The sequence below is a fragment of the Lepisosteus oculatus genome, chromosome 6 (genome assembly GCF_040954835.1).
Source record: "Lepisosteus oculatus isolate fLepOcu1 chromosome 6, fLepOcu1.hap2, whole genome shotgun sequence".
Lineage (NCBI taxonomy): Eukaryota > Metazoa > Chordata > Actinopteri > Semionotiformes > Lepisosteidae > Lepisosteus > Lepisosteus oculatus.
Genome location: NC_090701.1, coordinates 20,076,416 through 20,348,153, shown reverse-complemented (window position 1 = coordinate 20,348,153; position 271,738 = coordinate 20,076,416). Strand labels below are relative to the sequence as shown.

Genomic DNA, 271,738 nt, shown 5'->3' with positions numbered 1-271,738 from the left:
TAGGTCCCAAAACATTTCAAAAGCACAGGGGTATTAACTCTGCTCTCCTAGCAAATTTCCAGAAAAGGTTAGCAGAATCTGTCCTAAAGTCCCCCTTTTAATTCAATTCATGAAACATTTCTTCCCACACAACATGGTAGTCTGATGTGTGTATTTGAAAACATTTGCTAAATCCTCTAATGAACCACCACATTGATTGAATAGAAACTTGATGAACAACTGCTGAGCCAATTAATTTCAGACTTTATAGATATAATACTAGTACGAAAAGAATGACTACATAAAAAGGCCACTTTGGGCTGTTTCTTTTTCTTTGCCTTTGACACACATCCTGTAATTCTGTTGTTTGAAAAGGATTTCACTTCCAAATGTGGTATCGTTCTAGTTATTCCTTGGTTTACTTGAAGTAAGCGGATGGTCTGGAACTCAGGTGTGGGTAAAACTGGAAGAGGGGAAAGATTTGTCAGGAACAGAAATAGGAACCCTTATGTTCTCCTGCGAAAAAATTACCTTGCCTGTAACCTCTGACCTGTGGTAAATGTCACAGGCAACTTTTTATAGCTTTGATCTTCTGTAACTAAGATCTTCTTATACAGTAAGTACGTTACAGGGTGCATATACAGTAATGGTTACAGTGGAATACATACTGTACACATAAGAAACCAAAATTGTGACTATAACCTTTTTAAAAGATGAAATGCAAAACTTTTAACAATTAAGGGACACATTGTATGGCCACCAATCATAGCTGTCTGATTTTATTATTATATTTACAGAAGCTAGATAGTATACCTTTAAGCTCTGTCACCTTTCATTATAAGCTTTCTCCAGTTATTTTGATCACTTTAATTTAGGGGTTGCACAATTACACTTCATAGTGTATATTGATACTAGATTTATGGGTATTATATGTTATAAAAGGTATTTAAGGTATTATATGTTATATAATTCTTCTGCAAACAAGCACAGGGTTAGAGGTAAAATTCAGTAAGTTAATATCATAAAGCCTTGTATTCTCAGAGCAGAATAGAAATAGAAATATCACATTTGGACCTTTTAAGTTGATAGCTACATGTATGACTGTTTCTTCCATATTAGGTTTTAAATCTCTTTTGTAATGATTGACTTGTTTGAATGCTTTAGTGATCTCAGTGAACCATTGGATGAAATTCTTATGAAGAATAAAAATGGTTTAGATAATTAAAGACAATTTGTATAACTCGTGCGTGGAAAAATATTTAATGCGGAAAAAATATCTTACTGGAAATCTTTGTCATACCGAGGATTCTTCTGCAGAATGTAATTCTGCTATCTCAGAGTAGACAGATCTACAGTACATTCCTTCATGCCTGTCAGTACATCTTTAGAAGACAACACAGGAGACATTACAGTAAATGCATCTTGTGTTTAACCAAATCTCCTCCTTTATCTCAGGATTCAGTCCTTGGAGACAGCTTCCCTAAGCTAGATTTCAATAGTAGCTAAGACCTAAACATCAAATGCGGCTAATGGTAATGTACAGTATGTATAGTATACAGTATTATGTGAATGTATCAAATGATATACTTGGAAGTTAAAGCACCATTAACCCATTATGATTTTGAATTTGCAGGAGCAAATATAAACTTATATAAAGTCTGTGGAGATAATGACCCCAAAAACCTCTCAACCTGCTACACTAAACAAACATCCTGTGCCTTTTGAAGTGGGTGATACTGCAGTACCTTCCACAACAATGAGGGTGAAACTGGAGTTTCACATTCAGAGGAAAAGCTCCAACGACAGTAGGGTCTGTCATCTACCATTCAAAGGATCATGCCTGAATCCTTCAAGTCACTTAGTCTGCCTCTAGATATCCCCAAAGGCCTGATTTCAAATAACATCAAAATGCATCTAGCAGCTCCTGCCTGTCCTCTTGTTAGTAAGGTTGAGGGAAAGCCCAGAAAACTTGCCACTGGTAAACCTGGAAAGTCACTCTGACGAAAAAGTCAAAATGTCAAAAAAGAGACAAGGACTGAATGTATGTCTCAGGGAAAAAATGCTTTGAACTATATGGAATATATGGAATGCAATTCTGTAAATAACAATCAGTACGAATCAGTTAGGATATCTGTACTACAACCACAAAGTATAGTTATTATAAAGACAGCAACAAATGCAAACTTTCAGTCAACAGAGTGTCCAGAGATAGTACAGGACCTTGAAATAAATGTAAATACTAAGCTGAATTTACTGAAAATAGCTGTGCTGTCCCTGATACAGAGTATGACTATGAGAAAGAACAAGATGAGATATGACTGTGGGCCAAATCATTAGTGAAACTTGAGGTTAAAAAGGGAGGTGAAAGCAATGTTATTGACATGGCTGAAGGTGGAAGCTTGGGTGATAACTTGTCTGAATCAGACAGTAAAGTAACTTATAAGACTGACAAAGCTGTGCAGCTGCCAAATAACTGCTTTAAACAGATGTCAACAACAGCACAAAAGGATAATCCGAAGACCACAGAAGATTCCTTTGTGAAGGATACAGACACATTTTTTAGTTATTATTAGTATTTCATTAACAGCTGATGAAAAAGACAAAAAGGAAAGGACTGCATTAGAAAATCCACAACCCTACTAATTCCACTGAAAAGGAGCAGTACTACTGCCAAATTGAGGTGTCTGAAGTTCTGTGCTCCTTAACACCTCATTTCAGTGACTATAGCCCAATTAAATTAAGTTCAGAACTGTAAATCCTGTTCATAGGCTCTTTAGAAGGGGTGCAACAGGAGAAAAGAGGAATTTCTTAGACGTCAAGTGAAAAAAGAAGCAGTTTCAAGAGAAATGTAGTTAAGGCCAGCCTGAGTAGGAAGTGGGAACCAGTGGTCTGCAACAACAAAAGGATAATGTTTAAAAAAGTGTATACTGTACGGTAAGTACAGCTTTCCCGATGTTTCCACATCTGAAATAGACAACATACATCTTTTGAATCACATCTGAGACTTTTCGGGAAAATGTGCATTCTGTCTGTGTTTCTTAAATCTGCAGTTGAGTGGAGTGGCTCATTTCGACAGAGTTTATTCTGGTTTTTGTAATATTAATGTAGATATTAAATGCATGACTCATGAAGGTCGTTGCAGAGATACACCCGACAATAGTTGCATCTATTTATACTGTAGTATCTCTCTCATCCTAGCGTTAATCCCGCATCAGCAGGGTCCGCTTGTCGGCACGCCCGTCTCCATTTGGTGGTGTGAACCAAATCTTTGAGCTGAAGTTGCCATTAAATACGACTGAGAATATTCCAACTGGCGCGTCGCTCCGCCTGCCGTCGGAGTGGGGGGGGGGAGAACAAAGTAATGTAGCCAATTCAAAGAGGGGGATTATTACACCCCTACTCTTTTTTCGAGAAACACCCTGGGATTTTTAATGACCACAGAGAGTCAGGACCTCGGTTTTATGTCTCACCCAAAAGACGGAGCTTGTTTACAGTATAGTGTCCCCCTCACTATACTGGGGCATTAGGACCCACATGGACCACGGGGTGAGCACCCCCTGCTGGCCTCACTAACACCTCTTCCAGCAGCAACCTTAGTTTTTCCCAGGAGGTCTCCCATCAAGGGACTGACCAGGTTCACACCCACTTAGCTTCAGTGGGCTGCCAATTGTAAGTTGCAGGGTGACATGGCTGCTGGCTCTTATTTATACAGTAGTATAGCTTAGAGCAATTGGGATTCACATTGTACACACACCACAGATAACTTACCCAGAAGTCAATTCACCTACTGTACCAGTATGTCTTTCTACAGTGGGAGGAAACTAGAGCACCCAGGGGAAACTCACACGAACATGGGGAGAACATACAAACTCGCATGACACGGAAACAAATGCAGAGCCTGGATTAGCGTCAGCGTCTGGCTTTTAAGGGGGAACTGAAAAGGGGCTGGAACAGGGAGCAGGTGCGGGGGATGAATAACAAACAAGGAAGGGCTGGAGCGCCCTTGAGAGGAGGGGTTTACTTAATCAAAAAACTACAAAACTATCACAAAAAACATTGTTCACATATTAATGGTACATAATAGGCATGAGACAGGAACACTTTTGTATTAGAAAGGTATGGTGCAGCCCTGAAAACTGAGGCACAGAGGAATTTGCTGATAGAGCAATACATAATTCATCACATTGCACTTATGTTAAGTTTAATGCTTGCACACAAACTATGCTTTTAACTTGTGTTTTTTGTTTAAATCCATTAATTGACATGAAGAAAATCTGGAAGGGGACTGGGGGCAGTTGCAAAATAAAAGGGGAATGTAGAACACTTAATTCTGGTCAAAGCCTTCCTCATAATGCTAAATGTGTTCCAGACATAACGGCCACAACAAACTCTCCGCTCACAGAACTGTAACTAATCCTAAGGTACATACACCAGTGTCTGATTACCCAACCAGCCGTGGAAATGACAAATCCACCACATTGGTCACTCAAGTCCCCAGGGCAGGGACACCTGGAGTGACAGGAACTCATTATACTGATAAACAAAAGTGTTTTTAAGCAATGATGGGCTTTGCATTTACAGTATATGTAAGTGAATGTATATGTTACATTATACATTTATAGAAAAAATATGCCCTTGAAAGACTTAAAGTGCTACCCAAGGGTCCTCTACTAAATCTTTCCATATTATGTGGTTACCATTTTTCTGTGCTTACCAGAGATATAGTTCCATTTGTGAACTGGCCCAGCTGAAGTCTCCCTTATACCCCGTAGTTATCTTATATAATGTAAGCAGGTCCCGCTTGGTCATTTTATTGTAACAAAGCAACTCTTTGTTGAACATTTCTACTTTCAGCCATAGAGGTAAGATATATTTATCTTGGCCACTATTTGTAAGAAAAAATAAAATATTCAAAGCCTCTCTGAAGACAAAAGAACACAAAGTCCCTCATTTACCACATGTGCAGTGAATAATACTTAGATTTCAAAATCTGCACTGCAAGTAATATTTTAGGGGCACAAAGGCTACATATTCCTTTTTGTGGAACAAATTAAGTTGTGCACAAGAATCATGTAACAAAATTTCACATACAACATGGCACCTTTGTCTCAGTGTCTCCAGTGGTCAAACAGCAAAAGAGGTAGTTGATTAAAACTGGTTTTAAAAAAAAGCAGCAAAGGTTGAGACAAAACAGTACATTTAGTTTCATTTTTTACAGAGGATGGGGCTGGCTTACATTCAAACCATGGGAAGTAAAGCCATTTACTAGAAACTTTTGTATTATCTCACACCTTTTATTTTTGCCTTTTGGTCATTTTTGCATTTTGACAATACTGGAAAACGTGGCTACACCATTGTCTCCATTTCTGTAACTCTCACTACACATGTAAAATAGCTCATGGTTCATCATCTTCTTACTTTTAAAAATGCTGTGTAAATTTCAATGGAAAGAAATAGCCTTCCATTTTAAAATTGAATTTCATATTTGTTGTCTGTAAATTTTAAACATCTGAATGTTCTTTGAAGAAAAGTTCCTTATGATTTTGTTTCTGGATTCAAAGTACAGTAACAACCAGTATCCATGTCAGTGTAGGAGTGGTAGTGTGTCTGTGAGATTTTCAAGGCTTATACCAAGAACATATCCCCATAGTAATTTGCAGCTTTCACTTTGATGCAATATCTTTTCAATATACACCAAAATAGTGCTGAACTTATCCTTAAATATTGGAAGTTCACACACTATTTTATATTTGACACATAGTCCTCTTAGTTCAGTTACAGTATGTTCTTTTTTACAACCATGTTCTGTAAATAAATTCTTACAGGGTGCAACCAAAGTGCAATCAAATTAACTTTGTGCTCAGTTACTACCTTAACAACAGCAGGAACACTCAATACCTTAGGTATCCCCAAAGTTACAGATCACACAGGATAGAAACGCCAGTCCTCCATCATTGATACAATCAGAAAACTACTCCGGAAAGTGCTCTGGATACCCGGGATTCAATATGTAATGATACAGTAGTATCTCAGTTTCTTCTCTCTGTCACAGCAAAAGTATTTTCTTTTTCTTTCCTCCATGAATACCTCTATGAATAACTTAAAGAGAACTTTTTCTGTCCCTATACTGGTTTGTGAAAAAGCTGGTGAAAGCTCTAAATCGCTCTGTTTATCCATCATACTCAAAACAGCTAATTGTTCCACAGATCAGCATGAAAACACAATTGTTATTGTAACAATTCAGCTACAAGGCTATTGAGTAACAAGGTAAAAAGTGCTTAAAAAGTAAAATGCTTCAAAACACAGATTTGCTCAGAAACATAGGAAAATGATTTAGGAATTGTTTGCTTTTGCTTCCTGTGTGCTCCCACAGCAATAGGTTAAAATGAATCATGATGTAATTAGTTATACAACAAAAGGAAAAAAAAACTATCAATTAAAATGAAAAGGTTGTGATAAACTCATAAAAGGATTTCTGATTCTGGTCTCATAACTGGTTGTGGGTCCAATTCCCAGGGGAAATGCTGCAGTGGTTAGTATTGTTAACTTGTAGCTGTGAGGACCTGGGTTCGATTCCTGGGGTGCTATCTGTGTGGAGTTTAAATGTTCTCTCTCTGTTCATGTGGGTTTCCACTGGGTTCTCTAGTTTCCTCCCACAGGACATGCTGGTAAGTTAATTGGCTTCTGGGAAAATTGGCCCTAGTATGAGGGTCTGTTTGTGCCCTGAGATGGAGTGGTGTCCTGTCCAGGGTGTACTCTGCCTTCTGCTCATTGCTTGTCTAGATAGACTCTGGCTCCCTGAAATGCTGTTTTACATAAAGAAGTTAGAAAATAGATTGATAAATCAGGATCTTATTCAAATTCGTATTTAAACATACTGTATGTTTCCATAGAGTTTAATAACATTTTTCTGTTTCTGTGGCACCTTACATACTGAAACGAGACAAATCTCTTAAACTAAACACTTCAGAGAGAAACTATTTTTTTCCTGTAGATTATTTGTGCTATTCTTGGTTTGGTGTTTCAGTGTTTCATGTTAACAAATTGAAACAGCTTTCTCGTTTATCAAAGATATTATGGCTCTGTCAGTGTGAATTAAGACACCTCTGGAGATGAGCTTTGCAGCTGTTCTGAAAAGGGCAGATAAGGACATTGTCTAAGTCACCATTAGTTTGATGTCTTACAGGTGCTGTGTGTCTGAAAATATTCACAAATCTATGCTATGTAGTATGTATATATACACAAAGTGGAATCTTTTTGAAAACTATAAAACTTTTTGAAAACTATAAAAATAGCACAAGATTCGTTTCCAAAAAACATATACTAGTCTACACAGCATTCTGACTAGTGCTAGGGTAATTCCAAGAAGTGTAAAAGAGCTGTTGAAAGATCTTGGTTAACAATATGTATTTATTAAAATATTGAGTTACGTGTTTGCATTTATATAATTGTACAATAGTGAATCACACAACTCCCTGGAACAGAACCTTTAACTGACTTTGATTTTTAATAAAATTATTTTTTCTGATTCCTTTAATCAAATGTCTTCCAATTGCATCCATTAAAATATTTCCCAAATTAAGTGAGAGTTCATTAAACTAGACTGAGATATCATTGACTAATTTATTTTAACAAAACTTGATTACACTCAATAACTTAATATGTAACTTTCAGATTAAGGGTATTGATTAGAGTCCAGTGAAGACAGTCATTTTACTTCATTGCATCTGTGACACTGCAATTTCCTGCCAGTCACTAACTTTTTTAAATGAGGATATCTGAAAGGGAGAAAAAGAGACATGTGAAATAAACACAATATGAGGGTCTGGAGGAAGGAACAAAATCATTGTTTTATGTATTAAAAATGTGTTCATTCATTTTCTAATCACACCCAATTCAGGATTGTGGGGGAGTTGGTGCCTATCCTGGCAAGCAATGGGCACAAGGCAAGGTACACCTGGGTGAGACACCAGTCCATTGCAGAGCAGGCAGATGAAGGTTTTTCCAGAAGCCAAATAACCAGTATGTTTTTGGACCACCCAGAGGAAACCCAAGTGAGCACCCAGCATCCCAAGTCCAGAATTGACCCCAGGGCCCAACACTATGGGCCAGTAATGCTTACCACATGCCGCCCATATTTATAATTACTCTTCACAAAGTTGAGGATTCTGGGCAAGAGACCAAAAGAAAGCCAATGCATTTCATGGACATGCGTACCCTTTCTAACAAAAGTGCCTGAAGGGCAAGACGGGGTTTGAAAAAAAGACCAAGCAGCAGCTCAAAAGTTCGAGCTTGACAGTTTTCTAACCATTGCTTAGCTTGTTGATACTTGCACATCGTTTCTCTTAATAACTAACGCATACATTAAAACTATCTCCATTGGTTTGGGGTAATCAGAACCAGGGGAAACAATATACCATTTTATTTATATTTCTCACACAATAAGCACCAACTGGAACTATAAATTGCTCTCACAATAATTCTAACATCCACAGATTATTTTTTTTTGTTAAAGAGCATCGAGCCAAAACCATATTTTGGCTGCCTGAACAAACCATCTTATTATGATTCACAAAACAAAAATAACGGAGAGAACTTCTACATCTGTTATTGTAGCTTATTACTGAGGAAAACATGTGCTTTGTCTGGGGGACTAGGAGTCACGCTGACAATTTCATTTGTTCGAGAGGCAGATCATGCAATGACAAGTCCAGTGAAGCTTCAGCCGCCCTCATCTGTGTGTATGGTTTCCTTTTGCACGTAACCCCTTTCCCCACTGACAGCGAGCATTTGCCTTTCATTTTCCTCTCCCAACATGACCTTTGTTTTATTTGTGTTCACGTGTATTAAATTAGAACCATGGAAGGACTGAGTGTGATGAGCTATGTATCGTGCACTGAAAATGGAAAAAATCGTTTTGCTTTGCTATCCTGATTGGGAATTGCAACTCGGGTCTACGATCTTGTTTAGAAAGCAGAGACAAAGGCAGGCTGAACTTTGTCTCTGTTAATTTGATCTTTATTGACCAGCTTTAATAATGAATTTTCTACACTGATTTTTGACGAGGTTCAACAGTTCATTGACAACTTAATGAGATTAATTCTATTATTGACACAGCCTCAAAATTGTGGTGGTGTGTGGAACCGTGTGCTACAGTATGTGTGTGCCTCTCATTAGCAACAACACAACCCAACTGGAGAAAATGACGATAATCTTCTTTTATTATATGACATATCATCTCAAGAAGCTTTACAGTAAGTTGTGTGTTATCAATTTTATAGTGAAAAAAATATAAGTTCATTGGTAGGGGTGGTTAACATTGTTGCCTTGTACCCTGGGGCCCTGGGTTCAATTTCCTGGGGTGCATTCTGTATGGAGTTTGTATGTTTTCCCATGTTCACATGGGTTTCCTCCGGATGCTCTGATTTCTTCTCACAGTGCAAAGACATACTGGTACATACTGTAGATTTATTGGGTTTTGAGGAAATTGGCCCTGGTGTGAGTGTAAATGTGCTTGTGTCTGAGTGTGCTGAGTGTGCCCAGCAATAGACTGATGTCCATTGATTGTATCCTGCGTTGTACCTGTTGCTGTCTGGGACAGAATCAAGCTCTCTTATGACCCTGTATTAGATATTGTTATGACCATGCACCACACCTGTCCACACTAATTGCACTTGTTACCTCATTATCCTATCACGTCCCTTTTTCTTCACTATTTAAGGCTGCTTGTCCCCACACTTCCTCACTTGGTATTTTGATTGTCAGGCTAGTCAGTTTGCTGCTTGCTTTCTCTTAAGGTGTGCTTTACCTGAATGATTGCTTGGATTTTTACCCCTGGATTTTGTTCTTTTGGACTATGCCTCACAGACTTGTTTGTGTTCTTGGACTCTGGCTTCGCATAGGGTTCAGCTCGTTTATTGATGCCCCTGTGTAACAGATACAGTATCTTGTATTAAATAAAGGTGATCCAAAAACGAGTAGTGAGTAGAGTTATCAAATCTGGAGTTCTTAATTGTGCTCTTGGATTACTTTTCTGTTCTTTTTCTGGGCTTCTGGAAAAATACAGTCCTATAGAAATATTGGTGGTGTTTGAAGGCATATGACATGAACATCGAGGTCTGCATCCTTCCTTGTGCCCATAAGATATCATATAGTGAAGGTTTCTGTTATACCGAGGAGCAATGACACATAAATGAGACTACTCTAGTAGAGAGGATTTCTAAAGGATTATGGAGTTCTCAGGACAAATTGGATAGCACTGACAGGAGAATGTAAAATGGATTGAGGAAATGAATTTGTATTCATAGACCTGATTTTGCAAGACCTAACAATGTGGTAAATACTGGAAGCTCCAAATGAAAACAAATAGCTAGATGATGACATGATTGTTCAATTTAATCCAATTCTCCAGATGTTATGTAAAAGTTTTTGTTGTTGGAATTGTGCTGGCAGTTTTACACTCATGCAAATAATATGCAGTAAATAAGTGCTCTTTCGATGACCTGCAATGATGGATTGTCAATGTCTGTTCACAACTGCTTTGGCTCACTCCAGTTGGATTTAAACTGCATTTTTGTAGTTGGATCTTCTATCTTCTATCTTCTATCTTCTAGCCAGCAGCCATATCACCCTGCAACTCACAACTGGCAACCCACTGAAGCTAAGTGGGTGTGAGCCTGGTCAGTACCTGGATGGGTGACCTCCTGGGAAAAACTAAGGTTACTGCTGGAAGAGGTGTTAGTGGGACCAACAGGGGGAGCTCACCCTCCAGTCCATGTGGGTCCTAATGCCCCAGTATAGTGACGGGGACTATACTGTAAACAGGTGCCGTCCTTCAGATGAGATGTAAAACCGAGGTCCTGACTCTCTGTGGTCATTAAAAATCCCAATACCCTTACCAATCATGGCCTCCTAATAATCCCCCTCTATGAATTGGATTCATTACTCTGCTCTCCTCCCCACTGATAGCTGGTGTGTGGTGAGTGTTCTGGCGCACTACGGCTGCTGTCGCATCATCCAGGTGGATGCTGCACATTGGTGGTGGTGGTGGAGGGGATCCCCATTACCTGTAAAGCGCTTTGATTGGAGTGTATAGAAAAGCGCTTTATAAGTGTAAGCAATTATTATTAATTATTATATAATTTCCAAGACCGATTCTAATCTGATTCTTTCAAATATAACATTATGCTTTGCCTCACCTTCACATGAATATTATATCAGAAACATCAGCCCCGTGGCTTTCTTCAGAATGGACAGTGAAATGGACAGTGAAACATGAAACAGAGTACACAACATGGTATAGAAAATGTGCATGTACATTTAAAGTTGAAAATAGGGGGCACTTTTTAATCCAAAGGGTTGTGGAGGTATGCAACAAGCTACCCAGCCATGTTGTTGAAGCCGATACCCTGGTTTCTTTCAAGAACTGGCTGGATGAGGTCCTTGGACCAATGAAATGTTAACTATTAAATGGGATAGATGGGCTGAATGGAATCCTTCCCTTTCTATCTATTCTTATGATGTTACTTTTTTTTTAGTCTGCCTTATAAGCAGTTATAATTATTGTAGCTGCAAGGTGAGACTTGAAAAAAAACGGCTAATCCAAGATCTCACACCTGAAGAAGGCTTCATAGCCGAAATGTTGTCCGTTTCCTTCAGCATGGAATAAACCTTTACCTGTTCCTTAGTCCAAAATTTTGTGGATATCAAGTATTGGATATAATAGTATTTGTTGCATTTTGAATACCTCTAGAATTTATAAGGATTTTACCCAGAATATTTTTTTTATTTTTGGATTTTTCCTCACTGAACAACATCCAAAAAAATCAGTCTTTCCTAATGGCGAGGATACTTAACTGCGTTTTGTTCCGCATCTGTTTCTTTCTTCCAGCTACAAACCTCTTATATGGTGCAGATACCAGTATTTTACAAGCTTGTTTGGCTAATTTGCACTCACATAAAAAAAACATGCACACAATTTCATCCCACTCATAGGTTAACAAATGATTACACTTTGTTAATGTGATATGTGCTTAAGGATAACCCTTGCATGGTGTTTTTCAGAAATTAAATGCCTCTTTGGTAGATTACAATGAGACTACACTTTTCTGTGTGCCCAGTCTGCTGAAACCCCCTCAACACTTGACCACATGCCAAAACATTATGTTAGAATAATGATAATAGAAAATAGAAAATGAAAAAAAATGAAATCCTAATTCTACAGGACCCATCCATATCGATTTGAGTGCTTCCATTGAGGGACTACACAGATTATTTCCATGAGGTAACAGCACTTTGCATGAACATTTATGTCCAGCTGGACCAAGCTGCTATTCTTCTGTGTTTACTGTACTGTACTAGGCTTCTGTGCCTAGTGTTGTCACATAAAACAATTTCTGTGCATTAAAACTGCTTATTTTAAAATGTTTCTGTACTGTAAATATTTAGCTATACTCTTCTTATGCCCAAATAGAAAAAAAAGTAAATTGTGCTGAGTATATAGTGGTTGGGTTTCTGAGTTTCCACGAAATGACCATTCATCCCACAGCCAACATTTGCAGACTGTGTGGGTGTCTTACAGAATTTCAAGATCTGTCAACGGTCGAGAACTTACTTAAGGGGTTTATTTGAAGTAGAAAAAAATAGCAAAAACATTAAGAGGAATTAGTATTTGCCTATTTTTCTCAAGTTGCTGTTTGTTGTTGGAAAGTGCAGTAAAACAAAGCATTTGATTATTAGAGGTAGCCAGAGGAATACTGTGCAGTACATAAGAGAACTCATGGAAATATTGGAATATTCACAATTAGTATCTGGCATTGACATTGGTTCTCACACCAGGATTATCAGCTTTGTTCTCATTGTGCTGCCTGGAATTTGGCTCTGACATGTCATATAAACAATACCAGGTTCCCTCTATCTTTTTGGTTTGAATCTTTGCTCTAAGGAAGATTGTGCCAACAACAATAAATTAGGTAACACCTAATGTCTACAATCTGCAAAACAGACATACCAAACTACAGTGCTGATGTGATTATAAACAAGTTCAGAGATAAGAAGAAATATGTTTAGAAATTAGCTAAATTGTAGTCTCTTTCAAACCACATTTTGCCTCACATGATGCAGTTAACTGTAATAATGTAACTCTTGACCTCTTTATTACTGTTACGCTCATATGCACCCTTCTGTAAGAGAAAGAGCAATTTCTTTACAATAATTCTGCCACTGTCTTTTTGACTCCTGTACACTCAAAGGTTAACTTTCTCCTTATTTTTTATACTGGGCATAGATAAGTCTAAATTTATTCTATGGTGATGTTAATGTGGTTCTGTAAAAAAACAATTGGGGTAGAAAAGCAAAGTGTGCTCTTGAGCAGTATTTTAAAAATATAAGCATGCTGAATCTTTACAAAAAAGCTGTATTTTATTGATTAAAGTAAGGATTTCTCTCCCCTGCAAAAAAGTGTTTTTTCTTAAACAGGTAATAAATAATTGTCTTTGCACTGTACTCCACATCTTTCACTTTAGGATCAGCAGTTATTAACCAGTTCAGCTTAACTGTTACGAAACTTGTGCTTCAAGGCTCCTTGATAAAGTCAGATAATGGTATAGTATGGACTCCACAAAGATGTGTCTGGATTTGGGCTCAACCAACTAATCCTGGATAGTTGTGCCTCTGCTAGCTGAGTCACTCTGGGATCCCCAGTGTCTCTTTTTGAGTGAAGCCACCCAATTACAGTCATCAGAGTTCTTGGGCTGATTTATCCCTGTGCTGAAAAAAAAATGAATGAAAGAAACTAAAACTCTTTGTATTTTAGCAAGTCTTACATGTTACACTGCTTTCTTAAATTCAGCCCATCTTCAGAGCCTGTGGAAACAGCGCTGGGATGTAAGATTAAAATGCGAATGAGCTCACACTCAGCTGCTGAGACTTCGCCCAGGGATGCATTAAGTGTTTAACTTGGCCAAACCCCTGCCAGTGCTGAGCAGGTTCAAAGACAAATCTCTGTTAGCGAGTGTCTTGAAAAGGGATGTTTATAATAATACTGAAATTTCAAGTGACTGATTCTGGATCCAGGACATATTACAAAGGAGCATCAAAATAGAACCAGCGCTCACAAGCAGATGGGACATTCTGTTAGAGCCAACTAAGCAAACTACCTCATGCAATGCATAGTTTTAGATGTCACTCATTGACCTATTAACACCAGTTATGGAAACCCCAAGGGAAAACATTCCAAATTTGCCACAAGGTATTTTTCAATTGTCATATGTTTTTCATGCTTTCGTGAGATTGCATCTTTTTAATACTTCATTAAGTAAGACTAAACAATGTGCTTTAAAGTATTTCAGAAAAGCTTAGTTTAGTCATGTGGGATGTTAGAACATGCAAACCACATCCATAATTAATCAAATTTAAAGATACACTTTGAAACATGGAAAGAGCTCAAAACATATCTTGGACTACAGTAATATGACAAGCAAAACACAATGTGAATTCTAACACAATTACCTTATCTTAAAAAAACTGTCCATTTTGGAATGGTCAACTGTGTCTTTGTGTTGTCATGACAATGACCTTTGAGCCTAGATGGTGAAAATGAGGAAGTGCAGTTTTCCCTAGCCTACCTATCGGTCAACATGCTCAGATCTTCATGTCACAGGATCCTCAGCAAGAGGACAGGAGGTTCATCACCATCACTGTCAACCTGCAAGAACCAGATCACAGCAGTCTCTGTTTTGCTAGCCGACTACCTCCAACACTTCTGAGCCAATTCTACTTGGGGAACTACTGTAGATGACCCTGATGAAAAAAGACCACATTTTTTTCTTAATTAAAACAACAAATTTATAGTCAGCTCCTTCTTTAACTCTCTAATCTTAGAAAAAACACAGCAAAGCTCAAAAACCATAATGTGTCTTTTTCAACTGATACAAGAACTAAATCTTTGTCCAAAACTTTATCATAGTGCCAGCATTGCACCACCCCAGGGAACTGTGGTGCAGCGTTTCACTGACAATTCACACGTTTTCATGTTGTTTGGATAAGGGCATGCTGGGAACTGCCAGGAGTAAAATTGCCCGCTCAATACTGCATTCACGGTATGAATTATCCATGTTCTAGTATTACAAAAATATCCTCCACTGGAATCAGTTAAGTGTGGCATGGAGGTGCAATAGTTAGCATTGCTGCCTTGCAGCACTGATGTCCTGGGTTTAGTTCTGAACCTGGGGTGCTAACTGTTTGGAGTTTGTATGTTCTCCCTGTGTTCACATGGTTTGCCTCCAGGTGCTCCAATCTCCTTGCACAGCCCCAAAACATACTGGTAGGGTAATTGGATTCTGGGAAAACTGTCCCTGGTGTTTGTGTCCATCTGCCCTGTGATGGACTGGCGTCCCATCTGGGCTGTTACCCTGCCCTGCCTCTGTTGCTTGCTGGGATAGGTTTTGGCTCCCCTGCGACCCTGATATGGAAGAGACAGTTAGAAAATGGGTGGATGGACTCGAATAAAGCCACCAAAGCTAACTCAATTCCTCTTAATATTGAACAATTTTTAAAAATACTGTAGATAAACACAATTATAATTCAAACCCACTTTTCAGAATGGAAGTAAGGGAAGCAGGTGGACCTATGTGGCACCTGATTAAATGGATATTGTCCTTGCAGACATCATTTGCTCTCCTCCCTGTGCCTCCTGCAAGTCATTTAACAGCTAGTCTTTGAGCAGATGCTGTGGAAACACAACCCACCCTTAGGCAGGAGACCACAAAGACAAATATTTTATTTGGCAAACCCAGGACAGCTCTTGGCTGACTAAGTAACAGTATGTTATGGAGGTAAAGATCCAACATTTCCTTCTGCTCTTAAAAAAGCAATCCCTAGAGCTCTTCATTCAACTTAAGGGCTCATTGGGTAAGACGAACATGACTCTGGCATGAACACAGAGCCTTCATGTTCCCAGAGATGTCAGATTATTGTCAGTACATGCAGCAACCTCATTCTAAAACCTTTGAAGAGCAAGACAGGTGTCTTGGGAAAAAAAAATCTAACTTACCTTGCAACTCGATGGCATTCTCACTGGGCTTAACATTTAAAGTGTTTCCTGCAAGCACCATCTGTCTTTTTATCCACATCTGTAAGAGTGAAATAGGCCAGCTTCATTCCTCTGGGGGGGATTAAAAATGCATAAGGACTGGGTGGAAAAAGACAGAAGTAAGATAGCACTAAGTATAAGATATCTACTTCAACCTTTTTTTTAAAGAAAATAATAGATATTAAGCAATATCTACTATTAACAGTAATGCTAATGGGTAAGGTGTACGTTAACTGCTTATAATCAATTATAAAATCTATATATGTTTTGTATGTTTTAATTTAAAAATATTATAAATAAAATATGTCAAAACATCAATTAACCTTTGTTAAAAAAAGGCAGGGGAAGAAAATATTCACATCCTCAAACTAATGTTTTCTAATTGCGTAAGATTTTATTATTAATCAGGTAAAGGATATTATCGTCTGTGAATGAAGAATTAATAACTACAGTATCTCACACTGGGATACAGAGGATTTAACTACATTGTGGACATGATGGGAGCCCTGGCAGTGAATGCGATCAAGGTAACAAAGACTTTCTGCAAAAATGTGGCAGTAATGAGACAGACTAAGAATAACACAGAATGCAGTAATGAAGGTGACAGTATGTTGTGTTATTAGAGTTGAGTCCCATTCCTCATTTGCTGGATGAGCTTGAAAGACATGTGGCATCCAGGGCTCAGAGAATAAGAACAGGTTCATTACTGTCAAGGCTCTAAAAGATAAATGGGACAGACTCTTGTATGACAGCATCTGCCTCATGGTGCAATGCATGCATCAGAGGTGCACAGCTTTTACTGTATCCAGTGGAGGTCTCACCATACATAGTAGCCTTCTCTAGTAATAACTCACGCAGACTGCAGGGTGAGCACACCCTATTGAACCCATTAACACCTCTACCATCTGCAACCCTAGTTTTTCCTGGGAGGTCTCCCATCCAGGTACTGACCAGGCTCACACCTGCTGAGCTTCACTGTGTTGTGAGTTGCAGGGTGATATACTGTAGCTTGATAAAGTGGTAGGGTTAATTGGCTTCTTGGAAAATTGACCCTGGTGTTAGTTTGTACATGTTTGTGTCTGAGTGTGCACAGCAATGGACTCGCTTCACATCTGGGTTGTACCTCGCCTTGTGCCCATTGGTTGCTGGAATCGGCACCAATTTCCTTGTGACCCTGAACTGGATAAAATGGTTAGAAAATGGATGGATGATCACATCATCTGCATTTTCCGGAGAGTACCTAAATGTGATTTTCTCCTCTCAGTTTCAATAAGATGTGATAGATATTAATGCAATGATTTTTGATGTGTTGTTTTTAATTTCAAAATACAAAACACAAACAAAACAGCAACACAAATTAAATATTTTCAGTGGATACAAAAGATAGGTTGCAGGGAGGACAGAAAATACTACGTATTGACAATTTCTGTGTGAAGGGCTGATGTTTTTTTCTTAGAAAGCCAGTGAATCTACAGTAATACACACAAATAAAGCAGAAATCAAACCAAAACCATGATTTAGAGTACAATTTGAATGATCTGTAACAAAAGAAGTAAGACAAAGCGAACTCATGAACGTTTGCAGAGTAAATTTTAAAAAAATGGATAGATGGATCTTCAAACACTGTTCCTATCTGATAGCACAGTGGGTCTTTGGATTCATGGTTATGGTTTCAAGTACCTACAGCAGAGACCGCTGGCATGCCCCTCAGCAGGGTACTTTACTCCATTTGCACCAATCACCAGTATCAATGGGGACCAGCATTATTAGGGGGAATTCCTGAGGTCTCCCATCTATTCGCTCAAGGTGTGGGATGGGTATTTTGGAAATCCAAGACAGGTGATGAAGCTAAAACTATAAACAACTACCTTGGCTGAGATAAAATTCCAACATTAGAACTTAAAACCCAAGCAAAGTGATTAAGCTAGCAAACAAAAATTGCATAAACCTGCTATTTGTTAGCCTGCTTGTTCATCCTCCTGTTTATATGCTTCCACATCCCTTTGATCACAACACCTAAAACAAGCAAATACCTGTAGAGTTTGTAAACAGAAATCTGGGAGGAGGTCAAAGTCTAATCATTCTCACTTCAGCTCTCTTACATAGAAATGTCTCACATCTTGAGCACCCCTTGTCTGCATCTTTTCTGGCATTTGCTCTAGCCAGAGACAGACCTTACATCCCCCAGTATATTCATCTCCATCCTGTGTTGTTTCTGCATATTCTCCATGCTCAATCATTCCATCCTGTAGTTCCTGCAGCAGTTGGCACCATCGCCCAGCTCCCTCCCCATCATCTCCGTGCTCCTGTTGTGTTTTCTAGTACAGCCAGACCTGGTGGACTTTCCAGCAGTTACCTTCTCCCGGCCAAAGGCAGGAATTTGCCTTCTCACCCTACCTCAGCCAAGCAATACATTGACATCTAATCCTGCACACTTTGCAGAAAACATCCATCTTCCTGTTTTTTTTCCACAATGTCGACTCTTCTCTTCTAACTCTTTCCAATGTTGTCACCCCACCCGAAGTTCTGGCTTCTTCCTATCCTCCCTTTTTCTCTCCTCCTCTCTCCCTCTGCAATCCCCACCCGATCTCTCTTTTTTTCTCCTACTGTCTGTAGAGGAGCCTTCCCAGTCAGTGATTTTCATTCCACCCAGCAGGAACAAGCAAACAGTGTCAGTCTGGGCCCTGTCCAGGTTCCTAGGTCTCTGCCCTCACCATGGCCAGGTCACTGCGGTGACAAGTTTCCTCTCTATCTCTCAATCTCTCTATCCCACCTGTATCCAAACTTGTGAGCCATGGAGTTTGTCCTGAAAAACCTCAGTATGACCTGTTTTGGGGTTCTGTCAACCTTGTGGTTATGTTACCCTTTCCTCAGTCAGGTGACATTTTATGATACGTTAAGTTCATTTCAGCATCACATTTGCTAGGATTTGACCCAGCTACCGAAATAAAACTCTGAAATGTTTTGAAAAGTAGAAATAAAAAATCTATTTTCTATTCCTTTTACTTTTCATTGTGGAATTAACCTTTACTTGTTCATTTGTTGCCAACTTACACTGACACAGGTCTACACTCAAACCAAATAAAATTACACTGTGTTGAACTCTTCATCATTAATTTATTTTCTGAAAGGTCATAGTACACAATTATGTTTTTATATAATTGCATAATAAGAGGGTGACATACTGTATTTTTATTGGCAGTCTGATTCTTTGAACATTACTTCTTAGATTCTAAGATCACTGACAGTTTGTTATGATTTATTAGGTCTATGATGATTCAGATGCAATTTTTAGTTCCTCGGGGAAAGATATTATCACCCTCTTTACTTTAAGAAAATCTCCCCGTGTGATTTTTCTTTAGAAGGACCATGGTTACTGTGATGTTTTGGACGAGAATTGAGCATGGCTGCTGGCAACCTTCACACAATTTAAATAACAGCCTGTTGTCAACACACTTGTCAATCACCACACAGTGAGGTGTGGAGATACCACACAAGGGGAATCGGGCCCTGAATTAGAGAGACAAAAAGAAAAAAGGAAGAAGGATACAGAAAACAGCATGCCATGATATTTGTCAATTAGTTCACAGTCACACTAATGAAATTGTCGTTTGCAGTCATAGTCCTATGTTTATCCACATTATACCAATAACCTGTCTTTCTTCAAGTAACAGCTGGATGAGATGCTTGAATCAATTTGTTACTAACTACCAAGCCGATTAGATGGGCTAAATGCCCCCGTCTGGTTTGTAGTCATTCTTATGCCCGAATGTTCATCCAGTTATAATGCTACACTTTTAAACGGAATGAACAACTGACATTCTGATTAATGTGAATTCCTTGGCACCTCAGATATACTTTGATTTGTGTTTTATGCCATTTGATATGTGTTTTAGACAGATCTAGACAATGTGGATGGATGTCTAAAATTGTTTTTTGTTATGAATAGATCTTTTTGGAACCCAGGCCAACTCGATTGATCCTCAGCATGTTGTGTCTGCAGCACATTAACCACCACTCAATGCAGTCCTGTGTACAGTACAATATGTCTTAATTAAAACTGAAATCCTTCAATTGAACAAATTAAATAATACATTGGTGTTAGGTGTTTGCTCAGATTAAAGTTGAGATGTTTGATTTACACTCACTTTTTAAAACAATTGCAAATAGCCCACTTTTCCTTTTTGTAACTGGTGACTCATTGTCGTGCAGACACTTACAAAAACACACACTTCAGTGTGTTTTTATCTTTTTTATTCCTGGAATTTTCCTCTTTTTTTACCAACGTGCAACCTACTTGACCACAAGTGGCCTTTGACGTGCCTGTTTGTGGGACCCAAATTAGTCACAGCTGGCCTTGTGGAAAACCTACAGTGTGATTACTCAGTTGTCACACTGACAGGGAGTTGTTTGTTCCGATACTATGATGATAGCAGAAGGGCACACTTCTTTTGCACTCCGCATACATAGCACACTTTGAGTGCTCCTCCCAAAGGGGAAGTGGTATCAGACTCAGCTCCAACTGGGTGGAGCGGTGGTACTGTGGCTAAGGATCTGTGCCTGGGCTGGACAGTTTCTGGTTCAAATCCCACTCCCAGCAGTGGGATCCTACTCCCTTGGGCCTCTGAGCAAGGCCCTTAACCCCAACTTCAGGGATGCCATATAAATGGCCGACCCTGCGTTCTGAACCCAAGCTTCTCTCCCTGTCTGTGTCTCTCATGGAGAGCAAGCTGGGATATGCAAAAAGACAAATTCCTAATACAAGAAATTGTTTATGGCCAATAGAGTGATCTTATCTTATAGATATAACTACTGTATGTTTCATAAGAATTATATATTTTGTAATCCATATTTTTTCTCTTTATAAATCTCCATATGGACATCTACACCTCGCCTAATGGTGATCTCCCTGCAGGATATAATGGAAAGTCCTACTGCTGCTATTCCTGTCCATTAAACTGGATGCATAACGTACTGTAGTTACAATTTTTAGATCGATGTGATCTCATCCTTAAAGGAGCCATGTGTGTTACTTTGGCAACCAATGTACATTACCAGGTAATACAGTAAGTGACAAGTGAGGGCCCCGTTAAATTAAAACCCAGTATTTATTATTTTAGTTCACCCTGCAGGTGATGGGAAAGAGAATTGGTTAGTTAGGGACACTGGCCTGGAGTTGACTAAAAAGATTTAGAAATCATCAAATTCGAAACAGAGTAAAGGTGGGGTACACTGACCCCTGATGGTCTTAGCCTGGGCCAGTGTGCAACACAGGGTGATAACAACAAACCTACTGTAGATGTACCCATCATTTCTTCTTTTAGACTGTTCTTCCAGTAATGCCTATAGCTTTAAAGATTTAAAGCTTTAAAAATTGCACACTGCTTGCTAGAATTATTGTTAGAATATCCTTTTAGTGGCTCATGGGTTTTCTCACTGTTGCACAGTGCTGTAATGTTGATTTGTCATAAACCATGTGATATGAATTGAAATTTTTCCAATTGTGTGGAAGAGAATGAAAGGTTATTACGATATTGAGCCTTTGGGTATTTTCATACTGGATTCTTCATCTGTAATTATGTAAGGCACCAGAAAATAGAGCACTTTCCATATAATACAGAAATTGCAAGGCACAAATATAAGTAGATACTGTTTACAGACTGTAGATAGTAGCTGGCAAAACAGTGAGACGCAATACAGGATTTCTAAAAATGATTATATATCTTCTTTAAGAAAGAAAGAGTTCATGACTTATTCATTTAACTATTTCATTTCACTTTTGAAAGTAATAATTTAATACTTATTATTACAGTTAATAAAATAATTTAAAAATTATCCTATAATATCAGAGAATAATTTCATACTTAATCATTTAAAAAAATACAAGTTACATTTTTTGGTCACTAAATATTTGATTAACAGGAGTATTCGCCCTCCTGTACAAAAATATTCAAAATAAAAAAAGATAAACCAAAAAAAAAACATTGTATTTTATGACACGCAAAGAAACAGAATTCTAAACAATATGTTCAAACAAAATAACACTATGAAAACGCATCATGCAAGATACCAAACCTTTTACACAATCACTGCGCAACAGCACAAAGAATGGTTGTGAACTGTAACACACAATCTTTAAATCTGAGTTTAAATAGTGGTTGAGGCTGCAAGAAGAAAGGCAGAAAGGAGGAGATGGCACAAACAGGTTGGAAAAAATATAACAGACAAGAGATTTTGCATTAACGTTTCTTGTTCTGTTCTTTCTTTTTAGGAGTTTTGTTGAAAGAATCATATTAGAAGTTGGAGTGAGGTACAATACACCACAGCACAAGAAGGATGGGAATACTTATATATATATATACAGTATATGTGGAAAGGTTATTTTTTGTCCGTAAATTACAATCTGCACATGATGGGAGTGAGAGGGGGTGAAAGTCGAGACAGGAGATGGTCTTCCTTCAGCAAAGTTCTAGTGGCAGGAATTAAAAAGTCATGTCATGTTTTGAGGGGTCTGTATGTAGAATATATGCCTGCCCAGCACACCATAAAAATGTAACTGTTCTTAATCACTAATTATGCAATTAACCAGTACGTAAACAGTCACAAGCAATTAAAGAGTTTAGCAAAAATTGTTCTGAAAACATCCAGCTGTTTCCTCTCACATTGGCAAGATGCGAGTAAGACCAATCTGTATGGTCCCATAACTAGGATTGGTTGTAAGGGAAAGAAAAAAACACCAAAGTCTCTCATGCTGTCTGCTTGCCCATGAGCAGTCCCAGTATGCTCATGGGAAAGTAATCAGTTGGGAGGTCTAGATGTATTCCTCATGGATGTTAACTCTGAGAGAACAATTTAGTGTAGCCAATTAGGATTAATCAACATGTCTTTGTAATTAGTATGGTATCACCGTGTAATTGGCAATATATTGTGACAGAATACAGCATACTGCAGGCAATATATTTTTATTTCCTATTTGAAGAAACCTTGAAAGGGTAATTATAATTACTATAACTGTAAGAATGTACATCAGCAAGGAAGACCTCTGGAGCCACAGAAGATTTACCATTGATTGAAATTAGCTAAAAGGGGTAAAAGAAACTTGTTAAAGAAATGGGGTAAAATGACAATTAATCACACTGCATGCTAGTCAGGCTAGAGATATTAGTCTGCAATTAATTTACAATCTTCTTAAGGCAAACTAAATTCCCTCAGAGTCTAAAATGAGGACAAGAATAAGAATTCTGGCTCACTGAACCTCTGAGCAAGCCAGTGCCACAAAGGAACATATTAAGTAGCAGTTATTCTTTGAACTAAACTGTCTCTTCCTCTCTGGGTGCATAGTCTCATAATCTCTTCAACCACTGTCTCCACTCACTTTGGAAGACCAATCCCCATTGTAACTTTATTCTAAGTCATACCCATCCCACACAATACAGACACCACACACCATAGCCCAGCCGTGCTCTGAGAAATGGTAAACCACCCATAAAAACATTATAGCTCCCAGTGTCTTTGATCATTGCTCAGTAAAAAAACTTTAAACAAAAAGACCAAAGTATGTCTCACTCCACACAGCATTCCCAGGCAGTAATCCCATATGAGAAACACTAAGTGAGAACGTTGGCCCCTGAAAAAGTTTTTTAGGTGAAGTTTCCCACCTCCTTCTGGTTTACAACACTACAGCATCACTGCTTGGTGTTGTACTCCCGCAATGAATGTAACCACAACTACTAGTTGGCGCTAAGGCAAGAACAGTTTCAAGTAGGGGATCCTGAGAAACAGTGTATCTATGGTTTACATGATTGCTTCTCAACCGCAGCTATTCTCAATGGGCAGATAGAGAAAATATACAGATATTGAGTAAGGACTTACTTCATCACAGTAAGTGTGTGAGTGAGTGGATGCTGTGTCAAACTGATGTGACTTATTCCTTTGTTTTTAAATTGCAGCTTCATGACACATTTATTATGGGGCTGTGCAGATTTCATACTGATCTCTGAATTTGTCATTTATTAAAGGTTTAGATATTGTAAACTAGCATGGTTTTTAAGGAAAACTTACTGTCACGTATCAATGAAATACAGTGTTAGGGCACCATAGGGAATTAAGGCAAGAAACATGGTAAAATTTATCACTGTGAGCTTTTGTTAAGCAGATTCCAACATATTAATAGCACAAAATCAGAAAAAAAACTGTTTTCTTTAGATACAATTTCATTTACAAATTGCACCTGTGTGATGCTTATGAATTCAAATCCAGATCTAAAGTTAGCGGTGTCACCATTAACACGCTTCAAGTCCTTCTCATGTACTCTTAGTATAAGCTTCTGGACACCCAAAGAAGGCTCCACAGCCAAAACGTTGCGTTTCCTTTCTTCTCCTTTCAGCATGGAATAAACCTTTACTTGTTCTTTTGCAGCCTACACATGCTGATGCAGCCACCTACTTGAACTACTTCTGAACACTATTTCCATCTAGAGGATGTTTCCAGAATTACTATAGAGAGACCATGGCTAGAAATATGATCACAGGAATATATTAAGCATTAGATGAGCCGTGGTCTTTATTAGCTGCTCCTCAAATGCCAAATATAACATTTTTTTAAACTAAAGTGATCTCAACACTGGAATATTACAGATCTACACGCAAGAACTGAAAGAACTGAAAAAGAATTGGCCTGGTTTTGATTTAAATAGAATATTTTCAGTTCTATGTTGTTTTAAACTTTGTGGTTTATGTTTTAAACAAGTTGCCCTAGAACTGTGATTTATGCATGTCATGTTCAATCAGCTAGAGCTGCAAAAACTCAGTTCATAGCCATACTATAACAACCCTGCACAATTTGGTCACCACAGATGGAAAGACTAAAGACAGATTTCAAAGGATAAAAGTTGCAGTGAAAACAGGGTGGTATCTGTAAAATGGTAAACATCCTGCACCTGCTTTGAGAAAAACTAGAAAAGCATTGACTGTGCAGCACTGTAATTCATATATGAAGTTAATGTAGAGGTGGAAATAATGGGAGAACTAACAATATTTTCTTTTAAAAATTACCAAGTCAAACAATTGGAAATGGCAGTGTGGTGTTCGACAAAGTTAAAACCTGGTGATTCAGCATGGCTACCTACTGTAAGTGACTCAACCTGTACTGGTACAGTACATATTTACGGGTGGTGGACCCCAATATCCAGACATCCCTGGTTTCAATCTGGGCCTAGTAAGAAGCCAGCTGTGGCCAAGGTAGGTTTCCCATGCAGTATTGTTGTTGCTGCTGCTGTTGCTGCTGGCCTCCAATGAGGCTGTCCTAGACATCCCACAGGGAGCTCCATGGTTACCTGGGGAACGTGGTAGTTTTCACTGCTGAAACCGAGAGCAGCACCACTCTCACAAATATCACTTCCTTTCCTGTAGCTGTTGTGGGGCTCACAATGTAGAAAACAGTGGGCAACACTGCTAGGGCTCTAGGGTAAAACATGACCATCCTTTCCATATCATCACAAGGCTTTCAGAGTTGAATCAATTAATCCAAATCAGAAAAAAAAACTGAACGAAAATTTACGGGAATTTACTGATTTTTAAAAAATGTTCAGCTTCAACTTGGTGTCAAAGGGAAACAAGGGCATACAGTATCTCATATCTGTTCCCAGGCTAAAGGAATGTGTGATAAAGTCCTCTTTCAATCCAGAAACATTTAGACAGCCAGTTCTGAGTCAAAACAGGAACACCCAAGTGGCTTGAGAGAATTGATATAATTTAAACCACATTATCAGGCTTGAAGATTGCTGGAAATTTGTTGTGCTGCATCCAGTCCACCAGAAAATGATAAGATACATTATGAGGCCAAGACATAAATTACTGAGCCAGGTTAATAATATTTTTCCATCATGCATCACGAAACTGATATTAAAAGCAAAGTCCCACAATAATACAAAACAGTCTATAGTTTAAGATGATTTTTTACGAATAAATACCCATAACCTCAGAAAAGCAGGGCAGGACCAAGCATCACTCACAGTCAAACATTCTGATGGACAAGCAACCAAATGCTGACATTCGTAGTTGGTGCCTCTGTTCTGCGGGATTATGATACAGTGTCTTGCAAAAGCATCCCTTCCCTTCCTGTGATGGTGTATTTTGCTAATGTTTGTCCCAGTTTTAGGTCTGAAGAAGGATTTCCTTTCAGATTTGTAGTTTGTTCCATCTACAGTATGTTCCCATTAGTCTTGGCGATCTTTCCAGTCCCTGCTGATGCTCAACTATTACAATAGCATAATGCTGGCACCACAGTTTCTGACAGCAGGGATGGCATTAACTAAGTGATACACTCTGTTGGGTTTGCATCAGATGAGATGTTTTGCATTAGGACCAAAAAGTCCCAATTGTGTCTTGTCCGACCCCAGATTCTTTTGCCACGTTGGCAAGTATTAGGTGCTTTGTTGCAAACACCATGCAGAACTTGAGATGTTTTTTTTTATTCCATAACACGCATGAGATGGTGTTAACTCATGGAGATTTTCTCCCATCTCAGCCACTGAACTCCTGTTGGCTTCACAGTGACATCCTAACCAGTTTCCTCCTTAACCGGCTGCTCAATTCGGAGGCACAGCCTGATCTAAGCTGTGTCTGTGTGCCTTCTTTTTCTTAATGATTGATTTAACACTGCCCAAAGAGAATTAGAGTCACTGGAGTGTGTATATAACCTTTTCCTAGTCTGTGCCTTTCTACAACTTTATCCCGGAATTGTTTTGAAAGCTCCTTGGTCTTCATCATTGAACCTTATCATTGAGATTCACTACTTAACTGAGGGACCTTACAGAGACAGCTGTGTTTAATCTGAAATCATGTAAACATCAATCACTGTACACAGACAGAGGCCACTCAACTAATAGTGTGGCTCATCAGCGTACTTTTGTGCACCTAAATGTATTTAGAATTAGCAGCAAAGGGTTTAAATTTGAAGCAATCATGAATTTTTCTTTTATATTAATTACCTGTTTACTTATGAAGTCTGTAGAGGTATTTAACTCACATGGCTAATCTGTATATTAATTTAAAGTTTTCTTTTTCACTTTTTAATCTGAATTGTGTATTATTAAGTTAGCCACATCAAAGAAAATACCCCTAAGCCAGGTCTTAATACACTAAAAAACACAAACATTCACAAAGCATCTGATTCCCTAGTGAAATACAGATATAGAGCCAGTCAAATCCTCCATCTTCTCTTCCAGCCTTGAAGAGATGTCAGCAATGTCCAACACTGGAAAAGGTCATCCAATGGTGAATCCCACTCAATTCAGATTTCACTTTTTTTGCCAGTTTGTTCAGCTGTAAGTGTTTAGCTAAGGGTGGGTAAACAGACACTTACATTCATCAAAAACATTGTTTTGGGTCCCAGTATTTCCCTAAGCATTCCTGCAGATTCATCTCCTCTTTTTTTAACCACAAATAAGATCAGATTGACTTTCCTGGATTTTATATTTTCACACTGAGAAAATCTTTTCTCGGCCTCATGCTGCTTTTCTTGTCAATTTCCCACTCTAATGACTGAAATTATGTTTCCGAAGGATCATTAGTTTGCTGTGAGTTTCACCCCTCACCTGTACCCTCTGTTTTTTAATACCCAATTCTCAGGTATGCCTACCACCCATAATGTGACAATTGATTTCTTATGGGGCTCATTAGCACAAAATTCTAAAAATATAAATGTACAATATCTTATAACCTACAGTATTTGTATTCATGTTACTGATGATGTTTGCTCAAAGAACTCTACAAGTAGATGAGACAAGACCAACCGTTGCTAAAGTCATCCTATTTCCTAGAATTTCCATATTTCCATATAGGCGATCCTCTATAAACTCTTCTGTAAACCATCTCGATTCATTCTGATTCACTGATATTTTAAAGCTGCATTCAGTATTTTATGTTCATCGTTTTTCATCTTGTTTTTTGAATCATTATTTTTTTCTTTAGCTTTATGTGAAATGCCTGAAACCATGTGGTATGAACAAAAGCACCACTTAAAATGTTTTATACAAAACCATCTTTTTTTCTGATTTTAAAATCTGCTTAATAAGTTGATGAAGTATTAACGTGTTCAGAAATGGTAGTACTGCAAGACCACAAACTGTTTTTGGGAGAAAAAGCCAAATACCTCACTCAATAGGAGGCATTACTGTTATTGCATGTTGCCATGTGGAAATTTTGAAAATTCAACGTTTGCAATGCTTTTTTGGCATTAAACCAATAGCATCAATTCCTGTAAATTAAAGAACAGAGGCATTTCAGTGTACATTGTGGGATCCAGGAAATCAGTGCTCCAAATTCATACTCCCTGCTTCAAGCATTCTCAACAAGTATTCTTATTTGCATACTTTGAAAGTGCCATGTTTTAAAATACTTTTTTTAACACAAAAATCTGAATGATCTTTCATTTACTGATCTACTATAAGTTTACATTTGTTCCATTATGTACTGAGAGAAATTACAAACGCATTAAATGGGTAATAGAACCAGGTTTCCAAAATTTTCATTATATTGTATACGATTAAATGTTTACTGAGAAAACAAAGATTCTGGCTATATTCATTAATTACAATAGCCTTCTAGTGGCTAAAGCTTATTTTTCCTTTCTGAACAAAATGGTTAAAGCTGCTTATGCTACACATTTACAAATTACAAAACTATAATAGGAGGAATAGAGGAATAGAGGAATAAAAAAACAAAATGCAGTGCTAAACATAGTGTCAGTGTACTGTATGGTTATGTATGAGAAAAATAATTACAAGGTCCAGTGCAAATAATGCAAACATACAGTGCACTTAATTTTATTTTCACTGGAGTGAGGCAGACTACAGAAAAGTTAAAAAAACTTTAATTTTTAACACTTTAAAGCAAGTTGTAGCATCTGCATCTACTGTAGTTCCGTAACATCAGATCTGCATTTTATGTCTCTGAAGCATTAGATTTAAACATTATGTGTCATATTACAATGCTTCACTTTTAATCAATGTTACAAAACTAGGTAACTTTACTTCCCAGGTGTTTACTACAATTCTTCATCACTGCATCACCTACAGCAGTTTCTCTTAAGTGACACTAATGTGGCCATATAAGAGAAGTGCAACACAATATTAATTTCTACTTTTGAGACAGGTTTGTCTCAGTCACTGTTTCTAAGTGCCCAACAATGTCTACCACCACAGGTCTCTAAGCAAACAGAAAATGACCTGCAACCACATGACTTAATGCCCTTTAATGAACACTTTTATTTGCTTTTTATTTCCTGAATGTTTTTTTTTTAAATGACCTACTGTACAACTCTATGTATATAAAGCACCACATACCTTCCAAAGAAGTTGTGGTCTTATGTTTCCAATATATTTTTTAATCCTGTCTAGTTTCTTCTATTTAATATGTAAACAAAATAGCTTTGTAACTAGTGGTCTGCAAAAACTCCACAGGACATAATTCTAGCTTAGTTCATGTTTTTTCTCAAAGAGTAAAACAAATCCCAAACTTAATAAATTCTTATGCTTTGTCAGTTCCCAAAATATTCCCCTGATGCATTCATTGATTAATAATAAATAACATTTTTTTTTCTGAGCAGCATATTTAAAGGTTTCTAACACTACTGTAGCAGCACACATATTATGAAAGTCTGCCTGCAGTTAAATTGAAAGGTTTTGCCTTTCATTTTTCCCGAAATACAATTAGTATGGAGTCTGTTGCTTTCTCTCAACAGCCCTAACCTCAGATGAAAATCTTTAAGCGGGTTAAGCGGTTTCCAAAGTCAGTTCACGTGTCAGCGGTGGATGACTGCAGGTCCTGTTTGCTCAGATTGTTATTTTTCTTTCTGCAGTGCGTGTCGGTGATGACGTGGATAGCCCAGAAGTCCACCGGGCTCAGCAGTCCTGGCTCATCCTCTCGGCGCGGGCAGTCTGGCAGGTGCTGGGTGGAGTGAACACAGCTGGGTCACTGATCCCAAGCTGCAGATCAAAGAAGCGGGTGGAGGTTGTCACGCTGTAGTTTCTCGTGTACGTTTCCTGCACCGGGTAACAGTCCTGGACTGTGTAAACTCCAACCCAAGCTTCATCTGTAACGGACCAAAGCATTTCTGTTAGAGCTGTGACACGTCAGAGAGCTAAAAATACTGTTTTTTCAAAATGGGCTGAATTGCCTTTTAGAACATATTCAGCCCAACGTCATGCCTGTGCTTTCTCTTGTTGACTGAACACACATACTGTATCTGGAAAGAGACATATTCTGGGAATGTCACCATCAATACCCAATACCCATCCCTTCTTTCCGTAACAGTGGAGTTTCAATGGCAGCTTAAGAACAAGCACCCCTCCAGGTGCAGCGATCATCAGAACACGTTATTGCATTACAAGCTCTTTACAGTATGTAGTTACAGACCCTGTGTTTGTAAATTTTCCCTACAGCACGGTAGGAAAGAATGTCACTTCTAAGGAAAAAAGTAATGTTTGTAATATTTATTTGGAAAACAATACAATATTTCTTTCACTCATCCACTTTGTAACTGCTTCATCCAATACCTTGTCGTGGAGCCAGGATTGCTGAGCCTATCCCCGCAAGCAGTGGGGGAACACGAGGAACATACTGTAACATACTGTACAATCCACACAGAGAGCACTGGGACCTGAACCTGGGGCCACAGCTCTGTAAGGCAGCAATGTTAACCACTGCGCCTCAATATTTCCAATTGTACAGAATATTAATATTGTTAATAGTCTGTTGTTGTTTGGATCTTTTTGCAAAATACCAGCATTTATACTGTACCTAGCTCCATTTAAAAACATTTTTCTTGGTATTAGAACATTCTAGTTATGTTCTAATTCAAAAGTTATGTATGAACATTTAAATGTACACTGGATTATTCATCTCTTGATCCTAGTTAATGTCACTCTAATTCCTAATCAATGTGTTCAAAGGGTGCTGGTGAATTGAAGCTAAGTAAAGCATTCCTGTTTAAGGTGAATCAATACCTGCTATAATGGCCAACAGAGAATAGTAAAGGGTTGCAACTACTCTCCTGTTACATGTTTTGTTCCTTGGCACAAAAACTGATTTTTAAAAAAACAAACAGCTGTTTTTAGTCTTCTCCTCAATGAAGAGAACAAACATCCAGTCCCCTGTGTATACTTTACAGAAATCTGTTCAAATTGTTTTGATTTTATCTCATGGATAATAAAGCCAACCTCTGCCTACTACATTTGACTTGGATTCCTGCATACTCGCTCCGATGAACAGGTTTTGGGATAGGCACACTTGCTATCCCTTCTCCTCTGGTACCCCAGGGTGTCCATTTTGACCAGCTTTTGAGCCATTTTTTTCCAATTCGATCCACAGAAGTAGGCGTTGAGACTCCCTAAGGATGCCCTTCCCAATCTGCAAGTACATGAGCAGGCCTTGTTTGTGTTAGCAACGGGTGCATCACACTGTGGTAACCAAGGGCAGCTTCCTCCCCCAGGACCTGGCTCTGTTGTCACAGGAGATTATTTCTGGCCTCCTTCCATCATTTAATCTTTTGTAAATCGATTAACTTCCATAAGCGAAAGCGTGGCATAGATACATATGTAAACACCTTGGCAAATACGTTTACCTCCTGGCTTTTACGTTTACCTCCTGGCTTTTTTCTTTCACAAAAGAATCTGAAAACTTGGATGATTGTTAACACTAATCGTCTGGTACAGTATGTGTGTGAGAAGCTTTGCAGTTAAAGCTCGTTTTTCTGTTTTACAGAAAGAAAGGAAAGTGAAATACAGTAAATACACACCATCTTAAAAGTCTTTGGGATGGAATTACCCATTTTGTGGGAAACAAAACAAAAATAAAACAAATAGAATAACACTTATGCAATGCTTTGTGAAATGTTAGCGATCAGGGCAGAATATGATCCTGATGCTACCTGGCAAAAGGGACAGCTGCTTAATTTGTTGACAGCAGGGCCTCTACTATTATAAAACAAACAGGATCACTGTTTAAAATCATATCTAAAACAACTGGACCCTCTACATTACATTGACACTTGCTTAGGTGCCAACACTTCAAACGGTCAGTCTCTGATGATTTTAGGTCTAAGTAAAAACAGAATAGAGCGCATGTGTCAACAGACACAGACTTCAGTGCAGAACCAGAACTTTATTGTATTTCATAAAGGCACTGCTTTTGACATAAGGGACAGAAATATAGAGTTGGACATTAATTAAAACATTAAAGGCAAATGCATTTGACTAACGCAATGCAGCTCCTGATCATGAGATTTTAGAAAATGAAATTTACAAAAACAATTACTCTTCCCTGTAAGAAATAATCTTCACCTAGAGATAACGAGCAATTATGCCAAAAGAAAGACTACATGTAAAAACAGCGGAACATTATTTGTAGAATTTTTGTGAGTGAAATTGTGGGTTGTTGAGTAAAAGTCAACAGGTAATACTTACTTTTGCGGGCAGGTTTTCTGTCAGACCATTCCTGCACCTCTATCTTGTCACCAGGCCCCCCAATGAAATACTGGTCTTCATAAGTGGAGTTGTCGGGAATATCGTAGGCGTCCCACGGCTCTGTCAGAGTAATCTTGGAACACAGCTTGGTGACCTGCTCAATCTGGAACAGCACTGAGCTCTGGTACAGGTAGATGTATTCAAAGAACCTGAAAAAAACACGAGAGTGACACACATGGGACATCAAAAAGCCAGACGTTTTTACGTCTTATAAGTTCCAAAGGCATACATTTAATATAAAATAACGACTTCCATCTTGACGCTAAGAAATGGTAGTGTCCCCTAAGTACATGTTCAAAATAGGACACACATATATGATCAAAAGTATTCAAAACCAGGATCTTGCAACTGACTGCACCACTAAAGGGTCCTATAGTCCAGAGATTGTTGTGCTATACTGTAAATATGGCTCTGTGTTGGCAGAAAGCTGTGACTGGGTTTGCCCTAGTGGCAGTGAGTAAATGGTCAATCACTACTGGCATTGGGTAGATTTGTAGTATCCTTGATTTGTCACGCTTAGGGCTGTATGGTCACAGGTGAAAAAGAAGATGGCCTGTGAGTGTATGGAGAATTGGTATGAGATATCATGCTGTCTTCTGAAACCTTTGTGATTTTGACTAGTCAGGTGCAGTTTTATGCTGGTATTGTCACGCCCGACATCCCTCCCTAGAGGGCGCTCCACTATTCCCGTTATTGTTTCTGTGATTAAGCTCCCCAGGTCTACCTTTTTATGTTTATTATTTAAAGACTAACTCCTCCAGTCCTCGGGTTCATCATTAGGGTAAGGATGTCGCGAGGCCCGCCTAGCACCAGGAAACCCTACGTCTGTCTTCTGAGGGCATAGGCCTCATCCCCGACACCTCCAGCTTCCCGAGCCTTGGGTCTGGAGGATCTCGCCCCGTCACCCTTGTACCTCCATGTTTTGTCTGTCTGTGTGTTCCCCCCTCCTGGGGATTTTAACCTTGTCGCATCCCAGGATGGACTCTCGGACTGTGCCCTGACCTGCCTTTGGACCCGTTTGGATTTGGATGCTGTTCTTTGTCTCCCCCGTTCACTGTCTCACGGACTGCCACTATTATTTTATGCACTATTAAACCCCTGTGTGTTCCCTTTTACCACGCCTCCTGTTTTTTCCAGCTCTTACTGCATCGCATAGGGTCTACTACAAGATCTGACACGGATCTCAGTCCGTGTTCGTGACAGGTATTTTGCTACTGGAATGAATACATATAATTTAAAAAGTGTTCAAACTTACTTTGGTTTTATACACTGAATTCTTCAATAATACTGACATAATTCTTAAATAAATACTAACAGGTTTAAGTCCCCTCAATGTAGCTGAAGCTCAGAGCAAACATGCAAAGTTGAGCTGAGATCTTGCTTTTTAATAATTTGAAATCAAAATGAAAAAAAAAATCAGATATAAAACATTACAGGTCTTTAATTTTACTTAGTTAAGGTGGGTAGCTGCGTCAGAATGCGTAGGCTGCAAAGGAACAAGTACTGTAATAGGTTTATTCCATGCTGAAAAGAGAAGAAAGAAAACACATTTCAGCCGTGGAGCCTTCTTCAAGTGTGAGCCTCACACCTGAAGAAGGCTCCATGGCTGAAACTGTGTTTTCTTTCTTCTCTTTTCAGCATGGAATAAACCTATTACTTGTTCCTTTTTATTTTACTTAGCTGCAAAATCATCTTAGATGGATCTTAGTTTTATATTGAGTCTGCCATACTGCTCAGATTGCAGAGATCATGGTGGTAAAAATAAAAGCTTTGGATTTCAAATTCATATTTAACAATGCATCCCGTTCATGAAATATTTAGTTACATAGTTTAAATTCTACTAACATCTGAAAACAATGTGCATACCACTGAATGGCAAAGACTTAAAAAATAAATTTCCTAAACAATTACAGGAAAATAAAACATTTTGACTCCCCTGGAAAAACATAAAAGTTTATTTTCTCTCCAAACTTTATTAAAATATTTATTAAACAAAAACACATGTCTAAGCTTTATGTAAAACAATTTGTTTTACAAAGAAATCAAATCACATCATTTTTAAGTGAGATGCTGTGAGAAGAAATGCCACTTTGGAGATAATGCTGGCTGTACTTTTCACACAAACTTCAATGGGAGGTCTGGCACGAAACACTTGCCTGAGATATCAGAGCCCAGAAATCATTTAAAGCAGATGGATCGATTACTGCCTCGTCAGAACTCAAACATTTTCAAAATGTTCTCATATCATACTGTGGCTCATCATGTTAAATATATATGCCACAGTAATACTGGAAACACATGGTTTTTGGTTACAAAAAAAAAAGATTTTTAATAACTCTTTAATAAACACAGATTTTAAGAGTTCGTATCAGAATTATAGCAACTTTAAGGCCCAAGTATTATCTGCCATTTGAAACAATTCAGATGTTTTCAGTACAAACAGCATTTATTCCTTAAGCAGGAACGTCACAATTTTTAAGTTTTAGCAGTTAAACTTGAACATTTTTAGTATTAAGGAGGGTAAAGGAAATGTAAGGCAAGACCACACTATGAATATACTGGGAGAGGGAAAGGACAGGAAAATAAACAGGTAGAATGCACAAACTGGAGTTCTCCTATAAAACTAATTATAAACTGAAAAGATTTTATTCAGAACAATTTAGTAATTTTCAAAATCAGGTGAATCCCCTGATTAAATGCAAAGATACTGAAAATAATTAGGAAAGTTCAACTTGCGTTGGTGAGGAAACCACAAGACTGCTTTATGACTTCAGGGAGCAAGCTAAAGGCATTGATGCGAGACGCAGAGGGAAACCCCAAAGAAAACACATATCTTTAAATCTTTAAAAAAAACTACATTGAATTTCCTGTCAAACAGGGAATCCCCATAAGATCTGAAGAACGTCGCTGTCAGACAGATTTGTCAGGACTACAGTTACATTATTTGTCAAGGACGGACCTCTGTAAGAATAATTACCAAGAAGGACAAGACCTGTAAATAATATCAGGTATAAAAATACAGCTCTGTCACTGTTTGAGAGTTTTCCATTGCACAGGAGAAGGTCAGTACATGTTTAGATGGCCCCATGCTGATAAGGCTTGACAGGAATAAGTTTGTGGTTTCTCCTCTGACAAAGAGTGCATGCCAAGGACTCTCGGGCCAACAGGTAGAAAAATACAAATAGCTTATTTATAGACCGAGCTGCATTGAAGATGTCCTGTCAGTCAAAATATTGCATTGTAAGCATCACACGTGAAACACTGACATGCTGCTGTAGCATAATATACCGAGCTGAATATTTCAAACTAGAACATGTATTGCCCAACATATGTCAAGCAATTTATTAGGGAAATCGGCAGCAGTTGCAGTTTTTATAGGGTACTTATCGATGCTTGCTACTACATGACCTCCAAGTTTGGTTTCAAAAGCAAACATGTTAATATAATTCCCCATTATTGAATAAGTATTATTAATATTAATGTAATATTCTTGATAATATTGATACAGTATTAATATTAATGCAGCAAATTCACCAAGAACAGACTGTTTGGGAACTGTAAGGCTACATAAGAGGAAAAAACACAAATGATAAGCAAAAAGCTGAGACCTTTTTTGTAAATATGCAAATAAATATGCTTTATTTATGGATATAAAAGGCACAATTGTTGCTAGGGAGAAGTATCCCAATGGAGATTCCAAGGTTTGAATCAACTTGACCTGCCACTGTGCACTGTGTGCCCTGGGCACTGGGGGTTTCAGTCCTGGCTGTGTTTAGATATGACTCCAGAATTAGGGCCAATAGAGTTCATCCACACTGGATGTCATTCGACTGTCATTTAAGAAGGCACACTGGCTGGGTGTGATTCACTTGTGGGCTAGCATTGTCCAGTGATGCCACACACACACAAAAATCAGTCTGAGCAACATTTGTTTAAGCAAAGAGCTGGTTTTATACAGATCAAGTTTAAAACTAGTCATGGATTTTTTCAATTTTACTTAAGCAAACTTGTCTAGGATTAGGAATAAGACAGCACAAATTATTAGAAACAAAATGGAGCATCTTATCTCAATTGGCTGGAAAGAAAATTAAAAGGTTTTAAAACAGTTTTTAACAAAAAGTTACCCCCCTCTACCCTAGTACTGACTTTGAGTTGAGACTTAAAAATATACTCAGTATGGCCTTCAAGTCCTTAGCCAGTCTTTTTGAAGCAGACCTATTAATACTGCACTCAAGATCATCTCAGGACAGATCTCCTCCTGCTGAAAGCCAGCAGGGAAGTGATTAAGGGAAATAATCCTGTGGATATTTCCATGCTCGCACACCTGTTGAGCGCCAGTTCTCAGACTTGTTCACGTGATCTTGACAGACGGATACAAACGTTCACACTCAAACTGTTTGGCCATGGTGCAGCTGATATGTCAACACGAGGTGATTTAAGATGCTTTTGGAAATGGCTCCAAGGAATAATAATTTGACAGCAGGTTTTATTTTTTACACCAACACACAGGATTAAAATGCCTTTCTTATACGTCCAAACCTGGATTCCCCTTGTGACCAAACCAGAAGAATGAAGAGAAGACAACTCAACTCCATCTCGAAATAAAACACAAGCAAGCTCGAGGTGTAGGTTCAAACAAAGTTATGCAATATCAGAAAACAGTACTAATGCAAATCATTTCCATGAAGGTAAAGGAAACAGGAAATAATACTTGGTAACAATAGGTCCATTGATATGAAGAGACTAAATAGAAATATATATAAACTGAACATTTCTGTATGGCTATGTAGGATTTACTGTTCAAGGGTTGGAGGATCAGGTGCAATCTCTTTATGAACGGTGAAACATCAAAGACAATGAGTTATCTTCAACTCTTACACCTAATCAAAGGAAAGAACAGTGCTGCAAAGCTATTCTAAACTTGAAAGCGCATTTGGAAGGAGGGCTGGTGAAATAACAGACAGATAAGATTAGTGGGTGGAATCCGAGAGGACTGTCTCACAAACAGCAGACAGTTGGCAAATATATCAAAGAATGCTGGATCAAGGAGGGTTCATTATGTCTTAAGCCCACAAGGAAACTGCACTGAAAGACATACCAAACAATGAAGATTTTTTTTCATGTAAGTGAAAGCCATACTGTAAATCTTCAATACTGTCTCATAATTATTTTAGAAAAATAAATAAATAAATGTCACTGTCTAAAGCAATATAGAGGTAACACCAGAAAACCGCAGTTAATTTACCACATTTTACAGTGCATACTGACTGTATCCATACAGAGCTGTCACTGTAATCCGTAGTGCAGTTTGCGTGGGCACATTACATTACATTATAACAGTATAAAAAATGCTGAAAATCCAAGCACTGTCATGTCACTGGATTTTTTTAAATCTCCTTAACAAGCACTTAAAGAATATTTCTTGTAATTCTCTTTGTTTTGATCTCTCCAACACCCAACATTTGATTAAATTACTATAAAAGATATCTGGGAAGCAGCACAGTGGCGCAGTGGTTAGCAGTGCTGCCTTGAGACACTGTAGCCCTGGGGTCAACTCCTAGGATGCTATCAGAATGTACTTTGTACTTTGTTCTCATGTTCATGTGGGCAGGACCTCCGAGAGCTCAGATGAGGCCCGATCCATTTCACATTGTGAGGCCCCCTCATTGTGTGGGAAGAGGGGTAAAAAATCTTTTGAGGTAAAGCACGGCATGATGGGAAGATTAAGGCGGGCATTCTGAAACTCCTAAAGATTCAGCACTGAAAGGGGGACGTGTTTTTCACAGCCGTGGACGTGAGTTGAGAATCACAGTATGCTGTATGGTAAAAGTTTCAGATTCGACTCAAGTCGAGAAACACAGCCAAAGGGTTAAAGTGGACGACCCTGCACCCTTGGCTGCGGTGAGGCCCCCCTTGTGAGCTGAGGCCCGGGCCAAGTGGCCCTGCTGGCCGCCCCTCTTGTAGGGCCTGCACGTGGGTTTCCACCAAGTGCTCCTGTTTCCTCCAAAAGTACTGGTAAGTTAATTGGCTTCTGGAAAAATTACCCCAGGTGCGAGTCTGTTCGTCTCCTGTGATGTGCTAGCATCCCATGCAGGGTGTATCCAGCCTTTCATCTGCACCTTGCTGGGATAGGCTCTGGCTTCCCTGAGACCCTTGAATGGATAAAGCTGTCAGAAAATGAAGGCAGTTTGCCAGAAAAGCAGTTAGAAATGGACAGTTCTGGAAGCCCTGAATTGTCTTGGGTTGCACTGGGATGGCTGTTGCATGTTTTATCCAGGAATGGACCCAACTCCCATTACACTGTTTACTGTGACTAACCACTGAGATATTAAGGCACTGCCAATACATGCCAACACGCATGCATTTTAAAACTTCAGTAGTGGCTTTGAATTCACAGTTTTGCTATTATAAGGGGGTGCTCACCCCCTAGATTTATAAACATTCACAATTTCCACTGGATAAAATAGGCATCCAATTACAAAAACAAAATGATAAACAATCATTAAAAATCTTGATTCCTAGCAAATGTTCCACTTAGACTTGTAGCATATGAGGCAGAGGGCAAGCTCGTGACATTTAACTTTTCCCACACTAGCTTATTTTTACAACATGGTGCTGGCCTGCATCGGTTTTTCTGAGGGCAACTAAAGACACACTGGTGGACATGAATAAATTGCAAAGGAAATGATTCACAAAACCTACCGACCTGAAATGTTTGTACATGGTTTTCAGACATGAGTAATTATGACTAAACAGTGAAGATTACATCTTTGCATGTTACATTAACGTAGATTCTTAGAAACTATCCTATACAGTATTTTCTTTAAAAAAGCAAAAAACAGATCAAGCCTAATTTTTCATTACTGTACAGTGTTTCAGAGCACAATTTTTACCCAATTAAAAATGATTGATGAATCTTAGCTTAAAAATGCATTTAACCAAGTTGTCCAAAAAGCAGACAGAGGAGTGGTAACAATTTGTTGATTCTGGCACTACAAGGTTGTCCACCACTAAAGCAAAGGATGTTATATTTGCCTTTGACCATATGGTGCTATTCATCAGTCCAGTGTAAGCCTTGACACACAGGTATGCAGACAGTAGGACACCTACCCCTTGATTGTGGTTTTACGACTTCTGCTTAACCCCACGCATACTTTATCATCAAAAATAGCTAAGAATGGAGCATGCGTTTTTTAAACAGTACAATAGGAACAAAAGACTGGCCACATTATTTTTAGAGATAATACTTACAAAACCTCTCAATTCAGGCGCTTTCATATACCAAAGGCTGGCTCTTGGTCATCTCAGAAAGTAAAACCTAAAAGCTTTATAATTGATTTGTTAAGCATCTTAATGATTGACCAACCATGGCTGATAAATATATATACATAAACCCAGCAACAATGAAAAAAATCTACTGTTAAATATCTGACTGGGATTCTCATCTGCAAGCTAAATAGTATATAAAATAGAATTTACAACATTTTCATGTGATTATGAGCGGTTGAAAAACATGCTATGGCATTTAGGGCTTGCCAAATATTCACAAATCCTTTTACTCTGATACTCAAAATAAGTTAAGTCATGGGATGCACCAAAATATATTTTGGTACAACAGAAATAAAATGTATTGTTTTAGTAAATGTCTTAAAAACAATATTTACAAATACCAAAATATTATATTTTAACAATAAAACATTGTTCAGCTTTTATCTTGTTTTTCACTAAAATATTTGCCGGTATGCTTTAAAGTTTAGTCTCCAAGCACAGCCCGTCCAGAACCTTATAACTTTGTATTTTGTACATTCCGAGTTCCATAAAAAACTAAGTGAGGAGCTGTGTAACAAAGCTTCAGTTTTTTGGTTGCACTGGACTTCATTATGTTAGCCTTGAGGTACTTATGTGAATCAGGATTGTGGCCTGTCACCAAACCAATCAAGCAAACTGATCTGTAGCGAATCCTGGCTTGACTACCAGCACTTTCTGAGAGGAAAATGCTTCAGTTTACAGTATTTGAATATCTTGTGGTTTGCTGCAACAATGAAAAAGAATGAGATGTAAATGTTGGCAGATCATTTTCATGTTGGGAAGCAATAAATAGGTAAAACAATAAAATGGCAAACAATGTTAGTATTGCATATATAGTCCAAAATTTAAATAAAGGGATCTTGAATGAAAATTTCTCAGTGCATTCAACTCAATATCAGACTAAAAATGTTGGACACAATTTTGGTCACATTGCAAATGTGTTACTGTTACTGTGCTATCCCAAAGCAGAGAAGAGTGACAAGATACACTCATGGGCTTATAGGAACGTTCTACTCTGACAGGATAAAAGAACTGAACCTTTTAAGTCTTAAAACAGAGGAAACCATGACACGAAGTGATTTACATATTTGAACTCCTGAAAGACATTGACAAAGTTTACTGGAAGGACATCTTCAGAAACAACTGAAGAACAAGGTTCTGTTTCACATTTTGTTGAAGCCAAAACATGGGCTTCTTTCAAGAAATGGTTGGACGAGATCCTTCAATCACTTTGCTACTATAACTACTAAATGGGTTAAACTGCCAAAAGCCCCTTGCTTGTTGGTTCTTATGTTCTTAATCATGAACCGGAGAACACAAGTTGTAACTACAGAGACGTGCATTGAAACTAGGAAAAGTACACAGTTTGTTTGTACACAGTTAAAAAAGGTTTGGGGAGACTGGATAAATCGACCCAGCTACAGGTATGTTATTGAAGAAGGTAGAATGGTTTCTTTTAAGTGATTATACTTTATGAATTTTCTGGAAAGATCTTCAGATCTCCATCTGCAAATTTTACGTTCTTATCATACCTTGAGAACAGTTCTGAATTCACAGCTGGCTGTGACTTTTTTTCCTTCAAAAGTCTCTAAAAAAAATGTAACTTTACAGAAGATTGCCATCCCCTCATCTCACAATTCCTACTATTTTGCAATTCTGTGTATGTGCAACAGAAGCAGTAGTGAATGATGCTTTCGATACTGTATGTGATACCTGAAACATCTGACAGAGGAGACTGGAACAAGCCAGACCCAACCATGTGGTTGAAAAAATTGACATCTTTCAAGAAATGGCTAGATGAGCTCTTTAAAATCAATTGCCAACTGGCAACCAAATAAACCACTGAAAGTATGCTGCATTTCACCTTCTCCTTCATAACTTTTTATTTTCTTAACTATTTCTGGTTGACTACTGGTGGTTGTATTTGCCACTTACCTACACAAATCGATTTGCCAGTATAAATAAACTAATAGATTTATTCCATACTGAAAAGAGAAGAAAGAAAACACAATGTTTCGGCCGTGACCGCCTGAAGAAGGTTCCACAGCAGAAACGTTTTTTTCTTCTCTTCTCAGCATGGAATAAACCTATTACTTGTTCCTTTGCAGCCTACGCATGCTGACGCAGCTACCCACCTAAATTAATTGCAAGTTGCTCATTTGTCATCCTACAGTACAGGTGTGATCAAATATTTTTTGGGGGGGCCATATCAAGTTCCTCTAAAAATCATACCACATTCAGCTTTGATCGTTTGCCAATACTATATCTGAGATGGTGGACATAGTGTAATATTTCAGAAAATGTATTCAAAAAGGTCTGAAAAGGGTAAATATACTCCATTGAACTAGCTATCAAATGCTGGCTTTTTTTGTACATTAACTCTTATAAACCGATAGAAAATAACATGATAAACAGATTTTACGGTGTTCAGCAAGCGGCTCATGTTACGCTACCTTCAGGGAGGCAGGGAGAAGTGAATTTATAATTTAAATTCACTACATTGAGCTGAGATTCAGAAAAAAGGCCTTTCAGTCTTGATTTAAATTATTTTTGTAAAAACGAATGCGATTTTCAAAACACGTCCAAGCCACAGTTCAAGTAAATTAAAATTTGTAATAGTACCGTCCACGGTCATTTATTCCATAACATCAATTCAATTACCATGAGCAGTAGTTAGTGTATGATCACACTCAAAAGCGATGGGTACAAAAGACAGCCCACATAACCCCACCACACCTCAGTCGAGGATTTCCCATGACAGCAACTGCGGTCATCCAAGATGACAAAACAACAATTCCCATAATGCAAGTGTATCAACATGATCATTTTTGTAACATGGCAGCTCTTATACAGTAGAAACCAATGAACGCATAGTCTACATATAACCCTCAACATAGGCTTATTTTAAATGCGTTTTGTTTAGTCAACAGATCCATTACTGTATAGCGAAATTCCTAATCCAGTAAAACGCCCAATAACGAGCTCCAGTTCACTTTCTCTGAATTGCATTACAAGAGAAAAGTAAACACGTATTGTAACTGTGCCACCACGGTGTAACAGTACTATAGATACGTACTTCTTACAAGGTATATGTCCTTTCTTCTCATCCAAGACCCTAATGCGCTGGTTCTGTCCATCATACGACACCAAGGCCCGGCTGTTCCTCCCTGTGCTGTGGTCATACACCACCGTCCTGCCTTCCCATTGCACCGGTGACTGGCACGGCTGAGCCGGGGGCCCGCCAGCCGCAGTTCGGCCCAGCGAACGCACCGCTGCGGACAGACATAGCACAGCAAAAAACAGATAAAAGCACATCGTTACAATACACCTGATCCTGTTAAATACAGGCTTGCGTGTACTAAAATGTACGTTTGTACTGTTTTTTAAGCAGTATCCTGTAACTGAACTGCAGACTGTAGGCAATTCATCTCAGCCGAGCTCTCTGATGCAGTCGGTGTGGTGCGTAGAAACTTAAGATGAGAGGAATCGATTCGCCCTGTGGACGATAAAATGCTGAATCATTGGCTCGGCTTTCAGTTGCATTTAGGTTTATTTTTACGTCTTCTCGTAATAGCAATATTTGTCAAACTGCACTGGTCAAAGGTTTTCAAGTGTGATTTTTGATGGCGCAGTGGACTGAACCTAATGCTGTGAATGATTTAGAATTGGGATTTTTATTTCTCTTCGGTTAGTGGGGATGTGTGTATTGCGAAGGGTCGTTTGTGAGTTCCAATAAATTATGACGAATGAAAATTTCAGTGCGTCAAATTATTCATTATGGCAAAATGTGGAAAAAATGTACCTTATTTTTCCTCTGTATCGTGGTATATCCGTCTTTTTCTTAAAGGTCTTAAATTTATCAGTTTAAAAATAACCGAATCAAGCGAATATGGTACATACTGTATATTGATGCAATTCTGGGCAAGGGTTGAAGTAAATTTAACAAGGCTAATTCACTAATTTCCACATCATAAATCACTGATCTTGAGCCTCTTGTGGTGCAAAAAACAAACACATAACCAAAAGACTTATACAACATATAGGGTATCAGTGTGTTATCCTTGTTATAAGCTAGAAACCTTTGCTAGGGATAGCATATCATACGAGTCCATCAGTATTTACATGACAAGTCTGACAGTTAAACTTAAGGAAGAATTGCTCAGCACATACTGTTCTTCAAAAGAAAAAAAACGCCAGCAAGACTACTTTTTTGAAATTCTCTGCAAATACATCTGAAACCTTCAGCACTGATTTGCTGTCGAATGTACTGTAGATTGATTCAATCTCTTCCGACGTGTCATCGGTTCTTTCTTTTCTGAAACAGAATATCAACTTTTCTATTCATTACATAGTAAATTAAACAACAAATCAGACAGAACATTTTTCGAAGCCTTATTGAAAACTATATTTTATTATTGTTTGATGAGACCGTATTTCTTCTTTAATTTAGAATCTGGACAATTTACGGCAACGAATTGATCAATATATTTAAATGACAAATGCAAAGGGTAATTTAAGTTCCATATGACTTTATACTATGAAAATAAAAACGACAGCAATTATTTAAGCGTCGTGTTTTCCAGGCGCTATAATACATTTTCGTCGCTTATTATGTGGCTCCAAAATGAATAAAACGCATAAATAAAAATTAACTAATATTATTAATGTAGACAATGTAGTGTTTATCAGGTTCTTTGCTTACGCAATTTTGTCGCATTCTATAAAACGAGTTTTTTGAGAACTTTAAAATACAAATGCGGATTTGAAAGAAGTAGATAGGTAGAAGAAGTAGATACAACTTCCTTAGAGACTTTAGCTTTGAGTATTAAGCGCAATACACACTGCAGATCTTAACTATATTTTTAGCACGTGTCTGTTGAAAAATGTAATTGCTGGAAACTTCTCAGGTCTACAGATACCCTACAGTACCGATGGCTGGAAAACGAAATCGACTACCAAGAACTACAATACCTGCGAGCAACAAGCTCTTGCTCCTGGTGTCTTAAACTAGCAATGCAGACCTTGGTTAGCAAATCAGTCCTCGGATGTTACAATCAGTGCATACAGGCTAAGGGCTGGGGAAGGCTGCATTAAGAACTAAACTTGAAAAGAAATCATGAATTATTGGATAAGGAGCGTGTGGGTGTAGGGGGAGGGAGGGGGCGTTCAGACCGTTCATATTTCCTCCTCTTAAATTTCGCCCGTAGCCCTGAGGCTGACACATTGATTGGGACAGGTAGATTGGCCCTTCGATACGAGGAGCGAAGTGCGGTGCTAAGCGTTTACAGGGACAGAGGATTTAGTGAAGCTGTCGAGGGAATTGAAAGGAGATGAGGATGATGTCACTGAGTCTGGAAAATAATAAATGATGCAGCCAAAAAAGAAATGGAAAGAACCGGCGTCACTTGTGGAGTTGGTATTCATCCCACGTTAAATTAAGTCCTATAATTTCAAGGAACGGGTTCCTGTGGCTCATTCTACAAACGGACAGCCCATATTGATAAATACATATTTTGACAAAAATCTATATGCGTCCTTTTACTGTGACTTCATCAGTCTTGTTGGACAAGAACTTTGGGGATTTATTGTCAAAGTCCAGCCGAGGAATTATTCCTGCATACAGTACGTGGTCTTGAACTTCAAACTTGCGTATAAAAGGAATTCTTTTACAGGTGATCCCTGAAGACTAGGGTTTGAACATGCCCGCAGTAGTTGCTGCAGTACTGGTTTTGTGGATAGGTGCCGCAGTGGTGGTCTGCGGTGCCCCCTGCGAGCCGGTGAATATCCCCATGTGTAGGACCATGCCGTGGAACATAACCAGAATGCCCAACCACCTCCACCACAGCACGCAGGAGAACGCGATCCTTGCTATCGAGCAGTACCAAGAGCTGGTGGACATCAACTGCAGTGAAGTGCTGCGCTTTTTCCTCTGCGCGATGTACGCTCCCATCTGCACCCTGGAGTTCCTCCACGACCCCATCAAACCGTGCAAGTCGGTGTGCCAGCGAGCGAGGGACGGGTGTGAGCCCATCATGAGGCGGTACAACCACAGCTGGCCCGAAAGCCTGGCATGTGACGAGTTACCAGTGTACGACCGGGGAGTCTGCATCTCTCCCGAAGCCATAGTTACGGACCTACCTGAAGGTAAGTTTCTACTTTTAATATGCCGGTTGTACAGTGCCCCACCGCGTTACTGGAAGTATTGAACGCCAAATTCTCCAGTTACTGTAGGTATGTTACCATCTCATGTGTAATGTCAGTTCTGGTAGGTAGCTTGCTTAATTGGATTTCACTTCCGGTTTGTTACTTTTTGCTAACATATCTTTATGATTTTAACATAGATAAAATACCTTATGATATTTGATTTTCGGAATCACACCAGAGTGGATGGAGCCCACTGGTATTTAGATTGCTAAGCAAGGCCTCTCCCACCCTAATCCTTGATAGCTCCAAAACAGTTAATCGTAAACTCATGAAGTGAGCCAGTCTAATTCAAAGAGTTGAATCGTACTTAATGTTTATTTGGTCCCAAATTATCTTAATTTATTTAATTTAACAAATCACTTGTTAAATTGTTTACAATAAAACTGTCAGAAAGTAAATATTTAAAGGCGATGTCAAATATCCTTCAGAATGGGGCTCTTTAGAAGAAAGTTTTGGAGACCTTTGGTTTAGTAGAAACAACCAGAAACAACCATCACCCCAAGTTATGTGTTGTATTTTAAAATATGCTTATATTGTCCCAGATGTGAAGTGGGTCGATTTTTCCCGAGATGTCATGCTAGAAAAACCACATGCGTCAGACTGTAAAAGCTGGAATTCCGGTGAGTGTTAATGCTAATTTTCTGGAACAAATATCTTTTATAAAGGATGGAGTGTTCTGCGTAGCATGGAGTGAATATATGTAAATAAATTGCATCACTACTAGATTTTCAATTTATTTTTGTGCAGATCGCTGCAGGTGCAAAAAAATTAAACCAACGCTGTCAACATACATGGAAAAAAAATACAATTATGGTAAGTCATTAAATTGTGGTTTTGCTTTTGGTTTTTTCATTGTATTCGCAAGTGCTGTACAGTTCCAAAATGCAACTGTTTCTTAAATCATAACGATAATAACGTTTAGACTGGTGAAATACACTAAATTCCTCATTACAGTAGGAACGACACGCCTGTGTGTTGGTGTATGTTTCCACAACATAGAATTGGCAATGAAGAACTCCCTCGTCTGAGGGTTTTCTCATAAGTGCCACCGTACAGAAAGTCAGCATTATAATCGCGCCTTGCAGTTATTCACGCTAAAGTCAAGGCCGTGAGCCGAAGCGGTTGCCATGAGATAACGACGGTGGTGGAGGTGAAAGAAGCGCTGAAGTCCTCGCAGCCCATCCCGCGCGCTCACGTCCCCTTGATCACCAACTCGTCCTGCCCGTGCCCGCAGCCGCTGCTGAATCAAGAGGTGCTCATTATGTGCTACGAGTGGCGCTCAAGGTAAGCTCGAAGCTCCGAGTTTCTAAACTAGAAACGTCATGCTGCACCTGCGGTAGGACAAGCAGCTGTCGAGGGCATACTTGCTTCATTACCAAATGTGAATTTAATTAACAAGCTGCTGGATCGAAGTACAGTACATACAGAGTATCATGTTAGGGTTTTTTTTTTCCAACTGAGACGTTTGGGATTTTATTGTGGAATGCAAAAATAAAAAGGCAACCTCTAAAATACTGAAAACAGCTGAGACAGCCAAGCAGTTGCAATTACTGTAAACGCTCGGTTTAACGGACTTCGCCTTTAACTCCAAAATCCACGAAAGAGGAATGTTATCTGGAAAATCTGAAATAGAGGACCTTCCCGCAGTAACGCGGAAAAGCAAATAACAAAACGAAGTTTTGTTTTAAAATTCAGGAATATCAATGGTGCTCCGTAAGCGTAGGTCAGTTTTTTATAATGAGTGTTTCATATACATTATATTTACATTATATCTACGACATACGAAAAAGAGCTTGTATATTTGTGATAAAACTGCACAGAAATAAATTTCATTGACTGTCTTGATTGCAGTTGCTAAAAATAAGTCAAACGATCCAGAATCATACATATGGTATACAGAATGTATACAATAAGCACATACAGTATAATAGTGTGTTGCTGGGCTGCAAAAACTGATTTACCAGTCATTTGGAAATAACGGACTCTGCTTTGCCCCTATTATTCCATTTAACCACGGGTTTACAGTAATCCTGTTACCAAACCAGTTAAGGTTACAGCTGTGTAAGAGAGAGCTGGATGGTAACAAAAACCACCCGACAATGTGGACCTTCAAGTTTAGTGAGGAAGGTCTGGCTGAGGCCTACATGGGTTTTAGTTTATTTCATCCAGACCGTGGCTGAGGACAGCATTTAACTTTTTCTCCTTGTTTGTCAGGGACCAGACATTTTCACAAATATCTAAGTGACAGATCACATTTTAAAGTCAGATGAATATGATTAAACCCTTTATTTGCACAGCATACAGCTTCAACAGCTGATTATAAACTACACATTTTTATTCTTTGAGACCATGGCCATATGACGAGTTTTCCAGGTCAGGACTCTGTTAGCCACATCTAGACCTAAGCCAAGATTTCATCAAAACTGTGACTCACCTGTCAATAGCATGAGAGGCATTCAGCTTGCTAGAGATTTCCTATTTCAAGACATTGGAAAACGCCTGCCAAGTAGCAGGTCAGGAATTTGTATTTTACAGATGAATAAGCATTTAGATTTAATATCTGCCCTAGATCTTTTTTTTTCTTTTGAGGTTATTTATTTTCTTAAAATGTTATGAAAGTATCAGCAGTTGCCTTAATCAAATGAGATATTAGCAGATAAAAAATAGCTCAAGCACAAAGAGAGAAATTGCAGACAACTCAAAAATGGCTGATGAACACATTTATTTTATTCTTCCACAGTTTCAGCTGTCACTTGAGGAATTCAAAAACCAGAGATAGTCTACATTGTTTAATATATACGTAATATTTACTTATAGAGAACATTTAACTTCATTAAAACTTTGAAAATGAAATAACAAATTCTTAGAATTGGTCAACTTTGCCTCTGCTCATGACTAAAATACAAAATATTTTTTTTTTGCTGGATCATATTTTTATGGAGTCCTGAAAGTAAAATTCATCTTGCTTCCAAAATAATTTCTAGTTTTATTACGATATACTGTATATGGACAAAATTCTGATTTTTATAGAAGAAAAGGGAGGAAAAACATAAAATATGTGAAATACCCAAAAATCTGAAATGAAATAAATACAAAAAAACATTTTAAAGAATGGAAAAATAATCTCTGATCCAATTTATTACTTTAAAAACAACCTTAAGCTATGTATGTAAGAAATAAATGAATATTTGAAGCATATGTTTGAAAACAAATATATCCTTAACAGTTTAGAGTAAGATAAAAAAAATCCCTGACAAATAGCAAAATAGCCCAGATGACAGTTCATTGTTTTCATCATGTATTTATGTTCATAAGCAAATGCTGTTGAAGCTGCCAAAGAAAGTCAAAAAGATTTAGACAGAATAGAAGATTGGGCATACATCTGACAGGTGATGTTTAATGTAGAGAAGTGCAGAAATATTGCACGCAGGTGGCAAAAATATAACTATGATAGTATTGAACCTATTTCATAGGTGGATTTGTCAACCTAAGCATCATTTACATTGCTAAAAACATTCAATTTAATTCAAAGGATATTATGTTAAGATTAAAAAGTGCACCAGTAAGAACACCTTTGTAATATTGTTTGCAATTGTTGTTCCTACATTATTAAAAATATTGCTGCTCAAGACACATTTAGGGACAGGTTTAAAGAAGTAAGCCTTTTTAACAGAACAGAACAGAAAAATCTGTGGGGACCTGATTCATGTATTCAAAACCCCCAAAGGCCTTAATAAAGCCAACTCAGTGGACGTCTTCAGAATCTGCACTGAAATACAAAACTGGAAACTTCATGGAACAACACTTACAAGTGAAACAGGAGACATTTTTCCACACAAAGAAAACAGATCAGAAAAGAGTGACAGGATACCTTCATGGGCTCAAAGGAACATTCTACTCTGACGGGCTAAAAGAACTGAATCTTTTAAAGACTTTGATGTAATATGACTGAAGTATTCAAAATCTTGAAAGGCAGTGACAACATCAGCTGGAAGGACCTCTTTAGAAACAACAGTGGATGTGATTAGATCCTCAGATCTAATGGCCTCCTCTCTTCTGTAACAGTTGCTATCTTTTCATATGTCAATGTAAGAGCTGAGAGCTCACTTACCTTACCACTAAAGTTATCAACATGATGAAAGCTACTTTATCCAAAATACCTAGAGTCACATTTGAAAAACACAACTCTTTACACAAAAAAGGACCAGTGGTGTCATGTGTCGTTTACTTTAATTCAACCCAACTCCCAGCCTTGCTTCTGTCCCCACACGAATGCTGAAAATAGTTCATGTGAACCATCTAATAGAGAGATAAAGAACTAATGGGAACACAAGTGTGGCTTGTACATAGAGTGTTGTCAAAGCCATCGCGAAAAAATAATTCCTGAATGACAATCACTCAGTTTTCTAAGATTTTCTAACAAAGCACTGGCTAGATTCAGACCTTCTCTTCCTGTCACAGAGGTTCATAATAACCATGAATTTGAGTCCAGTTGGAGGGCATTCTGTACCACATTTCAGTCATCATTAAATGTTTCTGTGAAAACACTGACTGTTGCACATTTGCGAAACTGTTCTTTTGAACAGCAGTGCGCTTAGCTCTCCACTGTCCTTTCAGACTGATGCTGCTTGAGGGGTGCCTTGTGGAAAGGTGGAAAGACCAGTTGGTAAAGAGATATAAGGTAAGCAGTGCCTGCAGACACAGTCTTCATACTCCTCCTGTCCCATTTTTCCAAGACCTCAAGTGTAAAACATCTGTTAAAGAATTTGAAGTCTAGTACAAGCCATAAGAAAACACATACTGTAGCTCATCTTTTTTTCTAGCTTGGAAAATTGATGTGTGTTATTTATCAATATGTTTTCAGAGTCTCTTTCTCTTTTAAGAGTTTCACAGTTTTGAATGTGTTGGCCGATACTGTATGTCAAGCTTCTTTGGCTAACACAAATCACCAAAAATGGGATGTTCGCTTTCATCATATTATTGCCTTATCAACTGTGATGCTATAACAGTTTTGTGCTCTCAAAGTTATTACCAAACAGGAATTTGAAGTCATGATAAATGCATGTTTGTTTCAATAAACAAATATTCAAATTTGAGAAAAAAAACAGAAATGTGACGGAAATATGCTAGATTAACGGCCTCGTCTTATGAATTTGTACCCATTCATAAAATCAATTCTTGAACTTTTGTTACACTAAGGATCAGTTATTACTTGAAATGAAGGGCATCGTAACCTTTTCTGATATGTTTTCTGAAATAAAAAAACAGTTTTTTTTTGGAATTTCCTGGGATATTGATGCAGACTAGGTTAGGCACATTATGTGATATGAAGGTATGGGAGTAACCCTGCCAAAAGAAACAGACCGAAGAAGATGTAGGTGTCTCATTGAATTAGTGAAAGTTTAAATCATCTCAGTATATTAACAAGCACTGCTTAAATATTTTTTCATATGCATTTTCATTGTCATGACAGTCTTCATTCCTTAATACAGTAGATGATATACTGTACAGTGATATCATGGTCTCTTATAAAGTGAGATGCCTATTGGACCTGTATTTTCTTTCAGTGAATATTTGAACACACAATCTGTGTGAGTTCACTGGCTTCACAAATACTGTACGTCCATTTTCTTTTTAACTATATACGTGTTCTCATTTCTCATTTCGTATAGTACTCCTATTTTACTAAAAACATTAAAATTCAAGAATCATTACTGGCATTTAAGGGGTAATACACCCCTGCGAACATATTTTATAGTATTTAAAGTATTATTTACTTTTTTGAAAATATTTGATTTCAGACACCAGGAATGACAAAGCAGAAAATGTTCAAGAAAAGTACAGGAAAAAGTTGGCAAAAACACATTCTAAAGTATGGTTTAGATATACAATGCCTTCCAAAATTATTCACTCCCGTCCAATGATGCTTCACTTTGATGTATACAGATGTTTTTGTCCCAGTTTTCCTCTAACAAATATTGATTGTACTTACCTGCATACATTTTACCCTCAAATATGACAAGATTCCAGGTCCCTACTGAGGAAAAACAGCCTTCTAATGCAATTCTGCTACTAAACTCCTTGACAGTAGGAATGGTGTTGACTGGGTAATATTCTGTGTTGACATTTTGTAATTTAAACCAAAAAAATCCAGTCTAAATTAAATATATCCAGTTTTAAATTGAAACCAGTTTCCTCCATTAATTGACTGCTCAGTTTGGAGGAATAACCTGATCTAACCAGTGTAACTTTCAATTTCCTAATTCCCCATGCTCATAGATTTTTTCAAGTATTTTTGTTCCTTTCTCCTGATCTGTACCGTTTTACCACTTTAGCCCTGATTTGTTCTGAATGATCCTTTGTCTCAATGGGTCAAGCTTTGCTTGAAATTGTCAACCTGAATTCGTCACCACAAAACAGGACAACATTGGTAGGGAGTAAATGCTTTCAAAAAGCATTATATTGTAATATTGATCATATTTGGAAAATATTTTGAAATTGCATCTACAGTATGTTTATAATAAGTTATACTCTGGTATAATTTTAAAATCTATTTCTTTACATATTGAAATATATTTAAATTGTTTTTTTCAAACATACTGTATTACTCCAGTAAATTAAAATGTACTTGTGCAGGATGTTTTGTTTCTATTTCTTTTCCCTGTGGGAATGAATGTGGCAGGGCTGTGAAACACAATGTTACATATGAAGAGATATATTGAAGAACATGAAGAGATTAAAGTCATGTTAACGCCAAGATAACGGTTAACTTTAGATTCTGCCACAATTAAAGGTTGACGAGACCAAGGATTAGGTCACCACAGATAATTTATAGGACTGATTTGCACTAGCCAGGCATAAATTATCTATGGGTGTTAGCTTGTGCATTAATGGGAACTATAAATCACATCACAACAAAGTATGTCTTAAAATTGAACTAACAAGGTTGAGAATGTCTTATATAACAGACACACTGGTGGATATACAGGCAATTGGCCAGTATCATAAACTGCTAAAGAGAATTTAACTTAATTCCTGATTTCGTTTTTGACTATTTTTTTTCCCAGGAAAGTACAGAAGACACTTAAACTGTACACAGGTGGTTTCATAAGATTATCATGTCATTGACAACTCATGTCATTGACAGTGTGATTGAAACATGTTTTTCTTTAATGTGTACTTTGTAGATTCAACTTAAAAATACTTTTCAAAAAGTCACACTCAACATGGGCGACTATGCTATTAAAATCTCTATTTGTTAAATGTTCAGTACCTTTATATTTTAGATGGGTACTATGAGGAAATGTAATGCAGGACAACTCTTCATTTAAAAACATATAGCACACGAACAAGAAGAGCACATGACAATGGGCAAAAATAAAAAAACAAATATATCTTTTAATTAGTGTGTTAACACTTATAATCTACTCTCCTTAGCGATGGGAGCAAAGACTACAGGAGCAACAAAGGAACCCCAACACCGGCAGCCCCAAAGTGAACCCTAAAAGCACAGGTTCAGCCTCCGGTACCCCCAAAAAGACCGCCACAAGCAAGAACACCCAAAGGGATGGGAAACCCAAAAAATCATAAGCTGCCAAATTTCTATTACATCATGTTACAGTGGAGGGTTCTGCATGATGACTAGTGGCGTCTGGCTTCACAAGCCAGGCAAATGGTTGACAATATTTCCATGGTTTTCTTTTTTTGGGGGGAGGGGGGGTGTGGCTATTATGCTACCTGTCAAGTTCTCTCACCGTACAGTGCCAACATTTTTGCACTACATTTGTGTTTTGTTTCTCAAGCTCCTTTGTGTTTAACCAGGGTGACACCACCTAGTGTTGCCCTTCATGATTGCATCTGGTTATGCGTTAGTGACACTCCTGTGTGCTGCAAAAAAAACTTTGCAACTAAGTAGATTTGACGTTTTTGTATTGTTTCTACATATATTGATTTTTTTTCTTTTTTTAAATGTATTATATACTTCAGACTGGCTTCTGTTGTTTTCAACTTATTTAAAAATTATTGAGAGATGAATAGTGGTGTTCCTTAGGGAATTGTGCACAGAGTTCATGCAATGCAAATAGGGGAAGGGTTAGGACTTAGGTGACAGGCGTGAATGTGATAGAAATGTCACCCCTGTCGCAGTGTGTTATTAAAAATTGTTGCACAAATCCAGCCTCTGCTTTCAGCTGGAAAACAGCATCTGCTTAAGAGCTTGTATTTTTAAGAACCCATAAACTTACTTTTCTTATGGCACTTTTAGTGAGTTAGTGGAGTAAAAAGAGGAGTTCCCCACCTGCACTTTCCTCTCAGATTTTATATTTTGTATGCCATATTACCATGTGTAATAGTTGTATTCATTTTTCTTTCTGCAGTTGTCAAAATAAGAACTATTCCATTGTTAAATGGCTTTCATGTTTTCTTATTGTTGCATATCCTACCATGTGATCACTACTTGAGTGTGCATGAGGATGTACTGTAGTTTTTGTGTCTTTGAAAAAAACACGCATTTTGGTGTTGTCAGTTCAGAAGATGGTCAAAGTTCGGCAAGACTGACATACAGAACCAGGGCAGGGCTAGTGCTATGAGCTGGACTATCTCATACTCATTGAAAGGCCATATGAGCATTGCTAGTAGGCTTCTGGATAGCTGGAAAATAGAAGTTATTTTTTTATATTTCACCATTATGCAATACCTCTTTATATGTGAATGGTGGCAGTCTGAAAACTCCTATCTTTTCCATTTGTGGTGCCATCCTGGGAATCATTTAAACTGAAATCAACGAAAATGTAATGTTTCAACAGCTTCCTGCTTTTCAAACATGGTTCCCCCATGCACATATATTCATATAATCACTTGCAATTATAAAGCAATTAGGACACAATGGAATATACAGCTTATTGCTTGATAGATGTAAGAGCAACATTGTACTATTACAGCAGTGTCTCTTTTTTAACAGAGAATTTTAATATGCATGGCCAGAATCCTCTTGTGAATGAAATGTAATAATAATCTCTTTCAGGGGGCTGCAGTCCTAGTCCTGCACTTTTTAGTGGGAGATTTGAAATAGTCAGTAAGAAAAGGTCTGGGAAATATGGTAACACACTGGCGGAAAAAAAACATACAGGACCAGGTCTGCAGGCCCCTGTTCTTGAACATTCAGTGTATGTAACCTGATTCTGTCTTATGTTTTATGGTATGTTAACTCAACTCAACATCTCAACCTACTACAGGATCAGGAAAACACAAAAAGTGACTTGTGTTGCACACAGGATTATAATGCTTGACAACTAACACTCTCAGTATTAGTCTCTGCTTGAGTGCAGGGAAATTAAACATAAATAAAGCCCTGAAAGGGCCTGTGATTAGCGTTTCATTTAATGTAAGAAATGCGATAGATTTGTGCATCACTTCAGACAACTGCTCATTGTCTTTTGACTGTGAACACTGCGCTTTCTTGTTAATTCATAAAGTTGACCAAGTTCACTGCCAAAGACTTATCTGTGGAGGTGTCAGTAAATGTGAAGTTTGTTATATTTTTTCCTCTCTAAGCCTAAAAGCAAATTATTGTTGTTGATATACAGTATTTCCTAAGGTTCTGATACAAAAGTGACTACACACACTGAAATATTTCTTCCACTTCGCTACATTACTGCATAGCAAAAGAAGACTCAGTTGTGAGACTTACACATGTATTGGTCTCAAAGCATTGAGAGTCTTTCATTTTTGCTGTGTAATAGATGGATTTAGGAAAGCACTTTAGTGAGTTTTGTGACTTATCGTGATCACAAAAATTTCCACAATCTACATCTCCACAAGATGACTTGTGTGCAACCTCTTTTCCTTTTGCCTATTTTCCCTAAGGTGCAATACTTTTATTATTGTTATAACTATTGTTTTTTTGTTGTTCTTTTAAAAGCTGGCTTTATTGCATGCTTCGGTGTTTTATAACAAGTGAACAAGACTGCTGGAACAGCTTTTTAAATGTCTGCCACATCATTTTTTAAACCGATTTTTTAAAGCAATTTTTTTTGTAAATCCATAGAAAACAATTGTAAAAAATTATGCCATCCCACAATGTACAGCATTCCTTCACACTTTAAAATGTAAGAGGTCAACATTCCTCCTCTGAAATAAAATATATCACATCTGATGTCCACTGTGTCTTCTTTCTCAGCAGCTATCAAACTTATAAGGACCCATGTTGACCCATGTCTGTCTCTATGAGCATGATGGTGTCATATACTGTATCACTATAACTCTTTTCCATGGCAATACGTCTGATAAGCATTAGTCACCATTGCATTGATTTGCTAAATATAAATTTGTAACAGAGTACAGGAATTCATATGAACTACACAATATGTAGATTAATATCTAACACTTCCATCTCACACAGTGTTCAGTCGTTCATCTGTCCATCCATCTTCTAACTGTTTTACCTAATAGAGGGTCAAAGGGGAGCTGGAGCTTATCCTGGCAAGCAATGAGTGCAAAGCAGGGGAGATCCTGGAGAGCTATCGCAGGGTCCACATAGACACAAACACGCACACACTCACACCAGGGATGATTTTCCCAGAAGCCAATTAACCTACCAATATGTCTTCCCTTCTCTTGTCTGTATTCCATCCTCCCTTCTTATCATTGAGCATCCTACCCACCGATGTAGAGCCTCTGCAATGTCTGTGTCTTGTGTCCTTCTCCTGTGCTGCTGTCCTGCCAGGACCTGCCTGGTTCTTGATCTTATTCAGCCCTCCACGCACATCCAAACATGCTGCCCAGTCCATGCCGAGTCCTTGTTTACAATCCTCGCTACCCATGGTAGCTTAACTGCACTGCTGGTTCTTTGAGTGTCTTGGTCCTTGCCCAGTCAGTGCTGATGACAGGTCCCAATCCTTCTCTTTCTTTCCCACTGGTGTCACGCTTTCCTCCTCACTCAGCATTGAGGTTTCGGATGTCTTGAGACCCGCCTAGCACCAGGTCACCCTACGTCTGTGGCCTGAGGGCATAGGTTTCTACCCAACATTGTCTGACCTCCTGAGCCCGGGCTAAAACCCATCTCGCCTTGGTCTTTTTTCGCTCTCCTGCCATTCCACGGCTTGTCCCTTCTGATATCCGTGACACCATGAGAACATGGGGAAAACTCCACACAGATTGGACCCCAAGTCTAGAATTGAATCCAGGCTCCAGAGCTGCAAGGCAGCAATGCTAACCACTGCTCCACTGTGCCGCCCTAGTTATCCTATGCCTTTGTAAAATAATGTTTTTGTCATTTTTGTTTGCTGATGAATATGTGTTTGAAGTTATTTAAGCTAATTCTGAAAGATAATTGTAGGCTTTAAAGTAATGAAAATGTTCCCTGCCTCTTTAGTTAAAGAAGAATTGCTTCGGAATGTTTCTAGATTTTGAAGATTCAAAGTTGTGGAACAACACAACTAAATAGATGTCAGCTACAGCTCACTGCAAAATGTATTACTCTGGCTCCAAAATGAATTTTTATGTTCAAACTCGTGGACTTTGAATCATTGTTATGACCCAATAAATGTCAGTGAAATCATCTGGTCAAAATTCTGTATAAGCTAAATCAGGTTTACGTGTTTTTTTTAACAAACACCACATTGACAAAAGTGTGTTTTCGGCAAAACTAGTGAAACAAGGCAACTTTTTTAGACTCTTGATTTAGGCAGAATACTAGCCAAAGATTCTGTCAGCACACAAATATGAATCTCACATGTGTCTAAAAGAAAATTAAGCTCCTAGCTGACATACTGTACCTATTTCTGTCTGCTCATGACGTAGTAGTTGAGATATATTGAAAAAATCATGAACAAGGTATTTCTATTTACAATGCAATCAATAAAATCATGATATGAGTACAACATTTACATGTGCATTTCAATTATTGTTACTGTAAAACTGGAATTACTATTTTGCCACAATAACTTCTGTATGTGCTCAATGGGAATATTCACAAAATATGGAAATGTGTAAAAATATCAGCATTCACAGCTCCACTGGCAACAAAAAGTTTGAAACCAATTAAAACAAATTAACAGCCTATTACTTCAGCAGAGCTCAAATGCTAGTGTAAATCAAGTGACAGAAATCATTGCATAAACCACTCCAGGAGGCAGACTTTTCAAGACTGCAGTGATGTAATAGACTGGAGGCATCAAGGCTAAGCAAATAATTATGTAGTAAATAACATTACATCATGTACAACTAGGCAGATCTATGATATGGGTTTAGCTACTGAAATTTTTCAAAGATAGGATTAATAAATACACTGGGACATTATTGAACTGTCTAAAATATATCAAATGTTTATTTGTTTGCTGTATGTTCTGTATGGCCATGACACAACACAACATTCCTTTCCTCTCAAGACATTTCCTTATATAAAGGCTCAAGAACTCCTAATGAAAGCCCATTAGGAACAGAAGAGTTTAAAAGGCCACACAGTAAATGCATAATACTGAATCAATGGTAACTAGTCAGAACATATTACTGTGTTTGTTGAACAGCTTTTGACCTGGTTGTAGGATATTATCTGGACTGTGCCACTTACCAACATTGTGAATACATATTGATCAATGTGTGTAAGTGAATAGAATGGAAACATTGTCTACAAATAATGTAAAATGTTTTGGAATCAGTATTTGGTTTTACTTTAACATGAACTGGGGACCATAATGGCATGGAGATTAGTGCTGTTGTCTTACAACTCGGTTTGATTCCAGTCTGGTGACATTCTGTGGGGAGTCTATATGTTCTCATTTTCACCACGTTTGACCACTCTAGGTGCTTGGTTTGCTCTCACAGTTCGAAGACATAATATGTTGATTATTTTGTGTCTCTAAGCCCTCAGCTCTGTGAGTTTGCAATGGACAGGTGAGCCATCATAGAGTGTATTCTGTTTTGCAAACATTGGCTTCCAGGTTAGGTTCCAGGTCACAATCACCTTCAAATGGACTCAATGTAATTGAAAATGGGTAGATGAATGCACAGAAAATGCACCTATAGACATTGAGTTTTATCATATTTAAAGCTTTGTATAAGCCATATTTCTCACAAAGCATTCAGTAGCGTGAAAATGTTTTTTAAGTATTGAAATTATTACATATAACTTGGGAAATTGTAAAAATGTAACAAACTGAAAGGGAGATTTAAGGAAATTCAGATTTGTTCAAATACATTGAAGCTGGCTGTCCTTAACAACCATGCACTGCCTTAGCAGACTCTGACCATTTTAATTCCCAATAACTACTGCCCTTGTATTTCTAGGAATACTGTATAGATGCTGTTTTCTTAGTGGAACTCTTTAACATATTTAAATATGTATTTCTTTGTCTTTAGCCTTGTTATTGTGAAAGGTATTAGGTGTTTGCTCATGTAATCATTTTTGCTTGGAAATCAGCTCAATGATAGTTTTCTATTAAAATGATACTTGAACAATTCAATGTGTTGTCTGTGTGACTAATCACCCAATGTATACTCATTAGCTGTCTGTTATTGAAAACAACAGTTAAAACAACAAAAAAACAACTACAGTATAAATATAGAGTACCTGGTGTATTCGATTGTTTTATTTATGAATTTATGTTTGAGCTTAGCAATAACGTGTTAGCTAACTTTTATTACTGTGCATTGTATATTCTTTATGTTGCAGTTTATGCAAGCGGAATGATAATGTTGTCTTCAAAGTCAAAGAATGTATAATTTTTTACAATTCATTTTCATTCCCTTGATTACTAATGGCATCTATTGTTTTCTGTCACTTCAAGTCAATATCGCCAAATATGAATCGAATGTTTTTCTTAGCATGGTCCACACTGGAAGATCCATGAAGTGCATTCTCCAGCACACTTCTGGCGAACTGAGCTCGAAGGGAGTTAGGATCGATTTGCCTGGCTACATCTGGATCCACAGGGCCTATCGTGTTCCTCCATTCCTCAATAGCATTCTCTTTACTAAGAATCATCATCACGGATGGACCCCTGCAAGAAAAAGTAACATGATCTCTATTAGAAGCCTATTTCAAAGTCCAATTCAAATCTCTTCCCCACCGGAATAGCCAATAGGACTCTCATTTGAAAAGATTACCGAACAATAAAATAGGAGATAATAATAATTTAAGGAGAAAAGGCAGTTTTAGTGAAACGCTGTATATTTAATGTGATATAGGCAGCACGGTGGTGTGATGGCTACCATTGCTGTCTTGTAATGCTGAGACCCTGGGTTCAATTCTGGACATAGGGTGCTATCTGTGTGGAGTTTGTATGTTCTCCCTGTGTTCATGTGGGTTTTGTCCCGATGCTCCAGTGGTCTCTTACGGTCCAAAGACATATTGGTAGGTTAATTGGCTCTGGTGTGAGTTTGTGTGTCTGTGTGTGTCTTGCAATGGACAGGCATCTTGTCCAGGATGTATCCTGCATTGTACCCATTCCTTGCTCTGGCTCCTGAACAACCCTAAATTTGATGAAGCCTTTAAAAAAATGCATGGATGGATGGATTAAGGTCGTTAAAATGCATAGCATTATACTTCCCTATGTGATGTTACATGGTTGTGCGCACACTTGTTGGGTGAGAACACGTTTGAGGCTCTTACAAGTTAACAGGCATTTGTTTATCAGGAAATGACTAAATAATCACACTTCACCTTCACACCACTTAGAAATTCTTCTGAATCAGCTAACACATACAGTAAGTGTGCAACATACTCACTGGGACATGTAATCGACGAGCTGATCGTAAAACACTTTTCCTTGGTGATCCTTATAAAACTCTGCAGCCATTTCTTTGGTTAACTTGGTCTCTTTTACTTGTGAAATGCAAAACCCTGCTTCTTTGATACTGTTTATAATATCATCTGAAAAAAAAACTGTTCTGTGATATTTGCCCAATATGATCCAAACATTTGAATGAAGTCTTATCTATTTATTTAAATAAAATTAAAGAGTAAGCCTAAATTAATGCAGGACACATCTATTTTTAAGATAAGTACATCTAAGGGAAGAACTAACCAAACATAAAAAATGTGGACTTGATTGATTTACAAAACTACAACTCTTAAAATTCTTCCAAATAAACTATGAATTTTTAATAATTAAAGTTGTAAGTTCAACATTGAGAATTTGGCAACAAACTTTTCCACGGCCGAAATGTTGTGTTTCCTTTCTTCTCTTTTCAGCATTTCACCTATTACTTGTTCCTTTGCAGCCTATGCATGCGGACGCAGCTACCCACCTGAACTTTTTTATTGTATACTATCATAAATATCCTTTCAGATTGATATATGGAAGCTGAACCATATTCATGCTACCTTTTAAACAGACTGAAAATCTGAAATCCTAGACGTCAGTCTGAAGTAGATTACTGTTTAAACATGACCGATGCACCAGTTGATTAAGTTGTCTTAAAGAAAAAACATGCTCAACATCTATATGTCTGGGCACAATTTGGAAAAATGTTTGATTCTTTATTTTGTGCTTTTTACTCTTTTTCGTATTTTCTCCCAATTTCTCACCTTTGTTATTAAGGCATACATAACCAAATCAACCACCACTGCACTTGAATACTACTATTCAGACATTCTAGACATCCACAGAGGGACTTAAACATCCCTCTATTTTCTAATTGCTTCTTTTAATTCAAAGTCACAGGGAAGCTGGAGCCAGTCCAAGCAACCAACAGGCACAAGGCAGGGTACACTCTGGACAGGATGCCAGTCCAACACAGGACACACACAGACATAGATGTGCTGACATCACTCAAATCACTGCTGATTTTCTCCAAAAACCAATGAGCCTTGTATGTTTTTGGATGGTGGGAGAAAACTGGAGCATCCAGGGGAAACCCACATGAACATGGGGAGAATATATACACCTCAAGCACATAACACCCCAGATCTGGAATTGAACCAGGGGGCCCAGTGCCCCAATTCAGCAATGCTAACCACTGCACCAACGTGCTGCCTGCATTCAGACAAGTCTGACTGATTTACCTTTAGACTAATGTAAATATATAGGCCAACAGTAATGTGTAGTCTCTAATTTTCAAAATTAAAATGTACATTTGTCATATTTTAAACAAAATGTACCACTTTCCATTTTCCATTTCTGCTGATATCTGAAATCCAGTAGTTTTTTGGTTGTAATACACAAGTACCATATGAAACGGCTACAAGAACAGTACCTTCACAAATAATCACAGCATGCTGCTGGCAATATTGTATATGTATGTATTTCGCCTTTCTAAAACCCTAATGTTCTCAGTTTAACCTGAACTCATGTTCATCAGGGGAAACATTTTTACCTCTGTGTTCTTTGGCAGCATCAGGTTTAATAACAGCCAGGGTGTGCTCAACAGGGAAGAAAAAGTTGAGATTTTTCTGTGCTTCCTCAGGAGATGAGCTGCCATGCAACTGGTTGATTGGCACATTGTCAACAGCAAACTGAGCACGCAGGCTGCAAGCAAATTACTCCAGTGAGCAAAACCACAAAAGACTGACCCAGTCACACAGCATGCACTCACATAAATAAAAATGCTAAGCGTCAGTTCAGAAATGTTCTAAACTAATGACAGTGCACAAGGCATCGGTTTAGCATTATACAAAGCTTTTAAAGCTCTAAATGCTGCTCATAGAATGATTTTAAAACAACTTCAACACTTTATAGTCAATATTTTGTGAATACTTCAATAATTTGTTGAGCCTGGAAAAAAGAACAGCTTGAACTCTAATCTCATTTGACAACTTCCCACCCTGGATTCCACACAATGTGTTTACCTGTCAGGTGCTTTTCCTTTCGCTTCATTGATCGTTTTTGGACCCAACAACTTTCTCCAGTGTTGCACTGCATCCTCTCGGGTCAAAGCCAATGCCAGAACAGGACCACTGCAAGAGAATGAATGTTAGGCCCTACAAAGAGTGCAATAGCAAGGTACCACATTATAACTCTAGATGTGTTTCTCTGTCACCTCATCATATGCTTTATCAGACTCGGAAAGTACTCTTGGCCGGCATGATCCTTGTAGAACTCTGTCACTTGCTCCTCTGTTAGGGTCAATTCCTTTTGCATTGCAATTTGGAAGCCAGATTCATGAATTGTCTTCAGGATCTCACCTGGTGGTAGACAGAAAAGGATCACTGTATGTTCAATTTTAGTGTTACAGCACAAAGGTTGTAAGTGAATAATGTTGCTTACAGTATGTCCACAGCTGCTCATAATACACATAACTGCTTTAAAATGTGAGACAATTACTCACTGTACAGTGAATTTTAATGAATCATAAAACATGTTGTTGGTTTCACTCTGAGAGACAGAGCTACTGAGGCGGAACATTGGCAAAAGTACAATATAGAAACCTGCAGAGTTATGCAACCTGCAAAATAAAACACACAATATACAGTATATTGTAGAGAATAACAATGCATTAGAACAAATTAAGACTAAGTGTATTAATTGCATTTGACCTAAAATTCAAGGTTTTTAGAAATGGCTTCATGTGCTGCAGGCATTGCTCAGCATCAGGGAGGCTGTGGGTTTGTGCTTCTATTGCAGTATTGAAGTGTTTAGTTATTGGGACTTGCACAATATTAAATTTGTATATTTGTATTTGTGTATATTAGTATTTTTAACACTAAGCACATTTCATTGTATCATTTTTTGTAAATTTGTATTAAACTAATATTTTATGAATCATGGGTTTACTGTCCTTAACGTGTTAGTCTTCCCTCAAAATCACCTAATAATTGTGATTTCCTTACCTATTCCCCTCAATCTCTGATACAGTATGTAGCCTCACAATCTGGATGTTTTCTTTTGAAATGACTTAATACTGTGTTTTGCAATTCAGGCCATTCTGACAATGTATCTAAACTCTTTATTATTTAATTGAACCCCAAATTAAATTGATACATTCCTAAATAGACATTCTTTTTAATTGCTTCCAATTCCACAACTGTCAGATATTTTATTGTTCAAGTAGTCATATTTTAAGGAGTGAAGCAGTTCCAAAAAGATTTATTTATTATTAAAAAAAAATACTGGTTTCATTAAGGGTTCAATTAAGAAAATTAAAGTCTAGTTTGATTACTGACAGACAAAGTCAATTCAAAAGCCTTGACTTAATAACTGTAAACAGAGTCTCCCCACGAACCATGGGATAAAACATTGGTCTTTACATCACTTCTCAGCATCTTATGAGAATGAGCAGGAAGATCTAAAATTCTGTCCCAACAGAGCTATCTTTTCATATACTTAGCTATACCTATCATTTACGATTACCTTTCTTTTCTCTGAGGAGACTAGGGCGAATAAGAGCCAGAGTTTTTTGGATTTTGGGTTTGTACCCTCCTTCTGTGGTTTGCTTCCCTTCATCTTCACCAAAGGATGGAAAGAAGAATGCTAACTCCCTGCTTGCAAGCTCCTTGCTGTCATGACTTGACAGTTCTAGTTTCTCTTGGATGTCACGGCTTGACCTGGGACTAAAACATCAACATGGTTTTAGAATGAGTGCGCCTAATTGGCCCTTTTAGAATTAACATACAATGTTGCAATGGCTTGGATTACATCCATTACATCCATGGATTACATTCATGTCAAATATTGACATGCCTGTCAAATACCAAACACAGTTCTAGATAGTAGCTGTCAATGTCTCAGATGCAAACCAAGATGCTTGGAAACAGAATGCTGCTATCAAATGATGGTTTTGCAGTTTAAAGTCATTGGGTAAATCTTTATATCAAGTTACTTTGTCTTCTGAACTTTTCCAATGCATTCATTACTTGTTTAATGCTCTGTTACAAGAATTAAGATCTTTATTTTTCATGGCATTAATATTTTTACCTTATTAAGACCTTTCAGAGGTAGGAAGTATTTGCAGCTATTGATTTTTAAGCTTTGTGCAATCCTGATTTGCTTTTCTTGTAAGTTCCTGGCAAGAAAATAGTTGTGCAGAAGGTTTTTTTATTATTATTTCAAAAGCTCCACTTTCACATTATGAAGATATTTATATGAAATGAGTATTGTTTACCTTGTAGTTTAAATTGGTGTTCTTGTTATGAGGAGGCTTCAACTGAACGATTCTATCTCACATCTCTTATTGGTGGATAAAACTATACATATATTGTGGCATTTGGAGTTGCCAATCACCACATCTGGTGGCGTTTCTAGACTTGAGCATAAGGAATGAGTGTCCACAAAGGGAAGACTTTTAATGATGTTGCCAAGAGTTTCATTTGTGCAAGGCAGTGAACATGCATTTAAGACTTTCAAGAAACAAAACAATCAAAATAAATTCCAAACCTTTTGTCTGGAGTCCTGCCTAAAGTTTGAATAACAAGTATCTAAACAGTCTGATGGCCCATTTACCAACTCGCAAAACAAAAGAAAACAATCTAGCATTAACATCAGCTTTCTTTAAAATCTCAATTTACCTTAATTACGATCTTCCACAGTTTCCTAGGCTCTCTGACAATCAAAATTAAAAGCCTTCAAATACAGTATGTGGTATCCAAAGCTGTTCTCCCTCAACCACATCTGCTTTCATGCACAGTACCCACAGTTAAAACTGAGCTTGTTGGCCAGGATAGCAAATCAAGCTTTGAGAGTCAGTCTTTTCAAAATTTGCTTTAAATATGGCAAACATTCTGATCTTTGGAGGGGAAAGCCAGGTTTCTGCTTGTCTTTAGCATCTTCTGCCTTGGAAATATGACATGGGATACACAATTTCATTAATGATAATAATGAAATAATTATCATTAATAACTTAATAATAAATTCATTATTTTATAATGCTTTTCTAATGATTAGTTTTCTAATTCCTAATGAAACAGGAATATTTATAGATAGAATAGTGCCCTCCTTCAAAACCTGTTATGCTTCAATCTTAATAGCATTGCACAGAGCAAAGTAATATTTGTCTTAAATAATTAACAGAAAACACAAAGGTTACATTTTGTTCACACCCCAGTAGTTAATATTTTGTAAATACTCCCCTGGCATGAATTCCACTAACAAAACACCTCCTTGTTTTACAGGGTGCTGACATTTCTGCAGGAGGATTTTGGTCAATTTCCTCAGGCAGAATTGCTCTACAGTAGGTCCTCCAGACTCTATGGCTTTCATTTGCTACCTGCTTGTGAATTTTTAATTCAAACCACAAATGTTTAAATGGATTGAGGTCTGGAAATTAAGATGGCTCTGCAAGAGCATTTACTTTAAGTCTTTGTCTATTTGGATGTTGGCTTTTGATCAATGACATGCTGGAAAGCCCAGTTTCAGTTACAGTAGGTTAGAGCTTTGGCTGAGGCAAAGGCTCAAGAATGCATAGATGCAAAACAAGCTCAAAAGGTAATAGACCCCCTGCCATTTTTCACAGTTGGTATTGAGTGTTTTCTCAACGTGACATTCACCTTGTTTCTGCCAAACATGACACTCATAAACATATATTTCAATTGCAATTGTATTACATAAAATGATGACACTCACCAAGGTAACAATTAAACCATTCAAGGGCAATGGTAGAATTTGACCAGAAGAGCAATGCCAGAAACAGGTATGCAAAATCTTATAATGAACAGCATCAAATGCATTGGCATATAATTAAATAAATATATATAATAGCACTGGGATATACTGTAAGAGAATTAAGATAGATAGGATATCTGAATCTGCTTGCATTAAGAGATCATTAGCAACTTTAGCAAGAGCACTTTCAGTGTTTCATAATTTGCAATGTTTGTATAGTAAGAGGATTAGTTGCACTGCAACAGCATTTTTCTAATATCTCAGCAGGAAAAGGCAGTTATACATTCAGTATATGTTGTATCACTTTGTCAGGTTGTCCCATTGAAGGCCTGTTATTTTAATGGGCAGACCACTAAATGCTGCCTAATAGGGCCTTTGCATGCATGTAATTAGTTAACTTGGGCTAAAATTTAATTGTATTATGGAATAATTGACTATGATGCATTATCACAAGAGAGTGACAATTAGAGAGTGCTTTTTTCACATACTGTAGATTGAGTTAATGGCTTTTGTGTATAAAAGTGTGTGTGACTGAGCAGTTAGGAGTTAAAGTGTGGGGTTTGTTGTACTGTAGGTCTTCAGGAATGGAATTTGAGTGCCTGAAATATTTAGTTTGTATTTTCAATAAAATATTTTTGGAGAAGTAGAGAGGCGGTGTAAGCCATTCACTCTAAAACCATTTATGGTATTTATTTTGAAGAATTATGCTTATTTTAAGAGGGCTTTTTTATTTTTAAATAAATTCCAGGAACTTCCTGGACTTCGAAAGTTTGCCTATTTTTCCATGCTTCATGAGTGAATGTTACTGGATATGTGTCACCAGAGCTGGGTATCTTCCACAATGGATTAGAAATTATTCAGATTATCCAAAGCAAGATTAGTATTTTCAGACAGTGATATAATTGAGGCAGTTTAAATAACCACCACCACTTAAAATGTTTGCAACACATTGTTTTCTGAATAACGGTGAATCAATGAAAAAGATGGAATTTCACTCTAAGCTCTGGGTTATAATCAATTTTAATTTAAACACTAAAAGGATGTAATTATACAGTATTACATTACACTAGCTGTAATGTATAATATACTTAATTTGGGTGTTTTCATACTTAACACTGATCTTGACACTGAGTATGCAATGGATACCGGAGATCTTAACAGCTTTTAAAAAAAAAAACATTTTCCAAAACAAAACAAACTTTACAATAACCCAAGTAATGGTACATAATTTAAAAAAAAGTTCAAAAAGAAGGTTTAAAAAAGGTTGTTTATCAATATACTGAGTTTTCTTCCAGTAACTTATTCATTTCCTTGGAAAGTTTTTTTTTATTTTTGTAACGTGCTTTGAAGAGCTTTCTACTTAGAGACCACTGTGCATCTATTTTGCATCGCACGGCACAAAATGCTGCCTACACATTGGTGAAAATGCATCAGATTCTGGCATACCACAAACTGACTTGTCAAATACACTGTGTCAGATCCATAAAAACAAGCTGGTGTGTATGTTCTGGAATCTGCTTCCAGAATGTCCCCATCTGATTCCAAAGCTGTTTTACATTTACAGCATTTCCAAGATATGTGGCATAAGATTAAGCCTTTTTTTGTCTAAAGATGAGACATGGAAATTTGGAAGCACGATAATACACATCTACTTGGAATTGAAAGCAACTTATTTTCCAGATTTTAAGTAAAAAAGAGCAAAAGAATTTAGGTAAAAGGTAATAGAATTATTATGCTAAGTAAGACTGTTCTAAAAAAGGTAATAGAAGTATTATACTAAGTAAGACTGTTTTAAACTAGGATACAGCTTTATAACAACCTTCAGAGTATTATTTTTAATTTGGAGTAGCTTATTTCTATATGTACACACAAAATTTGGAATAAATCATTTTAAGACTCAGCTTTCTGGTAGTATCTTTCCAATCAGGAGAGAATAAGTATAAGGTACAGTATATAGGCATGCTTTTTTGACACACACCTGAACAGCCATTTATGGTTTTCATGGATTCCTGTTAAATAAGTAATTGCCGATTGGAGCAACATGTGACATACTGACATCACTGTATGCCTGCGGTTTCTCAGGAAGTCATAGAAGTCACTGATTTCTGGAATAGTTAGACAGCACACATTTGGCAAGTGGCATGACCCAGGATTCACTGTTGGCATCTGGGCAACAGAGCTCAATCAGCAATCTTTAACATTTGTTTTCACAACCAAAACCCAAACAAGATATTTAATCACAATCCAAATTAGTATACAGTGATATTTCAAAACGTGTTTTTTTTAATTAAAGCATGCACGTAACATTATTCTTGTGCATTTTTCAATTTACAAAATGTGGTGAATTTACAAAAAAAAGTATTTAATAAGTGTCAACAACTAAGCTTTGCTTAACTAGAGAAATTAATTGATACAAACCGCTTTGGTGGCTTAATTACATCAACATCTGCAGGACCAATTAATTCTGCCCAGGCGGAATCATCTTTTTTGCTGTTTCCACTTTTCCTGCTCAATATCAGCACGTGAATGGGTCTGCTTGACATGAACTGCACAAGCTCTTCAAACTGTGGCTTAAAAGAAAAGCATTTTGGTAATTTATTTGGCATTAGATCATAAAACTTAACACAGATTTTATATGACTTAAACAAACATTTGACTAATTCTAAACTCAGATTCAGATGGGAAGCTACAAATCAGACAGTTATAGAAGCATTGGGAAATCTTAATTCTCAAAAACACTTTGTTTTGTTTAAAACTCTGTTTAAAATAGCGGCTTTTTTAGCATCAACCTGGTCCCAGGTTGATCATACCCATAAGATGTTTCTGTTTCCCACTTTGGATAAAGGCTGATTCACATTAATTTATTTTTTGTCACATTTACATTTACCATTACACAGCCTTAATTCTATGATACGTTTTAGCTTTAACTCAAATTCTATACTCAATTCCTAACCCTAAACCAAATCCTCACAGAATTGTAATGCTGACTTTAACTGCATCTCTATAAAAATAATTGCATCTACTATAATAATTTATCACTCATCCAAAAGGTATACTTAACCTTCACATAAGTTTATCCTCAATCCTATGTATAAAACTAGCTCTAAATAAAACCTGAAATAATCATTAAATTAAGCCTATTTGAATGAAAGACTTATAATTTAGTTTTTATTAATGTGTGATGCAGGTCTAGTGTTTAGAATTAAGGGAACTGTAGTATAAATTTAGTATAGTATTAGTCACTTGATCAGCTTTGGCCTGGTAAAAATCCTTGATCTGTTGTTCTGTAAGTATTCTCTCTTCCTCAGCAACAAGACAGAATCCTGCTTTTATAGCCTGGAAATATGAAAAATATGCTGTCAGTTGAGCCACTCTGTGGGATCTTTCCATATGCTCCGTTTCCTAATTGTCCTCAATGTTTTTTGTGAATCCTTCCATTTATGTATTTATATCCTGTCTACTTTACTACTGGAAATTTTGTCTCTTCTTAAAAGGAACAAAGAAGCAGAAATACATGCATGTCATAAAATGGTCACAATAATTACCTAAGTGATCTCAAAGCCAGGAATATCATTTCAATACCAATAATCCCATATTGTCATAAGGTTACCTTGTTGTAATCAGGTAGTTGAACTAATGCTCATACAAAAGACAGATCACTTGGGAAAAATGCTACTTCTGAGTGAAACACATGAAAGAAAAAAAAACTTACTTTTTCCTTGATTTCCTCCACTTTACCAGCTGCTACAGCATCTGGCTTGATAATAGCTACATAGTAGGAAGCTAGGTGAAACATCAAAGGAATACAAAACATCAAGTAAATCATCTGTATGCAGAAAATGGGAATAAACTAATACTAAAATATGCTGATATGGCTACAACAAATTTGAAGAAACTAGTGAACTGTGATTATTTTAATACTTACAGAAGTGAAATCCTAATCTACAAAGACAGAATATTATAAAGAATTACCATAATTAATCTGAACTGTTTAACCACGCTTGTACCATGCTTTCCTATGGTATCCCATGAACTGAGTCATATATATGCTCTGAACACAATTTCACTCAACTTTACTTTACTTTAATGTGTTTGCATAATGGACTTTGCCCCATAGTATACAAACTTCAATAAAGGTAAAACTGTAAGATAAATAATAGTTGTGAACAGATAAACAACTCATAGAATTTAATGACATTTTAAGATAAACCATTTTAAAAAGAAATGAACTATCACCACTTTGATCTTCATTTGTTTCACCTGAGTGCATTTTCTCAAGCTTTCCTGTATCTTCTTCAAAAGAAATGTCGTGAACCTTAGGTGAGAATGAATATTTAAAGTTACAAGTCTATGCCTATTGCATGAGAAATTAAGAAAAGTTCCAGTTGATAGTTTTCACCTCACATAATGGTCAAACAGAAAATAATTATTCCCGGTCCTTGACAGAGGCAGATTTATTGATTCATTGTAGACATTGGCATTAACAGCTTTTTAAAGTACCAGGAGACCTAGCTGAAGTATTCAGAATCCACAAAAGTCAACCCAGATGACTAAGGGGAAGAGCATTAACAAACAGGATGTTGTGAAAGCTGATATCCTGCAAAAAATGGCTGAATGAGATTGATCCAAATTGCCTTCTCTCTTTTGTTGACAGTCTTTCTTGTGTTTTTTTCTAGACCATACAGAAAACAACTTCAGATTGATGGCGTCTCTTAGTTTACAGTGCTACTTTATGTCTAATGGCAAGATTGCATAAAATACCAAACAGACAAAGATAAGGCTGGCTGCTATGCACCTTAAGACCATTGGAATAGTATGTACTTTAAGCTCTTGATATACTCATTACAAAGAAGAAAAAAAAACGATGAATACACATACTTCAGGAACATATTCTGAACCCATTTCTTGTTTCTTCTTCTCTTCTTCCAGTTTCTCTAAAATTGTCTTTTGCAGAAGAGGTCCTTTCACTCCCCTCACAATTCCCACTGCTTTGCCACCCTGCATGTGCGCAATAAACAAAGGGGTTGAAGAGTAGTTTCTACACATTGCCTCGCAAAACTATTCACATCCTTCCTATGGTACCATCTTGCTAAATAACAAAAGCATACATACACATTTTTAACTTACTATCATATTCAAACCCTGGAGGTTGAAGCTGAAGTCTTCTAAGGATAAGATAAGTAACTGTAAATATCAAGAAATCAAATGAACTGGAATATGTTGATTGCATAAATATTCAGACCCAATGTTTGGGTCTTCCACTCAATATGTGATGGAAGCACCTAGCAATGACAGCCGCAAGTCTTTTTGGGTTTGTCCATAAAAAATTTGCTCACAGGAATGGTACAATAGTTGCTCATTCATCTTGGCAGATTTTCACAGGCTCTTTCAAGTTGCTTGGGGATCACTTAAAGACCACGGTTTTCAAGTCTTTCAATACGTTCTCAAATAAAATTCAAGACAGAACTTGGATTGTGCCATTCAAGGATATTCACGTTCCTGTTCTTAAGCCTCTTCAGTGTAGCTTTGGCCTTGTCCTTTGGATCATTGTTGTGATGGAAGGGGTATTTTCAGCCAGTTGTAGGTTTCTATCTATGCTCTACGTATGAAGAAAAACTGCCACAGCCATACTTAACATTGTCTCAGGTTTGCAGTATCACTTAAATACATTGTTGCAAACTCCAAGGGGGGGGTCACTGGGATATTGCTGACTCATGGGCATTTTCTCTCATCTCAGCCACTGAACTCTGTAGCTCTTTCAAAGTCGCTGTTAGCATTAGGAGGTAGCCCTCCTTGCCTGGCTGCAGTTTTGGGAAACAGCCTGATCTAGGGAGTGTCTGTAGATCTTTCACTTTTTAATAATCAGCTTTCCTATGCTCAAAGAGATATTTAAGGTCTATTAATTGTTTTTATACTTTCTCCTGATCCAGACCTTTCTACAACTTTATTCTTCAGTTGTTTTGGAAGTTCATTGGTCTTCCTGGTTGAATCTTTGCTTGAAATTCACTGCCTAACTGAGGGACCTTACAGAGATGGGTGGGTTTATTGTGAAACCGTGCATTCCACTATTTTTGTACAAAAATCAGTGGCCATGCAACTATTTGTATATGTCTTTTTAAGTGCACTTAAATGTATTTAGAAATGCCACAACAAATGGTTTGAATATTTACCTAATCGAGAACTTTCCATTTTTCTTTAATAATAATGATGTATTTAATTATTTCTTTTGTTTACCTTGAATGTGGAAAAATCTTTGAAAGCAAGAATGAAATGTACTATGAATATCTTATTTTGAATGTTGTTTTCAATAGAAGATACTGCTGCTCTAGAATCAGCCCAGGGAAAAACAGCCAGTTATACATGAATGGGCTTAATGCGATATCCTACCCTGATATGCTAAAAGAACTGAACCTTTTTAGTCTTGAACAGAGACGACTATGAATTAACCTTATTTGAGTACTCAGACTCCTGAGAGTCATTGACAATAGTGAAACATGATTAACGGGAGGCGTTTTTTCCATGAAGGCGTTTGTGGATGAATGGAAGAATCAAACAATTAGCACTTAATTATCAGCTAGATGAGAAGAAGGCTTCCTATGATTTTGAACCATTCCTAGTTTCTGATGGTGATAATGACATTTCTGAACCACACTTACAGAATAAAAGAGGAAGACAGGTTCGCACTTCCCTTCAAATGGACATAGCTCTTCGACACTTTGAGCTTCAGCCTTTGAATTTAATGAACAGGTAGACATTACATTACATAGCTGCTCCACATAGCTTAGAACTTCTTACCATTCCAATGTAGCTAGACATTGTCAATGTTATAAAAATATAAGTAGGAAAAACAATCTTCAAAATATGGCAGATTAAAACAGCTCCAACACAAACTAAAATGTGTCTGGTGTTTTTCCCCTTTTTTATAATATTATCATCCAATAAATTGCAAGGTTAAGACACACCACAAAATTTAGTAACTGATACATGAGTAAGTTACACCAATGTTGTCTTAAAAGAAAAAAAAAATGTTTGTACACTAATACGAAATGAATGTCCCAAATGAGAAGTTAAAATGAAAAACTGTCAGCTGTACTAGTATGTCATTGGAGGTGCTGCTGGCTTGAAACCGAACATCCTGTGGCTGATATTTGACTTACAACAGCAAAATGCAGGAGGTCATCCCCATATTCCATTTTTATTTTTCTGAAGAGGTTTTGGACTGCTTTGCATGGCCCACACCAATTCTGATAGACATCTACAACTAAACATAGGAAAGTCATTTACAGTGCATGCAAAATATAACAGTAGAAGAATGGTCCAGTCATGTTAATTAACTGATTCAAAAACTGCAAGTCTGGATTTTAACACTTAGGGGAACGGGGGTGTTTGTTTTCAAATGCTGCACAATCTTTTAGGGGACCCTAGAAGGGGACAGGTCCAAAACAGAACACTGCCTATTAATCTGGTACAGTGGAATACTTCTTGTGCTGGTAGAATATAAAACACCTGGGTATAATGATAATTATTTATTCTCTCCTCCCCTTTACAAACCATAGTAAGGAACACAGGAGTGATAAAGCACTGAATTGTGATAAACTGCACATTTGTACAGTAGCTTTGTAATAATTAAAAGGCTGGGGCGTGGTTTGTTAAAACATCTGTGCAGAAGTCAGAAAAATGACGTTGACTAGAATTCTCAATGTGCAAATGAAATATGTGACGTCACTGTTTAATTATATTATATGATAATGTATAACGTATTTATTAAACTGGAATGAAGCTGGGCGGGGCTATTCTGTTATTGTACCTAGAAGTAATTTTCATATAAAACTAAAATAAAAAAACATACAAAACAAATTCAGTGAGTTGATTTGAAAATGTTAAAGACAGAAGCATGACTTTTAGAACTATTGGTTACAATTCTTAGGATTTGTGTATTGCTCCTCCTACATATGAATTGCTTTGGGATAAGAGACATGTGACAGGTCACTACAAAGCTAGCCAAACTGAAATGTTAGAAATTATAGAACAATGGAATTAAAGGGGAACTTCAGGGGAACCAAACTAACTCATGACCAAGATTGGTCATGTTTAGAGTGGAATTTAGCCATGACAGCAGGATTAACACCTTTGTTCATCTCATCCAAAGGATGGCACCTCTTACAGCACAATGTCCTCCATCATTATACAGGAGCTTTGGCTTGAATAGAATAGAAATTTGGTTTTCATTAATGGTCTCCTATCCAGGTACTGACCAGGCTCAGGAACAAGTATTACATGCAGCATATTCCATGGTGAAAAGAGAATGGAATAAACCTCTACTTTTTCCTTTGCAGTCTACGCATGCTGATGCAGCTACCTGCTTGAACTACTTCTCACCAGGCTCAGCCTTGCTTAACAGATCTAAGAAGATCTGACTACAAGGTGGTAACACTACTGTCTATTAACTACAACAATCTTCAACTTTTGTTCTGTAAAATAAGTACCTGTGAGACCTGGAGCAGACATTGCCTCATTCCATTGTTCCTGGCTTGTAATTTCGGCCTATGGAAAACAAAAAATTGGAAGTTGGACATACTGTATACAGTATCACTAACCTATTTTGTATATGATCAATTAAGTAAAAAATAGTAGTAGGAATTAAGAAACAGATAATGTTAGGATAAACGATTACAATTATACTCTTCAGCTTACAAGAGATGACTAATTGCCTTAGCCCATTTGAAATTTTGTTTTTTATGTAGACCATTCAGTATTCTTAGTAAATGTTTTTATATTTCCATGCTTTAGTACTGAAAAATAGCAAAATGGATAATACCTGCATTTCTTTTCCACAAGCTAGTTCTGACTGTACCCTAAAAGTCATCCAGAAATACTACAATCAAATGAACTTCAAGCATTGAAAGAGAATGATTTTGTGTCTGAAAACGCAGGGTCCATTTCCTTTTAAAGGAAGACAGAATGTTGACAAAATTAGTAAGCTTGATGACCTAAAGCTACGTATTAAATATCCATCCATATTCTAACTGTTTCGCCTAATTCAGAGACGCAGGAGTGCTGGAGTCTATCCCGACAAGCAACTGGGTGCAAAGCAGAGTACTCCATGGATGAGAGTCCATCACAACGCACACACTCACCCACACCAGTTTTCCCAGAAGCCAATAAACCTACCAGTATGTCTTTGGACTGGGGGAAGAAACTGAAGAAACCCAGAGGAACACGGGTAGAACATGCAAACACCACACAGAAGGCACCCTAGGCCGATAACTGAATCCAGGGCCACAGCCCTGTGAGGCAACATTTTTTATTTACTATTTATTTTAATTAGGATATTTCTGATATACTGTGGAGTCATGATAATATATACAGCAGGTCATTTTCAAGACTGTTGTGATTTAAGACTTCATTGTTGTCATTGTCATCATTATTATCGTTATTATTAAGTTACATTCAAGACTACTTTCTTGCAGAGCTCAGCAATTTGCAATAACTGTTTAGGCTACATACATACCTGTATCTGAACCTCCTTCTTTCTGCTTGCCATTTTATTTTGCCGTCACGCTTTGTTCAACTTATTTCAAAGCCTTGTTTTGGCAGCACAAACTTCAATATTAACGTATTAATTATTACATAGAAACTCAACACTGTACAGCTTTATTTTACGACCCCAGGAAAGTTATTCTAGTATATCTGGAATTTAATATCCGAAAAAGTTAAAAAATAAAGCAAAACATCTTCGTGACGAAATTTAACTGACTGGGTTTGAAAACTGTTTGAATTCCGCTTGGAACGTCTGAACTCTTACAGTTCATGTCTTGACAGCGAAGCATGATGGCAAAATACTATTTGCACGTCAAATGGCATTTGATCTTGTATTAAATACCCGCAAGGTCCAGATTTCAGGATCTGAAATTTGAATGACAATGGGATATCGCGGGGTTTATTCAAAAATCAATTACCCACAAACTAGTACAAATGATAAGATGTGCATTACTGAAGCCCAACTACAGTACTTAAAACTGCATGTCATCCATAACTATTGTACTGATACAAAAACGTTATCGATAGCTAATATCGTCACTGTTGAAAATATGATTTTCAGATAAAATACTCAAATAAACAGGACCAAAAGGATAATGACGCTTTGCTTATGTTTACAGTGTAAGTGTAGGGGATGTTAAACTTGCAATTAAACTGTAAACCTACAGATACCAAAATGTATCAAGGCAGAGTTCGAGATTGTGAACAGGTAAATAAGAAGTTATGTCTTTAAGTAGGAAGAACAGAGAACTATACTGGTACTATACTTTGTGTTTTTCACGGGCCAAGAGCACCACCTAGTAGTAGCTCTAATCCTTATAGCTATATAATTATAATAAGTGTGAAGCCAATACTACGGTATACTGTGGTGTACATCTTGCGCAGTAAAATCAAAATGGATGTTAGAACAATAACAGCTGTTGACTAAATAAGAATAGATTATTAATTTATTATAACATTAATCCTTGATTGATACTTTCGGAATACTTAAATGCAAAGTGACCAAAACCTATTGCTGGACCACAATACTTCACACAAAACTGTTATATTAAATAAAGCATATTTAAAATATTAACATGAGTTTAATAAGTAAATACAAACGGGAAAGGTCTAAGCATAAACTCACTATGAAAAAAAGTGCTACATAGTGCCCTGCATGTACAGCTTTTAATGTTAGTATACCATCATAACATTAAAATCGGACAGTTCCGTCTCAGTCTCAGGCTAAATCACACAGGCGCAGGCATGTCACGTGACCGTGCTGGGGGTCATATGATAGATCAGCTCTGGGGTGCACATTTTCAGGATGTCTGAAAATGAAAGAGAAGTCGTGCCCGGTTCAGGACTGTTCCTGGGGATCAGTCTTCCAGAGGCTGAAGAGGTCAGGCTTTAAAATTGCATGATTTAGGATTGAACACCTTTAGGTATTCATTAATTTTTTTTTCGGTAGACTTTTGTAGAAGTTAATAAACAGTAGCTTCAAAGAGAAGGATCGATGCTGTCATCAGGGTAATTGAGCACATATTTGCGGAGTGAAATGCGATTGTGGATTTTAAATTAATACAAATATATATCTCTAAGAGAATCACTGGAAACGTTAACCCAGGCATGATTGTCCTACACGACATTAAAAAAAAACATCTGTGCAAAACAGGAAATGTTATCACATTGCTGTGCGCTTCCAGTGTGAAAACCAAGATTGTGTGATTGTTTGGAACACAGAGGGTGGATATACAAAGTAATTAAAGGCTTTCTGCAACTACTGTAGCCTCCATAAATAAATTATTTTTCGGAAGGTCTGTTAGTTTTTAAATGTATATTTTATTTTTATATATATTTACGAACCAGTAACAGGAACCGACAATCCGTTAAGTAGTGATACTAAGAAGTTCCATTAACATCTCCTGAAAAATGCTTTTGTGATCAGAATGTGTGATTAGCAGAATTTAATCTGATTTTTCTCTCTCTCATATACACTGAGCCTCACCACTAAGGTGAGTACCCCTAAAAACGGTGAAGTTCTATCTAGTATTTCCCACAGCATTTCTGTTGTGGTATACATATTAGTTTACTACTCAGCAATTTAGCAAATAACATATACTGTGTTTTAAGGCTTTGGTAATTCACTATAAATTCCCTTTAAGTCAATTAGCCTTCATTTTATATCCGAGATATCTAAACTGCATAATAAAACGTCCATTTGGCTCATGTGCTCGCATTAATTCTGCTAAAGGCTGACAATTACATTACTCATTGAAAAATATAAAGCTTTCATTGGGTTTTCTGGTTAAGGATTATCAGAACAGGAAGATAGAAAACATTAATAGTAAGGCAGGTTTTACAGTTGTACAGCCTGGAATTTTGAAAGCTCAACAAGTTCAAAGTCCTTGATTGTTGATCTTACATCCAAAGCCAAAAGACACCTACTGCCAAAGTGATAGTGCTACCTTTACTACAATGTATTGTACTGTGCAACAGTGTATCTATGATAATTCTTTGACTTTTTGTGATATTCAGTCATTCAGATTTCTTCTATATGCAACAATTCCCATTTCTTAATGTTAACACTCACCACTTCAACTCACCTCTTCCTATATTTCCCAATATAAAAAAATAAATTATTGTAAGATCTTTCCAAATTAATTTTCTTCACTGCATTGGAGAAGAACTGCAAATGCTCCACATCAAATGTTAAGTAATATCCTGTGTTTTTATTTGGTGTAATCTGTTTTATCTGTCTTGGAATGCCAAAACATGTGCGTGTTCTTCCTGGTTTGAGAAGGTTTATTGACTGCAAAGGGAGAAATTCTTTGTACTGTAGAGACCTAAAGTTAAAAAAGGTTAAAATTTCAGATGGTAAATCCTCCCTGCCTTCATCCCATCCAAAACGGCAACCTTCCGGCCACAGGCGGAGATCCTAAGCCACAGAGCCACCACACTGTTCTGATGTTCTGTTTTAATAGTGCCTGACTTCTCTATTGTTAATACTTTCAGCTGGATGACAAGGAGTTTAACATCCCTGTTGTAGAGATCCCACCTACATTGGAGAGCATATTAACAGAGGTGCAGTTTACATTACAACATCTTCCTTATGACATTGTTTCTGACTGTGCTTTCTATTAGAACAGCATTTCTTAGAACTATTTACAAATGTGAATTTCATAGCTTTAGCGGAATATAATGTGATTACATAAGTGTCGCTGGGTGTGTTCTGTAGTCCATCATGACATGCAGGCTCTAAAATTAATATTCTAATACTAGGTATGGTGGGGCCAACGTTTCAAGGTTACTTTATAACCACATCAAAAGAAAATAAATGTTTTATCATTGTTTGGTGTGATGTTAGGTAGCAGGATTACTTTAAACTGAGGATTTGAAGATTTTTTTTTATATCTTTAATTTCTTTAGGATGAAGAACAATTAAGAAGAGTTTAAATATATGTTAGTCATACAGAAGGATAGCCTGGTGTCTTAGCTTGAAAAGTCTAGTTTGTTGAACTGGTAATTCTACATGAATTCAGGGAGTTAAAAAAATGCTATCAATTACAGGATTCTGTCATTGAAGACAATCTTGATCCTTTCTTGTTGGATGAGTTTACCTTATCAACAGAAGAGACAGGACAAGAAGACAGCAGTACTCAACAGACTGATGAAAGCATTAGAAGACAGACCTCCCCTTCTCCATGGTAAAAACAACAAAAAAACACTTGAACATTTTCCCCTTACTGTTCTTGCCTGAATATAGATTTAATAAATTGCTTCTCAGGAAGTCTAACTGCTGCGCTGGTCTATAGGAGTTGGAAATGCCCAGAAGCACTCTCTTGCTCCGAGACCGCTGAGAAGACTATTTGTGTCACTTGATGACATGCACAGGACACCCACAGTTTTGCGAGCTGCTGACACATACTGTAGGATGTAGTCATTGCTGCATCCCAAACAAAATTCCTCAAAAAGCTAAAAATTTTTGTACGTGGGAAAGGTGATTGCAGAAAAGTACAGTAAAAACCAATTGCATAAACAGCAGTGTATGGACAGGTTTCACAGAGACAGGTTATTTTTATATTCTCAGGGGTATCGCAAAAATAAAGAGAGCAGGGCATTATGACTTGTGAAACCTTCAATCCCAAGGACATATCTTTCAACCCAGGTGAGAGTACTGAGACGCTATCAGCACGTTGATGTTTTTATCAGATTAAAATAAAATTATTAAATTAGATAATCGGAATAATTTTAATTAGTCTTTTTCTTTCTACTTATTGTGCTGTTTCTGGTTGGTGTGTGTAGACTTCAAGGACAGCGCCACTATTGCTCACTGCAGATGGGTGTCAAAGCATCATATAGTAGTCTGATGAGATAATTCTGCAAAGCCCATATTTGTTCTTGTTTTTTTCTTTCCCACTACCTAGGATCAAAGAGCCGCCCTTGCCCGATGTCGAGCAGGATGCAGTTTTGCGCTGTGTCACTCTCAGAGGAGTCTCTACGCAGATCGTTTCGGCTGCGGTGGGTGGATTTCTCTGGAGTTCCCATTTCTTGATGTAACAGACGTCTTGGAGCATTCAGCTGTAAAATCTAGAAAACAAAAAAGGGTAGCGGCAGTTTGCAGCTGTTCTAGGGTTCCTTCCGTTCTGTCCTCCTGATAACTACTCTCTCACTTAAAGAAAAAACATGCCTCCTCTGTGTCTAAACAAATTGAAAAATGTATGTTATTGATTTGGGCCAGCTTGAATACACAGTGGTTAGCATTGCTGCCTTGCAGTGCTTGGGCCCACGATTCAGTTCTGGAACTGGGGTGTTATCTGTTTGGAGTTCATATGTCCTCCCCCTGTTTGCTTGGGTTTCTTGTGGGGGCAAAAAATTCTGGTAGGTTTGGCTTCTTGGGAAGTTGCCCCTGGTGTGAGTGTGTGTGTCTTTCTGCCCTTCAATGGACTGGCATCCCATCTAGGGTGTACTTTACCTTGTGCCTGTTGCTTGCTGGGACAGGCTCTGGCTCCCCTGTGACCCTGAATTGGAAGAAGCATTCAGAAAATAGATGGAGAGATATTCCTGAATTGTAGTAAATCCCTTGTTTTCTGCTTTTAGGACCGAGTGGCGGCAGGACTGCCCACTGCAGTGGTAAGTTACTCTGTCGTCCAAAGACTTCCTGAACCTCAGCAGCAGTTTTGCAAAATGGAACCTCTTCATAAAGGCATTGCTCTATTTAGTCGTTTACCGGCAGTTTGTTTTTAACAGAACAACAAAAATGCTTTGAGTTGGAAAATGTGTAATATTGTCTGATTGATACTTATTCGTTCGAGAGGAACGACAGAAGCTGATACAACAGCATCTGCAACCCAGATGCCTGTTGATGGGGAATTATCCATTTATTTATTTTGTTTCAGTAAACTGTCAGTTCACTGCCTAAAGAAAATATTTGCCATTTTCTTGATGACAGCTTTGCATGTGTTGCAGTTGTAATTGATAAATATTTTTGATGCTCAGTATGTATTAAAAATTGAATTCTGATTTGATAGACCAATTGTAAGCAAATATAACAATGCCATTATGTTACTACCAGCCATCTTTCTATCTGTACCTTTTTTTTTTCCTCCCTTGAATAACTGATGGACAGGTTTGTGCATATTTCTGTTCACTGAGGTGTCTGTTCTGCATGGGAGGCAGGCAGATGCATTAGTGATGCCTTTTGAGAAGAGAGTTCAGTTACAAGCGTCTTAAAATAACTGCTGTGTGCTTTTATGTTTCCAGGCTGTCTGTGGCATTATAGCAATTGGAACATCAAATGGTCTCTTACTGATTTTTGGTAAGTATTCATTTAAAAGTGTGGCTCTGTATACATAGATCTCTAGATTTATTTATACATTAAGAGAATGTTTTGTTAATTTATAGATACATTTATAAATAGAAAGTGATAAGTTCACCCTCTTTGCATCCTCTCATATTAAAGTATTTTTTACTCATTTTTGTCAGTTTTATAAGAATAATGACAAGGATAATTATTCTCATTATTATTCTGTTATGATAAGTACAGAAACTGGATTTTTTAATATCAAAGTTTGATATTTCATTTACATACGGTATGGTGTTAATTGGACCTTTTTCATTTTAATACATACAGTAGCATACCAACCTACTAGTGGTTTGAAATCTTAACCCTGCACTAGCTACAGTATTTAGTATTTACAGTATTTAATTTTATAATACACTACTGTATAAAAGTCAAACATAATCATTATTTGCAGTATGTAAGTTATTAAGCCTATTTAATCAATGTATCTACTAGCATTTTCTGCTGTAACAGCTTTGAGTGGTATTAATGTAGCTTAATTTGGGTGAGAAATATGAATAACATATCTTCTAAAACTTGATCACAATTACTTAAAGTGAACTGTACATGAGCAGCCATTATGAAGTGCTGTAGTAGCCAGTCATTTTCACCAATCAAAACTTGTTGACGCATCAGTTGTTGTTGTTAACAACATGTGTTAAAGAAGAATCTATACAGATATTTTTTGTACTGCAAAATACATATCAATTAGGATTAACTGTTAGTGTAAAACATATTTGCTAATTTCAACAGAGCATCAGCACAGAGATGCTTCTGCATTTCAAAACCGATAGGAAAGAGTAGAGCAGTGTTAAATAACTTTTTTTACAGTGTTTTTTACAGTGAGTTTTTTACAGTGTGTACTGTATGCAGAATAATTATTCTGGTTATTTCAATGTTTCCTTGCTGTAGTATGTTTTTCAACCACATACTCTCGTATTAGATTTTATGTTTCTCTTAATTAGATAATTCAGCAGGGGTTTCCAGTCCTGGAGATCCACACACGAGCTTGTTTTCATTGCAGCAGAGAACTTTACTTAAACAAATCCTTTATTGAAACAACAAATTGTATGGTTAAAGTTTTCGTTATGAAGAAAATAAGTTTAGTTTTTGGTCAAAGACTGAAGAATTTAAGTTAAGAAATTGACTAGTTAGAAGACAGCATCCTTCATTTTTAAAAACTTTAAAATTAAAGAGTTCCAATTAAACCTAGTATTTGGTTTTTGTAATAATTCATCTAAAAGGTGATCAGTTCAGGGGCTTGTTATGCATTTTGATCCTATACATTTATATAATAGTAACACATTAGAAAATGCTAATCTGACTAGAGTAGCTAGTCTCCTTCACAATATAATACCTTATCTTTGAAGGACGGTATCTGAAGTATGTTTGTGAAATGCAGCTTTTCTGGTGGCCTAATATAGGATGTGTCTACTTGTGTTCAGACCCAGGCCAGGTTCTAAAGCTGTGTTTGGGAAGCACAGCTATTGGTGCAGAGAAAGGCCCGATATCAGCACTCGCCATTAACAGCAACTGCACTCATGTTCTCTGTGGATTTGCGAATGGACAGGTAAAGAATGCAGATGGGCTCGGTGAAATAAGGATCCTGAAAGGAATTATTGCATGGGTATCCAAGCTTCCCTCTTCAGGCTTTCACTCACTTTTATTGTTTTCATTATTATGTTTTACTGCCGATTCTATTCTCTAAGCAGTTTGAGCATGGAAAGCATTTTTGCTTTCTTTATTTCAAGGAAAAGGGCCCAAAATGAACACTATTGGTTAGCAGCTAATTTCTTTCTGTCTCGGTACATCTGAACGGAGGGTCAAGTTTCTGGGGTAACTTCTGCACTATTAGAACTGTTTACATGGGTCTAATTGTTGTGGTTTTGAGATTTCCTCTGTTGGGATAAACATTTCTGAGAATACTGTAAACTGATGTGTACTGAGAAGGCAGTGAATGTGGATTACACCGCTCTAGTGTTTTCAATGTTGGCAAAATGAGTAAAAGGCAAAAATAACAATCAAGCAGTTTCCAAACTCAATATAGAAGCGAAATTTTGATTTATGATCTGGTTTGAAGAGGCAAATGTGCTACCATCAACATCCTGAGCCATATTTATCTCATATACAGTTAAAGGAAATGAGATTTTAAAACAATTTACAAGCTAATTATGGAAGCTTATGAAAAGGCCTTCATGGTTGCTTAAACATGGGGATCATATGTTTTTAAAACTAGGACATGCTTGGATTTAGAAAATGTCTGTCTCAATGATTTGTGCCTTTTGAGTCATTGCTCTATTAATTAAAACACTTAAGGCTGTTTGATCTTCAGATTTTGCAGTGGGACCTAGAAACCGGAAAGTTGCTACGGACCATTGCAAATGCTATTCCACTTGGTAATGCAGTTGTTAATATCAAGGTAAGGCTTATCAAAATAGATCTACGACTGTAGCAGCCGAATGTTTCCTTTGACCTCTAAACCTTTTGTTATCCGTCATCACATTAAAGGGAAATTTGGTGTGAAAAAACGGATATGAGCTATAGAAAACTACTTGAGAATGTATGATGTCAACACGCAGTAAGCATGTGTTCCGAAACGTTTCTCAAACAGTCTCAAAAACAAGTCCTCTTGGAGAGCTCTGAGCATCCTGACCCATTAAAAATACCTTCTACTTGAGCAAGACGGAGAGGACTTGGATTTGAACATCACACTCATTGCACTGCTTGTAGACATGTTAAAATGTCCGTGTATTAACACTCTGGACAAAAGCAATCTAGTAAATCAGTGCATTGCACATTTTTCCTGTGCAGATATTTAATCTTGGGTTCTGTGTCTGTTATTGATAAATATCTGTGGGGCCACCTTTAGTTAGGGCAGGGTAGCTGTATATAATTATGTATAATAGTAAGTAAAATAGTTGGGAAAGTATTGTCAGCATTAGGTTTTGCACCATTGGAGGCAACCGGGACGAATAGTGGAGTGGCAGCATGAATTGAATAATGATGAAGCACCGCTGAAACTAAGATTATCTTTATTCTTAGTTTGTGTGATTTTCACAAGCTTGATTCTTTTTAAATGCTGTTTAGGATTTGTAAATAAAGATTTCAGAATCTGTATTCCGTTTCTCAGTTCACAGATGACCCCTCTCTGGCTGTGTGGAATGACAGTGCTGGTTCTGTCTTTGAACTTCATTTCAAGTACGTGAATGACTAAGATGATTTGGGTGATTTTATCAGACTGCCGTTTGTTCTTTACAATTATTTATTTTATGTGCGTTTATGCTCCAGCTTGCCTGAACTCTCAACCAACTAAGTGACCTTCTGATGATTAACATAACTGTAACATTACTGTTAAACCTGATAACTCCAACTAAGACATGATTGAAATGATGAATACTAATGTTTGGTTGTCCAGTTATCACTCAAGAGCATTACATCAGATTGTGTTTTAAAAGTTTGCATATTTTTATTCCGTTCTTTCATTTATATTTCAACATCGTGAAAATCGATAGGTTGCAGTAATTACCAACACACACTGACCTTCCTGTCACTTCAGTTTTCTTACAATTCTCAAAAACCATTCAAAATTCAGCACTCAGTTACTTTATTAAAAACTTAGTTCAACATCACAGCCATTTGTAACAATCAGGAAATAAAGACATTGCCTTAAAGCTGCATCCTCTCCTAAACATAGTTGAACCGGCCCTTTTATAATGTTTTTTTTTCACAGCACCTCTCAGCCGCCCACATACTGTATGTGTTTGATCCCTCCAGGACACGAGTCTTTGGTTGAGACTGCTTTCTTGTTCTTGATGTAGTCGCATATATATATACATTTCCTTGTGGTTTTAGTTGGGCAGAGCTGTGTGCAAACAGAAGCTTTGAGAGGAGCCTAAGATAACTTTTGAGGACTGTAGTTCCAGCTGGTTTCCTTCGTCATGTGTTGCAGGAGATCTCTGGGGGCGAAGGCGCACGAAGTCCACTGTCTGTTCAGCAGCGACAAGGGGAAAGTCTACTGTGTGGAGCCTCTGAACGTCGGGGAGCCATTCACAGGCCACTCTGTAGCCCAGCACTCACTGGTGGCCATGGTGTCGCTCAGAAAGGTATAGGCTGGATGTGCTGTGTTTAAGTCTTCTAATGGGTTGACTGGTTTTTTGTGCCTTTGTTTTACCAGGTAAGTGCCTGTGGTCATTGCCAGTAAGTTATTGCTCACAATAACTTGCTCACAATAACTTCATGAGTGCTGTAAGGTAAATATGTTCTTAAATTCTACCTTAAATTCTAAACACGATTTTGATATATCTGACATATCTTCTTTTCTCTATTTTGCCATCTTTTGACAGGTGTTGATTATTACCCTGAAACCTGACTTGAAGGTTGTTTATGCTTCCCCGGTTGTGAAGGTAAACCTCAATTAAAATCGGATTGTTTTACGTGTTTAGAATTGCCCTTTTTTTTTACATACTCGGTTGATTCAGAATCATCAATTCTGTGTTTTGGCTTATAGTTAGCTACAAACCTGTCTGAGGCAAGACCTCTGAGAGTGGTGTTCAGGTAGAAGACAAGTGTTTGTACAACATGCCGAAAATATGCAACAGCTAACTAATTCATGAACATACAGTATGTTGGTTATTAAACTGAAAAATATCATAATTAGCTAAGGGCAATGTGAAAAATATATGCAAGTGCTGTAGTTTTCATAGGTCATGCTGCCATACAGTTACAATAAGGGAAACATCTTTATAGAAATTTAGTCATATGATAGGGCTCTCTTGTTTAGTTACACAGTGTTTTACAAGCTTTATTTACAAGTTATAATAAACCTGTTAAAGTTGTGACTGATACAATTTGTTTTGCAGACAGATGCTCACTGTATTCCCAGTCTGGCTTGGAATTTTTTATGGATTCAGGAATCAGTTGACCCTGTTTTAGCTTTTTGCCAAAGTTCCTGTATGACAATGTTTCATGTAAGTTGTGATTTTTTTTTTGGTGGCGTTTCTTGTGGTAATTCAATACATTGACAAACTGTCACTGGTGGTATGGAGCTGAAATATGTGTTTTTAAAGCAAAATATATTTCTAGGTGTGTTTTTTGCTTTTCCTGGGTGGAATTATTTTATTTACAGAAAATTTGACTTGGATTAATTGTCCAAAGACATAGATATTAATAGTATCTTAATTTCTGTTTTCATTCCAGGTAAAGTGTACAAGTGAAACATTGTCAGTTGTCAAAATAAGAGAAATAAAGCTTCACTTTGAAATTATTAATTTTAAGGTGAGTGCCTGCTTTTTTCTGAAGTAAACGTAATCCAGTAAAATTAGATAGCTTTCTTTTGTGAAATAACTATTGCTGCCTTTCTTAATTGAGGATGTTTGTTCCAAAAATGTTTTTTTTTTAGTTTCTCTTATATATATATATATGATTTGAATAAATAAAACTGGCAGTTTTTAGGCACAAAACAGGAATCCTTTTTGAAACAAACAGTAGACTTCTAATATGTTCACTGTACATCTTAGTGAACAGTACTATATGGCCAGCTCACCTATAGCCAAACATTCACTTTATAACTTTATGGACACAATCAAAAAAGGAGCTTGAAGTAATCTATAGTTGCAATCTTTAGAACATTTTTTAAAATAAAGTCAGGATATATATTTGCAACAGTGAGAATAAAAAAAAAGTAGAATAAACCAGATTTTGACAGCACGGGTCTGGCACATTAATGAAATTAATGGTTTTTCCGATATAATTTTCTGACCTCAATGTTTCAGAAGCTCAATAAAACCTTTATAAAAAATTATTAAAGAACGAACACTTTACTCCACTCATTTTTTCTGTTCTGTTTCTCCTCAATGATGGGAAATAACCCGGGAACAATCTTTATCGCATCTTTTCAATAAGCAAAACTTTGTGAAAAGAATGTGTAATATTTTTTCAAGTTCATGAACATTTCCTGTCAGGCTGAAATTAACATAAGTCATGAATATGGGTCATGTTATTGACAGGGCCCTCTTCCAAACCAAAAATAGCCATCGGATCATCAACGCAGTTAGGAACTGCCAGATTCGACACTGCATTCCATTGGTGCTTCCCTACCACCCTAACACCCTTTCTCTTCCCAATTTTACAGGATGAACCCTTCACTGGTAACCTCTTTTCTAACCATCTTCAAATTTCGCCGTCCACTTAATCTGCGTTACCTTCTTGTTCACAGCTCTCTTGACTTCCAACAGCAGTCATCCACACCAGGCATTTTCCCCTACAACAGAACTCGCTGCATCCACTGTAAACATATATCCGATACAACACTCATTCAAGGCCCCTCTGGACAATTTCGGATCACCCAGATGACATAATGTATTTCCAACAACCTTATTTACTGCATCTCTTGAAGAAAATACCCAGCTGATTACATTGGTGAAATGGGAATTAGACCACTTCAGGGAACATGTCAGGTCTGTGAGGATCAAAGATCTTTCTAACCCCATAATTTATCCATTTCACCTTTAAAGGCCATGATCATACTGATCTCTCCGTGGACATCCTCACAGAGGGGTTTCGGAACAACTATTGCAGAAAGACATCTGAAACCAAAATTATCTTGAAACTAGGAACACACTTTCCCCCTTCTCTCAACGACGCACTCATCTCCTTCTAATCCTCTCTCTTCATTCGCAGGTTTTGACTTCACGCCTCTCTTCCAGTTCTCCAAGAGTGTTGATTCTCCTACCTCCTCCCAACTACCCTGTCTTTTGTTTTCCCATGCTTTATTAACTGCCAGTTTCCCTCTTTCCCTCACACCTGAAGAAGACTCTACAACGTTGTCTCTTTTCTTTTCCTTTCAGCATGGAATAACCTTTACCTGTTCATTTGTTCCCTAAAAAGTGCCTTTAAAAGGTTTAATATAGGTGTTTCCCTAATTGTATGGAACTGTTTCATTTGCTTTTCTTTGTTTGGTTGTTGTTTTGCTCCATGATATGGCAGGAGCAGATGCCATTTTTTGCTACTGGTGTTCTACAGCAAAAAGACATAAATACGTACTTACCTTACCTGTCACTGTTGTTTCTTTGCATGTGTGTACTTCAGTGGATGAATACGCAAACGCTCCTTCTCATTGATTCTGTGGAGAAGCTGCACGTTCTAGACAGGAAGAGTGGGAAAGAGCTACAGCTGCTGGACCTGCCTGACCTGCAGCTCGTACACACCTGTTCACCATCCAAAGATTGGGCTGTTGGGACAGATGTATGTGTGGGATCTATCCCCTACCCATTGCCTCTGCAATGGACCTGATTTTTCCAGTGGCTCCCATAAAATCTTTGAAATCCTGCCTGAAATCACCAGGTTTGGAATTCTGTGAGGGGAAATAACCCAGTCTTTTAAGGTCATGAAATGAACTCCCATGGTGAAAGAAAAAAATGTATGTCTTCTAATTTCTTATGTGAATACAAATGCTTGTCAGTTCTTCATCTGACGAGCAGGAAACAGTCTTGACTGATTTCAGTCTCCATTGAGTTCAGCAGTGCGGCAGTGAATCTGTCGCACAGGACAAGACACACTGCAAGGTTTTCCCAATTCTTATATGCAGTACAAGCTCATAAAGAATTTTTTACTCTTTAAGTGATTGTCCTGTTTTATGAAATGTTTGTGAGTGTTTGTCCTGTCCGTTACTGTGCGATTTCTTCTACTCTTAACACCTTGTACAAGGAAATTAGTTGCTTCAGCTGTTATAGCAAGACTGTTTATTCTAATATGCTGTACTGTAGCTTTTTGTAAAGGCTAAATTAACAGATCCAAGCAATTACTCTAATACCTCCCAGAAGGTGGTTAAACAGTAATATTGCTGGATACATGTAATAAATATAAACACTATATCCCACTTCAACCTCTAACAGAAGCTAGCTGTCAATGTTTGGTAATTACAGTAAGTGCGAAATTCCCTGTAATCTCACATTCAGAACCATAACTTTAATTCCCTTTGGTACCAGTAGCACATGGAGGCTTGACATGAAAGTGAAGTAAGCCTAAAAAACATGGCCTATTTTGACTCCCAAAATGAATTAATAAAGAAAAAGGAACGTGATGCTTATGCTTCCAGCAATGGCACAGAAATGATAAATGTCATGTTTTGGAGAAGATGAAATGTGTACAGTATGTGCATGATTTCACCATTGTGTTTATTGTATGCTTTTTTTAACGTGGTAATAACCTGCAAGCAGTTCCAAGTCCTGTTTTATGTCTTTGAAGGCTACAACGGTTAACAAGATCACCTATCAGTCAGTGGGCAGTCACGGAGGAGAAACAATTTTGCTGGGGGTCAAGGTGAACTTTGTTTTTCTTTATTTCTTCAATTTGGTTTTGAATTTAAAATGTGTTATGAAACAAAGCGTGACATACCGTAGAATAAGAGGCTTTGAAAGGCTGTGCATCTGTGCAGAGAATGGGTGGTGGCCAGGCCAGAATCAACCCCTGTTTTCTCTGTTTCCACAGTCTGTGCGAACTGTCTCGCTGAGAACCTGGGCAGAGGTGAGATTCTGCTAGCTTGCAGTCAGGGACACTTACTGGGGTTCAGGTTGGTTTTCATGCTCATCTGGTGCCGATGATTTGTCTGTCCAGAGGCTCGACTCCCTGGTGAAGCAGGAGCGGCATGCAGAGGCCTTGGCGCTGGCATGGAAGTTCTCGGAAGGAAGTGCCAAAGCTGTTGTTGGTAGGTCACTCCAGCAACTTGGGGCCGGAGTCATTCCACTCTTCACTGCACACTGGCAGGGGTGGGATGCACATTACTGAGAGGTGTGGTGGGTGTGAGAAATCCCTGAATAAAACAAAAGTTTGAAATGGCGCGTGTGCACTGATGGTGAACAACCATATAAATATTTCTCACAACACCAAAAAATCTAAAAGCTGAAAAGATGAGAAATCGAGTTTGACGTGCTGAGACAGTTTATTGTTGTTTCTCAAAACAAAATGTGTTAAAACCCTTAAAATGCCGTTCAATTATCAGAAGCTTCTATATTCTCAAATTCACGTTGCCCCCATTAGTAAGTGGCTGGCTGAAATGTTCCTGCTTCCACCATAGCTTTGTCCAGTAAATATACAGTAGTGCACTACAGGTTAACAGTCAGTTTCATGAATTAGTGTAGCTACTGTTTTGTATACAGATATCACATTACATACAATACTATAGTACTAAGTTACAGCCTTTTGTTGCTTAGAGCCTTTATTTTATTGCGTCTTATAGTTAAAAGTATTTATTAATAAAATGTTTTTAAGGTCTTCCTTGGGGCAAACAGAAAAAGAAAGCTGCGGTGGCCAAGAAGGTAAATATTACAGAATAAAAGTACTTTTTATGTTTGGGTGTTTTGTTTATATTTAAATTTAAGTATTTAAATATTAGTTTAGGTAAATGCAATTTAGTTACATTTATCTTAAATTATGGTTATGGTAAATTATCATCATTGTGCAAAACCTTCATGTGTGGATCTAGTCTGTCATGAAGGCCATGAAAAAAATGAAGCAATAGAATTGTAAATCATTTAATTTTAAAAAGTAATTCGTGAAACTATTTTTGAGCCCTCAATGTGCTGAACTGACTTTCTGCCTGGTTTCCTTTGTGCTCAGTGGTAAGTGGAGATTTAAGATAATGTTTAATGGTGGTGCTCAAATAATTGACTTTGCAGTGAAAATCACTGGTAAAGCACTGTTGAAATGTTAGAGGATCTATTTTGGTTTCATGTGGAGGATCAAAACTAAGCACATAAAGAAGAACTTTTAATGTTAATGTGCATCGGAAAACTCTCTGACCTAAACTTGCTGGCAGTCCCCTGATACAGTACTTTGCAAAGGTATTCAGACCCTTCCTATGGTTTTGTCAATCTGTGAAATTGTTCAGGTTTTAAATAAAATATTGAGTGCTCAAACAGACTTCTACAGGTAAGGTAAATTACAGTAAATGTAAGCCTAGAGAGAAAAATGTAAATATGTCAATTGCATAAATATTAAGATTTGTGAATTACTGTACATACTTGGTGGAAACACATTTGGCAGGAATTACAGCCACAAGTCTATAGAATAAATCTCTACCAATATTGCACACCAGGTTGGTGTAATGTTTGCCAGTTCTTCTTGGCAGACATGCTCAAACCCTCTCCAGTTGTTAGGGGATCATTTATGAACGTTGGTTTTCATATCTTTCCACATACTCTCAGTAACATGCAGATGCAGATTTTGACTGGACCAGTTGAGGACATTAACTTTCATATTTCAAAGCTACTCCATTATAGATTTGACCTTATGCTTTGAATTACTGTCCTGCTGAAAGATTATTTTTCTGTCCCAGTTTTAGGTGTTTAGCAGACTGAAGCAGGTTTTTCTGTAGGATAGCTTGTACTTTTCTCCATCACTTTTCCATTTAATCTTGACCAGCTTCCAAGTCCCTGTGGATGAGATGCAAAATTAGAACATAATGTTACCATAACCATACACTACTGGGAGTTGTTGACTGGGTGATGCATTGTGTTGTTTGCTTAAGATGTACTGGAATAGATTTTAGGCCCAAATGTTCCAATTTTGCTTTATCTGACCACAAAACAACTTTTTTACACATGCTTGCACTGTCTGAAATTTGCAAAAAAACATTTACTGCAAACATGAATTGAGATGTTTGTTTTCAGTAATAGTTTCCTTCGGGCCAGGTTTGACTCATGAACATTTTTCCCCCTGTCCCCTGTGAACTCTGTAACTCTTTCAAAGTGGCTGTTGGCTTCACCTAATGATCCCTAACCAGATTTCTCCTTGCCAGCCTGTCCCACTAAACCGAGCAGCACGACAAGTAGGAAACTAGATAAACCTGATAGTCAATCAAGACAGTGATTGAAGAAGACATTGATTTATTCTGAAATTATGTGAACATCATTACACACAGACTCAATAAATGGTATGGCTCGTTAAGTTACTTTTGTGCACCTAAATTAATTAATGTTTAGCAGCTAAGGGTTTAAATATCCATTCAGTCATGACTTTTCCATTTTACTTTTATATTAATATTTACTTTCTTTTGTCTTTTGCTTTGAATTGTTTACTAGGTTGTGTACAGTATACACTGTAACAAGTATTAATTGTACTTCAAGGTGTCATAAACAAAAGCTTCAATGAAAAAAAAGGTGTAAGGTTCTGAATACTTTTGCAAGGCACTGTACAGTATATCACAATATCAGGCCAATTTCCTGTGCTGCCTGCAGCTTTTCTGTCGTTGTCACATGTACTTTGCACTCCACGAAATATATAATGTAATATTCCCATGTTGTTGCTATTATTATCATTTAAATTAGTATTTGGCTGACATGTGCCAGATTATGTTCACATTGTATTTGAAAACGAAGAACATTATTATAAATGTGTGCAGAGCTTGTTCTATGTAAGCCATTCTATCGGATAGCGGTTTTGGCTAGTCTGCAAAGGAATAGATCACAATGAAAAAAAAATGTTTCAAATAGTGTCTGAGTACCATGGAATGTTTAGTCAGTTAGTTCTGGAAAATAGCAAGGTTTAGTATAAGCTCTTGCTTATATTAGTCAGTAGGTATAGTACCTTATCTCAAATAAACTTACCACTTTCTCAATTATATTTCATATTGTTCTTCCAAACAAGTGTATATGGCAATGAACAAGGTAGAACCTTAAAATATTAATATTATTTGGCAATATAGGTTAGAGAAGTACATATAAGCTGCTTGTGTTGGGGGGGACGGATGATTCCAAATTGGGTCTGTGTAAACCAAAATCTTAAGGAAGAAAGCTGAAAAAAAATAATGTAGATATTATGTGTCAATGGGGTTTCCTTCTGTAAAAAAGATAAACTTTTAACCTATAGCAGGAAGGGAATCACTATAAACTCTGTTATTAACTAAACAAAATGTAATCTTGATATCGATAGTCTCAGGCTGTCCTCCAGATCCGATTCAGAGATTTTGCCCATTGTGTCCTATGCCTCTGCTTAACCTTTTTTCTTGTACCCAGACTCATAAATCCAGAGCAATGGTGTTGGCTAAACTCTGTGGTGTCGGTCCTGCAGGTGGCTGACATACTGCTGGACTACCTGGAACTGTGTCTGAGGAGATGCCCTGAGCAAGGCAAACTCCAGGTCATGGAGCAGCACTTCAAGGTGGGTCTTTGTGAGCTTTTAGCCACGAGAGTAGAGGAACTGATGATTTTCCCCTCTCTAGAAAGGCAACAGTTATCTCTTTACAGTGCAGCGAAAGGGTTTATGTACCCATCAGGTTTTCTGTATTCTTGTGTATTTTAGATGTATAACTTAAGATTTTTCCAAAGATCCAATTATAAGATAACCTGATCAAAGATGCGTCACAAAGACATATCGTTTGGTTTGTCTGTCCATCCATCAATTTCTAACCGTTTCTTCCAATTCATGGTCGTGGGGAATTTGGATTTATAATTGACAAAATGATCCAACAGTAAATTATGTTCTCCTTACAATAAGTATACTGCATGTAATATTTGATTCAGTCACTGATAGAATGACACAGGAAATTCAGTTGTCAGCACAACAACGGACACGTAACTTACTGTAGTACATTGACAAAATTGATCATACCATCCTGTATAGAAAAAACAACATACAGTGTTGTGAAAAAGTAAGTACACCCCATGAAAAGGTGTGTTTTTCAACATATTTGCATGTATGGATATTTGCTCTTCATTTCAACAATATTGATAGATAAAGTTGATCTAATTTAACAAATAACAACGAAAATTATTCTTTGCAATCATTTATTCAACATAAAAAGTCAGAAATGCAATTGTGTGCTATGGAAAAAATAAGTACACCCCCTAGCTTGAATAGCTGTTGTTGTCCCCTTTGGCAGAAATCACTTCTTGTAGGTGTTTCTTGTAATTCTCTGTCAGTTGCCTACATCAAAATTTATGCCCACTCTTCCTTACAGAACTCCTTCAACTGTGTGATGTTTGAGGGCTTTCTTGCATGTCCCCCCACAGCATTATATGGGGTTAAGATCTGGGCTTTGACTTGGGCCTTCATTTCTTCTTTTTAAGCCATTCTTTTGTGGAATTGCTTGAGGGTTTTGGGTGATTGTCTTATTGCAAGGTCCACTTACGTTTCCGCTTCAGCTTTTTGACAGATAGCCTCAAATTTTCGTCAAGTACTCTCTGGTACAATGTGGAATTCATGGTTGACTCTGTGATAACACACTGGCCAGGCCCTGCAGCAAAAAAGCAGCCCCAAACCACAATGCTTCCACCACCATGCTTTACAGTTGGTATAAGGTTCTTTTGGTCAAAGGCAGTTTTTGTTTTTTTGCCAAATATAACATCTGGCATTGTGGCCAAACAGCTCTACCTTTGTCTCATCTGTCCAGGCACATTGTTTCGATAGTCCTGATCTTCACCTAGGTGTTGTCTGGCAAACTTCAGTCATGCATGTATATTCTTGTTTGAGAGCAGAGGCTTCTTCCTTCCCTCCTGACCTCTCATGTAGGACAAAGTTGTGCAGTCTCTTTTGGATTGTTGGCTGCACTTTGACATTGACTAAGGCAAGACTTGCCTGTAAATCCCTTGATGTTATCCTGGGTTCTTGGAGACGTCCTGCAGCATCTTTTTATCAGCTCTTTGGCTGAATTTGGTGAGACGACCTGGCCTGGATAGATTGCCAGTGGTTTGAAATTTTCTCCATTTGTAGTTGATCTTTCGGACAGTGGCGTGATGGACTACAACTTTCTTGGAAATGGCTTTAAAACCCTTCCCAGACTCATAGGCATAAACAATCTTTCTTCTGAGGGCCTCAGAGAGCTCTTTTGATCTTGGCGTGACCACCTCAATTGAAAAAAACCAAAGCAGACCACAGGTTTCTGATGTTTATAGAAGGCAGTGTTCTCCAAATTACTCTCTAATGATGTTCTAATCATTTGCACCTGTTTTGGTGCACCTGCTTCTAATTTTAGGCATTTGATGCAACGATAAAGGTAGAGGTGTACTAACTTTTTCCACACAAGGATTTTGCGTTTCTGTTGATTTTAGTAGTACAAATGAGTGCAAAATGTAATTTAAAAAAATAACTTTGAAAAATGACATTGCCTTTATCTATCAGTATTGTTGAAATGACGATGAAGTATACTTTTGTCCAAAAATGTAAAGAAAGACAAATTACAGGCTATACCAGGGAGATCACAAGTCACAAACCATCACCAAAACCAACACCTTATCAAGGTGAGATGGTCTGAGCAGTAGTGTCTAGTCGAGATAGAGCTCTGCTTGTAGAGATTTATGGCAGCTTGACAACATGGCTCTACATACCGTTATCACTACTCATCGAATTCTGTGACTCACTTCCTCTGCCCAGTCCTCATCCTGGTGTTACTATATCCAATGGATACAACATACTGTATGTTCTCATGCTAAAGCTAAAGTGGCTTTCTTGCCTTGCATTAGGAGAACATGACTGTATTGACATGGTTACTCTACTTGAGTGAACTGAGCTCTGCTGAACATCTGTTACATACGTTGCAGCACAAAGTATCTAGGGTTCAGAGACCAGTGAACATGCTGCACGAGAGGAGTAAAACAGAATCCCATAAGACTGTTGTTAGATGTTCAACCTTTATTGCTTGCATGAAATAACATGCTCTTTCTTTTACATTTAGGAGATGATTCCTCTCTGTGCTACTTGCTGTTTTAAATTCAACAGAATGTGAGTGCCTTATGTTCTGCATGCCATTTATATGTATTACAGTCTATAGAATTGCATTGTTTTTGTTTTTAGACTCTTTCTGTTCATATAAAGTGTTCAAAAGTTTCGAAACACACTATGCATAGAAAGACTTAAGGAGATAACAGTATTGTTCACTGTCAATATTGCTCTCTCAGGTTCTTTTATAATATACATATTTGATCATATAATGCTAGCAAGGTTACTAATATCTGCACTTTTCTGAAACTAATTATGTCTTCTTTTGAAATATATTACAGACATTGATGTGATCACAGATATTGATGTGACATGGAGGCAATATCTTTGTATGTGTGATGATAACAAATTCTTAAACTGCATAGTCTACAGCTTAGAAGGGTGTTTGTGTTGCATGACATCATTTTAGGCTGTATATTTGAATTATTAAATTGTCAGTGGCTTATGTTTTTTTCTTAATTGTACTTAAGTTAATGGGTTATTCATAGACAACTATGATACCTTCACTATATTTTTATATGGCACTTACTAATGACACACAGGTAACCAAAATTACTGAAAATAAATCAAAGTTGAACTAGGAAACTATAGTGCCAATAATCATGCCTCTGTTATTTGTAAAGTTATGGGAATGATTATGGCTGATAGTTTACAAACTGGATAACAAGCCAAGCAGATAATGGTTGAACTCAATAGGGTGGGGTTATTTTCCCCATTTCCTTCTCACAAATGCATTACTCTTGTAGTCTTTCCTCTATGTGCTGTAAATTGCTGTTTTAATTAAAATTTGTTTTTGAGATGATTACGACTAACATACAACACCTGAAAACATGAGAATGTTTAATTTTTCTCTTGGGTTGTCCCACCATTTGAAACGGTTCCTTTCACTTTTTTTCCCAAGTTTTCCCAGAGTGGTCAATAATCGATACACGTTCTTCTGGTTGTTCTTTTATTCAGAGTGTTAATAAGTGCCAGAAAATTAATATGTTCTACCACAAGTCTGCTGGGGGTGGCATTGAATAGTGGATATGTCTTGGGTATGGGTATGACAAGTTATGGGTTCGAGTCCGCACTGCAGACACTGTTGTTGTACCTTGAGCAGGAAACTTTACCCAGCTGCACCAGTCTACCCAGCTGTATGAATAGGGACCAGTATTGCTGAGGGGGTAATCCCTGCCCTTACTAGTGTCCCTTCCAGTGGAGGAGTGATGTCTGATCCTCATAACGCTACAGAAACCAGGATAAGATGAGGCTCAGTGAGCCCCTGTGGTTCTGGTATGGACCATTTCCAAACCTAGTAACTGAAAAACATCCTTCATGCATAAAAGTTAAACATTTGCTATTTCCTGCCAAGACTGAAATAAACTCACCTCTGTCTAGTCTATATATACCTTTTTTGGTCATCTATTGTTTGTTTGTTTTTTTGTTCTATTTTTTCCGATCCAGTGATTTGATTTTTGGGGAGGTATATGAAAAACTGAACCACAATGCTGTTGCCCTGGGGGTCCTGTTTGAGTGCCTGGAGCCACATATCCTGAGCAGCAAACAGAATAACATACCACCACTGGTCATGAAAGACATGGTTGGGTACTATGAGGAGCAGGGGAAGGTGCATGTCCTGGACAAACTCATACCACACCTGGATATCATGACCTTGGATCTGCATCAAGTGAGTCTGGAATCAGAGATCCTGCATGTATCCAGCAGGGTGAACGGAGGGTGACTATAGAGTACGTTACACCTTCTGTTTTCTAGCAACACATTCTCTAGGGCCAGAACCTGGTGTACATAGGACATTGAAATGGGGAAGTGTAGAAACAGCCCCTAGACCAAGAAACAGGAATGCGTCAGGGTTCACATTCCTCATGAGAATAATGGAGGAATTGGATTCAGCTGTGAGTGAGCTATGAGACTTAAATTATAAATTCCGCTATAAATGAGACTTAGCTTACTGTAAACAAAATATGAACTGTCTGTAGGCTCTGAGGCAAAAATATCATGTTTTAACTGAAGTCCAACAATATCTTTCAATGACATCTACTTCTGTGTCAGTGGCAGAAATACTGCAGGTTTAATACCTGTCCGCGGCATATCAGGACAGCTGGTTCTATTAGTGTTATAGCCACAGGTAAAGTAGAAATGCTAGATGAGTAGGAGGATCTGCTACATTTGGTGGCAGCAGTGGGAACGTGCCTCTAGTGGCATAAGGGGGAAAGCACAGAAAATAAAATTGGTTTAAATGTTCTTTTCTTCTCCTTTTCTTTGATCTACTAGAACATTATGCCATATTCGTAATTGGATCTGGTCTTGGAAGGAACAGGATTTTAAATTCTTGTTTGGTCACATACACTAAACCTTAAAGAAGCACTGGCAATCCTGGACATAAAGGGCATTTGGTTTTATACGTCACTCTGAGTCCGCCTAATTGATTACAGGGGTGCAGCTCATTCCACGGGAGCCTTTCTCACCCTCACAGGGAATTCCATGATTATCCCCCATTTATGAAACTAGGTCTATCTAGCTCAACAAAACACCCCTATTCTCAAGTACTCGGCTTGATCTTCTTCAGCTCCGTGCCAAGTTATAGCCTGACTTTGAGCCAAAATGGTGGCCTCTTGATGACCAACCAAGTCCAAGGTGGAGGCTTTGTATAAAACCATAAAAAAGGACTGTATAAATACATTGTCAATGATACTTTAATAACAGCTATTTCTGAATCGTAGGTTTGTCTACCAGAGTTAAATGAGTTTTGGCTTGTTTTTTTCAGATTGTTAATTTATCAAGAACGTTCAAACTGTGCGATTCTCTCATCTATGTTTATAACAAAGGAATGAATGACTACACAACTCCCATTGAGGTAGGTTTGTTTATTTATTAAGCAAATGTAAAAATAACACAGCTTGTACACCCATACCTCTTTTTACGAATATTCTGTTTATGAAAATTCGATACTACGAAGAATGTGAACTTCTCACATTTCGAATAATGAAAGCGAACTTTGAAACTACAAAGAAGCGAAAAAATGTTGAAACCTCCACGAAATGCAGAGAGTGAGGAGGAAGGCATCATACGACTTGTTTCATATCGAGTGTACACGTCACATTCCACTAAGTTGTATGGGTAAGAGCTAGCACAGAGCCTGCGCAGTGGCAGGAGAGACATGTGTGACACTTACTTTTCGTGTAAGAAAATTGGTGGTTTAGACTTTATCATGGACCCTAAAGGTGTGAAAAAATGAAAATTCGAATTGTGTGTAATTACAGTAAATACATAAAAAGCTAATGAAAGGGAACAGAACTGTACTGAGGTATGATTAATGATTTCTAACTAGGTCAGCAGTTTTTAATGACCAAAAACACAAACCACAGTATGCATGTTAGTATTGTTGTTCATTTTCTTATTTCTTGGAGAAAAAAAGTAAATGTAGTGGTGACATTTTTGGGGTCCGAAATGTTAATTTTATCCTATTAAAATTAATGGAAATATCTTTTACTTTTGACAAATTTTAGCTATACAAAAGGGTTTCTGGGTGCGTATTTCCTTCGTAAAAAGACGGAAAGTACTTCCCATTTCCCAGAAGAGCTGATAATTGAGGGGACTGTGTAAAATCAAATAAAGGATCTTATTTGACTCCCATTCTCAGATGCTAACCAAACTAAGTCAACAACTTAGTACCATAAAGAAAGCTGTAGCTCTGAATTACGTTTTACATTTAATTGTATACCCTTTTTTAATGTTTTCATATTTTTCACATAGTATATACGAAACTAGTGGGTTACATCACATCTGAAACACCTGAAGTTATTAAACTATGATTTTTTACTAAGGTATATATGAGCTGATATCTCAGAATGAGCATTTAGCATTCACCAGTGTGACAGTTGAACAGACTCAGGCTTCTTACGTTGCTGTATAGGAGCAAAGTTATCCAGCTGTAGCTTTGAGCTTTTCTGGGGTTTTTTTTAGGCTTTATTTGTATGCATTGGAAGCAATTAAGGCAAGAACTATGGTTCAGTGATTTACAGCGTCATTAAGAACAGCTGGTGCTACCCATATTTCCTGTAAAAATGGAACTCGTAAAGATATTGGTATTAATGTGCTCCTGTTTATCATGGTACTTTTCTCTTTCTACTTTCTTGACAGGAAATGACTCAAATTATGTCAGTTGCTCTTCGAAGCGAGAAACCAGGTACTGCTTTTGTCACTTTCCTTTCCTGATGTCTACATCAGTTGTTTTTAGTTTTCAGAAAAACAATGTGTACAAAATACACATTTGAAGATGGTAAACCACTAAGCTCCCCTCAAGACAGGGACTACCATTCTCAAGTTGCTTTTCTTTTCAAATGATCCTCTCTACCTGCAATTAACCCTTCTGCTACTACTTATTTGGAACTTTCAGTAAGCAAAGCATGCATTTCTGTGTTTATTTATTCAGTAAGTAATGTCACATTTTGAATTTCACAGATGATATTGTGTCTGTGGGCAACACGATTCTGGTCTACATAAGGTAATTTTTTAAATTTTTGAACAAGAAACCTTAATTTTATTTTCTCTGTTACAGATGGAGCCGTATTATAGTTTGGTTCAAGCAGATGTTTTTATTACAAGATATTTAATTTAACTTGTTTTTTGTATCTGTTCTTCTGCATAGCATTTCAGCTATTGAAACAATATATAGCTGAAGTCACAGAGGCAGTTATACTCTGATGATGATTCTGTTGTATTTTAAATATAAATGTTAATTGCATTTGTACTGTATATAGGCCTCCTCAGCGTTGTAGGTACTGTCCTTTGATTTTAGGAATTGGGTAAAATGTTAAGTTTATCAAACCAAGCCAGTAATAGGGAGCACTGAGGCTCATCTTGTAGAGATTTGGTCTGTGGTTGGTGAGGGCTGGGGTCAACTCTTAGATCTCCACAGTTCACATATATGCTCTAACATTGTTGCACCGATGCCTTGGTTAATAAAATTGTCTGTCATTGTGTTATGTTGGAAGTGTGCTGCAAAACAATTTCCCCAATGGAACAATAAAGTTTGAATTGAAACTAATTCAAATTTAACTTATCTCTGGATACCTGCAGGACACATAGTTGTCTCTACAAATTGGTTATCAAGTTCATGGCTATGTGTACCGGTAAATGACTGAATTTAATGTTTGTTTGGCTCTAATTTAGTTGCTGCTTGACTGGTAGAGAATATCCTCTTGGTGTTGTACCTGAAACCAAGGTTCAGGATGTGAAGAGCAAGGTGAGATTTATGTTTTGATATTGACAAAATAAGCCTTTTATGTGAGCAACCACAACCACAAGAGCAATGTTTTAAATATATTGTAGGATTTTGTTGCTACAAAAAACCTAGGTTGTTAAAACAGCCATGAACAGAGTTTAAAACAACAATGTTTCTTAATATTTGGAAATACAGGATTGATTTGATGAAAATGATCACGTGAGCATTTTCTTTTTATGGTTCAGTTTATTGATCACGTGTGCAAGGCTTTCTACACATGGTAGATGAAGTGTGTTGTTCTACGCCCAGTAAAGGCAGAGGGCCAAAGAAAACTTGGAAAGGAAGAACAGATACTGGACAGAAAAAGCTAAGGAAATTCAACAACGCGCAGACATAAATACCAATGGTTTCTTACCGCCCCCATGACCCAAGAACCTGAGATGTAAGGAGACCAGAGTAAAGATAAGGAGACTGTCAAAGCCTGTTACAAGGATCATTTTTATGACTGATTTAATCGAGAACATGCTGTTAATGATAGTATGTTCAGTTCGTCAACACCGAACAGGAGAAGGAGAGTTTAGAACTGGACAAATAATGAGGTGATGAAAGGCATCACACTGATGAACAACAATGATGTAATTCTCTTTGAAATGTTTAAGCTCATTGGATGGAAACTAATGTTACACACTCCTAAACCCTTACCATACTTGGAATGAAGAGGTAATCCCAAATGGTTTTTAAGGATGTCCCATTTGTGATAATCTTCAAGAAAGGGCACAACTTCAATTGTAGAAACAACCGTGGGAATTATCTGCTCATCTATCAGATTTATCCTCTCATCCTTCATGCTAAAAAGCTTTTCCCAGAATCCGAGTGTGGTTGAGACTCTCAAGAGCCATGGCCAACATAATTTATACAAACTCAATTACTGGAAAAATGTCAGAAACCACAAACACCTTTACTGAGCATTGTTTGCGTGTTCATTGACCGGTATTTGTTTTTCAGGTGTTCATGTGTCTTACAAGTGTACATTCCAAAGACATTGACCCAGTGGAAGACCCTTACCCATTCATCCGCATTCTTCTCAAGTATAATACTCGAGAATTCCTCAATGTTTTGGCGCTGGTAAGACTAGCAGCAAGAGAAACTACTGAGTACTAGGTGAACAGGTGAACTAAAACAGTCAAACCTTTGAAAAGCACAAACTGTGACAGTAATCTGAGCACTTCAGAAAATCGAGTGTGTATACAGTATGTGGCCGAAGGTATCGCCACACAGGTGACGTGCAGTCATAGCCAGACAGTGCCTTAATTAATAGTACACCTGTTCTGCAGGTAATAAAACTCCATAGATTTCAAGACTTTGATTATGCAAAAGGAAATTATACAAGTTGAAATGTAAGTATCCTTACTTGTGTTCTATAAAAGATGAACGATATACAAATTAGCCTTTGTTTCATTTGACCTAAAAATGGGATTTGTAGCATTTATGTGAGCTGCATCTCCTATAATTTTTTTGTAACACGAACTCTAAAGAGAGATCATCCTGTTATACTTGATATTTACCTACAAGCAGACTTCCCAACAATGAAAGCTTTATTTCTGTATGAATGTCAAACTACTTTTTTATTGCACATATTTTGCAGACATTTGAAGATCTGCAGCAGGATAAGCAAGCAGTTGAGTTTCACCAAAGAATTATAGACATCTTACTCCAGGTGAGTGTGTGTGAAATTAACATGAATGCTTTGGAAAAACAGTTCTGTGGTTTCAACAAGTATAATTGTATATCCTGTTATGTTTTGTTTGATTTTGTTTTCTGCTTCTGAGCTTTTCTGTGCTATCTCTCTATGAAAGCCCTCCTAAAACCTAGCTTCTTAGATATGTCTGTGGAACGCAATTAGCTTAGCAGGTGGCCCATTAAACTTCATGGTCTAAGGCACAGTTTTTGCATAAGCTCTATTTATGGTTTTGCTAGAACTATTTGTTTACTTTGTAAATAGGAATGGAAACGAAGTCAGAAAAATTAAATGGGCAAAAAGTTTAGATTTGGAAATATGGCATACACACAAAGGAGCAGAAAATGTAGATTAAATCAATGCCGAATGTATAATTAGGCATTTCACAGTCACCTTTATTTAAAGTGACTGACAGAGAAGGTATAGCACAAACATCAAACAACTACTACTTATACAAGGCCCTTGATTTTATGTCTCATTCAAACTAGAGAAAACGGGTAGTATGCAGGCTTTTTTTGTAAACCGCTAGGTGAACCAGTCCCCTCCATTATCCCAGGAAGTGAAGAACATGTCCCATGTGCTCAAACATGTTATTCATTGCTTGGTCCACAAAAAGGTTCTACCTTTGCTCTTGTAGGTAATGCTGGAGAGTGCCGACTTCACTCCATCCCAGATTGGCAGTCTCTTCACTTTTTTGGCACGACAGTTAGCCAAAGCAGAGAACAGCCTCTTTGTGAACAGGCGTCTGTTTCACCAGGTCAGTGTCACAACTATTGAACAGCCATACACCGTACACAGTGTTTTTGTTGTTAGCAGTTCATAAAAGTCTTAGTTCTTGTTGACTTTATGAGATGTGATGCATTGTGCTTCTGTGATTTTGTATGAATGTTACAGAAAGAGTTTTCATTGTGCAAATTAAATGTAGTTATTTTGTAAGTAAACTCTCAATAATACGCACGTTTAAATAAGACCCCATATTTTCAGGTATTCATTTCTGTGTATTCTATCTTTATTCGTAATACTTTTACTGTAAGTTGAGTAACAAAGCTTCAAACAAGGGCTTAAAGGTTAACTGAAACTCTATTTTTACATTCGGGCTTATAGTGAATTGGCATGGTGAGTGCATTTCAAACCACAATGAAACTATTAGTACACAGTAACATCACAAAGGAGGTGAAATTTAAATGTATGTGCAGCACCATATTCTCTTTATTGTCTGTGATTCAGGATGAGGCAACATTGTAAATATGCTTCAGACCAAGCTAAATTTGTTACTGTTAATAGTAATTATTTTAATAAAACCGGCGCATACAAAGTGACAAGTTTTTTAGTACTTTAAAATATTGTAAACAGTCAACAAACTAAAATACACTCATAATAATTAATGTTGTTAGGAGACCATGTTTCTCATTTGCTTATAGTGACTAATGAACAGGAAGGGCTGCTTTCACGTCACAATTCATGTGAACTCTTGCTGTCGCCCATGGCAAGACCAGCAGTTTCTCATTTGCCTGTGACAACATACTGTAGCAACCATATACTGTAGTACTTTCACAGAGCTCCCGATTTTACACTTCATTAATGGTATCGCAACATTTTTCAAATTTTGAATTAATTTATTTTGTTACCGAGATTTTATCACGAGAGTTTTTTTATGGTTGCATTTCCTTTTTTGAAAGGTCCTTGATTTTCTCTGCAATCCAGATGACACCACACAACATGCAGAAAGACAGCAGGTACCCTCCTCTACCAATGTTAAGCTGCTTCTTCTATGGCAAGTGCATTTGTTAGAATGCAGGCGAACCGGTGGCACTGTGGGTAAGGATCTGCGCCTGTGGCTGGAAGGTTGCCGGTTCAAATCCTGCGGCTGGCAGAGGAATCCTGCTCCGTTGGGCCCCTGAGCAAGGCCCTTAACCCCAACTGCTCCGGGGGCTCTGTACAATGGCTGACCCTGTGCTCTGACCCCAGGCCTCTTTCCCTTTCTGTGTGTCTGTCTCATGGAGAGCAAGCTGGGGTATGTGAAAAGACTAATTCCTAATGCAAGAAATTGTATATGGCTAATAAAGTGATCTTATCTTATCTTATGTAAGCACATAATAAAGGTTACAAACAAGAAGAGGCCATTCAGAGCCATTTTAGAGCCAGCAGGTAATTCATCCAAGGCTTTCATGCAGCCATTTCTTGAAAGAAACCAGGGTGTTGTCTTCAAAAGCATGGCTGGGCAAGTTGTTCCATACCCCCACAACCCTTTGGGTAAAGAAGTACCCCTGATTCCCAGTTTTAATGCACTTCCATATGGTTTCCACCTGTGTGGAAGTTTCCATCGGTTCTTGTTTGACTGCTTGGCTTAAATAAACAATTTTACTTAATGGTTTTAAAATAAAAACACGAACTGAAAGAAAACGGATTACCCTTTGTGAACAAATACGATCAGGAAAGGATTTGATTAGACAATCTTTAACATCAAAGAAATGGGAGAATGGTGTCTTAAATCTAGTAAGGCTAAAATACTGTATTAAACTTATATAAACACAAGAATATCTACTTTTTGTACATGTATTTTTTTATATTTAGCTGCCTATAAGAGGTGTTAGTGGGGCCAGCGGGGGGCGCTCACCCTGCGGTCCATGTGGGTCCTAATGCCCCAGTATAGTGACGGGGACACTATACTGTAAACAGGCGCCGTCCTTCGGATGAGACGTAAAACCGAGGTCCTGACTCTCTGTGGTCATTAAAAATCCCAGGGCGCTTCTCGAAAAGAGTAGGGGTGTAACCCCGGTGTCCTGGCCAAATTTCCAATTGGCCCTTACTAATCATGGCCTCCTAATAATCCCCCTCTATGAATTGGCTACATTACTCTGCTCTCCTCCCCACTGATAGCTGATGTGTGGTGAATGTTCTGGCGCACTATGGCTGCCGTCGCATCATCCAGGTGGATGCTGCACATTGGTGGTGGTGGAGGGGAGTCCCCATTACCTGTAAAGCGCTTTGAGTGGAGTGTCCAGAAAAAGCGCTATATAAGTGTAAGCTATTATTATTATTATTATTATTATTATATTGCATCAAAACAGTCCCCTTTTGATGCACACTTTTTATAGTGACCTTGACACTTCAAATGTATTTTTAATTTGGCCAGTGGATATAAAGCTTCTATATTTAAGCAATAGCTTTCAATCAGGTAATTTTTACACCTTTTTTTTAATTTATTTATAAATGGAAGGCACACATCTGTCTGCTTTTTTTTGTCTTCACCATTAGTACAAAAAGAATATCATTATTTAGTTTAGCACTCTGTGTGTCCGATGCTAAGATACTGTATATGTTTTTTGGGAAAATCGCATTTAGGTGCTCAGGTTGATTGTCAGAAAAATAATTGTCAAAAGAGGAAGGAGCTTGCTGATATCAAACATTTCGCCCCTCAACGTTTGTGGGTTTTCTTTCCATAAATGGGACCTTAAATATTGCTGGAACCCTTTTCAAAGTTTTGGGAATAAATAAATAACTAAAATAGTAAGCCCATGCTTCAGTGATTAAATGAAGTGGCAAGCAGAGAGGAAATAAACCATGCAGGCTTCACCACAATTGTGCAGGTGCATGTCTGAAATGCAGAGCTACTGTACATCATTTAAATGAGAAGAAATTCATGACTGGCTAAGTGACCTTGAAATCGTGCATCATTTTGAATTTTACAGAAATGTATTTGCAGACGATAGTAGGATCTTGAATTTGCCTTTGTAAATTGATCATTGCAATGTGAGAAGCAGCAGTGTTAAGAGTTTATTCCTCTAATCGGTGATCCAATTTCTTTTTTTTTGCTTCTTATTCTTCTAGGCCTTACTGGAGCTTTTGCAGGCAGGGGGTTCCGCTTATTTTGATGAAAGCAAGCTTTTGTCTATGGCCGAGTCTGTACAATTGTAAGCATGCAGCTCTATTTTAATTTCACAACCTGACCTGCAGAAAGGAAGAAAGCTGGGTGTTTGTGCTCATGAAACTGCTGGTGTTGAGCATTCCATGAATTTGAATTTGTCATATTTTATAATCAGGCCCTTGTTTAACAAGTATAACTTACTGCTTGTGACCAGTCTTCACCCCATGTTTCTCTGTTTTATTCATTTTGTTTCTAAGACCTTTTATTGTTTTATACATGTATTTGTTATTATTATAATATTTGTATTTATTTGTAACATAACATACAAAACTGGTCTTTTGTTGAGATGCAGAACATGTTGTTCTGTGTTTTTCTGCTTTCCTTAATTCTTTATTACCTTAAAAGTGGAAGATGTTTTTCTGCTTTTTGTGCAGTCAAACCTGTTCATAGATCTGAAATGAAATTTTTCCTAACAGTTCATTATACTGAATGTGTTAGTGCGTGGATAGTACTTAACAGTATTTATAAATAAAACTTTTTAATCTTCCTGGTACCAACAGGAGTCTGGAGCATGTTTCTTTCATTCTGTAACCTCAGGGCTGTTTTTTTCCATTTTTATCCCCAAAGCTACCAGGTGTGTGAGTTTGTATTTCACGAAAAGCGTCTTTATCACAGAATTTTGGCTTGCTACCTAAAGGATGCTGCAAGAAAGGTAAATCAATTGAAAATAAGAAACCACTTTTCCCTTACTGCGTGTTGTACTTATGCTTTTCCAACCTATTCTGTCTTATGTCAACAGGATCAAGTACTTAGTTACATACGTCAGATTGCAGCACGTGCTGACCTCACAGAGAAGGAAAAAGTGTTGTTTCAAAATGAGTTGTTCTGCAACATACAGGTAAGATGGAGTAGTACTGAATGGACACTGAAAAAGTATTTTCCAGTCTCGGGTATTAGCGTTAGAGTTCTGTGAATTCAAGGAATCAATTTCAAGCATTTTTCAGTATTTTCAGTTTTATTGACTGTTGCATCTTTTGAATAAGAATAGGAATGCTGGAAAGATCTTTCATACTTGGCACAGGTCACTGGGCCTTACAATGGCTAAAAAGTGTGAAGGACATCAATTAATTTTTTGACTCGTTTGCTGCAACCTCACAAGCTCAACATTATTCATCACCCTGGTGCTACCATTCAGGTAGCAGACTTTTTGACTCAACACCCAACCCTGGACGATGATCATTCCGAGGAGCAAGTAAGGTTGGAAAGGTTGTGGAAACCAAGGGAGCTCTGACTGTTCTGTCTGTTCTGACTGTTAGAGTCTAATGTTTGGCCGTCTGGCGTCAGTCATGTGTGACTCTTTGAAAATGACTTCTCATTTTCAGAAGAGAGAGAAGTGATAAAGGGCTGTGCTAGGCCTTTGTCACATGTCAAAAGAGCAGCTGCCAACATAGGACATTTGTATGTATTTGGTATTTATAAGTATCTATTTTTGTATTACGTGTATTTATGAGTATTCCTGAATTTTTTGGTGTGTGTTACTGGTTGTCGTTACTGGATCAACGATGTTGTCTTGAGCTGGTCAGTTCCATGGTCTTGTATCAGGTTACAGAGCTTGTTGATCCACCCGTCTAAGTGGACATTTACCTGTCCTTCAAGAGGATCAGTGGTGGGGCTTATGGTGTGTACCCTGTACTTGGTGGTATAGCAGTTTTGTGGTTGAGTCTTGCCCTTTCTTTTTCGTTTGCACTTGAGTTGTTTACATTTATTAAAGCTGCACTTATTTGGCTCTTTATTTGGTGTTTTATTTGCATTTTTAAGTACTTCGCTGACTACTTCTGTTGGTTAAATAGTGACACTGTCCTACAGATGTGGCATGTTCCAGGTCATCAACAATACTATAATAAAAATGACTGTGATATGATAATAAAGATACATATGCGGTAACATATCAATAGCCTAATAAAACTAACTTTAAATAGTATTCTAACTTCTTTTCTTTATTGTTTGCAGAATGCAGATGGAAATTTTAAGTTCCTTGAAATGAATTTACAAACATTTCCTGACATTTAATAGCTGAAATCCAGTAAATGATCAGACTAGCAAAAATGTGAGTTGAGGGTTCAGACAAGTCTGTGGCTCACAGCTAGACCAAAAATAGATACTAGAGTCACAGGATGTATGCATGCTGTTTAACCCAAGATCTCTCACTCATTCTTCTATTGCAGGAACTCCTGGAACTGAGCCCAGACCAGACGTCTGTGTTAATACTGCGGCACTATCAAGACAGTGTTCCCATCATCATAGAAACCTTGCAAGAGGTGGTATAATGGTTAACAGTCTGTCAGATTTCTAATTTGCTATTAAAGAGCTAGTCTTGCTTAAGAAACATTATTTTACTAAATTAGGAGGTAGGAGGATGGGGAAAAAAAGACAAGCTAAGATTTGACCTTTGGTGAAGGGTTTCAGTGTGTATTTGTGGACTTCTCTGTCTGTAAATTCCCCCACTGCCACCCTGACAGCATGCCCTCACTTTACGTGTACTGCCCAATCATTGATATCAAAGAAGCAGTTGTTATTGTCATGCATTTGTTTAACAAGTAATTTAGAAAATGTATGATCAGAGTTTGCAGGTAGGAAGAAGTGGCAGATTTTGAGTTTGAAATTTAACATTTATGGGTAAATTAAAATCTATGTAATTTCTGCCACTAGGCTTTTGGTTTTTCTACTGTAGGGCTTTTTGATGATAATTGTTGAAAACAGATGTCTGATTTTGTTAAATGTACATGTACAGTGAGATTATGAAGCCATATTTGAATCCATATTAGATAAATTTGAAATTCTTTATGATATCTTCATAGCCTTCCACAATACAGTTTGAGGAAAGAAGGATGCATTTTTAAAATGGACCACAAAATACAGTAAAAGGGATAATGAGTAATAGTTTTAATTATCTTTACTTGCTTTCTGTTTTCAGTTGTACAGTTTTTGTGTTTGCATTATGAAAAGCAAAATAAAATATTTTTGTAAGAAAAATCTCTGTTCATGTCATCTCAGGATTCTAGGTTACTTTTTGACTTCCTTCATGGAGTATTGAACCCCAGGTAAAAAACTAAAAAACTTATGTAAAACCAAAAAGAGAAATACTGTAATTTCTATGAGTGTTTTTACAAACATTCATGATATGTTTTTGGAAATTCTGTAAGTTGATATACAGTATATTGGTCAATTGTTTAGTTTGCTTAATTTAATATGATCTTTGTTGCCACTTGCCTATCGAAGTGGTGTGTTGATTATATCAACCTGGATTGGGAAATATAAATTAATTACTGTATGTCTGAAATCAATGAACTACATTTAAATGGTTTGAGTACATTAAGGTGTATTTCATCTTCAGTATTAGTATGTAACACATTTAAGAAGTGTAAATTCAGTTTCTGTGAAAAGTTATCAAGGAGTGTTGAAAAGCAGGCAGCATTAAGTCTTAATAATAGTTATACTATAGTGATGGGCCTGTTGGCAGAAGAATAGCAATTTAATTCAGCTTTATTATGTTTATCTCTTCCAGAGCAGATCCCTGGCCTTATAAAGACTCAAGTCTCCTAAACCACGAGGTGCATGAGCTGTACTTAGACCTGTTGTGCCAGAACCATCCAGAACAAGCCCTGCTTTTCCTCAAACTCTCAGACTCGTACAGGACTGAGCAGGCAGCAGAGGTATCCAAAATACTGGGGATTTAAATTGCCATCCTTTGTGGGCAACTTGTGATATGTAAACTTTATCTCCTTGTATAGGTAGTAAGGTTTGTGGACACAGAAAGAAGACAATATTTGGTAAAGGATGTGGGCTGTAGATTGAAACAGTGATATAAAACAAAGCATTAAAAGCAGCAAAAAAGAACAACAGTCAATTGAATGGTGCTAGGCGTATAATGCATTTTATCACAAGAGCCAGAATGACTCTTTATTGTGCATCAACTGGTGCACTGTACATTGAAGTGCATGTTTTTACTGTAGAATATTTTCTACTATTGAAATTCAGTTCTGACTATTGTGATTTCAGCTTCAAGACAAAGCTTAAGCATAATAAGTGTTTATATGGAAAAAAAAATATTTAGACTGAATTGGTGCCATAATGTCTCAGGTAAACAGAGTACAGTATAGGGAAAATATAAAGAATGCCCTAAACAATTTTGATTGTAGGTACTCTACTCTATATTGGGAATGTATGAATTGTTTATGATTTCCAAAGTTAAGGATATGATTCACTCCATATTCAGGATTATGATTAAACCAGATTAATCTGCTTTAAAGGTCAGTAATTGCAATCACATTTGTGTCAATCTATTAATACTTTATATTACATGTAAAAAGTGTTTAAAATGACATTTACATCCCCTGACCTAAAGTGTTACCATTATGTGCCTGTGCTAAAATCCCCTTTCAATAAATAAGACAGATCAAAGCTACTAAATTTCTTAGGAGTAGCATTAGTTCAGCACTTACAATACATGCCTTTTGTCTAGAATGTTACAGGTGCATCTGATCAAAAGGGTTCTTTAAATACAATTGCATTTTACGCTTTTTAATAGATTCCTTATGAACTGGTACTAGTCTGTTGTTATTTGTTTTTTTATTATATGTTGTTTTGTGTATTGCTGTTTAATCAACATTGTTGTGAGATTATGTTTATTATATTTTTAGATTGTCCACAAATACAAAGTTTATGATTCACTGGCATACCTACTGGAGAGCCAAGGAAATACACAGGCAGCTTTTTCAGTTCTCTTTGAGGTAAGCGATTAATGGGGTGAAGAAACACTGTGAGTCGGAGCTGAAAGATGGTATCAGGACCAAAACACTAAGAGTATTCACATCCAAATTTAACAGGAAATGTTCTGAAAATTTCAGTTGGAATAGTTATTTGTATTTATTGTATACAGCAGATTAACCATTAATGTTAACTGAAATAATCTTAACCTCGTTGAAGAACATAGACAAAATATTTTTAGCTCCCCATAAAGCTTTGATATATACACCTGAAAAGCCACAGGGTCTTTAGTTTCCCCAATTTGTATATAAATGATTATTTAAAAAAAAAAACACTTAATATCAATAATTTATCAGGTTTTATTTCTTCACTGTGTATTTAAATTCTTCAGTATAAAACCTGAGTGTACTGTTGTTTTGATTGTCCATTACAATCTTCCCATAGAATATTCATTTTTCTCCAGGACAAAAACAAGGTCCTAAATCCAAGAACGGCAATCTTAATACTACTTCAACATTTAGCCTATTAGTCATTGTATAATACATTGTGAATATGTCATAGCAAGACTGTTTGGCTTTCTGTATCCTTTATGAGAGCTGTAAAGGTTTTAAATTGTCTGTGAACAGTAAGCATCTTTAATGTCACGTGTCTTTATTGCACAGTAGCAGTTCTTTAAAGTACAAATATTAAGAAATATGTGATTTAAGTAGGACTGTGGTTTTGATTATATCTACTTTCTCATTCTCAGGACCTGAAATCAAGCCTCAACAATTTGACACAGTCTGCCACATGTGCTGAAACAAGCACAGGTTAGTTATGTAAAGGATATACCTCTGAGTTTAAACCAGAATTGTGTGTATGCAATATATTTGTGCAATGCAACGTAAAGTAAATATTTCAGGTGGGTAGCTGCGTCAGCATGCGTAGGCTGCAAAGGAACAAGTAATAGGTTTATTCCATGCTGAAAAAAAAGAAGAAAGAGAACACAACGTTTCTCTTGTGAGCTCACACCTGAAGAAGGCTCCACGGCCGAAACGTTGTGTTCTCTTTCTTCTTTTTTTTCAGCATGGAATAAACCTATTACTTGTAAAGTAAATATGCCTTTTAAGCTGCTCAATCACTTGGATTCATATCCTGTGTTACTCATTGAAACACATGCAGCGATATTACTGTGCCTTCTGTAAAGATTAGTTCACATGTCACATGCCTGCCCATAAACCTGTCTATTGAAATAAAACAAAAGGCTTTTCCCTGGTGTCCATTGGAAATCTTGCAAAGAAAGCTCATTGAACTTTTAACAAGAAGTTTTTTATTCATAATTCATTCAGTTAATGCCCATATCTTAGGTGAATTAAAATTCAAAACAATTTCTGATCCCAAAAAATAAATAATATAGTTTAACATATAAGTTTTGAATTAAATATAAGGTGAGTTCTATATTGCCAGACAGTCTACTGTACAGTAAATTTTTCATTAAGTTGAAAGAATGTTACACTTTAAGAGGCAACTTATTGAACTTAAGACATAAATAGGTGGTCAGTGAGATGTTCTGATCCAAATTGGACAGCTTAAAGCAGCTTTAATGATGATGAGTTTATACATTATTTAATTAATTTTTATAGTTTATTGCATACTAAATCAGATGATGACTTCATTGTGAGCAATGAGTCAGTGTGCACAACATACTAGCTTATTCATCTAATTGTATATTTTTCTGGAGGAGAGGGCTCAAGTATGTAAGAAAATATTGAAATGTACAAAAGAGTGGAGGCCATTTAGTCCATCTTATCCAGTTTTCTTTGTCTATGCTTTTGATGGCTTTAAATACAGTACATTTTTCGCATTGTTTGGGGGAGGTTGATTTGCCCATTAAATTAAGGAAGGCATATTTTAATCTTCAAGTCAATCACTTTGTGATCTCTCATTTTCAGAGAGCCACAGTGAAGAGTCTGGATTGCTGTCCACAGCTCACACATTAGTGCAGAACCTTATTGCTTTCTGTCAGCGGGCATCTGTTACTCTGGATATCAAACAGAGAAAGGTGCGGAATGCTGTGTTGTTGATGTGGTTTGTATGTATGTTATATATTGTTGATTTTGTTACATTCAGTAATTGCAATAGATAATGGGAGATGAGACATTCAAGGAAATAAGAAAGGTTAAACTTACTAAAGTATTCCAAACAATATGCTCAGTCACACTGCTTTGCTGCTTTTCATTTCTAGTATGGATGGTAATTCCTTTAATATAAGGGTACTGTAAATTTCTCCTCACTTGTTACATGGATTCTGCTTGTTAATATAATTGATTAAGCTATTTATATCTATATCTGCATGAGTGATGGCATATAGTTCAGTAGATTCAACTTCAGGAATGATTTATCTGTTCCTGATTTAGTGTCAATTAAATTAATTGTTAATGTTAACTTGTGATCATCTGTACTAAATGACATAGTTCTAAATACAAGCAGGATTCTTTGTCCATCCGTCCATTTCCTATTCAACTTAACCAGTACAGGGTTGCAAGTGGAGTCACTTAACTTGGTAAGATCTGCAATGGGAGAATGGCAAGATACACATTGGACAGGATGCCAGTCCATCGCAGGGCAGATACAGATACAAACAGTCACACCAGGGTCAATTTTCTCAGAAGCCAATTAGCCTACCAGTATGTCTTTGGATTATGAGAAGAAACCAGAGCAGATGTGGGTAGAACATACAAACTCCACACAGATAGCATCTCAGGAATTGAACGTAGGACCTTAGCACTACAAGGCAACAATGCTAACCACTGCTGCCCATGATTCTTAGTCCCCAAAGAAAAACAGTTTTGCTTCTGGAAGAAGCCTTTGAATTCTTCATGGTAAGATATTGTATTCTTTGACTGCTACTGAGCTGTGCTCACCTACATGTGGAAGCTGGAATATTATCCAGAAAGTCATTGTATAGCTGAGCTACTCACCTGTGCAAAAGGCTGTATCCTGCTTTGCATCAATACCTCTCTGGACCAGGACAGAGTTTGCAAAATGGCAGTGACGTAAGCGAAAATGTTTTTTCCAAGGGAAGTACAATTTAAAATGTATGTACGTGAGGTAATAATATTGGTCAACTGCATTTGTTTCAGTTGAAAGATCAATTTCAATCATAATTTCGGAGCTCTAAGGGCTTTTAATATTGATGGTGACTTTCTTTAATTTTTTTTTATTTTAGTTAGAAAAGCAGTACTGCAGGTCATAGTTAAGTATAGTTACTGGAAACAGCAAGGGCTCTCTGTCACCGTGAGCTCTGAAAACAATATGAAGCGGAGATACCTAAGGATTGAGAAACATAAAGGATTATGGCTGATAAAGTTTTGTGCTACCTTGTCCGTACAGCACTGAGAGCCCATCAGTGACACCTCTTGCCTTTCAAACTAAGGACCCCTAAAATACAGACATTTAGCTAAAGAGAAAGCCCATTGCAGCATTCCAAGTCTGTGCAGTCCCCTGCCAATATCACCATGGATCCCAATTTGGTGGGGATAATTTACCCCTCAACCATTCAGGACAAATACAAACAATAGCCATGTCTAGCAGTAACAAAATCTGATATCAATAAGGAATAAAGGTCTTTTAAGAATTGTAGCAGTTGTTTCACAAAAGCAAAGAATAAAATATATCGTCTGTATAGACTATAGGTGTGTCCTATAGAAGTTTTTAATCTTTCTCTTTTATAGAGTACCCATCCCAGTGCTCGGCAATAAGAGTCTCCCCTTGTAAAAGAGAAAACCCCATGGGAGGTGCAGAACCCCCATTTGTCAAATCTGTGAGATTGACGCAGTTATGATCTGAACCTATATCACTGATGTTCTCCCAAACAATCCAGTCAACAAGCATCAAAATAGTTCTTACATCACATGACTAATAAATTATTGTATATATTCAAAAATTAGCATCCATCCAGCTTCAGTGATTTCCTCTCTATCGCAAAAGCACATCGCCTCTGGACTTTGGGTAATGTGGTAGAAGCACAACATTAATCCATCCTACCAATGCAGAGGACTAGACTGCCTGCTTTCTTTCAAAAGTTGGAAAAAATGAGGCCCTGTCATGCTCTTCAGATCTATAATCTCCATGTTCTGTGGTTCCACTCCACAACTAAGTGTCTCTGTACCAGCTCTGGAGACCATGTTGGGATTTCATTGTTCAGGATTCCCAACTGGATCATTCCACTCAGATCCTGAAGAGTTGTTTTGTCTTGATCTTCCAGCTCAGCTACATTTTGCTCCCAATTCCCAATTTTGCTTCACAAGTATTCAATATTATTTTTGAGTGTATTGTTAATCCAAGACAAATTACAGGATAGAAACCAGCTGTTGAATTAGTTGTCATCTGAGTGTGTACACAATAATTGCTGCAAACTGGTCACTGGCTCGATTTCAGTTTTTACCAGCAGTTTGGTGATCCATTGGCTCCAGGAGCACAGTGACCTCTTTAGCCAGTTTAGGAAAAATAAAGTCTTCTCAGTTTCTTCTTAAAGAAGAAGCAGGAGAGGAGTCCTTATCTTATCCAGGTCCCCATGATTTGAAATAGGTCAGGAGGGAAAATCGGTAAAAATCAAACAATAGGTCAAATACAAACACAAAAATAGTAGAGAGAAGAGAGCTCTGAGCTCAGGTTCTCATTACTGTCAAATGGTGTTAGCTTCTCTGCAAAACTTTCAGAACGGTCTTTTTCTGAAATTGTTGTTTTTTTTTAATGGCAGGAGTTATGGTTTCCCATTTTAGACTTTACGATGTCACCAACACTGCACTTGATGTCGAAACCTCCACTTGCATTTGTTAGAGGTGAGAGCAGAGTCAAAGTCTTTGAATTTGCTTTGACAAATGGTTTGATGACTAGAGGATGGATTAATTTAGAAGTGATATTTTAGAACCTTCTGTTTGCCTCATCTAAAAAAAGTAGTTCTGCATAAGTAGAAGTGTCATGAATTTGCATTTCCTGTGTGACTGGTTGCTTTTACAACCCTTTGTGGGATGGGCTTTTTTTACGTAGAATCTTGTTTTAAAAGGGTGATAGAGAAGCAGCCATTTATTTATTGTGTTCAACAGTACCAAAGAAAAAATGCCTTATAGTCACTGAGCAATTCCATATGGAAGATACAATTCCTAACTTGATTCAAAATCCCATGGAAGACTTACAAATTAGCAAGCAGCTGTCCTCAGCCAGTCCTAAGCTATTTACCATCAAGTCTCACTCATGAAATTTATGCAGCATTTTGTAGACTGAAGAATCTAGAACTTTGGTTGAGTGCAGTAATGATTCCAAGTTTTTAATCACAAGGCTGTCACTGAAATTTTCTTTTACTGATTGTTTTATAATCTGTGCTCCTACTTCATGCCCTTATATCAAAATCCAAATAAAATGTTTTGCTTTCAGTGTAATGGTTTTTTTTAAGAATTGCATGTATTGAAAGAGGAATTATAAGAAAGCCTTTAAAAATCTAATTTCCAATAACAGTCTCTTAAAGCAGCCCTCCCTGGTAAAACAGTTTAGTTCTGTCAAGAAAAAATATTAATTTTGAAATAACCAAGCTGTTTTATATTAAGGTTTGTTAGAAATATTAACCTGTTCTTATTTTTTTAAGTTGAAATAAGTTCATAAGAAATATTCATCTGCATTTCTTAGAATATGGCTATTCTAAATGGTGCTTTTTAAGAGTTTGTGTACAGTATGATTTTATGGATGTACATTATTTGGAAACCCATTCATTATCACCCTTTGTGTGAATTGCAATAATGTTTTTTTTTTCAACTGTAGGTATCAAAGATCTGACTAAAGAGGTTTTGGAAGCAATGACTTCATACATTCCTCTTATGGATATTCTACAAAAGCTTATGCAGGTACTGGATTTCTTTGGCTTTTTTGGCTCTTTAACTTTCTGTGATGAGAGAGACTTTTCCTTCACATTCCTTTCTGATTGAATTATTTTTCAAATTTGATCTCTTATTTTATTGTTCGGATAAAGTGGAACACAGTCTTTTGCTGGCCGGTCTAATTACAGGCTGAGATACTCTTAGATAAGCATATGGTTGAATTCACGCACTGACTTTGTTCCTCCAGAAGGTGTGGTTGTGTTTTGCTAATGCAAGAAGTTTGAAATCTTCAAAACCTGCTCAGTTACCTTTCCCCTCTCCTTTCCTTTCTTCATTAGTGAGCTCCTTTGTTTTGTATGTGTTAATTGTTGTTTATTTTCTTGCTGTTCTTTCTTGGTGAAAAGTTTTTTTTGTTATCAATAGGTTGATACCAATCATGGAGTCAGCCTGCACTGTAGGTTTCCATCTTGCTAGTTTTTGTGTGGGTTAGCATCCTAGCCAGCAAGAGAAATTTGAGGCTCTGGTCCTAGTTTAAGCTTAAGGTTTACAATATTGGGTTTGATTGGCTTTCTGTCCTTATCATCTTTGTATAATTAATTTATCAATTTTGAAGATTTATAAAGACTATAGCACTTCTTTTACTTATTAAAACTAAAGTAGTTAGTTTCAACTATTATTTCATTCACAAAAATTCAAAAACTTGTTTTTTTGTGTACATGAGGGATTTAATGCAATCTATAACAGTTTAGTTCCATTTTTATCACCATGGTAAACTTGGTATTGGCATCTCTTTTATCTGCATCTTCTTTTATCTTGTTTTGCAGGATACAGTTCACACCTTTAATAATTATGGAGAAATAAGGACCCTAATCTTTAAGATGTTTGATGCTTACACTTATGAGAAAGTAAATACATTTTTTTCTCTTGAGCACAGAGCCACACTGCAATGAATTAGGTTATATTTTTGTACTATCTTTTTACAAAGATTCCATTTTATTTTCAAGATTATTTTACCAAGTATGTTACTTTGGGGTTTTTTTGCTTTCTGCAAAAAATAACTGCTTTTCCTAAGCAGCATTTGCCTGCTATTCAAGGTTAGTTTGAAGTTAAGTTTACAATTTTAGTTTTGTAATCAGATTGGAAATATTTAATATTGCTTACAAAGTATTTTAAACTTCTATTACTTTATTATAAATCACCATTTGCCCCTGATATCAATTGATACAATAGATAATTTTAGGTATCTATCTATAACTATTTTGTAATTAATAGTTTTATTTTTACAAACCTAGTTTTGTAAATGTGCAGATTCTGAGTTGTCTTTTATCTTCCCTCTAAATGGATTACTTTTTGATAACATGACATGTAAAAAGATTGTTCTCTCGTCCATGAAAATATGTAATTCTTTAGTGAAAAAGGTCACTTATTTAGATTGATAAATGCCTCTATGGGAAGATTTAAATCAATACACTTCAAATAGAATGAGACGTATAAATTAAATTCTTGAACTATCCTTCTTAAGATTTTAAACTTTATCACAGTATGGGAAGCTTACAGAAAGGTGACTTTTAGGTCAGAGGACTTAAACTAAAACAAGAACAACAATTGCAAAAAAAGAGAAATCGGAATGTAATGCTACACAAGGAAAGTGTTTTTTACTTGCTGTTTACTTTTCTGCATGAGCCTCGTTCTGATTACATTGTGTTTCTTAATGCGCCTTCACAGACCCTGTTGGAGACAACCAGAAGCCTCCTGAGCCAAGATCTCCATTCGTCACTATGTAGCCTGAAGATCACAGTTAGCCGCGGCCTGACTCCCGCACACAAGAAGTGCGCAGTGTGTTCACAGCCCTACAGTCATGGAGCAGCTGGGTCCGGGGTGCTTGTTTTCAGGTGATTCATTAACCCTTCTTAAATAAAAAGGCCCTCATAAGCAGATCTGAAGCATCCTATTTCACACCTGGTGTATCATGTACTGTGATTCAGCAGACATTCAAATAGTGGAGGGTATTTTACACCAAATGTCTCAACGTTTCAATTCAGAACATTTTTTGTGAAATAGGTCTTCTTTTACCAAATGTGATATTACTCTCTTGATCTCTCAAGATCTCTGAAGATGCCCATATCAGGATATGTTTTTTCCCACAGGTCCACAGACATGTGTCTGTGCTGGTAGTTTAAGTCCATTGTCAGAATACATATATCACATTGACCTGGATCAATTTGCTTGATACCTATTAATCCAGGTCAAACTCCATGATTATTATGGTAATCTCAGTCCCTGGATTTCCTAGGAGTATTCAAACATCATATGCAAAAACAAAAGTCTTTTGTTTTGAGGTTTCTGGAGCAGATCAGATGCACAGAGATGTGCCTAGTACAGTAGTATTAAACTCTGGGTCTGACCAGATATGTTACTTCACATCACATCACTTTCAATAACTGCTTATCCAGTTCAGGGCTTACCATAGCAAGGAGCCTATCGCAGGAAGCACTGGGTGCAAAGCAGATGCCAGTGTGTGCACACTCACACCTGGCATTTTTTTCCAGACGCCAATTAACCTAAGTCTTTGGACTTTAGGTGGGAAACTAGAGCACCCAGAGGAAAAGCATTTGTAAACATGGGTAGAACATGCAAACTCCATTCAGATAGCACCCCAGGGAATTGTACCCAGGGCCCCAGGCCTATGAGGCAGCAATGCTCAACTTTGTGCCACTGTGTTGAAGCTACAATTGTGGCAGAAAATGAACTTTTTCTGTTCAACATGAAACTAATTTATGTACAAACCTCGACTTTCACTAGTTCTAAATTTGCTATTTCACTATTCATGTGAAAGCTTTAGTGATTCTACATTAATGAACCAGTGTTGCCTACAGTATTTGTGGTCTGCGAAGTAAGGAAGTAAATGTGGGCATACACTTGCGAATCTATATCTCATGAGCCCCAACCCAAACTGCATTGGTCACTGTAGTGAAGGCATAACTGGGTTAACAGAGTTAACATTTATAGTATATACCATTTATATACTTTTGTGTAATAATACATTTGGAATAGAATTCTTTTAATTTCAGTCCAACAGAATTTTGAACAAATGCCCATTCAGGTCTCCCGTCTTTCACCTCCCTGCATTTCAGAGCAAAACTTGGTTCTTGTCACAAACAGGTATTCCTTTGCACATGAAGAGAAGTGAACAGAAGCATCACCCTGGAATGTTCTATGTGATTAGCCTCAGAGCAGTCTCCATACACAAAAACTAAAATTTAGAAAATTTTAGTGCTGTGGAAAGAGCCCAATAGCCCAAAAGAACACCTAGAGAATGTTATGAGAATAGAAGGATTGTCAAAAATCTGTTTACACTTGTAACAGCCCTTGTCTGTGTGTGTGTCTGTACAGTTGTGGGCATGTGTATCACTCAGCGTGTCTGCAGAGCAGTCTGCGGGAACAGGAGGGATGGACAGAGCAGTGGGCCTGCTTCAAGTGCCTGTCTCCTAACAAGAGGTGGACTTCCATCACACCTGGGAGTGTGAACCAAGGCTCCCAGGTACAGACTTCTGCAAGCATTGATAATAATTGTTTACACTTGTATACAGTAGCTCTTTTCTGGACACTCCACTCAAAGCGCTTTACAAGTAATGGGGACTCCCCTCCACCACCAATGTGCAGCATCCACCTGGATGATGTGATGGCAGCCATAGTGCGCCAGAACACTTTCCACACATCAGCTATCAGTGGGGAGGAGAACAGGGTGATGAAGCCAGTTCATAGATGGGGATTATTAAGAGGCCACGATCGTTAAAGGCTTATTTTACTGGGGCATTATGACCCACACAGACTGCAGGGTGAGTGCCCCCCCATTGGCCCCTCTAATACCTCTTCCAGCAGCAACCTCAGTTTTCCCCAGGAGGTCTCCCATCCAGGTACTGACCAGGCTCACACCTGCTGAGCTTCAGTGGGTTGCTTGTTGTGAGTTGCAGGGTGATATAGCTGCTGGCTAAAAACAGTTTAGTTTCATTGCAGTTTTAAAATTCTGCTAGGAGAGTTTTCTTTTGCGCATAATTTGATAAACCCTATTTGGGTTTCATGTAATTGTGAAATCGATGTATATGGAGTATGCCCATAAAATTAGTAAATAGGCAGTCTTTATTATTTCTGTATGTACTAGTTCCAAGCCAAGGACACTAAATCCTTATCTGTTAAATTTATTTTCTCTTGTCATCTGCTTCTTAATTCTGACAGTGCATTCAGACATAAATGTTTTTAATTGTGCTATTTTTTGTGAATAACAAAACAAGATTTCAACACCAATGAGATCATTAAGTGTAGTCATACTAGATTCTGACCGTTTCAACAACCTCTGGCTTCTTTTGAGTAAGTGTTGTGTGGGTGTCACTATGGCTTCTTTCTTAACATCTGTGTCAATATTGTTTGTAAGTAAAGGGACCACAGAGATACATTAGTATTAGATACAATATCCTCTTAAAGATTTTGGGGACAGGCAGCTTGATTAGAAGGCTGGCTTTGACGTAGATCAGAGAACACTTATATGTGAATTGATAGTGATTTTGTGCTTAGTTTTGTATTCTAGAAATTGAGTGGTGTACCATTTTGTTCTACAGTTGTAGGATATACAGTAATAAATATTGCCAATGGCAGAGGTTAAAGATGGAATCATTACAGGTCTCTTATTGCTTCAGGTGATTTTGGCTGCTGAGGTACAGTATCTATAGTCTCTCCATAATAGAATTTTGAGTAAAGCTGGTCAGTGGTCCAGAAATGGAAACTTGCTGTTGTCTGAACCTACATGAGCAACCTTGAATAGAAACGTTAGACTACCGTTAGACCAATTGTACAATCAAAGCTGCTTTTTTTTCTGAAATAAAAAAATGGCATTTCATTTCAGCACAAGTTGTAGTGAACAAGTTTGGAACTATTCTTTTTTTTTAACCACCCTAAACCCAGCTAGCCTACGTGTTGACACTAGCATTACTTTGTATTTAAAAATACTTGCATCAAAAAGCTGAGATCCCTGGCTTTGTTTAAAATAAGTTAGAGGCTTATCATCTTCATGTTTCGGTGTTACTTCTCTTTACAATAATGAAAACCCTATCAGCCTTGTCAAATGTATTTGTGACTGACCATGTGAAAGTATTCTTGGTTATCAGAGTGAAGTGCCATGAAAATACATACGGACATAATTTTGTGGTTTTACTTCTCAGTGCTTTAAAATGGATCCAGGACAAATCGAAGCAGCTGACTGTTTTAAAAGAACATTTAAGAATCCTTCAAGGGTATGTTTTGTTCTTTCCCTATTCTGTTTATTAATGATTATTAATTAAATAATTAAATTAATTTGTGTAATGTCCATGTTAGGATTCAGAAGTGGTGATTACAAAGGCTAAGTATGAAGAGCAGTATTCATTGACCTTAGTTTCAAGTACACCAGTGTGTGACACTGGTAACAGTTTGGTCGTGATACAGCCAGATGGGGTGATATATTTTACAGTCACTGGTAATCTTTTCATTTCTTTAGATGCCTAAGTCATTGGTTTGACTGCTTTGCTGGTGCCATATAGGGTCTCATTTGTAAAAGCTTAATAATAGTACATGTATAGTATATGGGACTTTTCATTCCACATAAGAATTTCATTTCACCTACCACTGAACTGGACACAGAGCCCCAACAAACGTTTATGTTATTATTTCACTCGGGCTCCTTTTATATATCACAAAGATCCACATAAAGCTCTGATCACATTGTAACTCTGAAAGGAGGTGAATACAAGGAAGTGAACGCAGTGCCTTTAGAAAGTATTCACCCCCCTCAATTTTTTTCACAAATTATGATTTGCAGACTCTATTAAAAATACATTCTTGTTTTTTTTTCTTGTCACAGCTCAAAATATGAATCTATAATGCCAAATGTTCTGGAACTTTTTTAATGCAATGAAAAAATGCTGAACTGTTATTCTCACTTCAAGATTTAATTATTTTCTCCCTTTGCTATGACACTCCAAACTGAGCCCAGGCACATCTCATTTCTCTGTGGGATCATTCTGAAACTTGAATGGAGCCCAACTGTGGCCAGTTCTGTTGGTTGACATCATTTCAGAATTAATACACCCATCTGTATAATGTCTCTCAGTTGACAGTGCGTGTCAGAGCAGAAACTTTGCCGTGAAGACCAAGGAGCTGTCTGTACAATTCTGTGATAGAATTGTGAGCAGACATAGACCTGTTCAGAGATATAAAAACATATCTTGGGTGTTGAAAGTTCCCTGGACCACAGTCAGATCCATCTTTAGACTGTGGTATTTTTTGTTCCGCAAGTTTTCATCACATTGACTCAGGTTTCTTGTACATATCTCTTGCTTTGGCAGCAGGCTTCTCAGTTTGAAGTATTAAAATATAAAAAAATAGAGGAAACTGAATTTATAAATAATTTGACTACATTCTGCACCACAGCCCAAATGTACTTTTTAATGGTTTTGCTGTAAATGAAGTGAGGGCTTCAATAAAGTAAAAACGAAATGGAACTCTTACTCATGTCTCGGAGGGCAGTTAATGGGGGTATATTCCAAATTGTGTACGGTATCTTACATAGAACATATGGAGTATCTGCAAAACTCCCTACATAAATGTCATCTCACACACAGAAGTATTTAAACCATTTGCCAGTGTGAGAGGTTAGCACTGATAAATTGATGTGTTTAAATATTTAAGAAGAATCTCCAAGAATAGTGATGGTGTCAGTCTTGGATTGAAAGGCTGGATTTTTATTTTCTGGTTGTTTGACATGACAAAAGAGTGAAAGGGAGAGCCCACTGGCTCAGTGGGAGAAGGTGAGGTAAGAATCCTTCTTACTGCAGGAAGAGATGGGCTTAATACCTGATAAAAGCCAAAGGGACACAGATGGGGAACTTCAGCGGCACCAGCACTTATCTTCCAGTTTAAAAAAAAAAAGAAAGAAACAAGCCTGACCGCATGTGGTCGCCGTGTTCTGGAGAATGCATGACCACACGTTCTGTAAATTTCCAGTTACTGCAAAACAGTTGCCTCTCCTGTCTTACAGTGCAGATGTTGCACATTGTGTTGTCAAAAACAGTTTTGTGTTGTTTGTTTTCTGTCATGGGCAGTTTTAAAGATTTCAGACCTTTTCAGGCCAGTTTATTTGCATCATGATCTTCTCTAAAATGCATTTCCCTTTTTATTAAACAGATTTCCGTCTTGATGGAGCTCACAAGGCATACCTCGGCCAGCCTGGATTCTTTTAAGCCAGAGGCTGACATCTTTAGACAATCTGGAATCTTTGAGCAGCCAGACTTTAAGCTTCAATTGGCACCACCACCACTAATAGAGTAATGACAAAATGTTTAGAATAAGGATGGCTATATTTATAGGAATTTAAGATCATTTCTTTTTGTAGCAATATATTAAAAACATTACTTAATTTAAATTTTGAAACTCACTGTACACCGTTTTTAAAATTGAAGAGCTATAACAGTTTTTTATATAATATATAGTATATACTGTTCATCATTTCTGTTTAATACACAATATTGCAAATGTATACCCACGTTCAGTAATATTACTTATGTATGTTAAAAACATAACAAAAGAAAAGAATGCTGCTGTTTTCCCTATCAAAGAAGGGAGTAAAGGAATTTCATGTAAAATGTCTGACTTGCTCTTAAGGGGAATTTGTATTTCTTTATGCAAAAAAATAAATATAGCAAACAATGATTTAAAACTTTCTAGAAGTACAAATAGCCATAGTTAAAAGAGCTTGAGCTGTTAATTTTCCTAATAGTTGCTGTAGACTACACAGCATGACATACAGTAATACAAATAAATGGGAGAGAACATTTTGTGAATGTCTATTGAGCATAATATCTTATTAACACTGATGGATATCTATTGAGTGCAACTTACTATCATTTTCACTCTATTAAGTCTGGCATTAATTCCTTACTAGATATCTTGTGTTAGGGATAACTCCAATATTTGAGGACTGCAAGGTTTTTGAATTTCCATTTAATGTCTGATATTAATAAAGTGAACTAATTTTTTTAATTAAAGGTTAAGTTTCTTGTTTTTACATCTTATTTGGTAAATATACCTAAAAACCATAATACTAAATACTTTGATTATTAAAGGTTGAAGTTACCCTTTCCTGATCTAGGGTAATTTATAGTTAATGTACTGTAGATCAGGTGGGCTACCATTGTGTTGCATGTACTGTACCAAAGCATTTTGTTTTACTTATTTAGCAAATGTTAAGACCCTGTAATTGGAAAAAGCAATTAGACATGAATGGATGATTGAGTATTTTGACTTTCTTTCTGTAGCAGGTATAGGTTAACAGCTTACTTCTGTGTCTGCTAAAGAAGAAGGAATGTAATTGTGTCTTATCTACTGTAGTATGTTGGCCATGCTCATTCGTGTTCATTTGCTTAAGCACTTTGGTCCAGTATTAGGAATAATTTTGTTTAGTTTCTGTTTTGTTTAGCTTTTCACATTTATTGAGGAATTAATACACATCTGAAGGATCTCTTGTTATATGCCATGTTACACTGAGCATAGATGCATACAATATACAGAAAGAAAAATTAGATGCATACAGTAGATAGACATTTATCCACAAAATAAAATAGTGTGGTATAATGTGTAGTGAATAGATTACAATGATTTTTGCTAAATTTTTCCATCAATTTATAGTTCTCGACATCCTGTACATATGCAGAAATCCATTTTATATCATTGTCAGTGTTTGCTGTAACCTAGAACAGTATTTTCCACAAAAGTGACATTTTTCAATACTTGAGCCCAGTCCTTTATATTAAAAGGCAATTACTTTTATTGTTCTGAAGCTTTTGTCCAAAGAGTTGTAAGTTTGTACCCATTTGTACAACATAACATTGTACTGAAGCACCTTACCCACAAGTACAACAACAGTGTCCCACCCAGGATCTGAATTACCCTTCATTTAAGAAATCTAAACTTCTAGCCACAGCTACACATTGAATCTTGAAACGCAACACTTAAACGTCTTGCTAATTTATAAATACATGATGGCATGTTTCTGTTTGCCAAGATTCTCATGCATCTATCCCAAGGAAACTACTACTTGGAAATGTAATCTGGGACATAGTTTGTGTACTTAACTGTCGCCTCAAATGAGAAGAAATACATATTGCAAGATGTACAGTGCTATGCAAAAGTTTTCAGGCCCTTACACATTTTCACATTTAGATACTTTAAAGACTGCAGTCAGGACACTTTGAAGTAGAAATTGATGTCATATATACAGTACACAACATGCTTCACATATTGAAAGCAAAAAACAAACATAAGTAAATATTTGATCGATATGAAATAAAAATTGATCATGACAATGACTTAAGTATTCAGATCCTCTGCTGTGGCAAACATATTTTGGTACACAAGATTACCTTAACAAGTCTTAAGACTTTTTCACAGTAATGACAGCAATTTTCTTGAATTGATCAACTATAGATGGGAAAACCTCTGCATCCCCACTGATAGCTGATGTGTGGTGAGCGTTCTGGCGCACTATGGCTGGTGGTGGAGGGGAGTCCCCATTTCCTGTAAAGCGCTTTGAGTGGAGTGTCCAGAAAAGCGCTATATAAGTGTAATCAATTATTATTATTATTATTATTATTATTATTATCCTCCTTACAGGTTGTATCTTTCTGCTTTGAACTTATAATAGATGTCAAGATCTGGAACTCTTTTTACATGTAGTTTAACCTTAAGCAGAAAAGACATAGCTGAGGGAGATATGTTTTTCTTGAGCTGTCTGACAATCTTTCCCCTGGCAGACAAGATTCAAAACAATGTCTATGGTGAGTGGGATCACTGACAAATGCGATTCATCCTTAGTATTTTGAATATCATTATTGATTAGTAAAAGACACAAATATAAAAATACCAAAAGTTGGTTAACATTCCTTTTGATTTTTCTTTTTTTTTGCCCACAAAAGGTTAAATGAAACATCTATCTGTGCAGAAGAAATATTCACAACCATCTCACATTTGCATTTTTGGCTTTTTTGTTACATTTTAGACTGGAAATACAAAAGAGAAAACCACAATCTTGCAGCATACATTAAGTATGCTGAGGCTATTAAGTATGCTTAATTAGCCAGAGGCTATTAAGCATACTTAATAGCCTCTGGCTAACAATGTTAACAGGTCTAAACAGCACAGAGTCGTGATGGACAAATAAATGTCATTCTTCTGGCTAAGCCCCGTATCAGTAGGGTTGACGGCGATCTTATTTACGTAATGAATTCTGAAAATATGGTAAGGCAGAAAACAAATGATCAAGATCATAATGAAGCTGAGGTTTTTCAGCTGAGCCCTGAACTCTTGACGCGACCGCAAATTAGTCTTGTTTGATATGATCACTTTTGTGAGAATGAATATCTGGACCAAGACCAATAGCAAGGAGACTAAGATGAAGGCAGCCACAATCACCATGTTGAATACAATGACGAATCCTCTCTTAAATTCAGCCTGAAATTGGAAACATTTGGTTTTGTTGTAGTTTTGATGTTTTCCGTACTCCACCAGCAGGGGTGGGAACAGGCTGACAAAGATGACTATCCACACCACTGCACTGGCGATGAAAGCATACAGTGGTCTGTAGAAGTCTCTCGGCTTTCTCCCAAAGAATAAAAGAAAGCGCACCACCAGGATGGCCACGTAAAAAAAGAAGGACAAGTACAAGTGGGTGTGTAGGGAGATGCTCACCAGCTTGCAGAGAATGAAGGGATGCTTCCAACTGCCAGTGGCATAATACTCCATGATTAAGGGAACAGAGAACAGAAAGCTACCGTGCACTAGGACGAGATTGATGATGGAGATAGTAGTGATTGAAAGTTTGTTCTGGCTGTTCTTCAGGAATATGGTCATGAAAAAGATGCCAATTATGCCCCCCAACAGGGTGATGCTATAGATGGTGACCAGAATGTAGGATGAAGTGTCGAAGTTCAAGGAATTGTTCTTTCCAGTGCTGTTATCCATTAGTCTGATCATCTGTAAAACAGAACCAGTAAAAGACCTATTTCACTCTGAGACACATTGTGGTTTTCTCATATTATGGGTTGCTCAAGAAGATATTAGTAAAAACCTCCCATGTTAAGACTTAAGAATGTGAAAAGGGTTACAAATAGGCAGAGGCAATTTGCTTCTTAGTAGCTAATTACTCCAAAGAGAGAAGCCAGGATATTGATTTCAGCTTGTATCAAGCTCCCACAACTCTTTGTGTAAACAAGTGCCTCTTGTTCTAAGTTTTAAAAGCTCTTCCAGTTGTATCCTCTGGTTTGAGTTTCAGTCTTCTGAAAACAGTCCAGTGGGGTGACATGCTCTTTTTTGTGGAGTTTTGTAAAGTTTGTATGGATAGCAAAATATTTTACAGTTGAAGTCTACTATTTCTGGGGTAATGCTTTCTGGTTCTGTTAATGTTAAAGTGTTACTTACTGGAATGAAAAAATGTTAGTCACCTTTGGATTTGTTATGTTTGCTCATTGATAGTAATGAGATTTGGTCTAACACATAATTAAATAATACTTTCAATCCAATTGTGTTCTTTGCTGTTTGCGTTTGTAATATCAAAAGCTGTGTTTCTTTAGTAAAATGTGTATTACCAAATTACCAGTTTTTCCTGTGCTCATAATTGTTTTGCATTATTTTGAATTAACTGTAGCAGTACCTCACAATATCCCAACAATAACCTTTAAAGAATTCAGTGGAAAACCTAATAAGATTATGCACTTATTTTAGTTTTTTTTTATTGGCTTCCTGTGAAATTCATAGTTAAATGTGTGTATGTTTCCATAGAAATACCCAAGGTGTCCACTGAAACCATGACTAGACCACTTTCACTATATACAGTATGAGATAACATACATTAACATACATTCTGCTTTGCACAAGATTGTTCCAATGTTAGCCAAAGTTCAAAAACAAATTAAAAAATATATAGTTTTAATATTTATATATATTATTTCTTTGTTAGAATTCAAGTCAACAAAAAATAACTTTTTTACAAGCGCATTAGAAAGAATCAATTACCGGTATTTTTATTACAACAAAATATAATAAGAAGTAACAAAGCTATTCTATAAAATTTTCCAACAGTTATGTATTTCTAGGTAGAAAATCTTACTGCTTATGCATGGATCTTTAATATCAACTGTAAGACGTACAATAACATTATTGTGTTTAAAGTTATTGTAATGTTAAGATACTAGTTTGTAATCCATGCAGGGCCATTTGAGAAGACGTTTAAAGACGTTTGTGTCCTACTGTACACAAAGGAGACAGTCTTCTCTTTGTAAACATTTGTAAACCGGTGAGAATACAACGTCAGAATCCTTTATCATCACCTCTGTAAGCATAAGATAAGGTTGACATTTTGTCGATTAAATTTGTGTGTAAATTTGGAAGCATAGGATGGAATCTCCATCAGTTCCTTTCAGCCTTGGTTTTTCTACTTTTTTCTTTCAAGGAATTTGTGAGGCATTATCATTTTTTCAGAGCTTACATGCAGAACAGGGGGATAGTACAGTAGTTTAAAAAAAACAAATGCAGAAGCAGCAGCCTATCATGGAGCTATTTGTGTTTTGTTCTGCCTGCAGGACTACATACTGTAGTATGTATTTTTGATTACATGAAAATATCACAATAACCCATGATTTGTAGTCAGAAATTATATTTAGATGCCCTTCTCACAACTTCATCTTTAAAAATGTTTTCTCCCAGGTTCACAGAATTATCCTAACTTTTCTTGACAAACTAGACTGTAATGTTATCCTTTATTATTCTGAATAAGTGAAGGGCATGCTTCACTTATACACTTACTTTTATATTGGTGGTGCTGTTTGATTTCACTCTGAATTATTTTTAATCACCTTTTGGGTTTGCGTTTGAAATAGGTTCTGATTTATAATAGGAATTGGACTTTGAGAGGTAAAATAAGAAATGGACCATTGGGAACAACCTAGAAATTAAAAAAAGTTATCTTTAGCTAAATGTATTCTTCCCTCTGTAATCTCTCCAAATCACAAAATGAACATTATCTGAACAGTAAAAAGATATAAAATAAAATTTGGCTTCAGTGTGTTTTTGCTTACCGGAATAATTCATATATTTCCTTCCGTGTTTTTCAGCCTTCCTCAGATGTATTTGTTGTCTTGCTGAAAAAAAAAATGAATGACCATGTCTATAATTCCTCCACCAACACACAATCACAGACAACCTTTCCAATTTACTGGTCAGGATCTGTACTACATAATGGGTTTTGGGAAAGAGAAGAAGTTATCAGATAGATATCTTGAACTGCATATCATCAACTTAAATGCATATGGGAAATTTACCTATTTCACAAATACCCAGCTCATAGATTTTTGAAATTGGAAATAATACTGCACCACAAAGATGAGCTCTGAGTGGTATATTATTCTAATTAGTCAATATGACAAACTGTATCACTTCTCTGTTTCTTAATCTAATTGGACTGATTCTTATATGTGTAGTCCATCAGGTGTTAATGAACCGACTGGGATTCTTTGAACACATTGTCAGTAAAGGTGATTTTCTGGCCAGTCAGTTAAATCAAATTCAGTCATTTAGTACAGCTGAAGACATTTCTCTTACCACTCCATTATAATATTCATTATGTTACAGAAAGCATCTGGGTAACCATCCCTCAAATGGGAAAGAGGTGGGCATGCAGACTTTCAAAAATGTCCAGAGCTGTCTTATGTTATATATTTAGCAATTCTGGAAGAGATGCCAAAGATTCACTGCTTTTCTTATCTTTGGGCTTTTTATTTAAAAGTATAAAGATAATATAATGGTTTTAATACTTCATATACTAAAAGAAATGGCCTTTATTAGGTTAATTGATCCCATTTGATTGCAGAGATATTGGCGGGCAAGAAAGTATTCTTTACACCTTGTACAAAAAGAGAGGTCCTAAACTACAGACACAATGACATCTCTTTGTGCCTTTTCAGGCAATCTGACCATTCTAATCAGCCTTGGATAAAATAGCTAAATATTTCTCAGTAGTCTGCAGGAACAAAAGACAGCGAATTACCCAAAATATGATATACTGTAATACATGTACAAAAAAACACATTTGATTTTTAATGTGTGCTGCACAGTGGTTAGCATTGCTGTCATACAGCACTGGGACCCTGGGTTCAATTCTGACCCTGGGCTGCCATCTGTACAGAGCTTGCATGTTCTCCCTGTTGGCACCGGGCTGTTAACAAACCCTGTGCAGGTCTCGAGGCACAATCTGAAAGCCAAGGTATCCAAGACAGCAGTCAAAGAAGACAGTGGTCAGTAATTCCAACCGAGGTCAAATCCAGTTAGTCAGAATGAAGTCAGGCAAACACATCCTAGAGGGGCGAGACGAGAGAGGTAGCGAGAAGTCCAAAGCCAAAGAATGGTAGGTGAGGAGATCCAGACAATGTAGAGAGGGTTTCAGGAAAGGATGGCAAGGCAAGCTCAGGAGGCAGATGAAATCCTAATACCAAGCACCAGTAGCAGTGAGTAGAGGGTTTAAATAGTTGCGAAATAGTTTGGAAAGGATATGAAATGAAGATTGAATCATTTGGAGTTAATTGGTGCCGGCTGTGCTCGTAACCCCTGTGTGCACATGAGTTACCTCTGGATGGTCTGGTTTCTTCCCACAGTCCAAAGACATCCTGGTAGGTTAATTGGCCCCTGAGAAAATTGGCCCTGGTATTAGGATGTGTGTTCCAGGATGTGTGTTTGTGTGCCCGACCTGGGATGGGCTGATAGCTCATCCAGGGTGTATTTCTGTGTATCCATGTTTCTTGCAGTAGAGTCCTGAACTGGATAAATGGGGTTAGAAAATGGATGGGTGGATGATCTTTAGTTTTCCATTGAGTCATTATGTAAAACATAGGAAAGAATAAAAAGTGTTCCAAGTCCACAGGCCTTTACACCACTTAACTTAAAATCCCCATGCCCTAATTCCTGTATAAAAAAAGTTAAGTTGTTCCTGCTGCTTTTGTTTCTACACATAACATGAGCAACAGAGGCAGATGACAAGACATGCGTATTGTTTTCTTAGTCAGTGTGCAAAATTCTAATATGCAGTTTGAGTGCAGAGTTACATACAGTTGTTGCGTACGCTGCACAAGGATAAGAGAAGGCTGGTTCCGCACTGAAAGAAGGAGCCTTTTTCTACTGTGAGGGAGAATGAGGGAGCGAGCAGGGATATGAGCCCAAGAAGGAGTTTGTAAGCAGTATAAGGACCGAGAATGTAAGTATGGGAAATGGAGGTGAGAGATAGAAAGACAGAAGAGATCAAAATCTGAGAGGTGAATTCTAGGTAAAGTCTGAAAGTTTAAAATCTGTAAATGAATGGAGCAATTTAGAAAGAAAAAACATTCATCACTGATATGTGAGAAAATGTGTGAACTTAGTTTAAGGATAGGTTTTTTGGTCTGGTGTTTCTCTAGTAAGAGTTCTGGAATCGAAGACAAGAAAGGTAAAATGGAACTATTAGCTTGGAGAGATTTTTGATGCTCAATGATATGACGTGTTGTCTGAAACATTTGGCCAGAGTTCTTGTTTAAATTTAAATTGATAATTCCCTATTATACCTGTTTCGGCAACTATTACAGTTTCTGCTTACAATATACCACAAAGCATCCATCTGATATTTAAACTATCCATCCATCAATTTTTCAACTATTTTATCCAATTAATTTCAAGGTTGCTGGGGAGACGGAGTCTATCCCAGAAAGCAACGGGCGCAAGGCAGGATACACCCTGGACAGGACACCACTCCATCACAAGGAAGACATGCAGAAACACACAGACTCACACCTGGGCCTATTTTCCTGAAAGCCAATTAACCTATCAGTATATCTTTAGACTGTGGGAGGAAACTGTAGCACCCAGCAAAACCCATCACAGGAAGAACATACAACCTTCACACAGATAGCACCCCAGGAATTAAACCCCGGGCCCAGCCAGGCAGCCATGCTAACCATTGTGTCACTGTTCAGCCCAATATTAAACTAATAATATCTAAATAACTAAACAAATAAAAAACGAATATCCTGAAATGTCCAAAGAGTCTATACTTAAAATGTACCACACAGCATACTTCTGATGGTTAAATTATAGCTATTAAACAGGCTTTAACTGACATTCTGTGATTCAAATTCTAACTTCCTGTTTGTGTTTTGTCTTTTAATGTCATTTAATGATCATCTTTGAATCCTATGCTTCTGATCATTACATTATAAATTATTGTATTGTGGTCTCATATTGTGCAGTGTCATTTACCAGCAAAGACCACTAATTTGCCTCAGCAAAGTATCTTAAGAGCACAGTAGCAACATCCATCTGCTGTTTCCTGGTACAAACTTGGAGTTGTTATTTTTGTGTAAGAACAAGACAAAGATAAATAAAACGGAATAAAAGCTCACCTTAGTAGTTATGTTATCCAATGAGTGTTACAAGGAGGATAAAAAACCAAGAGAATTGTGGAGACCAGTCTGTCCTTCTCAGTGGATGAACTCAACAACAGAAAGGAGGAAGTGTGTTGGTTTACATATTCTCATTTTAGATACCGCTTCAATAATGAGGTAGACAGGGGTGGAGCTGATAACTCCTGTGGAACTCACAAAAGCCACAGTAAAAAGATGTTCAAACCTTTTTTAGCACAGGTTCACTTAGTTTTGGTTATGGTTTCATTAATATAATCATATAATATAAAGTGCAAGAGGGACGTTCAGCAGGATTCAATAAAGCACACTGCCGTCCTAAGGAGGTTTTACTGCAACAGTTTTACTGTAACAGACAAACAAAAATTAATCAAATATATTCTTCATGACTTTATTATTAGCATGAGCATAACTGCCTCAGCAGTGAGTATGACCACTTGTATAGCTCAGGCTTTTCCAACATGCAATAAGAACAGTTTAAACCAGACAAAGCCCCAATAACAGCTTAACAATACATCTTTTTTTAGCATTACTCCAAGTTGCAAAAACACCCTGTTGTCAGTGAAGAAAATTTGCAAAACAATCATTCCATCTTTTACTTGCTTGCGGAAATGCCCATCATTGCTCCTTTGCACTCTTATTGCATTGCAGTTTTGAGGCCTACAGACCACAGGTGGCAATACATGCTAGACATGTTAATAAAGAACTCTTTACAAAAGCACGGACAATTCAGAAGAATGGACAATTCAGTCAGTATTCATAATGAATTTGTAGGTTAATCTTAGAAACATCTGATCAACATTTTTTCCCCAGCAGGATTTTGTTGGAAATGTTGTCAGCTTTGGTTTCCTCTATTGTCCACAGCAGTGCCATACTTGTTGCAGTACTACATTGAATTATTTAGTAACTGAATATGGATGTTCAAAAAACAAAAATAATTAATGCAAATAACCGGGTCGAACTGCATCAAGCTGAAAATGCTTTATAATAATAATAATAATAACTTACACTTAAAGCGCTTTATAGGTAATGGGGACTCCTCTCCACCACCACCAATGTGCACCCCCACCTGGATGATGCGATGGCAGCCAAAGTGCGCCAGAACGCTCCCCACAGATCAGCTATCAGTGGGGAGGAGAGCAGAGTAATGAAGCCAATTCATTGATGTTGATTATTAGGAGGCCATAATTGGGAAATGCCAATTGGAAATTTGGCCAGGACGTTGGGGTTACACCCCTACTCTTTTCGAGAAAGGCCCTGGGATTTTTAATGACCACAGAGAGACAGGACCTCGGTTTTACATGTCATCCGCAGGACAGCGCCTTTTTACAGTACAGTGTCCCCATCACTATACTGGGGCATAAGGACCCACATGGACCGCAGGGTGAGTGCCTCCTGCTGGCCCCACTAACACCTCTTCCAGCAGCAACCTTTGTTTTTCCCAGGAAGTCTCTCTTCCAGGTACTGATCAGGCTCACACCTGCTTAGCTTCAGTGGGTTGCCAGTTGTGAGTTGCAGAGTGATATGGCTGCTGGTATAAGCAATACACTGGCATAAACTGGCATAAGCTGGCTTTCAAGCAGTTTACCCATTTCTTGATAGAATCAGAGTAGGAACCTCTTAGCTGCTGCGTGAGCACATACTGTTTGACTTCATGATCGCTTGCCACTTAAATGTGATCACAACCACTTTAAGCTAACAGCTATACTACCCTGCACTTGCAACTGCTAACCCACTGAAGCTAAGCAGATGTGACCATGGTCAGTCCCTGGATGAGAGACCTCCTGGAAAAAACTAGGTATGCTGCTGGAAGAGGTGTTAGTGGGGTTAGTAGGGGGCAGTCATCCAGTGGTCTGTGTGGTTCCTAATGTCCCAGTATATTAATGGAGACATTATTTTATTCCTAATAAACCCCAACAAAGAATTATCTTCATCACTCTGTTCTTCTCCCCACTGATAGCTGATGTATGGTGTGTTTTCTGGCACACTTCGGCTGTCATTACATCTTCCAAGTGGGTGCTAAACTTTGGTGGTAGTGGAGAGGAGTCCCCATTACCTGAAAACTGTTTTGAGAGGAGTATCCAGAAAAGCCCTATGAACGTTTATTGAATTATTATTATCATGATTGTTGTTATTATTATTTGCAATTCCTTATCTCAGAGACCATCTCTCAGGGTTTCCAGGAAAGGTGTAATATAGTGGGACAGTCCTGCCTGTGGAGAGAATGCAGTTGCAGTTTGTTTGGAGTGCGGATGGGCACCCAGTCACCAGTCCTCGCTTTTTTTTCTGGAGATTGGACTCATGGTCACCAGAACCGCACCCTGTGATGTGCATGAGAACCAGCTGAAACCAGCTGTTCTGATTAACCTGTGTAGAAAACAGCAGTAGGATGTCAAGAGAGGTGTTCTGCTGCAGCAGGGCAATAACAGACCACTTTGTATTTCGCAAAGGAACAAGTAATAGGTTTATTCCATGCTGAAAAAAAGAAGAAAGAGAACACAACGTTTCGGCCGTGGAGCCTTCTTCAGGTGTGAGAGAGACAGGGCAGTAGGCAAAGGTAAAGTAGCGGGAGAACAAAGGTTGGGAGGGAGGAGGAGTGAGAGGCGGGAGCAGGGGACAGAAACAGAGGCCAATCAAGAGGTGTGAAGTCAGAATGGGTGTAGAGAGGTGTGAAATGAAACTTCCAATGAATGGAGAAAATTTAAAAGAACAGTCGTCTGTCTCTTTCTTCTTTTTTTCAGCATGGAATAAACCTATTACTTGTTCCTTTGCAGCCTACGCATGTTGACGCAGCTACCCACCTGAACTACTACCACTTTGTATTTCTGTGTCTTCTGATACTTTGAACATTCTGTACTTAAAGTTTACGGCAGTCCAGATCTCTCTTAACCCAACTTTCACCACTTCAGTAGCCTTAAACATACTCTCTGAAGCTAGGAATTTGGCAGTGATCACAAGATCCAACAGCTGGTGCCCATGTGGCAGAATGAAAATTCTTCAACCAGGAAAACATCCAGACACTTGTGTGTCATTGGAAAGAATGTGTTGAGAAACTAACAGAAATGTGTATTCCAGTCCATCACACACTTATTTACAAGTTGCCTTTACCTTTTGAAACTTTCTCATATTTTGTTTAAAATTTTTGTTCTAACTAGTTGTTCCAAAACTAACAAAATAAAATTATCTTTTTATAGCATTATGATTATGATTATTATTATTATTATGATTATTATTATTATTATTATTATTATTATTATTAAATTCTACAATGCAAAAAGGTTGTATTATTTTATACCCCTATTTTAAAATAAACCTAGAATAGACCAAGTGGGTTAAGTGGGATCAAAGTGTCTACCAGGTAGCTGAATGAATGAATATATGATCAGAAATAGCTGGTCAGCTTACTGAAGATTTTGCTGGGCACTTTGCAAGCACATCAGCTCTAATATCATATTTGCAAAGAGTACTAGATTCTGACTTCCAATCTCAGTTTCTAATTTTCCTGTTTTAATAGTCATACAGTTCTCAGTGTAACTCTGCTCCTTAGATTTATAACCTCTCACAAAACTGTTTTGCTCACTATTCATAAATATAGCATTTCGTTTTTTATTTTTATCAACCCAGCTAACTAAATTCATTAGCAATGTGATGTCTTGTAAAGGCCTATGCATGTTTGCACAGCTATCTGTCATCACAAACATGGGACCTGGGAATAGAAAATAACAAATATGTTTGTACATATGCTGGATGCTGCGCATTGGTGGTGGTGGTGGAGGGGATCCCCATTACCTGTAAAGCGCTTTGAGTGGAGTGTCCAGAAAAGCGCTATATAAGTGTAAGCAATTATTATTATTATTATTATTATTATTATTATTATTATTATTATTATTAGTAGTAGTAGTAGTAGTAGTAGTAGTAGTAGTAGTAGTAGTATTAAATATGCTAATACTTATTATGTTGAGATCATGAGAGATTGTGTTAATTTGTCACACTTTTCGTCAACTTTTTTTTATTGTACTCTTAATCTGAAGATAATATTTATCTGGAACAATTCATGTAATGTGTCATGTAATGTATATCAGCAAGAGACACGCGAAATTTTCCATGTGAACGTGCAGTAAACTAAATCAAGTGGTTTTTGTTATAAATCATCCAAGCCACATGGGGCGATGCACGTTTCTGCGTCCTTGTATGGGGCATTACATAGTCTTTTTTGAGGGGTTAAAGGTGACTTGTGAACTCAAATTTTAAAGATGGCGAAGAAAAAGCGTGGAGCGGTGGGTGCTTCTTCGGCGAAAGTGAGGACTAGAAAGGTTTCAGAGAAGGAAATGCTGAATTTGGTAGCCGAGTCAAGTGGTGACGAGGACGAAGAAGCTCCAGAAGAAGTAACCTTTGAAGCAGCCAAAGCCGTCGCTGAGCAGAGAGTGAGAAATGCTATCGAGAGTGTCAGGAGGTGCTATTATTATATGATACATTTTTGGTCAACACATTAAATTTGACATTTGCCCGTCTAAATTAACGTTTAACCTTAGCAGAGACAGAACGTGATTTTTTTTTTAAAATTTAAATGTGTGTGTGTTTTAAAGAGTGAATTAAAATTTACAACGCTACCCAGACGAGTTGTACAAAATAGGATTGTAGACTGTGTTCAAAAGGAAAGATAATAATATTGAAACAAATGCGTACAGCAGTGTATGTAGATATAAAATAAGTCATTAACTGTAGTGGACTAATTATGAAGTCGTCTACGGTCTAGCTTGATTGTTGTGGGACGATATATTGAAGTACGGAAAATGTGGGAAGAGATCCTGCATATTTGCCACATTTGCTTTGCAGATCGCTATTTCATGTCGGTTAACGCTGCTTTAAATTTCATTTAAAGAGACAAGGAGAAGCTGAAACAAAAGCGAAGGGAGAGACAGGAGCTCTTTAAGGAACAGAAGGTACAGTGTATTTTGACAGGGGGTTTTTCAATATTCCTGAATTTTTTTAGTGATGCTTTCCCATCTTAAACTTGGGGATTTGAAGCCACAATGAGCCGATTGTTGATACACAGTATTAAAAAAATGTGAATCTGAGAAGTTTAAGGATTGATGCCAGTATTTATAAGAATTTCCACTGCTATCTGTGTACAGTTTCAGTACATTCTAAAAAACAAATTTTATTTTTTTCGTTTCAAGTTCTGACCAATATATAGCAGCACAGTAGTGCAAAGCTTATTTAAAATGTTGTCCATAACAACTAATTTGTTGATAAATTTATTATAATTGGGTTTTGACAATCAGGTTTTCATTGCAACATTTACACACACACACATATATATATATACAAAAGTAGTGGGATACAGTATTAACTATATTCCATTCCCAGAATCCAGGTAATTGAGAAAGAAAGGTACTTTGTTGATGCAAAATTATGGGTTTTAACTGTTTACATACTTATTCTCTTCACAACCTTGTTAAATTAGGTTACTTTGTGGGAGAGGGAACTTAATTTTAATTTGAATTCAAATGTTAATTAAAGTTATATCAGGGATGTTTAACAGAAACACAAAATTATTAGGTGCTGCAGTTCTCCATGGATGTGTTGTGGTGGGATGGACATCCCTAAACATTATATCAGACCCACCCAAACTATCAAGTCTTTGGCTATGATGTTTTATTATACGTATGTTGAGGTAATTGTTGGTGACTCCTTATGTTTAAACCCCCTGATAGAAAAGAAAACTTCTTCCTGAAGATGTGCTAGAAGAAATTGAATCCTCTGTCCCTGGGTGAGAAAATATTCCCATTGTACATTCATAGACCAACACTTAAGTAAGCTGATAACAACCATCATTTCATAAACTATATATATGCTATATATATACATATGCAAATATACAAATCTTGTCTGCCTCTAAATGATAGCAGCAAATATAAATGTAACAGTATTTTTGCATATATACTGCTGTATACAGTATGTAAATGTTCATGAACCTCACATGAAAAGAATTGCAACAAGCTATGCAATTCAGTATCGTACAGTAATCCTTACAGAAAACTGTCTGGTGTTACTGAAAATCAAATGACAAGTCTGTTTGGCTCCTGAGTGTTCTCTCTTGTTTTTTTTTGAGGAGCCAGTTACCAAACTGATTCAGCAGCAGTTAGCTTTTCTTTTTATCTTTTCTAGTCAATGAAATACTGAATAAACCTTATCCAATTCATTTTATTCCCCGCCTACAATATAAACCTTTTTTCCTTACCCTTTAGAAAGCCCAAGACATCAGAAGTGCAAGGTATGTTAAGTGTCACTTGCTTCCTCTACATCTGTTTATGTGTGAGTTCATATCTCAAGTGGATGAAACAGATTTGTTTAATTCTAGTGTGCCATAAAAATAGGAAACACTTTTTAATTTCATGGTTCAGTATAAATACTGCCACTGCCAGAGTATTTTTACTAACTGGCCAAAATATGAGGAGCCCCCAGAATACCCAGAAATGTCTCGGTGGCAGAACATGTGGTTGAGTCGAGATTTGCATTCCTTCTCATCCAAAAGAGGGACTTTAATTCCTTTGAAATCTTGAGGAACTGGTGAAATACACAAGTCAGTCCCAAGCACAACTACCTATTCCCATTATCAGTTGAAAGCAGCCCTTATACATATCTCAAAACCTTGTGACTTTACTGCTGTATTCCTGTCTTGCATGATGTTTCTGCCTGAAGAGGTCCAATATGTTTTTCGGTGGAGTTCCTAATCATGGCCAGTAGAAAATCTAATATTTTGAGTTTCAAAAGGCAATAGTCACACACGTTCCTCTACTGTCTGTCTGAGAGCTGTTCTGCTGAAGCTCTGCACATTAACTTTGATTTCACAGCAATTAAGCTCTAACGCAGGGGCGATTGACTTTTGTTCTTCCAGATATATTGTACAAGTGAAGCTTTACTGGCATTTAACCCTTTAACATGGGGGAGAACTTAAAGTATGATAGGGCATTCAAGTGTGGAACGGAAATGAAAGTACCAAAAACAATAAGAGGTATCTCTGTAATCTGCGTTTCTCTTTACATCCCATGGAATGAACTCCATTAATTTCATGTTCCTAGAGCATGACGAAAGTGGAGAGGAAGGTGAGGAGGACATCGGCCCAGAGGATGGAGAGAGCGGGCAGTTTGAGGAAGAGGACACAGAGGTGGAGCAAAATGAGCAATGCAGGTAATAAAATCACCATGCGCTTGTATTACAAACTGTAAAAGAAACAGAAAAAAATCATTTTTCCCTTGCACGGGTGCTACAGAAATGGTATTATTCTAAAACAATGTTTATGTATGTTTAAGGAAGAGTAAAGCATGTCTAACATACAATCCATGTTACAATTTAGAGGCTTATAACTGGAAGAATGCTTTTCAACCATTATCCTGTTAGTAACTGTAAATGTCTTTTTGACACCTCAGAATGAAACAAAACTACAAAGTCCAGAGGGTTAAGGATCATTCTCTGGCAAAAGCACAGCAAACAAGTGCCTGTGATTTCATCACATCCCGGCTGTATGGCTCAGGAAGCAACAGAACCACAAGTAAGTTGGACTTTTTCTCTGCATCAGTGCTTTTCCTTCCTCTGCACAAAAGTACGAGTTCCACTCAATCAAGTGCAGGGAGGAAGCCATACTACATTGTAGCAACACATCCTGGTGGGAGGCCCCATGTTTGGGTTGACAGCCTTAAAAATTACATGGATGCGATGTCAAGAACATGTTAATAGGATGTTCTTACTTTTTTTGCTCTCAGGTGTTTAAAACGGATCCCTTGCTGTTCCTTTAACTTATCTTGTGGTAACTTTTTAACGTTGACACACATCTGTTGATTTAAGAAACAATTTTAGTTTCTTATTACAATAGCGATTGATTCGTAATCTGAATGCATTTGACAAATGACTGTGTTCCCTGAACCTTTTTAAGATCCATTTCAGTCCTGTTATATAATTTAGCTCCTTATTTTGCTTTAACTTATGCTTTTGCATTTTGCACTTGTCATAATAGCTTAATTAGCATAAACGAGTCTGGTACAGGGTATGTTAAGGTAACACAAGAAGTATTTAACTTCTTAATAATTTGCAGGCAAGTCCTAAACCTTTCTGGTGAGGAGTAGCTTTTTTCATGATTTGGATTTGAAACCACTGGGCTATGTGATTTAACATCAGATAGCTAATTAATCTAGAAACTCTAATCATGTTGCTGAGACCAACCTGCTTGTTTTGTACTCTTTTAGCAAACCAGCTCCTTTCTCTCCAAAATAAGACTGCGAAGAACAAAAGGGCAGCTGTGCAGTTCATCGACAAGCAGTGGGGTAAGCTAATAAATATGGAGTACTGTTGCAGGACTGGCATACAGAAATCATCTTTACTTGGTGTTTGTGCATGTAATTCTTCAGCTGGTTCATGCAGAAGTATACAAAACATCTAATCTGATGTATGCAGTGAGTCTTCTCACAGGGAGGGGGGAACACTTAACACAGGCTAATGACAAAGTTGAGCATTAGTTGTGAGATTGAAAGCTTCCTAACTTACCTTCATAGCCTTTAGGTTTAAAATGAACCACTTTGCTATTCATAGTACAGAAATGAATGTTATTAGGATACACATAATTGCACTGCCACTGCAAATTCAGCTGTCCAAAGGGTAAAAATGTTTGGGCGTGAATGGAATTGTGGTGAGCTTTTGTAGAAGAATGTGCAGACTGCACCTTTACAGAGGTTAGTACTTTTTTAACACTTTTGAAAATGTGGGATGAAAAAAACAAGCCAGTATTCAAGTTTCAATTACAGTATCAAAGCACTGCAGGTGTGACTGTTTCCTACATATTCTAATGTTTTAGATGAATGTTAAATGCAATAAAGTAAGAGTAATACAAACGACTGTAAGACAAGTCATAGTTTTATGTAACTCTTTTGAAAACCTTGATGTCTTGATTTTTCCTGAATATCTGCATTGTGAAAGTGTGTACCCCTTGATGCTCTTAAAAGCAATCTTAAATTTTGTGGTTTACACTGCAGAGGCAGTCCTGTTGTCACTTGCAGGAACAGAAGAAAGAGCTCAAGTGTCTCATCTTGTCTTTTGTAGATTCCAAGGAGAAAGGGAAAGCAGAATTGTTTAAAAAGAGGTGGATTCACAAGCAGAGAGCAGAGGCCAACTGAGTAAAGACAAAGTTGCACTGAAGAGCTATTCCCACTTTTTATATCCTGATCTGCTGAAGAACTGTGGGTTGAACAGACTTTTCACTAACTCTGCCAAGATCTGCTGCTCACTTGAAGCCTTGACTTGAGGATCTATGGGAATTCTCGGTACCTGAAAAGGGTCAACCGATTTCTTTTAAAGCTTTCTTTTCAAGTAAGGTTGTTAAAATGATGAGTTTTTTTTAATGCAACTGTGAAAGCAGTGTATACATACAATATTTAATTCAGGAGTGAGCACTGTGAGAATTTTACATGAGGATTCCACATATGACAGTTCAATACATAAATTAAAAATTACAAAATATTTTTTTTACCCATCAACCAAAAGGCAACAAAGTTAGAATTAACATTTAGCAGGCTTTTTTGATTGCATCACAGAGCATGGGTTTTTTTAAAGAGTTTTGGTTATGGTGACTAAAAAACTATTGTGATTGCAATGAAAACATTTTTTAGCTATGCATTTTACATTTGTGAATATCAGATTAGTATTAATACAATATGCATTGTATTCATCTGCTCTTTCATATTGGAACAAAACTAACTTTGTAGAAGTATATGCTCACAGCAAAGCATCTCACCTGATTCCACAAAGAATTTGATGAGCTTAATAGGGTTGCAGACTTATTAAATCAAACACAGGTTTGAACATTATGCTTAGATGAATAATGCCTTACTTAAATCACACTTTCCTGGACACCCTATTCACAGCGCTTCATTCAGTGGGGACTCTCGATCACCACCAAGGTATAGCACCACATGGATGGAATGAATGATGAGAGAACAGCTTTAGCCTGCCAGTACACTCACTCATCAGCTATCAGGAGAATAGTTTAGTAATGAAGCCAATTTAAGTTAGAGTGTATAACACTTCATTGCATGGTTGCAAATTGTTTAACATTAGAAAAATGATTCACAGCCTTGAAAACTAAAAGCAGATGGACACTGTGATATTAAACTAACTGCCTCATGTTTCCCATAACCAATAAATGTGTGATTTACATTAAACATAACTCAGGGTTAGTGTACTTTAGCCCAGGAAAATTATGGAATTTTGGTTATATCCAGAATAAAAGATATTGAATGGAATCGTTTAAGAAGAAGGTTATGAATTACATTCTTGTAGCACATAAGAACAGGCAAAACCTTGTGCATTGTTTTATCACTTTCATTATCAATAATGAAAAGTATGGAAAATATGATTTTGCAGCCCATGCATTTTCAAGATGTTACATCTGGAAATTGCTTTGTACTCTACACACCAAAACCCATTATGACAGCACTGGTACAACATTATGATTAATGAATCCAAACCTTGAAAAAATAAAGAAGTTTCCCTTATTTCAAATCCTATCTGGGTGCCTTTAATTCAGGTTGCTGTAGCAGGGCTCCCTGTAATTATTTTAACCTGGGGTAATAACAGATGTACTGTAGTAATTCATCAAAATGAGTGCAAAATGGCACAGGAGAGCATGCTCAATACTGTTAATACAGATTCCAATAGATAGGGTTAATATTTTATTATTTTTATGGGATGGGGGCTGGGTCTACATTCCAGTATCCTACATTTGTTTTAAATGCACTTTCTAAAGCTTGTCATTTGAAGTGCAGATATAAGAACAACTTGATCTGAAATACCCCAGCCTTAAACATCAGCTTTAATCTAAATGGCATGCAGTTCGAAAGGTGTTGCGATAAATGCACCACTCAGATCTGTCAATATTCAAACCCATAGTAAATGAGACAGTAAACACCTAGCCAGTGACATGGGCTGAAAAGAGTATTCAAAAGCTTTATTACAAAACATTGAAGTTTCTTTTTTTAATTCCATGCTGTAAAATAGAGTCCTGCAGAACTAGGCTGAGACTGTCAATGAGCAGCTCTAGCCTATTTTAAAACTCAAGCTTATAAGATCCAAGAATCTGTGAACATTAAAAGGCTCACTGCAGTTTTTCTTTTTTAAAAACGGGGTTCTTAACACATGCGACTATTAAATCCACTGACGAGGTCAAGTCAGGCCATGTGAAGGTCCCTTTAAAGTAATACTTCTAAACCAGATTCAAACTACAAACTCTGGTGGCTGAACTTCATGGTGTCCCAACTACAGCATGTTTTAGAATGATGAGAGGCACCGAGGTCCTGGAGTGTGCTGAATATCCATTGTTATGTTGCAAGACAACAAATATAATGGTTAAATATAACTTATATAACCAGGTACAGACAATGTGGTCAGGATTAATTGTCAGAAAAGTCTAAAAATATCATTTCTGAATGTTTTAAGGGTGTCATTGAAAGCCCTAGGAAAACTTTCCCTTCTCCTTTCCTGGGGATAACACGAAATAAGCCTCAGAGCTAGAGGTAGCTGTTGACTTGCCTTAAGTGTGGGTCATCGGACAGTACAACATCTTTCCTCAAAGGAGTCTTGCCCCACATTACAGGCACCCAGTAGTAATCCAGCCAAACTCCTAACTTCCTGAGATAAAGAAAAAGCATCCACACATTAGATTCTGCTTTTCACCAACAGAATACAATGTAAAATGTGCTAAAAAGTCTTTCTGCATATAAAGCGAGCAGAAGAGATGTCAAATTTGGGGAAATAAGGCCTTTTTTAATAACTAATTATGAAAATGAATCGTGTGCCATACCAAAACAGAAGAAAAAAATATAGAAGACGTGCAAACAAGGTATGGTAACATCTCTGCAGGAAGGCTGTTTAATAAAATGGGACAGTTGTGTATGGTAATTACAGATTCATCTGTGGAAGTAAATTTTAATAGCTGGTTAATTGTTTGATACACTTTCTTTATTGCAAGTAGAAGTAGTCGTTCAAGCATTTTTAAAAATGCAGAGGACGTACAAAGTTTAAGACATTTTCTTCCTAAATATTTGGTTTTTTTATTGTAAATGTCATTACCACACAGTGTTGTTGACAATACTGTTAACTTTTTACAAGGGTGAGTGTACAATGGAATGGTCTGCCAAGATCCGAGTCGGGTGGAAAAATCAAAAGGAGAAATGTCAAAAACAAATCTACTGGGTGCTGGACAGGTCAGGGAAGTCTTCAGCAGTGATGAACGATCGCATTCAGCTCCTGAGTTATTCAAGGTACGAGGACAAGCTTTGAAAAGAGTACAAAGTTAAAAACAAAAAATCTAAAGCCACATTTCAAACCTGTACCAGGTGTTTGTGCTGTTTGGGAGGTGCAGAAACAGGAGAAAAAAAAGTCCTAAATCAATCAGTGCTACCTCCCTATACAGGCTTGCATTACACTGAATATTGATTCAAATTTTCCCCACAAAAGACTGCGTCTTCCTATAATAAAATTTTTTTTTTGGTTTTCTTATTTTTGGTAGCTAAATATTTTAAACTTTTCTTGTTAATATAATTCAATTAAGTTCTTAAATATATATTTATATATATACACATACGCATATGCCGTATTTAACGTATATATGCATATGGTCATATAAAACAATTGTTCTTGGAACACCACGTGACTAATAGGGATGTGATTTTAAGGGGGCAGTGAGCCCTTTAATGCTCACCTGCCAGTTCTCACACGGAGAACAAACGTTCATATGCAAGTTAGGCAAATGATATTAATAGGAATAGTAACAATATTTGTAATTTGCACCATGCCTTGTAAACTAGGAAACAGAAGTGACAATCAGAACCTGTCCCCAGTAGGTAAGTAATTAAAAAACAAAAACAAAAAACAAAACAAGGGCATCTCAATAGCGAGACGTCTTGTTGGTTTCAATGTCCCTAAGGTTGAATCACACGTGTCGATGGAGCGTGCCTGTGACGTCTTCCAGGTTGCATAGCTAGTGCAGATAGTCTTCCACTGAGGCGAAAGCACAGGAGCCACTCCCAGAGCGCGCCATCAGGGCCAGACACTGAGTGGCCTGGCCGATCGCCTGAGCCAGAGGAGGCTGCTTGGGAAGATTGTGAGTCTCTGGAAAAGATGGAGCATAGAGACAAGTGGCAGGATTAGGGAAAACTTGTGAGATGTGGGCATTTATTCATACAGCCAACTGGATGCACCTTCTGATATGTCCATCTAACCCTCTAATCTTTCAAATGTCATGGAGTACAGCAAGTTAATTTTCTCTCAATACAGTCTGATATTACATGGTCCTCGTATTAGATATAATATGGTACCTCAGTGTCTGCATGATCACTGTCTGGTTCATCAACAAACCAAAGGAAAAACTGTTCATTGTCCACAGACAGTTGAGGACCCTCCAACACCAGAATTATTCAGGAATCTTTATCAAATAAAAATCCTGATTGAATACATACTGAGCTGTATTTATTTCAAGTTTACATAAAACACCATCCTCCACTGATGATTACTGATGAAGCAATATGTCCGCCATAATATCCAGTTTAAACCCAGCAGGGCCTGATGCACAAGGTAATATTTATACTGCAGACACTACCATGACATTCTGGGCCTACTCATTTATAATAAGTTTCTTTACATTAAACTTTGTGGTCTCCAGTAAACTCAAGTGGTGTATTTGACATGCTATATTCCACAAAGCACGAGAGGTTTAGCTTGGCACATATACATTAAGAAATGCAAGAAAATGCTGAAAAGTGATTAGCCACATTAAAAAAAATAGCTATTAACTGCATTGGCTGCTGGCAGGTTGAATTTCTATGCTGCAATATGCCATAATTAGAACAGGTCACATACAGTATAATTGCTGCTAAACTGGCACTAATATTGTTGTTAGTTTAACATATCTGACCCCTAGGTTGTAAGACGTCATACTTGAAAAAATACATACTCGCAAAATATTTAGTATAGGTCCAACAGTATCCAAAACCCTGTTATCTTTTCTAAATCCAAAATATACTACCTAGACTACTGCAGAAGAAGCGCTTGGCTAAAATGTTTTCCTTATTTGCAGAAAAACAAGTATAGTACCCACTTACCTAATATTGCACTGTTGAGAGTGGAACACACTGGTTCTCTCTGTATTGAGAGTAGCTGATATCCTACTGGGCTATTCCATGGATCTGAGTAGGCAAGCAAACTGAATGCATCCTACAAAAATAAAAGTCAGGTTTTTTCAGAAGTCAAGCATTTTGGACAACAAAAGCATAACACAATTCGTACATGGTTTATATTCCAGATTTTTATACCCTATTTTCTTAGAATTGGATCATCACAGACCTAAACAACCTCTGATAGGAGTGGTAGCTTGTTCTAGCCTGGTTTCCTCAGATCTCAAAAGGCTAAGCGAGGCTAGAGCTGGTCAGTACCGGGAGTGAGACCTCCAGGGGAAACCATGCTGTTCCTGTACGTGTTGGCAGACTACTAAGCGTTACTCTTCACCCTGGGCCAGAATTGTCACATTAGTGGGTCATTCACTTTGGAAGAGGGCTCTGTACTGCGGGGAATGCCATCCTTCCTATGACATCCTGACAACGTGTAGAATTGCTTGCAGAATCTGGCCTACTTAAAGCTAGACCATTATTCAGACAGTGAAGCAATTTCTCACTTTTCCCACTGATACGTGGTATAGTGGGCTGTGACAGGCAGTCAGCCAAACTGCTGTCTGAGAGTAGGGAGGGGTCAGTCCTTACGTTCCTGATACTTGACTGCACTCCTTTCTATTAAAACGTGTCCTGCCACTGACCAGGGGTGTGAGGTAGCCAGGAAACGACCAGAGATGCCTGGACTCGGTGACAGGGGCCCCCAGAACTGAGAGTCAGGCAGTGCGGGAAAAACAAGAGACCAGACAACAGACCATAGGCAAAACTACTAAGAAGACCATCCAAGGAGCTGGCAAAAGCAGAGAAACTAGAAGTTCTTCATTTATTCTTTTGTAAAATTGTGTTTTTATCTTTTTAACCAGTAAAATAATGACTGGAGTATGCCACCTAGCTGGCTGATGCACTCTCCAGTGGTGGGTGAAGGGGGGCCCAGCTGTATGTGTTGTTTTGCGATTTTTTCGGCCAAAAAGTGTTGAATGGATAAAACAAACCAAACTTGAGTGGGTTTTCTAGTTCCCTAGTGCCCCTGGAGTCTGGTGAAGGGGGCTGGTGGAGACTGGCAGCTGACCCAGCCAAATCCGGGTTGCACAGTGCTAAGATCCAACCTGTCCAATTTGTGCACACGGGTCGTTATAGAATGTTACACTAGTATCATTATATTGCTTGGTTCTAAAAATGAGGATAAGACTATACCCTGCTTGAGTACAAAGATTTCCTAAGACTCTGGTAAAGACAAAAAAATAAAGGTATCATTTGATCTGAAATACAAATTTCTAGTACACAGCAAAAATGACCAAATTTACTTCACTGACCCCCAGACTTACCCTTTTCACTACGGCTCGAGTGCCCAGTACATTTCAAACATCAGATTAAATCCAACAGACCCGAGTGCTGAAACCTGAGAGTCTGTCCAATTATCATTCCAGCTGCACCCACATATGGAGCTGTGCTACAGGGGTACTGTAAAGCGACCCGATTCTCACCTTCAGCATCTTCTTGTTGGCAGAGTTTTTCCCACACTCTCTCCTGAGCCGTTCGCTCATGCTCTGCAGCTCCCGGCCGAAGTGGATCATCCTCTCGATGGCTGCCTGGCTCCCGCCGCACAGCTGCCGCCGCAACTGGGTGGAGTCCACCTCTGTCCCAGACAGGGCACTCCGGTTAGCGAACAGGCCTGCGCCTCATCTCACACTGACCACTGGCGAGGGAGTTTGTCTAATACTGAAGCACGCTTTGGGTGTTGGTTAATATGGCAGAGCTCAGCTGGGTACCCATGTAAAGAACTGCTGCCAGGGGCCTAGTTTCCCCACTTTCTATAGACTTTCTTTTTTTCAAACGTCTCTCTTTGCTACAGACAGAACAGCCTGAAGGCCGTGCAAGATGCCAGACAAACTTGTCCCCTGTTTTTGCAGTTCCCTTACAGCTTGACCAGTCCACTGATGTTTCCCTGCTTTCGTACAGGTAATTTTGCCGACTCTTTCTGATGAATGTTGTGAATGTTAACTTCTCCAATAAGAAGGCTAAGCTGAATCACTTTTAAAGCTGTTTAACTGCAGAGGATTGGAAAGTTCTTGTTGCATTGAATACATATGTGCACGTAAAAGAAAAGTCACATGATGAATAACAAATAGTTTTTCCTTAATTATTGTAGTATTTTTATGCTTAGGTTTGTATTATATTCTTATAATACAACTAAATACATACTTAGAATACAAATGATCTTAGCAGCCTGATTTGACACATGTGATGATATCCTGGAGCAAAACAAGAATTCTTTCACAAGAGGGATTTCACCACTTAGGGATCCTACTACTTTTTCCTAAAACCTAACAATATTTCTCACATCAGTGTTCTTTTGTATAACATTGTTTGAAACGGACCTTCCTTTACAGAATTCTCCCTCTGGTATCCATTATAAACACTAGATAAATGTTGCCTTACCCATCTCAGACTCGCAGTCCTCCATTTCGAGATCGTGTTTGGAGCCGCCGTTCAGAAAGCCATTGGATGAGGATTCCGACACCCCGTTGCTATAGTGATCCATCTCCATGTCAACATCATTGCTGGAAGTAATACATTGAAAGTACTTTACCACTGTCTAAATAAGTTAAAGAACTTTTCCCTTTCTTGCAGTAGTCATTCATATACTATCAACCCATCATTTAAGGTATGGAAATGCAGGGTAATTGCAGGACACAAAATTAGAACAATTATTTTAGCAAATGGCTTGAGAAGATGGTGGAAGATCAGGAATATTGCTATGAATATTCATAAATAATAGTTATTTCTGAAAAGTCTCAGGGAATCAGGTTTAATAACATGACTGTAGTTTGCCCGACAGAACAGGATCTCCCACTGTGTCCCCTAAATTAACGTACAGCTAATTTCCACTTGTTCCCTTATATAATTTTGGTTCTTTTGTGGCTTCTATTTCTTCAGAGAGGTATGGAAGTTCATGCCATTTTTTAGGTAATGTTTTTTCTTTTAGTTTCTCCCCTTTCCTAAGCTGTACCCCTAAGAACTAGGGGTACTTGTTTTTAGGGGTACCTGAACAATCAAACAGTTTCCTCTGAAAAGTCCACTTGTTTGAGCCGAGTTGCTTCTGTGCACACAGCGGTATCAGCACTGACAGAAGTGAAGCAGCTCTCGGCGACAAGACTGTATGATGTCTGGAATATCCTTGGAGTCTCTCGTACACGTCAAGCGAAAGTGAACCTGGCTGTTTGAACAGAGTATGTGCCTTCCTTGTTACTGTACTGCTCCACTTTGCACTGGATTGGTACAGCAGTACAATTACAGACAGGACAATATACCTGTAGTGTAGGGAGGTACACTACGGAGCAGACGTTCCCAACCCTGGACCCGAGGAACCACAGTTTCTTCTAAGAACATGGTTTTTGCTTAACCGTGTTCTTAATTGCAGGTTAATTCATGTCAGTGTTCTATTGGAGCACAAGAACATTTAGCTTTTAAAAGTTTAAACGAGACTATAATTAATGTCTGAGTTTCCAAATTGCCCTCCTTGAGGTGGGCTGCCTGAATTATAACTAAATAGACCACAACAGAAGGGAAAAGAGTCTGACTCATTGTGGGAGTGCCTGCCTGTGTGTGTTGTACATGAATTGTTTAGTTAGAATTAAGGGTGAGGAAGTTGAGACGAAGCTGCTAAAAAATGTGGAGCTGAGGCTGCTAAAAACTGCCCTTGAATATGGAAGTCAGGGCTGAACTTGTCCCAGACAAAAAATGGTGTGGGGCAAAAAGTGTCAGGGGATGACACTGAAGGGCAAGTGTTGCCCCAAGTGTTCATGCAGTTTGCGCCTTGTTTTCTGAGCTTCCTCCCCTTGATTAAAGGCCCTCTTAAAACTGACAGTTCAGAAGAGACGTGGGGTTATGAGACAGATTTAACTGTGCCGGGACTGGGAGGGGGGCTCTGGAACAGGGTACGAATGCATAATGCACAGTCACATGTGGCCCTCTGTCTACAATCAGTCAATGAGCCCTGAGCAGTTAGCTCTGCCCACAGCTAAGACATCAATCTTTCCAAGATGGCAGTGCGCTACCACGGGACCAACAACAGTGCACTAATTGTCTGTCGGATACTACTGTAAACACCCATTTATCTACTTTTTACATCTTTTTATTTTTGCTTATATACCAATACTACCTCAATAGCTGCTGATGACTCTCGGTCCCCTCCTCATGTGTGTTCTTTTGTGTTGTACTGTTTATGCTAATTGTTTCTAGTGTATTGTGCACCTTGGGCCAGGAAAAAAAACATATTTTGTTCTCTCTTGTACATCTGTATAAGTGCAGAATGACAATAAAGTGAACTGAACTGATTAAAGGGATACGTTCACCTTTACAGGCAGACTGATGGGGATGCCTACCTACGGGATCTGTTCCTGCCTTTGGAGTGGCAGAAAGAGATGCACTAGATCATCAACCAGAACTGGTTCCGGAGAATAACGCTGCTGGACTTTGCCTCTGGGACACTGGGTTTGGTAACTGGGGTATGTGGGGTACTTGTGTTGGTCTAAAATGTGTGGCTCTTGGAGGGTTTTTTTTTTGCGTCATGGGCTCTGTGTGCTGGGTAGATAAATTCTAGAGAATAAAAAGGGCTATTGTGCAGGTGAACTGTCCTGACTGGTCTGTGGATTCACTGGTGGTTCTGGCAGATAAAGAATCTGTTAAGAGTCCTACCACACTTTAAATTGCTAGGTGGTGCCATTGGCTACAAAAGCAGGAATTATTCCTGTATTTCGAACCCACCATCCATGACAAATCCAGGAATAAGTTCCAATCAAGCAAAGCACAGTTTTTAGAGTTAAAAAAAGCACATAGTGGACTTCCAGGAAGAGGTTTGGTACTACAATACAGTAGCTGACACAAAATCAGATGATGTGCTTTAGAATCTTATTACATGTCCTGGTCTGGTGACAAGGGTCACTGCGGATCAGCAAGCCACAACTCCCCAAAGTCAAGAAAGCAGTGGACCAAATAGTTAAATACAATGATTATCAAATGTCTCGTCACCCTTATTGAAATTTCAGCTGAAATTCAGTTGAAAGGCTGGAATCAAGACAGTCATGTCAAGGTCTTGTAACAAACAATATTCAAGTGAACAACAAATGGATAATTTCCAGGAAAAATACAATGCCTGAAATTTCAATAAAGGTATGTAGACATTTGATTGGCACTTTTAAGTATAACAAGAAGGAAAAAAAAACATGAATCCTGTGAAAGGAATGTAGCAGAATTAACTGCAATTACAGGTTGGGATAAAAGGATATTAGAAAAGCCAAGATAGAAGTAGAAAGGAATAAAGCAAACTAAAAAGCTAAACGAAAACAAGGATGAAGTAAAACGTCTCGGGAGAAAAAAAAACTAAACTTTTAGATGATGACAAGGAAATTAATAACATTGCTCAGGTATTTACCAAGGAAGGAACACATAACATGGCTGAGCAAACACACAGTCCTTTACAAATATTAACGACATTAAACAGGCAAGGGGGGTTACAAGTGCTAGTATCACACTGGATCAACAACATCTTTAGGGTCCAAATGTATTTTGCCAAATGCATTTGGTAACAAGAGATATTATTCACAGATCATTAAAAAACCCTCCCACCAGCCTCTCAACACAAGGTTAATGTGCTCTGTGACTGGACAATTGCCAATGTAGTGCCTACAATAATTATAATTAACTAGAGCGTCATCTGTACAGAAATAAGAATATAAGAGATAGTCAAAATGGATTTAGAAACCGTAGGCTTTGTTTAACTTGTTATAGGCCTTTAAACAAGCAACATCTGCAGGTCAATCAAGGCAGAGTGCACATTTAGATTTTAAAAAGATTTTTCACAAATGTCCTCATAAACCATTAATTGCTATGCAGACTGATCAAAGAATTCAAAATGAAGATTACGGATATGGGGTGAATCATACTAAAGCAATGCAATGATTGTAGCATCTAGGGAACTGTCCCAGGACCATCGTTCTTTCTAAATTATACCAAGTATCTAGGTTCTTGTGTAGTGCGCAAACTAGTCAGGATTATAGATCATACCCAAAGTCCCGAATTTCAGCAAAAACCTGACTGATACTGAACAAAATAAAAACTACAAATATAAAATGGGAAACACTCAGCCTGAAGAAGTTACTTTTGGAAAGACTTTGCATTACTTGTAAATACATTATTAAATCTTTTAGACACAGTCAGGAACCAACAAAAACAGTTTTAGGCTATAAAAAGGTATAGAATTCAAATCAAGGGACATTGTTAAACAATTGTACAATGCACTGGTAACACTTCATATAAAATGAAGTTTTATATGAATATTGTGTACAATATTCGGCACCAAATTACAAAAAAAGCATAGTATTAAATGAATCTCTCCTTAAGAGAGCAGACAATATACCTCCCTGAACTCTAAACCGACAGGCTAATAAGAGAAACAGAGCTTTCTAAATCTTGAACACAGAAAACCATGAGGAAATCTGATTCAAGCAATAAAAAAACCTCATTTGCAATAAAAAAGTGAAAGCTATTAGATTTACTGAGACTCAACATTGAAATGAATGAATCCAAAGACAAGTGGAAAATACTGGAAAGTGCATCTAAAACTGAGAACACAATTTGCTAAACTAGGGTTTGTGAGAGAAGGGAACAAGATTCAATAACACGGCCATGTTAATGAATCAGATACACTGGCTTCTTTAAAGAAGTGTGTCACACAATGGCCTGAGGAAGGCCAAAGTAGGTCCGTTTTATAACAGAACGGCTCCGCCGCAAAAGCACTCAAGTAAAATAAGTGCAGTTTATTTACCAGAAAACAAAATCCCAAAAAGAAATGAAACTAATTCTTCAAATAAAGATAAACCCTCCTTTTCTCACTGCTCTCTCTCCGTTTTCAGTCACACTACCTGACATTCCAACCAACCAACAACCACCAACCAACTCCCTCTTAGGCTGAGGAGCCAGCTTAAATAGCTTGCAGGCCCCTCCCCCTCTGGAACAAACCATTTCTCCAATTCAATGCATGTGACAGGCTCCTCTGTCACAAAGTGTCCCTGAGAACTATTCTACTCTAATCTATTAGCTACCAGGAGACAAAAAGCCAAATGAGCCAAATGGTGTCTCTTTAGTAACTGCCCTAGGTTCTTATGTTTTCACACAACCCCAGTGATCGGTGGGCGATTCTTTGCCACTGTTCAGTACTCCATGCTGGAGTCTGCAGGTAGTGCCAGTCTGGAATCTGAACAGTGATCTCCAGGCTCTTAAACTTGCAGTCTACCTTACCTTACAAAGCCATTTTTCCCCCCATTTTTCCCAGAAGCTGATTTAAGGGTAGCAGCAAAGAGATTTTTGGCTCAAGCCTTACCTTGGGTAGCTGTTGGACTGCTGGGATCTGGTGCTGTTTATACTGTTGAGCTCTGCATTACTTAGATTGGAGGCTGGGTGCTTGTGACAGTGGGGTCCCTGGTGTGGTTTGCTGGACATCACTCCGTTAGTGCAGTTGTCGAAACCTGGAAAAAGCACAGAGGCACTGGAAGTAAAAGAAAAAGACTTCAGCGCACACTGCGTTCAAGTTTGTCACCTGGTTAGATCCGTTATTTCACAGACGTTTGAGCTTTTCAGTGCTTCAGGGAACACAGTACTCTGGCAGACGTGGCTTATAAAATATTTCCATATGACAGGAATTTGGATGCACTGTGATTTTCCCCATATGAGAAGCTTGGCAGTAGATTTACAGGGTAGAAAATCTCCAACAGAAGAGAACATACAGTGAAGCGAGCACTGTTTATCATAAACTAAAGCAGGAGATTATGATAAACCTTGGAAAGCAACCACATGCAAAACACCACACGCAAGTAACCTGGAACAGTCGTTTATACTTTAGAGAGAGAACACCCAAAAAGTCCATCGGAAAATGGAGAAGAAAATCTTGAGGCTCTTAGGTAAGGCAGTCTAAGATTTAGCATGAGAACTGCTGTTTTTTTCCTATCCATGTTTTCATCATGCGTTGAAGCTTTACTACAGATTCAGTCTAACCACGATTACCTTCTTTATCACTCAATGGTATACACGAAACGTGCACGTATGCACATATTGACGCTGTAAACAAAATGTGGTCTAAGCAGATGGTTTGTTATGCAAACAGTTGATTAAGAAGATGATTCAGGGCTTAAAGCCTGTTGTTCCAAAACTACCAGCCTTGCTCTCAGAGTGATGTGTACTGAAGTTAGCAACGCTGCCGAAAGCTTCTGATGTGTGATCAAGAGAATAAAGAGGCCCTGGGGCCCTCTTCTTCACACCCAAGATTAATCACACTCTGAAAGGAAGTTGATAGACAGCACATACACTTCAGTAAGAGCCCAATTTGCACTGTTAATGAATTACACACTGGATAAGTAACAGCCCTCCACAGCAAAATTTTACTAAAGGAGAAGAAAAAAAAGATAAGATAATTTATAATAAAACATAATTACAGCCAAAGGCACACAATATTTTTCCTTCCAATACATCTACAAACCAAAAATGGCCAGAAATTATGTTTCACTTCATGCATACATCACCTTTACATCCAGTGTTAGGAACATATCCCAACATAAGGACATATTATGGCCGTAGTTATAAACATGACAGTTTAACTTACTTTTAATCTCACACGTATTAGCATAGGGAGTGATAACTTACAAGTCTTTGATTATGTTCTTATTTTTATATATATATAAGTAGAGTACATTAAGCAAAGTTCGAAACTTAAAATATTCAAGACTTTTGAGAAACAGTAGTTATATTTTTTTGTTTGTGTTCATTTCCAAAAACATTTTTGTGAACAGTCCCCAATTTATTCTGCCATGACTGCAAACAGCAGTTAGGTACATTAAATAAAATGGTCATTTTCAAATTGTGTAGCACAATTTCAAAACCTCGAACCATTTTCCTTGGCATTTAGTTCAGAAATAAATTAGTGTTTCAAAAATCAGGTTTATTGAAGCCTATAGCCTAAAATAGATTGGAATGACAATAGGAACTGACCGACTTGTCAATAAAAACAGCAGACGTGATTGGTGGCAGGCAGAAAGCAATTTCTCCAAAACAACTGTTTCTTTAGTCACCCTCTACATCACACTCAGGCAACTGAAGGAGTTGGTGGCTATTTCTTAACTTTCAGTGCAGCTCTTTTGAGGAGAATCAGCAGTACAATGATTCACTCCCCACAGACACCTTTCATTATCCTAGCAACACAACTGCTAAGGCCGCTGTCTTGACTAAAGATACCATCTTCTTGGTTTTTTTCCAAGAAGTTACTTTGATTCTGTGCACGCAAACACCAGGACAATTTAAAGACACCGATTAACCCCGGCAGCACGTCTGGGGAAGAAGTAACAGCCACTGTACTACTACGCTGCTCCAAAAAATCACTTGAGATCTATTCAAAAAAATTAACAGAATGGATCAAGTGCAAAACTACAGTCTCGAATATTACTAGTGTTAAAATAATGCTTACAATAACTTCAAATCTCTCCAATTAAAATACTTTATTATGGCATTCTTTGACTGAAGTTTACTGTGCCCACTAAGTGCTGTGCCACTCTGTTCAATTACGTCTTTGTATAATAGTCATTACTTCGTAAAATACATACTGTATGTATAATACAGTAAATGCCTTTAGAAACCTCTCAACATGAAAGACACATTATGAGTACTTTGCAACCTACATTATTTATTCTGTACTTGAAAACTGAGATTTTAAATACTTAAAAAAAACATTTGCAAAGTGCATTTAAATGCTTTTAATACTTTGGCAGGTTGACAGCTTTAATGTCTCCCAATTATTTTGTTCATACGTGTAAGCATATGGGATAACTATTGGACAATTTATGAATGATGACAGACTCTGCTAGTAGTATTTCTGACTTATCAAAAAACACAAAACTTATGATTTGCCACTTCTTTATTTCAAATAGCAATGATAGAAATCTGGAATATTAGATAAAAAAAGTATCTCATATCTTATAATATGAAAGTATCTAATATTTCATTATATAATGTCTAATACATTGAAAACATGAATGTATACTGAATTCATCAAATGCCTTTGCACAAAAGTTCTAGTACACACTAGACATTAAATTAACCTATGCTATAAAATATATCCAAACATTTGGGGCGTTTAATATGTGAGATATCTTTGAGTAAAACAGCCATATACTGTAATGTGATGCTGCTAAATTCATTTAGTTCTCAGAGGCCTGAACAATTTAAGCAACATATTTACAAGTTCAATATCATATATGCAATCAGTACAGTTTTATTATCTGTAATTCTTCAATATTTAACTGAAATTAACAATTTAATATTACAGGTGAGCAGGAGTGACGGAGAGGCTCTGGTGCGGGCAGGTGTATGGGACCGTGTGCGCGGGCGAAGCGGGAGACTCGTGCTTACCTGCCAGGTGCCCGTGCGAGCCGCTGGGCTTGACAGAGGCCAGGCTGTGGATGATGGCGCTGTGGCTGGGGCTCGTGCTGGGGCTGCCGAAGGGCCGTGGACTCCCCGGGTAGCTGTCCTGGGACTTCGGGCTGCGGCCCCCCAGGCACCGCACTTCGCTGTCCGTCCCGTTCACCATTTCTATAAACTGCCGCACCCTGTGAGAGACCGAGAGGTGAAAGGGCTGCTTCGGGAGCACCAGCCTCCATGCCTCATGTTACCCAACAGAATGAGGATGCCGTCAGCATCTGTATCTCTACAGGGAGAAAAGGCTGGATGGGAGATCAGCTGCTGGTGCATAACCAGGAGAGCATGGACAATAATTACACTTGTGCGCTGCAGTCTTAGCTGAAAGATCCCTCACCGAAAAAGATTTTTTAAGAGATGTTACTGACAGAATTTGTAGCCAACTTTTAATTTGATGTCTGGTATTACGTAATATCCTCTGTTTCAAGTAAACTTCAAGTATAGCAACCCAGCCCTCAAGGGCCACTGGATCTTGTGGTTTTTATTGCACTACAACATTAAAAGCTTAATTGGACGTAAAAATCAAGGCATGCTTTTTTTTTTATTTTGCTAATGAAAACCTACAAATCCTAAAGGAAATCTGGCCTTTGAGGTCTTTAATTGTACATCTCTCGTAGGGCCCTTCTATTGTTAAAGCGGGGCATACACGTCCACGTTTAGAAACCAGGTTGTTCTCCAAGTTGTACTTCAATTATGGTAATCGCCAGCTATCTGCTCTTCATAAGGATCAAAAAAAGTGATCAATGTCTGTCAACAAAACCACCGCTTCACTTGACAGCATTAACGGGAGCTTATACTAAATCACTGTTTCATTTATCAGTGACAGCTTCTTCTCATTTCCCTGTGGGATGCTGCCATCCGATGGCAGGCAGAGACGTGGAACTGATAAGGATACAGTAAATGCGTTAATAAATAACAACCCATATTTCTAAAAGAGGCAATATCTGGTCATTGGCTAATTCATTGACCAATGTATCTGGATGTGAAACTCTATGTAAATGACAATGTACTGAAATGTCACAGAAAAGGCTGTACCAGCAGCCCAGAAGCAGGTTATATCCATGGTTTGAATGACACAAATGTATAATGAAGTAGTCATTTACAGACCACATATAACAGTTCAGAAATAAACCACAGTACAGTACATGATGACTTTCACTCTTGGCTGTGAAAATACTGTATAAAAACTTACATCTTACAACCTTGAAGATGCTTCTGCATTAGCAGAAGCAGAAAAGCTTATAATTCCACAAGAGCCAGAACTCAAGCTGTAGTAATAATAGCAACTCTGTTTTTCAGACAGGTATTTCTATTTCACAAAAATATTAAAAAAGTATATTTAAGACCAATAAACAATATTAGAAAGCACTCTATAAAACATAATTAGTAAGAATAAGAAATAAGGTTAATTAAGAATGTAAACTATCACCATTTACTTAAATGTGGACAGTTTGCTTCATATACTTGCAACCTGTGTTGTGTCTCTCATGGTATGATTTGAATGTTGTTTGAAACTTTAGAGGATTTAGCACAGCAACACTATGTTTGGTGACTAGAAAAGTTCTCATCCTAAGCAGTTATTTACAAACTTTATGTGCTATGTGCTGTCATTGGAAGTCAGAGAACTTACTTTAACATGAATAAGAGGTTGGGATTTCTTTCTAGTAAACTTGGGTAAAGCTGTTGTGTTGTATCGATCGCTTCCCCCATTCTTCCTGCTAAAACCAACTTCTGAATTTCTGAAAGACAAAGAACAGACAATGAACAAGAACGGTAGAAATAAATAACTTCAGCAGCAATAACAGGATGTGATTTACTTTAACCATAAAGGACTTTGTAGCCTGACATGGGGCTATTAAGGCTGATACATAGCTGAGTACATCCTGAAATGAAATTCAACAAAATGACCAACCTTGCTTCAAAGCAACAGATAACTCCATGATTTTGCTCAAACAAAAAAAGGACATTCTCAGACATCTTTAGGTTAACATTTTTGTCAAAGATGAAACAATTATGACATTTTTAATGCAGGAATGAAACAGAAGAATGATAAGAGGATTAATGCGCCTTAATTGAAAAAAACTCAGATCTGTTGGACTGTACCCTACTTTTATTACACGATTTATTCAAGATCTGACGTTGTTGAATGTCAGATGTGTACACCAACTTCCTTTAATTCGAAATGAAAGTTCGCTTTTCCTGAAAATTGTTTTCACATCATACATTAACATTCGTTGACTTCGACCACAGAAAACAGAAGACAGCAACACTGTTACTGTTGGAGGCTGATGTAGAGTTCAGTCGTGTCTTTGGAATGGGACATCAGAAGCAAAGCAGACACCGATGCTGTTCCACAGCGTGAGCATCAGTGAAATCGCCGTCTCTTAGCAACAGTTTTTGTTTGTGCAAAACACAGCTCTCTAACCAGGGGTGACGCCAGTAGCTCCTTTTGGTCCAGTGTGCCTTCTGGCTTCTGCTCCGCCCACACACTCGTCATCCTAACTGCTCTAATTACTTAATTAACACATCTCTAAATTCCATACTGCCCATGGCAGAAGGCCTTCTAACAATTTCAAATGGTCATTATAGCTCAAGGAACAAACTGTGAGATTCAGTGACACGTGATACAGAAAGCCCAGCTGAGTGTGCCATGCCTGCTTTAATTATTTTTTTTTATCTGACGTAACATATAAAGTAATGGAAAACAACAGAAACACCTAGATAAAGGAGGGACACCAAATATACTGAAAAGTGTGGTCATGCCATCCCAGCATGCTTAGGGTCAAGTATAGAAGCTAACATGGCTGTTTAGGAGACCTCAGTGAATTTGAACAGAGGGGTGACTGCTGGGGCACGTTTGGCAGGAACTTCATTGATCAAGACTGCTCAACTTGCTGATGCTTCATGAGCAACGGTATCTGAGGTGATGTCAACTCTGAGGGAAGGACGACATCATCAGCAAAGGGAAACAGAAGCTAGAAGAGCATACTCTGGAATTGTGACCTCCATGCATTAATTAAAAGTGCAAAACACTTTAAAATTAATTTAAAATCAAATTAAACACAGGTCAAAACACGACACACTGCAGCTGCAGCTCAAGTGACTGCAAATTTCAAGATGAGGTATGAGCAGCTAGTTTCATCACAAATGGTCCACTGTGAGCTCCACAGAGCCAGAAGTAATAATCAGGTGTGTGGTCTCCCAATGTTTTCATGAACATAACACTGATATTACTCAGATGTCAAAGCCTTCTCAGCCATCAATATAACATTTATTGGATATTTTAAGAATGATGCCACCATATTTTCCATCTCCATCAAACAGGTGTGATCGCCCAACACCATATTAATTTACCATAAGCAGAAATGTTTCTAAAAAGTTTTGTTTCAATGTTTTAACTGCTATGAACCTGTCTCCTGTTTGCTTTTTATTTGGAATTAGCAATTAAAAACTGGTAAAATCCAATTACCAATTGTTTTCTTTTTATAATAATGTTGCTTTATTAGCCCTATACGATTTCTTGCATTAGGAATTTGTCTTTTCGCATACCCCAGCTTGCTCTCCATGAGACACAGACACACAGACAGGGAGAGAGCCTGGGGTCAGACCGCAGGGTCAGCCATTGTACAGTGCCCCTGGAGCAGGTAGGGTTAAGGGCCTTGCTCAGGGGCCCAACGGAGTAGGATTCCTCTGCCGGCTGTGGGATTTGAACCGGCAATCTTCCAGTCACAGGCGCAGATCCCTAGCCACCGCTCCGCCCTTGTACCCCTCAATCCAAAATCTGGAATTGCTAAACATTGGTCAATGCCTCAACAGCCCTAGTACTGGGATGAGAAGGCTGTGCACAGCATATACTTTCCTTTATAACATGCACATCAGAGCCCTTTCAGTCCACTCAGTCCAGGCAGCGGCTGGGAGTAGCAGAGTTCAGAGAATCCTAGTCACAACACATTAATGACACAACTGGACTATGGTGCTCAACCTACACTCCAAACGAATCTTTAAAAGATTCAGCCTTTAGTGGCTGAATCCATGGGAAACTCTGTTGTTCTCCTTATTTTGTGTTACTTGGTTTGTCAAAGAATGTTTCCTACTGTACCTTGTTATCTAACTGGTCTATCCACACTTATTTCTGAAAAGACTCCTTGAGAATGAGTTACAATAGCACATATATACAGCTGTATCAATTATACAGACTAAAATGTGCAAAACAAAAAGTAAAAAATGAGCCGATAAGCAGTCCGAATGCAAAATTTATGCCAATGTATTTATTTTTGGTATTACTACTTCTGACTTGATAATAATGCAAGGGACCCTCCAACAAAAACTAAAACACAACTGTCCTAGACACATCAGCTTTGCCATATACAGCACATGCTACTACATGACATTCTAGGACCCTCTAGCAGTACTAAAGACTGATCAGCACTACTAAATTAAATCAGCATGACACATAAACCATACCATTCCATGTCACGTCTTGGGTATGCCAGCAGGGATTGGCTCAGATAATTATAGAAAGACGAAAAAAAAAACAGCCTTTAGTGTTCTGTAAATGAACACGCATCCAAGCCAACTTACTTTGTCTGTTTTTGATGGAGGCTAGCTCCTCGTGTACTGCCTGGTCTGTGGATTTGGCAAAGGCTTCAGCCGTAGCACAGTAACCATGGTGAACTAGGTAAGACGCAACCATTCTGGAAGAGGAGGGAAAACAGATATGTACCTCTTGCTCATCATAAATCTCATATATCCTCAACAAGTAAGCAGAACCGGCATGCCTGACTTGATTTAAATGACTGAAATCAGTCATGGCAGTCTGTAAAATGAGTTTCTACAGGACACGTAGACGTACTAGCAAACAATGCAATTAAGCACGCACAGAAAAAACAGGAAGTACCCATTCAGAGTGAGGGTATCTGGTTCTCCACTGCCCTCAGACCTTGCTCTCTCCATTTAACAAAGGCACCCAAGCGTTTCAAACTTACTTCTGAATCATTGTCTGCCACTCGCCCTCCCGCTCGCCAACGGGAAATCTGTCAATCTGGGTCTGGAGCTTCGTTCGCCACTCACGCATATAGTCTTCAATGTCAAAGACAAATGGGTGCTGACCAAAATTTGCATCCACTACCTCCCCAGGTGTCTGAAGACCCACTGTGGGGTATAAATTGGGCTGTGAAAGAAGAGTGAGGATTTAACAAGTGACTCAAAGGTCTGGGACTCAGTTGAGAATTTTCACTTCACCCCTTCCCTTTCTTTGTAAAGATACCACATGACAAAACTGATTTTTTAAATCAGTACTTTTTCAGGTTTACAACTCAGAGACGGCTTACCAAAAGTTTCCTGAGCAATCTTCCGGTGAAACAATCATTCTGTGATGTTCCTTGTTAAATGCACATTATGATCAACTCAACACCAATGCAAAAAAAGGCATTCTTGAGTGTAATATCCAAGACCACGAAACAAGAAGTATTCAGAATATTTTATGGACATTGGTGAAACCACATTTAACAGTGCATCTATTCGTCCAAAAAAGTAATTGGTAAAGTGATTCAGATGTAACAACCTACTTCAGAGCTGAAAGTCTTCAGAAATGCTGGCAAGAAAACTTATTTTAATTGGGGAAAAAAACATCAATTTGTCAGGAAAAAAAAAACACTGAAATTTCTGTTTTTTAAAAAACACTCAAAAGCCTGTGTCCCAGCTGTTCAGAATATATACATTGACTCACAATATCACAATGTGTTGAGGAATACTAAAAATCAATTTGCTCTTTGAAGATAAAGAGCACAACTTTTCTGCATGTTGCAAGAGTCTCCAAATAAAACTATCTGCAATGGTTTCAGATTTAGGCCTGAGACAAATCACACTTCACAACAACCCCCCCCTCCCCAAAGTACATTTTCTACCCAATACTCAACTACGGTTTTCAACTGAACAGGAACAAGTAGCCACTAAGCAAGCAAGAAGCCACCACTAATTGTAGGGAAATTCCTGACTGACAGGTGGGTCAAAGTTTTAATTTTAATCTTCGACTGTTCTTTAACCCACAGATAGATAGTCAAACTACTGCCTCAGCAGGAGACTCTGCCGAAACCTGTGATTTGGGCAAAGAATCTCAAAATGGAACAAAACAAAATCAATAAAAAGAAAAAAAGAGAAGAAAAGACATGGCAGTAGTATTCTTTAGTTATTTCAAGGATATTGTGCACGTCTAACACATGAGCTAACTGTTCACTTCTACTGGAAGACTGATCTTGAGCCAGTGCTCTCTCCATATTAATTTAGATGTTATATTAGACATCCCCTACACTGTTATATCAAAGAGAAATTTCAAATCAATCTAAACAAGTTTACTTATCATTTTTTGGAATGAACATGAGAAAATAAATCTTACTTGGTAACACACTTGGTATTTACTAGCTTATAATACTGCCAAAAGCACTATTCACTTGACAATGACAATGATGACACTGATGAGAGAGGGTGTACTCACAGGAAATCTTTGCTGGGTTCAGCTTTAGCAGCTCAAGTATTGTCTTTCTAGTTTTTAATTAAAATCTGTCCAGCTGAAGGACTTCATAATGCAAAGCAATATGTCTTAGTATTCAAGGGCATTGTAACATACAACCAGATATCTATTTCAGTGTTACACTTACCGGTAAATCTGTAAAAGCAATACCTGCAAGACAAGAAAAACAGAAATGTAGCACTCAGAAGTGAAATCTCTTAAGAGAGTTGACAAATACTACTGCTTTTGAGAGTATTTAGCAACTGCTACAAATTTATTTTGCTGATGCTTGTACCCAAAGTGACTTATTTTTGCACCCTTTTAAACAGCTGTATATTTCACTGCAGCAATTTTTGTGAAGTAACGTGTTCAAGGGTACAAGAGCCTCGGGGATTTGAACCTTCTTCTTGTTCACAAGTGAATAGAAGTGAACTACAATTAACTCAATGGCCAGTCCTTGTAATAAACATTTATTATGTTTGCTCTGAACCACCAGTGATTAGTTTACTTTGGAAAAAGATAAAACCTGTTTCAAGATACAAACTGATGCACTCACACATTTGCAGAATGTGGTCTTTTCTTCTTTTACAGAGAGATGAGATATACGTGCATTTTAATGCGTGCCATATGTAAGAATTTGATCATCTTGTTTTTTTATTTCCTTCATTGACTTTTTCTATATTGAGTGGTTAAGAATTCAAAGAATGTATTCAGCATATACAGTGATTTGTTTTTTACACAACTAAAATTATTCACCCCTCAAGCTCTGTAAAGTGCTCAGGGATCACTGTTGGACAGCATTACTGATGTCTTGTCTCAAAGATAACTGAAGGACGTGGTTCCTTCTTGCTAAACCTAGTATAGCTTTAGTCCTGTGCTTTGTGTCATTGTGCTGGTGAAACATTTTTTCCCCAGTTTTAGATCTCTAGCAGGTTTTCCTCTTAGGATTTGGTTGTACTTTGATTCATCTACTTCCCCTCAAACTTGACAAGTTTCCCAGTTCCTCCAGCTGGGAAGCAGCCTCATAATGTAAGCCTGCCACTGCCATGCTCGACAGCAGGGATGGCTTTCACTGGATGCTCCACCAGACATAATTCTGAATTTAGACCAAAAGGTTCCAATTTTGTCTCGTCTGACCACAAAACCTTTTGCCACATGTTTACAGCATCAGCTTAATGCTTTGGTGGGTGTTTTTCAGAAACGACTTCCTTTTAGTCACTCAGCCACACAGTGTAGCTTTGTGGAGTGACTGAGTTATGGTTGACTCATGGACATTTTCTCCCATCTCAGCCACTGAATGTAGCTTTTTCACAGTCAGCCCTACCTAGTCTTCTCCTTTCCTGGTAACTCATTTCGGAGGGACAGCTTGACATAAGCAGCGTTGCCTTTCACTTCTTGATGATCAGCTTCACTGTGCTCAAAGGAATAGCCAGTGTCTTTGGTTTTTTGCATACCGTTTTCCAGACTTGTGCCTTTCTAAACCTTTAACCCTGAGTTACTCTGAAAGCTCCTTAGTCTTCATGGACCTCATCCTTGTTTGAAATTCACAAGTTTACTGGGGCACCCAATACAGAGACAGGTGCATTATGTGAATCACTATATATGGGCCATGCAACTAATTGTGTGACGTGTCAAAGTAATTTTGTGCACTAATTTACGTTTGCCATATCATTAGGGGTGGATACTTATACAATCAACATATTTTAGCTTTCGATTTTTCTTTGCAGTTTTTGCTGACATATAATGGCTTTTACTCATAACAGGTTTCAATTGGAGCATTCGAGTTTTGATTAAAAACATTCACTTACAAAAAACGTGTATGCATCAGTTGTAAGTAAACAAAATAGAACAACATCAACAGAACATCATCAGTGAATACATTTGTAAGACACCCTACCCAAACATTTCCCACTTTTTTTGCACTGGAATGTTTTTGTCCACGGAGATGAAGAAATACTCTAAATACTGTCTTAAGTACAAGAATATGTTAACAGCCTTACTAAACTCCTCAGTCCAAATGGCTATCTAACAGGTGTATTCACTGTCAACTGTTAAAAATAAAACAGGGCACTTCCAATGTTCGAATAAACCTGCTGGCATATTTGTATTCTTTGTGCCATAACACTATTCCTCCACAAGTACAGTACAAAAGAGTGGTGTGCTTGTGTGTTACAGCTCCACCCAAGCCTTCCTTTGTTAATTTTCTCACCTAGACTGTGACCATTCTTTGTGTAGAAGCAGGTGTTGTTGATCAAGTTCACACAGCAGCCGATGACGTCGCCAGTTGTAAACGTTGGGCCATAGGGCTGCCCAGTGCCTGACGAACAGAAGGAATGCCCATCGTCTCCATGGTAACCATAGGAGTGTTTGTCCCAGCCTAAAGAAGGATAACATCAAAAAGATGAAATTCCAGGTGGCCACCACATACAAAAACCACAGGAATGGCAAAAGTCTGAAATATTGTAGTAGTGTATCACAAATACCTTTATTGTACTAGTACAGTACTGTAAATGTAAGCAAGAACTCTTAAGGTACGTTTCTTGGCATCAGCGCCTTTACAACCATACATATTTTTGTCACAAACAAGAAGTTAAAAAATAAAAATGACAGTTGTTTTTTTAATGCAAGTAATTAAGCGGTCACCAAATCAACAACTCACAGGTCATACATAACAGCATTTAAACCTTAAAGAGAGAGCGGGAGGGCTTATAAAACCACCTCGCTTTAAAAACAATGAAATCTATTAACTCCTGATTTTAAAGAAATAGTAACTATTTTTTTTTGCCTCTTCAGAGATATTTTGTTTTACTCCAGTGGTTTGTTTGTCCTTGGGGAATCGCATTCAAAACCTAAAACACCAAAGACAACACATCACGCCCATTCGAAGAAATGGCATTAATAAGAAGAAATATAAATGAAACGGTGAACAAGAAGACTGCTTATATATTTGAAGCGATATGCTACATTTCCCAGGATGGAATGTTTTTGTGTATTTCAGATGACGGACGAGACCAAAGAGCCTTGGGCTTCATACCCAGTTTTGCTTCCCCCTTCCCTGTTGACAGCATCAGGATTTTTTTTTTGCCTTTCCTCACAGTTTAGTTTTTTGAATTGATTGATAACATCTGCACCGTAGCACTGTGCCTCCTCACACTCCTGCTTGTCGGAGACAGAGACGCAAAGCTCCACAACAACTCAGCCGTTAAGCACGAACAAACCAGTTGCAGCTCTTCACGCTGAATACTGATGTTAACCACAGCTAGGGGAACTGTCCATAAATAGCTGGTGTATACTCAACTCAATCCTCTGTTGTTTACATTATGAGAAGATGACAATTTTGGATTTATAACTACTAAACAAATATATTTTACAAAATATTTTCAAAACATGCATAAACACCCTGCCGTAGCACATTTTACTTCTTTGTTGTCAGTGCACTGAAATCACAGAAAATGTTCATGCATTTTCTACTGTTGTCTACAGAACTCTCACAGGATATACAGTGTCTATTGCATCCTGTGACCTCTCTGGAACACCTAATAAAAGAGATGGTTTATCTCAAAGGGAGTTTAACAAGTTTAATAAACAATAAAATATTTTGCCCTAATCCCAAGGAACAAAAATGAAACCCACCTTCAAAATCTTGCTCATGCCTGGAAAAAAAAACAGTTTAAGGAAAAAATAAAGAAAAGCTTACCTGGGAGTCTATTCATATTGACACCTTGAGCAGAAAGACCAATTCCCATGTACCTGAGAAAATAAATACATCCAGATTCAGCTTTTCAATATTATTTTTTGTTGGACAGCACACATGAAATAGCTGTAGCTATTAAACAGGCAAATAGATTATTTCTAGGGGATGAAGCTACCTATCATGTTTCACCGTATAGACGTATAGAAAAAATACCGGGCTACCTATGCAGAACCTGAAGACTGCTGTTGACTATACTGGCACCACAGCCACACCATTTATCCTAGAGTCAGTAGCTAGATTAAAATAGAGCAATTTCAGAGGTACACTGGGGTATGATATATCTGTGATAAACATGGAAAAAGGAATGCAGCACTATAGAGAATTGTTTCCAATTTTCACTTTTCTACAAGCAAAGAATCATTTTCTGCTAGTTTCTGAACTTCAACTTGTCTTAAACCTGATTCACGCACATGTTAATAACACCACATTTGGAGGTCCTGCACTTTTATGGAGTTTTTGTTAGAACTGATGTTAGAACCGATTCACATTTTTTCACACAAATAAACTTACTTCTGGGATGTCAAACTGAGGAAAAAACGAATTTATGATCTCACCAAGACAGTGATATTCTTTGAGAAACAAAACACATTGAAATGGGGAGCTCCCATTCTGAGCTTGTTCAACAAAATGCTTAATTTTTCAATTTCATTTTGATGATGATGGGATGTCCTCTGTTATGTATTGCAAGTACAGAATGTTTAGGTGAAGGCATTTTTACATCCAGTTCTTTGTCACTTTTTTTAATTTAAATTGTATACATTTCTTGAGGCAATCTAACATAACATCACTTTATTAGCCCTATACAATTTCTTGCATTAGGAATTCGTCTTTTCGCATAACCCAGCTTGCTCTCCATGAGAGACACAGACACACAGACAGGGAGAGAGCCTGGGGTCAGAGCGCAGGGTCAACCATTGTACAGCGCCCCTGGAGTAGCTGGGGTTAAGGGCCTTGCTCGGTAGCCCAACGGAGTAGGATTCCTCTGCCGGCTGTGGGATTTGAACCGGCAACCTTCTAGCCACAGGTGCAGATCCTTAGCCACAGAGCCACCACTCCACCCCGAATCCACATCTGGGAGGTTACCGGTTCCCTTATTGCCATAAGTGAAACATGCAATGGTGTTGTATGATTCCTTGGATTGCTGATGACACCATTGTGTTATTTTTTCCTTTGATCAAATATAGAGAACCGGTATACATTCAGGGTTAATGTGCATTTCATATTCTAAAGACGCCAGAGCTGCAGAAGTCTAAAGAAAAACCCGAGATGTGGAAGAAAACAATTTACTTCTCTTCCGTCTAATTCTTCTCTCACTGGCCAATTAAAGAACAATATCAACCCACTGACTACCTAGAAAAAATAACTTTTTTTAATTCTGTTGCCAACCTTTCTTCAAGATCGCACGAAAACAGCAGTTCTGATCACAGACTGGGAAAGTGTGAACTTGGGCTATGACAAACTGCAACGAATCTCAAAAAGGGGGATCCTGACTGAATTTCCCCTGTCAACGACAGCCACTCCCCAAAACGTCCAAGAGATTTCTCAGCTGCTAAAATTAAGGTCAAATGATCCTTAAAATTACATGGCCAACGACTATCTTTTCAATGACTCGAGAATCCAAGCTGTGGTCGGCTTAATGATCTAATTTTATATCAGCTATAACACAAAACATCACAAAATATCTATGGACAAAAAATTTTAAAAAGAGAGATTTTTACATGTTTATCCTGGAAGGCTTAAGGTACACTGTCAAAAACCCTATTAGCAATACATCACAGGACCCACAAATCTGTATGTCTCACCCATCTCGTCCTTTACTGACTATCTTGACTTCGAAATAGTACACTCCACAGGCAGCAGGGATGGGGTGGGTTGCGCGTACAGAGGCAGCATCTTTAGGCGTCTTCCCATGTCCTGCAGGAGAAACAAAAGTCCAGTTCAGTCTCTGAACAAAATGGCCAAGAACACATCCAAGGCCGTAGAGAGTCTTTAAAATTAAAGTTCAGCAATGGAATACAACAGGATATGTTTTTTTTCCCAATTCAATTTCACACTGATTACTAGGACGTAGGGGTGGAATGGCAGTGTATTGGCTTGAATTGCAGCCTCGCAGCACAAGGGTTCAATGTCTGGGGTTCTATCTACACAGAGTTTGCATGTTCTTCCCCATTCCTTCAGATTCTCTGGCTTCCTCCCACAGATCAAAGACATGCTGGTATGTTACCTGGGTTCTGTAAAATTGGCCCTGGTGTGAGTGTGTGCGTTTGTGCCTGTGTACCCTGCCTTGTGCCCGTTGCTTGCCAGGTATGGCTCCAGCTGTCCCGTGACCCTGTATTGAATAAAGTGGTTAAAATGGATAGATGGATACAAGGCTGTATAGACAAAGGTTAACCCATGCTGTGGTGCAACGATGGAGAAAATACAAACTCTCAAAACTAAGCTTGACGCTTGGTAAGAATTGCTTAATGCTATATAAAAGGATGGGCTCATAAGTAGGCAGGATGGCCAGTCTCCTACCAATACATTTTCTTCAGAGGTCATTCAAATTGTTCTTCTTAACAGGAATAGTCATACAAAATACCATTAAAAAGCCACATGAATTAGAAAAAGAAAAACACAGAAAATAACTGTGTGTGATAAATATATAGGCTTTGTCAGCCAAGAAAAAAAACCTTCTTAAAAAGTACTGTGCTTTAAAGACTTGAGCTATAGTACAATATCAGAGAGCAGTTTTCTAATGTCATCACGGGGCACAGGAGTGCTAAAAACACACAGTGATAAATAGTTAAGACGTTATCACAGCAAACACCCTTCGTGATTTATGCATTAAGTGATTTCTCTGTCCTCCAACAGTTTGCAATTTAAAAATACCCCCTTTTCACATGAAAATATTTCATAGTTTAATAACAATACTGAAAAGGCTGAATCAAGTCATTCTGGATAAGTGTGCTGTATAAGCCTAACACCGTTTACATTGGTAGATTATAGCAAACTTCTGTCTCAACTGTATATTCTTTAGAGAGAGGGCGCACACCACACTGAAATAAAAACATTCTCATTAATCCTTCTTCAACAAAGTTCGTTGAACAAATCCCAAGCCAGGGATCAAGGTCATTATACCTATTTAATCTTAAAAACTGTACAGAAACTAAAAATCCCCTGTCTTGCCACTGTGGCCATTGTGATCAAGCTTAACAGATGATCAACTCCCCAAGCCAATTTTAGAAAACAAAAAAAGGATCCTATAAGTGCCTGTACCAAGCTCAACTGGTAAACAAAGGTAAAAGGGGATTAAACCTGTGGGTAATAAAACTCAGGCTGTCCTCCACCGAAAGAAATATATGATTAATGGGAATGCTGCTGGATTTTCTGATAGAACGCTGCGTTACAAAAATAGCCCTTTCCTTAATCCAGAAGTAACGAATGAATAAACAAATAAAGAAGTGAAGAAGGAAGGCAGACTGTGCCATTAAACATTTTTTTTATCTTTTCCCCTTGCAGGAGAAGAACTCTTCTCCGACTGCAAAAAAACAACAAAAAACAAAAAAAAGCCTGGACGACAGAGTTCTAAAAACAAAAATCGATCTCATCTCTGTAACACTTTCTCCTGATATTAAAGCCTCTGAATCATTCCTTTTGTTGCTTGCCTTGCATCCGGCGCATGGAAAACCCAGCGTCTGCTCAATGTGCAGGGGGCTGGTTGTTGCATATTCTCTAGTTTCACTCAATAGCATTTTATGCATGTGGCTAAAATGCGAACAAAGACATTATATACCCTAAAGGTCTCTCCAAATGCACACGTCTTTCCATCAAAAGAAGTATTATATCCACCCAGTGACTCAAAAAGCGCTGCGTATAAAACAAAGCCCTCTGAGCAGGAAACACACTTGCATAATGACCCAAGGTGCAGTTTATGGATTTTTATTACCCCTGTCTCTTTCAGCAGTTCCTGCAAGAATCTGAATGACGCGTGAGGGTATTGATTCCCCGTCGCCACTGGAACACAGAGTTCCTCTTGCCAGTAACAGATGTGGCAAGCAGAACACTTGAGCGGAAGGCGACTTGTTAGAGCTGGGAGATGTCATAGCTTCCGTCTGTGATCAAAAGGCTTTGGTGCACTTTCACCACGGGCCACCGCTAAAAAGAGGAGGGCTGGGAAGCCAGCGCCAGCGACAAAGGACTGTTCTTCCAAGTTCAGTGTTTTTTCGTGTCATCTGCTTCTCGTGGGACTTCAAAACTGCGGACTGCTCGACCTGCTTTGATGTGGAACGCAAGGAGCTGCAGGCAGCCAAAAGGAAGTACAGCTATAAAATGGGAAACGCCGAGCTTAATTAGGCTACTTGGGGGAAAAGGAGCCGTTTATGTCGTCACATCATTTACATCTGCTAAACAATGTGGGCAAGCAAAAAAAAAAAGGCAAGCAGAACGTTTACGTCAAGGGATGTTGTTTTAAAAGTGCACAACGCACTAGTGAGATAGAATGCTATGTTTAATTCTGCTCACCACGCAGTAGAAAAAGACACTGCTGCTTATGGAATCTGTCCAGAGAGTTGCGACGAGATACGTGCCCAGGTTTAAAGGACACGTCCTGCACCGATGGGCTGTTGATCCACTTCAACATGGCGTCGGAAAGGGGCGACGTGCTGCATGTTGCTTCTCATCTGTACGTCTTTGTCCGTTTCGTGTTGTGGGCTTTTTGTATCATCTGTCTTTTCAGCAATGAATTAGGACCGCCAAGTGCATGTGGACATTGGATCAAGAATATTTTTATAAGCATCTCATCGCACTCGTGCATATGACAAGAAACTGAACTGAAGAAACTGAGCCTATTCAGTCTTGAGCAGAGAAGACCAAGATGGGACCCGATCCATGCATTTAAAAGCCTCAAAGGCATTGACAAATGCCATTTGCCAGCAGAAATTGTAGGCAGCATCAGTGAACCACGAAGAAGAGGACACAAGCTGAAACTAAGGGGAAGTGCATTTAAAACCGAGTCATTCAAGAAGCAGGTTGAAAGCTGCCACGGCTCTGTTTGGATGAGGTCCTCGACTCATTTCGCGGCTACCAAACGAACTCGAAGGGCCCAAATGCCATATAGGGACTCTCCTGAATAAATTTAATTCCCTCTCCACTTCGTACGCATCCCCGCCCCCCCACTTTCGCTATTCCAAGTAAAAACTTGGTTTGGCTTTTGGAAAATGCTAACTCGGAGAAGGAGTGACCCCGCCAAATTCCACTGCCACCCCTCCAGCCTAAATATGTCCTCAAATAGGAACGATTACATCAAGGTTCCTTGTAATATCTAGTCAGTTGTTTTTTGTTTAAATTAAAAAAAAAAGGATTCAGATACTATTCACGTGTTTACCAGCTCAGTCAGTGTAGCTCACTCAGAAGTTAAGCTTCCACTTATCTGTACTAATGTCTGCGCACAGCACACATCGTAAGCTTTACTGAGGGAAACTGAATAACTAAGGCATAACCCATTATACAATGCTATATACACGTTAACCCTTTGTTAACCAAGTTACACCTTTATTACAGAGACCGATGCACTCCGGTTGAAGATCTGCAAATGTGCAGAACACAAATTGGCAAAGCTGTTGAAAATGGGAGGAGTACTGGTTTATGTGAAAGTACTGTATTGATATTGTACTCATGTAAATGTATATTACAGTACGGTGATAATAACAACGGTGATGTCAATGACAGCTGGGAAACGCACACTGTGTAAGACTGTATTGGAGCTCCCACTCCCATTAATTTCATCTTACATAAGGTTGTGCGGAACGTAAACCATGCAGGACCCTGCAGTGCCAAAAGGTTCACATCGGCTAGGTCAGATGGGGTTCACTGGTCACAGCTGCACATGAAGCAGGAAACAGCCTGACCAGCTTAACACCACCAAACCCTAGCATCTAATTTTTGGAAATGGCAATCATAACCCACAAGGTAAACCTACAGTAGAAACCGAATGGGTGCCTACTCTAATTTTATATCAACTTCCACTACAACTTTCGTTATATAGACAGCAATGTCAAAAAAAGATGAAAACCTTAGTTGAAAAACTCTTGACAGTTCACCAAGGAAAAAGGGAGAAATGACAGTTTTGTGCAGTAACACGTCACTATTCCTTAAAAACAAACTGTAAACATCAATAGCAGAAATTTTAAGTGACCCTACAATAAATTAGAATTAATCTTTCACATAATGATATACTTCAGAACACTATTTGATTCAACTTTTCTCTGTTATACTAATAATAAATATACTAATAGAGTGTGGTAAAAATTGCATCTTATAAGGAGAAATTGCACATTTTCTGACCACAAAATCCTCTTTAAAAATGCTACGTATTATCAAGAGGAACAGAACATTCTCTGGTGATACAGTCTGTTTTATTGAACACCGTCTACTAATTTACACATTTAATAAAAAGCTGCTTACATAACAACAGCTTAGGTGAGGAAGGTTTTTATTTTTCTCTGCATGTGCTCCAACATAACTACACAAAGCAATCTGAAAATATGCAGTGCTATATTAAAAGGGCCATTTGACAGTTTCATATTTTGCTCAAGAGACATGGCAGGGTATTTCAACTACATAAACTGGGACTAAAACAAGGGAAAGACTGCAAATATAGGGTACAAGGTATTTGCTTTAAGAAAAACCTGTTGTGGGAAATGGGGCTAAGAAGGACTTCTCAGAGATACACAATCAGCCAGAGGTCACAGGATTGAGATTACACAAGTATGTACACGCGGAAGTGAAACAAGTCTATTTCACCCCTTGAAACTACTCGGTGAAACACGGTTATGGCTTGTGCATCACACACATCCCTTACAGCACCTCCAGCCACACACACCTAAGGTAACCGACACAATTCGGTACAAACCTGCTCATGATGGGGCTGAAAGATGTCTCATTCCAATCAGGATATGTCATCAGAAGGAGTGATTACAGATTCTACCTAGGGACTGTGTTAAAGTGCCTGATTAAATCACAGGCTCCGTGACAATTAGATGAATACAAATAGCTCCAGAGCGCATCTAATAGGTTGCTGAATTATCTGAAGAGAAGGTCCTTCAAAGCAGACTAATCTGACTTCAGATCACAGGCAAGCAGAGATGGGAAATTGGCTCTTTTTCTGCTGAGGTGAGAGCTACATCTGTCATTAAACCCATTACAGGATGAAATGGCAAAGATTATTTCTTAGAAAGCTGGGTTGTTCTGAATTCACAAGGTACTTTCCCTAATGAAGTGAAACACTAATAAATGGGGCTTAAATAAAAGTGGTATCAGTGATCACTTAGTGATTGATCTCGGAAGACTGGACATTGCACAGAACAGAAACCTGCCACAGAACTTTTGGTTACAAATAACATTTTTGTGAAATTCCAGTTTATTGTGGGAATAGAAACTGCAAAGATAAAAGGTATGATGCCATAAATAAGAGTTTTAATTTCCTCATCAGGACAATTAAACAAATTTTAAAATAACGTCAAAGTTATTTTAGAAGAAAAATGTAATCACCAGGAGGCAGCAAGTTAATCTTTTCTGTTCACTCAAGTCTTTTCTGACCTCAATATAGCACACACTGTAGCTTAATAACCCTTTGTACATTAAATTGTCAATTACTGGGATCGCAGCACACATAAATATCCAGGTTAAAGTCAATACCATAAAAACATTTGCACACCCAAACAAATCTTTAAAAAAGGCGGCTGGAAGATTATTTCCACAAAGAATGAAATAAGAATCACTCCTGCCTGCTGTGTTTTTAGAAATGGCACTGTATTAGTAAAATCAGTTGCAGAAGTAATGGTGTACTTAAAGTTTGCATCATGAACCAAAAGGCTTGAAATGTTATTTATAATCACAGATTCCAAAACAAAGTGAGATCAGAAGATTTTTTCTTCAACCTAAGCAATCAAATCAGAGAACTCGAAACAAAACCTGTTTCATCCTCAAACTCTGACCTGGTCAACTGCACCTTTTAAGTGGCATGAAGAATTTCCTATTGACCTTGGAAGTTAATGGGCTGAGCACACCACAGCATTTATGCTCCTGTGTTCCAACGTATTTGTATTCACGCTACAATGGAACGGGTAAAGGCTTCTTCCATGCTGAAAGGAAACAAGAAACAGGCACAACGTTTTGGTTTCGTTGCCTTCTTCAGTTTCACACTGCAATTCTTCTCTGTCAAAACATCAAACGGACTTGTTTTGGTTCAAATATTTTAATCCAGAAGACACAATGGCCTTAGCTTTAAAGGTTTTTTTTTCTATCCATCCATTTCCTAAATGCTTCGTCCAATTCAGGGTCGCTGGGGAGCTGGAGCCTATCTCAGCAAACAACGTGCACAAGACGGAATACACCGTATTCACAGACTCTTTTCATTATGAACAGAAAACAATACTGAAGAGACTTCATGAAAGGTTATAATGTCGGGCTCTCTGTAGTATGTCTTCAACAAAACTTTTTCTGTAGGCCAAACCAACAGCAGATAGGCAACTTTGATGAATTAGATGTGGGGCTGTTGCCACAGAATGTTAGGGTTAAAAGCAGGATTAAGTGTAGTGGCGAAATTTGGTCATTGCCTTTCAGGAGTCGGAATATTTAAATCAGGTAGCCTCGTAGTTCTCATTTTATCTGTAGTTGTGACAAAGCAGGCTATTCCTTAGAAATGGAAAAGTTACAGTTACTCTTCTCCCAAATGATTCCAGAGGAGCAATATATTTTGACATCATGGTACAGTTTCTGTCACACAACATTCTAAATAAGGTCTTACTATTGAATTCATTTAAATACTATGCATTTACCCACAGACCAACGGCAAACAATCTGTTGTCCTTTTTTGTTGCTTCCCCACATTGTCTAGCTTAATCATTTATGAAACAACTTGTTAATCATGTTCCATGTGGCTACCCTCTGAAGAGTTGTATAATTTAACTTTATTTTACAACACCACATAAAAATCAAACTAACACAAGTAATTAAAAAAAAATCAATGGGAGTATCGAACATCTATCGCGTACAGAATACAGAGTTTGTAGACCTCATAGTTATAAAGGCTTTCTTAAGTAAGCCAACAGTAAAATATGAAAAAGCCTAATGCCTAATCCTCACAGCAGCCCATGCAGACATCACATGGCTATGAGACTTCTATCATTAGCACAGCACAGTAGTGTCTTGTTGCTACATCATTTTAAAAAAATCACAGAACACATTACGGTAAGCATTATACACTGCTGCAGGCACCACACAGGAATGCATACATTTTGCATTTTTTCTTTTAGCGGATTTTGTGCAAGTAGATTTGGACAGCATGATGCCTAGAGCAATGGAATTTCAGTCTTGCTAACAGAGTGCATCAGGATGTACTGGCTCTACTGCTGGCTTTGCGCAGGGATAATCTTTGGGCAGAATGCAAATGAGAGAACCGTCTAGGTACAGCAGCTGCAAGCACGTAGATGCACATCACACCGGTATATAAATGCCAACGTGCTCATTAACTTTGAGATCTGTTTTTTTTCATTGCTTCTGTGACCCACTGCTGCAATCCGGAAAACAGGACAGAGAAAGATCCATCTTGTGTTGCAGGGCTTCAGAATCCTTGTACCCACGTACACCAAAGAACATTCATCCTAAGATAAAGATCTTTGCATCCCCCAGCAAGAGAAAAAGAGGAAATAAAAACAAATAAGCAGAACGAGTCCTAGGTGTATTTACCTACATGGAGACATTTATGGATACACAGGTCTGTATATATATACAGATAGTGAACAAAAAATGGAACCATCAATGTCAAGTCACTTAATAGGGTGTGGGGCTCTCATATTCGCCCAGTCTTGGCATAGAGCCTACCAGCATCTGGAATTCTGCAGGAGAGATGCAGCACCATTTGTCCACCAGAAAGTCAATCAACCCACTTGACAGAGGTCTCAGGTGCTGTTGTCTCAGGCGTCGTTTTCAGAATATCCCCCAAACGCCCGATCAGGTTGAGATCTAGTGACTGAGAAGGCCATGACACATTGATAACATCAGTATCATGTTCATCAAACCCCTGGGTGACACGTGCTCTGTGGACAAGTGCCCATGTCATCCTGGGAGACGCACTTGGAAAGCAATATGAGATGGAGATGATCTTTCAGTACCACAAAGTAGCAGTTAGCAATAACTCTACCTATTAAAAGAACAGATGCACCCACACCATGCCAGAAAACTGGGCCACACAACATTACAGAACCACTAGAACTCTTCACTGTTGGAAGCAAACCCTCAGGGCTGTAGAAGTCTTTAGGTCTGTGCCACAAGAACACGGCAAAAGGTCAATTCCCCTGGCCTGCTCACATTTCTCCACTGGTCTGTAGTCCACAGCCTGTGCTCTTTACAGCACTGGATAGGAAAACATGTAAGCTCAGGTGTGATGAGTGATCTCTGCGCTGGTGTCCTGCTCTGCGGAGTTTTTGGCAGACTGGTTATAATTAAAACTAGCTGCTTGTGTCCCATGTAAAAAAGTTGCAACTTATCTAACCTCAACGTTTAAAATTAATGCACAGATAACACAGTCCTGGAATTTATGCTTCTGCCCACTGTTGGCTCTCTTCTGATATTGTCTTTCTCTTGGATTTCCATCAAGACATCACATTACATCACCAGGTGGATGCTGCACATTGGTGGTGGTGGAGGGGAGTCCCCATTACCTGTAAAGCGCTTTGAGTGGAGTGTCCAGAAAAGCGCTATATAAGTGTAAGCAATTATTATTATTATTATTATTATTATTATCACACAACCTTGCACGAGACATTACAAGTTAAGCCATCTCGAGAATTGCCCCAACGTCCACCCAGGAGCACCTCTTTGAAGGTCACTGAGGTCTCCTATGCAGCCATGTTAGCCATTATAGGCAACTAAGCCTGTCCATCATTTTTATACATGACCCTAAGCATGCTGGGATGTTATTTACTTCATTAACAAATGTGCCATACCCATGTGAAAGCCCTCGCTTCCAATATACTTGGTGTACCTCATGTACCCAGGTGTTTTCATTTTGTTTGTCCAAAAACCTGTATACACTCTACGTACTGTACCAACCCATTCTGTCAACAATCTTTCTGGGCTCCATAGCTTTCCAAGCGTCTGCAGCCTTATTGTGTTGAAGTTTGTAGAGAGGATCACTGGTCCTATGTCTTTATGGAGCTGTACCAAAGTGCTTCAACAATAACCACATGCTCTGACAATATAAACACAGTGTTCTTTGCTATATTTCATAATAATTAGGCAGTTAAATTCAACTGCAAGGCTTCAGGTAACAAACAAGGACTGTAACACAGTGTACTTGTTTAAACATTCTAGAAATGTACAACTTATATGGAACAGTAGCGCATAGGCCAACTGCCACAGCTTAACATTAGCTTTCAGGATTCATACCATGTTCCAGAAGCAGAGATTTGTTAAAAATAAGCAGAGATGAAGTAAAGCTAGATGCAGATGATTGAAGCAAAACAAATCATTATTTGCCAGTCACCATTTTGTTGAGGTGTATAGTCACTTTTATAATCCTTTAACTTATATATCATGAAATAATGAAACATTTCCATAAAATGTAAAACAAACACTAAAACTCTTTTTAATTGTATAGAAATACCACTGATCACTGATAACCACAGAATTAAGAACAATATATTAACTCATTCTACTTATTTCTTGCTGCAGATTACATTTATTAACTTTAAGGAGCGCATACGTGACAATGTTAACCGCAAGAGCGTTTGAAAGTTACTATGCTTTTTAGAGCTTCCCGTCTTTCTTTCTGGCCCCCCGCGTGTTCTTTCTGTATTCTGAAAAGGGTTCGAGTTGGGAACTGCAACTGCGACAATGCAGTGGCTGCAGAGAAAAAACTACACCTAAAGGTTAATTCATAAGTACAAATTGAAGAGAACGAGGGAAACCCACAACAATTCAACTGTGGATGATTCACTCCTCTTCTTTTTGCTTTTCAATATGGAATTAACCTGCAGTTAATGTTTTGGATTGTCTGATTCTTTCAGCTCATTGTTGCTTCAAAGCTCTAGGGCCCTGGGTTCAATTCCTTGGGTGCCATCAGTGTAGAGTTCACATGGGTTACCCCCTGGGAGCTCAGGTTTCCTCCCGTAGTCCAAGGACATACTGGCGGGAGCATGGGCGTTTCTGTCTGTGTGTGCCCTCCAATGAAACAGCATCCCATCTGGGATGTATCCTGCCTCGCAGCCAGTCGCTTGCCAGGATAGGCCAGGGTTTGAATTTCGGCGCGGGATAGTGGCGGGTATGCCGCACAATTCGAGCTATTCCCGCAAATCCGCCATTTATACACGATGGTCATACCACCAAAGCCTGCCTTTGACAGCGTGAAAAGCAGATATGTGGGTTGCTTGATGAGGTAGAGGATAAAAAAATAATCATCCTTACCCTAAGTTATGTTCTTGTACCTTTAATGGAGAGGTGGCTGGCAATGAAAAACAGATTGCCAAGCTAGGCCTGTATTTACAATGAACTTAGGAAGCTCGTGTCGTGTATGAACTATTTCGATACATTTGTTTCCTTAGTCAACTATTATTGCCCCCCAAGCTGCTGAAATCCCCCCCCCCCCAACCATGAGCTTCATGTAAAGGGGGAATTCCCCCTAATTTTCAAAAATGAATTTCAAGCCCTGATAGGCCCCAGCTGCCTGCATTGGATAAAGTGGTTTGAAAATGGAAGGACTCCTTCAGATACTATACACAGCACTCAAATTTTAAAAGCAGTGCATTTTGAGCACTATAGTCCAGCCATCACCAGACTATGTCATTAGCCAAGTGTTACATAGAAACGCCTCCTGTGTACTGTTGGGAATTAGAGGGCTGGAGCTGAGCAGGACACCCATAGCTTGAGGTGCCATAGCAAACTCTAAGGCTTGCCAGTACAGAGTGTGTTGTCAGGGAGAGCTGCAACAGTCCTCTGGGCACTCAGTGCAAAATATGGCAGGTGGCTCTGACAGCACATGTTTTGGAGCATAGCCTGCATTTCATAACTCCTCCCATGCAGTTAAGAATACGAGGGTCAGAGTTCCAAGCCAAGCTGATCCACAACCATTCCAACTTGGGGCGAGAGCAAAATGGAAAAATAAGCAGCCATTCCAAATCTTAAAATAATTAAAAATAATACAACCGACAGACCAAGTAGCGGGCCTGAAGGGGAAAAGAATGAAATGACCAGTCATTAGGCTATTTCTAAAACAGACAAGAGGATGCAGACAGATGTGCGAGCTTGGAGACCCTGGACAGGAATCTGAAGTGTTAAAGTCCAACACAGCTTTAGCAGCTGGTGAACTTGGGAAGCATGTGAAATGCTGAGGAGTCTTAAACTATGTGAATACTGACTGGCAAACAAGACTTCAAAATTCAAAATCCAATTACACTACACCAATTTTTGTGGATTTCAATTTGGAAATTCAACACTTTTCAGTTTTCCGATTGTCACACTTCGAAAACATTTTTACACCAATGTATCAGAGCAATGAGAGCAATGAGAGCATGGATATATACATTGACATTCTGTAAATGATATATTTAAGTTAGCCTGACATTAACCAATTTCCTGGTATAAATTAGAAAAATACATCTGCATATTTTGCATACCCTAAAGGTAAAATACAGCATACGTTTTTTTTCTTCTGAAAAGCAATACAAAATCAAACAGACTTCCTACTCAGTACTAAAATGTGTAGCGAGCTCATGTTAAATTGTGCAATTAAGGCAATTAGTTCAATTCGTTTTTTAATTCAAATTAAAGTAGAATGTAAAGAAATGAAATGTGTCCGTGTTTTCACGTCATTTTCAAAGAAATTAAGGAAACTGGCCCCTAAGAAACTACACCCTGTTAATGAAAATGTCCAAATGAAGTCCTGTAAAGCAGTTAAAAAACAGAAGTAAAATAATTGAAAGACCTTTTTTCAAAAAATCATTAAATGTCTAATGCTTGAATCATGCTGGTGTCATGCCATATCAAATTCAAAAATTAAATGATAAAATTGTGTTAGAGGAATAACACCTGTCATTGGTGGATCTGTCTTTACCAATCTGTTAAAGCCAGCTCCCCAATCTTCCTAAATAGACTTGCCACAAAATGTTTTAATACAGTTTTCTACATTTTAAAATGACAATCATTTTTTCATGTATAGTATGCAACCCTCTACTATACTGTACATACGAAACACCTTATTAAATGAGTGTCCAAATCCCAGAGGAACACAGAATCTTCTGTACTTCCTATCACTTAAATGGCCCAGGTATTTTGCTAACTAGTCATTTTTAAAAATATTTTCAAGTCTCAAAACACTTCATAGCTACTGTATATTAAATTAAAGGCTGGCCCTTGCCATGTATTATTTTAAAATATGCATAAAATAAGTATTAAAAAAACAACTGAATAATGTTCAATGTGAGAAAATAAACAGATTACCGAATTAAAGGATTCAAATGGATTACAGAAGGAGCAAGCCCCCAAGTTCGATACCCTAGCCATAAAATCTACATTCTCACAAATCCTTGGGGGATAGTATCACCCCTTCCTCCCCAAGTCTGTAAAAAATATAGAATATCTGTGTTTTTTAGAGAAAAAAATAACTACATCAAAGACAAACGAAAATTAAGCAACACCTGTTAACAATCAGAAGACTTATAAGAAGAGGGGTTATTTATAGCATCTGTGTGCTCTCAGTGAAATTGATAGGCTGCTTCTTGTGTTCACAGTAACAATAAGAGCCACTCTGGTCAGCTTTATTCATCTCAGAGGACTATGCATGAGAAAATTCACACACTCTGGTCTCTCTTCCTGTTGTTTCAAGGCCTAGTGCAGCTCTTAACACTCATGTAACACCCAACATCCTTAACAATACAGTTCATTGTACAACCCTTAGCACTGCTCTGCTGTGTGTACTCTCTCCAAACCGTCCTGAGAACCACTTAGTACATCGTCTGTGGTTTTCTGGTTAAAAGCAAGACAATAAATTCTCATGAGAACACAATGTCTAGTTTGACACTTTTGAACAGATCAACCACACATGTATTATGATAATCCTTCTATTCGGGAAATGTGTGTATATTACGAACGAACAGTAGTTACACATGTGTACAGGCCTGTCCAACTGTCTCATAAACTGCGGCAAATGCAGGACAACTGAAGATGCTTAAAAATAATCGGTTTGACAATAAAGTGTTCTAGGGCAGACACCATATGTATATTTTTTGAACAGAACAAATATCAGACTCCTTCTGAACATCTGAACTTAGATACAGTCTCTGCGCAGTCCTCTCCCAGCTGTTTCGCTGGCTTTGTTCATGTTTATGTAACTAATCCTGAAAAACTGGGTTGAGCAATCTTGCTCTGCGTCTTACGGCAAGTACAGTAGTCGGTAGCTAAAGAACCATCCCGTATTTGTTTTTCCTCTACGGCCCAGAGTTCATTGTAATATATGAGCAACAGGAAAACCCGATCTATAGGTTTTTTTTTTAGATCACCACTCGACAACTGATCGAAAAAAAGTAAAAATATATGATAACACCAAATAATGTCGTATCACATTTTGTTTATATATATATTACACATAGCACAGTAACAACGAGCCAAAGCTGCCGTGACATTTAAAATAACACGGGTTATTTTACAACGATCGCAGTCACTATTTCGTTGCTGTTCAGGCCTGCACCAAAGATGTCTCGGCTTGTTAGCTATAGACTACAGAGGCCGCGTCTTTGTACCCCTTCCTGATGCGGGGATTGCTTGTTTTTTATTAGCATTTTTCTTTGTCGGTGGGTATTAAATCTTTGCCTGGGGTACGCTTGGAAAGTACACGTTTGTTGGAAGACACGTCACTCTCGCAGCCCCCCTCCCCTCCGTACCTTTGTAATGCACCCGGAGATTGTTCTGGGAGAGACCGATGTAGCTGAACTTGTCCTTGGGGCTCCAGGATCGGGGCAGCGGGGTCTCCTGCTCGTTCACCGCCGGATACAGCCGCCTGAGCCGCTGGTTCAGCTCCCTTTCCTGCTCGTTGAGCGCTGAGTCCCCATGAACCACAACCGACATCAGAAACCCACAGCCCGATGACTGCCCGGACATGGCGATCGGGATTGTTTTTGTCTATTAAAAAAATACTAAATAACTACAATAACAACTACAACAATAAATTAATTTTTACTAAATGCCGCAAGAAGGAGGGAAAAGGGCTACTAGTTTAAAACAAAGCAAATAATCTGACGGACACAATTAAAACCAGACATGGACAGATAGCTCTTTTGTTTGTTGTTAGTGCATGATCCCCAGATCTGATTGGAGCCCACAAGCTCCGGTCAAACTAAAAAAACACACTTCTCCCTCTGCCAGGCGCGACTAATCAATGCTCCACTGCGCGATCCCCCCTTCCCCCCTATTTTTGAAGAAAATAGTCGAGAAGCAGAACAGACATAAGTAGCAGATTTAAATAAAATATATTATTATTCCTCAAATTAAATTACAGTGCATTGATAAATTCAGAAGTGACATTGAAACGAATGCTTACTAACAGTACAATATTAATCTTTGTCGTCATCAACATCATCATCACATAATTCATCATAATTAGGTTGTAATAACGAGGAGGTTATTTTATATCACTATTGTATAATGCGTGTGATTTGAAAACTAAAATGTGGTTACACTAAATCTTCTACTTAGCACCGTCGTTGCAATTTCAGTGCAAAAGGTTCCAGTCCAAAACCAGCAGGGAGAGATACATTACAGCAACAGTTTTAAAGATACAGTTTACATTCTTCTAGCAATTTAATGAAAATTTAGAGAGTGAACTGGTGAGCATTTTAAACCAACATCATTTGACACCAACTGCAATCTCCACTAGGGAGAAACAGAAATAATTGAAGGTTGTTTTCACTGACCACCATCTGGGTTTAAGAGCAACACTAGTTTCAGTTCAATATACAGTATTAGATATATCACAAAACTGTATGTATATATGCAGTTTTATTGTTTTTCATAAACAGACCTTCCATTACTCCAAGCAGCTTAAGGTATAGCATGATTTATGTACACATACATATATTTTTATATTTTTAAATAGATTCGACAAAATGTACAGTATGTGTACAGTGGCTTGCAAATTTATTCAGACTCTTAACAACTTTTCAAAGGGTGCTGGATCACAAATAATACACATCTTCTTCAATCAACATTTTTATTGCACACTCACATGCTCAAAAACAATTTACTTCAAATTTGTTTAGAAATTTCAGCAGATATCTCAAAGCGAGACAAAAACTGAACTATGCTGCTTGCATAAGTATTCAGACCCCACACATTAATATTTGGTGGAGCCACCATAGGCCACCTTAAGTCATTTGGGGTAGATGTCTAACAGCTTTGCACACTGATTAGACCTGATGTTCTCCCATTCCTCTTGGCAGATTGGTTGTAGCTCATTCAGGTTTATTGGATAGTGCTTGTGGACCACAACTTTCAAATCATACCATAGATTTTCCATGGAGTTTAGGTCAGGACTTTGAGCCACTCGAGGACATAAGATTTTTATTCTTGATCCACTCCAATGTTGCTCCAATGTCCTTTACAGCTTTTCAAATGTTGCTGGATTACAAATGATACACACACGCCTTCTTTCCTATCAGAAGTTATGTGTTAGGGGCACTGTATATATATGATATACATCAAGTGGAGAACTGCATCAGTGTGTGTTGGCTGCAAAGGAACAAGTAAAGGTCAATTCCACACTGAAAAATAGAAATACAACTTTTTGGCTGTTGATCCTTTTTCTTTTGACTCGCAAATGAAGATGGCTCAACAGGAGAAACACTGTATTTTGTTTTCCTATTTTATTTGTTCTTATTAAAATACATCTGCATCTTTCCGAGCTGAAAAAGAAATGTTCAAATAATTCTATCAACTAAGTAAGGGCTTATAACAGAAGCCAGAAGGTGCTTCAGCCTTGAGGAAATTGAGTGTGGCAGCCCTGCTTTAGAGAATTAATTATATATTATATAGAATTATATGAATTATATTATTATATAAACATTTATGTTATATCAGGTGTTCAAATTCCTTTTGTCCTTCTTGACAGCTTCTAGATTTACAACGGTAACCATTAATTTAAACACATAACATTCCTTGCATCATATTGCAGAGGTTTTCTGTAATGAAGTGTTTAAAGGTAAAATGAACTAATTTCTCAATTTTTACATTATTCCCTTAATCCATTTCTCATTTGTGACAAATCTTATTACGTGCTGCTTTGGGTAACTTCTCTGAAACTCTGTGGTAAGTTAGCAAGTTCAAATTTTAGCTACAGTTTTCTTCTGTAGACATTCTGCACAAACATGGTATCTTGCCAGTAATGAATAGCAAACGTTAGCATCTATGTTATTGTACTATGCGTAAGTACAATAAGTAAAAACATAGGGTAAGTGAAATGGAAACAATACTAGGTTGAAAATACAAACTTGTCATGGTAAACTTGTACAATTATCAGCTGTTGTTTGTGCACAGAAAACATTTCTCACATGAAGACTTTTGCAGAGCCCTATGGTGACTAAAGTGGAGGAACTACCATGAGAAAGTAAATTAAATATTGCAATACAGTGAGTCCTTTACAAATAAATAATACAAAAAATACTCCACCACCACCAATGTGTAGCCCCCACCTGGATGATGTGACAGCAGCCACAATACTCACAGAACACCCACCACACACTCCCCAGCTATCATTAGGGAGGAGAACAAAGTAATGAAACCAATTCATAGATGGGGATTGTTAGGAGGCCATGATTGGTAAAACACATTTTGGCTGGGACACCAGGGTTAACAACCCTGCTCTTTTTGAGAAACACTCTGGGATTTGTAATGACCAAGGAGGGTCAAGACCTCAGTTTTACTGTACATCTCATCAGAATGACAGTGCCTTATTTACAGTATAGTGTCCTCATCACTATACTAGGACACTCACAGACCACAGGTTGAGCACCTCCTACTGGCCCCACTAACACCTCTTTCAGCAACCATAACTTTCCCAGGAGGTCTCCCCCTTCCAGGTACTTGCCAGGTTCACACATGCTTAGCTTTAGTGGTTTGTTAGTTGTGAGTTGTAGGGAGATATAGCTGCTGACATTTTAAATTGAAATTTAACTTTGTGATAATTTTGAAGAAGAAATTGAAACATTGACACTAGTCACAATGAGTATGTAAGAGGAAATTGAACTTGGAATGCGCAGTCTTCAGAATAGTGAATTGAAGATTATGTTAACAAACCTTTTGCACAACTTTACTGCTTATAGCCATATGAGCTCCTCATTCACACTTTATCATCTTATTTTTCACAGTTTAAAATGTAATTAAACTTCTCAGTATCCTGTTGTAAACGCAGAGCACAGAAAACTGCTTTACTGAGTTCATAAGGATTATAGTGTGGATTCATAAAGAGACAAGTGGCTAAAACCCAAGCATCACAAATTTCAAGTGTGGCCAAGTCTGGATCAATACAGTGGATGGGATAATGGGTTCACCGGAAGAGAGCAGAATCTGAAAAAAACCACAGGGAATTGTTTGAATATGCAAGTGAGCAAAGTGGTAGAAAATCAGAAAAACAGTACACCTGTAAACATGGAAATTCTCTCTACACTGATAGACAGTAGGGACTGAATGAGAGAATTTCCAAAAAATGTTCCATTATTTTGTTTTGTTTTTCAATTGATTTTTTTCCCATGAATTTAAGATGTAAATATATTTGGTAAATGTCCATTTTAAAAAAGTAATAAAATGCACTTTTAATATACAGTTTATTGATATTATTGAGAATTTTAATGACTTTTGTGACTTTTTATATTTGCTTTCACACAATGCCATTTTCCTTAATTTTGGTTTAGTTTTGTCAAAATGACTATTAAATGCAGAGTAACACAAACACTTGCTTTGTTTTTTTGCAGTCCAATCGAACGCCTATTTGAAAATCTAACATATGGCTCTAAAGTCCCAATTGCACATTAGAGTATCTGTGCTGAAACCCTCGCACAGAAAAATAAAATGAGTTTGCACTACCCACTAGCATTATGCCTCACTGTATTTAAAGCTACTCTTTTTCTCTTCTAAAGCAAACAATGAAAAAAGTCAGTTTTTGCTATAACAAATTGCACATAAATCTTTTTCCCAGGTTCCCAAAGGATTTGTCTGGGGTTCACCTATTTTCATCAATAATCACCTTCTTGTAGGGCACTTCAGTATAATTTATCTTCATTGCAAAGATAAATGAGCTGTCATTCCAAAAGCAGTTAAAATCTCAAGTGTCTTTGGGGTTGCTTCAGTATTTCTCTATTAACATACAATTCTGCCTTACCAACACACAGGACATACTGTAGGAGATAGTATGTTATATGTGCCTTAAAGCCTAGGCCTGGGTAAGAAATAGAATGTCTTTACCTGTTAGATGCAATTTTACCAATTAACTCTCAAGAACTAAAACCTACATATTTGACCTCTATCAAATGTAAACTGATACTTTATCCAACCATTAAATAAAAACTCTCAGAACAATGCATCTTTTACTTGTGCTGTACTGTGGTATATGTTTAGACTATGTTTTGGAGGAGGAGGAATTTGATTAAGTGAAATGATGTCATCGTTAATAAAAAGGAGTGAAACTCAAGTCATGTCATGATCATTATCTTGTTTGGTAAGTTTCAGGTCGCTGGGTTCCTGTGTGGTGCAATTTGCTTTCCAATAGTTTACATACAGTAGCAAATTCACAATTACTGTTAAACATGAGGTTACTCTTTTTAGGTTATGAAGTTTGGAAAACAATTTTCACAACACAACACAAACATCCTTTAGCCAACATCAAACCCGTGGGGTTGTTAGGAATGCTGAGGAAGTAATTCAGTAATCACATTTATTGTGCTTGTTTTAATAACGTTTTTCTTCTTGGACATTTTCTGCTTCTTCAACTTGCACTAAAACACATCTATTTATTTAAATACCAACAATTTCTCAAAAAAAAAAATATTTTTCCTTACAAACTTGACAGGATAAGCACCCGATACCCCGTGACCCTAAATTGGAAGAAGCAGTTAGAAAATGGATGGGTGTGTATGGGTGTAAAAACATCTCATACAAAACCACCCTACCACATAAGTTTAACCCTTACCAACAACAGTGTTCTGGCTCACCTTTGGCATTGAGTACAGATCACAGTACTCATTTCACTTAATGTTCCCAGATGTCCGTAAAGATATGGGTCTTCTCATAACGTATAGAACCTAACATCTGTCATGTGGTTCAATAGGCTTATTACAGCATGAGTTGTGCTTTCTGTCTGTGGGATTTTGTATATGTTGATACCTGCCTGCAGTACCTTCAGGCTTTCTGGAATGAATACATTAACCAGGTCAGCTGTTACCACCAGTGATACACCACAGGCATATGCCTGCTACTAATGCTTTAAAAAATCCTCAGGTATAATGGTAGATACCACATATTGTTCAATGTACTCTTCCAGAACACACCCTTCTCCAATATTTAGGTGGGGCTGTGATTAAATATTGATTGCATATGTCAGCTCCATCAAAACCGCACGATAAATACAAAACTATTAAACTATTTCTAATAGTCATAAAAAACCTTCTTCAGAGCTCTGTGTGCCCATCTACAAAAATAGCTTTATTAAAAAAGACATTTAACATGTCCCCTCCATTTCAGAGCAAGAATACAGATATTGTGGCTGATGACAAAGAACTGGATAGGCCATTCTGCACCACTGCCCCATGGGATTCCACATATGTTGTGATTCATAGGACAGGAATTTGCAGACAATGAGAGATGCCAGGGTTTCTCCTTTAGAAGCACGACAGTTTAAAAAACTGCTTATTCCAGATTCTGCTGTTGCTATGTGAATGCTATTTCTTCTTTTGAATGTTTAGACCTTTAAATGGCATTCCTAAATATTTAAAGATACTTTGATCAACAAACATACAGTATACAGTCTAATGCAATATTCCATTTTAAATATTTCTCAAAGCACTGGTAGCAACACAATGCACCAGCAATTACTGTACATGTCAGTCATGTATGCCTTTTGAAACCTGCCATGGGACATAGGGCCACCATACTCCAAAGCTCCTAGTGTCCTCTGTGGTCATTCCTGCTAGTGAAAAGCATATAACAAGTTGCAACTCTCTTGGTTCAAATCTCCTTAGAGACATTTTGGTGACTTAAAAAAACCCTGGATGGTAGACATCTTCCCCACCTGATGACAGTGCTGTGCTATCCACTATAAGTGATCTTCTCCAAATTATTCTGTTTAATAATGCACTGTTGTGGAAGAGAGGGAATTAATGACATTTAAATCATGTAAATCAATTTACAAATACAAAACTCTTTACTAAGAGAATTAAGACACTTGCACTTTGAAGCATAAGAAAAGAGTTGGTGATAAACCTCATGAAATGGTTTCATTACTTCAGGACTCTCAAGTTTTGAGATGTTACTTTCCTCACGATTATCAATTTATTTGATTTGACAAATACATTCAAAGAAATCTACAACTACCTATTTTTTAAAGTCATGGCAAAATTCATCACAAGCCATCTGTATTTTCCTTTATGTTTTATTAATCATACCGTCAGTATATTAAGTAATATAATTATAGAAAAGTAACAGTATAAATATAAATATTGTGCTGATATTTTAATAATGCAATAATAGTTACAACTTTTTTCTGTACATCTCAGTAATATTATGTTATATACAATATCTTACTGAAAAATCAAGGCATCTATGATTTAAATATGCACTTAATCACAATATCACCATCAATAGGTTATTTTGTCAAATTAAGAAATGTCAAAGTAATTAAAAATACAGGCTACAGCAGAAGCACTGCCTGTTGACAATAGGTCCTTTTTCAGGAAGAGACCTGTAGAAATTATTATACACATGTATATGTATATATTTACACATAAAAACTACTACTAATTAAAGAAACACTGAAGAAACTGGGTGTAATACACAAATAACACAGCAGAATACCATCTTGTGTAAAAGCACAATGTACTATTGTACAGTGATATATTGACAGTGTACTGTGACTGGCAGTCATGTAAGCAATCAGAAGTTCCACACCCATACAGGAAGAAGAAAAATTACCATGAAAATTTAAAATAGGCCGTGATACAAATGGATTGTGGTGAATGCATGGTTTAAACTACGGGTTCTGGGAGGAAATATCATACAAGGAGCATGAAGAAATCAAAGGCTTAGCTATTGAAGGTCACTCCATGTGACAGACTGCAGCCAAATTCTATATTTCAGCTGGTGGTACTCACAAAAATGGTATTGCTGATAACAGAAGTGTTTCTGATAACAGAAACAAACTGTCCAGGAATGATGTACGAGCGTACATTCTCTGCATGAGAGATGATAGCCTTTCAGAGATGCATGATTTATCCTTGCAGCTGTGACAATGACTTATCTGCAAGGATAAAAGCAAATATCCTTAAAAATTCTAAACAAGTCAAACCTCTTTATACCACATAAGCATACAGTACACAGGCACCCGATTAAAATATTAAAGCTATAGAAAGGCTATACTCAAAGCTTTGCCTTTATATACAATTAATGCCATCTGAACTGATCATTGGGTTATTCAAATGGCTTAACCAGAGACATTCTCCACAGGCAATGTGTTTCTTTTCTTTACCTCTCAGCCTGAACATTTACCTGTTCATAGGTATATGAATACATATTTATATTCATATACTGTTTAAGTCTGTATACGCACATACCATGCGCTTACTACACATGTACTATGCATAATGTGAACCACATTTCAAAGGACCCACTTACAGAAATCCATACAAGTTTTCAGGGTGTTTGTTCAGAAAGTAAAAATATTAATATGATGTTGTGTCTCAATCTGCTTGGTTTACTGGAGAGACACTTTAGGGTATAATGCTTTCATGTTGATTGGTGTCTCCTTGGTCTTGCTCCATTATTGAAAAACATCTCTATAGATTCATCACTTAAACATATAAAAGACATCTGATTCTTATCAGTAAATATTTATGTTTCCTGAAACTTAACAAATTGGACCTCCAGGCAGGACATGGTTGTACAGTGACCTCAGCTGGACATAAGCAGTGGTGCAACAGATGACAATCAGCCTTGTATGCAAAGGGCTGCCTTTGAGTTTTTTTATGGTTGTGTGATGCAGTAGTCTCATACTCACCTACGTGGCAGAAGACCCACAATCACTTCCAGTGTTATTCAAGACTTGAATAATCTAAATTTCTCAATTCATAAAGCTTTGTGGGCATGATCTTTGGAAACATTTTAAAAATATTACTTTTAATGTTTTACCATCTCAAAAACCTGTCGGTCTTAGACATATCACCTGTTTAAAATGCACATCTCAAAAGTGGTAATGTTGCAGTAACATAGAGTGAAAATAATTCAATAGAAAGCACATTCACAGGTTTGTTGCCTCTTCAGGATAGCAGTGGAGCAGAGATGTGGGAAGCTTCCAGTTAACTGCACACATGGGTAATGTTTTTCAAAGATATAGATTCACATCCAGACTCGGTAAAACCCAAGAGCTACTGTCAAGCAGGTGAAGACTGAACCTAAGATGAAACAAAAACAAATCAATAAGTAATTCACATCAAATATTAAGGTACCTTTCTATTGAAACAAAAAAAAAGGTAAGTCATGGAGAAGCTTGCATTTTAAAACTGCAATTCAGTTTCATGACAAGGTAATGGGCATTTAACAACGAAGGATATTCATTAAGACAACTCATGATTTAGAGACCTATCACTTGACATGCAGATGCTGACGTGTCTGGTTTTCCAGTTCACAAATGAAAAAAGGATGAATCAAAGATTTCAGTCATGATTTTTGTATATGAAGTAGTTGAATTCCAACAATTAAAACAAGACTACTTACCCGCAAGATATTTGATGGTGTCAAGCTTATGCGATTCGAGCATGGTTTTCAAGCCTGCAACTTCAGTGTCTATTTTCATAATAGTCTGTGTCACAGCACGGTCCTGCTCTGAATGCTGGGCAAAATGAATGATTATGTAATTGAGTTAACATTTACATGCACATCAAGACCAGTACAGTAGATTAATCTCTTGATCCAAAGGATATTCACAAATGCTTTCTCCTGACATGCAATTAATTCAGGGACAAAATTATTTATTTTCAGATTCCCCAAAAATTAATATATAAAAGATATTCAGCAGGAGCAAACTATTGGTTGCCCTTCACGGTGTGCAAATGTGATCAACACTTTTACCTTGCAGGCATACTCAAGTCAGATGTGAGCACTCACACAGACTTGCACAGTAAACAGGACAATGGAACAGAACCTTAGGGTCAGAGACATTGCTCCAGTCTCTCCCTATGAGCTTGATCAAGATCCATATTCATGAGGAATCTAGCATATACTATTCTCTAGTCATGCCCAGGCACAAGCTATGGCTGTCAGATATTGGGCAATATGTGGAAATAGGGCATTCTGAACATTCATTTACTATCCCAACAATTTCAGATATCTCGTATATAGAGGTTTAAGCATCTGTGTAACATGTGCCCTAATCTAGTCATATTGCTTATCATTAGGCACGTTTAAAAAGTTTATTCTATTCATCACGCATTTGAAATTTTGTTGAAATAAATTATGTAATTAAACATAAAAGAAAATATGACTGGTCTAAATGTTAAGTGAAGGAGCGGCATGCAAATTCTTGAATACAACACCCAGTGCCTTCTGCGATAGACTCGGGCTCACTTCAATGCTGTATTGGACTAAACAGCTACTAGACGTAAATGGATGGGTGGGTTGCACGATACTGTGGCCACACTGCCTTGAGGCCTTTTTAAGTACAGTCAGTGATAACAATATAGAGTTTTAGATAGTGTATGTTTTATGATTATTTCTAATGTTTTACACGCACAATTTGAAAACTGAATGGAGTGGAAAGGTGACAATGACCTTAAAATTAAAATGAAAATGTCCGTTTTATACTTAAGCAAGTGTCATAGGTTGAAAAACAGTCACATCATATTTAGTTTTTCAAATGACTGTAGTTTCATAGTTTCATACAGTCTACAAACTCGCTTACCATTTCAACCGTTTCAGTCCTCAACTCCAGAAGTTTCCTCTCATGATCGGCGTACTGAAAACAGTGTTTTCGTTAGCATTGACTCAATTCAATTTGATTTTTCAATCTTTATTATACAAACAAAAGTTCAATTCTATTCTGGGTTTGAAACAAATGACTTCTCAGGCTCTGGTGGCTTCCCTTATGCTACCTCTTTTTACCTGTAATACCTGTACCATAAAACACAACATTAATTCAAGCTCTAAAACAGAATACCATACACAGTTTAAATTAAGCAAATCTCTTCATCACTGAATACACTGGATTACGCAGGAATTTTATACAAATATTTCAAATTCTTAAATGTTCTGGCAAAGATAACCTAGTGACTTATTTTGGGATATAAAATAAAAAGTGCACACGAAGAAGAAGTGCACTTAATACTGAGAATGGAAATATATTTCATTACACAAAGAGTGGTACTATGTGGAACAATCTACTCAGGCACATTCGTTTAACTGAATTTCCTGTTGTTTAATGAAAGCGACTAAATAAGAAAGGTAAACGACTAAATGTCTCCTCTCGTTTATTTTTAGAACCACTATTGCATAAGAAGTAACAAAATGAAAATCAGCACTACGTACTATTCTCCCTTAAGCATCATCACTAAAAATAGAAAGGCACTGACATTTTCACTTAAAGAGGAAATGCAACAATATTTTTTATATTTTGGGATTAGAAAGAGTCAGCATTGATGAGTGCATTTCAAACCACAAAGAAAGTAAAATGTACACAGTAACCTATAAAACCTCCAATTTAAAACAGACAAAACAGACAAACTTTCCAGGTATGTGCTGTGCCATATTCTGCTATTCAGAACGAGGCAACACAACCTCCAGTGACAGGAAGCAGCCCCATTACATTGTAAAGAAGGAGGCTTGTGCATACATCTCTTTTAATCCAATAGAAATATTGCTCTCGACTTCGAGACAGTTTTGCCAAGACATACTACATACTTCTTAACTCTGTATGCAGATCATGTTGGAATATTTCTGTGGTGAAATTCACTCGTACATCGCATTATGTTGGTTATTACAGTGACTACAGGAAGTTATCACATGAAGGGATGTCACAATTCATAGGAACTATCGCTCTTGCCCGCAACAACAACATGGCGACTTACAGTGCTTTCACAAAGTTTATGATTTCTAACTTAATTCGAAATGTGTAAACTTTTTCTCTAGTGTCAATGATTTTATTTTGTTACAAGAGGTAATAACCAGTCTGAGAAACTGGGACTGCAGGTCCCCTTTAATGGGAAGTGCTTAAAGATTGTCCCAGAAATTATGGGAAGATTACTGCTCTTTTAATTTGTATTGTAGTACATATAAAACCATCCTGATTAAGAAAATCGGAACAATCAAATGCCAAATGAATTAATGGGCTTGCAAGCATCACAAACATTGTAGTTAGTGCTATTTAGCTAAAAGGCTATAAGCTGTAAACAACTCCTTAAGGAGTTTCCTGAAATTGTAAAAGGCACAAACAAAATGTAGACTTACCATTTCCTTCACCCTGCTCTTTTCTATGTTCAATTCCAGGATTGCATCTGAACGTATTTTGTTCATCTCATCCTGCAAAGTCAGCATTTATTAATTGCCAAAATTTCACACGTCTTAGAAAATTAAGAACTGGAACAGATGTGTCACATCCATTCCTTATTTCAGAATGCAGAATGGACACATGCAGTACGACTGATCAAAATCTGGGTTGTTTCCTTGGTGCACGCAGAGCTCTCTAAATGACACATTCCTGAATCACATTTCAGACTAAGATTAGAGGCAAATCCTATCCATTGAACTTATACATTAAAGTAAGGAACTGTGAAAATAAATACTGAGAAAACTTTAAACAGGATAAGCAGTAATACTACCAAAAGATGAACATTTTCTTCCATTAAAACGCCATTCCAAACGTAAATGTTATACCTCACTTTGACTGACCACACCCTATGCCAAGATATTTATACATTGAAATAATATTCCTAATTGGATTTTGTGTACATATACCGAAGTATAAGGAGGTCTGTGTGTGTGGCAGGGGAAGCAACTGTACTAAATGACCTGGGCTACTCAAGCAGATCGCCTGAAACAACCTCCACAATCACGAAGAAGTTCATTCTATTGGCCTATCGGAAAACTGGGAAGTAATGGAAAAACGGAAAAACCTCACAAATACAAACTAAATCCTTAATTTTAAAAGGATTAAAAAATACTCACAGCTGCTTGTATCTTCAGTTGTTGTAGCTCAAGCTTTAATTTCTAAAACGAAAAAAAAAGTTAGACTCTAGTGTTCCTGAATTTTCAAATGTATGCCATCTATATCTTTATGATACTTTAGCTCACCTCATTTTCAACCAGCAGCGCAGAGAACTCACTCTTCTCCAGGATTATCATGTCCTTCTTCACGGCAGCAATGTGTGACATCACTTTCTGAAGCATGATCTCCTGCCAATTACAGTGATAACATTTCACATGAATTGCCATGTCTTAGGTGATGATATGTGGATCTTGATATATAAAACACTGATGGAAAAATAAAATACATTTTCATAGTTGCAGTGTGAAATATATATATAATTAATAATACATATGGTGATGGTTCATAGGAGGCTTTTCTTTTTCTTAGTTCCATTGTTTTCTATATGGTCATGACTAGAGAAGTATAAAACTAAGATTCCTCCCAATAAAGATACTGTATACCTCAATTCACAAAAGGAAAGCCATAAAAATGCTATGCGTCATCCATAAATAGCAATTAACTGCATAAAATAAAAAGTTGTACTGACTGCACCGCGATCCAAAAAAGCAGTGCTTTTATCCTTAAGGATACAATGATGTAAAAATATATAATGTACATTGTCTTGATTCTAAGGCATCTCACCTGTTGAACCTTTGTCACCATGTCTTTGTAAATGACGTCCATGTTGGAATTGGTAATTTTTATTAGAGCAGTCACTAGCACTTCTGCTTGTTCAGTGCTGAACCCTGAAAAAAATATATAAAAAAGACTGTGTGGAAATATCAGTTATCATTGTTAAATAAGGACATTCATCATCACAAGCCTAAAGCTCAGCATGTTGTTAATTTTTTACTAGGCATGATTTAACACACCATGAACTTCGCAGTGGCTAGAATTTAGAATAAGAATTTCTCATTTAGAATTAGAAGTAGAATTCTCTTCTTCTTCTCTCTATTCATTTGTACTTTCACAGTGAAACGGTATAATATTGTGATGATGTCTTTGAGGAGGGAAGGAGCAGCTGAGTTTCATCCAGGGTAGCAAGATTTGCATTTCCTTACTTAGAAAGTTGTATATTGATTTTATTCCTTGGTGGTATTTTCAGTACCTAGCTGTCCTTGCACTTGAAGGCAAGCCAGCATGGAGGAAATCACAGATGATGAGGTTGTTTCCTAATGGTTATCCTGGTCAATTAACTTCACTGTAAATCATTAAGACAACCATATACAGTATGATTAATCCAGCCTCCCAAGAAATGGATCACATCATAAAGACAAAATAGGCATGTTCAGGAAAGGAAGCTGAACACTGGGAGACCTCCTTTGTTTAAACCAGACAACGAAACACATTCTGTCCAGCCAATTTGAAGGCTGAAAATAGTACTTGACACTACACATTATAAGATAACTTACTGTCTTATTTAATTTAGGAAATTCTGATCTCTTTCCTAAAATGTCCTCTTTTTTGTTAATGATAGATTTTAAGAATAGTGAAATTGGTTCCCATAATGTTGCTGGCATCCATGTCTTAGAGATTTTGACCTAGCAAGGATGCTCTTTTCTTAAAACAAGTTTTCTCTCGCTGACCTGTTAGTGTTTTCTATGGTCTTAGAATTGTGGAGTTCTCTAGATCTATAGTAAGCAGAACTGTTTAAATTACCAATTGTAAATACCTGTTTATTTGTTGTTATATATTTTTAACATATTTATTGTCACATTTTTGTGCAACAACAATCCTGTGTTTTACAGTTGAGATATTTATTGCTAATAATAAAGTCTTGTCTAGGTTTGGGCCTAATTATTAATCCATCTTCACAGCTCTGACAGAGAATAAAAGGGACATGTGCCTTATAACACTGCAATTCCAGATTTTACAGAGGTAAAATTGCTTATCTTTATTATTTGTTAGCATATAAGCTTGTGTCAGAATCCTTGAATTTTAACATTACCTATTAAATTACAATATAGACATACAAATATGTTTCTGTATGGAGGGTCCTGAGGTTTAACTATAGATTTTTTATGTAATGTCCGTGTCTGTTAAACCCAATAATTAACTTTGTGTAACTACATATTATAAGCATAAGATAAAAAAAAATACTGAAGTTACTTATGTAAACTGAAGTCAGTCATTATTTATTTAATAAGAAGGGTGGAGAACCCTTAAAAACTACTTGACTGACAAATGTAACAATCTCTACAGGGTTAATTACTTTACATTATCACTTTTCAGGTCAGTGACAAAGTGCTTGAAGAACTTTTTGTTACATGTAAATGAAATTAAATGTTTTATGAGCAGCTGCATTAGTGAATTTGTATCTTACAAACGTCACAAAATGTGGTGCTACCCTTCAATACATTTGTAACTGGAAAAGGAGGGTAAGAAATAAAAATCTTTTGAAGAATAAGAAGCTTGTGTGTAGAAGTGCTGGGGTCTTTTTTATTCTGGTCACCAAATGAACTAAGAAAAATAGTTTTCAGGGATGACCCACCTTTTTCTTCCAGAAGACGAACCACTGCATGGGTGTCAAAATAGAACTTCCTGCTTTCTGACTTTGCTGCTTCCACGTTTTTCAAGTCATACTGGAAGACCTTAATCGAAGTGTTCAATTCTAAACAGACCAAAGAAAAAGGAAATAAAATACATGCTATGTGGATACGTACTAATGCAAAAGGTTCTAAATTGCAATACAGCTGGGCCACACTTCCAATCAAAGTTCGAACAACTTTCTTTTCTTCACTACATATATGGTGTTATACGAGCACACTATGCTCAGTTTCTTGTTCATAATTATGACTAGAGACATGCATGAGTTAGCTAGAAGAGATGAAAGCATATTTGACATCAAGATTTTTTATTACATTTCAAATTTTACAGAACTCCCTGATAAAAAAATAAAGTCAAACAACGCAGGAAATGGGGGAAGGTGTCAATTTATTAATTCATAACGCCTGTACAAAACATTCATGTCCATCAAAACCTTTTCACGCTTAACATCAAGCTTCTCTTTTGGGCTTGACTTCATTTCTGTCACCTGTTATTACTGGGCTTCTGTGCCAAGGCTGCTCATTCTAATACTGCGGGGCTTCAGTATTCGTAAGTGTAGAAAAAACGATAAAACACAAATGAAAACTGAGAACATTAAACATTTTTATGTTTTAGAAACGTCTCATAAAAATGAGACAATGTTCAACTAGGTTTGATTAATCCAGAGAGACTGTTGTTCTCCAGTATGAATGTGATGGAATGCTTTCTATAAAAAATAAAATTAACAATCAAACCTTTAAATGACTGCTTTGAAACAAAAGAAAAACACAATTCTAAAATGAAAAACCCTAAGAAATGCAAGTAAAAAAATACTGAATTATATGCATCTGTCTGAACTGTTTTATGATTTGGTACTGTGCTTGGGGGGTAAAGGTGTACAATCAGAAAATTTCAATTTGATACAGATTTACACAGAACATTTACTGGATCAGAAAAACATACAGTACAAATAAAACTGCTACAGTCTTGTCTGACAGCAGACAAGGAAATATGACCCAGATAATTTGGAAATATGAACAGAATGTTCACCCATTTTCATTTGGGTTAAGGAGAAACAACCACCCTTATTTTCCCCATTTTGAAGTTTAATGTTTGATCACTAAATGTGCAGTGCCTTTATCAGAGTGATATTTTTGACCTGCTTCCACCTGTGAGTAAAAATGAGCTGAAAAATTAATTCCCATCTTGGGGTGAAATCAAAGCTTCTCTGTTATCACGGTCCTTTTTCAGGCCATTTGCTGGCCGACGATGCAATGAACATGTTGCTTAATGCTATCATCAAACTAACACCCTCCCAATGTTCAAGAAATACACAATGAGCAACCCTTCTTGTAAACTTCTGATGTGTAGCCCATTGGCAAAGCTCCTAATCAGCTCTCCCTCTTGTAACCACTGGCTGCTACTTGTAATTCCAGGATCCTTGGAAAAGAACAAAGTGGCCCACATGCCATTGGAGTGGAACGTGAATTTCAGCTCTTTTCTTGTCATTTTTGTAAGGGGTCAAACGTGTCGTTTTTCTTCACATTGCGAAGAAAATGCAAATCATTAACTTGACCGGGAAATGGGGTCTGTTATCATGCACTGAAATACAACAAAGTATAAGAAAAGCAGTAAACAAGGTTATAAAGGGTGTATTACTGTCGCTACCATTAATTGTCATTAATTATAGATATGGTCATGCAATGTTTATGTAAAGCTAAACTCATTTTTGGAACCTATTTCACAAATGAAATTTCACCCATGAAGAACAGGCAACTTTGCCTGTGATAATCCAGTGGAAAAGACCCTATTTATAGTCTGCTATCACTACAACACAATAATCCTCTTAAGGAAATTTCAGATTCAGCATAAAGCATTTGAAGGACTTAGAGGGTAAATCATTTGGAAGCTATTTAAAAACATTCCCTTTACATTTGACTGCTTAATAATGTGCACCTTCATAAAAGAAAAATCATATTGTACACAGACACAACATTCAAAAAAATAAAAACGCTGATTATCCAAAAAGAACAATAAAAACATAAACGCTATTGAATCTCTATTGGTGTAAAATGATCATAAGTGGTATATATGGGCATATCATTCAGTATTTGATTTAATCTATCAGTTTGAAGCGTAACTAATTATAGTAGCAATTATATAATTCATTCAGAAATAATGAAGACAAAAGCAAAATTTTAAAATCAGAAATCCATGTTTTAGTTAATATGAAACTAAGAACTCTGAGTCATCACAGTAGCTGAATGAGCAGTGAGGAAAAACAAGTACTTCAGGTTAGGCCAGATGACTATTGATATAGACAGAAGTCCCTCTTGAATGATCCTGAAGTAAGATTAACAGAGAGTCAGGAAATCCTAATTCTGCCACACCCTGGGCAACAACAGGACAGGAGTTCCAGTGAGCTCATATGAGCTACAGTGTCAACTGGTTATTATGTGGCATTCCAGCATACCTACTGCCCAAGAATATCAAGAATTAACTCAGATCCCATAGACTGGGATTCTGAAATAATTTGCAAAATTACAGTTACAGCATAGTTACTTTACAAAGGTTTACAATGTACTTGTATCTTATGAATAATTTATATTCATAATATTTGTACTAGATTTGATCTTCATTTACTCAAACATATAGAGTTTTGTATCTGCATTTTTGTCAAAGCATCCCAAGATCTCTATTTCAGCACAACATTGTCTCCAAATAACTCAGACAATTCAGTAAACACTAAAACATGTGAGGAAATATCACCCAACATAGAGGAGAAGATTCCTAGTTGTATGAATTGGTAACAGCATATATGATCCCCAAGGCTGTGTCCTATCTCCTTGGCTCTTTTCCCTTTTCACAAACAACCTCACATCTCGGGATGACTCTGTCAAGATTTTCAAATAAGCAGCTGACACTACCATTGTCGGCCTGATCTCGAATAATGATGAGACTTGTTACCGAAAGCAGACTGACTTGGGAACAGCCTGGTGTTTGGACAATGAACTTCTACTCAATGCTTCTAAAACCAGGGACATCATCATTGACATCTGACGCATCCAGAACACAAAACTTCCAAATCTTCATTGATGATCTTCCTAAAGGGACCACAAACTCCTTTAAATTTCTGGGTACATACATAAACAGTGATCTTAAATGGAGCACCAACAATGACCACATAGTTAAGAAGAGGGCGTTTTTTCTGAGGCAACTCAAAAAACACCGGATACTCTTCTTTTAATTTTACACAGCCATAATCCAAAGTGTTCTGACAATCTCTATTACAGTCTGGTATGGGAGCTTGGATAACTACTCAAAAGGCAAACTGGAAAGGATTGTGTCCAAAGCTGCAAATATTGTTGGCTGTGAACTCCCTTCTATTTCATCTCTCTATTCAACTCGCACCTCCAATCGTGCCAAGAAAATCATCTCAGACCCCTCTCACCCAGCTCATAATCTCTTTCAGTTTCTCCCTTCTGGAAAACGTTTCTAATCCTTCCTCTCAAGGACTGCTCGCTTCAACCTCAGCTTCTTTCCCACTGCCATATGAACTCTGAATTTGCGTTGAATTTTGAATTTCATTGTATAATTAGGGACAGTTGTTTACATATGTATGTGACAATGTCTGTGTATCTCCTGTCCTTTTAAAATGTGAACTGTATATGTTGTATGTATGTCTGTACCAAAAGCACATTCCACCAACTATTGTTGTGTGGCAATAAAGAATAATCACTGATGATATCACCAATAAACACTAGGCCAAAAAGGGAATGGCCCAGAAATGATTGTGTACTGGGATAATTTTGTATTTACACACAATAGGTCTGCAGTGATACTCTGTAAAAAGTATTGTTTCTCAGTTCAGTGAGTGTAATTGTTTCACCATATATCCTATATCTACAATTACCTGATTTAAAAATGCTCTAAAGTCATATGAAAAAATTAATTCAATTATCTTGTAAACAATTTAAAAAGACGTTGCATAAAATCATTATTGCACACTTGAAAACAGAAATGTTTCTGAATTGTATGATGCATTTTGTTTAAAAATATTTTATAATTAATGTTTATTTTACAGTAAAAAATGATGTAAAATAAACATCATTTTATTTGATGTATTAAGGTAAAATAATACCTTACATTATTTTAATACAATTATTTAATGCACATGACAGGCCTCTCCTCTGGCTTGAGAATCAGAGCTGTCTCTTATCTGCCACTGGCCTAAACAGACTTCCAAATAAAAGACCATGACCACCCAGCTACAGTATTCGTGATGACTCTAAACTGTAAAACTTTCCTTGAAAACGTGATTCTTTAATGCTGGGCAGGCGAAGGCTTATAACAGTCTGAGGGTTCATCAGACTTCAGCTGTCCCAATTAAGCTTTGCCATCTACATTTATAAATACTGAAATTAATGACCCAGTGAATTGTTTTCAGTCTCTCACTGTTATATGAAGGCCTCTTACCAATGCGTTTGTTCCCTATCAGGTCATGCACACATTGTTATGAAAGCCATCACTGCATCGTGCGATTAATTTTTCCTCACCTTGTTCGCACACCTTTGTTAATACAAACCTTGCCACATCATAAGCCAAAACGTCTTTGCTATTGCTTTCAATGGCTTGCACAAACTGTATGTGCGACTTACTTCTAAAGCAGATATTTTTTTCTGGATACAGAATCAAAACACTTTTACGATTAAGATTTCTGGTGTCCGTTTCTGAAAACCCAAATTGTACAGTAGCAGCGTGTGCTGCCTGTAAATCGGTCTCTTCTAGTCACCGTGTATAAACACTGGTGTATATCCTTCAAATTATTGTGTGCATGGTGCACCCGCACTTCAAATAATGTGGCCAATTTAGTTACACGCTCTAAAAAGACCGAACACTTGGATGATGGAAATGAACACTGTCATTATTTCACCAGATCTATGGCGTTAGATAGATTTACATCTACGGGCTTAGAGACCCAGGGCAGCTTTTCCACTGCTATCCGCCCTGCGATGTAGGAAGTTAGCCGCGTTTAACGTGATATATAAATTGTATTAAATGCTAGAGTTAGCAATGTAGCTTTTACTTTTAGTTCACAGCCTGTTAATATGCACACTACTTTCGAGTTGTCAGACAAGTCATTTTAATTGCTACAGGGACTGATCAGGAAAGCACAACTTCTGTCGATTTTGAGTGTGAGCGTGTTAAGCACATTTTTTAACACAGGGGTCCTACGTCAATACGTACCTCTAACTAGTAATCGTGTGCGTTTAAAAAACGAGAGAGCAGTTTCGACCCTTGCAAAGATGTCCGTTTTGTGCCAAGGTCTGTTCCTCCGGTCAGTGCGACCGCTGCAGCGCAATCTCCCTGTGCTTGTCAGCCGCAACATTGTGGCTGCAGATCTAGACACACTCGCTTCCCCGGGACAGGACACACTGCGGCCTTTCCAGGGATCCACTCCAACACAAGGCAGCGTCCACCATTCAGAGTGACCCCGGCCCCGTCCTGACGCAACTCCGCTTGGAAAAGCCGGTAAAACACATTGACCAGTCCCCAGCCTCCGGAAAGCAGTGCTGGGTGTAACGTCGGAAGCTGTAAGAGCAAAGTTCTTTCCCAAATATCCCCTCCGCGTATTCAAAATTATACACTTCCAACGACGTTTTAGTTGCATTCTCGCACTTCTTTATGTACCCCCCAACAATCAGTTTATCATCCACCCATATGTCTCCAAAAAACGCGTGGCCGCCAAACGCACACGCCTGTGCAGTGAAGCAGCTCCGAACTTTTACGATGTACTTTGACGTCACCACGCAGCAGTTGAGAGCGTGCTCGCTGCAGGAGTGCGAATAATCGATTTTCGTCACGCCAGATGTTATGGGTTTTCTCATTTCGTATGGTTTTCAATATTTACCTTTCGTTTGTTTCAAAGAAGAACTTTCCCTCTTCAGCAAATGACTGATGGAATATTACTAACTATAATGATAAGTCTTAAAATAAATCTTACCTGTATTGGTCTAAAATAACTTTAATCTTATATTATAAGTTATAAACGTAATGGGATTATTTTGGTAAAAGTATAGGAAAGAACACTGGAATCGTGTTAAAAAGAAGAGAGACATAATTATCACCTAAACGTATGAACCCATGAGGAGGCACAGACTAAGCATGGGAAAGCTACAGAAACCAGATTTAAGGTTTATAAGAGCAATGGAAGTCAGCCATTACAGATTTAAAATTACACAAACGATTTATTTGCCATAAAAGGAAAAAACACAGGAAGCAATGCAGTTTTTTAAACATTTATCTATAATTCTGTTTTAATGTTTGAATCATATTTTGGAATGCATGTCCTAGTTTTTTTCACAGATTTTCCAAGGATTTCAGCTTCAGTTCCTGAAACCCCCACTTGCTGGCTTTTGTTTTCGCTGTGCTTCCAATAATTAACCCATCCAGCCATTTCGAGAGTTTCAGACTGGAATCTGGGATGTGTGTGCTGCTCTTTTGTTTGTAGTGTGGGGTTCTATAGCTGTTATTAAAAAAATGAGGAGCTTGTAAGATGTAAGTTGGAGAGGGAACAAAACCCTGTGTTATAACCCCCCTATCTGTATTTTATTGTTTTTTATATTAAAACTGTGTTCCCAATTGAGAAGAAATAAAACTTGTCACTCAAACCCAATATTTCAAGGTATTCAATTATCACAATAGCATTGCTATCTTTTCCAGTTCTTTCCTCATTGAGTCTAGTATATTGCCCATAAAACCTCACTACTCTAAAAGCATTAATGTAATGTAATGTAATTTAATAATAATAGCAAGTTCAGTGACCACAGCCATATAACTCTGACATGTTTTAAAATGTAGACACTCTCAAACTGGGATTGATAGTGGGAGAGCAGAGATTACATTTAAAGTACATTTTCTAAAGCATACTTGATTAATCTCTTTTGCAATAGACTTCTTTAAAAAACAAAAATAAATTAATTGTAGCATCGACATGTTCTCATAAATCAGGAGTCTCAAACACCTGAGCTCACAGTTAAATATGTGTTCTAATTTGTACGGTTATTGACAAAGAATTATACCTCAGTCCTCTGTAGTAAAGAAACAAAAAGTGGAGATTCAAACTTTTAACTGTAACAAATGTTTAATCCATACTTCATAGTTTGCTATAGTTTAATAGTTTGCTATTAACAGATAGTGTTTCCTATGGGCATTCTATCTTACATTATGATAACAGAACAGTCATAGTCTGTGCATTTTTAATTCATTCTTTGACAAAATCATTGCAAACAAAATAATGCTGAATTGCTTCAGTAAAGGTGTACAAACATATTGTAGTATGATAATCTGATTAAAGGATATTTTCATAAAATGATTATCACTACTGAATTCACATACTGTATTTTTGCATTCAGGTCAGCCATTGCAAGTAGTCACCTAATTTGTTTTCAGATTTTATGATTTGCACAATGTTCTTACCTTTCTTTTGTGCATAATTAGGAGTTTAATTCATTCTTAATAGCTAAATCAGCATTGCAGTAAAACATTTGTAAACATGTTCCTAATGATCAATGGCACTATCTTTTTTTCCATAATTACTATTTGCCACTGTTCTGAAAAATCTATTTCAGAATTATTTGTTGTATCTTACATTCTTCACAAATTCCTTTCTAGGACTATTTGTTTAAAAAAATCAAAACACTTAAATAATCTGCTGATTATCTAAGGTTTTCCCGCTATTATTATACAGTATATATATTATATACTGTTATTTTTAAACAGTATCATTAACAACTTTAACAGATGCTGTGGTAAACTATTTTTTAAATATTTCTATTACCCATCTTAATTTGGGGTCTTTAAAATTTTGTTCTTTCCCATGTGCTTACCTTTATGAAATTTTACGTTTACACTTGCTTTTCACTGAGAAATTCTTCTGAGTAATAGTATCTCATTGAGAGAAAAAAAAAACAATACATTGATTAAGCATAGCAAAACTGAATGCTATAGTAATGAATACAGCTCCTACAACACATTTATTTAATTATCTAATGCATTTATATAGCACTTTTCATGTTTTGGGGAGGATCACAAAGTACTTTCCATATAGGAAAGAACCCAGATCATCCACATTCCAACACGCACCAACTCAACTGTTTTCAAAGTAATGAAAGATTGGTCAACCGTTTCCAAAGTGTTACATCTTGTGAATGTTAAAAACTTATTGTAGCAAACTGTTAAAACCTCATTATATTCTGTAAAATATACCTTATAGAAGTTTATTAGCTATAAGTTTCAGAAATGTCTATTCAAAAGTGCCTTATATTTAATTTGTGATTGTAATTTAATGCATTTTTAAACAATATTATAATGTTTATAAACAATATTAAATTTGTAAAAGTTACAGTTTGGTGCCTTAGAGAAACTGCAGAAAAGAGCACTAACAGATTCTCTTGTCTGATGAATCTAGTCACTCTTTAGGAACAAATAAAGGTTTGGTCCACACCCGAAGAAGGCTCCACAGCCGAAACATTGTGTTTCCTTTCTTCTCTTTTCAGCATGGAATAAACCTTGAGTTCCTTTGCAGCCTACGCATGCTGACACAGCCACCTACTTGAACTACATGTACTTTAGTCACTATTTAGCTGTGCAGTGACATGAGAAAACAAAGATCTTGCTAAGGAACTACTGCTAGACCAAAGTACATATTGACTGATGATTTTCAGGCCCAAGTTATAATAATTTTTCCAACTGAAACTTGCTGAGCTGTTTACATTTCGCTGTAGTTTAATAGGTTAATGGTTGCTTACAACTCCACCTGGTATAGTATGTAACTAGTATAAAACTGTTTCAGCATGCCATGCATGAGAGAGGCCAAACAGATACACAGAAATAAAATGATTCCTGAGAAGAATATTGTAGATAGCATGCAGGTGTAAAATGGGCAGTATTGAGGGCCCAAAGCACTTTTGGAACTGAGTGAGTGTCCTTCACCTGAACTATCCTTCACATCTCCCATAGGAGTCCCACATTTCTCCTTTGAAGGCAAGTGTGAAAGGTGTTCTGTTGCTTCCCATGTGAAAGAGGAGTACAAGGTTTTGTAAGGATGTAGGAATCCAGTAGGAGTTTATTTTACTTATTGCCGTTAGGATTTTGTGTTGAGTTTGCATGGTGCCATTATGATGAAAAGTCCTAGATAAATTGTTTAAGGAGACTAGGTCCCATATCCTACTTATTTCGTGTGTCTTAGATTGGCGGTTGCAATTTGTACATGAAACATACCAAAACAAAGAAATAGTAAACCTGATCATGTTACAAAAAATATTATTACTTCAACAAAGCAAAAAACAATTATATAGTATCAGAGTCTCCAACAAAGAACAAAAACTTTAAGTGAAGGGAAAAGGTAATGATGATATATCTAGTGGTTTATGCAAAGTCTGCTTTAAAAATATTAGTACAGTAAATAACTAAGGCAATTCACAAAAACTAGTACTGTTCAATGTATTAGATAATTGAAAATGAATAAAAAAGACTGTTTCAACACAGACAAAAGTAAAACATCCTTTTTATTTAAAATTATGTTACAATTTTTAAAGTGGAAGTTGTTTTCATTTCCCTCTCTTGACATTTTCACAGCCTAGAAATGTCTATGAAGCTTTAAATAGTGACCACACGATTAAATTCTGTCCCTTGTGCATCTGTTTTAAGAATTATGTTAGGCATTCCAGGATTATTTTAAAAGATGGTGCTCTGTAGAAATGATGAAAATAAGAAAAATTAATGCTTCCACCTCAGAAATATCGCCTGACTACACCCTATGTCGTCGCTGACTGCTGCTGAAAAACTGGTCAAAATGTTCGTGTTCTCTCAAATTCATTACTGTAATGCCCTACTTGCCTGGGTAACAAAATCCACACGGAAGAAACTTCAGTATGTCCAGAATTCGGCAGACAGAATCTTGACCAGGTCTAGTGCAAGTGATCACATTACTCCTACCCTTGAGAGCTTGCACTGGCTTCCTGTCAGGTTTTCTGTTGACTTCAAAATCCTCATGCTCACCTATAAGGCTCTATATGGCTTGGCACTTCAGTACCTGTCTGAATTACTATCCTTACCTTACAACCTTCGCTCATCTAATTTTGGCCTCCTATCAGTCCCCAAATGCTTAGCTATGCACCAAAGCTCTGGAATTTTATCTCTAAGGATATCAGAGAGTCACCTTCCCTGAGCACTTTCAAATCTATACTCTTCATTTAACTGGTTCTGTGTCTGCCCTTTGCTTTCCTACTGTATTCCAAACCCTTACAGTAATTATGTAATTTTACATAAATGTTTACATAAAATCAATGAGATAACAGATATGAGGTATTAAGAGACTATGATTGTTAGTGATGTAATGTTAAGTACACGCGTAGTACTAAAGGGTAGAAGACATAATCCTTATTAAATTATGCTTTTATTTTTAGCTATCACTTCATGTAGTGCAGTCACAGTTCAGGGAAATTAGAAACATTGTGGTATTCACAATGGCTTGTTTAATCATGGCCAGATGCATTTAGACTTTTGTTTTAACAAGGTGTAAATTCTGCAACTAGGTTCATGCTAAACATACTATAAGCATGTGAATCATGTGTTGTGGGTCCTGTATTGCATGCAGTGGATTAAAAATCAAGCTGCTGTATAAACCAATACAGATTATTCACAGAGAGAGGGTATTTGGGCAGCGCTGCTCCCAGATATAGAACACGGCTCCTGAACACAGGGTACACCTGGGCAAGAAAGACCAGGAGGAAGATCCTCAGATTTTACATAGAATTGTCCCTGGCTGGCCTCCTGCAGTGCTATGAAGCATCAGTGTGAACTATCCAGTGCATCCACCCAGTATTAACCAAACTTTTGTTTTGTTTTTTCTTTTAGCAGAACATTTTGTTCTGTTTCTGAATCTCAGTGCACAAAGAAATAAGTGACTTGATAACGTGTCACAGTGGAATTCTTCCAGCTCTCTTTGGGAAAAGTCATCCCCATGCTTAAACTATAATGACATTATTGTCTCTATCTTTTTGCATTAAACAATTACATTTATTCTTACAATCCATCTATCATCCATTTTCTAACTGCTTTATTCAATACACCAAAGTCCACCACGGGGCACACATAGTCACAGATACTGTACATACAAACTTTCACCAGGGCCGATTTTGCCAGAAGCCAATGAATCTACCAGTATATCTTTGGACTATGGGAGGAAACACACAAAAACATGGGGAGAGCCTCCAAACTCCACACAGATAGCACCCTAGGAATTGAACCCACTTCCCCAGCACTTTAAGGCAGCAATGACAACCATTTTGCCACCCTGCCTCTGCTTTCACAATGTATAATATTCATTATAGATAAAACTGAAAATGAAGGACTTCAGATTTGTTGGGTATTCACGGTCAATATTTCTATGTCTTTCCCTATTTAAATGAAGCTTTACACAATGTGCATGCTGAAAATCGTAATAGCGGCAATGGAGTGGCTGACCTCATTTGAAATCTGAATGTTTTCCCTTCAATATGTCAAGATATGCAGAGCACCTGCTTACCAAAAGAGTAACAATTCCCTATAGTTTCTAGAATGGTTCAACCTCTCTGTAAATTTCTCAGAAAATCATTTGAGACCAAAAGGTTACATGGATTCTACTTGTATTTATTTCCATCCAATACTGTTTCCTACAAAAGGTAAATAAATAATAATCTTTTATTCTTTTACAATATTTGTTCAAATGGCTTGGCAGCTTCAATGCGAATGTACAGTAAGTGGCCTCAAGCTAGTTTAGACTCCCAGAACCCAAAAGATGGCTGTCAGGATCATTTCAGTGTAGCTGTTTTGTTACAGTTACTTTTTGTAGAAACTAGTTCCTTCATCAATGGGTCATCGAGGAGCTCTCATGTCAGGTACACCACACACACAGACAACACCACTGCGACCATGGCGATACCACAGAGAACAACCGATACAAAAAACTGGCTCCGATCACAACAGCGGCCTCCATCCTCCTCGTCCAGGGAGAGGAGAGCGACAGAGGAGGTTTCAGTGCTGAGCGGGTCAGCATAAAGTGGGCTCTTGGCCTCCACCGTCCAGCGGAGCACGTTGACCTTCATCTCCATGTTGTCAATCATCTTGTCCACTTTGGCGATCTCTGCCTCGAGGTCATTTTGCTCCAGCCGATCTATACTCGGCAGATTCTCGTCGTGGGTGAGGGTCTGCAGGCTCAGGGCTCGAGCTGCTACATCAGAGGTTCCTCCTGTCATGAACAAACAACAGTCTAGTGTCCTGACAGCTAAGGTCAATGTTTCTTTCTTTCCACACATTCAGCCAGACAAAAGCATAATGCAACTTATTGGCTGTTAATTGCAAATTGTTAAACTGTTAAAGGGGAACTGCAGTCCCAGTTTCTCAGACTGGTTATTAAATCTCAATAACAAATTAAATTAATTAACGTTATCGCAACATTTTACAAAGTTCAAATTAAACACAAAGTCATGAATTTTGTGAAAGTACTGTATAGTCACCTTGTTGTCAAGAGTTCACGAGAACTGTGACATGAAGCAGCCCTTCCTGCTCACTAGTCACTGTACTGACTAATGTGATATGAAATATGAGTGAATAAGTACACGTATGTATCATATATTTACAATAAATACATCACCTTTCACCTATTTCTCCATTTATGTCTCATTATCAATAGTCTATAATTGTTATTTTTCTGTATTTAGCAAAAAGTGGCTACATTCCTTGAGAGCCCTAGTGCTGTTAGTCCAATAGGTCACTCTAAATTGACTTATTTTTGCACAGTATGTCACAACAACTTTTAAAGTTACTGATCTATGAAATAAATAAAGAACTTTCGTCCATTAAAGGCAGGAAAGTATTTTGATTTGTGATTCAAAATAATGCTAGATTTAAGAAATTTGTGATCAGTTTTATTGATCACAGTTAAATTGTTCCAGGTGTTGAGAAATTGATGATTTCACATGATCTCTAAATCCATCTGACCAGGGGGTTTCCAAGACTAGGATTGGAGACCTCTGGTGTACAGGCACAGTACAGATTATATTCCCTTTAAGGTCTGATCAATTACTTTTCTTCAAAAAATGTTTAGCAAGAAAATTATGTGAGTTCATTTCTGAATTGTGAGACAAGTGGCGATTGTTTAAGAAGGATGCAGTTGAAGTTTTATTTTAGATAATGAGGCCATAATCCTAGAAAACTGTTAATGGGCAACCCTTGTTTTGATGGTGTGTAGAATCCTTAACCTTTATTGAAGAAGAGTTCAGGTAGCAGTTCAGACAACATTTAAAGTAAAGAATTTCTTTAGCATGTTTTAATAAACTGTATTACTGTATCTTCCTTTTCCCCTAGAAACAAATCGCCTAGCTAACAAAATATAATGTTCTATTAAAGCCACTCTCGGCAAGAATATGTTCCCAAATAGTAAAAGTGGAAATTACAAGACAGGTTTAGTATAACCTATAATTGGTGTTGTCAAACTTACCCGACATCCCAGTCTGCACAAACGGGTCTGATTTGGAAGACAGAGAGAAGGTCTGTCCCATCTCAAAGACTTTACACATGTCTGAATGGAACAGCTCCAGACAGGAGGAGAAGACCACCCAGAGGCGCTCCATCTCGGCTCGCTCCTCCTTCGGCAAGCTCTTGTCTCTCAGGCTGGCTGTCAGCTTGCTCCTGTTCTTCACAGCCAGTTCCTGGGCTTTTTCTCTGGTCCTCCTGAGCTCATCTCTCAGGTTGGAGGAATCTGTCGATCCTCCAACACTCGCTGCCAAGTGCCTGTAGCAGGCCACCACCTAGAAAACCACACAATTGCCGATACTTGTCAAGTAGGAATCTGATGACACTGGACTAAACCACAGTTTTTATTTTTTTCTTAGCTACAGCATAGACTGTCAAAACAATTTCATCCTAACCACAATAGTAAACTTCCAGTGACACGTTTTATACCTCATTAATAAAAACTTAAAATGATTATTTCTTTTTTTACCCACTTAGTTCTATATTTAAAGTTTTATATATAATAATAAGCATAAATGTGTGTTAACATGATGGTCAATCAAACTGATAAAAGACAAATGATTTCTGAAAAGCACAGAAATGGGGACACTATACTATAAAAAGGCACCATCCTTCAGATGAGACGTAAAACTGAGGTCCCCACTCTCTGTGGTCATTAAAAATCCCAGGGCATTTCCCGAAAATAATTTTCAAGGTGTAACCCAAATTACTCATTGGCCTTTGCAAATCATTGGCACCTAATAATCCCCATCTATGAACTGGCTTCATCACCCTGTTCTCCTCCCCACTGATAGCTGATGTGTGGTGAGTGTACTGGTGCACTATGGTTGCTGTCACATCATCCAGGTGGGGCTGCACATTGGTGGTGGTGGAGGGGAGTCCCCATGACCTGTACAGCTCTTTGAGTGGAGCGTCCAGAAAAGTGCTATATAAGTGTAAGGAATTATTACTATTTGTCTTGATTTCTAATTCTAAACATATGCATTTTACATTGCTTGGGGTAAAAAAAAGCATTAATGCAAAGGCTTCATTTAAAAAAAAGAAGAAATGTAACTGAAATTTGGATGCATACTAACTAGAATAGTCAATTGCATCACATCTTACTATACCTAAAAAATGTATAAACATATTTATGGCACAACTGAAATTTAAAAGTTCACAGAAGTAACCACGTGGTTTCAGGCCATTTAGGAGACTGGTAAGAAACAGGTGCTAAAATAGGATATTAGCTCACAACTAATGCATTCTGTTTAAACAATTATTTAGATAGTCTTACCCTTCTGACAGTCATGAATTTAATCTTTAACAGGTTGGTCCTTTGAATATAAAATAATTAAATTTTAAATATTTATTGTAAGCACTCACATTAAATAACGAATACCTGTTTTGATTACGTTATATCAAGGAGCTGTTTCATGCAAATTAGTTTTAAAATGTTTTGTAAAACTCTTCTTTTGAACATTTTCCAAATGTGTGTCCTTTTCCTTTTTAAACTTAAATTAGAAGTACTAGAGTTATCAAGAGAACACAATGTATTATTAATGAAGTCTGTGGAGGCATAGATAGGAGATACAGTAGGTTAATTTTAAGGATATTGTATAATTTTTTTAAGTAATTATACTGAAATCCTGAACCAACTTGGCTAAATACAATCTGTTAAAATTAAATTCTATCCCCCACTAGCGAGCTTACATGGCTTATTTTCATGAACAATTTGATACTAAAGAAACACAACTTCTTTAAATAATTATATATTATGCAAACTAACACATACACAAGACATAATACATACAGTACTACTATTTTCTATTATTTACTAAGGGAGTGAGTTATATTAGTCCATCAATATACATCTACCTTTCTGACCAAGACACCTAGGACTGACCACTAATACACCTCAAAGAGGCCTAAAATTACAGTAAGTGTACAGTAAGTGGAGCTGTTTTCATAAACAATCAACATTATTTGACCTTGGTTTCTTATAAATGTGTATCCTAATGAACAAGAGTGACAAACTTTCCCTGGCAGAGGTAAAAAGAAGAACTATTTAGTGAAAAAGTTGTTTTAACTATATAATAATTTAGGCTCACAATTCCAAGAAACATTGCTCTACATTATCATTGCTTAGAGGTAGTACATAGTGTTGATACTGTTCAATAATAATATAATTTAAATAAAACCTTTAAATTAAAAGTGCCTCAATGAAAGTACTTTGTAAGCCTTGTATTGGTGCTTAGATTATTTCACTGCTGAATGTCTTGAATGTTTTGAAACTAATCCAGCTAAATTCAGATATTAAGCTTTGTATGTTCTACATAAATGGCTAACATAACATATATGTTACAAGTAATATTCCCTGAAAGTGGCAATACCAAACAATGTTATTGTGAACCATGCTTGAGTGATGCAGTTTGACTACAACTCAATGGACTTTGAAATATTATATTTGAAAATGTAATAATCATGTCTTCCTGAAATTACTCCTTTGCTCTTTACTGCTTGATGTTAGAGAGGCAGGTGAGTCTGAATTGTTAGGGCTCAGCAAGAGCCAGACATTGAATAGCTTTTTGAAGGCTGAAAAATCTCTTGTATGCAAGCCCCCAGAGTTCCCTTGTCTAGACCCAAATCCCACCCTCTAACCAGGAAGAACATAGTACAATCTAACACAACTAAAGAGAGATGGACAGACAGCAGAGTTACCACCTTGAAACCATACCGTAGGAAAGGAAGTATACCAAGGCTCTGACTGTAGAGAATTAATCCTGGTACTCTGACTTAATTAGACTTTGGATTTGCACAATCTGACCTTCCTAAATTACCCTCAATTCAATTGGTGAGATACATTTGTGACATTCCTTCCTTCTCCAACTCATCTGTTATTCAGTTTGTGCACAACGGCTACTGCACATCACCCAGGTGAGAACAGCATATCTGTGATGGTTGATGTGGGTTACCAGCTATACAGTATGTGAAGCACCTTTCTGGTCCCTTGGGAAAAAAGCAATATACAAATCTTTGCATTTATCATTGTGAAAGTACCAGGAATTATATTCAATCAGAACTGTCAGTCTCTGTCACATTGACAGACATCTCAATGGCTCTTTACAGTTTGAAAGCAATATTTTACTGTGAATGACACTGTCCATTACTGTGTGTCTCATGGAGAGAAAGCTGGGGTATGCGAGAAGACAAATTCCTAATGCAAGAAATTGTATATGGCTAATAAAGTGATCTTATCTTATCTTATTTTTACTATTTTAAAACTTAGGGCCAGTCTTTTAAATGCAGCCAAAATGAAGATGCATACCTTAAATGAGTTAGACACGCAACCATATGTTAAAATAGCTGTTAAAAAAAAGAGCAAAGAAAGTGTTTCCTATCAGGATGCATTCATTCAGAAACTGAGGCCAATTTAATTATAATAATGCTGCATTTATTGTCTTGACATCTCCCCTTAATGAAAGGAGCTACATTAAAAGCGAACAAATCATATACTTAAAATATTATTCTCTTTAATTCAATTACAATTCCTAAGATCACAGAACAAGCCAAGAAAATTAAAACCTCCTAGATAGTAGCAATACAATAACGTACATTTTAGTGCGCCAACACTAAAGGCTCTGACATAAGAATATCCATAAAAATAACAGAATAAAAAATAAGATTACAGATCACACTAATTCCATTTATAACCTCAGTATCATCTTTATTACCCCCTACAACTATTTTTATGGGTCTCTTTCTTTGGTTATCAGTGGGTAAAATCTGGTAATTATTGATGATAACTGGTGCCGTATTAAAGCTATTCTTAGATAAGCTCTAGGGCTTTACATGAGAGGCTTCCAAGCCATTAGAGAATACTCTAATACAGAATACTGTGATAGGCAGCATTCTGTGAAGCAAAGGAGCACCCAGAAGGATACTACTCTTTCAACACTAAGGACATGAAAGCTTTTCATCACGAAATGCAGTTTTAAACAATTTGAAATAAGGAATGCAGTGTCTCTGTATTTAAATAACCAAAATGATTATTAAATATTAAATATTAAATATTGCTTGGTGCTACTGTAAAATGTTGTTTTTCCCAAACATGTGTGTGTGTTCACTCTGGGAAGTTAATATTCACGTAGAAGCTATATAACCCTGCAACTAGCAAATAACCCACTGAAGCTCAGCAAGTGTGAGCCTGTGGTCAGTACCTGGATGGGAGACCTCCTGGGAAAGTGAAGGTTTCTGGAAGAGGTGTAAGTGGGGCCAGCAGGGGGCACTCACCCTGTGGTTTGTGTGAGTCCTAATGCCACAGTATAGAGACGGGGACACTATAATGTAAAAAAGAGCGCTGTCCATCAGATAAGATGCAAACCAGAAGGCCTGATTCTTCGTTGTCATTAAAAATCCCAGGGTGCTTCTCTTAATGAGCAGGGGTGTAAACCCTGGTGTCCTGGCCAAATTTCCCCTGGCCTTTACCAATAAAGGCCTTTTAATAATCCCTATCTCTTAATTGACTTCATTACTCTCCTCCCAACTGATAGCGGATGTGCAGTGAGTTCACTGGCAAACTTTGCATACTGACTGCTGTTGCATCATCCAGTTGGGGCTGCACATTGGTGGTGGTGGAGGGGAGTTCCCATTACCTGTAAAGCACTGTGAGTGGAGTGTTCATAAAAGTGCTATATACAATAAGTATAAGGATTATTATTATAAAAAAAATTAACAACATAGTGGCGCAGCAGTTAGTATTGCTGCCTCACAGTGTTGGGCTCTTAGGTTCATCTCTTGGGATGCTGTCTCTGTGGAGTTTGTATGTTCTCCCCATGCATGGGATTCCTCTGGGAGCCATGGTTTCTTCCCAAAATCCAATGACATTCTGTTGCTTAGCGGGATAGGCTCTGGCTTCCCCGTGACCCTGTATTGGATATAGCTGTTAGAAAATGGATGGATGTACTAAAGCAAAAAATACAATGCACAAATACAGTGTTCTTTTCCAACATTCACTCATGCAATAGTATTGAATCCTTTCCTCAGGCATTATGTTTTTAATGTTCTTAGCTTGTTTATGCACTAAGGTGCACTCTAAAAGTGTATCAGACTGAACATCACTAGCTCTACATTAAACACATGAATCCCTCACTAACCATGTTGGGGAGTCAACCTTTAATCACAGCTCAATCAAAACTTGGAAAAACACCAGTGGGACCTTCTATAAACACTCAATGCCATGTAACATCCTAGGGGTTTTTCTGACCCTAATATTGCTTAACACACTAGCTGCAGTATTTGAGTACAATCTCTCCAAGGAACAGGCAGGTCCCATACGGACCCTATGCTTGTCAATGAGAAACAAAGTCATTACAAACCTCAGCACAACTGGACAACAGGACAAAAAGATTATATTTATGGGCACAGGTTATTGTATATTATGGCTACATCTATGGTTCTTGTTTGGTTGAAGAAAGGGGCTGTCACAATATTAACCTCCTCCCTTTGATATGAATTTGTTAAAGAGATTTGGTAACGTGGAACTTTACGCCAGTCAGGGAGGTGATTTAGGAAAATGTTTCTGCATTATGTAAAACTTGACAGACCTACTTGTCCATTTCAAGTTGATTCATAGGTCCTTAACAGGGAGAGTTCAGATGAGGTTATCAATAGCTCTCGTCAGCTGTGTCCAGCTGGGGCTGTGGGCATTTATTTACATATGTAACGCTTACGGCTGACAAGCACTGTGTGTAAGAGCCGGCGTACCAGAGCGGGTGACGTCACCGCCCTTCCCTGTGATAGCAGGACCACAGCTACTGGGCTGTGGAGAGATCTCTCTTTAGCTCACGGGGCTAGGTCGCTGCAGAGAGATGCGGAAGTCCCGGGTTCGAGCCTCCAGTCGGGATGGGGCCGACCAGATGCGGCAAGGGCGCCCGCCTGAGCCCCCGTTGCGTTACACATATTTTGGAAGTGTCCCAAAATGAATTTGTTGAGAAAATATGTGGGATGTGTGTTGGGCTAAATGCAGTATTGAGGAATATTCCCCCATAATCCTCTAAAGCTGTTACTTTTTGATGTATGTCAGTTAACAATTCAATGCTCGACAAGTGTGTTTTCCAAGCAGCAGTGAATGCAGCAAAGGGCACTATTCAACAGACCTGGATCAAGGCTGCTTCTCTTTATTTGGTCAAGATGTTTTGCTTCTCTGGAGGTGTTCAGCTCAGCACTTAGCCTCTGTCATTATGTTGGTAGCTTGGACACTGCCATTGATCAAGTAGCTCAGACATGATGTTGCATGCCCCTTGTCTAAGTATGGATCTGTCCTTTTTTCCCCATTTCTCCCTTGCTTTTCAGCTAAAACACTGTAATACACATTGTGAAACTCTGGAAGAAGTGTACAGTATATGGATTGATCTGTATTTGCTTCTGTGTGTTCTCTGCCGCAGGGTTGAGGTTTAAACTGATAAAAATAAAAGGTAAAAAAGGCAGCAATTTCTCCAGCAACTTTCAGTTGCCCTAAAGCTACTTGATTCTTAATCATCCAACCTACTGTAATGTTATGGAAGCGCTGCCTCAGTTTCAATGTTTAGTATGTTTCTAAACAACCCATATAAAGTATTTTACTTTTAATAACAGAAAATATGTTTATATTTTCCCTTTCAGAATTTATTTCCATACTCTAAATAATAGAATTCTATTCTTAATTACTAACTATTCATAAAAATCTATATGGTATAAAACCAATGGTAAAATTACAAAACAATAAGTAGTGGTTGCTGGCTACAGTACTGAATTACAGCAAAATGCAACACTCTCATCACTCTCCACTTTAATATTTCAGAAATAGTTGTACTTCAAGGCACTGCTCTCAGAAGAAGATGAGAATATAGACAAGTGAATAATGAGCAATCAGTTCAACAAAGTAGGCATGACTGAGACTACACAATGAGAAACAAAAGAATATTAATAGTTCAGAGTAATGTGCTCATATGTTTACACCAAACAATGCTTTAATAGTAGCATGTGATACCATGCAAGGTACAGTATGAGTATAGCAGGATCTCATAAATGCATAAAACAAAAACATCCAAAACATCAACAAAAGAAGAAATAGAACGATTAATTTTACTGCTCATTTACTTTTGTTAACAGTAACAAAGTGAGTTCCAAATGATAATGGAGAGTAAGATGTAAGAACTTAGATAATAAAGATATAAATAACTTATTGACTCAGGAATTAGCAAAAGGAGAACTTTTGAAGACTAGGATATTCTTCTGATGAGTGATGAGCGCCCTTGAGTGTAAATCTTTGTAATTATTACCTATTAAAAATAAGTATTTTTCCATGGGGCCAGTATTCTATCAATTTGATTAAGTGATGAGTTTTGTAATACAGGGAAAAAAACAGGATTCCACTAAGAATTTCTTTTTTATCCAGCACATTTACACAACAGAACATTTTGGCAGAATGCATTAAATTAAAGAAATCATTAGACATGTTTTCATGCTTAGAATCTCTACATTGGAGAAGCTGACAACATTTTGTTCTTCTTAAAAATATTATGCAGGACTCAATGGTTTCATTGCCTCATATTCTTTTGCTGGTGTTTCACAGCCAATAACTAAAATTAAGCTAACATTTTATTGCTATCTAAATGTCTAGGCATTTTTCTTATTTTTTTTTTTAATTATTCATAATAGAGGAAATAATTAATATTATTTTGTTATAGTTTGTTGCTGAGATTTCAGCAAGATTAGAATATAAGTGAGATACGATAATGTATAACAGCTCCTTATGGTATATTATCCATTCTCTAGGAATTGGTTTCCACATCGAAATAAAAAAAAAATACACAAGGAATTTATCATCGGTAAGCGACTAGAAATTTGAACAGAAAAAAACTAAATAAAGATGATTTAAATGTGATGGCGCCTAATTCTGTATTCAAACGGTTTTTCATAGATCTAACAATATCAGTCAGTGTTACAGAATGAGCAGCAGTAGAGTCAATACAAAACAGTAATTTAATTTAAGCATCAGCTTACCAAGTATTAGTGTGAAATCTGCTAGCAATTACTTTTCCGCTTTGAATCAAAACTGGATAAATGCTTCACATCAGTGAAAAAGCTGACCTTATTAACTACAAAAGCTTTTCTTTTATTTTTTGTCACTTGGCAAAATTTGATCTCAAAGGATGCAACAAAACTGACAGTACACATTGTTTCTATGAAAAAAAAACTTGCACTAGCTTCAGCAATAAAACAATAATTTTAAACGAGAGAGAAACAGGCTAGAATGAATTAGTGGGTAATGGAAATTCAGTTCCTAGCTGCGCTTCAAGTATTGAAGTACCAGTACTAATTCTGCTTTTAAGTAACTTTTTTTATTATAATTGGCCCCATAGTATCTCTCACCTTAATTAATGCCTCAACAAGAGCCTTCGCCTCTTCCCGAGACTTGATTGAATCCGCATTCCCATCGTTGGCAATCTTGTTGTTTGATACTGGCATGGGGGCTCTTTCTGGGGTTGTGAGATCCTCACCCCTCTCGCAGCGCAGAAATGTTTCGGGACAGAAGAGTGGTGCGAACACCGCTTATTCCAGGCTTGCCTTCACCCTGAATTTACGGAATGCCATGGCAAGATGCGCTTGTCTAGGTGAGCATGAGTTAACTCCAACTAAAGGTGAAGTAATTACGCAAAAGAGAAAAAAAGTTTAAGACGGCGTTTCGTTTAAATATGGTCTTTGTCTAAAATGAACGACCAGCGAAAAAAGACCCTACATATAAACTGTATGTGTTTTTAAAATATGTAAATAAGGTAGACCCACGGTACTGTCCTTAGCCATAAAGGTAATCCTTCTGATCACAATGCCATGACTGACGCAGGGTGAACGGAGCAGCTAATCTTATTATCTACAGCTGAAGAACATGCGCCCATTGTTTGATGAAAACGCCTCCAACTAAGACACCGTCTTTTATAACAGAGCGAGTGTGGGCTTCATTGTGCATTTGGGCTTATCTCTTACAGTTACTTGGCAAGCATTCTCCTCCCGAGCCTGAACAGATGAACATCATGAAATGTATCTTTTCGATCTTTCTTTCCCGTCTCTGTTTCTAATACATACTGTATACCGGGAAGCCTTTGCACCCCAATTCCATTTAAACCTCTCTACATTAATGGATCATTCATAGAAACTATGTTCTCTTTATCTCTAGTCATTTTGGACTGGAACTGCAAAGGGAGGTTGCATTATTCAGAGTAACAGTTCCTGTCCTTGTCTTCTGTGCATTCTGAAGTTCTTCACAGTTTCAGAGACTAAGATTAAGAACAGCCACTGTGAGCACAGCAAACATTTAGAAGTGTGACACACTTAAATTAAAAAAAATATTTTCCCACCAAACTCCAGAATAAATCTTTGTCACGTCAATTTCATCAGACAAAGTTTTCCAAACGGCAAAAGAAAAGGTCAGTTATAGAAATGATGTTTTGTACAACTGTAACTCGGTATGCAGCATGTTCAAGCTATTGGTTTAACAAAAACAATAGTCCCTTAACCCAACAGCCCTTTACATTCTTTTAGGTCATATATAATTATATTAATTTCCCATTCTGAAACAAAAGCCAAAAATCGTTGTGTAAGATTGTTGTCTGTTTTAGAACCTCACTGACTCCAGTCATGTTTTCTCCCAAGTCCCAGGCCTGTTACAGTATATATAAACTAAACAACAATTACCTGGATCACCTCTCTTCAAATCACCATATACAGAGATTTACCATTACCCTCTTCCAGATGACCAGGTGTTATGATGATGCATCGAAAGAATTTGGATAACCACTGACTCTTACATACTGGTAGTTTAAGCGGCTTCTGGAAGAATTGAACGTGGTGTAAGTGAATGAATGCTTCTGTCTGCCATGAAATGGACTGGCATCCCATCCAGGTTGTGTCACACCTTGTTGCTGTTTGATAGGGTCCAGCTCCCCCATGACCCTGAATTGAATAAAGCTCTTAAAAAATGGATAGATGGAAAGACTCTTACATGCTGTAGCATACCAAAGTTACCACATACTGCCAATGGAGTCACTACAAACTGCATGGTACTTGTACAGGAAGTACTCCACCCTCAGTGTGAATACATTCACAAGGCACTATATTATGGTCATCTGAACATTTGTAAAAAACCAACAGGAAGTCCAAGGACCTTTGCCTAAATAAGCACTAACAAAATACAACCAACTGTACTGTTTGTTGTAACTGTCAGATTAAGGAAAGACCTGCATAGTCATCAAGTGATTCTGGACTAGTGGACAGTGAACTGAGCACACAGTACATCTGGAAAGGATGATCTGCTAAAGAGTCAACTAGCTTTCCTGACTGATTGTTAGCCCTGTCTGTTCTTAAAAAAATAAATATGCAATGTGCTGTTTCACTGAGGCTTACTGGATGGGTTACCCTGCATGGGACAGCCTGAGTTAAAATTGTTTTCTTAATATGTAATTTCTATGGTTAAGAGTAAATTACCCTTCAGCTGCTGTATTGATCCAGCACATCTGGGGTGGGATACTGTAGTGAATTGCTACATTCCCTTGTACCACTGTTATCTATACACGTATGAGAGTGTTGTTGTACCTGTAATAGAGTAGGCAAGCAAAATACATATTTTGCTGGATGTGACCGAGTACTGACCTTTACCATCATATTTAAGTGAGTGCTCTTTGTGTGTGCTTGTAAAGTTTGTTGGCTGGTTGCTAACTTGTGATATGAGTCTGAAGATTTCTTAGCTGGAGTTAAAACACCATTAGTTTGCCTCAGAAACAACAGTTCAACACTGTGTATTAGTAAGTTAAGTTGTTGTATTCTGCTGAGTATAATAAACTCCTTTATAAAGTTCTTTGTAGTCATAATGAAGAATTATCCACTGTCTCAAGCAGCAGAAGTCTTGGAATTTGTATTTCATCTTGAGAGCCCAAAAAAATTCTAGTTTCATCAGGGTATATTATATAAAACTGTGTGTATGGTTGAATAAATGTAAAAGTGATAAATCAGACTTTTAAGTTGTGAATATTCTAAACATTGTGGATTAAGTTATGATTGTGCTCGTGATTGATAAATATAACCCAAGATTTCTCTGAAAGTCTTAGTATCAGGAACATCAGTTCCTGTCTAGGGGTATACAAATAGACACTTGGTACATCTTTTATCATGACTATGAAAAAAAATGTGTAGATCACTTTAATACTCAAAGACCTTAACAAGGAGAAACTAGTAACAACTGCAACTAGTAATCAATAACCTATCCATATTAACCTTGTCAAAAGTACTGAAATAAGTCATTTATTGAAAAAGAAGTGTAGTTCCCTTCCTCAGAATTAGTGTTTAAAAGTACCCATGAAGTGTACTCACAGATTTAGGTGTCTATTAATGTAAGCACAGTGTTCTCTTCAGATAGCCAACAGCCCCATTATAAACAGCATAAACAGTCTGAACTGAGTCTGCATGCCACAAGCCATGATTTCTTCAAAAAAGCACTTTCAAAGGAACATGTCACAAACTCTAAGGACAAGCTCCTAACTGCATATGAAACTGTACCTTTTGTGCTTGAGGCTGCTATTAATGATGTAGTGCAGTTTCCATTACAGCAGCCTTGGATAACATCAGAATGATTTTAGAAATCGTAGACTCACAACACATGGGTCATAAAATACTGAAATTATATCCAATTTCAAGACAACTGAGTAAGGTCTGTACCACAAATAATCTTAGAAGAAAGCTGCATTATGAAAAATCAGTTCCGAACAAAAACATTTGCTAAACTATTCTACAGTAAGATTCATCTAATTTTTAATTTTAATGATCTTTAATCATTTTCATATGGTTCACTAGGCCCTGTATATTAGACAATTTTAACCTTAATGATTGCTTTTTAATTTTCAATATTTTAACTGAAGTAAAACTGCAATATACAGTTGCTTCTAGATGGCAGAAAATATAATAGTGTTACACAGAAATCCTTGGTCCGTTTCTAAATTAGATCATATCAGGTGATGTGGTTAGTCAAAGGTCTGGATGGTATAGTAATTTGTTTCCTGACTTCTAGTTCCTCAATGCTTCTCTTTATCTGATCATTTTTGCACACAAAAGTTTGGTACAAAAAAATAGCATAAAAACATATGAAAGCTGACTAAATGCAACTAAATAAGCAACTAAATGTGTATGATATTAAACTAATTTTTAACTCATAAAATGACATTTTGCAGACATCCATTTTATCTAATTCAGTTAGAGTTTCGTTCCTTTATATTGTATTCTTAAGGTGTGTCACACAGTGACTTTCATGCACAAATGGCTGTGTACACCATTTGCACACTGAAGCCATTGTATTTGCTCAGACATTTACTGTCCTACAGCAATATATAACATGGCTTACTGGTAAATCTAGCACACTTGTGCCTGGAGGTCGATCCTGATTAGGGACAGTGTGAAATAATCCCCTCTTGTGATCTGAAATATAGAGTAAGGATTGGACTAGATTTCACTGCTGAAGTGACTGGCTGGAGCCAATCAGATTGTACCTGCAGTATCCACCTACAATACAGTACATGTGAGTACTTCTCACATCTCCTTACAAATGTTTGTTTTGCTAGTATGAGATCATTTGAAAAGTTCTTCTGAAAATACCATTTAGTCAACTTTTTTTGTAAAAATAATAAATTATTTTTAAACAAATAAATCTTATGTCTTATATTTTATTTTAAACTGAAAGTGTATAAGAAAGGATCTATAATGATATGGTGGCACTGTGGCACAGTGGTTTGCAGTTCTAAGGCCCTGAGTTCAATTCCTGGGGTTCTATTTGTGTTTATATGTTCATCCCATGTTTATCTGTTTTTTTTTCTGGGTGCACAGTTTCCTCCCACAGTCTGAAGACTTGCTGGTAGATTGATAGCTGTAAAAAAAAATGCCCTGGTGTGAGTGTGTACTGTACATGTTGTGTCTGTTTGTGCCCTGCTATGGACGGATATCCTATCCAGGGTATATTCCACTTTGTGCCTGTTGCTTTTGGCTTCCTTCACATCCCTGTACTGAAGAAGTACATTACAAAATGGATGTAATGTTAATGTATAAACCTTAGTACTACTAATAACTGTAGCAGTTATAACTAGAAAGAAATCCATACTCCTCTTATTTTCACCTTTACCTGACGATGACTTTCAGAAAGTAACATTTACAGTACAGTATGTAAACATTTTCTATACCTGGAAATGACTGGGCAAGTTTGTTGTTAAAAAAACACAAAGATTTTTATTTGGTCCTCTGTGGGCATAGGTATGCTTTTTGGAGAACAAGAGACAGGGAAAAGGGAACCTGATGTCACTGCAAGAAAGCAGAGTCCAGCTCTGGTCGATGCTGCCTGCTGATTATATAAAATGTTTTAACTCAGTTAATGAGGTGCTATTAGAGAATGGGTAGGCAATGAAGAGTCAAGTAGGAGAAAACCATTATTGAATAGTAGCAGAGAGGATATTATTATACTGTATATAAAAAATATAGCTGAAATCCAGAATATCACTGTGCGACTTTCAAAAGAGAGGAAATTCATGCCTAACTCCGAGGACCAAAAACTGTGGAACTGGGAGAAGACATGAGTGTTTCCTTCTTGAGCAGTTATATGTAGATTTCCAGGTACTGTACGTTGCACAATGATGGGATATTGTTTAAAAGAGTGCTGGGTCTCATGACTACAGAGGTAAAAATGAAACTAAAGGTTAGGGTTGGAGGTCGAGGCATCTTAGTTCTGGTAAACCCCATTGCAACAGGTAATAATAACTTACCCTAAATGGCCGTTTTTTTTTAAGGCTTGTGATGAAAGTATGTTTTTGTTCAGATAGCATGGACATTGTTAAGGCAGGTGTGGACACCTCTGGTCATGAAAATTCAAAGGCAGAAAGGCATTTATGTCTTCACTCCAGTGCATTTTTGAATTACTTTGTTATACAAATAACAGATAATAGATATACCCACAATTTTAGACACTAATGATTTGATGGTGACCTATACAACCTGCTGGTCAGTGGCTTTCCAGGGCCATTACTGGCAACACCTGAAACAGCTAACAAACAAAAAGGGTTGAACATACAGTCTGTGCTGCTGCCTTGTGTAAGATATTCTTTTTCTCTAAGGTTTTTGCCAGTAGAGGGTGTTATTACAACAGCTCTGAGTCACATATGCTTTCTTTTAACTGCAACAGGCACTTGCTGTTTTTGTTCTTGGTGTGCTGTGAGCATCTGAAGATAATCTCATAAAGCAAAATATCACCCTATCCTTGCTATGTAGGAATCCACTACTTCCCAGCTTTTTGACACAATTCACCCTTTTTAAACAATTGCCATTGAACTTATTTGCTTCAAAATGTACTTTCTGAAGCTGAATTGAACAATATACATTTTAAAATGAAAAATGATTATATTTCCTTTGATTTAAGGGTGTGGTATAAGCACCCAAATTTGTTCTATGTGACAACATAGATAAAAAAAAAACTGTGATTACAGTGAAATCTGTAAATGGTTGAAGGAACATAGGCTCAAATCAGGGATTTGGCACTGACAGGAATCCAAAATCTGCTATCTTTTCATTTATTTAAATAAATGGCATTTAAGACTTTTTCTGCAGGATAAACACAAATTGAAATACTAATAAAAGTGCTAATGAAAATAGATTTCTTTATGTGTAAGTTATTATGATTAAATATTGGTATTTTGAAAGGGTTCAAAAAATGTGGCTGTCACTTACAAATTTGTTCCAAATCTTACTTTCCCACTGTTGTTGTAATTTAGATAAAAGGTTTTTAAAAAATATTTTAAAAAAACTGTACTGATTTCCCTGGTCCTAAGGCATTAGTCTATTGGTTTCCCCATACAGTGTAGATATATTCAGTTTCCTAGTAGCTCTTGGGTTCACAGTATAACCTTTTTGCCAACAGCACAGCTACTGTAGTAAATGTAACGAGCAACAGTTCTGCATAATGGTCCAAAACACAAAGAAAGACTGCTTGCAGCTCTTTTTTACTCTTATGAAACAGCAGTCAAGCATAGTTTATTGGAAACTTTCTCTTATTCTTGCTGCAGATTTCTTGGATGGCTCAGTAATATTGAGAGCTAGCTTAGACCACGCTCTAGTTAACCCAGTCATTAAAAAGCTGGCTTTTCAGATGATGTGGGGGTAAATTGCCAAGCCTTATGCAGAAGAAAATGCAGCCCAAATAATTACTAGATTAATGCCAGAGGTTATCTGCTCAATGCATATCCCTTATGTAATAATGGCCACAATGAATTGGCCAGTGCCGGCACTTTACTTTGTTACAAAAGGCAACCTGGAAGAAAAGGTGATGAAAAACCACAGGGAAAAATTCAGTGTAACTTTGTCTCTGTATTCATTAGCAGCACCATTTCTGCAAAGATAAAATCTTGCATTATACCAAATGAAGTGTGCCATGCACAGGTTTAATGTAAATGGGAATTTTACACTAGTCAAAATTACCTTTTGTACATTTCTCCTAAAAGTTACTTGATTCATCCATTAGTCTTAAACATGTCTTGAGATGTTTTTCCAAGAAAGGGTTCACTATTTAGAAACAAACTTGATGAATACAGTGGCTTCAGAGCATTCTATTCATCAAGGTTTTATGCATTTCATTAACCTGAGAAGCAACAGGCACATGGCAGGATACACCCTGGATGGGACACAGACACACACAAACTTACACCAGGGCCAGTTTTCCCAGAAGCCAATTAAGCTATCATAACATAGTTTGACTGTGGGAGGAAGATGGAGCACCAGAAGGAAAACCATACAAACTCTGTGCAGATTGCACCTCAGGTCTGGTTAATCACACCTTAAAGTTTTCTTGTCTTCAACAAGAATAAATCCTGGAATCTCACCAATAAGTATGTCCAGATAGTCTTTGCTGATATGTATACTAATTTATTTACAGTATATTGAGAGACATTTTTTAAAACAATGTACATTAATTTTACATATTAAAAAATATTGAATGTATATATACTAACATCCAGTTTTATTCCATGAAATATTTATTAGGTTTATTAGGTCAGAAAAAAAGCTACACCTTAGACTATTGGTGAGCGACTTCTTTTTGGCCTCAGTGTTTGGTAAAATAACGTACTTCAAGACCTGAATGAAAAAAGGACAGGTTGAAACAGCTGAAGAAAAGTTACAGTGTTTAATATTATTGTTTAATCTAAATCAAATAAGGTGCTGTACATGGGAACACAGGCAGATTCTTCACAGAAAGTGAAGCTAAAGTTAGAAGAAAACAAGAGGAGGGCATTCAGTCTAGCCAGCCTATTTTGGTAGTTAGTAGTTAATTTATCCAAAGATTCGTCAAGCGCATTTCTTGAAAGAAACCAGAGCAATATTTTCAAAAACATAGCTTTTCGATACTCCCACAACCCTTTTAGTAAAAAAGTGCCTCCTGTTTTCAATACACTTCCATGCAGTGATTTACTGTTGGAAGAAATCCACTGGCTTGACTTTGTCAATGTGTTGTCAATGTGTAGTTACACAGGGAAGCAGCATTTTGACAGGAAACATTGGACTAGACAAAACAAAAGCACTACAGATACAACTTGAAAGTGTGATTTGCTGTCATTATTCCCAAAAAGGCATTTTAACATAATCTTCCCCATGTACACAACACAAATTGTTCTCATGTATTTATGGTATTCCTCACAAAATAATATTCACATTCATTTCATATTGCTCTACACTGTGTAGGTAGCATCACTGAATTTATTAACATGCAAAACCTTGAAACCACATGTATATATTCTTCAAAACAAGTACGAATTAGTCAAGAATAAGTCTCTCACTTTGGTAGTTTTGAATCATTTATAGTATCCTAAAAATATTCTGTGGTAATGATTAATTGAATGCTAGCTGCTGAGTTCAACAAATATATGGAGTAACAAATGAAAACAAAATCAGTAAAAAAAGCATATAAGGACTCACAAAAACACATCCATTCAGAAAATATACAGCACAAGAAGAGACCAGTATATTTTTGCAAATAATAGTAGCAGAGAACCTCAAAAATACCTTCTATCATTATAGATGATTGTTGTTTTAATCTGAAAGTAGGTAAAATTGTGAAAGATCCCAAAGCTTTTCTTTCATCACAATTAGACAGGAAGTTGTTTAGTTCTTAAATCTCACATGCCTTATTCCAAAACAGTTCCTAAAGATTAAAAGGAACTGTGCACATCATCCACATTTTGTGCACATCCCATTGCTGTCTGAAATGCATAGTATTACACAGTTCTAATACCTGAGAAAGAGCCTGATTTTAAGAAAGAACATTAGGTGTACAAAATTGGCCGAAAGTCATGATAACTGATTTGTATACCTTGTAGACTTCACAACCAGGTTCAGAAGTCTTTTTACTGGATAAGACACTTATCACAGCATATAAACTAAACAGAATAAAGACCTGAAAATGTTAATGGACATATCACAATGTACCAGCACTATCTAAACATTTGTTTTTTTAAATACGCCATTTTTTTTCTAAGTGTAATATCTTAAAACATAACAGCATAAACGTCTCTCTTAACCTGGACAATGATATTTTAAAGAGAAATAAATCTTCACTTGTGCCCAGTGGTCCATGCAGGAACACAACAGCCTTAATTGTAGTTAAGTTACAGCTTATGCATTAAGATAATTTTGTTCCTCACAGAAAATTGTTCTTTTTCCTGGACCTCATGCTCTGTTTGCTATGAAGATATGCAATCCCAAAACTCATGACACACACACTGGCATAAGCCATACACCATGACAATGAGAAGACTGGAAGGTACCAGACTGACCAAGATTACTCCCACAGTGGTTCTTTGAGCGATTAGAAGGTAAACCCCCAGTGGCAGGGAACTGAAGTACAACAGGCCCAGCATCCACACAAGTATCCTTGCTGAGGTCTGGCACAGCATGGAGGCGCAGTTCCATACGGTCCAGCGACGAGACACAGAAGCAATGGAGTCAAAACTAGAGGACCTGTATTCTTCCACTATGGGAGAGGCGGAGCTCTGAGGCTGTAGGGGTGCTTCCGGCTGTGCATCCACAATGGTGATCACCAGGCAGTTGGAGGAGCTGCAGGACGAGGGGCTGACAAAAGAGCTGAGTCTCTTGGGACTGAGGAGCAACTCAGTGGAGCCGTCATGTACGTTCCTCTTGTTTTTCACCCTGAAAGTCAGGGCCTGCACAATGTTGTAGTCGTCAGGGAGGCTCCCCTCTGCTTCCTCTGGGAGGCTGGTTGGATACCGACAAAAAGGACATACAATCGCATTTGGGGGGGACTCCCCCAGGTCCAAGATCTTGACCAGGCACTTGGCACATAAGCGGTGACAGCACTGAAGCACCTTGGGCCTCCTGTTTCCCAGGTTGTAATGGCAGTAGCAGATCTTGCACTCCAGCTCCTCGGCACAGCAGCTATCCACCATTTCCTCCAGATTCAGTCCGGCCAGTTCTTCCTCAAAGATGTCTAGACATAGCAGGGGCAACGTTCACGAGCATTGTCACAGAGTACCCAGAAAGCTTACGTAGAAGTCTGGAATCATCACATGCTGTCTTTGTAAGAACACAGCATCATGGGAGCTAAGCTGCAAACTGGGAAGCTTCATGCGAAAAATCCTTTCATGGAGTCCATGGAGGGAGGGGAAAAAACAGGAGATAACTGTTAACACAGCATTCAAAAACAAACAACAGACACAAAGCAGGTTCTGTAACAGAGTTGCTGGAATTTTCTAGCCCAGCACTGTCGCCAGTGAACTCAACCCAATTAGCAACTCACCATTTGGCTCTGCTGTGCTGATAATGGTAACAATGCAGTTCAAACTGCCTTCCGCTACATTTTTGTTAGTGGTGGACAAGTTTCCCCTAATGAGTCCTTTACATTTTTGATTTGCCCCTTTTGATTTTTTTTTTGTTAAAACCATAACCCGTTTCTGTATAGATCTTTCCTCCATTCCTTTTCTTGGACAATCAGGAAGTGATCACACTATCCTTTTAAAGGTTCTCTTCTTTTATGTTTAAAAAAGCAGGTGCACTGTACAGTATATGTTAAAGATACGGAGTAGAGATTTTCATTATGGTAATCATTGTTAAAGAGACTTACTATTTGTATCTATCAAGTGATCAAGTGAAAGATGGATCCAGCACATTTGTCTTCCAAGGTAAAGAATTTGAAAATAAAATGAATTGCAAAGAGCAGAATAATTTCTATGTTGGTTTTAATAAATGACAAAGATTTCATGCAAGCACAACAACTTACAATGTCTGCTCCAGCCATGTGCTGGCAGTAAAATACTGCAACAGATGGTAAGTGACTTGAAGAATATTTAATCTTTAATTAATATTTTCTATTGCTGGCCTTTGGTACATAACAATATTATTTCCTTTAGAGATCGACACACATATATACAGTATATATATACTGTAGCATCCATCTTCATAAACTTCTGAGAGTAAAAAAGAAAATTCTAATGTTTTGCATAAGAAATGGAAGGAACCTATGTCTGTAAGGTCTTATATAAACCGTATATACTGTACAACATAAGAAAGCCAGGCCAAAGTCACATTTTCAATAAGTCTGAAGCTGCTTACATTCACTTTACAACATCTTGGGAGATTGTGTATCCTACAGTATGTACTTGACCTGTTGAATGGCTGACCTACAAAACATCACAAAAATGGTGGAGCTACTGTAACTCAGTGTGCAATAAACAAATCAGCAGCCAGTTTTCCATTGAAACTGTCCAGGTTGAGACTAGTTTATATGTACAACTTGGTACATTGTATATATATATGCACAAATTCATTTGTAAAAATGCAATATCTTCTTTGTTACAACTTGTTTTTCACCTTCAGCTGCTGAGGCTATTGCACAGTCCACATCTGCATGTACACAATGTACACAATCAGTTGTGGAAAAATGTTTCTTAACTACTGTAAGAACAATGCTCATGCACCACTCTAAAGCTATTGATAATTCATATCTTATTGCTATAAGATATACTGCTATTAATACTTGAATACACTTTATGTTATACTGTATACTTCACATCTTGCACTATTTAGTCTTCTCAAACGTCCTGTGCAAAATCCCTTTTTGATCATTATCAGTATACAAAGTATATAACCACTCAAAAACAATATACTGTTAGCACATCATGGAACAGGTCTGAAATGAATGAGCCTGTGATATTAACTTGCTGTCAGTGTATCCATTGAATGTATGTGACTTCTCTGCAAATCAGGAATTATGACTGGAAATCAGAACATAAAAAGTGTTATTGTGAAGTGAATTTCATCCATTTAGACCCAGCAGTATAAACTAGCTGTGGAAAACCTAAGTCGGTAAGCTAATACGCTAGCCAAAAGAGTTTGCTTCAAGAGTTTTATTACTTTATTGTGATAGCAAAGACTGGTCTTTGTTACCTTGTGGCAGCAGTTTGCCCTTTCCACTCCTCGTGCAGGTCGGAGGAATGAGGCTCTCTAACTTCACAGAACGTTATGAGATCCGTCACCATGACAACAAACTGAACCAAACTAAAAAAAATCGGGTCAGCCAGCCTTTTCTTCCCTCTCCTTCATTCACACACAAAAAAAACCTTCTGCATTAAACCAGAGATATACCAATGGCAATAGATTAACTTCAGGTAAAAAGTTCCCCGACCACTCATCTTCCATAGAGATAACACAAAAATTGTGAGAGAGAACTAAAAAAACATCCAATGTTTTTTTTTTGCTCAACAGTCATGCTGAAAACCAGAACTCATCTGGAGCAGAAACACTACGTTGGCGCATTCTCATCCAAAGATCAGCAAAAAAGACAGGGTTTTGTCTTGGTGTGCTAAGAAAGTAATATGAGTCTGTCATTTTATCTACAGGAGTCACACACCAGAAAGAGAGAGCAGGGTGCTGCACCTGGGTTTTTCTATTTGCATTGCCACCACCAGGTCCTCTGCTGACACCAAAACAACCCAGTGTAATGTTACCCTAGGCCATGCCCTTAGGTTATATGACACAAGTGGGGATGGATCAGTTTGACATTACCTACCTGCATTTATAATAAGGTCTTAGATCTTCATGTTAATAAATGCAAGACTGTGCGGAGGGCCAAACACTAAAACCGTCTTGTCTAAACATTCCAGGCCCTGGGAAATAACTAAGCTACAATATTTTACTGTATATAAAACTTAATAACTAATTTAAACTCTAGATCTTGGCATGTCACATTTTGTGACATGGGATCAGCAGAAAATTAGCAAAGATAGAAGACAAGAATGCTGAAAAGTCTTCAAGCATTGGTATGAGTATGGTAGCTTTATTTTGATGAAGTGCTCAGTTCATTCTCAGACATTTGCTTAAAAAGACACGGGTTGGGCTGTGCTTTTACCTTGTTTGTATAAAGACTACTGTGGTATTTCATTAATTACATGACAGTGGGTGCAGTGGTTAGTATTGTTGCCTCACAGTGCTGGGGCCTTGGCTTCCAGACCTGAGGTGCCATCTGAGTGCAGTTTTTATGTTTTCCCCATATTCACGTTGGTTTCCTCTGTGTGCTCTACAGTCCAAAGACATACTGGTAGGTTAATTGGTTTCTGGAAAAACTGGCCCTGCTGTGAGTGTATGTGTGTCTCTGTGAGTATCCTGCCTTGTACCTGTTGCTCGTGACGCTGTATTGGATAAAGCTGTTAGAACATGGATGGATGGACACCGGACATTAATTGCTTTACAACTCATTGCTGATTGGAGGAATACTCTTAGTATAACTGTTGATGTTTGCACAGTTCACAAGACATAGAGGCATGTGATTGTTTACAGAAAACTTGACCTGTTGAATGGCTGACCTACAAAACATCACAAAAATGGTGGAGCTACTGTAACTCAGTGTGCAATAAACAAATCAGCAGCCAGTTTTCCATTGAAACTGTCCAGGTTGAGACTAGTTTATACTTGAGTACCTACAAGCAGGTGCTTGTATAGAGGGTCATAACAGTCTAAAACCTCCAAAGTAATACTCCTCTATGACATTCCACTCGATAATAAGCTTTAAAATTAATGGAGAATTTGCACTGGTTTTCAGAGTAAATGTAAAAGGTTTTGTCATTAACAAGTGGAGTTTAAAAATTATAGTTTGGTGGCAGACAAAAATTAACTTTTCAGATTGTTCTGTAGACAAGAGCAGTCAACACCCTATCCCAGCTTAGTAACCATTCCCAGTCTCTGGGAACTGGTGGATACCTGTCCATTTGTGGTATTATTATTGAGAGACATATGTGTGGCAGTCAGTCCTGACTTGTCCTAAAAGGCACCGTGAAGATTACACACATACATGTTTATTGTTCCCATACTAATGAATACAGTATATGCAAACGTGGAATGTATACGTTCTTATATCATAGGAAAAGTTGTTTAATTTATCTCCCATGTTCAATCTGAATTTAAGTGGCCTTGTATGAAAGTAAACTTACAACTGCAGGTTTCCAGCCATAACCAGCAGGTTTTATCTGGTGAACACAGGCAGGAATCTGACAGAAGGAAATCGTTTTAAGCTGCTTAAATTACAAAATAAACAAGAGGCACTTATTTTAAAACACAAAACAAAAGGGTAGTTGTGACCCACAATACACAACTACATTTATACAAACACAAAGAGAAGAATGTTAAAGTTCAAAATGAAAGCTGGTGCTCTTTGGTAATTTCTGACTTTGACAATGTCTGGTTTCTGCAGTTGCTTGGTATGGTGAACCAGGTGATAAATACTGGCAGTCATGTTTATTCTTACAGTATTTCACACCAAGGAATCCGAAATCCCTGATCCAGGACATATTTTACTTAAAAGGCTGACATTTTCTATGAAGTTCTATATTCTATAAACCAATGCTTAATCATACCTATTCTGGGTACTTCTGGATTTTTGCCAACTCTGCAAATGGTCCTAGAAAATGACAGCAAAGTTTGCTATAGAGGACAATTAAAAAAATCATGATAGATTTGTGGCTTGCGCTGACAGAAGCGATTAGATTGTGCATCAATCACTTCCAGAGATGTTACGTTTAGAATCCAAATTTAAAATAACAAATGGCAAAAGACTTCCACCTACTGGTTAGTTTTCACATGTCATTTCAGTCCATGCCTAATATGTCAACACAGGAATAAACAGAGGCTTCTGACCCCAGGTCTCCAGCCTGACTCTTTAATGTCCTCAAATCTTAAATGTATTTACCCTGAATCTTAAATGTATTTTAATTGCTAGTATTTAAACTAGCTTAATTTCATAAGTAAATTTGCATAAATTGCACTGGTGTACAGGTATAAACTATGTCTCTTATGAGGAAAGATAAAACCCACATTAATCTCCTTAATTAGCAGTAATAAATTCCCTAAATAAAGATAAAGCCAGCAGCTTTATCACTATCTAACTGGTAACCCACTGAAACTCAGATACGATATGAACCTGGTCAGTACCTGGGTGGGAGACCTCCTGGGAAAAACTAAGGTTGCTGTTGGAAGAGGTGTTAGTGGGACTAGTAGGGGGCGCTCACCCTGTGGTATATGTGGGTCCTAATGCCCCAGTATAGTAATGAGGAAATTACATTGTAAAAAAGGCACTGTCCTTCAGATAAAAGGTAAAACCAAGGTCCTGTCTCTGTGTGGTCCTAAAAATTCCCTTTCTTGATAAGAGCAGAGGTGTTATCCCCAGTGTCCTGGCCATACTTCAGCCTTGGCCTTTACCATTCATACCCTCCTAATAATTCCCATCTATGATTTGGCTTCATTACTTTATTCTCCTCTCCATTGAGAACTGATGTATGGTGAGTGTGCTGGCACACTTTGGGTGCCATTGCCACAATCAAGGTGGATTCTACACATTGGTGGAGGGGAGTCTTCATTATCTGTATGTGTAAGTTATTATTAATATTATTATTTTGGTTTTTGTTGTTTACAATTGCACAAAATATGCAGGGTTAAAATTTTAGTGTGGTAGTATCATAACACATAGGTAGGTATTCGTATGGATATTTCAAAACCTGAACCTCTGAAATATGTATAGCCATTGTCCCACAATCAGCAGGGTGCTTTAAGAAATGACAAAGCTGTAAAGTTAAGATGAATTCACATTAAAATATAGATTAAACACGCAACTTTACAAAAAAATATTTTCTTAAAATTGAAAACCCATTAATGACATTTTCTTATAATCTGCATTGTCATTAGAGAAGGTACAGTATGTTGATTTTTACTTTTCCTGTATGGCTATAAAATACATATCAAACATCATTAACACAAATTTCAAATCAAACCAACAGCAGCAGAAAGCTATGTAATAAGTGTACAAATCACACTTTTGTTATAGTTATATCCAAATCTTAGTTTACGTAGCAAACAATGTCATCTTGCAAATTTATTTCTACACAATAAGGAAAGCTTAGTTGTACAAAATAGAAGCGACAAGACTAAACAATGGGTTCAGTTCCAGATCCAAGGTGCTATCTGTGTGGTCTGTATGTTCTCAATGTGTTTGAGTGGGTTCACTTTGGGTGCTCCGTGTTTCCTTCCACAGTCCAAAGAAATACTGGTAGGATAATTGGCTTCTGGGAAAGATTGGTCATGTTGTCAGTGTGAGTCTGTGTTTGTGTCTGTGTGTGCCTGGCAATGGACTGGTGTCTCCTCCAGAGTGCATTCTGACTTGTGCCCATTGCTTGTCAGGATAGGCTCCAGCCCTGTATTGGGTCAAGTGGTTAGAGAATGGATGAATATATGATCAAGGTCATTACTCAGTAAACAACATTTAATTGAAAAATTAATATTTAATATTTGATAGTGAATCCTAAGCCCTAGAGCAACCTATTACTCTGTACTTACTGTATAGAACAAGTAGTAAGGCCTACCTGTTTTGTATAAATGTCTACACTCAGTGTGTTTAGTAAATGACACATGTATCAGTCAGGGAGGGAGGGTTGTTTTCTTTTTTTAATGAAACCTGGTATGCAAATAAATCAGATGTCCACTGTCCCCACATCCCGTGAGTAATGAAGATGTTCTCAGGATGTAAGACAAGCCCACGCTTGGTGTACTTAGCCACATCCTCCTAGTGTAAAACACTTTATCTTATTCTCTCATCAACAAAACAGCCACGATGGCACAGGAAACTACACTTCTGGGGATGTGAAAGTTCTGCAATACCTCTCCTGGGTAGAAATCTGTATTTTCTGAAATTTCAGGAACAAGAGCATGAAAATAAAAAGAACAATAAAAAGAAGAATACACAAGATAAAACACAATTACAATATATAGAGGAGACCGTGAATGGTGGTACTAAGAAAAGCAGAGGGGTGAAGAATGGAACCAGTTAAGTTAAGGCTTTTCTGAAGAAGAGGGTTTTGAATCTGAATTTGAAGGAGTTTAGAGAAGGTGACTCTCTCATATCCTTGGGGAGAGAGTTCCAGAGCTTGGGGGCATAACAGGAGAAGGCCCTGTCACCCATACAATGTAGACGGGCTTGGGGGACTGTAAGGAGAGCAGAATTAGAAGAGCGAAGGTTGCAAGGTGGGGAGTAGGACGATAATAGTTCAGACAGGTACTGAGGTGCCAAGCCATGCAGAGCCTTATAGGTGAGCACGAGGATTTTAAAGTTTACACAGAATTTGACCGGAAGCCATTGCAAGGACTCCAGGATAGGAGTAATGTGAACACTTGCACTAGACGTGGTCAGGATTCTGGCTGCTAAATTTTGGACATTCTGCAGATTGTTCAGAGTAGATTTAGATACCCCAGTGAGTAGAGCATTACAGTAGTCAATTTGGGACAACACAAATGTGTTGATCAGCTTTTCAGCCAGTTAGTGATAGCATAGGGCGTAGTCTAGTGATATTTTTTAGGTTAAAAAAAATATATTTTGACAGTATGCCGCACATGTGGGTTGAATGTTAAGCCAGAATCGAATATAACCCCAACATACTGTACTGATTTGTGTACATAATATGCTTAGCATGTTGTGCAATCTGACCTTAATGTATAAATACCCTATATTTATACATTTATACATACAAATATTTATTTGGTTGATGAAGCTGTCTCTAGGTGTATTTCTTTACAGACATGAAAATACCTGGTTTATCCTGCAGTGTACTGTGTTTCCTCGTGCAAAAGGGAATAACGACTGCGCAATTTTTAAATACTGTTTCCTACTATATCCTGTCCATAACACTCTGCCACAAGAGCTTTCAGTTTTTTATATACCAGTGCTGAAAGCCTTCGTGTTGACTGTGAAAATGCTCTGACTTGCCTTTATTTCCTTTACATTCACTTTAGCAAAATGATCATGATGTGGGGAAAAAAGGGCTGGCAAGCAAGCACAGAAGTTGTAGAGGAAGGTCAGGACCTAATCCCTCACACTTCCGCTCGCCCCCACAGATACTGTAAGTCTCAGACCCAGCACTTCCTTTTGTGGGTCTCTCCCGCAACTTCCACCTCCCCATCTACACTCTTACAGCAAAGCTTGCTCCTCGCATTATTGTGTGTGTGTGTGTTGTCCTCACAGCTCGGTTAGTCACATCAAATAATCTCTACACATTTTGTCCCTCTTTTGAATTCCTGAGGATCTAACAACACTACTGAAATAAGGATAGTTTTGCTGACTGGTAGAGTGCTCAAATCTCACACTCAAGTATACAACTTCCAGGTTGTTCCCACAAAAAGCAGGAGCTTTTTGCACAATTTGTTTAATACGAATTAGTTCCAAAAACTAGGGTTACCTTTTTGCTGACACAGACTACACTGTTTTTGGAACAAAACAGAAAGAAAAATGTATAGGTGAAATAAATAATCAAGCTGGTGACTATTCAATTTGTCCCTTAATACACTAAATTACCCATGTGTTCTATTGCAGCAACAGCTAAATGACTGTTCAATGACAATTAATCATGAGCTTTCTAGAGCAAGCCTCTTTTGGACTACAAGTCTGTAAAAACTGTCTAACATCCTGTTGACATTCACTGGAAAACACCCATTCTCACCAAAACTCACTGTGCTAAAAAAAAAAAACACCAGAAAAATGAATATGGAGAATGGAATATTGTGTATCTCCCCAACCTATAACAGAAAGTTTATGTGTAGTACTTTAATGAAACAGATGCTCTGATGCAATGATATTCATAATTCTGATTTCCACCGGCCAAATGTTCACATTTATATGTAAGGAATAGAGCTACATACTGTACACCTGCTTGAATTTATTATATAAATTTCTACCCATCTAAAGCACCATGAAACCCAACACATCTATTTTAGACCCCATTCCCACCACTTTATTTCAGTCCTGTTTCTCTTCTCTCTTTCCCATTGTCCTCAATATTATACATGAATCAATAAGCACTGGCATTGTACCAACGGTCCTCAAAACTGCTGCCATTACCACTGTGCCAAAAAAACCTGACATGGCTCTCGACAATCTTAACAATTTTCGCCCCATCTCCAACTTAACCATTCTTGCCAAAATTCTAGAACGTGCTGTCACACTTCAGTTACATAACCACCTCATGACAAACAACCTTTTCGAACCCCTCCAATCTGGCTTCCGTCAACTTCACAGCACAGAAACTGCCCTGGTCAAAGTCACTAACGATCTTCTAATAGCTTCTGATTCTGGTTCTCTTTCTATACTCATCCTTCTTGATCTCAGTGCCGTTTTGACACTATTGACCATAACATCTTACTTTCTTGTCTTGAGACTGTGTTTGGAGTTTCTGACACTGTTCTCAAATGGTTCAAATCTTACCTCACTGATCGCTGTCACTTTGTCTCTCTTAATGGGTACAGGTCTGAAATTGGTCTTGTTAATTCTGGTGTTCCTCAGGGCTCAATACTGGGCCCCTTGCTCTTCAGCATTTACATGTTCCCACTTGGTTAGCTTTTAAGATCACATGGCCTCAGCTTTCATATCTACGCTGATGATACTCAAATATACATCCATACCAAACCTGACACTGATGTGGCTGACTCAAAACTTCGTTCATCGTTACTGTTGCAAGACTGAAGTCATGCTTATTGGCACCCCCCATCAACTTCGTAAAGCCAGTCCTGTAACCCTATGTGTAGATGGTTCTGTACTTGAGCTTCAATCAAAATTGAAAAACCTTGGGGTTATATTCGATTCTGGCTTAACATTCGACCCACATGTGCAGCATACTGTCAAAACATCTTTTTTTCACCTTTGAAATATTGCTAGACTACGCCCTATGCTATCATTAACTGTGGCTGGAAAGCTGATCAACACATTTCTTGAATTGACTACTGTAATGCTCTACTCGCTGGGGTATCTAAATCTACTCTGAACAAACTGCAGTATGTCCAAAATTCAGCAGCCAGAATCCTGACCAGGTCTAGCACAAGTGTTCACATTACTCCTATCCTGGAGTTCTTGCACTGGCTTCCATTCAAATTCCGTGTAAACTTTAAAATCCTCGTGCTCACCTATAAGGCTCTGCATGGCTTGGCACCTCAGTACCTGTCTGAACTATTATCGTCCTACTCCCCACCTTGCAACCTTCGCTCTTCTAATTCTGCTCTCCTTACTGTCCCCAAGCCCGTCTACATTGCATGGGTGACAGGGCCTTCTCCTGTTATGCCCCCAAGCTCTGGAACTCGCTCCCCATGGATATGAGAGAGTCACCTTCTCTAAACTCCTTCAAATTCAGACTCAAAACCCTCTTCTTCAGAAAAGCCTTAACTTAACTGGTTCCATTCTTCACTCCTCTGCTTTTCTTAGTACCACCATTCACAGTCTCCTCTATATATTGTAATTGTGTTTTATCTTGTGTATTCTTCTTATTTATTGTTGTTGTCATCCTGTAAAGCGCTTTGAGAAGCCACCTTTAAAGGCGCTATATAAAATAAAGTTTATTATTATTATATTATAGTTGAAGTAAATGTAAAAAAAATGGATCACAAATAATGTTGATCTTAAATATTAACCACTGGGCACCCATTCATTTCAGTAACCACTTTATCCTCATATAGTTACAGTGAGCTGGAGCCCTGTATAGTATGTTTTAGAATTGTCACAGGTAACCAGAACACACAGGGAGAAACCCACATAGAGACAGGGAGAAGACAAATTCAATACAGTAAGCGCACAAAGCCAGAATCTATCTAGGGAATCAAGAGCTGAAAGGCAGCAGTGTGAACTAAAGACCACACTAATCATGATGACTGTGACAAACCCAGGGGCAGTGTGCTGTTGTAGTAATTACTACACTAAATATACTTATGTAAGAATACTTATGATTACAATTACTTAACTGTACAGCATACTGTACATTATTCCTATTAATCTCCTGATCACAAATACAAATTACAAATAGGTGTAAACTCAAATTTGATTTTACTGTCCTTATATTTACAAAAAGTGACGTACAGAGTAGTTTTATCTTAGCATAATGGTAAATATACATTAAAAAAGGCAGTTCATATATGTTTATTACTTGTTATAATGTTGAATGATTCAGCACCCCAGCTTCTTGTGAGATCTTATTTGGAAGATTATCCAAATGTAATGAATGTTTTTCATCACAAAATAACTCCAGTATTTGATAAATACTTCAGTATTTTATTAACAAAGAATGGCCAAAGAAAACCATTTTAATATTTAAATAGTTTTTACTTAAAATGAAAAAATAAAAATAAATAAAGATAAAGTATAAATATCTATGAATAAATTTTAAGTACATAAAGTTGATAAGCAAGGCTATTTATCTTTAAAAAAAAGATAGAAAAAAAGTAGTAGATTTGATGTCCATTTTCAAGTTACAATACATACCTGTATAACAGATTTGATAAAACAGTACATTCATACAACAGTTTCACAGAATATACAGTAGATAATAAGAAACTTTACATTCTACTTACTGATAAATCTTTGGCTCCTCACTAATCTGAATGAAATAATGTTATGAGGAACTTCCATTTCATCATGTCAGAGGAAATGGAAATGAACGTGACTGTTTTGAGGCACACAATTTTGCAAAAATTAAAGGATTCAGTTTTAATAATTTATGACAACTGTGCCACTGACATCTAAACAGTAAATCTGAAATGTGCTTACAAAATAAATTAAAATAACAAATAGTGCAGGTGAAAATGACACGTTTTAATGTGTAAACTATGTGTAAGTGAATTTCAAACAGAATGCTCTTTTCTACCTCTTTTTTTCATAGGGTCGTGGGAGTGTTGAATAAACTACAAAGCCACGATGCTGAAGATAAATCCTTGGCTTCTTTCGACTGGATGAGAACCTTGATTTAATTAACCATGATCAAATCAGCTAGATGGGACTTCAACAGTCAATAACTTACTAATACGTCACAATTCACAATTCAATGTTTTAAAGGATGCGAGTGCAAATTGAGAACAATTCCATCTGTTAAATATTATAATTTGACATACTATGGATGCAAAATTAAGTAAGGGTAATGTAATTTCTAAGCATATGAATAATCAAGCACACTACAAAGAGGCACATTGTGCTCCTATTAGTATGGTGGGGTATGCAAATGTAGAACATGAAAGCAGAACACAGTTAAAGCTACTGTAAATACTGTGAAATAGTTCTTGGCAAACCATCTCAAACGAACAACCCAACAATGTTGTGCTGTCAATGGATCACAGGTTTGATGAACATACTGTGTGTAAAAGATGTGCAATCAAATACTTTTTATAAGACTTTAAGTTAATTTGTTCAAATATTCATGATCACCTGAACTCAGAAGTCCTATTATTCTGAAACTGTACAACATATAAGCATAAAAAATACCCATAAAAGGTGACATTCTATATTTTTTCCTCATATTCATCCAGTCATTTCCAATCCAAATTGCTTGGGTATATACCAAACAGCACAATTATGACTGCATTGTAACAATACTTATGGAGGGCACCATATATTCATATGTATAAAAATACACTAATTCCAGTGTTCTTCTACAGGAGTACCGTACATGCACTACTGTGCTTAATAAACTCAATTCACAATAATTTAAAAATAGTTTTTGAACATTTGAGAATGAAAAACACTTGACAATGTAAGAAAACTACAAACCAGAGGCCATGTGGCCATGTCCATCTTACCCATTTGGTAGTTTTGCAGCTACAGTAAGTGAATATGTACTGTACCTATGACTTTAAACCTATCTTATTCTGTCCTAAATTGACTCCATTTTTTCCACTCTGTAGTGGAACTGTACCATTTCCCTACAGAGTGTTGAAATAGTCCCCTGGGCCAGCCATACTGTAGGTACATCCCTTTAGGATCTTATATACTTAAATCTCCTCAATCCTAGATTGAATAGCTGCCTTATCCTTCTTGTGTTATCTATGCAATTAGACCAGGAGATATTCTTGTTGTTCTTCTTTGACACCAAGACTACAATATCATTCCTATGGCATGATGGGCAAAACATTAACTGTAAAACCACTGTAATGCTGTGAGCTGCCCCTCATAATCTGCCTTCCTTAAATTGCATTAAGATTTAAAATCTATAATTAACACACTATAGTTTTGCAGCACGTGTTCCCTTAATTATATCCTGGTTGGTATATAAAAAACCAGATGAATAAGAGCATGTTTTCTGGTTGGTGCCTCTGTAGATTATTAACCATTTCAAAAATATTTATTTCCATCCCAATATGTTTGCTTTTCTTTACATATGAAAACCCATGATTGTTTCTTTATCCATACACGTTTTGTACAGTACAATATGTGTTTTGAATGGAGTACATTATTTTCATCAATGTTGATTAAAATGACTTGTGTGTATTTTTTTTCCTTGGAAAAGATGTCATTCTGTTCCAAGGAATAGTCAGCAAAAAGCTCATGAATGATATAAAGTGTGACCACTCTTTCTTCCCTTTTTCTTATCTGAACTATTTGGAATTCCCCCAAGAGACAAAGTATTTTCTCTTTAAAAACACCCCATTCACAAGTTTCAGAAGAGATACAGTACTTCTCTTCATCTAAGAATGCCAGTAGAATCATCTTCAAAACACATTCAGGACCTGCAAAATAAGATGAAAATGAGTGATTTAATACTTAAGCCAGTTCTTGAAAATCTTCAATTTCACATTCTCATGCGTGATTCAGACTAGTCTATTTAAAATGACCTCTTTTCCTCATGAAAAATGTTTTCGAAATGTGTTTTCTGTAGAAACCGAATGTTATTTAGATCTCAGTAAAACACACACATCTCTAAAGAATTGGGGAAAGTGCTTATATCAGTTCAATTAAGCAAAAAATCAGATGACTTAGGCTGTTATGAGTTGAACTGAAACTAAAACAAAAGGAGTGATGGTAACAAAAGGACTTTCTGGGACCTAAATTGGACATCCCTGATGTTGAACGGACATACATCTTCAGTTATCAAGGGTTGCAGGATCCTCATGATTTTCATTTAATCTCTGATCTTGTTTATGTAATTGAAAATATTATCACAAGTCATTTTATTATTCAGGGATTAATCTGTTACTAATTGAAATAATCCCGCAAAATCCTAGTGTCCAAACAAGTCAGATTATCTGAAACGCCTTTTCTAAATTGTAACCTTTCTGATGTTCTTATTAATATCCTATAGCACTCCAGCCATCAAGTTCCAGAGTTGCCTACTTCCCTACTGATAAGAAGCAGCCCTGGATGACCTGACAGAATGCAGTAAATTCTCTGAAGCATAATGTCACTGGTTTACAAAACCAAACACCTGGGACTGAGGACCAGAACATGAACACATCCTGCTATGGTTTTAGTAAACCCATTGCAAAACTTCCTTTTTTTTCCCTGAGTATAATTTAAAATTGTATTATCCAAATACAATATCTGCAGGTTTGAAGAAGAAAATACACAAACTGCAAAGGAAGAACAGAAGTTAATTCCACACTAAAAAGCAGAATGAAGATCTTTTGGAAGATTTTTTTCCCCCAGAAGTTCCAAGGTCAAGAGTTTATTAGGTATGAAGAAGGCTCCACAGCTGAAATATGTTTCTTCTTTACAGCATGGAATTAACCTCTGCTTGTTCATATAAATTATTGGCCTATGCAGACAAGTGTAATGTAAGAACTGAAAATTACGGAGCAACAGAATTCAGAATAAGTACAAAATTGAGCCGCAGGGAACATTTTGAGGAACTACAGTGCTAAAAACCTCTAACTAAATGCTTTGAAGTGCTAATTTATAGTGCTGGTGAAATATCTGGATATCCATATAAATAATTGTATGCATGTGTTTGTGGAGAAAAATTAAAGTTCCACGCTCATAAGTCATGGTTGATAGAAATGCAAAGTGCTTAGTACAAAGAGGCTTCCACAGTTCTACTACTGAGGACTGCACAGATATACTGTGCCACCACCCAGAACGACTTACTTACATGAGCTGATGTGGAAGAAAAAGTAGAATGTATGGTGTAAGATAATTGGCCTACTAATGTTTAAAGGCCTATATAATGTGAGGACCTGTGTTTTTATAAACCACAGTTCTTGCCCTGGTTAAAAAGTGTTATTAAGTGAAAAATAAAATTTAGTATGGATCTTGAACACAGCAGGATGCAAATGTAACAGGAAAAAATTAAGTATGGATCTCGAACACAGCAGGATGCAAATGTAACAGGAAAAAGCTACTTACATCTCCTAGGTATTAAAAAAGATTGCCCATCCAGCCCCAATCATTACAGCAACAGCCATCCAGTGTAAGTGAAATATACCCTACAAAAAACAGAAAATCACACCATTTATTCTGGTATTTCAGTAATAATCAGAAAATAAAATCAAATAAGGCAATTGGTTTCCCATTTCCTCATAATGTGCTACAGTAGATACAATTACATGATCTTTTGAACATCAGCAGTATTTCAAGAACTGACTACCAGAATTGCCATGTTGACTATCTATGTACAGTATGACCCATATACACAAGTAGTGCCTTGAAGAATGTTCTATTTGTATTGCAATTACATTATTTTATTACATTATTTACTATTTCTGATAAAGTACTTACCTCTACTCTGTTGTAGGCATGGGGTCTATTGGCTGGAAGAAAAAAAAAAGATTTAAGAATAGCAAAATGAGGTACAGTATAAGCAGCAAAAAGAAACTACACGTAATTCCTATTGTGAAAACAATAAAGTTGTACAGTTCTTAGACCAGGTATAATGTATTCAGATAACCGTGCTGAAAAGCTTTAAGTATTATACTTATATTGATTTATATTAATATGACAAGAAAAGTACATTTTGAGAAGCCCTCAATTGCCCTACATTTTTTAGACAAACTTCTTGAAAAATTATACAGTGGAAAGAAAATGAGGTACAGACAGTTTCACATGCTACATGATGTAATATTTTATAGGAATCCTCTGTATTTATAACAAGCTTTTTGTGGTTTCTTACATACGGTACATCCCTCAATTCTTTGGGATTTTTTTTTTATATTCACTAAACTGTTTGAAACCACGTTATTCTTCTGTGAGAAGTGTGGATTAGACCAAAATTGTATTCAGCCACGTGTTAGGCAATCTAAATAACATTATCTTTTCATTTGTACAGCTGAACTCCAAGACACATGGTATACCAGTGAGCGACACCTCTGTGCTACACATTCTGGCAGTGTGGCTGATCCAACACTGCACAACAGTTTTCGACCTGATTTTGGTCTGATATAAAGTGTGGATTGTAACTACTGTACATATACTGTAGTAACCAAACATGGATTAACCACTGGCAACTACTGCAGAGCAAACACCACCTCCCACCAAGAAAAATACATACCACGAAATAACACATGTGTTTCCTCCACCTGAAAAAAAAAAACATGAATATATCATTTTTTAAGATAAACATCCTTACTATTCCCTTTTCACTAAAACCAATGAATTTACCATTCAGACGAACTTAGTTTTATTTTTAAAAAGATTATTTATATCATTATAAAGCAGGATAGTAAATTATTACAGTATATCACACCTATAGAGTATGTAGAACATGATACATAAGTGCATACAGTAGATTACGTTTACATACATAAATTGTCTTTACCTTGTCAGAGTTGGGTTCATCTGAAGTGCAGACCACTGTAAGTTCCAGATCCACGCAATCATCTATCTTAATTTTTCCTGACTGTAGGTCTTTACATGGAAGGATGCATCCTGGTTGCTCATTTTCCTCATATTCCCCAATAACTTGGTTCTATAAAGAAAAGCAAAAAGATTGTGACAAAAACAAACAAACAAAGACATTAGCAATTAATGTGCTGCCCGACATCATTAGGGGTTGGTTTCAATAGTTAATAGTTTATAAAATTAAGTTATTTTATTTTAAATCATTTTTTTAAATATAAATCAAAACTATTGAATTTTATGAATGACGCATGAATGCAATACATGTAATAAAATTATCATGAATGTGGTAAAGATGGGTTTTATACAGTACATGACCCGAAAAGTTCTAACATAAAAATGTTTGAGAGCATTTCACGTCATTGACATGTTTGGCTTTATCTGTGATCAGCATCAGTTTTTATCATCAAAAGATTTGTACAGTACTGGATGGTTACAGTTTGATAAATTTGAAACCACTGCACTTGCGTTAAAATTGAATGCATTTGATTTTAAGGTAAATTAGTAATTAAACACTAGCAGATGAAGAAATGGTCTTCACTACCTTTAAAGGCTCTACAGCAAGTCAATTTGCAATACTGCATGTGTCTTCACATTAGGGAAATAAATCCTCTACAGAGCTACAGCACAGATGTTCCTGTGGGTAAAGGTTACGCCCTTTAGAGATTTTTAGACCCATGATTTGTCCTCACACCCTGTCCTCAATTTGATTTCAGTTTTCTGATGCATGTCTGAGACAGAAACAAACTGCCCAAAGGAAGCATGTGTATTTTTATCTGTAAGACTTTAAAAATAACACTGAATTGAAAACATATTTTCTTATGAAGAGAATCTAGATACACACGGTTAACACCTGGCTAGTCTCAACATTCCCAGCTTCAGAGCAAGCGGATGTTTGCCGAGATGCAAGTGTCCCAGATTCAGTGTCATAGTTTACCTTAGTTAACTGAGTTTCTGTACATCATTAAGTCCACAGTCCAGGAACAGGGCATAAAACAGGCAGGTACAGCAGAACACAGGGGTAGAGTGAAGAAGAGAGTGTAATGGAAAGGAGAGCAAGACAAAAGACAACAGAGAAAGAGAAAGGCAAGTTCTCCTTTTTCCAGAGCACCCCAGGAGACCAGTTTGGAGCCGATTTGATCTGTGTTACAAGAGCTTACTTTTCCGTGGTTCTGTGAAACTCCTGTTTCCCTGTGTAGCAGCCTTTTTTGGTTAGTGAGTGCATTTTTAGATCACAGAGATTTAACCACCGCTTAAATGTATTTATATAAGGCCTTTGTAGGCCTTATATAAGAGTTTGGTAACAGTCTGGGGTTTTTCTGGCTGGTATGGATGTTAGGCCTCTGGGACTTTATTTGTAAATTTATAAATAGCATTATATTGTGTTAAGTTTAGTTTGTGTATTGTCCTTATTAATAAGTATCTATTTAACCCCATGTTCCTGAATTGTTCCTCTTTTCATCAAAGCTGTGCCAGAGAACAATGAATTCGTGTGCCTCTAACTATACCAACCGCTGTGGTAAATTCTTGGCAAAACTCTTTACATGTTGGAGGTTATGATTGTTTAATTTATGTATTGATTAATCTACTCCTTCATTTCCTGATTTTCACTATTCTTGTAACCCCCTTCTTTGGAACAATATTATGAATGATACATCACTTCCAGAGAATTTTCTCAATGCCACATGAGTACAATTAAAATTGATAAAAAATGTCACTTTTATTCTGCATTTTGTATAATGCTATGATATGAAGTTGAGGCGGCAGAGTTGCACTCTGGTTAGCATTGCTGCTAAGCAGTGCTGGGGCCCTGGGTTCAATTCCTGGTTTGCCATGTTAGTGGAGTTTGCAAGTTCACCCTGCGTTTCCATTGATGTCTCCAGTTTCCTCCCACAAACTGGAAAGTTAACTGACTTCTGTAAAATTGGCCCTGGTGTGTGTGTCCTGTGTGTCCAGGGTGTGTCCTGGTTTGCGCCCAGTGCTTCTCGGGGAAGGCTCTGGGCCACTGTGACCCTGAATTGAGTAAGTGGTTATTGAAAGTGAGAGAGTAACAATATGAAGACAGTGACATCAGACACAAAATACCCACGTTCTTAGCCATGGTCCATGTTTGATGACATTCTCTTCTGGAATCGGTCCAGGAAGCAACCTGGGTCCTGATGCCACTTTCACAGGTGTAAGTGGTTAATATCTCTTTTATTGCAGAGCAAAGCCAAACTTAAACAGAAAAGGGGATGTTCAAAGGAGTCAACAAAACTACAAAACTCCAGTACTTCTATTAGTACTTTCACAATTTCTGAAAAAAAATCTTCTCATTCATTTGACATTGTCAGACTACACTTGAAGAAATTAAGGATCTCTTGAACCGGTAAGTTCTACCTCCCACCTAGTGATTGTTTAGTGTTTCAAAAATAATTTATCAATAAATGAGTTATGCACAGTCAAGGAGAAGTTTGTGAACCCCTAGATTGGTCAGAATATTTAAGAAAATGACCCTTTGATTTAGTAACTGATGGCACCACCTGAAGCAGAAAAGACAGACACTTTCTGTCACTGTTTATAAGTCTCTTACATCTGCTTTTAGTAATTGTGGCCCATTCTTCCTCGCAGAACTGCTTCAGATCAGTGTTATTTAAAGATTTACTTATAAGCACAGATGATTCAGATCGATAACGTTTCAATGTGTTTAGGTCCAGACTTTGACTTGGCCATTCCAAAATGCCAAATTTTTTCTTCAGCTATTCTGTTGTTGATATAGTTTGTCTGCTGGACGAACTTATTGGTTGTGTGGTGAAAACCAAATGTATTTGGTTTTCACCACACAAAATAATTCTCATTGTGGTCAAGTTAAACTCTCAACTCATCTGTCCAGAGAACTTTCTTCCAGTAGTTCTGTAGATCGGCTCGATGCTCTGTGGTAAACCTGAGATGACTGGTTTTAAAGAATGGTGATTTCTTTCCAGCTATGTTCCAAGGAAAACTTTCCCATTCTGTCTTTTACTGGCTGTTGAGGCATGAGCTGCGACAAAAGAGAAGCCTGCAGATGTATTACTTTGTGGTTTCTTGTGACTTCCTGGCTGACTTTCTGCTCTACTCATGTGGTGATCTTGCCAGGAATATTTACTATTTATAGACTGTATGACAGTGGGTGGATGGAACCCCAAATGTTTAGAAATGGTTTTGTAACCCTATCAGGACTGATGACATCAACTACTCTTTATTTGAGATTCTCTGTAATCTCTTTTGATGATGGTATGGTGTTTCCACTACACTGTATGATGAAGACCAATTGTAACCCAATTATTCCACCACAGGATTCTAATTACCCATTTAATCATGCTAGGTAAACTAAGGGTTCACTTGTCATTTCACAATATTCAATTTTTCTACTTCATCCACAATTGCTTTTTAAAAAAATCTTAAATTGGCAAATATAAACCCATTTGGGTATTAAAAGAAATTTAGACTGTTTTGATCTGGGTATCATAATTATACTGGGGGCTCACAAACTTTTATTTGCACTGTACTGGCAGGCAGCAACAAATTATGTTGGGGAACAGAATTCGACAATTGAGATAAAGTGCAATGTTAATAGTTTAGAAGCAGACATAGGAATTCTGACGTTTGTTTAGACAGATTTAAGATCACGTGTTTCTGTAAACTCCCAAATGCTTTAATCTGTACATTCATGTCAAAAAGAGAAAACTTATTTTTAAACAAAGTAACTGATAAAAAATACTATCTGGAAGCAAGCATCGACTCTTTAAAAGAAAACGTTTACGTTTAAGTAGAACAGCCTTTATTTCTACGAACACAGATACTTTTTAGTACTACCATAGTAGAACTGAAACGTACTATGTCTTGCTCTTACCATGCGAAATTCGATGTAAAAAAAAAATAACTTACCAGAATGAAAGACGCAAATGAATTGTAAAATATGCATCATCTACTAAAGTACTGTAAACAGCAGGAAACGTTAAGAGTAATTAACCACAGTGTTTGTCAATAGAAAGCGATACAGCCTGGAAAAAATCAAAATAAATAAATGAAACTGTAACACATGCAACAACTTATAACGACATACCGTACAGTGGGATACGGAAGAACAATGTAATTGGATGTGAGCTATCACGCCACCTACTGTACCTACGATACAAGTCACAAGACAGTCACGAGATTGCTGGAACTCGTCCGGTGTTTAAAATGACGCAATTTCAGAACCGTTTACAAATGAACGTACCTGCGGATATCTGATTAACAAGTAACGTTTGCATCATGTATTATTAGTTAAACCGTATTAGCTGATGCTTAACTTTTAGTCTTTGGACGTGCAAAAAGTATTTAGATCAGAGGTGTGATTGCACATAACCTTAAATTACACCTTGCATTCTTTAACAGAGTATATGGAACAAATAACGGATATTGTAAAAGGTATAACGTACAGCTCCAAAGTATTCTTTTTAAATAAATAATCTTTGGTCAAGTTAAATGTGTTTTAATTAGGGTTTATCCAAATGACTGAAATTGAGTTTCATAAAGATGGAGTGGGGTTCAACAGCCTTCTATGTATATCTTATTATCTCATTCTCTCAAACACACCAGTTAAGCCACTACATCAGCTTATGTCTAATTGTATCTCGAATTCAGGGTTTGACAGAAATACTGAAATTGTTCTGTTCCAAACTGTAGCAGATTCTGCTATTGGTAATTGGAATTTCCATGTGGTGATATCCAAACTAAATTTGGTGGGTTGCAGAATACCACTAAATACATTTATTACAGAAATCCTCATATTTATTTGTGGGAAAGAGAACTTACTATTATGTCGTTTTACCTAGGGTATGCATGTATTACTTGTAATTTGCAAATGTATATGCAGTATTACGTTTTTATCTACAGTATGTTGCTTATGTCCCTCAACAGCATTCATATCCTGGCATTATTAGCTGTTTAACTCTCATCTATCCAAAAACAAAAATAGTATTATGAACTAGTTTAACTGGGAATCCATGCCACACATCCTGTGATTTACACCTCACACCTGAAGAAGGCTCCACGGCCGAAACGTTGTCTTTTTTTCAGCATGGAATAAACCTATTACTTGTTCCTTAGAAATTTAAAGATCTTACATTCAGCCATGATGCATATTTTGTCTTCAAATATATAATTTTAAGAGTGATTTGTATAGTAGTGCATACGAAGGCCAAATAAAAAGAGTAAATAAAAAGATTAAACAATATAAGTAACAAAATATGTGTATATACTGTAGTATTTGTTTTAAATGACAGTAAGCAAAGGATTTTCAAATTAAGACATTTTTAAACATGTATGAATAGCATAAAAAGAATACAATAGAGGCTTAGAAAACAAATGGATTTATATTTGCATGACAAAATACATTATTATACAGGGGCTAGAAAAAAGTAAATAGACACATAATTTAGATAGGAATGGTTGTTTATTGTGGAAATATTCATGACGTGGAGAAAATTGTGAGTGCAGAAGTATGGAACAAGCTACCCAAAGATATTGTTAAAGTTAATAGCCTGGTTTCTTTCAAGAAATGGCTCAAGCTTTGTAACTATTCTTATATCTTTGGCTCAATTAACTATTCACAGCTAAATGCGCTAGACAGGCCAGCTGGCTTCCTTTCATATGTAACCTTTCTTATGATCTTAGATACACAAACAGACATTCTAACAAGGTCTGCAAGAAGGTTGGACCACATGTGTGTAAAGGGCTATGCAGTAAGTCTGTCAGGTGATGGGACACCTCTTGTGCCATACCTGTCTGTGGAGTGCTTTCAAGGATCTCTGAAAGAAATACTACATTTGTATTCTGTAACAGGCCCTCAAGTACCTCAATTGGCACAAAAATGAAAAAGAAAGTGGATTATCTGAATCCTGATGTGGCCGTGTCTATTACTGAAAATTAGAAACACAACACCAAATTGGACTTTAATTTAAAAAAATACATTATTGTATATCCATCCAATCCTTTTCTGTTTCAAACATATTCAGGGTCACAGGGGAGCGTATCTCAGCAAGCAACAAGTGCACAGCGAGATCTACACAGGAAAGGGATAGCAGTTCATCACAGACACACACACACAGACTCAAACACAGACACACACACTCAGAGAAGGGCCAATTAACCTACTGTACCAGTATGACTGTGGAAGGAAACCAAAGCACCCAATGAAAACACAGGGAGAACATAAAAATCCACACAGATGGCAACCCAGGTCTGGACCTGAACCCAGGGTTCCAGTGCTGCAAGGTACCAATGCAACCGTGCCACCCATGATTGCAAGTAATACATACATATAATTAACAAGGAATTCTGGCACATCTGATGAACCGGGAAATGAGTAAAATCAATCTAAAAGCTTTTTGAACCTTTAACATGCTTTGTCCTTTAAAAGTCCTTGGTTATCAATTGCATTTTAATAACATTTTTTATCTCAAAGGATCCCACAGTTCTTTACATTTTGGAGGAGCCCTGTTCCATTCACCCCTGAAATGTAACATCCACTTGAAATATAGCAACTACACAGAAGAGCAGGTGGAGCAATAAAAAATACTTCCACTGTTAACAATATTCCCTGTTAAGGGGATTCTTTAGGGAGGCCAGAGTGTTATTTAGCAAGACATCAAGGTCAACATCTCTACTCTAACTTACAGAATAGCATATTCTATACACCATAGCACAGGTCACTATATTTTAGCATTGTTTCTGGGTACCACCTATGAGTCCATTGGCACCGCTTACAGTACCAATCTGGCTTTTATTAGAGATTTCCATTCTTGTACAAACAAGGTCACACCTTGCCTAGCTCCTGAGATCTGACAAGAACATAAAACATAGTATCACTGCTACCACTGCTGTTATTTGCGTCTGTATAATGATAGTGCCTTATAACAAAAGTAACTAATTGAGCTGATAATGTTGAACCTCTTTATTTTGAAAGAGTAGCAGTATTGAGACACTTTGCTGGCAAGTGTCTCTATACTGACAGGTGCTTGTTGTTGCGGCAGGGCGTGCTGCAGCTGTAGTGGCCTCGGGCCATGCCTCCACCCACCTGCCTGCTTTGCACTGATTGCTGAGGAGACAAGACACTCAGAGCACCTGGTTGTAATGAGACATCATACTGCATCAGGTGCTCTGGGTATTTAAGCTCTGCTTAGCTTCTCCTCTGCATTGAGTCAGTGTTTCCCAGTGGAGTCCTCCATGTCTTTTCCCTGTGCTTGTTTCCTTGCTTGCCTGGACTTGGTCGGTTGTTTCTCTGCTTCCTGACACACCTAGACTCTGCCTGAGGACCCCGTCTGTTGCTGTGCTTACTAGACCCAATCCAGTTTGCTGAGTGTGGCACTGAGCCTGGGATCCTGCGCCTGATCGGGTCCCCTGTGGGTGCACTGCTAAGCTTGGTCCAGGGCTTAGCCCGGTTCCTGACTGTCCCGACGATGTGTGTCCTGCCTGGCTCCAGGTGCAGCCCCTTCAGCTCTGCCCAGCGCTCTGGAATATAGCAGAGATATAGGTATAGGAGAACCCAGGTGGTTCTCCCTTTCCTCACATGGGATTCTGAATTGGCTGCAGTCCACAGTGGCCACACAGCTCAGTCCATTCAAGGGTGGGTCTTCTGTAACCCGTCCTGACAGCGCATGCTTGCTTGGTCTCTGGAGAAGACCCCCGAGAGTGTGGGCTCTGTCCAGCCCTGCTCCTGGTGCAGACCATCCTGCCCAGCCAGTACTCTAGCCCTGTGTCCTGCCCTGTTCTGTGCCAACCTGCCTACCGTCTGGTCATCGCCCTTGGGACTCGGTTTCAGCCTGCCAGCTTTCTGCCTATCCCATGTTCTGGCCTGTCCCGGTTCTCAGTGGGCACACTGCTCAGCCTGGCCCATGGCGCAGCTTCGGTAAATCTGCTTAGCCCACTTTCTGGTGCTCTCCCCATTGACCTCCCCAAAGATGTACACCCTGTCCTATCCCAGCTACAGACTGACCAGCCCTACTCTGTCCTTGATTCTCTGTACTGTGTCCTTCCCTGTGAAGGGGAGATCCTTGTACTGGCCTTTGCTCTTGAGTCTGTTGTGCTTTCTTGCCCACCGGCGCCATCCTGATGTGTGGCATAAAGGTTGATGGGCAATTATAAGAGACCCTGAGCATCCTATCAATCTGTCTCACTTTGATTTCAGGTTTTAATGTTTATAGATGAAATTTCAAAATGAAAACCAAAGAACTGTATATTAAAGAAAAGTAGGCCATTTTAAATTCTCTTAGGGTCTGCATTTTTTAAATCTAAAAAAATGTATAGTAGATGACAAATCAATTATCAGTGTTATCACAGATAACCCTACAACAGCTGTTACCAACAACCTCCAGAATGCAGGAGTGAATATATTAATATTCAAATTATGCTGACTGAAATATTAAATATAATTACAAGGTCTATTCTTCAAGATATAAACCTCTCAAAAGTACCAATAACAGAGAACCCTAATTAAACACCTGGTTTATGGAGTACAGAGGAGGTAATATTATAACCTGGACATGCATGGTGAAATCAGTTTTGTTTGGCTGCATAAAATAAATCTATATATCTATATATTTATAGTTGCATCATCTGAGAGCACCTTTTCTTGGTAATGCCAGGTTTCAATTTAAAGAAGGCTTGGAATTATTGGACTAGGTGGGCTGATGGGATTCCTCATTTGTAATGGCTCTAATGTAAATATGGTCAAAAATGGAAATGGAGCTCATGGAGCAAAGCATTTACCTGGATACTGTGCATTGGCAGTTAAGAACAATGTGTGTCCCCACAAGAGTTGAAACCAATTGCAGATTTTTACAAATCTGTACATAAGGGGCTTTTCTACTGCATTTGATTTGTTACCATGCAGCAGGACAAGAGATTCTGTTCTACAATACAAATTCAGTAGAACATGGTTAAAGGAGATTAAATGAAGGTGCCTCGAGTGACACCGAAGCAAAATTCAGCATCCCTGACACAGGTAGCAATATAGAAAAATAGAAAAACAACTTCTTAAGCAAGAAAGATCCTGTTAATTTGGTTTTGGGACATGAAACGGTGATCCAAAATTTTGGAGGTATTGAATAAAAATAATTGCTGTATGATGTAACTATTCATTTTCTGACATGCTACAAGTTCCACATTGACCACAAGTAGGGTTATTGAAGATTGGAATGCCCCTCACTGACATCACTTCAGGCACTGCAGAAGCCTAGGAAGTCACGGGAGTTAGTTTTTCACTGAGAGAAATGCCATGTCTTATGCCTCTACTTGGGAAATCCCAGTTCCAGCTGAATGGTGACTTGACTCAAACTTGAGTTTGTGATATGTTGACCACAGAACTCAGATTCTTTCAGAGGAAGTACTTGTCATGGGAGCCAGGTCAGACTCCCATGAAGTATGTAGTAAAAACCCTATGCGTGACGGTATAATCCGGAAGAGTCTGGAGAAGGACATCAGGAGAAGATACAGCAGGCTTAGGACAAGTTGGCAGACAGAGGGTGGTGACTGCAGTAATGGGGGGAAAGCAGAAGCAACCAAGTTCAGGGAGGTCAAAAAGGGTTGTCAGGGCACAGTCCATATTCCTTGAACCGGGAGATCCATCCAAGATGAAGACAGGTTAAATCCCCAGGAAGGGGAACCAAGACCAGGAACACAGAGAACGAAAACCTTAACGGGACGAGGAGCTCCGAGCTCCAAACTCAGTAGGCCAGGACGCCGGGGTGAAGGCGCATGCCCTAAGGCTGATCCAGGCCTGGTGATAGGCGGGCCTCTGGACGTCCGTCTTCCAGTGCTGAGCCCGGAACAGCGGAGACGCTAGGCTTATAAAGCCAAAACACTAACAAGACACGCCGGGAAATAATGGATCACTTACAGTAACGGGTTTGAGCGCCCTCTAGAGGAAAATTGTGAAACGTAACAGTACTCTGGCTGCTTCAGCCACTTTCAATTTGCTGCCTTTACCATCATCTCACGCTGTGAATCTGGCACCCAGATTTTAACACCGAATTAGTTCACAATGGCCATTAGGGTCTATTCACTATATCTACACTGTGTAACACTAAGAACCCCAGATTCGGGTTCTAATGCTATCTGCACCTTTTCTAAACTTGCTCAGGTTTTGAATATGTATGTTCTTTTCAGTGAAACCACGTCTTCATTTAATTTGTGATTGGAAACATGTTGAATTGGAAAAGAGGCATCTCATTGTCTGTCTTAAAAGACTGACATTCAGAAACTATAAAATAAACTCATACAGACTTTTAGACTCTGCTCTTTGCTCTTTAAAGTGTAAGAATTCAGCAAAGAACATTACACTCTCTACTTGAGACCTAAAAACCTACTTGTTTCGTACTCAGTGGTAAATTATAACTTCAGGTCTGTTGCAAGCTGAACCACATCAAACAAGTGTACAGAAGGAACTCCAACCAAGTTACTGAGGAAATAAATGTGGTTTTTGGGCACAGTAACATGTCTTATCCCGTTTTCAGAAATGCTGGTCAATAAAATAAGTCACAGGCAAGATGGAGTGATAAAGAGTATGAAAAGAAAAGAAAACTTGGTTTAAACATTTTTTTTATTTTTGTAAAATGTGCATGGACTTTTTTTAGCAGTAAAATATCAGATACATTCATTAAACTTTTAATTAATCTAGAACTGTTTGTATTGTTGTTCTGTATTCTGAGCTCAGGTACAGTATGTCATCACTAGGTGTCAGCAAATCCAACAGAATCAATACTGATGGTAACCAGTGTAATAAGATTTTGTAGTTTTGTTTTCTCTTTAAAGGATAATGATTCTTGTTTTTGGAAGGAAAAAGAGTGAAGAACTTGTTCGTGTGTTTGTGTATTTTATTTACAACATTTAGTAACTTTAAGATTTGTATACCTTGGTTTAGAACTGATGAACCACAAAAAAAGTATCTATGAATTACAGAATTCCACAGTGTGTATTTCAAGTAAAATGAAAAAATAAAAAGATTAAAAAGTTGTAAAACATTGGGAATTGGGATCTACAAGCATATTTCATGAGAAAAAATTACACCAAAAATTAGACTTGTTTGAGGATGTTTACTGAGTATTCTGGTACAGTTAATTTTGACTTAACCCTCTTAGCTGAAGGCCTTTGGAGAAGGGATATGTGCAGGACAAAACCAAAAGGAACAGGGATTTATACAGTACCTGTACTATATGTAGCTTAAAACAATGTTGTGAATGATTATGACAGCTGTGAAACAAGGTGTGGTTGTTGTCACACCTCCCGAACTGCAGTTTCACTTTAACTGTCACTTTTGACAGTCAGATTTTGACTCTTACAACCCACTTGAGTGCAATGTGTTTTGTGATGTGTTAGAAATGTTAAATGCTGTTATGTGTTATACTGTCCATGTGCAATAGAGTGTTGTGAACTGTTTTTCTTTTTTGTAATAGAATAATGTGCAGTGTTTTTCTTTTCTTCTTTTTTTTTGTTTGCATTCTTTTTAAATGTACAGGGGTGCTGTGTGTCCATAAACAAATTCCCTCAGGGGACAATAAAATCTTATCTATCTTATCACACCAGTGCCATTGTTCACACACTCATTAGTAGAAAGACACTTAATCCACATAAGTAACATTGTAACTGGGTTCTGTGCTGGAAACTCGGGGTGCATAGTGAGACGACATCTTGAAAAGGACACTATCCATCACAGGACACACGCATGGATGATTTAGAGATACCAATGAACCCAGCCAGTGTTGGGGGAAGCCAGAGCAGGTGAAGAATACCCATTTAAACTCAGGGAAAACAAGAGCCCTGCAGTCCAACATCAAATCCAGGACTGTGAGGCAACAGCACTAACTTTCATGTCATCGAGGTGTCTTTCACTTTCTCCACCAAATAAAAACTGAGAAATACTGAAAAGCGTTGCACTTCCCTTTGGCTTAACGCATACAATGTAAATTTCATCACGTGTCAGCTGGATGATAGTCAAAAGAGCAACCCTTTTCTGAATGGTGAAGCATCCATCCAGGTAAAGTTTTGGCTTTGTTTGATATGTTAATGGTAACTACTCTGCACGGGGCTTGTGGCCTAGATGATTTACACTCAAAACACTATGAAGGGAGAGGCCACAGACCAAAGCTCTGTGTCTGATCTGTTCTAGTAAGAAGATAATTACTAACATTGAAGTTGCCACTAGGTGGTTCCTTTTGTCAAGTCAGCCTTCTATCTTGCCTTGTCTTTGTGACTGAAGTAGTTTCGTCTGTGTTTAAACCACATAAGTAAGTCAACATGCTTTTCATTACAGTATTAGAAAGAGTGCCAGAAAAGATTGGATGATAGAATCAAATTTCCCCTCTCATCCCAGGAGAATCTGAATTTTCCAGGACTGGATCGAGCAGTGTGTGGGAGGGCATTCATTTATGCTTTAAGGAAAATAGATTTGCATTTAATTTTTCTTTAATGATGGATCGGAAATGGTACACTTTGAAGGGCTCAGTTGTTCCCCTCACTCCTTCCTCAAAACTTAAACATCAAATTTCACATTTTGGATTCCTTGCTCGTATTCCCATTTGTGCATTTTGGGTTTTAAGCACACTGAGATCGGTTTATAAGCAAGAGAAGGATGGTGTCTCTTCTAATGTTTAAGAAACTGAGAGGCCTTCGAATGTTTGGTTTCACTTCCTGTCCTCCAGCATGATGTCCTCAAGTCTTTGCTAAGTGCAGTGCCTTGCAAAAGTATTCTCCATCGCCCAATACTATCACATTTTGATAAATCACAAATAGTGCATTTGTTTTTCTCATTAACTTTTAATTCAAAACCGTAATGATCATATTGAACACTGTCATATCTGAAGGAGGTTGAATATCCGCAAAACGTGCAAAAAAGATAGAAGACATACTTTACTGATTACAAAAGTATCCAAGCTCCTAAATATCCAGCTTTGGATATCTGTGGCTTGAATTTCAATATCAATCTGAGGGAAGTTAAAAAGACAAATGTATTTACTCTGAGGTCTAGTTCAACCACTTTCATTACACACAGACAGAAACCATTACACAAATTTTGTGATTTTTTAAGCTATTCTTCAGCAACAGTTTTAGGTTTGCCATTGCAAAGGGATTGTATATATTTACAATTATGAATCTTCTAATTTCACTTAACTATCAATTTCACCTGCATTTTGTCACTGTTTTTACCTCTATCTTTAGCTTTATTGTGAAGATCCTAATATACAGTATACAAAACAAATGTCATATTTGCAAGCTCAGATGGTAACAAAATATAAAACCTTTGCAGAGCGTGAATAATTTTAAATGAAAGTGTAGTTCAAGGCTTAATGAGTCACTGGCCTATGTGTATTTGTAAATCATTGAAAATTCCAATTCAAAATTCAGAAATCAAAGAAAAGCTGAATATAATATGCAAATAAAATAGAAAGCATAAACATAAGGCTGGTTATTTTTGGAAAAGGGTAGAAATTATATATTTAATACAATATAGACTATGAATGCTCTTCTGATTAGAGTGTGGCACTGTGACATGAAGCCTGTCTGTCAGTTGAATGGATTATAAACAGTCAGATCTCTGGAAGGTATCCTCTTCTGTCAAACCATATTGATACAGACCAGTACTTCAAACATCCTTAATCTGGAACAGTAGTTTTGTGTCCTTGCCCATTAACTGCTAGCATTTTTAGCTTAAAAGGCATACTTAAATGGCATAGTACGGTTTAATTCTGGTATGACTTAATATAATTAACAGCCAGCAGCTATTGCCTTGCAACTCACAACTGGTAACCCACTGAAGCTAAGCAGGTGTGAGCCTGGCCAGTACCTTGAAAACAGTACCTAGGAGGCATCCTGAGAAAGCTGATGTTGCTGCTGGAAAAGGTGTTAGTGGAACCTGTAGGGAGTTGTGTGGATCCTAATGCCCCAGTATAGTGATGGGAACACCATACTGTAAAAAAGGCACCATTCTTCAGATGGGACGTAAAACTAAAATTGTGACTTTCCATGGTCATTAACAAACCCAGGATGTTTCTAGAAACAAATAGGGGTATTACCCCAGTGTCCTGGCCTTTACCCTCATGGTCTCCAAATAATCCTTATCTATGAATTGATTTAATTACTCTGTTCTCCTCCTCACTAATAGCTGATGTGTGGTGAGCATACTGCAATACTTTGGCTGCTGTCGCATTATCCAGATGGGTGCTACACATTGATGGTGGTGGAGGGGAGTCCCCATTACCTGTAAAGTGCGTTGAATGGAGTGTCCAGAAAAGTGCTACTGTATAAGTGTAAGAATTATTTGTTATTATGTTATCCACAAATCACTGTGAAACCTGTCAAACACATTCATCTTGTGATTTGTGAACTGATTCAATTGATTCTGACCACAAGCACAGGCAGCGCACAAAGGATGTTTCAAAGGCCACATCCTCAAGCAAGCGGCTCAAGGACAAAAATAGAAAACAATTTTTCTTTCACTCTGCCGTTTCTTCCTCACTGGTTATCCCGATGAAATTCTTTGAATTTTTTTTTGTGGTTGTATATTTGACCACATAAAGAACATTGTACTTTCCCAAGGGGGGGAAGTTATAGTGTGACAAAAAAATGTACTTCCTCTGTAGGACGTTTTGAGCTACTGTGTTCTGTACAAATGATAATCTATGACAAAAACATCTGATAAGAAATAACATCAACGAATCACTCATAACATGTATAGTATCATATCATGTTCAGATACTGTACATCCAGCTAAAGTATGCGTTTTCTAACCGCTTCATCCAATTCAGTGACGTGAGAGCCAGAGCCTGTCTTGGCCTGTCTCGTTGCAGGATATACACAGACACAGACACGCACACACTCACACCAGGGCCCATTTTCCCAGTACCCAATTAACCTACTAGCATGTCTTTGGATAAACACAGGATAAAAACACAAGAACACAAAATTTAGACTACCAAAAATGCAACTTTTCTTCGTGGCCCCACTGGGCCACAGAAATACTTTAATGAAACTGCACAGTTCCTCAGCTTATATATTAATACAATAGAGCTTCATATACAGTAAGCTATTCATTTTGAAATAGATTCTGACCTCAGCTACCTGGGCTGTTATCTAATTAAAATAAAATGGAAAATAAGTTATATTTAGATCTCATCCTTTAACAGACAGAAAAGCATCATTGTAGCAAAAAGACAGGTACAGTTCACTTGTAAGGCTCAATAGTAGATATTTGAAAATGCACATCTGTATGAGGGGGAGAGAAGAGAGGATTTTTTCTGTTTCTTATACATTTTTCAGCAGGAAGCAACTCTACAACAAGTGTAAACAGGACATTTTTACTGGAACACAGGTTGTTAAACATTCTAGGCAACTTGACAGTAAAAATATATTGTTGTATATAAGAGGTGCACAAAAAAGAACACATCATGCCATTCTACAGCCAAACAAGCCATGAAGAGGCTTGAGCCGGGCTCCAGTACATCTGCACTTCAAAAACACTCTTAATGTTAGTATAACCACCCATGGAGATTGGCTAGAAGATTTCTTTTGTAGCCCAAGCTTTGCAAAGCGCTCATCACTGTGGTCTTTTGGACATTCTTAACAAAACATTTTAAGGCTGTTTTTTTCCTAATAAAAGTTGATGTCATTTTCCATAAAATTGTTATTTTATTTGCTTTTTAGACACTGGCAATCTGCAGTGAAACATGTTATTGTTTACTTAAAAACCAAAACAAAAAGTAAAAGGTCAGATTTTACACGTAAATGTTCCTCTCCTGAAGTTCATTTTCCTTCTTCATTGGTTTTTGATTCAATCTTCTGTAAGTCACAAAGTCTAACTTATTCTGACTCAAACAATGACAAAGCAATCACTTTTGTGTTGGGGATTGGGATGGATTTGGTGTTATAACTGCCAACTCCCTGCAACAATTTCAAGAATTTCATCCTTAAATAGTTAACAGTTAAATGCAATTACAGTGATATGCATTCATACTGAAGATAATAATTTTGCCTATAAAAAGTCTAGTAAGATATAGGTAACAGACAGGCATGTTTTTTTAAAGTATGTTCTTTACATGTTTCAGTCATATGGTGTCGTACTCACCCCAGCTGCTGCACTGAAGTATGAGTTAGAATTAGCTTGGGCAGCCAGCCACTGCTCCACCCACCTTTTTGCCATGGACACCATTTTGACAGGAGACCTGAATCACCTGGAGACAATTTACTACCGCTCCACTTCAGGTCCTTCAGGAATTCTTAAGAGCTGCTCTGGCTTTGCTCAGGGGTCTGTTATACTAAAACGATCCCATTGCTTGGTGAGACTAGGAGTAGATTGTGAATCATAAGATGAACCCACTTCCTGGTCAAAAGGAGAATGATACCCCAGGGGAACTGTGGGCAGTGCGCTGGCAGGGGAACTGAACGGTGTTAAATGCAGGTAGAGGGGCTTCCACAGCAGGGTAGGGACTCAAGGAAGCAGCACTGCTCAAGTTCTTGGTCGGGCAGGCAGTCAAAGCTGTTGAATCTAAAACCAAGGTCAAAGCACAACGGGGAAATCAGATGGAACAAGGTTGAAGCAAGCCAGGGTCCAAGCCAAGATAAATACCATGTTGATACCAAGCCGAGTGATGTTTCAGAAATGAGGTTGAAACAAAGCAGAATGCCTGAACCACCTGAAGTCTCCATGTGATTCAGGTCTCCTGTCAAAACAGTGTCCATGAAGACTTAGGTCCTGTCACTCCAGCTCTCACACCGATAATAGCTTGCCCTATTGTTGACTATAATTAAAACAATTCAATAAATATTTTCAATTCACTAATTCACTTCATTTTTAATTATAGTATAACAGTTATTTGTTGTGATAATTCTGTCATAATAATACATTTTGTTTTATTTCTTTGTATTCAAATCTTTTATTCATTTTAATTTGGTAATGTTCATTTTTCTCTGCATCTCAGCAACTCTTAGAAGTTGAAATGTGCATAGTGAGAAAGTAAATATCTTGATTTTTCACTCTCTCCAAAGCAAAAAAAGACTGTCTAACATGATCTGATTTTTGTGGCTGTAATCTCTGACCACATCACCCACATCCTCTCACAAGACTTAATTTAGCTGAAAATAGTTTTTTTTTCTCACACTAAAACATAATATTACCTTCTACAGTTCAACAGTCTCCACAGTTATACAGAACCTGGAGAGAAGCCACTCAAGAGTGGCGGAAGATGTGGAAAAATGTGGAAAAGGTGAAATAATGTGTTAGCACAATTGAGCAACAGATCCAGTAAGCTGATCTCAAGAACATGAGAATGAAATTCAATTATTTTATAATCAGTAAGAGTAAAACATGATGTTTAAAAAATGTGAGAAACTACTGTGAACGGCCTTGGCAAGGGGTCTTTTTGAACCAGGGATGTTTGGTGGAGCAATGACAGACATACCAATAAAGTCACTATGGAGGAGCTTCAGATGAGTACAAAAGGGCCTCAGTGAAATGGAGAAGTAAATGTTTCTGACAGCTTGGGTGATGTTTCTGTCATTGCAGTTTATACTGAACATCTAAAACCATGAACAGAGAAGGGAAAGTAAAGGTCATATATTGCAATTAAGGACTTTTAAAGTTACATGTTGTTACAATGTTGATGTCAGTAGAACTTCAGTATATCACTCTTCTATTTCAGTCTGTAATTAAGACAAACTAAAGGATTAATTGGACTGAGTTGATTTATTGGCCCTACCAGCTTGTATCCGGGTGGAACAACAACCTGACAGTGAAGACAAGGTTACTGGAAACCCTGCCATGAGGCAAATAGGAGCCAATATCCTGATTGCAAAGTTTAATATGAGCCTACCTTAGGCTTTGGATTTGATCTGATATTAACTTTATAGGCATTGGAAATCTGGTGTCCAAGGAATTAGACCATGTTGTCTGTAATTCCTTGTTGAGGACTGTAGTAGCCTACATTGATGTGAAATAACCAGATAGCACTGAATCTTGCTTTACTTTGAACATCTCAGTGATGGTGCAGGAACCTACAGATTTGCGATTAACTGTTATATTCTGCGAAAGAATAAAGGATCAAATGAGTTGGCCGGTTACGATATTAGTGATTGATAATAATAATAATAATAATAATAATAATAATAATAATAATAATAATAATAATAATAAGAAGAAGAAGAAGAAGAAGAAGAAGAAGAAGAAGAAGAAGAAGAAGAAGAAGAAGAGGAAATGACAGGGTGAATATTTCTATCCAGGTGAATTAAAATTATTACAGTACATTTGTAGTCTTCCTGCAAAAATGATGGGGTGTACTCAGGCATCTTGGTCCTTTGAGAAAGAGACTGGGGAGCATATTGGGGGAGATCACCAAGAGAAGACATAGAGCATTCTGAAAGAAAATAAAAGTTATTGCAGGAAGCTGTGAAAGTATGAGACACAGGTGATGAGAGTGATGATTCACAAACAGCAAACAAGAGACTGGAGTTTGGTGTTAAGTACTCCACAGTAAATTTGTTAGTTCCACTGCTTGAAACATGCAGCACCCTGAGCAGAGGACAATGTATGGTATTAATAAAACATGCATCCACCAAAGTAAATGGCAAAATCAAAGATTAAGGCTGTACAGTAAAGCCATTTCCATCAATTCTTGGGAATGAAGGACCACAGGACATGATAAGATTTGGGTTTTAGTAAGAGCAGACATCAAAAGCATTTAAGGTGATAGAAAAATGTCTGCACTATGGATTATCTGATGGCAAAAGAGAGGCGCAAGAAGTGTAACGATGATGGGGACATTTCAATGAAAAGAAAGGAACATGGCTGTGGTGAGAACACAGTCTTTGGAGAAAGAGGGAATAAAAGATGTGTTAGATAATGCTAAGTGAGATCCAGGCAAATGAACAGCTGGCAGAGGGATGCAGGCAGCTGGGGCTATACAGTAGGTTGGAATCATTGGGAACCAGGGAGAAACCCGGATTGGAAGATGGGAGAGGAGGTTAGAGGTTCAGCTTTTACTATTTTGGCCATCAAGTGGAACCAGTGGCTGCTGCGGCTTGGGCTGCAAAAAGGATACCTGATGATGCAAAGGCACTTGAGAAAAAAAAAACAAGCTATACGTCATAACAATAATAATAGTAGAAACAAGAGGTAAGGGGAAGGAAATGCAGGCATGGTGGTTAAGATGCCCGACATAGACGAAGAGAAAAAGAAAGAGCAAAGAATATGAGACTGCAGGAGGGTCAAAAGGAAATGATACAGGAAGAGAAGGAACAGGTGTCCTGGTGGGCAGATTGGTGAGTTGTCCAAGGGTGGTAATTGGAATAGGGACCTCACAAGGGCAACATACAGTGCCTTGCGAAAGTATTTGGCCCCCTTGAACTTTTCAACCTTTTGCCACATTTCAGGCTTCAAACATAAAGATATAAATTTTTTATTTTATGTGAAGAATCACCAACAAGTGGGACACAATTGTGAAGTGGAACGAAATCTATTGGATTTTTGAAACTTTTTTAACTAATAAAAAAATGAAAAGTGGGGCGTGCAAAATTATTCGGCCCCTTTACTTTCAGTGCAGCAAACTCACTCCAGAAGTTCAGCGAGGATCTCTGAATGATCCAATGTTGTCCTAAATGACTGATGGTGATAAATAGAATCCACCTGTGTGTAATCAAGTCTCTGTATAAATGCACCTGCTCTGTGATAGTCTCAAGGTTCTGTTGAAAGCGCAGAGAGCATCATGAAGACCAAGGAACACACCAGGCAGGTCGGTAATACTGTTGTGGAGAAGTTTAAAGCCGGATTTGGATACAAAAAGATTTCCCAAGCTTCAAACATCCCAAGGAGCACTGTGCAAGCGATCATCTTGAAATGGAAGGAGTATCAGACCACTGCAAATCTACCAAGACCTGGCCGTCCCTCTAAACTTTCAGCTCAGACAAGGAGAAGACTGATCAGAGATGCAGCCAAGAGGCCCATGATCACTCTGGATGAACTGCAGAGAACTACAGCTGAGGTGGGAGAGTCTGTCCATAGGACAACAATCAGTCTTACACTGCACAAATTTGGCCTTTATGGAAGAGTGGCAAGAAGAAAGCCATTTCACAAAGATATCCATAAAAAGTCTCGTCTAAAGTTTGCCACAAGCCACCCGGGAGACACCCCAAACATGTGGAAGAAGGTGCTCTGGTCAGATGAAACCAAAATCGAACTCTTGGCCACAATGCAAAACGATATGTTTGGCGTAAAAGCAACACAGCTCATCACCCTCAACACACCATCCCCACTGTCAAACATGGTGGTGGCAGCATCATGGTTTGGGCCTGCTTTTCTTCAGCAGGGACAGGGAAGATGGTTAAAATTGAGGGGAAGATGGATGCAGCCAAATACAGGACCATTCTGGATGAAAACCTGTTGGAGTCTGCAAAAGACCTGAAACTGGGACGGAGATTTATCTTCCAACAAGACAATGATCCCAAACATACAGCAAAATCTACAAAGGAATGGTTCACAAATAAACGTATCCAGGTGTTTGAATGGCCAAGTCAAAGTCCAGACCTGAATCCAATCGAGAATCTGTGGAAAGAGCTGAAAACTGCTGTTCACAAACGCTCTCCATCCAACCTCACTGAGCTCGAGCTGTTTTGCAAGGAAGAATGGGCAAGAATTTCAGTCTCTCGATGTGCAAAACTGATAGAGACATACCCCAAGCGACTTGCAGCTGTAATCGCAGCAAAAGGTGGCTCTACAAAGTATTAACGCAAGGGGGCCGAATAATTTTGCACGCCCCACTTTTCATTTTTTTATTAGTTTTTTTTTAAAAAGTTTCAAAAATCCAATAGATTTCGTTCCACTTCACAATTGTGTCCCACTTGTTGGTGATTCTTCACATAAAATAAAAAATTTATATCTTTATGTTTGAAGCCTGAAATGTGGCAAAAGGTTGAAAAGTTCAAGGGGGCCGAATACTTTCGCAAGGCACTGTAGCAGAGCCTGCCAGCTGGGTGTTCTTCAAGAAGGGGAGAAAGAAAAAGGAAGAAAAGGGTTGTTGCGTTGAATTGGAATAGGAAAATGTGCCTCCTCATTCCTTTGAAGTTCCTTGCAATCAACCCGCATTCCAGTCTGTGATTTTGGGGGAATGGGATTTAGATGTGGAAGAATTATTCTGGAATACATGGGTGGTAAAAGGCTGAGCTCGTCACTGAAGGGCCAATGGGAGTTTCAACCTGGGGATTCTTGGGTAGAGCAGTGAAGTCTATTGGAAGACGAACCTTCAGTCCTCGGAGAGACCAAAAGCAGACTGGATTTACAATCTGGAAGGAGACTGGTGGGTGTGATGACAGAATTGGGGGGTGGGGAATCCGTGATTGGACTGGTGTGGCTGATATTGACCTGATGGCAGGGCTGGCTGCTGGAGGATTTGTGAATCGAATGGAAAAATGACAGTTTTAGCCATTATTTCACATGTAACCAAATATCACATTGAGCAATTACAACAATGAGGACAGAAAGCAAACATTTTATAGTATTTTATTTAATTTTAACACAGCATGCAGAATTACAATATTTCCTGAACAAAGTAGCAAAAACACATAACTTGTTTCATTTCAAGCATGGTACTAGTGTTTATTCACAAAAATCACAATTGACAATAAGTGCAGCATATTGTATGTCAATACAAAAACACTGCACTGGTAGAAGGAAGTTGAGAAAAGGTGCTGACTTATTGCTACAGGTTTACTTTCACAAACACATTTTAAAACCATGAACTGTACTGAGCCAGCTGTGAATGGCTCAGGAACTTTCAATATCAGTACCGTTTCTTTTGTGACATTTTCTTAAAATCTTCTCATAGACATTCATATAATCTTCACATATGGGACAGGTAACAATAAAATTTCAAACATCAGTGTTTACATCAGCAATATATAGTTTCCTCTTTTCATTTCAGACTCCATATACAAACATTCTCATATAAGATCTATAAACAGTTTTAAAAACCATTATAAACTATGTACAAATAGTGCTTCAGCATTTCATCTCTGAAAAACTATAACCATCTACATACTAAAAGTACTCTACATGCTCATTAAAAGGCATTATTCCTGAGTCCAACTGAAATTATTATTTTGTGTTAAAATTCTAAAGTAAGAAATTAATGTTTACACTTCATCTTCATGAAGTCTGGACAAAGAGAGGAAATGTATCTTGATGGAACATTTAATTTGTGTGATATAATTAAAGACAGGATTTTAAGTA

General features: G+C 37.6%; 10 protein-coding genes across 16 annotated transcripts; 3 read left to right on the top strand and 7 right to left on the bottom strand.

Annotated features, from left to right (window-relative positions):
• Positions 1–28,879: 28,879 nt before the first annotated feature.
• Positions 28,880–43,556, bottom strand: epdr1 (ependymin related 1). Its single transcript, XM_006634369.3, has 3 exons — positions 42,979–43,556; positions 32,535–32,743; positions 28,880–30,163 (listed from the first exon to the last, which is right to left on the bottom strand). The coding sequence occupies exons 1-3, from the start codon at positions 43,215–43,217 to the stop codon at positions 29,973–29,975; spliced, it is 639 nt and encodes a 212-aa protein (XP_006634432.1). The 5' UTR covers positions 43,218–43,556; the 3' UTR covers positions 28,880–29,972.
• A 1,536-nt stretch (positions 43,557–45,092) lies between these two features.
• LOC102686830 (secreted frizzled-related protein 4) lies at positions 45,093–56,259 on the top strand. The gene is made up of 6 exons (XM_006634370.3): positions 45,093–46,046; positions 46,649–46,726; positions 46,854–46,919; positions 47,192–47,390; positions 50,724–50,787; positions 53,544–56,259. Exons 1-6 carry the CDS (start codon positions 45,602–45,604, stop codon positions 53,694–53,696), a joined length of 1,005 nt encoding a protein of 334 aa, XP_006634433.2. The 5' UTR covers positions 45,093–45,601; the 3' UTR covers positions 53,697–56,259.
• A 3,406-nt stretch (positions 56,260–59,665) lies between these two features.
• On the bottom strand, positions 59,666–76,448 carry LOC102687028 (thioredoxin domain-containing protein 6). Of its 5 annotated transcripts, none has more exons than XM_069191045.1 (15): positions 76,152–76,446; positions 75,127–75,184; positions 73,798–73,901; positions 73,297–73,368; positions 71,519–71,638; positions 70,877–70,955; positions 70,353–70,423; positions 69,884–69,976; positions 69,059–69,210; positions 64,394–64,593; positions 63,084–63,228; positions 62,893–63,000; positions 62,421–62,572; positions 60,831–60,975; positions 59,666–60,103 (listed from the first exon to the last, which is right to left on the bottom strand). In XM_069191045.1, the coding sequence occupies exons 1-15, from the start codon at positions 76,182–76,184 to the stop codon at positions 59,881–59,883; spliced, it is 1,755 nt and encodes a 584-aa protein (XP_069047146.1). In that variant the 5' UTR covers positions 76,185–76,446; the 3' UTR covers positions 59,666–59,880. The 5 variants fall into 5 exon arrangements, with proteins under 5 accessions (XP_069047146.1, XP_069047147.1, XP_069047148.1 ...); XM_069191046.1 differs by having other exon boundaries at positions 69,059–69,204; positions 76,152–76,444; XM_069191047.1 differs by having other exon boundaries at positions 70,901–70,955; positions 76,152–76,442.
• Positions 76,449–77,470: 1,022 nt separating this feature from the next.
• Positions 77,471–126,240, top strand: LOC107078254 (vacuolar protein sorting-associated protein 8 homolog). Its single transcript, XM_015354518.2, has 45 exons — positions 77,471–77,561; positions 79,175–79,243; positions 79,730–79,866; positions 80,587–80,680; positions 81,260–81,292; positions 81,923–81,977; positions 83,447–83,571; positions 84,334–84,420; positions 85,132–85,199; positions 85,951–86,104; positions 86,345–86,404; positions 86,861–86,968; positions 87,198–87,275; positions 89,088–89,243; positions 90,246–90,320; positions 90,489–90,524; positions 90,615–90,705; positions 91,269–91,315; positions 94,068–94,157; positions 96,670–96,716; positions 98,160–98,382; positions 99,481–99,570; positions 100,857–100,902; positions 101,178–101,220; positions 101,889–101,961; positions 102,946–103,065; positions 103,586–103,657; positions 104,316–104,435; positions 105,358–105,414; positions 107,510–107,592; positions 108,174–108,258; positions 108,346–108,444; positions 109,772–109,864; positions 110,601–110,647; positions 111,112–111,259; positions 112,247–112,336; positions 113,062–113,122; positions 114,245–114,354; positions 117,055–117,136; positions 118,110–118,192; positions 118,990–119,070; positions 119,891–120,057; positions 121,559–121,706; positions 123,382–123,453; positions 125,381–126,240. Exons 1-45 carry the CDS (start codon positions 77,487–77,489, stop codon positions 125,522–125,524), a joined length of 4,122 nt encoding a protein of 1,373 aa, XP_015210004.2. The 5' UTR covers positions 77,471–77,486; the 3' UTR covers positions 125,525–126,240.
• Positions 126,241–126,672: 432 nt separating this feature from the next.
• gpr141c (G protein-coupled receptor 141c) lies at positions 126,673–146,349 on the bottom strand. Of its 3 annotated transcripts, XM_015354427.2 has the most exons (4): positions 146,266–146,349; positions 142,437–142,520; positions 131,323–131,385; positions 126,673–129,223 (listed from the first exon to the last, which is right to left on the bottom strand). In XM_015354427.2, the coding sequence occupies exon 4, from the start codon at positions 129,221–129,223 to the stop codon at positions 128,348–128,350; it is 876 nt and encodes a 291-aa protein (XP_015209913.1). In that variant the 5' UTR covers positions 131,323–131,385; positions 142,437–142,520; positions 146,266–146,349; the 3' UTR covers positions 126,673–128,347. The 3 variants fall into 3 exon arrangements, with proteins under 3 accessions (XP_015209913.1, XP_006634435.2, XP_015209914.1); XM_006634372.3 differs by lacking the exons at positions 142,437–142,520; positions 146,266–146,349 and adding an exon at positions 134,668–135,619; XM_015354428.2 differs by lacking the exons at positions 142,437–142,520; positions 146,266–146,349 and adding an exon at positions 134,668–135,619 and having other exon boundaries at positions 131,323–131,381.
• nol7 (nucleolar protein 7) lies at positions 138,904–145,239 on the top strand. Its single transcript, XM_006634373.3, has 8 exons — positions 138,904–139,138; positions 139,568–139,628; positions 140,403–140,458; positions 140,937–140,962; positions 141,771–141,879; positions 142,119–142,240; positions 142,932–143,009; positions 143,782–145,239. The coding sequence occupies exons 1-8, from the start codon at positions 138,939–138,941 to the stop codon at positions 143,853–143,855; spliced, it is 726 nt and encodes a 241-aa protein (XP_006634436.2). The 5' UTR covers positions 138,904–138,938; the 3' UTR covers positions 143,856–145,239.
• Positions 145,670–186,137, bottom strand: ranbp9 (RAN binding protein 9). The gene is made up of 14 exons (XM_006634320.3): positions 185,599–186,137; positions 171,484–171,595; positions 169,625–169,677; positions 168,137–168,304; positions 166,076–166,098; positions 164,405–164,589; positions 164,001–164,113; positions 161,050–161,158; positions 159,354–159,550; positions 156,280–156,424; positions 151,338–151,459; positions 150,383–150,534; positions 148,836–148,947; positions 145,670–147,846 (listed from the first exon to the last, which is right to left on the bottom strand). The coding sequence occupies exons 1-14, from the start codon at positions 185,813–185,815 to the stop codon at positions 147,716–147,718; spliced, it is 1,839 nt and encodes a 612-aa protein (XP_006634383.1). The 5' UTR covers positions 185,816–186,137; the 3' UTR covers positions 145,670–147,715.
• A 5,147-nt stretch (positions 186,138–191,284) lies between these two features.
• On the bottom strand, positions 191,285–206,490 carry mcur1 (mitochondrial calcium uniporter regulator 1). The gene is made up of 9 exons (XM_015354338.2): positions 205,923–206,490; positions 200,641–200,760; positions 198,792–198,895; positions 198,254–198,355; positions 198,128–198,169; positions 197,411–197,482; positions 195,870–195,923; positions 194,687–194,801; positions 191,285–194,364 (listed from the first exon to the last, which is right to left on the bottom strand). Exons 1-9 carry the CDS (start codon positions 206,344–206,346, stop codon positions 194,309–194,311), a joined length of 1,089 nt encoding a protein of 362 aa, XP_015209824.2. The 5' UTR covers positions 206,347–206,490; the 3' UTR covers positions 191,285–194,308.
• Positions 206,491–210,248: 3,758 nt separating this feature from the next.
• On the bottom strand, positions 210,249–223,162 carry rgs9bp (regulator of G protein signaling 9 binding protein). Its single transcript, XM_006634375.3, has 3 exons — positions 222,648–223,162; positions 214,219–214,528; positions 210,249–212,967 (listed from the first exon to the last, which is right to left on the bottom strand). The coding sequence occupies exons 1-3, from the start codon at positions 222,741–222,743 to the stop codon at positions 212,609–212,611; spliced, it is 765 nt and encodes a 254-aa protein (XP_006634438.1). The 5' UTR covers positions 222,744–223,162; the 3' UTR covers positions 210,249–212,608.
• A 7,299-nt stretch (positions 223,163–230,461) lies between these two features.
• On the bottom strand, positions 230,462–235,285 carry rnf182 (ring finger protein 182). Its single transcript, XM_015354355.2, has 2 exons — positions 234,747–235,285; positions 230,462–232,940 (listed from the first exon to the last, which is right to left on the bottom strand). The coding sequence occupies exon 2, from the start codon at positions 232,748–232,750 to the stop codon at positions 232,028–232,030; it is 723 nt and encodes a 240-aa protein (XP_015209841.1). The 5' UTR covers positions 232,751–232,940; positions 234,747–235,285; the 3' UTR covers positions 230,462–232,027.
• Positions 235,286–271,738: the final 36,453 nt, after the last annotated feature.

Excerpts from the sequence above, each read along its gene's own strand:
- epdr1 (XM_006634369.3), bottom strand. The coding sequence starts at position 43,217 with ATGTGCTTTTATCTGTTTTTTGCTGTGCTATGTCTGTCCGCAGCGGTG. Across the intron at positions 32,744-42,978 it reads GGACATATACCTTGTAAGAA|GTTCTTTGAATACATCTACC; the intron begins GTACGTATCTAT and ends TGTTTTTTTCAG. Across the intron at positions 30,164-32,534 it reads CAGAAAACCTGCCCGCAAAA|ATGAAGCTTGGGTTGGAGTT; the intron begins GTAAGTATTACC and ends GGTCCGTTACAG.
- LOC102686830 (XM_006634370.3), top strand. The coding sequence starts at position 45,602 with ATGCCCGCAGTAGTTGCTGCAGTACTGGTTTTGTGGATAGGTGCCGCA. Across the intron at positions 47,391-50,723 it reads TGCTACGAGTGGCGCTCAAG|ACTGATGCTGCTTGAGGGGT; the intron begins GTAAGCTCGAAG and ends CTGTCCTTTCAG. Across the intron at positions 50,788-53,543 it reads AGTTGGTAAAGAGATATAAG|CGATGGGAGCAAAGACTACA; the intron begins GTAAGCAGTGCC and ends TACTCTCCTTAG.
- LOC102687028 (XM_069191045.1), bottom strand. The coding sequence starts at position 76,184 with ATGGCAAGCAGAAAGAAGGAGGTTCAGATACAG. Across the intron at positions 71,639-73,296 it reads CTGTCTTCCTCTTTTATTCT|GGTGGCAAAGCAGTGGGAAT; the intron begins GTAAGTGTGGTT and ends GCGCACATGCAG. Across the intron at positions 63,229-64,393 it reads TCTCCTCAGAGAAAAGAAAG|GTGAGATCCTGAAGACAATT; the intron begins GTAATCGTAAAT and ends GTCTACCACCAG.
- LOC107078254 (XM_015354518.2), top strand. The coding sequence starts at position 77,487 with ATGTCTGAAAATGAAAGAGAAGTCGTGCCCGGTTCAGGACTGTTCCTG. Across the intron at positions 85,200-85,950 it reads GTCTTTGAACTTCATTTCAA|GAGATCTCTGGGGGCGAAGG; the intron begins GTACGTGAATGA and ends CATGTGTTGCAG. Across the intron at positions 91,316-94,067 it reads AAGCTGCGGTGGCCAAGAAG|GTGGCTGACATACTGCTGGA; the intron begins GTAAATATTACA and ends TCGGTCCTGCAG.
- gpr141c (XM_015354427.2), bottom strand. The coding sequence starts at position 129,223 with ATGATCAGACTAATGGATAACAGCACTGGAAAGAACAATTCCTTGAAC.
- nol7 (XM_006634373.3), top strand. The coding sequence starts at position 138,939 with ATGGCGAAGAAAAAGCGTGGAGCGGTGGGTGCTTCTTCGGCGAAAGTG. Across the intron at positions 140,459-140,936 it reads ATTGAATCCTCTGTCCCTGG|AAAGCCCAAGACATCAGAAG; the intron begins GTGAGAAAATAT and ends CTTACCCTTTAG. Across the intron at positions 143,010-143,781 it reads GTTCATCGACAAGCAGTGGG|ATTCCAAGGAGAAAGGGAAA; the intron begins GTAAGCTAATAA and ends TGTCTTTTGTAG.
- ranbp9 (XM_006634320.3), bottom strand. The coding sequence starts at position 185,815 with ATGTCCGGGCAGTCATCGGGCTGTGGGTTTCTGATGTCGGTTGTGGTT. Across the intron at positions 171,596-185,598 it reads TCTCCGGGTGCATTACAAAG|GACATGGGAAGACGCCTAAA; the intron begins GTACGGAGGGGA and ends TTTCTCCTGCAG. Across the intron at positions 148,948-150,382 it reads CCAACAAGAAGATGCTGAAG|GATGCATTCAGTTTGCTTGC; the intron begins GTGAGAATCGGG and ends TTATTTTTGTAG.
- mcur1 (XM_015354338.2), bottom strand. The coding sequence starts at position 206,346 with ATGCAACTAAAACGTCGTTGGAAGTGTATAATTTTGAATACGCGGAGG. Across the intron at positions 198,170-198,253 it reads CGCTGCTGGTTGAAAATGAG|AAATTAAAGCTTGAGCTACA; the intron begins GTGAGCTAAAGT and ends TTTTCGTTTTAG. Across the intron at positions 197,483-198,127 it reads AACTGAAGATACAAGCAGCT|GATGAGATGAACAAAATACG; the intron begins GTGAGTATTTTT and ends CTGACTTTGCAG.
- rgs9bp (XM_006634375.3), bottom strand. The coding sequence starts at position 222,743 with ATGCCAGTATCAAACAACAAGATTGCCAACGATGGGAATGCGGATTCA. Across the intron at positions 214,529-222,647 it reads TTGTTGAGGCATTAATTAAG|GTGGTGGCCTGCTACAGGCA; the intron begins GTGAGAGATACT and ends GTGGTTTTCTAG. Across the intron at positions 212,968-214,218 it reads TGTGCAGACTGGGATGTCGG|GAGGAACCTCTGATGTAGCA; the intron begins GTAAGTTTGACA and ends TGTTCATGACAG.
- rnf182 (XM_015354355.2), bottom strand. The coding sequence starts at position 232,750 with ATGGTGGATAGCTGCTGTGCCGAGGAGCTGGAGTGCAAGATCTGCTAC.